The 288,358-nt window shown below is 39.8% G+C and overlaps 2 protein-coding genes across 2 annotated transcripts; one reads left to right on the top strand and one right to left on the bottom strand.

Moving 5' to 3' along the window:
* Positions 1–78,256: 78,256 nt before the first annotated feature.
* On the top strand, positions 78,257–92,901 carry HHLA2 (HHLA2 member of B7 family; the record flags this gene model as incomplete). Its single annotated transcript, XM_079704438.1, has 6 exons — positions 78,257–78,314; positions 80,118–80,468; positions 81,467–81,733; positions 89,440–89,753; positions 92,343–92,490; positions 92,855–92,901. 6 exons carry the CDS (start codon positions 78,257–78,259, stop codon positions 92,899–92,901), a joined length of 1,185 nt encoding a protein of 394 aa, XP_079560564.1.
* A 5,974-nt stretch (positions 92,902–98,875) lies between these two features.
* Positions 98,876–281,795, bottom strand: MYH15 (myosin heavy chain 15; the record flags this gene model as incomplete). The annotated part of the gene is given in 62 exon segments (XM_079705269.1): positions 98,876–99,046; positions 100,934–101,068; positions 102,029–102,074; positions 102,076–102,122; positions 121,184–121,249; positions 121,253–121,288; positions 123,067–123,149; positions 123,152–123,206; positions 123,209–123,231; positions 125,624–125,753; positions 129,482–129,508; positions 129,511–129,687; positions 129,920–130,112; positions 135,995–136,110; positions 139,161–139,208; positions 139,212–139,285; positions 141,402–141,506; positions 141,509–141,533; positions 141,537–141,750; positions 145,548–145,684; positions 145,688–145,744; positions 148,126–148,244; positions 159,111–159,237; positions 172,730–173,034; positions 173,037–173,079; positions 173,083–173,118; positions 176,888–176,978; positions 180,302–180,389; positions 180,392–180,446; positions 182,137–182,313; positions 183,696–183,844; positions 183,847–183,949; positions 190,694–190,741; positions 190,745–190,949; positions 195,416–195,529; positions 195,531–195,550; positions 197,147–197,270; positions 198,170–198,195; positions 198,199–198,287; positions 201,836–201,920; positions 202,751–202,818; positions 205,802–205,934; positions 207,018–207,197; positions 214,689–214,706; positions 214,710–214,867; positions 228,010–228,196; positions 239,569–239,579; positions 239,582–239,686; positions 254,883–255,021; positions 256,248–256,351; positions 265,555–265,624; positions 265,627–265,652; positions 265,730–265,793; positions 268,870–268,962; positions 270,775–270,868; positions 272,177–272,204; positions 272,848–272,939; positions 272,941–272,971; positions 272,974–272,995; positions 274,442–274,585; positions 277,429–277,535; positions 281,699–281,795. Coding segments are annotated over 62 exon segments (5,940 nt in total).
* Positions 281,796–288,358: the final 6,563 nt, after the last annotated feature.

The following is a 288,358-nucleotide window of genomic DNA, read 5'->3' as shown; positions in this document are numbered from 1 at the left end:
TCTCACTGCTGTGGCCTCTCCCGTTGCAGAGCACAGGCTCCGGACGCGCAGGCTCAGCGGTCATGGCTCACGGGCCCAGGCACTCTGCGGCATGTGGGATCTTCCCGGACTGGAGCATGAACCCATGTCCCCTGCATCGGCAGGCGGACTCTCAACCGCTGCGCCACCAGGGAAGCCCCCCTGTAAGCAATTTTTACTATAACTTTTGATATAGTTGCCCAAATCCCCTCAAGCTATGTTTCTAAGAAACACAGGCATCAAGCTAAAATATTTAGCAAAGATGTCTCATTTGTTTAAAGCATTATAAATGCAAATCAACACAAAACCAAGATGCCCCTTTTTATTAGCAAAATATTTAAAATACCTAATGCTGGTGGTCTTGGGGTATGACAAACACTTACAGACATAGCTAGGGTATATTACAAAAGCCTGTTTGAAAGCAGTATCTTAATAAATATAGAGCATGCAGAATCCTAGAGTCAATTTCAAATTCGTAAAATGCTAACACATTGTAAAAACCACCCTATACCTAGTCAGTTACTGGGAAGATCATCTCCTGGTGGGTATATTGGAATAGAGTCCTCAGAGCTAAGATGCTACTGGTTATTAACTTTTTTCCTCTGAGATACATTTATTTGCCTGTGGAACCTGTAGAGAATAAAAATATGAGTATTTTTTATTCCCAGTATTTTTATCCTTTTTGATTATAAGGCAAAAAGCCTTTGGCATCTTCTAAACTCCATTTGGTAATTGTGAGTAAGGAGGTCTCATTTCTGAGTTCCAAGACGTTTATAATAGTTAAAACTTTTTGTTTATGTACTATATGCAAAGCATTGTTCTAAGTACTTTTATACACATTCATGTTTAATCTTCCAAACCACCTAAAAGGTTTTCCCCATTTCTATCTAATGCCACAGAGCCAAGTATAAGATCCAGGATCTGTGTCCCAAGTCTTATTCCTTATTGGTCTTTCTCAGTAAGATCAATTATGTTATGCTTATATCCCTTCTGCTCAGCTATTATCAGACACAGATACCTAGTCATAATGTGACAAACTGTGGTCTATCCTATAATCAGTTGCCATAATTATTTCTAGAGGGTTAAGTGCTAGGTTTAGTTTTCATCTATACAGTATGTATTTAATATTTACCCATGAGCAAGGGTATATTCAAAAAATTTATTAACCCTTAAGGCAGGGGCACTAGGCAGTCAGTGGGGACACGACCCAGTCAGAATACACATAGCATTAAACAAGCAGTAGGGTCATATAGATATAAAGTGAATAGGTATCAATCTACTCCATAAACAATTCATCCAGGGATGTCTGTGTACCTCAAGAAAATGAGCAGCTAAGTTTACACTGACAATGTACATTATGTTTAAAGATACCATGTGGGATCAACCTTGGGAATTTGATAAGGACTCCATAATTACAACTGTAAGGCAAGCTCTTTCTACATCTTGTGTTGTTTCATCTGGGCCTAGGAATTGGAGATCCTCATTCTACTTGGGCCTTCTGTTCACCTTTAGACATTCTTTGTTTTATTACTTTTAGTTTAAAGAACCATCTTTAAGAGGAATATACCAGCAAAATAAGAATTCTACTATCTCTTAATTGTTAAACACATGCTAAACAGTAGAGCCCATCCTTCCTCCAGTACAAGCTCCAAATGTGGCTGTACAAAGTTTTGTCCTTTCTCATTCTTAACTCTTCTCATTAGCTTCACCTCAAACTGGAATTTGTCTTTTCTGATATTTTATTTTGAATTTTATTTTATTTATTTTTTTATACAGCAGGTTCTTATTAGTTATCCATTTTATACACATCAGTGTATACATGTCAATCCCAATCCCCCAATTCAGCACACCACCATACCCACCCACCCCCGCGGTTTTCCCCCCTTGGCATCCATACGTTTGTTTTCTACATCTGTGCCTTATTTTCTGCCCTGCAAACCAGTTCATCTGTACCACTTTTCTAGGTTCCACATATATGCGTTAATATACGATATTTTTTTTCTCTTTCTGACTTGCTTCACTCTATATGACAGTCTCCAGATCGATCCACGTCTCTACAAATGATCCAATTTCATTCCTTTTTATGGCTGAATAATATTCCATTGTATGTATGTACCACATCTTCTTTATCCATTCATCTGTCGATGGGCATCTAGGTTGCTTCCATGTCCTGGATATTGTAAATAGTGCTGCAATGAACATTGGGGTGCATGTGTCTTTTTGAATTATGGTTTTCTCTGCATATATGCCCAGTAGTGGGAATTTTGGGTCGTATGGTAATTCTATTTTTAGTTTTTTAAGGAACCTCCATACTGTTCTCCATAGTGGCTGTATCAATTTGCATTCCCACCAAAAGTGCAAGAGGGTTCCCTTTTCTCCACAACCTCTCCAGCAAATGTTGTTTGTAGATTTTCTGATGATGCCCATTCTAATGGGTGTGAGGTGATACCTCATTGTAGTTTTGATTTGAATTTCTCTAATAATTAGGGATGTTGAGCAGCTTTTCATGTGCTTCTTGGCCATCTGTATGTCTTCTTTGGAGAAATATCTACTTAGGTCTTCTGCTTATTTTTGGATTGGGTTGTTTTTTTAATATTGAGCTGCATGACCTGCTTATATATTTTGGAGATTAATCCTTTGTCCGTTGATTTGTTTGCAAATATTTTCTCCCATTCTGAGGGTTGTCTTTTCGTCTTGTTTGTAGTTTCCTTTGCTGTGCAAAAACTTTTAAGTTTCATTAGGTCCCATTTGTTTATTTTTGTTTTTATTTCCATTACTCTAGGAGGTGGATCAAAAAAGATCTTGCTGTGATTTATGTCAAAGAGTATTCTTCCTATGTTTTCCTCTAAGAGTTTTATAGTGTCCAGTCTTACATTCAGGTCTCAAATCCATTTTGAGTTTATTTTTGTGTATGGTTTTAGGAAGTGTTCTAATTTCATTCTTTTACATGTAGCTGTCCAGCTCTCCCAGCACCACTTATTGAAGAGTCTGTCTTTTCTCCATTGTATATCCTTGCCTACTTTGTCATAGATTAGCTGAGCATAGGTGCGTGGGTTTACCTCTGGGCTCTCTATCCTGTTCCATTGATCAATATTTCTGTTTTTGTGCCAGTACCATATTGTCTTGATTACAGTAGCTTTGTAGTATAGTCTAAAGTCAGGGAGTCTGGTTCTTCCAGCTCTGTTTTTTTCCCTCAAAATTGCATTGGCTATTTGGAATCATTTGTGTCTCCATACAGATTCTAAGATTTTTTTGTTCTAGTTCTGTAAAAAATGCCATTGGTAATTTGATAGGGATTGCACTGAATCTGTAGATTGCTTTGGGTAGTATAGTCATTTTCACAACACTGATTCTTCCAATCTAAGAACGTGGTATATCTCTCCATCTGTTTTTATCATCTTTAATTTCTTTCATCAGTGTCTTATAGTTTTCTGCATACAGGTCTTTTGTCTCCTTAGGTAGGTTTATTCCTAGGTATTTGATTCTTTTTGTTGCAATGGTAAGTGGGAGTATTTCCTTAATTTCTCTTTCATATTTTTCATCATTAGTGTATGGGAATGCAAGAGATTTCTGTGCATTAATTTTGTATCCTACAACTTTACCAAATTCATTGATTAGCTCTAGTAGTTTTCTGGTGGCATCTTTAGGATTCTCTATGTATAGTATCATGTCATCTGCAAACAGTGACAGTTTTACTTCTTTTCCAATTTGTATTCCTTTTATTTCTTTTTCTTCTCTGATTGCCGTGGCTAGGACTTCCAAAACTATGTTGAGTAATAGTGGTGAGAGTGGACATCCTTGTCTTGTTCCTGATCTTAGAGGAAATGCTTTCAGTTTTTCACCATTGAGAATGATTTTTGCTGTGGGTTTGTAATATATGGCCTTTATTATGTTGAGGCAGGTTCCCTCTATGCCCACTTTCTGGAGAGTTTTTATCATAAATGGGTGTTGAATTTTGTCAAGAGCTTTTTCTGCATCTATTGAGATGATCATATGGTTTTTATTCCTCAGTTGGTTAATATGGTGTATCACATTGATTGATTTGCATATATTGAAGAATCCTTGCATACCTGGGATAAATCCCACTTGATCACGTGTATGATCCTTTTAATGTGTTGTTGGATTCTGTTTGCTAGTATTTTGTTAAGGGTTTTTGCATCTATATTCATCAGTGATATTGGTCTGTAATTTTCTTTTTTTGTGGTATCTTTGGTTTTGGTATCAGGGTGATGGTGGCCTCCTAGAATGAGTTTGGGAGTGTTCCTTCCTTTGAAAATTTTTGGAAGAGTTTGAGAGGGATAGGTCTTAGCTCTTCTCTAAATGTTTGATAGAATTCACCTGTGAAGCCGTCTGGTCCTGGACTTTTTTTTGTTGGAAGATTTTTAATCACAGTTTCAATTTCATTACTTGTGATTGGTCTGTTCATATTTTCTATTTCTTCCTGACTCAGTCTTGGAAGCTTATACCTTTCTAAGAGTTTGTCCATTTCTTCCAGGTTGTCCATTTTATTGGCATTGAGTTGCTTGTAGAAGTCTCTTAGGATGCTTTGTATTTCTGCGGTATCTGTTGTAAATTCTCCTTTTTCATTCCTAATATTAATGATTTGAGTACTCTCCCTCTTTTTCTTGATCAGTCTGGCGAATGGTTTATCAATTTTGTTTATCTTCTCAAAGAACCAGCTTTTAGTTTTATTGATCTTTGCTATTGCTTTCTTTGTTTCTATTTCATTTATTTCTGCTCTGATCTTTATGATTTCTTTCCTTCTACTAACTTTGGGTTTTGTTTATTCTTCTTTCTCTAGTTCTTTTAGGTGTAAGGTTAGATTGTTTACTTGATGTTTGTTCTTTCTTGAGGTAGGATTGAATTGCTATAAACTTCCCTCTTAGAACTGCTTTTGTTGCATCCCAAATGTTTTGGATCGTCATGTTTCCACTGTCATTTGTTTCTAGGTATTTTTTGATTTTCTCTTTGATTTCTTCAGTGATCTCTTGGTTATTTGGTAACGTATTGTTTAGCCTCCATGTGTTTATGTTTTTTACGGTTTTTTCCCTGTAATTTATTTCTAATCTCATAGCATTATGGTCAAAAAGATGCTTGATATGATTTCAATTTTCTTAAATTTACTGAGGCTTGATTTGTGACCCAAGATGTGATCAGTCCTGGAGAATGTTCCATGTGCACTTGAGAACAAAGTGTAATCTGCTGTTTTTGGATGGAATGTCCTATAAATATCAATTAAATCTATCTGGTCTATTGTGTCATTTAAAGCTCGTGTTTCCTTATTAATTTTCTGTTTGGATGATCTGTCCATTGGTGTAAGTGAGGTGTTAAAGTCCCCCACTATTATTGTTTTACTTTTGATTTCCTCTTTTATAGCTATTAGCAGTTGCCTTATGTATTGAGCTGCTCCTATGTTGGGTGCATATGTATTTATAATTGTTTTATCTTCTTCTTGGATTGATCCCTTGATCATTATGTAGTGTCCTTCCTTGTCTCTTGTAACATTCTTTATTTTAAAGTCTATTTTTATCTCATATGAGTATTGCTACTCCAGCTTTCTTTTGATTTCCATTTGTATGGAATATCTTTTTCCATCCCCTCCCTTTCAGTCTGTATGTGTCCCTAGGTCTGAAGTGGGTCTCTTGTAGACAGCATATATATGGGTCTTGTTTTTGTATCCATTCAGTGAGCTTGTGTCTTTTGGTTTGAATATTTAATCCATTCACGTTTAAGGTAATTATCGATATGTATGTTCCTGTTACCATTTTCTTAATTGTTTTGGGTTTGTTTTTGTAGATCCTTTTCTTCTCTTGTGTTTCCCACTTAGAGAAGCTCCTTTAGCATTTGTTGTAGAGCTGGTTTGGTGGTTCTGAATTCTCTTAGCTTTTGCTTGTCTGTAAAGCTTTTGATTTCTCCATCAAATTTGAATGAGATCCTTGCTGGGTAGAGTAATCTTGGTTGTAGGTTCTTCCCTTTCATCACTTTAAATATGCCATGCCACTCCCTTCTGGCTTGTATGGTTTCTGCTGAAAAATCAGTTGTTAACCTTATAGGAGTTCCCTTTTATGTTATTTGTCATTTTTCCCTTGCTGCTTTCAATAATTTTTCTTTCTCTTTAATTTTTACCAATTTGATTACTGTGTGTCTTGGCATGTTTCTCCTTGGGTTTATCCTGTATGGGACTCTCTGCACTTCCTGGACTTGGGTGGCTATTTCATTTCCCATATTAGGGAAGTTTTTGACTCTAATCTCTTCAGATATTTTCTTGGGTCCTGTCTCTCTCTCTTCTCCTTCTGGGACCCCTATAATGTGAATGTTGTTGCATTTAGTGTTTTCCCAGAGGTCTCTTAGACTCTGTTCATTTCTTTTCATTCTTTTATCTTTATTCTGTTCCTCAGCAGTGAATTCCACCAATCTGTCTTCTAGGTCACTTATCCGTTCTTCTACCTCAGCTATTCTGCTATTGATTCCTTCTAGTGTATATTTCACTTTGGTTATTGTATTGTTCATCTCTGTTTGTTTGTTCTTTAATTCTTCTAGATCTTTGTTAAACATTTCTTGCATCTTCTCGATCTTTGCCTCCATTCTTTTTCTGAGGTCCTGGATCATCTTCACTATCATTATTCTGAATTCTTTGTCTGGAAGGTTGCCTATCTCCACTTCATTTAGTTGTTTTTCTGGGGTTTTATCTGGTTCCTTCATCTGGTACATAGCCCTCTGCCTTTTCTTCTTGTCTATCTTTCTGTGAATGTGGTTTTTGTTCCACAGCCTGCAGGATTGTAGTTCTTCTTGCTTCTGCTGTTTGCCCTCTGGTGGATTAGGCTATCTAAGAGGGTTGTGCCAGTTGCCTGATGGGAGGGACTGGTGGTGGGTAGAGCTGGCTGTTGCTTCTGGTTGGCAGAGCTCAGTAAAACTTTAATCCACTTGTCTGCTGATGGGTGGTGCTGTGTTCCCTCCTTGTTGGTTGTTTGGCCTAAGGCAACCCAACACTGGAGCCTACCTGGGCTCTTTGGTGGGGCTAATGGCAGACTCTGGGAGGGCTCACGCCAAGGAGTACCTCCCAGAACTTCTGCTGCCAGCGTCCTTGTCCTCACGGTGGGACACATCCACCCCCTGCCTCTGCAGGAGACCCTCCAACACTAGCAGGTAGGTCTGGTTCAGTATCCTATGGGGTCACTGCTCATTCCCCCTGTGTCACAATGCACACACTACTTTGTGTGTACCCTCCAAGAGTGGAGTCTCTGTTTCCCCCAGTCCTGTGGAGGTCCTGTAATCAAATCCGCTAGCCTTCAAAGTCTGATTCTCTAGGAATTCCTCCTCTCATTGCCAGACCCCCAGGTCTGGAAGCCTGATGTGGGGCTCAGAACCTTCACTCCAGTGGGTGTACTTCTGTGGTATAAGTGTTCTCCAATATGTGAGTCACTCACCCAGCAGTTACGGGATTTTATTTTATTCTGATTGCACCCCTCGTACCATATCATTGTGGCTTCTCCTTTGTCTTTGGATGTGGGGTATCTGTTTTGGTGAGTTCCAGTGTCTTCCTGTTGATGATTATTCAGCAGTTAGTTGTGATTCTGGTGCTCTTGCAAGAGGGAGTGAGAGCACATCCTTCTACTCCGCCATCTTGAACAGATCTCCTTTTTCTGAAATTTTAATTCTAGCCTGTGACTATCCTAATTTTGAATTCATCCTTGATAATACCTTTTTAACTTTGGTTATTCTCTCTTTAAAATCTGAGTTTAGAGAAACCTTTTCAGTCCCAAAGTTTTCTTTGGCTTTTCTGTGCCTTTTTGTGGGTGGGAGGAAGAAAGATTATTTGTGATACTATTATTTGTACTGAATTTGAGAGACTCATCCATTGTGTCATTTTTCATTTTAGGGACTTTTACCACGGAATCATAGCTAAATCCTTAGAAATGTTTAGAAGTTAGTCTTTTCTAAAGTCTATAGCAAATGTCTATCTATACTGGATGAATTTTTTTTGTGTGTGTAAATAACACGATTACCTTATTATAAGTCTCTCCAATAAACAACCCATTTTGTTCTTCCTCTTTTCAGGAGAGTGGAGTTATGTTGTGTTTGATTTAAAGATAGGTGACGTGTGCTGTGTGAGGTAGTAGTTTGAACGTTAGCCTCAGATCTTGTCAAGCAAGGATTCTAGTACCTGAGCTTGTAGAGCTTTTGCAGAGCAGAGGCTTTCACTGTTTGTAACCACATCTTCTGCCCCATTTTTCATGCATAGTGTTTGATAGTGGACGTTCAGAAATGAGTCTTCTAGAACTCCCCTCTGGTTATACCTTCCCAGCAAAAAAGATAGCTCCATCATTTTGAACTATAAACTAATATTTTCATAACTTTTTCATTAAAGCTTTGACATGAGTAAAGTTCTGTACTTCTTTGAGTATAAATATCTTTTTCATTACAGCTGTGTATCCTATAACATAATTCAGAGACACTGCATACTTACCATATTAGTTATCTATTGCTGTGCAGCAAATTAACCCAAAATCCAGTACCTTTAAACAACAAGCATTTAGCTCACAGTTTCTATATATCAGGAATCTGAGTGCCTTAGGCCCAAGGCCTCTCAAGAGGTTGCAGTCAGTGTATCAACAAGGGCTGCAGTTTTCATCTGAAGGCTTGGTAAGAGTAGGATCTACTTTGAAGCTCATTCCCATGGTTGTGAGAAAGATTCAGTTCCTTGTGGGTTGTTGGACTTGAGGGTCTTAATTCCATGCTGGCTATGGGTATGAGGCCTCTCACAATTCCATGCCATGTGGACTTCTCCACAGGACAGCTTACAGCATGGAGTGGCTCACTCAGAACAAGAGAGCAAGAGAGGGCCCAAGATGGAAATCAGTCTTTTTTGTAACCTAATCATGGAAGTTATATCTCGTCACTTCTGCTGTATTCTATTTGTCAGAAGTGAGTCCCAAATCCAACTAAGGTTCAAGGGGGAGGGACTTACATAAGGGTGTGAATTCTAGGAGGCAGATCACTGAGGCTCTCTTAGAGGTTCCCTATCATACTTACCAGGGGTGTCATGTGTGTGCACATATGAGTATGTGTTTTTGTGTGCGTGTGTGTGTGTGTAAAGAAAAAAAGAGTCTCAGTAAGCCATGGGCTTAATCTAATAACTTATAAGAGGCCAAGCATGATGAATGCTACAATGGAAGTGATGACATTGCTATGAAGTGTAAAGGAGAGTAATTTGGAGGAGGATCCCAGGAAGCTTCATGGAAGACATGAGGTTTATACATGACTTTGAAAGATGGAAGGGGCTTTGACAGGCGGTGTTGTCATAAAGGGAATCCCAGTTTGGGACAACTTGGACTGAGCACAGGGCACAGTCAAGAGACTGGTAAGTGACTATGACCAGAATCCTGGGGTGTATGAAGACTAGGGATAAAGGGGGAAATTTCAGAAAGATAGCCAGGGACTAGATTATGGTATCTTAAATTTTAGTTTGAGGAGTTTGTGTTGTAGGCAACATGATTCTTTTGGTTATTTGAGGAGAATAGACTGGTCAAATCATATATCTGGGCCATCTTTTCTGTCCTCCATGACATGTGGTATGAGGTTAATAGCAAGTGTTTTATATTTAGGCCTTGAGATTTGTTATGAATTTGTAATAAATTATTCAATTCCTTGCCACACAATGTACTCATCTATAAAATGGTCATATTAGTATATATTTTATAGAGTTATTACTAGGATCAAGTTAAGGAATGTTTATAACATATTTAGCAAATTTCCTGTCACATCACCAACAATTATTGAGTGACTTCTATTAATTACAAAGCGAACCACAGAAGAGCTTCACATGTAACTGGGGGAAAGAGGTCTTTCTTATTGCTTAAGCCATCTTCCTGGCCAGCAAAAAAATAAGAGAGCTCTGTAAGATCAATTTTTTTCTAGTTGACTTTATTTACTTTATATATCTGAGTCTGAGTGCCCACCTGGAAGGCAAGAACATCCAGAAACCACATCTCCCCAAAGATGTGTAGCTGAAATGGTCACCTCTGGACACGCCCCAAAGATAATCAGCTTCTCAGCCTCTTGGTGATGCACACAGCATGGAGCTGAAGGAAGATGGGCTTTGGAATAGGACTCGGGTCTACTGCTTGAATATCTTTGTGACTTTGAGCAGTTTACTTACTCTCTGAACCTCCACATTCTCATTTTAAATGGAGAGCAAATAGGGACTTAAATGGGGACTACTATAGCTCATAACTAATTATCCAGCCTTTTAACATCTTTTCAAAGATTTATCTCCATCGAGAAGGCTCCCTTAACTCCTCATCTTTTTAAGGCTCTATATAGATGTTCTAATTGAAAATTTTTTCTTTTCTATAGTTTATACTCCATTACCCTGCCATCTAGAGATGAGAAAGGGGTTTCTAAGAAGGGGAAGTCTCCCTTACTCGACCGTAGATTTTCTTGAAAAGAGAAAATGATTTGTAATTGATGAGTTTATTATAATCATATTTTCCAATTCTGCCTGCTTAGAATCTTATTTCTCCTTTTACTGTTTTACTCTTTGGTCAATATCATAAAATATCTCAACCTCCATCTTCCTCCCCAATCCGAGTTGACAATATTGTTTTAGATTCAGAATTACTTGTTCCTTTGAACTCGCTTTAATCTAACTTTTTTTATTTTTTAATTTTTTTAAATTTTTTTTTATTTTTATTTTTTGCGGTAGGCGGGCCTCTCACTGTTGTGGCCTCTCCCCTTGCGGAGCACAGGCTCCAGACGCGCAGGCTCAGCGCCATGGCTCACGGGCCTAGCCGCTCTGCGGCATGTGGGATCTTCCCAGACCGGGGCACAAACCCGTGTCCCCTGCATCGGCAGGCGGACTCTTAACCACTGCGCCACCAGGGAAGCCCCCTAACTTTTTTTAAACCTAATCTCTTCAGATTAGAGGACAGCTATCAAAAACATACTTCTACTCCCTAACCAACTTAAAATCAGTCTCTGTGGAGGACAGCTATGACCTGGCATGTGGTATATGTAGAGCATGTAAAATATTACCTACTTTACTAGATTGGGGGGCCTGGTGAAAAAGAAAAATGGAAGTTCAGCTGGAGGCGTAGATAAGAATTATGACTCTGAAACCTGTGCCTCTGAAGATGCCCAGTGTATAGTACACAGGGACATCATCTCTTCACCATGTGCCTTCTGACCAGGGCTTGTGGTGCTGTTGAAGGGAGGAGACACATCAACGGCTCCTACAGAATCACTTAAAAGGAGTTGTCAAGAGCTTCCTCTCTTTCAGGGAGTTCTGACAATTCTTATTTCTTTTCTTATGAACACAGGAATCTTTCTGAGGAATTGCTTCAGGATTAACCAGAAGGAACCCTGGTCTCACTCAATAGTTTCCTTCAGCCTTCCTCAGTTTCCCTAGAAATGGTGGGTCCACCCTCAGTATGCAGATCTTTGGGGCCCTAGAAAATCAGCGTGACTTTTTACTAGTTTTCCAGCCTCAGAAGAGTACTTCCACTTTAACAACTAATTGATAGTGGCTCCTCAAACTGTTTTTTAAGCCATGTACATGTTGTGTGTTTGGAGAATGCTAATTCTGGAAATGAGACCAACCTTCTCTCTTTGACCTCAGGATTGTGTAGCCCATTAGAACAAAAACATCCAGGCATTTCTTGGAGGAAGAACTGTTCAGATGATATCCACAGGAACCAAATTGCTTCAGTGGCTCAAGTGTTGTTCAAATGCCAGTGGTAACTGGATTAGTCTCCAATTCTAAACGTACATGGTAGAGAGTAGGTAAAGATATGGAAGGGCTGTGGAGACCTTCCCTTCTTCCACTTTAAGAGGCTATGCACTTAATGTTCTCAACTGAAAAGATTTCTTTTTAATCTTCTCATAGAATTTAAAATGATAAACACTAAAGTTAATTGTAGGATAAATTCTTTAGGGATGTTGGTTTACCACTCCTTTCATCTTTGGTTATATTAAGTGATAATTACCAATAGGGGGCCTTTCAACCACATTTTTATCTTTAGGGGGGAAGAGAAAACCCAAAGCCTTTTTGAAATCTAGGAGTGCTGTACTTAGTCTTTTTCCTGTTCACCTGAATAATCTCATTGTGAGAATCTAAGTATCTTCTAAAGTAACCACATCAATTGTTAAATATCACTCCGCTACAGATGAACCAGTTTGCAGGGCAGAAATAGACATGCAGATGTAGAGAACAAACGTATGGACACCAAGGGGGGAAAGTGGCAGGGGGCGGGTGGTGTTGTGATGAATTGGGAGATTGGGATTGACAAATATACACTAATATGTATAAAGTGGATAACTAATAAGAACCTGCTGCATAAAAAAATAAACAAAATTCTAAAATTAAAAAAAATAAAAATAAAGTGAAGTGGTTTTGTTTTTCAACAATGTGGATGGAAGGACCTCCCTCCCCAGATTGAGAATCATTGCCATAGTGAGCCATTGTTATTGATTGGTGTGTGTTGTAATTTTAGATTGCCTGAAACAGAAGAGTGGTAAAAAAGAAAAAAAAATTTTGACAAATTGACAAATTATATTTGTAATCTAATTACATGTAAACTAAACTATCAGCTTTATAGTTATCAAGATCAACTTGGCAACAAGGAAAAGAAACCTGTTTACTCTTTTCAAAAAAACCTCAAAATGTTAAATCGCTTTTGTAAAAAGATCCAGGAAGTATAGAATAGCCTAAGTGAAAATGGGAGCAACTGATGGAGTCAGGGCTTGGAAATCTTAAGATTGTTGGTAGTGGGAGGGGAGAAAGGAAGTGAGTATCAGCATGATAGGGCTTTGTGTCAGGGTTGGATGCTCTGAGTTTGAGATTTCATGGGTGGAACAGTTGTGGGTGATAAGGGCAGGAATCCATCTATGGAAATGGCAGGGTGAGTGGAGAAGTGATTAGTTTTGGAGTTCCTGACATTTTCCTCATGGAGTTTTGGATTTGTTATTACATGGGCATCAAAATTACCCACAATGGAATCTAAAAAAAAGGCTACAAATGAACTTATCTACAAAACCGAAATCAAGTTACAGATGTAGAAAATAAACTTATGGTTACCAGGGGGTAAAAGGGAGGAGGGATAAATTGGAAGATTGGGATTGACACATACACACTACTATATATAAAACAGGTAACTAATAAGGACCTACTGTATAGCACAGGGAACTCTACTCAATGGCCTATATGGGAAAAGAATCTAAAAAAGAGTAGATATATGTATTTTTGTATAACAGATTCACTTTACTGTACACTTGAAACTAACACAACATTGTAAATCAATTATACTCTAATAAAAATTTTTTAAAAATTACCCACAATGGATAATTTTGGAGAGGGGGACTGAGTTTTGGTGCTAGTTTTCAAAATCTATGGGAACTAATCAGGATTTAGTAGATAACACAGGAGGGACGGACATAGGAAAGCCAAGACGGATAACCCAAGTCACAAGGTATTTGTTAAAAAACACTTTATACCTATGAAAGATACAAAGAATACTATACCCAACCATATATGCCCCATCCAGCTTAATACAGTTAACACTCCCTAGGGGCCCTCCTGTGTAGGAACAAGGGTCACTTCAGAGGAAATTTTGATTCTCCCAGTGAAATCCAGAGGCACTAAAGGTACAGAAATGATGGTTTGGAAAGACCTCCTTGTACAAGGAGGATGCCAGCTTCATCTGCAGATTCCAGTGTGAGAGAAGGTAGAGAAATGAGACATCCTTTCTTAAGGAAAAAGAAAAGAAAGGGAAATGGCCCCTTTGGGAATGAATCAGGTTTCAGCTGAGGCTGGAAACCAGCAGAAATCTAAGCAGGTTATAGGTTAAGGGCAGTTTACTGTGAAATGGTGTTTTCAGAGGGCAAAAGGGAGAGATTTGAGAGGGGCGGGAGAAGTAGGAGGCTGGGTCAGAGGAGGAGCAGCACAGAACCTGGGAAAGGGAGAATGTGAGAAGATGAGTGTCTTGTTCACAGAGTGAAATGCCAGCTTTTGCAGAGACGTGTAGATGAAAAAGAACAACTCAGGGTTTTCAAGGATAACCTGCCAGGGGTTTCACTGCATTCATTTGTGTCTTAGGGAAGATTCTACTACAAGCAGCGCCTTAGCTAAAGATTCCGGTGCAAATGATTTATTAAAATAGTGCCCCCAGGAGAAACCAGTTAGGGTGGCCAGCCTGATAGGTGGGATGAGAATGTAACCCAGGTGAGCCAATGACACACAAAAAGTTGTTGGCTCAGGCTTCTCGGAAACTTCTCAACAAGAAGTGCTGGCTGAAAATCCTTTTATTTTCCTTGGGAATTGGAGATGTGTGGATGTCAGGCCCGGGACATGATACTTCTGCAGCTGTATTATTACCAAGAGGAAAGCCGGATTTGCATGTGGAGAAACCCAGAGAAAGCAAAGGAGAGACACGGGACCTGGTAACATGATTCCTGGATCAAACTGGTCTGAGGCTCCCAAAATTTTCAGTTATGTTTTTCAGAAAATTTCTTTTGTTTTCTAAGCCAGTTTGTTCCAGCACTTTGTTGTTGTTTTTGTTATTGCTTGCAACGGAATTATAAGTTCTCAAACACTTTAAGAAACCTATCATGTTTATCTAAATGTACTTTAATCATGGGACTGAGAGTAATCAAAAATGACTAATGATATCAAATATTTAGGCTTCTAACAGCAGTGAAATATTTCATAGCATTAAATTAAAAAATTTTCTTTCCCATTGAAAAGGAAAGAGGAGGTTATACATCCACAGGTATCTCTTCTAATTTATGCCCTCTGGTCTTGGAATTTGCCTTTTTACCATTTGAGAGGGAAGAGACCGAGGTCCTCCAAACCAATTTTCCCCATTGAATTTAGCTCTTTATTTTACGTTCAAAACAACTTTATATCCTAAGTCTGCTCCATAAATTACATTTCTAATTTTTGTACATTCCTGTGTTTTTAGTGTTGCATCCACTTACATAGTTCTGCAAGTTATCTTTGAAGGGCTTTTTACCATTCATTTGTCTGGCCTGTGGATCCCAAAAATGTGACAGCAGAAATAAATGACTGAATTCCAAGGATACCTTTGCTCTATTTTCCCACTTTTATTTTCTTTTCTGAAGATTCCAAACACATCTGTTGTTTTCGGGGGCATTTTGCTTTCTTCTACAGCTATCTTCTTCCAGTCCTTTCTCTTGATGTACCTCCTATTCAACTCAAAATTCTCTCCCTGTATTTTTCTTCCACCATCTGAAGTTGCTGTATTTCTCTCCCCTGCCCCCAATTATTTCAGTGTCCTTGTCTCTTACATTCTTATTTTCTTCCTTAGGCTAATTTGGGAGACTGTGTTGCTCCTCTTTCCCTTTGGACATTTTAAGAGTGGTCCGCAGTAGTTTTCATCTGTTTGACAAATTCTTGTAATCTCTCCTTGTAAGAATTCTACCTCTGTCTTCAGCCTTAAGGTCGTCTTGCCTCCTGTCTTCTTGGAACCAAGCAGCATATTTTACTTCCACTTCTGTCCGCCTGCTACCTTAACCTTTCTCTCATTTCTCTTGTGCTTCCAAGTTGGTTTAATCTGAGTGACATATTTGCTGAGCACTGCGCAGGAGCTCAGCAGTCTGGGTGTTGCTTGCACATTATAAAAGGGAAAGCAAAATTAATCCACTTAACTGAGCCAAGGTATTTGGATGGTATTCTCATTTTAGAAGAAAATTGAGATGTGTTACGGGTTTAGGAAATAAGGTTAGTAAGGATCTGAGATTTGATTTCTGTGTTAACTCTTTATATTCACCATCTAATTCATACAAGAATGTATACTTACTAGTTACATAGATCTGCTTTTTCCAGTTGGGAAATGGATTTTAATATGAAGATTTAACAATCCGACCTGCTTATGGTATAGAAATTGGGTTCAAAGAGAGAATACCTCATTTTATTTTCTATTTCACTATATAATAGGTCTGAAATAGTAAGCACTGGATTAAACAAAACCTGTAAGTATTTTACTGGGCAGATGTCCACCTATCTCCCTTTATTTTGCTCACAGTTTGTTGACACAGACATTATTTTATTGACCACTTTACATCTCCCCCAACTTTTCTGCCCTGCTAATTTACCTTGATTTGTTCAGGTTACAGCTGAGGACTTTTTGGTTCAGACATTTTAAGACATTCATTTCTGTTCAAGGCAAGTAATAGAGTTTTTTGAATTCGCTTTTCAGTTTTTTTCTTTTCCCCAATTCAGCTGTGGCCACTTCCTTGGTGTTTCCTTTCTGCAAGGGCTTTTCTCAGGCAGAAAGTGGCTGCTCCTTGAGGAAAGTGCCTTTACCTAGTTCTGCTCCTGGGGGCCTAACTCAGAAGAGATTATGCATTAGTGTCTTCCTGCAGCTGAAGGGAGAGGAGGTAGGAAGAGGAGAGAAGGTGTTCCTTTTCTCTGCTTTACCTTCTGATGCTCCATTTCCTTCCTGACTGGCAGGAAAACAGCACCAACTAATAGGAAATAAAACATCATGGGGCTTCCCTGGTGGCGCAGTGGTTGAGAGTCCGCCTGCCGATGCAGGGGACGTGGGTTCGTGCCCCGGTCCGGGAGGATCCCACTTGCCGCAGAGTGTCTGGGCCCGTGGGCTGTGGCCGCTGAGCCTGCGTGTCCAGAGCCTGTGCTCCACAACGGGAGAGGCCGTGGCGGTGAGAGGCCCGCGTACCTCAAAAAAACAAACAAAAAAACCCATCATGGAATCCATATTTTCTGTCGTCTTCTGTAGAGAACTCAGAGTCCTCCTTTTTTCCTTTTCTCTACCTCTACCTCTTTGTTGCTTGATTGGTTTAGGCAAAAAAGTAAGCATTTCTCTCCCCTCCACTTTTATTTGATATGCAGCAGCTTAATTAGGATGTCTTGGTCCTGAGTGTTCTGTATCAACTTTTTCTGGAACACTGGATTATCTTTTTTTTTTTTTACATCTTTATTGGAGTATAATTGCTTTACAATGGTGTGTTAGTTTCTGCTTTATAACAAAGTGAATCAGCTATACAGATACATATATCCCCACATCTCCTCCCTCTGGCATCTCCCTCCCTCCCAAACTCCCTATCCCACCCCTCTAGGTGGTCACAAAGCACCGAGCTGATCTCCCTGTGCTATGCAGCTGCTTCCCACTAGCTATCTATTATCTTTTAATCAACAATTCAATTTTGTCTTCATTTCAGAGAAAATTTTCTTGTCTTTTCATCTGATTTATCAGGATATATCATATCTTTCTGTACTATGGTGTGAAATAATAGGAAAAAAAATATATATATATATATATTGGTCTCTGACCCCAGTTCCTGGCACAGAGCTCCTAAAATCCTTATAATTTCCTTGTAAGTAATAGGAATACCTGGAGTATCTCTTGTTCTTTCTTTTCTTTTTTTTTTTGGAGTATAATTGCTTTACAGTGTTGTGTTACTTTCTTCTCCATAGCGTCTGTATCAATTTACATTCCCACCAACAATGCAAGAGGGTTTCGTTTTCTCCACATCCTCTCCAGCATTTATTGTTTGTAGATTTTTTGGTGATGGCCATTCTGACTGGTGTGAGGTGATATCTCATTGTAGTTTTGATTTGCATTTCTCTAATGATTAGTGATGTTGAATATCTTTTCATGTGTTTGTTGGCCATCTGTATGTCTTCTTTGGAGAAATGTCTATTTAGGTCTTCTGCCCATTTTTTGACTGGGTTGTTTGTTTTTTTGATATTGAGCTGCATGAGCTGTTTGTATGTTTTGGAGATTAATCCCTTGTCAGCTGCTTTGTTTGCAAATATTTTCTCCCATTCTGAGGGTTGTCTTTTTGTCTTGTTTATGGTTTCCTTTGCTGTGCAGAAGCTTTTAAGTTTCATTAGGTCCCATTTGTTTATTTGATTTATTTATTTATTTATTTAAAAAAATTTAGCTTCCACCTATTTTTTAAATTTTATTTATTTATTTTTATTTTTGGCTGTGTTGGGTCTTCATTGCTATGCGTGGGCTTTCCCTAGTTGTGGCGAGCGGGGGCTATTCTTCGATGCAGTGCATGGGCTTCTCATTGCGGTGGCTTCTCTTGTTGCAGAGCATGGGCTCTAGGTGTGTGGTCTTCAGTAGTTGTGGCACGTGGGCTCAGTAGTTGTGGCTCACGGGCTCTAGAACGCAGGCTCAGTAGTTGTGGCACACGGCCTTAGTTGCTCCGCGGCATGTGGGATCTTCCCAGACCAGGGCTCGAACCCATGTCCCCTGAATTGGCAGGTGGATTCTTAACCACTGCGTGACCAGTGAAGTCCCCCATTTGTTTATTTTTGTTTTCATTACTCTAGGAGGTGGGTCAAAAAAGATCTTGCTGTGATTTATGTCAAAGAGTGTTCTTCCTATGTTTTCCTCTAAGAGCTTTATAGTGTCCGGCCTTATATTTAGGTCTTTAATCCATTTTGAGGTTTTTTTTGTGTATGGTGTTAGGGAGTGTTCTAATTTCATTCTCTTACATGTAGCCATCCAGTTTTCCTAGCACCACTTATTGAAGAGATTGTCTTTTCTCCACTGTATATTCTTGCTTCCTTTGTCAAAGATTAGGTGACCATAGGTGTGTGGCTTTACCTCTGGGCTTTCTATCCTGTTGCATTGATCTATATTTCTGTTTTTGTGCCAGTACCATACTGTCTTGATTACTGTAGCTTTGTAGTATAGTCTGAAGTCAAGGAGCCTGATTCCTCCAACTCCGTTTTTCTTTCTCAAGATTGCTTTGGCTATTCGGGGTCTTTTGTGTTTCCATACAAATTGTACAATTTTTTGTTCTAATTCTGTGAAAAATGCCCTTGGTAGTTTGATAGGGATTGCACTGAATCTGTAGATTGCTTTGGGTAGTATAGTCATTTTCACAATATTGATTCTTCCACTCCAAAAACATGCTATATTTCTCCATCTGTTTGTGTCATCTTTGATTTCTTTCATCAGTGTTTTATAGTTTTCCGAGTGCAGGTCTTTTGCCTCTTTAGGTAGGTTTATCCCTAGGTATTTTATTCTTTTTGTTGCAGTGGTAAATGGGATTGTTTCCTTAATCTCTCTTTCTGATCTTTTGTTGTTAGTGTATAGGAATGCAAGAAATTTCTGTGTATTAATTTTGTATCCTGCAACTTTACCCAATTCACTGATGAGCTCTAGTAGTGTTCTGGTGACATCTTTAGAATTTTCTATGTATAGTATCATGCCATGTGCAAACAGTGACAGTTTTACTTCTTCTTTTCCAATTTGGATTTCTTTTTCTTCTCTGATTGCCATGGCTAGGACTTCCAAAACTATGTTGAATAATAGTGGTGAGAGTGGGCATCGTTGTCTTGTTCCTGATCTTAGAGGAAATGCTTTCAGTTTTTCACCATTGAGAATGATGTTTGATATGGGTTTATTGTATATGGCCTTTATTATGTTGAGGTAAGTTCCCTTTATGTCCATGTTTTGGAGAATTTTTATCATAAATTGGTATTGAAATTTGTCAAAAGCTTTTTCTGCATCTATTGAGATGATCATATGGTTTTTCTTCTTCAGGTTGTTAATGTGGTGTATCACATTGATTGATTTGCGTATATTGAAGAATCCTTGTGTCCCTGGGATAAATCCCACTTTATCATGGTGTATGATCCTTTTAATGTGTTTCTGGATTCTGTTTGATAGTGTTTTGTTGAGGATTTTTGCATCTATGTTCATCAGTGATACTGGTCTGTAATTTTCTTTTTTTGTGGTATCTTAATCTGGTTTTGGTATCATGGTGACAGTGGCCTCGTAGAATGAGCTTGGGAGTATTCCTCCCTCTGTTATTTTTTGGAAGAGTTTGTGAAGGATAGGTGTTAGGTCTTCTCTAAATGTTTGATAGAATTCACCTGTGAAGCCATCTGTCCTGGACTTTTATTTGTTGGAAGATTCTTAGTCACAGTTTCAATTTCATTACTTGTGACTGGTCTGTTCATATTTTCTACTTCTTCCTGGTTCAGTCTTGGAATGTTATACCTTTCTAAGAATTTGTCCATTTCTTCCAGGTTGTCCATTTTATTGGCCTATAGTTGCTTGTAGTAGTCTCCTGTGCTCCTTTGTATTTCTGCAGTGTCAGTTGTTACTTCTCCTTTTGCATTTCTGATTTTATTGTTTTGAGTCCTCTCCCTTTTTTTCTTGATGAGTCTAGGTAAATGTTTATCAGTTTCATTTATCTTCTCATAGAACCAGCTTTCAGTTTCATTGATCTTTCCTATTGTTTTCTTCATTTTTATTTCACTTATTTCTGCTCTGATCTTTATGATTTCTTTCTTTCTGCTAACTTTGGGCTTTGTTTGGCCTTCTTTCTCTAGTTGCTTTATGTGTAAGATTAGGTTGTTTATTTGAGATTTTTCTTGTTTCTTGAGGTAGCATTGTATTGCTATACACTTCCCTCTTAGAACTCCTTTTAGTATCTCTTGTTCTAATACTTGTTTTGACCTCCTTTCTGACACAGAGCTTCTGAAACCCCTGCAAATTCCTAAGTGATAAGAGTACTAGGAACATCTTTTGTTCTAATAAGGTGACTCTGTGTGGACTCTTAGATGGCTCCTGGTTGGGGATTGGTCACCAGAAAGACCGTCATGACTAGAAGCTTGGAATTTTGAGCCCTGACCCCAATTCACTAAAAGAGGAGTCAAAGGCTGAAAATGGAGTTAATCATTGATCATGATTAACTACTTTAGGCTACGCAATGAAGCCTTCATAAAAATCCCAATAATATGGGGTTCAGAGAGCTTCCATATGGGTGACCACATCCACATACCAGTAGGGTGATGCATCCAAATTCCATGGGGACAGAGCTTCTGCACTTGGGGCCCTCCCAGACCTCTCCCTGTGTATCTCTTCATCTGGCTATTCATCTGTATTCTTAATCATATCCTTTAATGAACTGTTAAACATAAGTTTTTCCGTGATTTCTGTTTGCTACTCCAGCAAATAATCAAATCCAAGGGGGAGTGGTTATGGGAACCTCCAATTTATAGGCAAATCAGACAGCAGTTGTGGACCTAGGGACCTACTATTGTAGATTGTCCTCTGAAGTAGCGGGCAGTCTCATGGGACTGAGTGAATCCTTAACCTGTGGGATCTGACACTATCACCAGGTGCATAGTGTCAGAATTTAGATTATAGGATACCCAGCTTGTGTCACAGAATTGCTTTGGTGAGGGAAAAAAACCCCACACATTTGGTAACCAGAAGTGTCAGAAGTGAACTTTCCTGTGTGAATCATAAAGGAGGCACACAGGAGGAAAACTGTAGGTTTTTTTTTTTTTTAATGATAATTGGCTTTCTGTAGTATCTCTTTTGTGTTTAGCTAGTTCTATATTGTTATTCTCTCTAGGAATTTTCATGCATATTTTGTTTCCTTATACCTGCAATCCCATATTCATCTTATTCTTTCATTTATCTTGTTTTTGTGTACTTAATTCTTTGTGTACATGTTTTGGGTATTACTTTCTACAGATTTGGACCTAATGTAAGTGAAGGCTTTCTTTTCTTTGAACTGTTTTATTCTAGGTTGGACTTTAGTTTCTTAGTCATTTGTATGCTATTCCTGAACCCCCACTCCTTCTTGGACTATGGTATGTATATTTACTGTATCAATTCTTTATTTTGCTCAGTGATTAAATAGTCAGATTGACATAGTATGTGTGTAGTGGAGTCTCAATTTTTGTCTATTGAATCTGAGACCTATAACCATTATCATAACCACCAATGCCACCACCTTGCATCAAGGAACTCTTTGAGGACTGGGTATTTTGTATTCTAGCCTCATTTTCTTAGTGTGAGATATTGGCCAGGGGTAGACATTAAGCATTGTGCAATTCTTATTGGATAACTGGGTCAAAGTCTTCTTTAACTATCCCAGTGTTTACATCAGTTAGTGAGGTGTGTGTATGAGTGTGAGTGTCTAGTTTTCTAAGGGAAAATGTGACAAGGGGCTTGAATGATTTCACCCAGTTAAAGATACAGTTGTATAAGCTATAGTTTCACTGTAGAGTCAACTCCATTGTTTATGTTCGCATTTCTTTCCTACTACTCCCCAGTCAATAAAAAAAGGAGAAAAATGGTTTCTCTCGTAATTTGGTATATGTTTGTTTCCTAGGGCCCCTATAACAAATTACCACAAACATCGTAGCTTACAACAACAAAAACTTATTCTCTCACAGTTCTGAAGGCTAGAAGTCTGAAGTTAAGGTGTCTGTAAGACCATACTCCTTCAAAATCTCTAGGGGAGAATCCTTCCTTGCCTCTTCCAGCTTCTGGTGCCTGCTGGCATTCCTTGGCTTGTGAGTATAACTCCAATCTCTGCCTCTATCTTCTCATGGACTTCTTCCCTGTGTGTCTGTGTGTCCTGTCCTATATCTGAATTTATGGCATAACTTAATCCAGTATGATCTTGTTGTGATCCTTACTTTAATTACATCTGCAGAGACCCTATTTCCAAATAAAGACACATTCTGAGGTTCTAGGTAGACATGAACTTTGGGGTGACACTGGTCAACCCGCTATAGGTATACTAGAAAGAACTTCAAGGATTTTGCCAACACACCCACAAATCTACTGGGTCACTGAGGATTGGCTGTATCCCCTCTATTAAAGGCCATTGCTCATGACTTACAGACCACAATCTCTCTAGATCTGGTAAATTGCTCCTTCAGCCCAAGGTAATAAGTATGTTCTTCTCTGTTGCTAGCGTTGGGGGTGCAGCAGCATCCTTGTTAGTTTCCCTTAACCCTTACCACAGCTTTGTAAATAACCACATTAGTAAACTATTATTGACTGCTCCAATATATTGTCACATTTGCTGCTCAGTCCCTTCCTGATTCTGCCTCCATGCCTTATAACAGATTTTAAAGGTAGTGTTTCTGGTTCCTCAATGAGAACTATATTTATTATAGGTTTTTCAGATGTATACTTTATCATATTAAGAAAAAACTTTTACTCATGTAATGAGGTTTTTAGATTATTTTGTACACTATCAGTTTTTTCCTTCATGTGTTCAGATGGTTGGATTTTCAAGTTTAATCTGTTTAATGTGTTGTACTGACCTGGGTTCTCTAGGAAACAGAACCTGAGGCAAGGATTAAAATGTTAGTGCTTTATTTGAGAGGTGCGAACCCAGGGTAGTGAGAGAGAAGGAAACTGGAAATGAGGCAAGGAAAGATGGGAAGCTCATGAAGAGATGGAGTACCATGCTGACCACTTCATGATTAGCCAGAAAAGAAACCCAGCAGTTCTCTTGGTAGTTGCATTCATTCAGCATCAGGAACTTCCGGAATGGGCTAAATAGAGAACTGTGTCTCCAAGCAGTAAACGGGAGGAAGAAGCACATATCCAAGTTCCATCATCTGGTCCCTTTGATGGCAGCTCAGGATGCCAGGTTCCATCAACTACAGTATGGCGTTTCATTCACACCTAGAATCACATGTCAAGAATCCAGGTATGTGGCTGGCTGGTTGGCTCAGTTCTGCAGTGATAGCCAAAAGAGAGGGCCTGGTACTAATTAGGGAAAATGTCTAATCAAGTCCTAATGGTGATGGAAAGGTCTGTGCAGCATTTGAGCCGAGGCACAAATCTGAAGAGGCACACAAGATTTGGGTCTAACATGTGGTGGGGTCACCTTTATAGATCTTTCTAATACTAAACATTTGGATTCCTGGAGAAAACCCAACATGGTCACTGTGGCAGCCATGAAAATGTAGGGCTCAGATCTATTGTGCAGAGTATAATTGATTGACAGCCCCAATTGCTGCCCTCTGGATGAAGCACCACCTTTGTGTTATGGCCATGTTAACCACAGGCCATGGTTGATCTTATTGGATGCTCAGCCATTATTTGCTCAGCTGATGATTGAGCCCAGTGGCAATACCAATACAGGCTCATTCCTGAGGGACATGGGAGTCCTCTGATGGGTGACTGACTTATGGACTCCTCAATGGCTTTGTCAGTACTTCCTGAGAACAGCACTGCAGTCTGAGGTTCTTTTTACTCCATTTCCTCTTTTCTGCCCTCCTTTCACACCAGTCTGAAAGTTCTGTTGACTTGTGTTTCCTAAGCTTCACCCTTCACAGGAATTTCCCTCAATAAATCTCACGTTCATATTATTCCATGTCTGCTTCTTGGCGGACATGTATTAGCACAGTCATGGTCTATTACCTGTTTAAACATTGTTAGATTTGGTGTACTAACATTTTGTCTAAATTTCCCTATGTATTTTCATGAGGGAAATAGGTTGATTATTTTTTCTCCTCATGCTGTCTTTGCCTGGTTTTAATACCAAGGTGATACTGTCCTTGAAGTTTGGTAGAATTCATTTGGAAAACCATCTGGGCCTGCTGAGTGAGTGTGCGTGAGTGCGTGCCTGTATGCATGAGTGTGTGTGTAGGAAGGGTTTAAACTATTGTCTCCTTTCTTTAATGACTATTGGATTCTTAAAGCTTTCTACTTGTGTGTGTGTGTTTGTGTGGCAGTTGTGTAAAGATTCCTAGAAAACTCTTTTCAAATCCATTTGCAGAAAACGTTGCTATTACTATCTTTTCAAATCTTGGCTGTATTTGTAGTTAGGCTACCTTTTTCATAGTAATACTTTTTCTCCCCTAACGTTGCGAGAAGTTTGTCTGTTGTTCATATTTAGTCTTGTCAATCACTTTTTGACTTTATCCTTTTCAATTGTATATATTTTATTTATTTCCACTATTTTCATGCTATTTTCTTTTGCTGTTTTTCCAGCTTCTTAGATTTTATGGTTATTTCATAAATTTTCAACATATATTCATTTTTAATGTGTTTATGACTATAAATTTCCCTTCAAGGACTGCTTTTACTGCATTCCACATATTTGTATATGTTGTATTTTTTGTTTGTTTGTTTGTTTTGTTTTGTTTTGTTTTGTTTTTTTGCGGTACGCGGGCCTCTCACTGTTGTGGCCTCTCCCGTTGCGGAGCACAGGCTCCAGACACGCAGGCTCAGCGGCCATGGCTCACGGGCCCAGCCGCTCCGCGGCATATGGGATCCTCCTGGACCGGGGCACGAACCCGTATCCCCTGCATCAGCAGGCGGACTCTCAACCACTGCGCCACCAGGGAGGCCCTATGTTGTATTTTTTTGTTTGCTTGTTTGTAATTAAAATTTTAGTTTGGAGTAATTTTAGAGTTACAGAAAAGTTGCAAGAATATTAGAGTTCCTGTTTACTTTCCTTTGATAAGGAAAAATGTTATTTATCCAACCATTTTTATCAGTATGGACACATGGAATTTTTTTTTAAATTTTGGGGGTTATAATCCAATATCATAATTTAATTTGCTGCTTAAAATTTCCAGCTTTGGCCATTAGGGGCTCTTTGAGGTCCTTTGATATGCCCCCATTTTTTAAAATTAGCACTTTCTTTCCCCTCTCTCTCACCCCCAAATTTGTATTCCTAGACCCCTCATATTTACCTAGAATAGAGCAAATATATTTTTCTAGAGAAATTCTAGACTAAATTAATAAAGCATATTATGGTATCCCCAGTTTTGATATTTATTTATAAGAAAAAACAATTCTTACATGGATAAAAAGTAGTTATCTTCTAACTTTCTTTCAGGCAAAAAAATTAAGACTGCAAAATTTGTCAAAAGTGTCAGTTAATAACTTGTGTTATTTTCATTAATCATATTCTGTTGGAGTTAATAGCATATTGTTCCCCTCTTGTTTGAAAAAATCAGCTGGCTTAATTGTTAATTTTTTTGAAATTTCTTGGCAAGTCAAAGTAATTCATTTGGATTATCAAGAGAAATTTTATAGTATAACGGTCTGAATTCTGATTCTCAAAAGTTGTTAATCACTAGAAATTAATTGCATCCCACATCCATATTGGCAGTGAGGATGAATATGCTTGTGTGTTATGATTATAGATTTGATTTCTCATCTGAGCAGATACAGAACTGGATGCCCCTCTGGTGCATCTCAAGATTGATTTGAAACTTTGAGAGTCCACTTAAAATATGGATTTGAGGAAGATGTGCTTGCTGTATTATATTATAAATATTTGGCTCTATGTCATTTGCCCCAGTATATAAGTATTATATACTTTTTTAATGAAACATTTAACAGACATATTCAGTCTTTTTTTTTTTTTTTAACAAATGGAGTTTTAGCAACTGTGTACTAATATGCCCACATACAAATACTATTTCTTGTGTAAGATTTTACCATTCACCAAAATGCACTGTGGATTTAGTAGAGAGTTATAGCTCACAGATCTTCCAGGTTGTTTTAAAGAAATAGAGAGTTGAGAACACTTAGGAAATTCAACTATTTATTTTCCTCAGTTTACTACACGGAAACAGATGTGTATTATTGGGAAATTGTTCCACTCCTGTCAAACCTGTGGTTTTTTTCCAGGTATTTGATTTGCAAGTGGTTGAGAACAACACCTGGGAGGCTTGTCTTTCTGTGTTTTCTAATAAGCCTATAATCACTGTTAAGCCCCTAGGGGAAGCCTTTGCCTAAACTGTCTCTTGAGTGGTCCCAAGTACTGACACAAATTGACAAATAATTAGACACATGTAAATATGCCCACTAAATTTGGACCTTGGGTTAATGTTTAATTATGTTATTTAGTGCATGGTAAAACACTTCAGATGATGACTAACATTTTGAAAATATCAAGTAATATCCAATATTTAGTATGATTTATCCAGGTGTCTAAAGGGGAAAATGTAAATTCAATCAAAGGGGAGGTCCTGCCAAGTCAACCTATGCCAAAATTATTAATAAAATGGAACTCAAGTCTTAGTGTTACCTTCAAAATCCTCCAACTTTTCCCTATCCCTTTGCCTAGATTTTATTTGGGGCTGGGAATGGACATCGGGGGGCCATCAAATTTGGTTTCTTCCAACAAGGAACTGAGCTAGAAGAAGCAACACATGGTGTACATCTGATTTCATCAACTAAGACCTGGCATGAATTTTATTACTTCTAGGTTAATCCAAAGAGATGTCTGTGTCGCCAAACTGGTTTATTCTATAAAATAGCAGAGAAAACGGATGACACACAGTTGTTTTGGTAACCTTATCGCTCACTTGGTAGAAACAGAAGTGTGCAGGTGTACTGTAGTGGCTGTGTCAGTTACCTGCCTGTTGGCTCCTCTTCTCTTTCTTTCCTTCCCGTACTCTGCTGTGCATCACAAGGAGCTACATTTCTCTGGCCCTCTTTCCCTCTGGCTTCTGGTAGGTTTGTTACTAGGAAGTACAGGGAAAAAAACTTGATTGCTGGAGGGGGAAGCTGGACTAATGCCCCTATCCTTACTTCCTGGGGTGCCTCCTCTGCATCCTTCAGGGATTCTACCCTTACACCCCTGACTGTTAACACCACCTTCCATTGTCCCTCCAGCTCTAGAGGTTGTAGCACATTTTTATTACTGCTAATCACTGGACTGGCTTACTCATCTCTGTTGCTTGCCACCTCTCCCATTACTCATATGGCCAATTTCCTATAATTAATTTCTTCTTTGTGAAAGACCTATGGTTCTTGCTGTTTCCTGCGTGGACCTTGTAGACTGCTAGCTATGTCAGTGGACAGGTGTCAGTATGAGCAGTAGCCCCTGTTGATGTCCTGCTTGGATCCTGTTTGCCAGGCAGGTGCACCCCACCTCCAGCTGTATGAGTGTTGGCTACTATTAGCTCATAGACGTACTCTTCTCCAGAGAATTGCTCTTGCCCACAGATGCCTGGGACGCTATGCCATCCCACCTGTGATGGCCCGTGACCAACAACTGACTGACTTGAGCATACAAAATGTTGATACCTTGACTCAAGGATGAGCAAGACCATGGTGCCATTCATGCTCCAGTGCTTCCCATGCCATTCGTCAGAGACCAGACTTAGCCAAGCCCATCTTCGCTTGGCTTCTTTCCCTTCTCTGTCCTGCTTCCCTTACTTCCTTACAGCTTTTTGTTTTTCTTTTTTTTTTTCATTTCACACTGTATTCTTTTTTTTTTTTGACAAGCTTATTGGAGTATAATTGCTTTACAACGGTGTGTTAGTTTCTGCATTATAACAAAGTGAATCAGCTATACATACACATATATCCCCATATCTCCTCCCTCTTGCGTCTCCCTCCCATCCTCCGTATCCCACCCCTCTAGGTAGTCACAAAGCACCAAGCTGATCTCCCTGTGCTATGTGGCTGCTTCCCACTAGCTATCTATTTTACATTTAGTAGTGTATATATGTCCATGCCACTCTCTCACTTCGTCCCAGCTTACCCTTCCCCCTCCCCGTGTCCTCAAGTCCATCTTCTATGTCTGCATCTTTATTCCTGTCCTGCCCCTAAGTTCTTCAGAACCATTTCTTTTTTTTTTTTTAGATTCCATATATATGAGTTAGCATACAGTATTTTTCTATTTCTGACTTACTTCACTCTGTATGACAGACTCTAGGTCCATCCACCTCACTACAAATAACTCAATTTCGTTTATTTTTATGACTGAGTAATATTCCATTGTATATATGTGCCACATGTTCTTTATCCATTCATCTGTTGAGGGAGACTTAGGTGGCTTCCATGTCCTAGCTACTGTAAATAGAGCTGCAATGAACATTGTGGTACATGACTCTTTTTGAATTATGATTTTCTCAGGGTATATGCCCAGTACTGGGATTGCTGGGTCATATGGTAGTTCTATTTTTAGTTTTTTAAAGGGACCTCCATACTGTTCTCCATAGTGGCTGTATCAATTTACATTCCCACCAACAGTGCAAGAAGGTTCCCTTTTCTGCACACTCTCTCCAGCATCTATTGTTTGTAGATTTTTAGATAGTGGCCATTCTGGCTGGTGTGAGGTGATACCTCATTGTAGTTTTGATTTGCATTTTTCTAATGATTAATGATGTTGAGCATTCTTTCATGTGTTTGTTGGCAATCTGTATATCTTCTTTGGAGAAATGTCTATTTAGATCTTCTGCCCACTTTTAGACTGGGTTGTTTGTTTTTTTGATATTGAGCTGCATAAGCTGCTGGTAAATTTTGGAGATTAATCCTTTGTCAGTTGCTTCATCTGCAAATATTTTCTCCCATTCTGAGGGTTGTCTTTTTGTCTTGTTTATGGTTTCCTTTGCTGTGCAAAAGGTGTTGAGTTTCATTAGGTCCCTCCCATTAGTTTATTTTTGTTTTTATTTCCATTTCTCTAGGAGGTGGGTCAAAAAGGATAATGCTGTGATTTATGTCATAGAGTGTTCTGCCTATGTTTTCCTCTAAGAGCTTTATAGTATCTGGCCTTACACTTAGGTCTTTAATCCATTTTGAGTTTATTTTTGTGTATGGTGTTAGGGAGTGTTCTAATTCTTTTACATGTAGCTGTCCAGTTTTCCCAGTACTGCTTACTGAAGAGGCTGTCTTTTCTCCATTGTATATTCTTGCCTCCTTTATCAAAGATAAGGTGACCATATGTGCGTGGGTTTATCTCTGGGCTTTCTATCCTGTTCTAATGATGTATATTTCTGTTTTTGTGCCAGTACCATACTGTCTTGATTACTGTAGCTTTGTAGTATAGTCTGAAGTCTGGGAGCCTGATTCCGCCAGCTCCATTTTCCTTTCTCAAGATTGATTTAGCTTTTCGGGGTCTTTTGTGTTTCCATACAAATTGTACCATTTTTCGTTCAACTTCTGTGAAAAATGTCATTGGTAGTTTGAAAGGGATTGCATTGAATCTGTAGATTGCTTTGGGTAGTAGGGTCATTTTCACAATGTTGATTCTTCCAATCCAGGAACATGGTATATCTCTCCATATGTTGGTATCATCTTTAATTTCTTTCATCACTGTCTTATAGTTTTCTGCATATGGGTCTTTTGTCTCCTTAGGTAGGTTTATTCCTAGGTATTTTATTCTTTTTTTACAGTGGTAAATGGGAGTGTTTCCTTAATTTATCTTTCAGATTTTTCATCATTAGTGTATGGGAATGCAAGAGATTTCTCTGCATTAATTTTGTATCCTGCTACATTACCAAATTCATTGATTAGCTCTAGTAGTTTTCTGGTAGTATCTTTAGGATTCTCTATGTATAGTATCATGTCATCTGCAAGCAGTGACAGCCTTACTTCTTTTCCAATTTGGATTCCTTTTATTTCTTTTTCTTCTCTGATTGCTGTGGCTAAAACTTCCAAAACTATGTTGAATAAAAGTGGTGAGAGTGGACAACCTTGTCTTGTTCCTGATCTTAGTGGAAATGGTTTCAGTTTTTCACCATTGAGAACGATGTTGCCTGTTGGTTGGTCACATATGGCCTTTATTATGTTGAGGTAAGTTCCCTCTATGCCTACTTTCTGGAGGGTTTTTATCATAAATCAGTGTTGAATTTTCTCAAAAGCTTTTTCTGCATCTATTGAGATGATCATATGGTTTTTCTCCTTCAGTTTGTTAATATGGTATATCACATTGATTGATTTGTGTATATTGAAGAATCCTTGCATTCCTGGGATAAACCCCACTTGATCATGGTGTATGATCCTTTTAATGTGCTGTTGGATTCTGTTTGCTAGTATTTTGTTGAGGATTTTTGCAGCTATGTTCATCAGTGTTATTGGCCTGTATTTCTCTTTCTTTGTGACATCTTTGTCTGGTTTTGGTATCAGGGTGATGGTGGCCTTGTAGAATGAGTTTGGGAGTGTTCCTCCCTCTGCTATATTTTGGAAGAGTTTGAGAAGGATAGGTGTTGGCTCTTCTCTAAATGTTTGATGGAATTCACCTGTGAAGCCATCTGGTCCTGAGCTTTTGTTTGTTGGAAGATTTTTAATCACAGTCTCAATTTCAGTGCTTGTGATTGGTCTGTTTATATTTTCTATTTCTTCCTGGTTCAGTCTTGGAAAGTTGTGCTTTTGTAAGAATTTTTCCATTTTTCCAGGTTGTCCATTTTATTGGCATAGAGTTGCTTGTAGTAATCTCTCATGATCCTTTGTATTTCTGCAGTGTCAGTTGTTATTTCTCCTTTTTCATTTCTAATTCTATTGATTTGAGTCTTCTCCCTTTTTTTCTTGATGAGTTTGGCTAACGGTTTATCAATTTTGTTTATCTTCTCAAAGAACCAGCTTTTAGTTTTATTGATCTTTGCTATTGTTTTTACAGCTTTTTCTTCAAAGTACACTCTTAGAAAATCAATTGCATGAGAATCCCTATCTCTGTTTGTGCTTCTAGGGAACCTGACCTAAGAAAATATATTTCACAGAGAAAATGGAGAAAATCAGTTAATCTTCTGAAATGGTTAAATGGAAGTTGTGAACAGAGTTTCAGCTACAGTGCCTAACAGGGTAGTGATGGTGAGAATGAAAAAACCAATAGCTGGAGGATCCTTGGAGAAATCTGCGGTTGTTGGAGAACTCAAAGTTTAAATATATAGGAAAATAGTGCTTTATAGAATTAAGAAGATGTAGAAAGGCTGTGGCAAAAAGATGATATTGTGTTTTTGACTAAGTGAGTGTAGAGCCCCAAGAGTATTCAAGGGTTAAATACTGGGGGGTGATTAGAAATGCAAGTCTGATCTAAGACTAGGTATACAAACTCGCTGAGACAATTATATAAAGGCCACTTTTCTCAGATTTGAATAACACGTAATTCTCCTTCGGAGGAAAAATTCTCTTGTATCCCCCATTATGACTTAAATGATTTTTAGTACAGAATTATTACTTTTTTGAGGTACTGGTGACCCTTCCATGTGGCATGTTATTTGGTCTTCAATTGATGAAAACATGGCTGCCCTGTCCTTATTAACATGGGACAAAATGGTCCAGCTTGACGCCAAGCAAAGGCAACATTAACACTGAAATTGTGTAGCAGCATTTTAAAGTGGTCACCTACGAGACTGAGAATATGGGTCAGTTTATCACAGAAATAAAAATAAAGTTCCTCAGTGAGGTTTAGATCAGGAAGAATACATCCTTGGACCATTTGAGGGGAAGGTGGAGGAATGAAATCTCAAGAGTGACTGTCTCAGACTCTACTTTGAGGGAAACACAAGCTACAACAAAGACTGTCATACCCCCTTCAGGGTTACAATGACTTCGTGAGAGCCCTCCTGTTCTCCTCAGGCCCCAACTAAATTCTCCCTAATTTACAAGGCACAGTTCAGATAATATATTTGAGGGACTATGGATGGCTTCACAGTGGAGGTGTCACTCTCTCTTCTGAGCGTATATTATTCCCAGTAGATGTCTAGCGCGTCCCATGTTTAGTGTAGTTGTATACCCCTTTCTGCCGGACTGGACTGTGTGGAACACATTTATTTTTGTCTTTGTGCCCAGAACACCAGCAAGTTGGCAGTCAAACTGTTGTACTAACAAGTACTATTAGTACAAACTGTTGTACTAACAGAGAAAAAGATATTGAGAGGGAAAGTAGCGGAGGTTGGGGAGCAGCCATTGAACCACACTGCATATCTTTGTGAGCACCTACCCTTTTGTCACCATGAGCAAAGCAAATCCTTGGAAGAAAGCTGTCTCCACTCCCACATCCTTAGACTTGCCTTTTGCCGTTTTGTGGATTCCTTCTTCTGTTGAATCTGTTCTTGAAAGTCATTGCTTCTCAATTTTTAAAGATGACAGGAATACTGTTGGGGGTGAAGGAAGTTGGCAGGAGAAGGTGAGGAGCTTGCCTTGGCCCCAGATTTCTTAGGGCCTGGCCTGGCTATTCCCACAGCTCTTTTCTCCATGTCTTTTGCAACTTCCTCCTGTCATAAGACAAGCTGGAAAGACAACAGAAAGTAAGGAGAGGATGATAGAATGTGAAAAAATATTTGTGTACCTACCCTGTAGAGATAGGCATTTTACTTCATCAAGTTGTTGTGGGGATTATAAAGACTATTTGTATCCACTGCTACACCCAACCTCCATTTTACAGGTGAGGGAAGAGCTTAAAGACTATTGTATGATCAAAGTCCTATAATTAGTAACTTTTGAAGCTAGAAGTAAAAAACCAGGCCTAACTCCAGAACTCATGCTCTCACCTGCCTCCTGCTATGACACCTCCTGGTATTGACAACAAGGCTCAGGTTCCCCACTATGGAAGGAGCCCACCACTCTGAGTTGGGACTTGACCCCCCTACTCATCTGAATACAAATGTTGCTGTGCCTACCGAAAAAGATGCCAGGCTCTGTACCCAAACTTCTTTTCAGCTCTTCAGAAGAACAAATGCTCTTATTTTCCCAAATGGGTTGAAAATGGTGCTTTTTGTACTCATGTTAAGTCTTTCTTCAGAGTCTCTCACCCTGTGAAATTAACTTTAAGGTGGGTCAGCGAGCATGTGCCAGGGTGCATTCTTCTGTCTCCCCACCCTCGGAAGAGCTTTGAGATCAGAGCTGAGCCCTGGGTATTTCATACAAGTGCCATGCACACTGACTGAGTGTATTCTGTGGCTCTGGGGACAAGGTCGTTGGCAGCTGGAGAATCCTCAGATATGACAGAGAGAACGTGGCCTCCTACTATGTGAAATGGGGGTACCAGTCTCCTGGAGCTGAAGCGCGTGCTCAGGGTACATGTCTGTGTGCTGCCTCAGAGCTGTGAGCCTCTCCTGTGCCACTTGACTCTTCAGTTCATCCTGCCGGCCAGTCAGTATCTCCCGCAGCAGCTGCAGGTGCAGAGGAAGCACTTGGTCCTCACCGCTGCTCACCTTCTGTGTAGCCTAAGGCAAGTCTGTTAACTTCTGCTACAGTTCATCTGTCATGTAAGAGGACAAGGCTGGCTAGCATTCCAAGAAGCTTTTGACTTTGAGGATTCTAATCTGTTTGAGTAGGCAAGCTATTAGATAAACCGAGATGACTTATCTTATGGTGGGAACTTTCTCTTCTGGAAACTCAGGGCTTTTCTCTGAGATAATAAAGCTCTGTCAGACACTACAGGTGATGGATGCCTTAGCTGAGTAATGAAGCCAGTCGGGGATTATTAGCCTACGTATATTTTGGGTTAAATCTCCTTTTTATTAGAAAACAATGCAGAATTAGAAGATTAATTGAGATTTGGCCCAGTTTTAAGTACTATTTACCAAACTAAAGATGGCTAGTCTGATCATTTTGAATGTTAAAAGCAGACCTACAGAAGCCTTGTTTTCATGGGAGAAAAGAGTCTTGATGCTTCTTCAAGTTCTTTGGAAAGTATGTCAGCTGGCAGCTGGCTTTTCTTGATGTTTTAAAAGGCACATAATAAGCATAAATAGAAATATATGTGGTGATTTTCTTAAGGTTGATTGTTTTTAAACTGGAATGCCATACCTTGCATGTTCTTTTCTCTTGATTTTCAAATACCTATTGCTTCCTTAAAACTACCTCCATTCACAAGCCTGATCTATTTGTGTGGTTTGTATGTGGCTGATGTTTATTTGGGTAATCTGATGTAGCAGAAGAGGAATATATTTAATCATCTAACCTTTACAGTAAGGAACATTTGAAATGTCAGCATTTTATTTCAGGAACAGGTGAGCTATTGCACTATAAGGCCTTTATTTGTTTATTTACACCGTGCGTCTTTCTGAAAAGGAATTTGAAGCAGCTTAAAGCAGCTTATAATAAAGGGTAAAATAATATGAAAAAAATAGGAAAGAGGAAACAGAGTAAATATTCCAACCACAGGAGTCAACATAGTTGCTGTGATGAAATATAAACCTGTGTCTGAGATTCTTGGAAACTAGGCAAGGTGAGAAACAAATTATATAACCTTTAATATTCAAAAGAAGGGAACAAGTTCTTCTGGTTCAAAACTCAGATCTCTAAGAGAGCACATTATATAAGAGATGTTGGTTTAATCCATTCAACAAATATTTAAGCACCTATTATGTATTCAGATCTGTGTCAGGTGCTAGAGGCAAAGCTGTGTAGATTTGAGTGCTCTTTTCATGAAGCTCACAGTCTGTAGGTGTGATAAATATTAAACTTATTGATCTGTAACCAATTATGCTTTTCTTTTATATCAATTAGTGAAATAGTAATAATTCTTATATTCGCTTAAATGTCTCTGCCTTAGAATTCTTCCCTGATTTTCCAATCTGAGACCTGAAAGATGAGTAGACATCAACCAGGTTAAGAGAACAGAAAGAGAAGGCTGGATGGGCTGCAGAACCTGAAGAGAGTGGTACAAAGGAGACTGTAAAGGCAGGTGGTGGCGAGCATGTCAGCAGTTCCCCAACACACTGATTCAGCTTTACTTTATCAAAGTAAAAATGTGGGTCTAAGTAGATAGCTTTTATTTCTTGAGAAATATTGGCCTTTTATTTTAAAATTACTATGCTGAGTAAATTACATACTTTAAGTCTTATTTCTTTCAAATAAGACTTGGCAACCCTACGTCAGTTCCCAAAATAACTTTAAAGAAAATTGGTCCCTGAAATCCGAAAAGCTGGGAAACATTGGTCTGCATAGGATCCTCAACAAATATGGCTAGAGAGATGTCTATCAGGATAATAGAGGTTTAAAGCTGAAGCATGATTAAGTGACAGGATTTCCTCAGGGAACTAAGGTAGTGTCTTCTAAGCACATAAGCCATGGCTGCCCTGGACATTTATTCAAATTACACAGTGTACTAGGGCATCCGGCTCTGGGATGAGTGGAGATTGAAATTTTGTCCTCATTCCTCTCCCCAAATCATGTACCCTGGTTTAGGGCAGGGTCTGCCTGGAAGAAAGGGAGCCTTCTTTTTTTTTTTTTTTTTAAATAGGAAGACACTGTGGCCAGTGGCAACACACATGATCTTCCAGCAACCTAGTCTGATTCAAGGATAGAACTTAACAAGCCTATAGGAGTGTATATGGAATGCAGTTAGGACCTCTGAGACAATTCTTTCAGCCAGGTATATTTTTTAACATACACAACTATTCTTCAATACCCTCTAGTATGGGTGTAAAGTGCTAGCTGCTGATGATTAAAGATGGATCTAGATATTTTAGAAATTAAGCTGACAAGTGGAATTGTAAGTAACAGTAAGGAAAGAAGGGGATAGCTTCATGTCCCAGTCATTGATATAGGTACCCTATTATTTTACATAAATAGTACATAAGTTTACCAAAAGAATCCTGATGAGTCATATCCTAGAGAGGGTAAGGTAGCCTATAATCCAGGGAGTTTGCTTCTTGAGAAAAGTATTAGCTTTAACTATAGTCAATTTGGAATTTAGGCCTTATTGGAGCAGTATTTTTCTTAAGCCCTCAGTGTAAAGTAGAGATGGTTCTCTTTCAAAGCTTTTTAGAGAGGGTATAGCTAGTCATCCTCAATAGCCATGGGAAAATAGATCTTAACTAAAAGGTCTACTTTCACTAATATGGTCTACTAAATATGCCTCACAGGATGAATTAGCTGCAGAACGCATCCATAGGTTACAGGGTTAATTGACCTGTTCTGTGGAGTTCCTTTATAATTGACCAATTATGTTGACGACTGTGCTGAAAACAATGACTTGACTTTGCTAATGTTCAGTCTAATTGCTGGAAATAAGTAATTACTCAAATTATTTTTTCCCAGCATCTTTTTCTTCATATTATACCAATTCATGTTCATTGTAGAAAAATTAGAAAATACAGATAAGAAAAAAAATCATTCATAACCCTATCCCGTAAAGAAATAATACTAGCATTTTATTCATGCTGTCAAATATTTTCTACTTGCATATATTTTGTGTCCATGTATATTTTTAACTAAGATGTCAGTTGTGCTGACCCTGCCTCTTACGATCTACCTCAGATCAGCTTGTACTACCACTGCACCTCCCAAGTCGTGTGGGAAGTTCAGTGAATGTCCTAAGATTTCTAGAATTACTCAGGGATTTTGTTAGCCTTGGTCATCATTTCTTTCTTCATCTTGTAGATGTTACCCTATCTCTACTTGGCATACAGCTCCTTTTCCTCATTCTCCAAAACACATACAGTGTCACTCACAAGGCAGCATAAAGTCCTTTGGCCTCTGAATGCCTTATTACTTTGCTCTTTCTCTGTTTCTTTGCTCTTTTCTTCTTCACATCTCCCACACCACAAATTCACAGTGGGTCTATTTCTTATTCACAGTGCCTTAGGAAAAGGCCTTGATAAGGTCACTGCATGTGGCATTTAGGACCTGAGGACCTGGATGGGAAGATGTCAATGTCCCTAAAGAAATTCTAGTGGTAGTTAGTAATATGCTTTAAAAAATGCCATCATATAATGTTATTGACTTTAAAATAAAGAATGGGACCATGCTATGTTTACATTGAAACCACACATGTACATCTAACTATGTTGTTAACAGATTTCAGCAAATTTGGCCTTTTTACAACCATCAGATTGCACTCACAATCTCTCTTCTCTAGATGGTTTGTCTCCGTCTGAATTCTGCCGCACATACTATGGCAGCCATGAAGATACTCAGGTCTCCTGCTGGGGGGAGTATAATTGACTGGCAGGGCCAGCTGCTGCAACTCTGGATCTACCGCCTCATTTGTACTAATGTCATGCTTCCCATGGCCAATCCCAATCACTGAGCACAGTTGGAGGTGTTAATGCAGGCTCTTTGCTGCAACCCGAGTGACTTCGCAGATGGATGACTGACATAAAAGTTCCCCATCAGACTGGTTAAGTCTTTCTTGGAACCCCACTGTAACCTAAAACTTTTCCCACTCAATCTTCCTCCCGTCTTCTTTACAAGTGTCAGAACTGCTTCATCATCTGAAGGCCTTCTCTGCCTTCTCCAGCTCTCTTCTGTTTTCCTTCATGGGTGCGCCCTCCAATAAACCTCCTGTAATAATCCTCTCGACATCTGCTTCTCAGAAGTACCCAAACTAATACAGACATCTAGCAAGTGACCATAAAGCATCATAAAACCTGTTTCTGCAAGTTTGGTGAAGTACTGAAACTCTTGTCCTATGGGTACTCAAAGTTCCTTGCCTGACAGGTTTATAAGAGGCAGACACTGCTCTTATAAACTAATTCTAGTGCTAACAGCTCTTGTAGGCGTAGGCTTCTATTACACTCCTGTTTATGCAAGAGCAGATATGCTTGTACCTTTCACCAATCAATAAATATTTTTAGCATCTCTCATGTTAGTTGGCAGGTCCTTCAGTGCTGATGGAGTTAGTTATCATTGAAGGACTGACAGTAGCTGCTTTTGAAGCACGTGCTCCCGGAGTGTACACACTGAACAGTGTTCCTCAAATATTAACTAACTACCCCTGGGGAGTAAATTAAAACCAGTGTGTACACCTATTATATGGTCTATGCTTAATTATTTTAAACTAATCACAGTGGAATGTTAACTTCACCTATGTCAGTGTATCAGTAAATGCATCATATCTAATGACTGCATAGTGGTCAATTGCATGAATATCCCACTTATTTTAATCAGTTCTGCAAGAGTTGGGGTTTGGGGTTCCTAATTTTTAACTGTCAGTTTCTGATTTAGCAAAGCCTTTGTGTATACTTTGGAACATTGTCCAAATTTTTATAGAATATATTTTAGAAGTAGAATTATTTGGTCAAAAAGCATGCACAGCTTTAAGGGTTTTTTGAGGGTTTTTTTTTTTTGCGGTACGCAGGCCTCTCACTGTTGTGGCCTCTCCCGTTGTGGAGCACAGGCTCCGGACGCGCAGGCTCAGCGGCCATGGCTCACGGGCCCAGCCGCTCCGCGGCATGTGGGATCCTCCCGGACCGGGGCATGAATCCGCGTCCCCTGCATCGGCAGGCGGACTCTCAACCACTGTGCCACCAGGGAAGCCCAGCTTTAAGGTTTTTGATATTCATTGCCAATGAGTCATCCAGGAAGTTTGTTCCAATTTACAGTCCAACTGTTACTGTATGAGTAGGCTTATTTCTTTATCCTTTATTTTCTGCATGTGAAATTATGTGTAAAATGTAAATGTTTAATCGAAACAACAACAACAACAAAAACCTTTGAATCCTCCACCCAGGTTACAAATTAGAATTTAAAATCCTTCCGTGTTTGTTGCTTCGAAACATTCCTTACCAGGCCTCCCCTCCCACAGCGGGGCAAATACAAAGCTAGCTGTGTGAGGGCAAAAAGGCAAGACAAACTCAATAATCTCTGGCTCTTAGGCTTCTGCTTCCTGGGAGTTTACAAGAGCACCTTCTGGGATATTCAGTGGGAGAAGGCCATTCATGAGTTCTGGGAAATCTGAGGCTCACCACAGTCTATGAATTTGGAAGGCTTGTAGTGTAAAACAGGTACTAAACATCTGATATGCGAGAGTGAAGTGAACTGCCCCTAGGTTTCTTGCTTCTAGACTCACCATGGCCTTCTTTCAGCTTTCAGAACTAAATAGAGGCAGGAAGCTTCAGTGGGATGAAATAAATGTCCACAGGCAATATAGGCAGCAAGACCTGAAGGAAAGAGCAGCAAACTAATCAGCAAATTGTCAAGAAGACCACATTTTTACCTGGGTCAGACTCTCCAGGGCATTTATCCAGGTGTTTATTTTTAAAAAGACTACACCAAAGCAGTAGGGATCATGGCCATACATCCTGCAGCATGTCTGTGTGGACTCTTGATGTTCCAATCTGGTCTAGTTTCCATCTAGCATCTTGGGATGTCTGTTCCCTGTCCTCCTAGGAATTCCTTCATCCCTCTTCTATTTGGAACTCTTTTTTTTTTCTCCTGTACCATGTCTTCCTTTTTCTTTGTTTATACTTTCATTTTGGTGGAACACATTTTCAGTAGCTTCTTGAGAAAGCTTATGGGTAGTAAATTTATTTTTTTGAGACCATCATTCAACCCTCACAAAGTTTGAGAGTTTGACTGTAATTTTATGTTACAAGTTATTTTCCTTTAGGATTCTGGACATAACACCATTTTCTTTCTGCTTGCAATGATCCTATTGCAAAGTCTAAAGCCATTATGATTCATCATCCCTTCTGATCTGCTTTTTCTTCCCGCAAGTTGATAGAGTCTTCTTTTCCTCTAGTGTTTTTAAGTTTGAGACGTCTTTGTGTGGATATTTTCATCTACTACTTCCATTCAGTAAGATTTTTTCAGTAATAGCAGTTTACTTTCTATTGTTCTGAGAAATTTTCTTTTTTATTGAAGTATAGTTGATTTACAATATGTTATCACTTATATGTGGAATCTAAAAAATAAAACAAATGAATGAATATAACAAAACAGACTCCCAGACATAGAGAACAAACTAGTGGTTACCAATGAGGAGAGAGAAGGTGAGCAGGGCAAGATAGGGGTAGGGGATTAAGAGGTACAAACTACTGGGAAATTTTTTTGAATAATTTTTATTTGTTTTCTATTGTGTTTCCTCTTTTCTCTCTTTTTTTTCCCATCAGTTTTCTGGGGTTGTCATCTAATTTTCTTTTTTTTTCCTCCCATTTTCTGCTTCTTTGTCTTTTTTGCTCTACTTTCTAAGAGACTCCCCCTACTTGTTCTTCTAACCTTCTAATGACTTCATTTCTGTTATGTTCTCATTTCTAAGCTCTTGTCTGTTCTCCTAAATTTTTATGGCATCCTGTTCCTCTTTTATAGATGTAGCATTTTCTTATTTCTCTGAGGATGATGATAATTTTATTTCATTTGGTTTTGTTGATTCCTCCCCCTCCTGCATTATTTATTTACTTCAAGATGCCTTTTTATGAGGGAGATTGGTTTGTTTTGTTTTGTTTTGTTTTTGTGGTATGAGGGCCACTCACTGTTGTGGCCTCTCCCGTTGCAGAGCACAGGCTCTGGATGCGCAGGCTCAACGGCCATGGCTCACGGGCCCAGCCGCTCCGCAGCATGTGGGATCTTCCCGGACCGGGGCATGAACCAGTGTGCCCTGTATCGGCAGGCGGACTCTCAACCACTGCGCCACCAGGGAAGCCCCAGTTTTTGTTTTTAATTACTGTCTTCCATGATAGGAGCTTTCCTCAGATATCTGGTAGTATCTAAATGTCTGCTTAATGTAAAGAATGGGGGGATCTGAAAAGCTCATCTGTGGCTCTGAGAGCTTGAATTATGGGCCAAGCTTATCAACTGAGTTCACTGTAGAGTGATCTACGGTGAGGGTGGGGGAGGATCTCTGTATTCAGCATTAGGTATACATTGGACGCTTTATCCTAACCTTTACTCTAACTCTAATCTGTGCCAGGATCATCACTCCAGACATCTTGCTTTTAGTTTCTCCAGAGAACAAGCTTCCAGATTTCTCTTGGGAGGGGCTATTACTCAGCAAAGTAGAGTAGAGGAGGGCATCTGGAAAGTTTAACTTCTCAAATAGTATAATAGGGTCTGACTCCATATTTTTTAAACCTCTGATTGCTGAGAGATTTCAAGCTCTAGTTTATTCCTGCCTCTTCTGCCCCCTATTTGGGCAAGCTGATAAAAAAGCCAGGGCACTCCTTCCTTTGGCACCAGAGGGAAGTTCAAACCACTCCAGGAGTGAATTCTTCCATAGTCCCACCCCTTAACCATGATAAACACCAGGGCCACTCGCTCTCACTCTCAAGACACTCAAGCCAATTCCAGACCAGCTTGGGTGCTATCCTGCTCTACCCAGAATGTTTCATGATGTGAGTAATACAGTTTGTTCTTACCTCTTAATGTATGCATAGTGTCATCAATCTAGACGTCCCACCTGTTAATAGGGAGGGTATCTTAGTGTGCTTGGGCTGCTATAATAAATTACCATAGACTAGGTGGTTTAAATAGCAAACATTTATTTCTCATGGTTCTGGAAGCTGGAAAGTCCAAGATCAAGGTGCTTGCAGATCCAGCGTCTGGTGAGGGCCCAGACATCTGGTTTGTAGATGACTGTCTTCTCACTATATCCTCACATGGTGGAGAGTGGAGAGAGAAGAAAGCTCTCTTCTTGTAAGGACACTAATCCCATCTGAAGGGCCCTATCTCCCAATACCATTTCATTGGGTTATTATAGGTTTCAACGTGTGAATTTTGGGGGGATACAAACATGAAGTACGTAACAGAGAGGGTCCAGGTCACCTGCATTGGATGGCTACAAGAAATAGCTTTCATGGAAGATTTTCTAAGTCTTTCTTTTCCTGCCAGTCCTATGCCTTTAAGCACATTGTGGTATAAATTGACTGGCTCCTACACCTTCCCAGTAGTAGCTAGAGGTTAGATTTATTGGGTCTACTAAGTCAATTACTACTTGCCCACCCATCTCTAGCTTCCAAAATTTTGCTTACTTTTTTCCCTCTTCTGTTTTTCTGATTTGTATCTCTCTCTCTCTTTTTATAATTTATTTTTTATTTAAAAAAAATTTTGGCCAAGCCTCACGGTTTTCGAGATCTTAGTTCCCAGACCAGGGATCGAACCTGGGCCTACTGCAGTGAAAGCGCTGAGTCTGAACCACTAGACCACCAGGGAATCCCCTGTATCTTTCTCTTTAAAAAAAAATAAAATTCCTTCCCTAAATTTTTATTGACTTAAGGAGGTAAAAAATAAAATTAGAAACATGTATTCAACTGCTGTTTTAACCTGGAAATCCTGGGCATCTCGTTTCTTCAGAACTTGTAGACAATAGGTGCTATCTTTTCATTTATTGCTAAATTCCTGAAATGTATACTGCATTTAGTTCTAATTGCTCTGACAACTCAGATTATTGATATTATTGGATTCTGATCTGGTCCTCTGTTCATATGACTAAAAACCTAAAGTACAATTTCATGATTCATGGCAGATTCTTAAATTCAGTCATTCAGTTTACCCTAACTTTGCTTCCTATTTTTAGTGGCACTCCATTGTAATGCAGATGGAAGCCTTCTATCAATGTTCTAGAAACAAGTTGAAATGAAAATGAATTATCTATACCTATCTCTATTCCATTTGTGTGAGAGGTGGAAAGATAATCAATTCATGGGTGTCTGTTTAAAATGAAAGCCACTCTTCTTCCCTTCTTGGTTATGAAAATTTGACCCATCTTTTGAACAAATTTAGCAATGATTTAAAATTCTTGGTTATACATTCCAGATTTAAATTATGATTTCAAAATGCAGTTGTTAAGTTGAAAATAACGATCTCATCAAATGGTAAGCCTGTTTTGGCTTCACATTTGATTTATAGGTTGGTAAAAAAAAATTTTATTATTAATAAATTCAAAAGTTATGTTCACAGTAAAAGCATATAGATGAAAATTAGTCTCTTTCTTCCATAAACTTTATCAGGGTCCTAGTTTTCTTTCTTACAGGCAGCAGGTCATATTAAATTCATGTCTTGAAAAATCATCTGTGTGAATATAAGCAGGTATATAAGTATGTGGTCTTTTTTATGCTAACAAGATCATACTATGTATGCTGTTCTATACCTTATTTTATTTAACTGTATATTTCTGAAGATTATACCATATCATCACATTTAGATCTCCCTTATATTTTTATTATGGAAATAGAATTTTTTGTGGAAATAGAACAAATACAGGAAAGTACACAAAATACATATGTTAAATGAATCAGCACAAAGCAAAAGCCCATCAGTTAAACACCACCTGCTAGCCAAGCAATAGGACGTTCCTAACCCTTTATGTCCCCTCCAAGTTGTTACCATCCCTCCCTCAAAGGAAACCTCTTCCAAACTTTTATGATATCATTTTCTTTCCTTTAGTTTTACTACCTACATATAAATCCTTAAATCTTATAGCTTAGTTTTGCCTGTTTAGAATTTTTTGCCTGGGTTAGGATTTCTGGCAATTTAAATCATGCAAATTTGGCAGTGATTTAAAATTCTTGATTATACATGAATTGTTTTGTGTCTGGCTTACTTAGTGCTTTCTACTTGTCCCATTTATTTTATGTTTTTGTTTTTTTTTTCCTTCAAGAGTTTCTTCTTTCTGGCCCTTACCAAAAATTTATTACTCTATTTTTTTCTTTACTACCTTGAAAGTTACACATTCTTTTGCAATTCTTTTACTGGCTAACCATGAAATTATGACATACATTTTGGTTTTGAAATCCTTATATTAATAGGTATTTACCCGCTTCATGGGCAATGCAGGAACCTGAGACTCCTTTTAGATATCTTAACTCTTTTATCCCTTTTATCCCCTCTGTTTAACCCCTCTAAACTTTTAAGCCAGTATTGTTATGTCCTTTAGTTCTGTCTATGTTCTGAACACTACCATCATTGTCATCATCATCATCATCATCATTATCAGTTTACTTATTTACATTCACCTTTTCATTGCTCTTCATTCTTTCCTAAATCTGGGACTCCTGGTATCATTTTCCTTCTGCCTGAAAAAACATGCCTTTAATATCTCTTTTAGTGCTGATCTACTGGTTACAAATTTTGATTTGTGTGTCTTAAGATTATTTCACTCTATTATTGCAATATATATTTTGCTAAACTTATAATTCTAGGTTGGGAGTTATTTTAGTATTTTGAAGATATTATTTTGTATCTTCTGGTTTCCATTAACTCTACTAAAAGTCAGCTATCTGCCTAATTGTTGCTCTTTTGAAGGGCAATCTGTCTTCGTTTACTTCCAACTGCTTTAAGATTTTCTTTTTCTTTGGTTTTTTTGTTTGTTTGTTTTGTTTTTTTGCGGTAGGTGGGCCTCTCACTGTTGTGGCCTCTCCCGTTGCGGAGCACAGGCTCCGGATGCGCAGGCCCAGCGGCCATGGCTCACGGGCCCAGCCGCTCCGCAACACATGGGATCTTCCCAGACTGGGGCACGAACCCGTGTCCCCTGCATTGGCAGGCGGACTCTCAACCACTGCGCCACCAGGGAAGCCCCTTTTTCTTTGGTTTTCAACATTTCACTATTAGGTGCCTGGTTGTTTGCTCGTTATTTATTCTGTTTAGAGTTGTTTTGCCTTCTTAAATCTGTAAATTAATGTCTTTCATTTTTGGAAAATTCTTACCCATTATTCCTTCAAATAATTCTTCTTGCCTATTCTCTCTTTTTTTCCCCTCCCTAGAATTCTACTTATATTGCACTTTCTCACTGTATCTTCAGTTTCTTACCTTCCTTTCTAATCTATCCATTCTTTTGTTTCTCTTTGCTTCATTCTGGATAGTTCTTTCTGACTGATCAATATCCAGACTACTAATTTCCTTTGACTATCTAAACAGCTGTTAAATCAGTCTATTAAATTGTTGTTAATTTTAGTTATTATTTTCCAGTTCTTGTAATTTCTGTTTATGGTTTTCAGTCTTCTGCCAAAATTCTCTATCTTGTCCTGTCTCCTTGAACAAAGTAAGTATGGTTATTTTAAAGTCTATGTCTAAAAACTCTGCCTCTGAAGTACTTGTGAGTTTTATTTTCAGTTATTTCTGTCAGTTTATTATCTTGTCTCTGAGTGCCTGGTTACTTTTTATTGTGTGCCAGATGCTATATTTACAAAAATGTTGTAGAAATAATTTTCAGCTTGGAATAATATCTTCTTGTAAAGAGGATTTGCGTTCTGCTTTTTTTAAGTCATATGGAGTACCAGTATTCTGAAATAACCTTAATCTAATTTCATCCACACAGCATGTAGAAGAGTACAAATGCTACACAAGATGTGATGGTGATGCCTCTTTTGAATGATGCTAAAGTATCTTCTATGGTAAATTGGGAGATACACAATCAGATTTCAGTATAATCTGTACTGGCTATTTGTTTAACTATCAACTGTGTACCAGGTAGTATTTTAAGTGCCTTCAAATATCATTAATATGGTTCTTATAACAATGATTCCAAGATGGATATTACTATTATCCCTATGTTACAGATGTAAAATTGGACAGAGAGGAGTTGGGTTACTTAGCCAATGGTACATGGCTTTAAATAGAAAAGCTGAGCTTTGAATCCAAGTAACCTGAGTCCAGAGTCTCTGATCCTAAACAATGAAGTAGAGTGAGAATTTTCTTTAGGGGAAAAAAATTGTAGGTTATTGTTTATGACAATTTCTCTGAGCTTCCCTAGCTCAGTTCCTGGATGATGAATGTATTGAACCAAAGGGCAAACACCATTAACAGAATCATTCCACTTAAGTTCTTTCAAGGGGCAAGTTTTGTGAATGGTCACTAGGCTAACTTAAAGAAATTGGTTTGCTAAGAAATAATACTGTTGAGGTGAACTTAGACTCTTAGTACTATATTATTCTGGGAAATGGCAAAATTTGGAAGTGTGTGGGGAAGGGCAGCTAGGAGTGGGGCTCTTGACTTTGTTTAATGATTACAAATTCAAATTTAAAATGCATTATCTGTTATTTGGCAGTGGTGTTGAGTGTTTAGGAGAAAATCACAAAAGGATTATTATGTGGGTGTGGGGACTCACTGAGAGAGATCCCATTTTGTGTAAACTCACTGCTGTGGCTCAGAGTTGGGAGGAAGCAGAATGAATAGTGGGTTAAGTGTGTGGCCTCTATAGACTCCTTTGCACTGAGAGTAGATGGAAAAACTGCATCTTAGAACTCAGAATCTTTGCTTGATTCATGTGTGGGATTTGTTTATTGTGTTTCTTTTCACAGTGACTGCTCAGGCTGTTTCAGAACAGTTGGCTGAATACCCAGAGAGTGTTTGATTAGCTAAGTTAGGAAGCAAGATGCCATCCAACATAGAGGAAATTTATCCTGGATAAATGTAGATCATTTAGTCAAATTGCTAGACTCTCAGCATGCTATGGCTTCCCTGGGAGAAAATGCCATAGGAACTTTCTTAGAAACACAAGTAAACAGAACTTATTTTCGAGGAACCTGAAGAGCATGACTTAACATATGATTCAGGGCCAGCCAATATGACCTTAGAGGGAAAGATTCAATAAGAAAAGAAAATGATCAGAGTAAGGCACGAAACTAATCCTACAGAGGGCTTTTTGAGTCAGAACTCCTCTTAGTTGCAAGTGACAGAAACCAGATTTCAGCCTAATCACAGCCATCAAGAGATGGGGAAGAGGACCAAATTATGGTCTTTGGGCTTACTACACTGCATATCAGTATAAATTTATGCTCATTTTGTTGGATGGACAGAGGACCAAAATAGTTTCAACAGGACTAAATGTACTTTGGAAGGCTCTGAACTTAAAGGGGGCGGGGGAGAGAAAGAATGCATTGCCTCATAATACTGGGAATAACAGGCATGGCACTAAATTACACTTGACTGGATCCAGAGGCTGAAAAGATACCACTGTTGCCCTTGCACCATCCAACTTACCCTTGCTCTCTGTTCCTCTCTTTGTGGGCTTATTAACTCCTACTGCATATGTGCTTCTCCTATGTTATTAGAAAAGAGGGACACAGGTATATTTCACTCTTTCTAGATTAGTCAGGCCTGAGGCAAGTGTTGTATTGGTTACCTACTGATGCATAACAAATAATCCCCAAACTGAGCAGTTTAAAACAACAAACATTGATCATCTCACACAATTTCTGAGAGTCAGAAATCTGGAAGAAGCTTAGGTGGATGGTTCTGGGTCTCCCATAGGATTGCAGGTAAGCTGTTGGCCAGGGCTGCAGTATCTAAAGAAGCTGGAGAAACTGCTTCCAAGCTTATTCCTGTAGTTGTTGGTTGGGAGATTCAATTACTTGCCACATGGATCTCTCCACTAGGGCTACTCATACAGCATGACAGCTGGCTTCCCCCAGAGTGAGCAATCAGAGAGCAAGAGAAACCAAAATGGAGGCCACAGTTCTTTTATAACCTAATCGCAGAAGTAACCTATCATTTCTGCAGTAGTCTATTGGTTACACTGTACCAGCATTGGTCTGTCTAGGATACAAGGGTCTGAATGCCAGGAAATGGAGTGATCATTGAGGGCCATTTAGAAGTCGGCTCCCACAGGGGCTGTAATAGGCAGAACTCTCAGATGGCCCCAGGATTCTTGCTTCCTGGTGTACACACTCTGTATGATTCCTTTTGAGTGTGGGCTGGGCCTGTGAATATGACTGGGTAGTCACAGCCTTGATTAGAATACACTCTGTGACAGAGGTGAAGGGATTTTGCAGATGTCATTAAGGTCCCATATCAAATGATTTTGAGGTAACCAAAAGAGACATGATTCTGTGTGGGTCTGACCTAAGCAGTGAGTCCTTTAACAGAGGGTCCGAAACTTGAAGCAGTGAAGACACTCTCCTGTTGGCCTTGAAGCAGCAAACAGCCAGGTTGTGGAAAGGGCCTTGTGCCAGGGAATGGTGGGTGGCCTCTGGTTGCTGAGGGTTTCAGCACTACAGCTGCAAGGAACCAGGTGCCACTGATAGTCAGCAATCTTGGAAGACAACTCCAGGCCTCGGGTGAGATAGCAGCCCCAGCTGACACCTTGATTGCCACCTGGTGAAACTCTGAGCACTAGATGTAGTCAAGCTGTGCCTGACACCTGACCTACACAGATTGTGAGATAATAAATGTGTGTTGTTCTCAGCTATTAAATGTGTGGTATTTGTTATGCAGCATAGGAACTAACATAGGTGCCTACCTGTGAAAGGTGGATGGTCACCTCTGTTGATTTCTCCTCATATTGTGAATTGGGAGGAAAATCCCCAAGGAAGGAGAGATGCTGTTAGAGAAATGAGGGAATGGCAAGGCTGCTAGCAAAACAAACTTAGCTCTCAGAGTTTATTATAACATTTCAAACCTGGAGACCCTAGCTATTTCAAGGATGTGAATCATCAAGCAAACAATATCCTCCACTAATGTCTAAAACATTGTTCTCAAAATGTGATCTCTGTACGACCTGTAATGGAACTCTCTGGAGTGTTTGTTAAAATATAGGCCTCACTCCAGATATAGTGACTCAATCTCTGTGGGGGGATATAGCTTAGAGCTATGCATTATTTTTATTTATCATTTCACAGAGATTTTTCATTTGGAAGATTTTTGAAATCAGAAAAAAGTTGAAGTACAGCGCACACTTGTTTGCCTCTAACCAAGATTCAGTTGATGAATATTTTACCCAATTTTCTTTATTTCTTGTATACATGTATGTGTACACTATTCTATTGCTGAACCATTTGAAAGTAAGTTACAAGCATTATGACACTTTACCCCTAAACACTTTAATATAGATCTCCTACAAATGAAGTAATCTCATATAATCACAGACCCTTACCACACTGAAGAAATGAAACATTGATGTATTATCTAATATATAGTAAATTTTTTCCAGTAGTCCTCAAAACTGCCCTTTAGATTATTGCTTCTTAAAGTTTGATTCATAAACCAGCAGCTTAGGCATCACAGTATTTTAACAAGATTCCAGTGGTTCACATGCACATCAGTTGGAGAAGCCCCGTAGCAATTTTTTGATTGAGGACCTAATCAAGGATCACATTGCATTTTGATTATAAAAGTTTTCTTTACCCTCTAACATCTTTAAACTAGAATAGTCCAAGGTTTTCCTATTTTCTTTCTGTTCTCTGCTTCTGTTCCCTTTTTGTTTACCTCTCTTCCCTTCATCTACACTGGCAAAAACAATGTGAAATTTTAAAACTCTTCTATGCTTTTGAAACTAACCACAGAAAATTGTGTAAGGTTTTTTTTTGTAATAAAGTATTTTAAAATTAAACTATGTACATTGTTTTTCTAAGACTTAGTGCTATTGTACGTTTAACAAACTACAGTATAGTGTAAACATAACTTTAAAAAAATTTTATTGGAGTATAGTTGATTTACAATGTGTTAGTTTCAGGTGTACAGCAAAGTGATTCAGTTATATATATACATATATTCATTCTTTTTCAGATTCTTTTCCCATAAAGCTTATTGCATAATATTGAGCAGAGTTCCTTGTGCTATACTGTAGGTCCTTGTTGGTTATCTATTTTTTTGAAGTATTTTTAAAATTTTTCTTTTGTTTGTTTGTTTATTTATGGCTGTGTTGGGTCTTCACTGCTGTGCATGGGCTTTCTTTAGTTGTGGTGAGCGGGGGCTACTCTTTGGTTGCAGTGCACGGGCTTCTCATTGTGGTGGCTTCCCTTGTTGAGGAGCATGGGATCTAGGCGCATAGGCTTAAGTAGTTTGTGGCGTGTGGGCTCAGTAGGTGTAGCTCAATGGCTCTAGAGCACAGGCTCATTAGTTGTGGCACACAGGCTTAGTTGCTCCATGGCATGTGGGATCTTCCCAGACCAGGGCTCAAACCCGTGTCCCCTGCATTGGCAGATGGATTCTTAACCACTGCGCCACCAGGGAAGTCCTGGTTATCTATTTTATATATAGTTGCGTGTGTATGTTAATCCCAAGCTCCTGATTTATACCCCCCACCATTTTTCCCCTTTGGTAACTGTAAGTTTGTTTTCAATATCTGTGAGTCTGTTTCTGTTTTGTAAATAAGTTCATCTGTATCATTTTTTAAGTTAGGTTCCACATATGAGTGATATCATATGCTATTTGTCATTCTCTGACTTACTTCACTTAGTATGATAATCTCTAGGTCCATAGAGAGATTATTCAAATGGCATTAGAGAGATTATTCAAATGGCATTATTTCATTCTTTTCTGTGGCTGAGTAATATTCCATTGTATATAAGTACCACATCTTCTTATCCATTCCTCTGTTGATGGACATTTAGGCTGCTTCCATGTCTTGGCTATTGTAAATAGTGCTGCTATGGACATTGGAGTGCATGTATCTTTTCAAATTATGGTTTTCTCCAGATATATGCCCAGGAATGGGATTGCTGGGTCATATGGTAGTTCTATTTTTAGCTTTTTAAGGAACCTCCATAGTGTTCTCCATAGTGGCTGTACCAATTTACGTTCCTACCAACTGTGTAGGAGGGTTCCCTTTTCTCCACATGCTCTCCAGCATTTATTTTTTGTAGACTTTTTGATGATAGCCATTCTGACTGGTGTGAAGTGATACCTCACTGTAGTTTTGATTTTCACTTTTCTAATAATTAGTGATGTTGAGCATCTTTTCATGTGCTTTTTGGCCATCTGTATGTCTTCTTTGGAGAAATGTCTATTTAGATCTCTGCCTATTTTTTTACTGGGCCGTTTGTTTTTTTGATATAGGGTTGCATGAGCTGTTTGTATATTTTGGAGATTAATCCCTTGTCAGTCACTTTGTTTGCAAATATTTTCTCTCATTCTGTAGGTTGTCTTTTCTTTTTATTTATGGTTTCTTTTTCAGATTCTTTTCCCATATAGGTTATTACAAAATATTGAGTATAGTTCCCTGTGCTATATAGTATGGAAACTATTGACTGTGAATAACAAAATGGTCTCTGGGTCGTGAGACTAGTGATTTTTATTTTTTTAGTGTATTTGCTGCCAGTTTTTTGCAGAAAGGAATCATTGTAAAATCCTGACTTGCATTATAAATTTCATAGGAGAACTTCCCATAACATTAAATATCAATCTAGCATTTAAAATCACCTCATAAATAATGTACATTTATATACCATATTATTATTTTAACCTTCCTTTTATTGGACATTTAAATTGCTTCCAATTCTTCACTCTAACAGAAAGCTTTGTCCATACATCTATTACATCTCTGATTAACATTATAGAATCCTAATGGGGTTGCTGGTGCAAAGCTTACAGTAGACTCTAACTGGGGTGTGTGCCCAGCTCATGTTGACTCCTTCAGAGGCTCTGGCTGTGTCATCATTTTCAGTCCTTGTACCTCATCATTCTGATCCAGGAATAGAGCACTTGAATTCAACCTGGTCCTCCTAAAAGATTGGGAAACCTGACAGAGGTAGAAAAGATGGGGTCATCTCAAGTAGGGACCTGGTGCAGTGACCTCAGGCTTCTGCAGCTGGGTTTTGATGCTGCAGTGCTCCTACTCCTGTCCTTCCTAAAGCTAGTTTGTGCAGCCCTTGTTTGAATCATGTGAGCACTTTAACTCCTTCCTTTCAAATCCATGTTTTACTTGTTATTCTGGGTTCCTTTCTGTTGCTACCACAAACGAAACCTCTAACTGATCCTGATGGTGGTTTGCATACAGCAGGCACATAGAGAAAGGTAGTACTGATATTTGGAATTAGCCATTGGACCTTGCTGAGGTAAAAGGCAGTGAGGCTCCCTTCTATGATCTGGGATAGAAATGTGAAAGCTTGTGGTAAGGGGTTGCCAAATATCTCACCAGTCTCTCACTCTCAGGCAACTGGGCATCTCCTTGGGGGTATAGCTGAGTGTCTGGATAGCTGTTGCCAAAATTAAGAGAATAGAGGCTGATGAGTCACCCTCGCCCTACATATTATGCTGCTGGTTCTGGTCCAAGATTACAAAGTCTTTAAGTGGATGTGGTATGATTCAAATCTAGGTAATCTCACTGTATAGCCTTAGTTCTTAACCACTTCTTCATAGGCTCTGCTAAATGCAGCTAAGTCACCTTTTATGAAAAGAAGCTAATGCCAACTGCCCCCACTGCAGAGTTGCCAGAGTTAGCAAACCAAAAAACAAGACTATCTGTTAAATCTGAATTCCAGATAACCAATAAGTGATTTGTTTTCATGTGCATATGTCCCAAGTATTGCCTAGGACATACTTGTACTAAAATATTATTAGTTGTTTATCTGAATTCAAATTTCACTGGAGGTCTTATATTTTATCTGGCAGTTCTACATGGCCCAACCCTTTATGTCTCTTTTCATTATTGTTCTCTAAGTAACACAAAGTAATTTAAGTTCAGCACACACATGCCTTAGAGGAGACAGTGAAGAAAACATTTTCAGAGGAAATTTCAGAAATTCAGATTTGCTGAAATCATTGCAGTAGTGCTCACCAGGTATTCAGTGAGCAGCTTTAGTAGGCAGCCAGCTTTAATTTCAAGTGTGATGGCCTGGTAAGTGCAAACCATTGCTTAGTACTGTCCTATACTAGGTGACATTGAATTCCTTCTCCTCTATCATTCTGGGGTTTTCCTTGCTCTCAAAGTCTGCGAAAACTAAAAAAAAAAAACCATTAGTTTGGATATATCTGTATGTGTCTGGCCCATCTACCTCTCATTTTGTTCTGCTATTGGAGGTCAGAAAAATCTTCTTTCGTACAAGAGACAGACTGCTGAGCCAGGCTGCAGAGTCCTGTAAAAATGCACATTGCCAACTCTTTTCATAGGCCAGGACTACAGAGAAGATACAGTGAAAATGGGATCCCTAAACACAGCAGAGTTAAGAATCACAGTGAAGGCAAGTGATTGCAGCCCAGGTGGATGTGCTCAGAGATCCAAAGCCAGTGTAGTAATCAGGGCTCAGGAAATAGACAACCAGAAATCTTTGGTTCAAATCAAACATGGAATTTTTAGGAATTAAATTGATGATCCAGGCTTTATAGTCTAGTTTTTGTTTGCTTGTTTGTTTTTACTTTTTTGATATATTAAAAAAAATCTTCAATTGTCATCAATGTTTTCAATAGCTAAACCAGGGCACTGGATGTGAATAAGGTATGACTATCCATAGGTACATCTTTCAAGACTTTGAAAATATCCTAGGATGTGGTATTGCTTTTGATCAACTGTTTTGAAGGTACAGGGCATGCAAATAGTTACCATTTGGCTTTCCTACTCTAGGTAGCCTTTATAAAAGAGGTCAAAGAGCTGACGTAGGGATTCCAAAAGTTGTCAAGGATAGACATTTCTAGTATATACTCAGAGAAAAATGTGTTAATTATAGTCCCACAGGGACTAGTGTGAGTAAACTAGCTGACCCACAGATAGTCTTTCTGGGAACATAGCATCCACTTCAAGTATTTACAACAGAGAGAATTTGATGCAGGAAACCAGGTGATAGAGAAGTAGGGAAATCAAATAGAAGAGAGTGAGGAACTCAGGAAACAGTAGGAAGTTACTTCTATGATGGAAGGAATTGATGCTATGGGATCCCAAGAATGAGGTCACCTTGTGGAATCTGGAACCCTGGCAGGTCTGCCTGACAGAAGTGTGAACCATGGAAGAGATGGAGCTCATGCCAGAAATGCTGCCCGGCACATCATTCTTGACTCAGGTGGTGATTCTCATTGTAACTGCTGTCCATATGTTGTTTCCTGGTAGGTCAGCCTCTGCTCAGTTCTGTTTGTTTCTATAGCTAGAAATTCTCCTACAGGGGTGCCTGAGTTCAATAAAGACACTGGCAAATTCAGGCAGAGAGAGGGAGATACCAACCAATGCTACTAGGAAGACTTTTTAAAGTGAGTCGTCTTTGCCCATGTCCCCATCTGTTCAGGCAGTGAGATCCAGGCCCAGCATGATTCACTGTGGAATGATGATTCTGCTTCTCCTTGCATTGGATTCTGGTCCTTAACTCTCCAAAGATTAGCTATCACCTTCTTTGAGAAATATAAATTCTCTCATCTACTCACCTCTTTATCAAACCTAGCTTCTGGTAATTCCTCCTGGTCTCACTTCTGTCCCCTCTAATCTTTCTCCAGACCCTAGCCCTTCTATGGATCTACCACCACCCTTGCCCTCCCTCTCTCCCCATGCCTACAGACACACTGAGTAACATTCCTTGGCCGCATTGTTCTCTCTAAGTATGATCCTAATTCCCAACTACCTTACCTCAACCTTCTGAGTTGTATCTGGGACCATATCTATTGCCGCTCCTTCTCACTACTTACTAACTAAAGTTCTGTGAACCAGACTTTTTTCCCTACACAGCTGCTGCATCCAGGAGTAATAATAGACTTGACAAAGCCAATGCTCATTAAAATCAGTGCTTCTCAGTTATCTGTAGTTAAAGGAACAGGAAAGTTTTGTTTCTAATCCGTCATGGACAAATTCTTAGGGAAGATGTAATAAAAATGGATTGCTAGAAAAATGAAATTCAAAACATAAAATGCAAGCCTCGATTTGTTTTTATTATTACATACAATAAGCATAGAGATTTTGATACCAATTTGACAGAGTAATGTTAAATACTTATCCTCTATTCCTATACTTATATTATGAACCAGTAATAAACAGTTCACTGACTGGCACCACCCTGCAGATCCCCCACTCTGAGTAGCTCTGCTTTAGATAATATTCCCCCTCAAATTCTGCTTCTGTCTATGGTCTAAAAGAAATACTTTACCACCACCAAAACACTCTCATACAATATAGATATAAAAGAAGACGTTTTATTCTAAGTCATGTCACAGGCTATAGTCATTCTTTCTGCCACTTACCCCTAAGCCAGAGCTGACATTTATGCCTTCCTTTTCCTATTGCCCATTCTGTGATCTTACCTTGGGCCCATCCCTCAGCTGTTTCCCCAGCAGGGTAACCTGAACCTTGATTCTTGAGCTGTTTTAGTTCTTGGTGCTCTTGCCTATAAAACAGAAATAGTCTCCCATTAACTTCTTCCACAGAACATCAAAAACAAAAAAAAACAAAACAAAAAAAAAATGGAAGGGATCCACTAAGTTCCTATCATATTCCTCCTAGTTGTACAGCAGTAATTGCAAGTCCCCTTATTAGTCGTGGTCAATCGGCCCAGGCAAGACAGTTTCCCACTTTTCTGCCATTTTCCCCTGGCATGAAGAACCCAAATGACCAGTTTTACTTCCAGTTCAGAAGAACCACGCTGTGTCCCATGATAAAAGCATTCTTCCCTTAAGTACTAAAAGAAAGGATGAATGGACACTAAAGGGACAGTGAATAAAAGTCATGAGAGCGGGTTAATCAGTTATACTTGTTAGACACACCAGTCCCTCTTCACTCTGTGGTTCTTAGATCCACATCTTGTAACCATGGGGAGGCAGTGCCTTATTTAGCACATGGTTCGGAACCTAACCAGTAGTCTGCCAAGTAGCTATGTCACGTAGCTTCCAAGGTGGAAGAAGATGCCCTGTAAGATAGCAGAGCTAAGTTCTTATAGGCCATTCCACTATGTTAGAAGGCTAACAGCTTCATTTATAGGGGACATAAAATAGTGAATTACCTTTGAATTAGTCCCTGGCCTTCTTTCTTTGTTTTTGACCAAGGAACTCCCTTCACAGCCAATTTGGGTGGGATATTATGATGGTGTATGGAGTGTTCAGTAAGTCTGCAGCTGGTAGTTCTGACTGAGGCATGGCCAGGGGAAAGTGGAAAAGGGAAATGCTGTCCCCTTCTCTAATGAAAGTGATTAAATATTATCCAACAAGAAGCTGACTTGTCTTTGTTAGGTATGATGCCACATCAGAGATGTGAGCTGATCCCTAAGGCTGACAAACTGAGCACTCAGCTGTGGCATAGCCTAGTCCACTTTGATGCAGGAAAGAACTAGAGGGAAAGAATCTCTCTCCCTGCTGCCATGGCTGCCTTATTCAGGTTCCATGTGAATGCTTGCCAGAAAGGTTTCACCACCGAAGAGGCTCTCAATCACATGAATAGGTAATGATGGAGTCAGGTCAGCTGGGCCTCCTTTTCCTGCTTGCTCAATGGACTCCTGGACAGTCTCATGCTCTGGATTCATTCGGAATGTTCTATACTAACACCTCTTTTCTCAATCTTCTAATCAGCCTTCTTCTTGCCCAAAAAATGTTGCCCAAAAAAGTCCAAAAAAGTGGTACAGAGCCTGGCTTAAGGCCTCTTCTTCATTTAGCCAAAACTACATTACACGCTACTCAACGTCCTACTGAACTGGAGGTTTCCCCTACTCCCTTGTCCTTCAGGGTTACCCACCAGGGGCTCTAGTCCTACAGAGCCTATTTACAGGTGGTGGCAGCTATTACTCTGCAAAACCATCCTTGGTACTCAACAGCTTGTTAGAGGAACCCCCTTTGAGGCCATAAGTTCTGGTTGAGGATGAAACAGCAGCGTGGTAGGCTCCGTGGGCATGTAAGCAATCTGCATGTGGAATTTATTTGTTCTTTCAGAGCTTGATGGAATGCTGGAAGGTGCGCTCAACTTTGTTTTTACTTTTGTTGTAGATATTGGATCTCTGATCTGTAGAATCTAAAACTCGAGTATCTTCTTCATAAACTCTGTGTTATCTGATCCTCCTAGACACAATTTCTGAAAGAAATATCCCTTGCTAAAGGGAGTAAAGCCTTTCTTCAAAACCTAGGAGCTTTTATTGCAATTCTCTTATTAGGAATTGTCACAGGCATCATTCAATATCTGGACCTGCCTCAGTCATTGTATTATCTGGTCAGCTTGGTCTGTGAGGAGACCAATATATTCATGTGCACAGATGCGTCAAACACATATACCCTGTGTTTGAAAGGTCAAAAGACCAACTTAAAGCTTTTATAGTGTCCCTTCTTTAGTCTTAGCTCTACAGACTCAACACTAAACTTACAGTGTTGAAGTACACATGATTATGTCATGACATGTCCAATTTATTCTTTCTACAAATGTTCATGTCCTAGTTGTATACTAAGTTACTTTACTGCTATATAACCTTATTTTTAAAGGCTCCTTGAAACAATTATTTACTCTTTTTTTTCTTTGAAAGAAAGAAGGAGAAGCAGGAACCCTAGAGAGTAAAACAGCTAGGCAAACTCTTTTCTAGTTGTATAATAGAAAACTTCCATTATTTCCAAGGTAAAGCTTCAGCTGAGAATCAGTATTTTCCTTTTAATGCTTACACTAGAAAGAAATAGGAATTTTAAGGTTAGTGTGGTTTTGTTTTTAGAAATCTCTTCCTATAAAAAACATAAGGCACGTTACAAACTTCCGTTGACTAGTAACTAATGTTTATTTTAGCTTCAAGATTAAAAGCGGTTTTTCACCATTAGCAAGAAAATGCATGTCTCTAACTTTACTCTGAATGCATGTCTCTAACTTTACTCTGGTACAACATGATACAACTTCTTTCAGTATTTTGTTGTAGTGGGAAAAGAGATTATTTTTTTCTTTTATTTATGTAGACAAAAATGGAGCCTACTTCCTGTGTCAGCAGCTCTTCCTCAGGTAAAAGACTTATTTTTATTTTGTGTCACTTTGGAATGTTTGGAGACATTTGAAGACCCAACTAACAGCAATTTAAACTTAACAGGAAGTCTAAAGATATAAAATCCATAACAGGCAGATATAGGGACTCAAAAATATTATTAAAAACCCAGATTCTTTCCATCTTTCTGCTCTATTATTCTTATCTTGTTGACTTTGTAATCCTCATACTTGTTTCCTCACATCTGTAGGATGGCTGCTACAGCTCCAGGGGTCAAAACAGTGCTCAGAAAGTAGAGGGAAGGGGTTTGCCATTAAGTTCTGCTCTTGCATCTATCCCTGTTACAAGGATTCCATAGAAATCCTCCCAACAGACCTCTGTTTATTTTTCATTGTCCAAAATAATATCACAATGTTTGTTTTTTCAGTTTGATTTTAGTAGTTAATTTTGGATACAAAGCAGTACCAGAGGCTGGCCACACTTTCCTACTTCTTTAGTCTCAGAGTTAAGAGGAGGAAAAGGTGGACATACAGACATATAATTGGTTCAGTACTCAAGAGTGGGATAAATATGGTTAGCTGCCAGACTCTCAGTTTGCAAGAAAGTTGGGAAGTTCTGACTGGTTTGCACCCCTGACGCAGGCCCAGCTCTTCACAGTGTTCAACACCCCAGTTTCTCCTTTCCCAAATGAAGAGGACTTCGATCCCACATGAGTCATGGTCATCTCATTTGCATTTTCTGAACCCCTTCTCAGTTCTCCTTTTAGCTAGAGGTGGTCATACCCTGCACAAGGCTGGGTTGAGGGCGAAGGAGTTTGGTTAGCAAGAAAGGAAGGAAATGGTACCAGTGGCTATCACAGTGTCCTTTTCACTTTATCTATTTCACACTGTTAAGTTTGCTTTTAAATGGTTTTCTGTCACATCTATGTATTGATGCTTACAAGCTGGCTCCTTTTACTCATTTTCTAAAAAACAAATCTGACTTCATCATTAGCTTTCCATTTCCTTAGTATCGATTACAAAAATGGTCATGATTGAACCCTTGCACACCTTTCCAGCATTTTCTCTTCCAAGTTGCCTGCTTGTTTTTTTATGTTCTCTCTTTTAGCTGCATCTTTGTTCTACTGTCTGTCTAGACTATCTTCCCTCATCCACTTCCCTCTTCTCTTCCTTACAGGTCAGTTTCTCCTTATCTTTCGGAACCAATGCTTCAGGAAGCTTTCTTTAACATCCCGTCCCCTCTTAAGCTCCAGTATTTTTCCTCTGTGCTTCCTTAGCACCTGGTGGGAGTCCTTAGTGCTGCCTGTATCTGTGCATTCTGATTTATTTGTTTATATAATCCATCTATCTTTTGGTACCAGACTGAGCTTTTTGAGATTAGGGACTATCTGACTTACAGTCCTGTGATCTGTAGGAGATGTTCAAATTGTGTGGTTTTTTGTTATTGTTGTTTGCTTGTTTGTTTGTTTTTAAAATAAATTTATTTTATTTATATTTTTTTGGCTGAGTTGGGTCTTCGTTGCTGCGTGCAGGCTTTCTCTAGTTGTGGTGAGCCGGGGATACTCTTCATTGCGGTGCGCGGGCTTCTCATTGTGGTGGCTTCTCTTGTTGCAGAGCATGGGCTCTAGGCGCACGGGCTCAGTAATTGTGGCTTGTGGGCTCAAGAGCGCAGGCTCAGTAATTGTGGCTCATGGGCTTAGTTGCTTCGCGGCATGTGGGATCTTCCTGAACCAGGGATCGAACCCGTGTCCCCTGCATTGGCAGGCAGATTCTCAACCACTGCACCACCAAGGAAGCCCCAAGTTGTATGTTTTTAATGACAGAAAAGATGGTAGGCTTGATGGATGACTGGGGTTCCATACAAGAAAAGATCTAGTCCTGTATCCTAGAAGGTCAGGATAAATTTGAGGTATTTCACTTTCTCTTGTTTCTCAGAACTTTAACATTTTCTGATTTTAATTTAGAAATGGATTGTGAGTAAAAGATAGGGCTGAAGCAATAGAGCTTTACAAACAGAAGTTGTTTGGCAAGATTGACTCTGAGCTGTACAGAAAGCTCGCTGGTACAAAGCCAACCTGATAACCACTACTTTGGCAGTGACCCACTGAGCTGTGCACACAGAGCTAGGCCAGCAGTCTTTCTTTTCTTCTGGTTTATTCTTTGGTTTAGCTACAGCTTTAAATTCTAAGGACTGAAAGCCACTAATTCAGGTCTACATAGGCACATGTACCTGCCAGAAAGCAGTCCATTGTAAATCATCACTTAATGAATACTCTAAGTGTTGCCGAATGAGGTCGTATAGACCCCTGCTTGGGCCCTAGGCTGGCCGAGGCCCCCTGCCTCAGTGGGGAAGGTTCTTTTTCTGCTCAGGTTCATGCAGCCAAAAAACAAAACTGAATCAGAGATTGAAGCAGCACAAGCTTTATTCAATGGCCAGAGAATGGAGAAGCAGGAACTTAGTTCGTAAATCACTGCTCACCTGGGGGACAATTAAGGCAAGATTTTAAGGGCAAGGCTAATGAAGGGAAGGCATATGCATTGGTTTTCTGGGAATAGGCTGGATTCTTCCTGGAACTGGGGTGCCATCTCTTTTCTGCCCTTGTATGGTCCTCTAGCATCTGGGTAGGAAGCAGGTCGAACCATCTTGGTGCGGACAGGCAGAGATCTTACTATAACAGTGAGATGATAATGAGCTGCAGGGGGACCTTCATCCCACTTTTGAAGCTCAACCAGCTTGCACCAGTTTTCTTGTAGTTAGACTCTCTTATTCCTGTGCTATGAACACAGCTAGAGAGTATGGTTAGTTGTGGTTTTCTGTAGGTTTACCTGGAGGGAGGAGCAGGGGTATGGTTCTGGGGCAACAGCATTGGTAACATAGCAGCTACGAATAAGTCTTGTAACTTATTGCATTTTGCCTGTTCTTCACACTAAATCCTTGATTCTGATATTTCGCTACAGGTCCCTCAACCCTAAAACACCCTGATATGTAGATACAAAGAGGAGTTATTTACTTCTGTATTTGAAAGGATGACACAGGGATTGTGTTAGAATGGTTAATCTCATTCTGAGGAATACTGAATATATCACTTACCATACAATAAGGTATTTAAATGCAACAACTGTGACCATCACAGGATGGGATTCTGATATCAGAATTAGGTGATAAACCTAAACCAACGTTAGGAAGGAAGCCTTCTATTGCAGTCTAGCCCAGATTCTTTGACCTCCAGGTACTGTTGCTGGCCCACCGTAATACAGAAACATTGTCTCACACTATCTGTGGTGAGAATGCAGAGTACCCTTTTAGGGCTTTCATTATTTAGCTGAAATCCTTCCGTTGGACACAATCAACCCTAGTAGTTGGTCTGGTTAAAAAAAAGTGAGGTGGGCTTCCCTGGTGGTGCAGTGGTTGAGAGTCCGCCTGCCAATGCAGGGGACGCGGGTTCGTGCCCCGGTCCAGGAAGATCCCACATGCCGCGGAGCGGCTGGGCCCATGAGCCATGGCCACTGAGCCTGCGCATCCGGAGCCTGTGCTCCGCAACGGGAGAGGCCACAACAGTGAGAGGCCCGTGTACTGAAAAAAAAAAAAAAAAAAAAAAAAATATATATATATATATATATATATATATCCAAATTATGTATTTTAAACGTTTTTAAACTTAAAATACACAGCTGTCTATTCATTTTCTAATTTTTTGAGAGGAGGGCACCAAGGCCTTGTTCTGGGTATGGGGCCACTGTATGATTTTCTATATTATCTTTTTTACACAGACTAAATCAATAACTCACCATCCAGTATTTCCAGTTTTTGTTTCTTAAAAGTGCCCAGGGAGCTTGGCATTTAGATTGTTAAAAAGAATTCAACTCCTTCTAGAGCTTTACAATTTGCTTTCAGTCTTTTACTATTGTTTCTCCCACACCTAATATAAATAGCTAAATTTTCTTCCCTCCTTTTTTGTGCTTTTATTTAGCTTCTCCAAAGCATTCATCTTATTTAACTTAGTTGTTGGAGAAACACCAAGTTTTCTTGTCCTCCCATTTAATCAATTAACATAATAGATAGTTGAATTATTTAATGATGATAACACACATTCTGAACAGAAGGGAGTAGAAGTAGACAGGCACAGCCAACAGGCTTCCCGGAGGCATTTGATGTGCCATGGGCATCTACTGGTGTCTGTTAAAGAGGGAGAGGTGACTGTTTCCAGGAAGTCCTTGGACTTACATCTGCACATGTTCCAAACTCACCTCACTTAATGCAGTCTTGTTCAATTACTTACTACCTTTATGTGATTGGCAGAACACCTGCTGTCTGCCTTGTTAACCCTGGCATTTTTTTTTTGTCTGTCATCTTGGCTTTGCAGCCTTCTTGCTAAAACAAAACAAAAAACAAAACAGAAAAAACCCCTCCACTCTGTCCAGCTATATTCTTTCTCATATAGAGCGCTATTGAGGAGGATTATGTAATCTATGCTTTTGGCAAGAAGAAATATTTCGTGATAGAAGTCTGAACTGGAAAATGGTCCTTGAAGGCTAGTAAGTGCCCTGGTCCCTTCTATGTAATGTAGTTTCCTTTACGTGTGCTTTGTCTAGGGCTCCACTTCTAGGAGACCAACCCCTTTGGAGATGGGGGTTTGTGGACAAGAATGAAGCTTGTCCCATAAGGAAGAAAACCGTAAGGAAGTATGGGAAGCAGGATGGGGCAGAGATAGAAGCTAAGAAAGGATGGGGCTTTAGGTGAAGTCTCAATCTCATTTCCATGGTGGGGCTCTGGACCACAGAATGTCTCTTGACTTGAAGCCACCACTGGGGCACAGAGTAGGGAAGGAGTGTAACTGCCAGAACCATAGCTTCCATCACCTAAGGACAAGCCTCTGAAAAAGGCTACAGTGATGTGAACAGGTAGCACTAACTGAGCAATGTGTGCTTGAAAATGAATGGATAAAAGTGATTGCAGGGGATCTGAACAGGTGATTAATGGTCTGCTAACATACAAAATATCAAATATTAAATATGTGGCATTTTTGAAATAGCTACTTTTATTCGGCCCAATTTATGAGGCTCCCTAGATTTTCTTGGCCTCACCTGTTTCCTGGGCTTTTAACTGGTTGGACAAAGACAGCTCCTTCCCCAGTGCCACTGCCACATTTCCAAACCTCAGCAGCTGACCCTGCCTCCCCTGGGGAGGCCAACTTCATCGTGTCCTCCATTGTACCCTGCACAGTGGAAGCTGCAACAGCTACAGGATCCAGACATGACCCAAGGAGACTCCCAGAGGCTGCAGTTTCCCTTGCCCCATATTTCCAGATTCAAAGTGTCATCCTGGGAGACATGACATCTGGCTTCCTTAGTGGCTGTCCTGAGGGGCCAGGTGCACAACGGGGAAGAACATGAGAGTTAAAGCCCCATGGGGTAAACTTTGACCAGTGGAGAAAACCTATAGATACATTCCTTTTGTTCTCTTCCTCTGATGGATTGTTCTGAGGTGCTGTGTTTCTGCAGAGGATGCCTGGAGAGTGTCCCCTGTGACTGAGCAAGTGGCTCTGTGTTCTAAAGCTATAGCCAGAAGGGCAACCACTACCTAATATCTGCCTTTCTTCCTTTCTTGTTTCACTTCACTTTTCCTTCACTCTTGCTGCTCTGTAGCTGCACCTTTTCACCTCCCCCAAAATGTGTTAGCCCATACTTTTAACCTGGGTTCCAAACAAACCAAGAGCTACTCCCTACACCCGCACCCCACCCCCAAAATGAGTTTGAAGCGAAGACAGTACCTCTAGAGGTTCAAAATTTCGACCCAATATATGAATCCTCAAGTGGAGGATTTTAATCGTAAAGCAAGAGGAGATTTTTTTAAGTAAGGAGAAGGTAATCCTAAAATTGTTCTTTTGTTCTTTTTTCTATCTAAACAAAGTCAATCCTATTAAAATTTAAGTGGATGCTGAGGAGAAATCCCTAGGATGCTACAGAGAGTTTTCCTTTGTTATGACTTCTTTCACAAATTGACTCAGTGCCCTGAGCACTGTGGAGAGGCACTGAATTTAAAAACAATGCAGAGGAGAAAGGAGCACCGTGGAAGCCACTTTTCCTGAAGGAATTCATAACGTGAACCGGCATGATTCAAGTGATGTGAAACATTCTTGTTTATTGAACAAGAAAATTGACCTTCTATGTGCAGCTGGTCATATCTAGGCCAGCAGTTATGAGGCCAGGACTAGTCTTGAATGTTACTAATGTGCACGCTAGAGAATCTGACCTGAACACAAGTGAAGTTTGTCATTGTCCCAGTTAGTGCTGATGGCCTCAGTCAGTGTGGTCTGTAGCTATTAAGATGAGTATAGGAGTAGCTGTTCTGTTCTCTTTATTTTATGTTGTAGAATGGCCTCAATGTTTTCTTCTGCCTGGTTAGTCTCAGCATCTGGATTTCTTTTTGCCATGTTTTATTACAGAGGCTGCTTCTCTTTGCCTTTCTCCCCCATATCTGGAACCCAGCCAAAATGTACCAGAACAAGACACTTTCTAACATTTGAGCCCTTTTGTAAAGGGTACTGATTGCAACTTGGGTAGTTTCAGTTTAATCCAAGGTGGAAGATTTCTGCTGCTTTTAGGGAAGAAAATAAATGTCTAAAAATAAAACTTAGGCATAAAAATAGGGCCAAATACTCATTAACTGCCTCACTTAGCTGAATGCTGAAATTATTTCAAAAGCGCTAAATCAAGCATTTGTGTAGAAGAGGTTGAGTCTGTTTTTTTATTCATAATACTTTATCTTAGCTGATAAACGGGTTACTGTAATTTCTCATTTTATCCAAAAGACATGAATTAACTAGTTTTCAGGGGCCTAATTTTCAGCTCATGCTGACCCTTGAATTGGAGCACTTGTGTTCACAAGCCTTTTGGAATGTATGCTGTGGGCTGTTATGGGAGAGGCTGGAGAGGCGGGCAGGACCAGGAGTCAGGGTATTATCCATCCAAAGCTTGGTAGGCTAGGGTTAAGAATTCAATCCGAGTGTGGCTGGAAGTCTCTGAAGGGATTTAATTAGGAGGCTGTTGTAGACTCATTTATATTTTTAAGGTATAACCTCGGATGCTGTGTTGACAGTGGATTATAAGGAAGCAAGGGTAGAAGAGCGGTATGCATCCAGATAACTATTTTCGATATCCAGGTACGAGATGATGGTCGCTTTGGAGTAGAATGGTAATGGTAGAGTTGGAGAGAAGTGCACAAATAATGGAGTTTTGTTAATCCATTAACAAAAAACCGGTTAATGGATTAGATATGGGACACGAGGGAAAGGAAGAATCAAGGTTGATTTCTAAGTTTCTGGACTAAACAGCATGGAGGATATTGAGATAAAGACTGGAGGAGAAATAGGGTAATTTTTATGGTCTTGTTCAGGGTGGAGAACGATGGTAAAGGGAATGAGGTATAAATCAAGGGCTCATGTTTGTTGTGTGATGCCTTTAAGGCATCTAAATGAACAGGTCAAATGGGCAATTGAATATATGACCTTGACTCAGCAGATAAATTTAAGAATCCTTGGTGTACAGATGTCATTCAGAGCCATGGAATACGGGGATTTGTAAGCAGCTCTTTGCAGGAAACCACACTTAGCAGGAAACACCTTTGTCTTGTCACTTTAGCAGAGCTATATTGTAACTAATCTTAAACCAGACACCTCCGGGCTCTACTCATCTCCGGCCCAAGCACACCTATCAAGTCTTTGGATCATATAATACCTTGCCTAACCTGTTGGTTCTTTCCGTAGATCAAAGAAGTAGAAATGAAGGATAAGTAATTAACAGATGACTAGATCTCTTCCCTAGCTTCCCCTTCAGTAACCTTGTGAACAAGGCAGCATCTAAAGAAAGATTACAAGAAGTCGAAAAGCCTGCACACAAGCCTGTACACAGTCAGGGATGGTGACGACTCTGACCCCCTATCTCAATGATTCACTGAAATTACTTCCCTTTTTCCCTTTAAAAATTTTCACAGCCAAGCAGAATCTTCTGAGTTGGTTTTGGGAGGACATGAGATGGCCTTCTTACCAGATTGCTGGCTTTCTGATTAAAAGCAGCTTTCCTTTCTATCAACACTTGGGTTTCTCTCAGGTATTGATTTTCAAGCAGCAAGCAGCCGGACCTGAGTTCAGTAACAGGCTTATCTAGGGAGAGAGTACCATGAAAGTATAAGTCCTGAGAACTTTCTATACTTTCACATAAATAGGGCAAGCAAAGGAGGAGGTCCGGTAAAGGACTAAGGAGGAGCAACAATGAGGAAGGAAAAACTAGAAGAATGTCGTGGCCCAGAAACAAAGAGAAGAATCCTCCATAAAAAGGATAAGAGCCAATTATGTTGAATGCTGCTGTGAGATTGAATAAGATAAGGACGAATTGTATCCACCATTTTTGGCAACATAGAACTTCTTGGTGATACTAACAAAGGGTAGTTTATGACATGTCATGTAAGCAGGGGCCTGGAGTGGACTGGGGGGAAATTGTAAGGGGGAAATGGGAGTGGCTATTTAGACAATTATTTCACGAAGTTAATAGACCTGAGAAATAGGTATATAGTTAATCCAGAGTCAGAGGAGAACGCTGTATTTTCTCATGTTCTTTTTTATAAAAATATTTATTTATTTATTTATTTATTTGGCTGTATTGGGTCTTAGTTGTGGCACATGGGATCTTTGTTGTGACATGTGGGATCTTTTGTCGTGGCTCGTGGGCTCCTCTCTAGTTGTGGCACACAGGTGCCAGAGCGCGCAGGCTTAGCAGTTGTGACACGTGGGCTTAGTTGCCCCATAGCATGTGGAATCTCAGTTCCCTGACCAGGGATCAAACCCGTGTGCCCTGCATTGGAAGGCAGATTCTTAACCACTGGACCACCAGAGAAGTTCCTCTCATGTTCTTAAGATGGGACAGGGCTTCCCTGGTGGTGCAGTGGTTGAGAGTCCGCCTGCCAATGCAGGGGACAGGGGTTCATGCCCCGGTCCAGGAAGATCCCACATGCCGCGGAGCGCCTGGGCCCGTGAGCCATGGCCGCTGAGCCTGCGTGTCTGGAGCCTGTGCTCCGCAACGGGTTAGGCCACAACAGTGAGAGGCTCACGTACAGCAAAAAAAAAAAAAAAGATGGGACAAATTGAAGTATGTTGCTCATGGGATGGATCTAGTAGAGAGAAAGAACCTAATCATAGAGTAGAGAAGGGATGTAATTACAGGGACAGATTTCTTGCATATAAAAAATGATGTGCAATGCAGAGCAAAAGTGCAGGATTTGGATTTGGGTAAGAGGAGAAGGGGAGGCAGAAAGAGTGGACAGGTGTTAATGGGTTGGTTAAATTGCTGGTAGGGGGGTGAGGGAGCATCCCTAGTTAATTTTAATGAATTAATGAATCAAGAACATTAGCTAAAAGGAGGATGGGAAAAGGGGATATTGGAAATTTCAAGAAAAGGTAGAAAATATTGCAGTCATCATGGAGAATGGGAAGTTGAACCTGTAGTACGAAAGTGGAAATGGAATGCTCCAGGGTTACATTAAACAAGATGGAGTTAATTTTTGCTGGAAAGAGATTGATTAAATCTTAGATTGTTTTTTAATAGCCTATAAAGGTAAAATGCATTATTATATATTTACGTATATTCATAGTAGAAAATGAATTTAATGATTACTTTTAATCTTACTATTCAAGAGATAAGCCTTGTGATATATATCTTTTCATATATTATACAAGCAAATACAACTATAGGAAAAAATATAAAGGTCTTATTTTCATAACTACTACTCTTTTACAAGTTTTTACTTTGCCAAGCACTTTATTTTATTTTTGTTTTATGTTACATTATTTTAATACTATGTTGGTTCCTATTACATGAGAGTGATTTAATATTTCTATTTATTTCAAAATAACCACGATGGGAAGTCTAGTTATGATCTGCCACATTACAAAGATATTACATAATTATGTACTCTATTTCCCCCACACTGTACATTTCATACCATGACTCAATTATTTTGCAATAGGAAGTGTGTACCTTTTAATCTCCCTCACGCATGTCTTTTCTTCCCCCTACTTCCTTCACCTGTGGCAACAACCTGTTTGTTCTCTGTGTCTATAACTCATGCTATTTTGTTATGTTCATTTGTTTTGATTTTTAGATTCCACATATGAGGGAAATCATACAGTATCTGTATTTCTCTGTCAGACTTATTTCCATTAGGAAAATACCCTCTAGTTCCATCCATGTTGCCACAGATGGCAAGATTTCATCCTTTTTATGGCTGAATAATATTCCACTGTATATGTATATCAAAACTTCTTTATCCATTCATCTATTGATGGGCACTTATGTTGTTTGCCTATTGACTGTTGTAAATAATGTTGCAATAAACGTAGGGGTCCATGTATCTTTTCTAAGTGGTGTTTTCATTTTCTTTTTATTTAGTTATTTAGTTAGTTGCACCAGGTTGTAGTTGCAGAAGGCAGGGTCCTTAGTTGCAGCTCACAGGCTCCTTAGTTGTGGCATGCGAACTCTTAGTTGTGGCATGCATGTGGGATCTAGTTTCCTGACCAGGGATCAAACCTGGACCCCCTGCATTGGAAGCATGGAGTGTCATCCACTGCTCCACCAGGGAAGTCTTTGGTGTTTTCATTTTCTTCAGATAAATACCCAGCAGTGGAATTTCTGGATCATATGATAGTTGTACTCTTAATTTTTTAAGGAATCTTCATACTGTTTTTCACAGTGGCTACATCAGTTTCCATTCCCACCAACAGTGCACAAGGTTCCCTTTTCTCCACATCTTTGCCAACACTTGTTATTTGTTGTCTTTTTTTAAATTCTTTTTTAAATTGAGGTATAGTTGATGTACAATATTATATAACTTTCAGGTGATTCACAGTTTTTAAAGGTTCTGCTCCATTTATAGTTGTTATAAAATACTAGCTCTATTCACCGTGTTGTACACTATATCCTTGTAGCTTATTTATTTTATACATGGTAGTTTGTTCCTCTTAATCCCCAAGCTCTATCTTGCCCCTCACCCCTGCCCTCTCTCCACTGGTAACCACTAGTTTGTTCTCTATATCTGTGAGTATGTTTCTTTTTTGTTATATTCAGTAGTTTGTTTTAGTTTTAAGATTCCACATAAAGTGATACCATACAGTATTTATCTCTCTGTCTGACTTATTTCACTTAGCATTATACCCTCCAGGTCAAACCATGTTGTTGAAAATGGCAAAATTTCATTCTTTTTTGTGGCTGAGTGGTGTTTCATTGTATATATATACCACATCTTCTTTATCCATTCATCTATTGATTGCCACTTAGGTTGCTCCCATATCTTGGCAACTGTAAATAATACTGCTATGAACACTGGGGTACATGCATCTTTTCAAATTAATGTTTTTGTTTTTTTCAGATATATACCCAGGAGTGAAATCAATGGGTCATATGGTAGTTTTATTTTTAGTTTTTTGAGAAATCTCCATACTGTTTTCACAGAGGCTGTACCAATCTACATTCCCACCAACAGTGTAGGAGGGTTCCCTTTTCTCCACATCCCCACCTACATTTGTTATTTGTGTTCTTTTTGATGATAGCCATTCTGACAGATGTGAGGTGACAGCTCATTGTGGCTTTGATTTGCATGTCCCTGATGATTAGCAATGATGAGCATCTTTTCATGTGCCTTTTGGCCATCTGCATTTTCTCTTTGGAAAAGTGTCTATTTAGTTCTTCTGCCCGTTAATTGGGTTGTTTGTTTTTTTGATGTTGAAGTTGTATATGCTGTTTATACATTTTGGATATTATCCATTTATCTGTCATATCACTTGCAAATACTTTCTCCCATTTGGTAGGTTGTCTTTTCATTTTGTTGATGCTTTCCTTTGCTGTGCAAAAATTTTTAAGTTTAATTAGGTCCCATATGTTTATTTTTGCATTTATTTCCTTTGTTTTCAGAGACAGATCCAAAAACATATTGCTATGATTTATGTCAGTGTTCTACCTATTTTTTCTTCTATAAGTTTTATGATTTCTGATCTTACATTTAGGTCTTTAATCCATTTTGAGTTTATTTTTGTATATGGCATTAGAGAATATTCTAATTTCATTCCTTTACATGTAGCTGTCTAGTTTTCCCAACACCACTTATTAAAGATTCTGTCTTTTCTCCATTGTTTATTCTTTCCTTCTTTGTCGTTGATTAATTGACCATAAGTGTGTAGGCTTGTTTCTGTGCTCTCTATCTGTTCCATTGATCTATGTGTCTGATTTTGTGCCAGTACCATACTGTTTTGATGACTGAAGCTTTGTAGTATGGTCTGAAGTCAGGGAGCATGATGTCTCCAGCTCTGTTCTTCTTCCTCAAGACTGTCTTGGCTAGTCAGGGTCTTTTGTGTTTCCATACAAATTTTAAAATTATGTGTTCTAGTTCTGTGAAAAATGTCCTCAGTATTTTGACAGGGATTGCATTGCATCTATGGATTGCCTTGGGTGGTATGGTCATTTTAACAGTATTCTTCCAATCCATGAACACAGTATATCCTTCTATCTGTTTATGTCATCTTCAATTTCTTTCATCAGTGTCTTATAATTTTCCAAGTACAGGTCTTTTACCTCCCTGGGTAGGTTTGTTCCTGAGTATTTTATTGTTTTGATGTACTGGTAAATGGGATTGTTTCCTTAATTTATCTTTCTGATAGTTCATTGTTAGTGTATAGAAATTCAACAGATTTCTGAATATTAATTTTGTATCCAGCAACTTTGCCAAATTCATTGATGAGCTTTAGTAGTTTTCTGGTTGCATCTTTAGGATTTCTATGTATAGCATCAGGTCATCAGCAAACAGTGACAGTTTTACTTCTTCCTTTCCAGTTTGGATTTCTTTGATTTCTTTGTCTTGGCTGATTGATGTGGCTATAATTTCCAATACTATGTTGAATAAAAGTGGTGAGAGTGGGCATTCTGATCTTAAAGGAAATGCTTTCAGCTTTTCACTGTTGAGTATGATGTTAACTGTGGGCTTGTCATATATTACTTTTATTGTGTTGAAGTATGTTCCCTTTATGCTCACTTTCTGGAGAGTTTTTATCATAAATGGATTTTGAATTTTGTCAAAAGCTTTTTCTGCATCTATTGAGATGACCATATAGTTTTTATTCTTCAAATTATTAAAATGGTATATCACATTGATTTGTGGATATTGAAAAATCCTTGCATCCATGGGATAAATCCCATTTGATCATGGTGCATGATCCTTTTAGTGTATTGTTAGATTTGGTTTGCTAATATTTTGTTGAGAATTTTTGCAAGTATGTTCACCAGTGATATTGGCCTGTAATCTCCTTTATTGTGATATCTGTGACTGGTTTTGGTATCAGGGTGATGCTGGCCTCATAGAAAAAGTTTAGAAGCATTTGTTCCTCTGCAGTTTTTTGGAATAATTTGAGAAGGATAGGTGTTAACTCTTCTCTAAATGTTTGGTTGAATTCACCTGTGAAGCTATCTGATCCTGGACTTTTGTTTTTTGGGAGTTTTTAAATTACTGATTAAATTTTATTACTGGCAATAGGTATGTTCATATTTTCTGTTTCTTCCTGGTTCAGTCTTGGAAGATTGTACATTTCTAGGAATTTGTTCATTTCTTCTAGGTTGTCCATTTTATTGGCATTTAGTTGTCCACAGTAGTCTTTTATGATCCTTTATGTTTCTGTGGTATTGGTTATATCTTCTCCTCTTTCATATCTGTTTTTAATGATTTGGGCCCTCTCTTTTTTTTCTTGATGAATCTGGCTAAAGGTTTACCAATTTTGTTTATCTTTTCAAAGAACCAGCTCTTAGTTTCACTGATCTTTTCCATAGTTTCTTTTTAGTCTATTTCATTTATTTCTATTCCAATCTTTTTTTTTTTTTTTTTTTTGCTGTACGCGGGCCTCTCACTGTTGTGGCCTCTCCCGTTGCGGAGCACAGGCTCCAGACGCGCAGGCTCAGCGGCCATGGCTCATGGGACCAGCTGCTCCACGGCATGTGGGATCCTCCCAGACCGGTGCACGAACCCGTGTCCCCTGCATCGGCAGGCGGACTCTCAACCACTGCGCCACCAGGGAAGCCCTCTATTCCAATCTTTATGATTTCTTTCCTTCTACTAAATTTGAATTTTCTTTGTTCTTTCTCTAGTTGCTTTAGGAGTAAGGTTAGATTGTTTATTTGAGATTTTTCTTGTTTCCTGATGTAGGCTCGTATCACTATAAACTTCCTCTTTTAACTGCTTTTGCTGTGTCCAATAGACTTTGGATCCCTGGTTTTTCATTTTCATTTGTCTCCAGGTATTTTTTAAATTTCCTCCTTGATTTCTTCAGTGATCCGTTGGTTGTTTAGCAGCATATTGTTTAGCTTCCACATGTTTGCTTTTGCAGTTTTTTTTTCTTGTAGTTGATTTCTAGTCTCATAGCATTGTGGTAAGAAAAGATTCTTGATATGATTTCAATTTTTCAAAATTTACTGAATCTTGTTTTGTGTCCTAGCATGTGATCTATCCTGGATAATGTTCCATTTGAACTTGAAAAATCTGTATAATCTGCTGCTTTTGGACATAATGTTCTCTCTATATATATATCTTAAGTTCATTTGGTCTAATATGTTTTCTTATTGATTGTCTGTCTGAATGATCTATGCATTGAAGTAAGTGGGGTGTTAAAATCTCCTACTGTTATATTACTGTCAGTTTTTCTCTTTATGTCTGTTAATATTTCCTTTATCTGTTTAGATGTCCCTGTGTTGGTACATATATATTTACAGTTGTTATATCTTCTTGGATTGATCCCTTGATCACTATGTAATATCCTTCTTTGTCTCTTGTAACAATCTTTATTTTAAAGTCTATTTTGCCTGATAGAAGTATTGCTACCCTGCTTTATTTGATTTTCATTTGCATGGAATACTTTTTCCACCCCCTCACTTTTGGTCTGTGTGTGTCTTTAGATCTGAAGTGATTCTCTTGTAGGCAGCATATATACAGGTCTTATTTTTGTATCCATTCAGCTACTCTATGTCTTTTGACTGGAGCATTTAGTCCATTTACATTTAAAGTAATTGTTGATATGTATGTTCTTATTGCCATTTTGTAATTGTTTTGGTGTTGTTTTTGGTTCCTTTCTTCTTTTGCTCTTGTCCTTTGTTATTTGATGACTATCTTTAGTCTTATGTTTGGATTCATTTCCCTTTTGTGTGTGTTTATACATTATAGATTTTTGGTTTGTGGTTATCATGAGGTTTATATATAACAACTTTTATATGTATCCATGATTATTTAAAGTTGCTGATCTCTTAAGTTTGAACACTTTTTAAAAATATAAATTTATTTATTTGTTTTTGGCTGCATTGGGTCTCCATACAAACTAAAAAAATTTTTTTTTCTTTTTTTAGATTAATTAATTTCTTGGCTGCATTGGGTCTTTGTTGCTGCACGTGGGCTTTCTCTAGTTGCGGCAAGCGGGGGCTACTCTTCCTGGTGGTTCACAGGCTTCTCATTGCGGTGGCTTCTCTTGTTGTGGAGCACAGGCTCTAGGCACGCAGGCTTCAGTAGTTGCGGCACGCAGGCTTCAGTAGTTGCAGCACGCAGGCTCAGTAGTTGTGGCACACAGGCTCAGTTGCTCCATGGCATGTGGGATCTTCCTGGACCAGAGCTCGAGCCCATGTCCCCTGCATTGGCAGGCGGATTCTTAACCACTGCACCACCAGGGAAGCCCTGAACACATTTTAACAACTGTAACAACCTTGCATTTTTATTCCCTCCTCCATGTTTACTGTTTTAGCATAATATTTTACATATTTTATTTGGTGTATCCCTTAACTATTCATTGTGGATATAATTTTACTACTTTTGTCTTTTAGTCTTCCTCCTAGCTTTATATGTAGTTGATTTACTACCTTTACTGTTTACTTGCCTTTTTGAGATTTTTCCTTTTGTAATCTTCATACATGACCTTTTCTTTCTGCTTGGTGAAGTCCCTTTAACATTTCTTATAAAGTTGGTTTTGTGCAGCTGAGCACCTTTGCCTTTGTTTGTCTGTAAAACTTTTGCTCTCTGCTTCAGATCTGAATGATAGCCTTCCCTGGTTGAGTATTCTTAGTTGTAGATTTTTCCCTTTCATCACTTTAAATATATCATGCCACTCCCTTCTGGCCTGCAGAGTTTTGGCTGAAAAGTCAGCTGATAGCCTTATGGGAGCTCCCTTGTACATCACTTGTTTCTTTTCACTCACTGCTTTTAATATTCTTTATCTTTAAATTTTACCACTTTTTCTTTTTTTTCTTTTTTTTTTCTTTTTTTTTTTTTTGTGGTACACGGGCCTCTCACTGTTGTGGCCTCTCCCATTGCGGAGCGCAGGCTCCAGACGTGCAGGCTCAGCAGCCATGGCTCACGGGCCTAGCCGCTCCACGGCATGTGGGATCTTCCCAGACTGGGGCACAAACCTGTGTCCCCTGCATCGGCAGGCGGACTCTCAACCACTGAGCCACCAGGGAAGCCCTAAATTTTACTACTTTAATTGCAGTGTGTCTAGGTGTGTTCTTCTTTGCGTTGATCCTGTTTGGGACTCTCTGTGCTTCCTGGATCTGGATGTCTGTTTCCTTTCCCAGGTTAGGGAAGTTTTTAGCTATTATGTCTTCAAATATGTTCTCTGTCCCTTTCTCTCTCTCTTCTCTTTTTGGTACTCCTATAATGTGAATATTAGTGCATGTGATATCCCAGATGTCTCTTAAACTGCCCTCATTTCTTTTTACTCTGTTTTTTCTATTCAGCTTCAGTGATTTCCACTACCGTTTTCCAGTTCAGTGACCTGTTTCTCTGTATCATCTAATCTACTATTGACTCCTTCTAGTGTATTTTTCATTTCCATTATTGTATTCTTCATCTCTATTTGGTTCCTTTTTATATCTTCTAACTCTTTGTCAAAAACTTCTGACTTTTCACTCTCTTCATCCATTCTTCTCCCAAGTTCTTTGAGCATCTTTATAATCATTCCCTTGAATTCTTTATTGGGTGGATTTCTTACCCCCACTTCACTTAGTTTTCTTCTGGGGTTTTATCTTGTTCCTTTGTTCAGAACATACTCCTTTGCTGCCTTAATTTGCCATTTTTATTTCTATGTATTTGGTAGGTTATGTTTCCTGACTTTGGAGATATGGCCTTTTATGGGAGGCATCCTGTGTGTCCCATCAGTGCTGTCCCCTCTGGTCACCAGAGCTGTATGCTCTAGTGGTTCTCCCTTGTTGGCTGCATGTGCCCTTCTATTGTGGGGGGCTGACTACTGTGGGTGGTCTGGTAGGTGTGGCTGGCCCCTGGTCCTGCTGGTTGCCAGGCCTTGTGCTGTGTAGGGACTGCCAGCCACTGGTGGGTGGGCCCACATCATGTGGTGGCTGGCTGCAGAGCCCCAGGGGTCCCTGGGGCTAGTTGTAGCCCACTGCTGAGCAGAGCTGGGTTGTGGGTGGGTGGTTGCTCAGCCAGGGGTCCCAGATATAGTGTCAGCCTACTGGTGGGCATGACCAGTTTTCTGACACTGCTGGATATGGGCTCTATGTTGTCCCAAAGCTGGTATTGGCCTACTGCTGAGTGCAGCTGGATCCTGGGGAGGCTGACTGAAGGGTCCAAGGTGTCTTGTAGCTGGTGTTGGCCAGCTGGTCGGCATGACTGGGGTCCAGGGGTGTCCAGGGCAGGTGTCTTCCTGCTGGTGGGTGAGTCCTGGGGCCAGGGTGTCCTGGGAATAGAGCCTGTCAACTGGTGGGTAGAGTCAGTTCCTGGGGTTTCTGGCTACATGGCCCAAGGTGTCCCAGAGCTGGTATTGGCCTGCTGGTAGGTGGGGCAGGAGCCCCAGGGGTTCCAGAGCTGATGCCATCCTGCTGATTTGTGGGCTGAATCCTGATACAGAAGGCTGTGGGGCTGCAGTGGTCATGGGGCTGGTGTCTGCCTGCTGGTGTGTTGGTCCATGACCTAGGGGATCCAGGGCTAATGCTGGCTCAGTGCTGGGCCAAATTGTGTCCTGCAGTCTCTGTCTGCCAGGCTAGGGATCCTGGAGATGATGCTAGTTCTCTGGTGGGCTGTGCAGGGTTTAATTATGGATCATTGGTGGGCCAAGCCAAGTCCCAGGTTCTCTGGCTACAGGGCCTGGGTGTCCTAGAGCTGTTATTGATCATCTGGTGGGCAGGGTGGGAGCCCAGGGGTCCCAGGGCTAATACTGGTCCACTGAGAGTACAGCTGTGTCCTGGGGCCTCTGGTTACAGGGACCTGAAGGTCTCAGAGTTGGTGTTTGGCCTGCTGGTGGGTGGGGAGGGGTCCCAATGGCTAGCTTTGGGGTCTCAGGACTCCCAGGCCTACTGCTGGTGTATATTGGGTGGGGTTGTGTCCTGGGTCCTCTGTTGGGCAGGGCTGTGTCCTGGGGCTGCTGAGGCCTCAGGAGGTCTTGAGGTAGCAGGCCTGCTGGTGGGCAGGGCTGAGTTGCCCCCACACTGGTGCTGACAGGCTGGTGGGTGAGGGCAGGTCCCGTCACTAATAAACTAGAGGGAGAATTCCAGAATGGCACTTGCCAGCATTAGTGTCCTCACAGTAGAACGACCTCCCCAAAATGGCTGCCACCAGTGTCTGTGTCCCCAGGGTGTGTTCCAATTGCCTCCTGCCTCTCTGGGAAGCTCCTAAAGACCAGCAGGTGAATCTGACCTAGGCTCCTTTCAAATTACTGCTTCTGCCCTGGGTCCCAGGGTATGTGAGATTTTGTGTGCGCCCTTTAACAGTGGAGTCTCTATTTCCCACAGCCATCTGGCTCTCCCGAATGTAAGCCCTACTGGCCTTCAAAGTCAACATTTTGGGGGTTCATCTTCCCAGTGCAGGATACTTGGCTGGTGAGGTTGATGTGGGGCTCAGACCCTTCACTCCTTGGAGAGAAGCTCTGCAACTGTAATTATCCTCTTGTTTGTGGATCACCCACCCAAGGGTGTGGGTCATGACCATACCACATCTCTGTCCCTCCTATACCCTCTTTGTGGTTTCTTCCTTATATCTTTAGTTGCAGAAGATCTTTTCTGATAGTCTTCAGGTCTTTATCATCAATAGTTGCTCCGTAAATGTAATTTTGATGGGCCTGTAGGAGGAGATGAGCCTAGGGTCTTCCTACACTGCCATTTGGCCACTTGCCAAACATTTTAGCTTATTGCTCTGAGAAAGATGGAAACTATTAGAGTGATAATTTTGACATATGGAAAATGTTTTCCCTATTTATTTGTATTTTAATATGTTTTTGTTGCTTTTCCAGTTTTTTAAAGGTTTTTTTTTGTTTTGTTTTTGGCTGCTCCACACGGCTTGCAGGATCCTAGTTCCCCAACCAGGGATCAAACCTGCACCCTTGGCAGTGAAAGCACCAAGTCCCAACCACTAGACCGCCAGGGAATTCCCTGCTTTTCCCATTTTTATGTAGACATACCTGATATAGAAAAGTATAGCCATGTTAAAAAGGCCCTTTTCCGAGGCTGTATATTCATTTATTTTATTTTAGTATTTAAAATGTAAAAATGAAACTATAAATTATTAATTTACCAGGTTTCATTTTGATAGGATATTATGAAGGAATCTAACTTTATTTTTTAGAATAGTTTTAATCATTCTTGCATCTCATATCCTACAGCAGATTGAGTACAACTTTGTAATAGTAGAGCTCCCAAATGATTTCTTCAAAATTTTCTTTTAGAGGTTTTAAAAATTATCTATAATCCCATCACTAGAGAAAATCAGTTCTATTTACTTACTTGAATTTATATCATGTGTGTATGCATTTTGCCATCTATATTTTCTCACTTTTTTTAGTTTTCAAAGTGCTGTTTGTAAACCATTATTTTAATGGCTGCTTCATAATTTGCACAATTATTGGACTTAAGAATATGTTTTCAGGTTTTGTTTTGCTGTTTTTTTAATGTGTGATTATAAATAACACGATAGTTAACACCATTGACATTTAATATTTAATTGAATTTATTTTTAGTATATTTCCTATAAAAGCAATACATGTCCACTGTAGAAAGCTTTAAAAATAACCAACAAAAACTATTATCCAGAGAACCACTATTTAACATATACCAAATCTTTATTCATTCAACAGCCATTTTTCAGCACCTATTATATAACAGGTACTGCTTTAGATGTGAAACCTGTTCTTCAGAGTTAACATCCTTCTGTAAATTTAGTGATACGTCATATCAGCCTCCTATGTGCAGAAATGTGTGTGCTTTTAAAAAGGGACTATGCTTCTTAAAAGTAGCATTGTAATCTGATTTTTCTCCTGTAACATTAAGAGCTTCTTTTGATGCCATTGAACCATATTTTACAGTATTATGTTTAATGGTTGCAGAAGAATTATTTGTGTGAATGTACCGTAGTTAATTTAATGAATCTCCTATAGGCAGACACTTTACTTCTTTCTTTTCCAATTCCTGTTTGTACTTAAAATCTGTAACTTGTATATTTTGCTTCTCTTTGATAGTATAACTAATATGACCTCCACATGACATGAAGGCAGCTCTGTCTTTCTTCTTCATTCTTGTACCATCTCTATGTGGATCTCAAGGTAAGCACCTTTATAATACACCCAAGTGTCAGTTGTTTGTATCATTAGATAGGAACATGAGCCACAAGGCAAGGGGGCTGTTTCCTCTGTAGCCATAGCTTGTCAACCAGTCTAACTTTTCTTCTATCTACTCTAAGGTTCTTTCTAATCTGTTATCTGCTACCAAATATAAAATCACTAGAAAGGCAAGTTTGATTGATTGGTTGATTTGGGTTTTTTTTTAAGTGTAAGCTTGGTACTTACTTGACACTTGACAAAAGGCATTATCAGCTTTGCTAGGCCCTGTGGCAGGCATTTTAAATTATCCAATGAAATATTAGAGGTGTTTAGTAGAGCAATTAGGGAGGTCGACAAAAACACTCCTTTTCTTTCCCACCTTTCCATGTCTTTCTTCTCAGCTTGATGCCACATTCCTCTAGCCCTTTGTACAGAGATAGACTAAATCTCTCTAAGGCAAAGTGGGACATGGCAGAGTGGAAAGAGCCTCAGAGGAAGGGGCAAAGGAAAAAAGACTTTGTGACAAGGCTATGTGAACACCTGATTATCCCATCTTGGGTGGCTTTGACCAAGGTCAAAGGAGTTTAGTCCATTGTCTGTAAGATAAGGTCCTTTCCAGTGCAAATATCACAGAATTCATATATAGGGCATATGATCTACTTAAAATGTTTTGTGAATTGGTTAAAAAATCTGGATACTGCCTTCAATGATTATGAAACGGGTAAGTAGATTTTCTTTGCAAAAACTTGATTGTGATGAGTCCATTTGCTTTATTTAATTAATTTATTTATTTTTTTATTTTTTGTGGTATGCGGGCCTCTCACTGTTGTGGCCTCTCCCATTGCGGAGCACAGGCTCCGGACACGCAGGCTCAGCGGCCACGGCTCACGGGCCTAGCCGCTTCGCAGCATGTGGGATCTTCCCAGACCGGGGCACGAACCCATGTCCCCTGCATTGGCAGGCAGACTCTCAATCACTGCGCCACCAGGGAAGCCCCCATTTGCTTTTTAAAATCACCTTCTGAAGTTGACAGTAAAAAATATATATAAATATATATATATATATATATATATATATATATACGCACATATACAAACTTATATATATTAGGAGGATTGGACCTCTACATTTATATCCAGAATAATATTCCTTAACTATATTTTGATGGACTCATAGTATATCCTGAGAGTTGTCTTAAAGCCAAAATAAATGAATCACTTCATTTCCCCTTTTGGACTCCTCCTCTTATGTGCACCCTTTCTTGAAAGTAATGTCTACATATTCCCAACAGACCCCTTAATGCAGCGTTGTCTTCTACATGCTCCAAATATTTCCTAACCCAACCAAGTTAAGTTTATTCTTTTAGGGCCTGCTGGCTCCAGCTAGCTGGATAAACTAATTTGTTATTGTTATAGTAGGTGTTAAAAGTGAATGTGTTCAGGGAATAAAATCAACAGGAATCTTTAATTTATATAATATACATAATTTCCAGCAACTGTAGCAAGCCAGGATGAGAGGAGAGATGAGACTATTGATCAAGCATGGAACAAAGTTCCTATGCTTTATGCTGTTGTCAATTCTCATGGTTACATTGAATACAACAGATACTCGATTGAAATTGCAGACAGTCAAACATAGAGCTTCATGGCTTGTTTCTAGTAATTAGACTAGCAAGTGTTCTTGATAGATGATGTGGTCTGTTAATTTATCAGGCTGCTGACCTAGGATAGTTCTTCTAGGTAGTCCTGATATAACCCTTGATAAGCACCCATCACTAACTCTCTTCCTAACTGCTCTTGTTTTTAGATACGTTCTTTTTAGCTTCCTTTAGTCATGTTATTATGAGTGAGCAAATAGTCATTGGAAGACTTGATGAAGATGTAATTCTCCCTTGCTCATTTGAGAGTGGGCCCAATGTTGTAGTTCACTGGAAGAATCAAGATAATTATGTTTACTCATACTACAAAGACAGTGACCAGTTGGAAAAGCAAGATCCCAGATATGTAAATAGGACATCCCTCTTCCATGGTGAAATACACAATGGGAATGCCTCCCTATCTTTCAAAAGATTAAAGCTTCAGGATGAAGGAATTTACATATGCTATGTGGGAACATCACATGGAAAAATCATAAACAAAGTGATACTAAAAGTGGGAGGTAAGTGTACATATAACATTTTACAAAACATGACAATGATACCATTCCATGTTTTCTGTAATGCCTTCTTCTTACTTTAATATGCTATGGGCTTCCTTCCAAGATAATACATACAAACTACCTCATTATTTTTAATGCATAGTGTCTCATAGTTTAGACATGCTATAATCGATGCACCTGTTCCTCCATTAGTAGGTATTTAGGTATTTCTAGTGTTTTACGTTACAGAAAATGTTGTGATGAACATCCTTATATTTAATACTGGGAAATGGTCTGAAACAAAAGTATCAGAAGTAAAATTTTAATATGGCACTTACACCAGCAGCATAAGAGTATACATTTTCCCCTTAAGTCTTATCAACACCCAATATTAACCATCTTAAGACATTCTGCCAATATGATAGCTTAAAACTATTGAATTGATTTAAATTATATTTTTCTGTTTTCTAAATGAAGTTAATTGTAATACTATATGCTTTCCTCCTGTTTGTATTAACTTTGTCTAATCATTTATTTATTGGGAGGGGCATTTTCTAATGGGTTGTTTTATCTAGCTCTTGTTCTTTCTCCCTCTGTTCCATTTATCTGCTTCAGACCTTGACTCAGAAATCTAAGAATTATGGGTAAACAAAGAATCAAAAAGGCTCTGAGTCAGTACCTGAAGAGTACAAACTGCTGTGTGAGCTCTAGTTTATCAGCTTTGACACCCACATTTTGACTGCTCAGTGAGGCCATTAGATTTTTTTCTAGAATTCTTTCTAGAGAATTGAGCTTGCTAGTTGTTATGTATCCATACATGCTTTTTTTTCCTTGTAGATCACCAGACTATATCTTAAGGTTCTACAGAGTTTTTGCTGTTTTTTCTTTCAGAAACTGCCAAGTTTTGCTCACAAAGCTTAGCTTTTCATTTCATGGGTATTAAAATAATGTATTCTGCACAGATGGACTAAAAAGAAGCTAATGACAGTTCCTCACGTGCCCTTCTTTCTCCCACATAGCTTTTGTCACACCTGTGATGAAGTATGAAAAGAACACCACAGACAGCTTCTTAATATGCAATGTGTTAAGTGTTTATCCTTATCCAATTATCACATGGAAAGTGGATAATACACCAATCTCTGAAAACAATAAGGAAGAAATCGGATCTTTGGGTCCTTTTTATATTAACAGTAGAGTAAATATTACAGGATCAAATTCATCTTATCAATGTGCTATTGAAAACACATTGCTGAAGCAAACATGGACAGGGAGATGGACAATGAAAGGTAGGCTCCACAAGGCTTTCTGTGTACCTGTGCTGTCAGAGATTGGGAGGGAATGGGGTTTGATTTACAGGTTAAGAGAGGAACACAAAGGAAGGAAATGCATTTGCAGCAGTTAGAAGACCAGGACTGGAGTCCCAGATCTAATATTACTGGCTCTATTTACCTCAAGCAATTATTTTGACTTCTGAGCACTGGTTCCTCGTTGGTAAAATGGAAGTAATTCTTACCTTGCAAGGTGTTTATGAGTTGAAGGAAAACAATTGTGAAATGGAAAGCAGAAAATACATCCATGAACGTTACTGTATTTCTCTATGGTTCTTCTACATAGAATTTTCTACCTGCATTGCACTTTAGAAGATCAGAGGAGAAGGAAAGGATACTTGTTTCCCAGCAGGTCACAACCTCTGATTCTTGCCAGTTTTTCAACCAACAGAAATTAGTATTGCTTCTGTTTAGTCTCTTTATGTTTAGTCTTCTTAAGTAGTATTAGCCCATTAATCTTTATCAACACCTCTACGCCTTCCTCTCATTTATTTGAACAAACCCAAACTCTCACCAGTCTCTATATCTACAAGCTACTGCTTAAGAAGAGTTTAAGGAGAAGAAAAATTAATTTGGCACCATTTATCTAATTCTGAGGAAAATTATCAATATTCTTTTATACTTCACTAGAAGCAAAGCAAATTTTTTCTGTAAATCTCTATTATATGGGGAAAGTGGAGGTTAGCTTTCCTTTTTGGCCTTCTCTTCCCCTGAGTTTCTTTTTTTTAATATTTAAATTTATTGAAGTATAGTTGACTTACAATATTATATGAGTTTGGGTTATAAAACATAGTGATATTTTTATAGATTACACACTATACAAAGTTATTATAAAATATTGACTATATTCCTTGTGCTGGACATTACATCTCAGTGACTTATTTATTTTGTAACTGAAAATTTGTATCTCTTAATCATCTTTAACTATTTCGCTTCTCTTCCCATCCCTCTCCCCTCTGGTAACCATTAGTTTGTTCTCTGTATCTGTGAGTCTGTTTTTGTTTTATTATGTTTGTTTGTTTTTAGATTCCACGTATAAGTGAAAACATACAGCATTCGTCTTTATTTCTCTACTTATTTCACTAATTATAATACCCTCCAGGTCCATCCATGTTGTCACAATAGCAAGATTTTATTCTTTATTTATGGCTTAGTAATATTCTACTTTGTGTGTGTGTGTAACTCAAATCTTCTTTATCCATTCAGCTGTCAATGAGCACTTGGTTGCCTACATATTTTGGTTATTGTAAATAATTGTGCTATGAGCTATAAACATTGGGGTGCATATATCTTTTTGAATTAGTGTGTTTGTTTTCTTCAGATAAATACGCAGGAGTCAAATTCCTGGATCATATGGTAGTTCCATTTTTAATTTTTGAGGAACCTCCATCATGTTTTCCATAGTGACTGCACCAATTTAAATTCCCACCAACAGTGCACAAGGATTACCTTTTCTCCACATCCTCACCGACACTTGTTATTTGTTGTCTTTTTGATAACAGTGATTCTGACAGGTGTGAGGTGATATCTCACTGCAGTTGCATTGATTTGTACTTCCCTGATGATTAGTGATGTTGAACATCTTTTCATGTGCCTATTGGTCATCTGTATGTCTTATTTGGGAAAATGTCTACTCAGGCCTCTGCCCATTTTTAAAAATCAGATCATTTGGTTTTTTTGTTTCATATTGAGTTGTATGAGTTCTTTATATGTTTTGGATATTAAACCCTTACCAGGTATATCATTTGCAAATATCTTCTACCTTTCAATAGGTCACCTTTCAGTTTTACTGATGGGTTCCTTCCCTGTGTAAAAGTTTTAAAATTTGATTAGGTCTCATTTGTTCATTTTTGCTTTTGTTGCCCTTGCCTGAGGAGACAGATCGAAAAAGTATTGTTAAGACTTATATCAAAGAGCATACTACCTATATTTTCTTCCAGGAATTTTATGATTTCAGTTCTTACATTTAAGTCTTTAATCTGTTGTGAGTTTATTTTTGTATATGGTATGAGAAAATATTCTAGTTTTATTCTTTTACATGTAGCTTTCTAGTTTTCACAACACCACTTATTAAAGAGACTGTCTTTTTTCCACTGTATATTTTTGCCTCCTTTGTCATAGATTAATTGACCATAAGTGCATGGGTTTATTTCTGGGTGCTCTATTCGGTTCCAGTGATCTATGTGTCTGATTTTTGTGCCAGTACCATACTATTTTGATTACTATAGCTTTGTAGTGTAGTCTGAAGTCAGGGAGCATGATAACTCTAGCTTTCTTCTTTCTCAAGATTTTTTTGGCTATTTGGCGTCTTTTGTGTTTCCACACAAATTGCATTGGATCTGTAGATTGCTTTGGGTAGTATGGACATTTTAACAATGTTAATTTTTTCCAATCCATGAACACAGAATAGCTTTCCATTTATTTGTATTGTTTTCAATTTCTTTCATCAGTGTCTTACAGTTTTCAAAGTACAGGTCTTTCATGTCCTTGGTTAGATTTATTCCTAAATATTTTGTTCTTTTTTATTTAATTATAAATAAGACTGTTTTCTTTGTTTCTCTTTCTGATAGTTTTTTATTAATGTACAGAAACACAACTGATTTTTTGTATATTGACTCTGTATCCTGCAAATTTATTGAATTTGTTTATTAATTCTAATAGCTTTTTGGTGGAAATTTTATGGTTTTTTAATGTATGGTATCATGTCATCTGCAAATAGCAACAATTTTAATTCTTTTCTTCTAATTTGGGTTGCCTTTTATTTTTTTTTCTTGTCTGATTGCTGTAGCTAGGATTTCCAATACTATGTTAAATAGAAATGGCAAGAGTGACATCCTTGTCTTGTTCCTGATCTTAGAGGAAAAGCTTTCAGCTTTTCACCCTTGAGTATGATGTTACCTGTGGGTTTGTTATATATGGCCTTTTTATGTGAATGTATGTTCTCTCCAAACCAACTTTGTTGAGAGTTTTTATCATAAGTGTTGTTGAATTTTGTCAAATGCTTTTTCTGCATCTTTTGAGATGATCATGTGATTTTTATCCTTTGCTTTATTAATGTGGTATATCAGATTGATTGATTGATGGATATTATACCATCCTTGCATCCCTGGGAAAAATTATACTTGATCATAACATATGATCCTTTTAATGTGTTGTTGAATTAATTTGGCTTACAATATTTTGTTGAGGATTTTTTTTTTTTTTTTTTTTTTTGCGGTATGTGGGCCTCTCACTGTTGTGGCCTCTCCCGTTGCGGAGCACAGGCTCCGGACGCGCAGGCTCAGCGGCCGTGGCCCATGGGCCCAGCCGCTCCGCGGCATGTGGGATCCTCCCGGACCGGGGCACGAACCCGCGTCCCCTGCATCGGCAGGCGGACCCTCAACCACTGTGCCACCAGGGAAGCCCTGTTGAGGATTTTTGAATCTATGTTCTTTGGGGATATTGGCCAGTAATTTTCATTTCTTGTAGTGTCTTTGATTGGTTTGGTATCAGGGTAATGTGGCATTGTAGAATGTGTTTGGAAGTGTTCTCTCCTCTTCAATTTTTTGGAATAGTTTGAGAAGGATAGGTATTAACTCTTCTTTAAATATTTGGTAGAATTCTCCTGTGAAGCCATTTCATCCTGGACTTTTGTTTGTTGGAATTTTTTTAGTACTGATTCAGTTTCATTACTAGAAATCAGTCTGTTCAGCTTTTCTATTTCCTCCTGAATTAGTCCTGGAAGAGTGTAAGTTTCTAGGAGCTTATCCATTTCTTCCAGGTTGTCCTATTTGTTGGTGTATCACTGTTTATAGTATTCTCTGATGATTGTATTTCTGTGATATTGGTTGTAACTTCTCCTCTTTCTAATTTTATTTATTTAGCACATCTCTTTTTCTTGATGAGTCTGGCTAAAGGTTTTTCCAATTTTGTTTATCTTTTCAAAGAAACAGCTCTTAGTTTCATTGATCTTTTCTATTGTTTTTTGGTCTCTACTTCATTTATTTTCACTCTGACCTTTGGTATTTCATTTCTCTACTAGCTTTGGTCTTTATTCATTCTTCTTTTTCTATATCCTTTAGAAAAGATACGTTATTTGAGATTTTTCTTGTTTCTTGAGGTGGGCCGGTATCATGATATACTTCCCTCTTAGAATTTCTTGTGATGCATCCCATAGATTTTGGAACATTGTGTTTCTATTTTCATTTGTCTCTAGGTGTTTTTTGATTTCCTCTTTGATTTCTTCATCGACACTTTGTTTTTTAGTAGCATATTGTTTAGTCTCCACGTTTGTGCTCTTTCCAGTTTTCTTCCTGTAATTGATTTCTAGCTTTATACTATTGTAGTCAGAAAAGATGCTTGCTATGATTTCAGTCTTCTTAAATTTATTGAGACTTGTTTTATAACCTAGCATTGTGACCTATCCTGGAGAATGTTCCATGTGCAGTTGAAAAGAATGTATATTCTGATTTTTTTTGTATGGAATGGTTTCTACTTATTTATTAAGTCCATTTAGTCTAATGTGTCATTTAAGATCATTTGCTTATCTGGGAAACTATTTCTTCTTCAATTCTGAATGATAACCTTCCTTGGTAGGGTAACCTAGGTTGTAGGGTTTTTACCCTTTCAGCATTTTAAATATATCATACCACTCCCTTCTAGCCTGCAAAGTTTCTGCTGAAAAACTAGCTGATAGTCTTATAAGAGTTCCCTTTTATGTGACTCTTTTTCTCTTGCTGCCTTGAAAATTTTTTTGTCTTTAACTTTTGCCATTTTGATTATGATATGTTGGTGTGGATCTCTTTGGGTTCATCTTGTTTGGGACTCTTTGAGATTCCTGGACCTGAATATCTGTTTCCTTCTACAGATTAGGGAAATTTTTAGCCATTATTTCATCAAATATGTTTTCTATCCCTTTCTCTCTCTCTTCTCCTTCTGGGACACCTATAATATGAATGTTAGTATGCTTGATGTTGTTCCAGAGGTCCCCTTAAACTATCCTCATTTTAAAAATGTATTTTTTTCTTTTTTGTTGTTCTGATTGGGTGGTTTCCACTATTCTATCTTCCAGGTGACTTATACATTCTTCTGTATTACCTAATCTGCTCTTGATTCCCTCTAATTTTCATTTCAGTTACTGTATTCTTCAGCTCTTTTTTATATTTTCTAATTCTTTGTTGAAGTTCTCACTGTGTTCCTCTGTTCTTTTATTGAGTTTGGTGAGCAACTTTTTTTTTTTTTTTTTTTTTTTTGCCGTACTCGGGCCTCTCACTGTTGCGGCCTCTCCCGTTGTGGAGCACAGGCTCCAGATGCACAGGCCCAGTGGCCATGGCTCACAGGCCCAGCTGCTCCGTGGCACGCAGGATCCTCCCAGACAAGGGCACAAACCCACGTCCCCTGCATCGGCAGGTGGACTCTCAACCACTGCCCCACCAGGGAAGCCCCTGGTGAGCATTTTAATGACCATTGCTTTGAACTCTTTATCAGGTAAACTACTTATCTCCATTTCATTAGGGTAGTTCTTTCATTTGGAACATATTTCTCTGTCTTTTCAATTTGTTCAACTCTCTGTTTGTGTTTATAAAATTAGGCAATACAATTACCTATCTCAATCTTGAAGGTATGTCCTTGTGTGAGAGTCTCCCTATGCAATCTCCGTGTGCCCAGTGGCTTTGGTGGGAGAGCTGGATATGAAGCAAGCATGGAGAGGGACCTTTTCTGGGGCACTCCAGGGCTATCACTGGCACGGGCTGGAGCTGGGGGGTGGGGTGGGCTAGAGTTGGAGCCTGGTATGGACTGGGGCTTCTCCTCAGGTGTGTTGGGGGCTGCTGCTTTGGTGAGGGGTGGGGACTAGAGCTGAGCCAGTCACAGGCCAGGGCTTCTTCTGGGGCATGCTGGGGGTGCAGCCTTGGTAGGTGCAGGCTGGAGCCAGGGGGGCTAGAGCTGGAGCCTGGCACAGGCCAGGGCTTTTCCTGGGGCATGTGAGGACTACTGCCTTGACAGGGGTGGAGCTGGAGCAGTGCAGGGTCTCCCTCATGGGTGTGGGTCCTGACTAGATCACTTCTCTTCCCCTCCTATTCACCTTGGTGTATTTTTTTCTTTATATCCTTAGTTATAGATGAGCCATTCTGCTGGTCTTCAGGTCATTCTCAGAGAGAGTTGTTTTATATGTAGTTGTAGTTTTAGTGTGTCTGTGGGAGGAGGTGAGCTTGGGGTCCTCCTACTCTGCCATCTTGGTCCTGCCTCCACCCCTGAGTTTCAAATTCTCAAAATATTCACCAAGAAGACACTAAAAATATGAATTATTCACTACCTTTATATGATGTCAATAGTGTGAGCAGCCAGTGTTCTCTGTTCATCAGCCAGGCAGCAATGGAAACATGGGAAAGGGTTGAAAATATTAAATTGCAAATATTTTCTAAGGAAAATCATAATTTCTCATGTTTATTCAGAAATGAGTATCCTGGAGTTCCAACAGTTCCTTAGGCTCAACGTTATTTTGTCTTGTTGAGGATCTATTATGTGCCAAGCTTTGTCACTCTCATACTGTGAATTTAAAAACCAGATGTGTACTAGATGCTGTGGACTCTTACTTCTGGATCCACAGCATCTAGTACAAACATGTAAAACTAAAACTAAACCAGGAACGTAGCATACAAAGAGAGTGAGTAATTCTGTTCACTGTGGTTGGGTATGGATCAGGTTTTTACAGAATATATGCTTAAGGAAGTTGCATAAGGGCAGAATTTTAAAAGAGCAATAGGAAATTCCAGGAGAACATAGGCATTCCAGGCAAAAAAACATACTATACACAAAAGCACAGAGGAGTAAATATTGCTTGAATTTGTGGAAATATAAATGGTTGAGGGTTAAACGGAAGTATCAAAAGATAAGCCTAGAGTAGAAGGCAAAAACCAGATCAAATGCCTTCATCTTGCTGAAGAGCTTGAGCCAGCCCTGGAGGTAGTATGGAGCCAAAGAAGGATATGAAATATTAGAGCGACTGGAAGTGGCATTTTAGATGGCTTGCTTTGGCATCACTCTCTCGCAGGTGGACTGCAAAGTAGGTATGTCTAGAACCAGGGAGAACAATTCACGGTAGTCCATAGAGGTCAGCTGACAGAACCAGAGAATAGGAAGGACAAGATGGAGTTAGCTCTGGAGGGGCAAGCTAAGAATACCCAGCAGAGTCTCTGTTCTAAGAGCTTGGTCCAGTGAGGAATTACCTGCACAATTAGAAATACACTTCTTATGTGCAAGAAAAGAGACTCTGTCTTGAAAGAGAGATTAAGAAGTGGTGGAGACCATGAAAGTAGCAGAGACTGCCACGGTGTAGATAGTGACAAGGACGTAACTCCAGCACTCAGGGTCAGCAGAAGAAGATCACTGAGTTTAAAAGGCTGATAACCATAGCAACATTCTTGAGTGATCACCGTCAGGCTGTAGGAGTTAAAAACCAGGTGTGTCACCTTCCTAGCTGGCCCAGGCTTAGGTCTCCTGAAGCCTAAGCTTAACCTTGGTGGGAGACTTTGAAATAGTGGTAGTAAAGCTTTTAATAAACTCCACAGTACAAATATCTCATTGCTTTCCAAAAGGTATTTTCAAAGATATTTCTAAGTGTAACTTAGAAAATTCATTTGAAAATTTTGTTTTCATTAATCTTTACTTTTCTATTCTGTTGTTAGATGGACTTCGTAAAATGCAAAATGAAAACGTTTCACTCTCGTGTAAACCTGAAAACAGTTTTATCCTACCAAATCAAGATTTCACAGTCACTTGGTCCAGAGTGGACAGTGGGAATTCTTTGGTCCTGGCTTACTTTCTGAACTCCTCACAAGAAACAATTATCAATGAACCCCTACTTTCATGGAACAAAGAGCTGATAAACCTGCATGACTTCTCTTTGACTTTGAAGGATCTTCATCTTTCAGACAGTGGGGAATACCTGTGCAAAATTTCTTCAAGCAAGTATACTTTACTCACCATCCAAACACTGCATGTAGGTAAGTTACAAGTAGGGTTGCATAATGGGTTTAGGGTACAGCATTAGAGATTGTGAACATCAAACAGGAAAATTAGGCTGCCATTTCAAGAATACCTTTGTATGAAATTTCTGAAAATACTGTCTACAGGGATACTTCCAGTCAAGACAATCTCCTTCCTTCAACCACAGGCAAGTCTTGCATTGAAAAAAAAAAAAAAAAAAAGAAATTACTCCCCAAAGATTTCCTTTTTAGGGTTTCAGGGCTTCAGAAATGAAGAGGGAACCTATATGTTTTGTTACTCTGTGGGCTGAGCATCTTCAGTTCCTGCTTACCACTGTGCCTCATCTGTGCCTCAGGGTCTGGGTTTGGGGAGTTGAAGCTGTGTAGGTACAGGAGGAAGTTAGAATTTGGACTCTGCTGGATGCTGGGGAAGCATGGTCTGTGAATCTGGTGAAAACACTTATCAAAGGACATTTGAAACATTATGTGTATGCCTGATTTGGCTCATTTTTTTTTTACCTCTATTGGTAGCTAACTGGTAAAACTCATTAATTAAAATATTTCTAGTCCAGTATCCATAGAGTCATGGAATGTATACTCATGAAGTTGACTTTCAAGGTGGGCTGATCACCCTTACCCTTAAGTGATCAACTTGACATCATGGGAGACCATGGCACTTCTCTTTCTATTCTTTATTAAAATATGAGTCAGTGGAACTATGTTTTAGAAATATTTTTATCACTCTAGTTATGAAAATTAGGAGAAATAACAGATTTGAAGGTTTGGAGATTCTATTTAGTGCGTTTTGGAGATAAGAATACAGAGTTGTCCTTGGGTCAAGGACAACTTCAAACAGATAGAAACTTCAAGACACTGAGTGATAACACTCCCTTTGTAGAGTTGCTACTTTGAGGGTACTGAAAACTGAGATGCAGATGAAGCTCCTATTTTTCCCCAAAATAGGGCTGTCACTTTTACATAAAATACAGTTAAGCTTTAATTCTGTTTTCTTAAATGTTGGATTCATTTTGGAGTTCAGAAAATAATCAGGAAGAAACAGTCTAAAGACCACATCTGGCCCATCTTTCTAATTAGAGGTCTAATTTTCAGTTTACACAAAGTGAAGCATCATGACCATTCCATCTCTGTCAAAGAAAAGCTTTTCAGAACCTCTCATTCTGAAGTAAAATACTGGTCAGTTGAGACTGCAAGAGGGTTTGCCCGTACTTCCCCCCAGAAAGTGGTCTATAGCAGGAACTACCCCATCAGGGCAGGGAACAGGACAAACACTCTTTCAAGGAAACTTGGTGTTCTGTACTGAATTGCAATTTTCTGTTTGCTGCCTTGCCCAGGAAATACTGCAGTATTTGAAAAGGAGGCCCAGATAGTGGGGCTTATGATTCCTAGAGTCTGGATCTTCTCTAGAAAGTTTGCACTGAATTGAATGAAATTAAATAATTCTTGCTAAATTTTGCTGCTGAATCAATATGTGATCTTGGACAAATCCCTTTACAGATGGGGGAACTGAGGGTCATGGATAAAGTAAGAAGCTGTACATTGCAGAATTTTCTTCAGGAGGAAAAATATGCCTATGAAAACACCTTAGGAAGTCAACATTTCTACTTAATTACTCCTTCTCTACATGGGTATAGAATTTCAGGATGACAAATATGTGGAGAGATTAATGTTTTATTGGTTGTAAAACATTAAGTAAAAGTATATTCATAAAAATTGACATCCATTATACAGAGCTGTTCATTTTAAAGAAAAGCCATAATTATCTTCCCCCCTGAATTTGACCTCTGTTCTCTAATGCTTGCTCCTTACTCTTTGGTAGAACATGGATTATAAGATTAGCTGGTTCTGACTTTGGTTACTCAAGTTCTCCAAGTTTCTGGCTTCTGAGTTCCCCACTGCCTTTATTACTAATTATAACAATGCTAGTTCCAACAAAGATGCTGAAAGAAGTTCTGGCTCCTCCAGTTATTCCTGAGGAGCTCCAAGCACTATTGGTTATCCTGGTGGTCACCTGTCACCTTCTACTCAAGATCATGGCTCCTACTCAACTCTTCTCATCCCCTCTGCACTGCTCATCTCTATTCCTCTAGGATCCTGCCTTCTCCAAGCCAAGGGTACACTGCAACCTCCCTTTATCTCCCAAGGAATACACTAGGCTGAGGCTAGTTTGTAGTAATAATTATTCCTTTGTAAAAGTGTGTTGATTATCTTATTACAATAAAAAACAATAAAGACTTAAAATACATAGAAGACTCATTGTCTCTCAAGTTTTCAGACATTTTCTCTCCTGACTCTCATCCCCACTAGGCCCCAAATTGGTTAATATCACAGCTTTGGCAGGTTTCCCACAATAGACACATTGAGGTTGGGAGTTATTATTTATGCTCATGAAAAACTCTGGTCCAGACAAGGCTGTTGTTCATATCTTTAATGGGTCTTTTCACTAGGAAGAGTTTTTTCACTAATGTGAAATCTGTCTCCCATCCAGAATGCAGAAATAGCTAGTTATAAAATTAGTAAACATACTCTACTCACCATCTATACATTTTCTTTTATTTTCTGGTAACTTTTCTTCCAGCTTATAGACTTTTTGTTTGTTTTATTTAGAAGCAAGTCAAGGAACAGTTGTCGTAATAGTTGTTTCAACATTGGTGGCAGTCATGGTGGCAGTTTTGTTGCTTTCAGGGGTAACTCAAGCTGTTAAATCAAGAAGATGCATCTGTTTCTGCACAGGTAATATCTCATGGAGGTTTTGGTCTTGTACCTGGGTGTTCAGGTAGAGGTGTATCAAAGATACACCTGCAGCTGCACACCTACACTGCTGCTAGGCATGTAAATAGATCTGAATTTTCTGCAGAGTTGTTTTTAAACTTTTTCAAAAATTCCTTAAAAGGTGCCCACATTTCCACCTAACTATTTACTTCTAGGAAATTATCCTGAGTTAAATGGTCAGAGACACAGCAAGCTATATACAAGCACATCCATTGAATCACACTGCCAGTTTTTCACTGAATATTTTAATAATAACAGGAAATTGATTAAACAACTTGAAAGTCACGTTATTTAAATTGTTTTATTTGTCTTTTTTCTACTAAAGAGAGAAAATTTAGATATGGCAGTAAAATAATACACAGGATGATCTGAATTATCTTGCATTGAAAAATAGCTGGAAAGAAGCCAAAACGTTCTTTGCCTTTGTAGAGAGGTGCTACACATCTCTCCACCACACATCTGCCCAGGTACTTCTATTATGGCTGGACTTCCTTAAGTCCCTGGGCTCTGTTTTCACTTTCTTTGAGCTTTGCCTATAGTTGCTACTGCTCAAAACAGCATTGTCCTTGATGGGCTATTTTATTTTAATCCTTGTTAAGTTTTTTAAAAAACTTTTTCTAAATTTTCTGCTAGAAACCTGTGTTACTTACAGCAATTTAATTACTTGTAGTAATTTAACATGATACATTAAGATTCCATGGTCACAGGACTTCTTAAAAGACTTTGCTTTTATCAACAGAATTAGATCTATGAAAAGCTTGAATTTACTTATTTCCACATTTTACAGATCAGAAAACTAGAATCCAGAAAGTTAACACAAATTCTAAGTAGGTATGTGAAACAGACTCTTATATGCCCCACCTAAGATGACCCAGCTAACCAGTGGCAGAGGTAGCTCTAGGCCCCAAGAAGCTCTCCCTTCTTTCATAATCTCTCCGAGAAAGCTCTGAGTGTCCTGGGAGGTTTAAATAGATCCCATGTCCCTTCTTTTGATTGACATTTGCCTATTGCCCCTGCTGAAGTTAGGGTTATTTGATATAGCAGACACCATTATTGAAGATAGGATTTTAAGGGTGATCATGAGTGAGGATTTCACCAGTTGTAGCCCTGTGATTGTTTATACTAATAGGTCAGTCCCCTTACTTGTTGCTCCTGTCTCTTAGCTGCCAGAAGCAGAAAAAGATGGGAGGTTGCAGGTAGTCTAGTTTGTCCCCCACATGTAAACCCTAATATAATGATACTTGTGATTAGATTAGGTTCCAATTATAGGAGAGGGGGCACTACATACTGCTCCAGAATGATGGTTTAGTTTCTATATTGGAAGTGTGCACAAGTGAAGTTCCAACACAAAGTACCTGGCACACTCAAAACTGGACAAAGGGGAGCACAGAAGATAGTGCATTCCCCCAGAACTTTGCTAGAAAACCTGAACTTGAAGGGACAAGGAGAAAGAGCAGTGCCCAAAACCTGCAAGGAGAGTCATGGAATGAGCTGTGTTGTAAGGAGGGTGACCTTCACTCAGAGGACACAGGTAGACTCTAGGGAAGGAGCTAGAATAAGTACCTGATTTTGTCCTTCCCTGCCTTTGATCTCCACCCTACCTGGAAACCAGAGGGAAGAGAAGCCCTGCAGGTAGAACCCATCCAGGTCAGCTTCCCGTGGCAGAGAGCAGGATGGATTCTGATTCTGGAGGAGCAGTCAGGAGATATCAGAAAAAAACATGTTAGGGTATTGACCACTTAAATAAAAAGAAGTTTCACATTTCTTTAGTTAGGTGGGCTGAAAATATATTTCAAGCTGTTAAACTAAAAGTCACAAAACCTCCAGTTCCCAGGTTGTTGTTTCATATGACTATGGCTTGTATGTTTTCTTTTTAAAGTCCCTTTTCTATTACTCTGTTTTAAAATGCCCTTAGTATAAATTATCCTAGAGTTTAGCAAGACCCAGAAGGAAGGCCTTCCTTGAGAAATGACATTATGTCTCTTTTTCCTATCCATCACCACCTTGGCTATTTTCCATTGTTTATATCTGGTAGGAATCAGGCCAACAATCTTAAAGAGCCAGGAATTGTTGGCCTGGTTGAATTGCCTTTATCCCTGCTTTGGAGGACCTGAATCAGCCATAAGAATTTACTGCTGTCTGTTTCTGATGAGGTATTTGTACATTAAATGCATTTTTAATGCTGTTTGTTGGAAAAAAGATTTGAGGAGGGGAGTAACTAATGTGCTTCTAATAACATAATTATACTGAGGAGGGAATAAGGGAGAATTTGGGTGTTTGCGAAGATGTGTTTTTTTAAGTTCTGTTTTTTCTTGTAGAAGGGCATCCATCTACTGATCAGAGATCTAGCCATGCCGGTACTGCAGAAGAAAACATGGTAAGGCATTTCCTTTATCAAACTATTTATAGTATAAGGATGCTACTGTAAAAGGTAATTGAAGTTTTGACTGATTCACACATCATCATGCAGGACTTTGACACAGAAAAAAAGGCAGGAGGGGGCTTCCCTGGTGGCGCAGTGGTTGGGAGTCCGCCTGCCGATGCGGGGAGCGCAAGTTCGTGCCCCGGTCCTGGAGGATCCCATGTGCCGCGGAGTGCCTGGGCCCGTGGGCCGTGGCCGCTGGGCCTGCGCGTCCAGAGCCTGTGCTCCACAACGGGAGAGGCCACAACAGTGAGAGGCCTGCGTACCGCAAAAAAAAAAAAAAAAAAAAAAAAAAAAGGCAGGAGGGATTGCAGGATAATAGAATGGGGAAAAAAATACACTTAGGCTTTTCCCACTGTAATTAAATATGCTCTACTTGCTTAAATAAGTGCTTGCTGTTATCATCTCCAACTGTTATTTGTAAAGATGATTTCAAATGGCACTATGCACCAATATACTTATTATTCTGATGGAAACATGGGATTGCATAGGAGTGGAAGGCAATACAGACAGATAAAGAAGAGAAAAGCAGACTATAATTTCTGCCCAGAGTCAGACTGCTGAACTTCTACACTTTTCCAGCCACTTCTAGGTTCCTTCAGAACTTATAATTCACTTACGAATTATAGCTTGATTGCATACTTCCTTTTTGCTGCACACCTTTTATTATTTATGAGTTCCATTAATCAGAATAAGTAACAGTAAAGAGTGGGGTAAACTTGTTTTTCTACTTGTTAAAATCTCAGGAACATCTAGCAGGAAAATTAAAATTAACTGATAAGACCCAGACTTCATAACTACTTATTTTATAACTGTCTCACGGATCTCTGATTACAGATGCAAACAGTAGCTTAAAGCTCCCTCCTCCCAAAAAACAAAACAAAACACTACCAGCATTAAATACTTAAGATAAAAATGGTTATTCTGACATGAACAACAGTGATTTTGAGTCCATTTTTCTTGGTTCTAGGCTCTTTCAGAATATTCATTCAGTAAAGGAAGTGAAGACAAGAGTTGACAACACAGCACAAACATCCTTAATATCCAGTGATCTCACCTCCCCTTTCTTCACTGCGATTCCAGCAATGGCTTGTCATGACCTGACAATTCTGCCACTGCAAAGACTTGTGATACTGGCAACAGAATAATTACGTTCTTTCTCACGACCTAAGAATCATTCATTGACCCCCTACATGCATCAAGATTATAAATGCCTGGATGCCAAGGGTTCCAGTTCAGCGTGGAAAAGAACTATCCCATTCATTTACATTCCTGCTGCAATCAGCCCAGGAGGCTACAGTGAGGTTTCCGCCAAGAACTCAGAAGAAATGAATCACTAAGAGATGATTCAAAATCTGATTAACTAATGATGGGTGAGTGGTAGAAGCAGAAGTCACTTTAGTGAAAAGGTGAAAAACCAGAGCCTAGAAAACAAGGCAATGGATTTGCTAAAGTATTGTACTCTAGTTTTATATGAATGGTTAATATCAGTTTAATCAACTAGATTTAGTATGGTGAGTCTTAGGGACCCCAAAGAGTAAGAATGTCAGTATCTCTAAGACTACCCAGGGTGCAAAGGGCCCTATCAACTCAAGAATTGACATCTCTGGGGTTGGGTTGTACCCTTCAACACCAGGGTTTGCATAGCGGAGTGACCCTAGTTATGAAGATAATTTGATTTACTCTTTTGGCTCAGCTGTCATATTGTTAATCAGATTTCTAATAAATTTAGATTTTCATATAAATTTTTATGCAAGGAGAGAATGGATAATTCAGCTGGCTGGATGATCTGTTCTCAATTTCATCATCAATATATAAGAAAGAAAGCCTAACCAGGACTTTTGTTAACTTATTCAAGTTTTTAACCGTATAGTTTACAGGAGAAAACCAATCCTCAATTGTGTATTAATACTACCTGGTCCAATTTTCTTTATCAGCTGGACTTCTTTCACAAGCTCCTACTTTGCACATAGTTCTGTTGACTTCAGGTATTTGCTACAATGTTGTGACCAGTGTTCATCACAAACGGTAAAGTATTAAGGACGCTTAAAGAAAAACTTTAGAAAAGCACATAAGACACTTGGTGAGGAGAAAGTGCTCAGAATTGCTCTAGTCTACTTACGGTGATGAGGGTGATAAATTTAAAGATCAAAGCCAACACATTGAGGATGGCGGACAAGAAGGACTCTGTGTCCTTCAACGCTGCTGAATCCCTGAATTAATCTTAGAGCCACCTGTGTGAAGCAGGTTGGATCAGAGAGGCAGACTGCTGAGAACGACAGAATAAGGATTTATTATCGAGATTCAACATTATAGAACTGTGGGCACTGGTGAAGAAGTCTGCACCAGGCTGTCCCCTCTGCATCTGGTGCTGGGCCTGAGGTCGCTGTCAGTCAGTTGTGCCAGCGGTCAGGAAGGACAGCTGGACACGGACTGAGGAGGGACTGGAATTTATAAGGACAAACTGGACCCCATGCAGTCTCTCAGAGCCTCCAAAGTCAACACTGTGAGTGACCTGTAATATAAGCTGGCGCCCATTGCCGTGGAGCTGCACACCTGCCGGGCGAGGATTCTGACAGGAGCTGAGAGAGCTGCGGGTCCACAGAGCTGTGGCCCATCCCAGCTAGCTCACCTTTTTAGCCTGGAGTAATGTTTGCCAGCTATCACTGTGCCTGGGGCCATACATTGACCTTATGAGCACAGAAAGAACCCAGCTGTTCCTTCACTTCTTCCTCTCACATCTGGTGTATATTTCTGTTGTGTACCTCCAGCTTAGCCAAATTGGTACAATACAAAGACAGCATACCAGCTATCACTGACCTGAACATCTTGTGTGGGGTGTTGTTTCAGTATTGCACAAGTATGTAGCCTACGTGGTTGTCCAGCAGGAAGGTTTTACCTACAAGTGCAAAATGCCCAACTATGACTATATGTAAATCACTACAGAATGCTAAGAAAAGCCTGTTGTCTCCCACCATTACTGGCTAAAAATATAGACTCACGGATGTAGAAATAAGGCCAGCAGAGTTCACTCACTTCAGTAATAACCGTTTACCAATATGCCCTAGTCCCCGTGGACCATAACATAGCTCATGTCTTCTGTAAATATTACTCATTAAGAAGCAATATGTACAAAGTATTTTTTTAACATCAGAATTTAAAAGATTCTTGCATCTATTTAATCTTTCATGGGAAATGTTTACTTGCCTCTGAGGATCAAAAAAATCCCCACTACACTTGGAAGCAACAATATTCCCTTTTATTATTTCATTTTCTGATCACCTTGTTTAAACTACTTTGGACACAGCATAAACATGTTTTTTAAAATGTCTGTTCCACAAATGACTGGGTATATCAAAACAGAGACTTGTAGATACAGAGAACAAACTAGTGGTCACCAGTAGCGGGAGGAGTAGAGGGAGGGGAAGGGGATTAAGAGGTACAAACTACTAGGTATAAAATAAACGAGACACAAGGATGCAATGTACAGCACAAGGAATATAACCAACATTTTATAATAACTTTAAATGGAGTATAATTTGCAAATGTCAAATCACTATGTTGTACACCTGAAACTAATATAACGTTGTAAATCAACTATACTTCAGTAAAAAAAATTAAGTGTATGTTTCAAATGCAACTTACGTTTCTGGCCATAAAACAGTCCCTCCTTGTACTTCTCCAGCCTCTGTCCTTTATAAACAAGGACTGGTCATTCTTCATGAACCTGAAAAACAGAATATCAGCGTGTTCTGTGAGAGTCCTGTGACTTTCATTAGTGCAACGCATACCCAGTGCTTTCCAGACATAAGCAGGACTTAGCCAACTCTTCATTCGCTTCAAAGGGAGGCAGGGAATTGAGGCAATTATCTGCATGAGAGAAAGCAGACACCGGTAATTCACCGCAAGGGTGTGCTCGGTCACTCAATTTTCTGCTCGCCTTGCATTGCCAGTGAAGGCAGCGCCCTCTATAGAAGACCCCATGAGGGAGAGACTAGCCACATCACCAATTTGCTCCACAGACCTGATGCACAGTTCTATCAGAAAACCTTTTCCTTTGGTTTCTGACAGTTGAAGGAATTTCAGGCTCTCCTCCTGTGAATGGAAAACAGTTAGTCATTGCACTGCCAAGGACGATTTTCCTATTCATCTCTGGCCTCTCAGAAGCAATTTCTGCTTCACTCATTTTATTCTTTGTTGGAAATAATCGTGACAAAGTCGAATGCATTACATCTGTTTCTGAGGCCCTTCGACCTCCTGCAGCTGAGTGCAATTGCCACACGTGTGAAATATTTCCCTAAACAAATCCATTACATGGGGTTGCTGGGCAGCTTCTACACAGAAGACCCCAATCTGAGGCCATAACACTTCTCAAACTGAGGCCAGAGTTCAAACCACTTAACTGGACCTCTCTATATAGGCCTTATCCCTGAGACAACTATTTGCTCATCGATAAGAAATTTCTGGAGTCTGCAAATGTCTCATATTTGGATCCAAATACATTCAATATAACCAACTTTTAGTCTCTTCTTCGAAAGAGATCCTTCGCCCTCCCGTAAGGTAGTATTTATTATTGGCTGCCCTATCTACTTATCTTGCACAGTTATTAATAATTCATTTATAATAAATAAGAAAGACCGGGACTTCCCTGGTGGCGCAGTGGTTGAGAGTCTGCCTGCCGATGCAGGGGACACGGGTTCGTGCCCCGGTCCGGGAAGATCCCACATGCCGCGGAGCGGCTGGGATCTGAGCCTGGGCGTCCGGAGCCTGTGCTCCGCAATGGGAGAGGCCACAACAGTGAGAGGCCCGCGTACCAAAAAAAAAAAAAAAAAAAAGAACAAGCATGAACCATGTTTTTAAAACTGAAATGACGGTGCCTGTGCTAAGTGCTCTGTGGAGGGTATCCAACCTCCTTTAATTCTCTCCTCCTAAAGCCAGATCACACTTTAAAACTGTGTTTCTGGGAACAATCTCAATGAGGAAGCTGAGGCTACCCTAACTGCCACAGTATGAAGTTTGTGTCCCCGCCCACAAAATTCATAGGTTGAAATCCTAACCCCCATGGTGATGGTAGTAGGAGATGGGGCCTTTGGGAAATTATTAGGTCATGAGGGTTGAGTCCTCGTGACTGGGATTAATGCCCTTATGCAAAAAAGACCCCAGAGAGCTTCCTTCTCTTTCTACCATGGGAGGTTACAGTGGGAAGAGGGCGTCTACAAGGAAGTGGCCCTCACCAGATACCAAATCTGCCAGTACCATGACCTTGGGCTTCCCAGCCTCCAGAACTGTGAGAAATGTTTGTAGTTTGTAAGCCATTCAGTCTCTGGTATTCTGTTATGGCAGCCTGAACAGACTAAGACAATGACCCTGCCAAGCCTACAGTTTAGTGCTCTCTGTCACTCTATCACTTTACCAGGAAAATTAGGGCACTGGCCCCTACTACTGGATCAGAACTAAAGTTTGGGGGACCAGAGATGTAGACAGTCCCTTTCTCTGTTTTAGGGAAGATAACTAAAAAGCAGGACTCTTCCATTTTTTCTCATTCATGGCCTCAATTTTAAACGTGTCCGCCTGGGGTCTCCATGTCAATATGATACAAAGTCACATACTTACCCACAATAGAAGGAGTTCACTTAGAATTTCAAGCAGATCCATCTGTGCTTCTTTAATCATCGTTGCTCCCTGGACTTCTGACGGTTCTACCCACATGAATCTAGGCCCTGGAGCTCAGAGCCTGCACATTAGCCTAGAATTAAGCATTTGAGAAGCGTAAATACAGTGTGCATCCCACTCAAATGCTTAGTGCTTCATACTACCTGGACAAGTAGAATTAATAAATATAGGAAGATTTTGTCAGAACCTGTTTTTTAATGTAGTTTTTTAAAAGCCTTTAAAGAGAGAAACAAGAAATTTCCATGTGATGACATGAACCTGAAACACAAGTGCTTTAAAAGTTAGAACAGAGCTGAATATCTGATGTACCTTTTCCCCAAACTCTTTTGCTTTAATCTTAAGCTTATTAACTTGAGATTCGGCTATCTCTGCCCTTTCCTTAGCTTCAATCAACTTATGTTGCTGCTTCTTATACTTGGAAAGGTATTGACTAGCTTCTGCTTCCTGTAAAAATAAAAAATGAAAAAAAAAAAGGAATCCCTGAGCCTACTAGTCATATTTTTGTTCTGCTCTGCCATTAGAAAGTTGAAAAATGTGTGAAGGAATCTAAACATCTGAGTATTGAATGGAATATCATATTTTGGTATGATATATATGGATTCAGATTCCTAACAGGCACCAGATCCATTTTATAACTGTTGTTCCCTGGAAATTTAGAACATGGTCAGCACTTTCCACCAACTGGATGTAGTCCAGCTTTCACAGATTTGGTATGTGATAGATTAACCACAGTTATTTGTTTTGTAATCAGTTTAACATCCTATTCTGGGTAGAGGGAGCTTGTCTTTACATTTATAAGGGTCAACAGGTAATTATTAGACATAGCAGTATTTTAGCCCAAAGCATTTAAATAATCAATTCAAAACCCTTCAAGATATATTATTATTAGGCATAAGCCAATATATATGGTGCTTATCAATTACATTCCATGGAGCTATGGCTACTAACCAGGGTTGACAAGTACATTTCAAGAGATGGTAGTTTTGGCCACAGTTATGTCCAGGCGCATCAGGAAAAAGGACTGTGAGCTGCATTTATGTTCAACCAAGGTTTTAGAGTGAGGAAAGCCCTAGGGTGAGGAGGGTCTCAGGGTGATTACCCAACCAAAACTTTTCCATCTTTACATGATACCATGCTCTTATTTGGCTCATTTTTTTTGCAATACACATGTTTGGGCATAACCACAAGGTCAAGGGAGAGAGCTCTGGCTCCCTGGAGGGAAAAGTTGCACAAATTTTAACCATAGGTAATAATTCTTGCATGAGAAAAAACAGAATGAGCAGACTTTAAGCTGAGCTGGTCCTCTCTGACAAGCTGCTCATCTAGCTTAGGGCCACATATCTCCATTAATCAAAAGTAAATGGCTAGGAAATCCATGAGGCTGCAAATGCCTCAGGTACTTACCACTGCCTCAATTTCCTGCTTATAACTTTGTACGTTTAGCTGGATTATCCACCAGAGTCTGCATCCTGCTCATATTTTTCTTATCTTCCTCTGCCTGCAATGTATAGGTATGTATGTGAAGGTGATTTGAAGGATCCAGCAGTATGCAATGGGTGTAGCCCCACATGAGGAAATGAGAGTAAGGAGATTTTATTAAACACCAAATTTAGAGTTATGATTTGAAAAATGGGTTTAACTCTACTCATCCCAAGTTCTAAGAGATTAATAAACACAGCTCAGAGTAATGACAGTCATTTCTCCTGATCCACCACAGAACTCCCAGCCTTTGCTAAAATGGAAGTTAAAGCCACTAGTTTCAATTTGGTCTTCAGCCCTCCCATCCCAGCCAAGCCACATCTGCCTGTGGTTTCTCAGTGCCCGCCTCCAACCCCCATCAAATCAATTCCTCCCTTGAACTTTCTAGTTGATCCTTGGCTTTGGATAATGGAACTACAGGAAAGTTTAAATTTTCTGGAATTCTGGTGTGGGCATCAGCAGAGATAGGGAAGAAAATTCCATAAGCTGTGGGGACACTTTGGTGTGTTCTCATTGCTTCCATTGCAATCCAGCCTTGGGCTGGAGAAAGAAAATCTAGTGAGGTGGTGTTTCTCAACCATGCTCTGTGAAGCCCTGGGTATTCTGAAGAGAAAGCAGTGGAGACACAGACATGTAGGAAGGCTCTGCATGTCACCCCCTTTCCTACGCCTTTTAACTAGAGTATCTCCACTTTGGAGCTGTTGAACTTCCCTGAAGAAGAAAGTATCTTAACTGGCTGATGACTGAGATAAATAATTTACCCAAGACATACCCCCACTGCTCAAAAATTTCTTCTGGCTCCATCTTACCTATTCCATCAAGTATCAACTTTTTTGGTGGCTTTCATGGTTTCTCCACTTACCTCCCATGGCCCTCCACAAACTCCCTTCACTCTAACTAGTCTCATCTCCTATGCCTCCATAGCTATCCTGCTTGTTCCCTCCTTGCTAGGTTTAACCATTATCCCCCAGGACACACCACAGAGGCAGCAGACAGAAATGCCCAGTGTTTTCTTGAAAGAGGCCTATTTGCTTCTCTTAGTAGCTTCGGCCCAAGGGAAAGGTTTCTAATTTAACATACATCAAGGGGCTGACTGCATTACTCTCCAGAGACCAGGGAGGCTGGTGGGCACTATCTCCACACTGTCCCTCTGCCTCACTCCAAGATGCTGGTATCTCTTGCAAAGGAACTTGTGCACATATTTGGTGGCCCAGTTTTTACAGCTGCTGCCCAGGGGACACCCCTTGAAAGCTTGGCTCTGGTGGCCAGCAGGACTTATGTTCATGGGTCCTACAGTACTGCAACAAACAGAGTTTCCAACTAGCAACCACCCGCTCCTTCCAGGGCAGTAGCAGAAGACTGAAATGCCTGGGAAAGCCAGTGGGTACCATCTTCACATGCCCCACCCAGGTCACCAGTATCTCTGAGAAAGGAGCTTATGCACAGGTCTGGTACACTGACTTTTGTAGCTGATGCCCAGAGGATACATTCCTTGATATCCTGTCTCCAGTGACCAGCAGGGCTTGTGTTCACAGGTACAACAGGATGGTAGCAAACAAAGAAACAGTTCTTAACTGGCTGTCACCCCAAGGGTCAGAACAGAGGAAACAGAAATTCCCGTCCCCCAGTCTTTCCTGGAAGAGGTATATTTGCATACTTTAAAAGCTCCCACCTGAGGGTATGGCTTCCAATCAGCCTGCATCTAGGTACTGACTGAGGGACACTGACAGCTCTTGGACTGAGGGACACTGACAGCTCTTGGACACCCTCAACTACTGGGAGCCACTAAGAACAAAGAAGGCCACTTGGACAATCACAAAGTTTTCATAGACAACCAAGAGCTAGGGTAGGGTTGAACAATAAAGATCTTCTCTTACATGAGCCTACTCATTCAAGACTGGGAGAGGTAGTTGTTTTATCTGACGCATATAAACCAACACAGAGAGTAAAAAAAAATTAAGAAACAAAGGAATATGTTCCAAATGAAGGAACAAGATAAAACCCCAGAAAAGGATAAAGTGATTTACCTGATAAAGAGTTCAAAATAATGGTAATGAACATGCTCACCAAGCTCAGGAGAACAATGCATGAACAAAGTGAACATTTCAAAAATGAGAAAATATAAGAAAGTACCCCAAACAGAAATCAAAGAGATGAAGAATAGAATAACTGAATTAAAAAATAGAGGCGTTCAACAGTAGACTAGATGAAGCAGAAGAAAGGATCATTGAACTTCAAGACAGGGCAGTGGACTTCATCCCATTAAAGTAGGAAAAAAAAAAGAAAATGAGTAAAGACAGCATAAGGGACTTATGGAATAACATCAAGTGGACCAGCATTTGCATTATAAGGGTCTCAGAAGGGGAAGAGAGAAAGAAAGGGGCATAAAAGTGATTTGAAAAAATAATGGCTGAAAACTTCCTTAACCTAGGAGGGAAACAGACATCCAGATTCAGGAAGCCTGGAATTCCCAATGAGATGAACCCACAGAGACCCACACCAAGACTATATTAAATAGTCAAAAGTTAAAGACAAAGAGAATCTTAAAAGTAGCAAGAGAAAAACTACTTGTTACATACAAAGGAAACTTCCATAATACTATCAGATTTTTCAGCAGGAACTTTCCAGGCCAGAAGAAAGTGGCACAATATATTCAAAGTGCTAAAAGAAAAAAAACTGCCAATTAAGAATTCTCTAATGGCAAAGTTGTCCTTCAGAATTGAAGGAAAGATAAACAGTTTTCTAGATAAGCAAAAGCTGAAGTTCAGCACCACTATACTGGCCGTACAAGAAATGTTTAAGGGACTTTAAGCTGAAACAGAAGGGCACTCATGTGTAACAGTAATGTATAAATCTCACTGATAAAGATAAATATAGGTTAAATTCAGAATAATCTAATATTGTAACGGTGGTAGATAAACACTTATAAATCTACTATTTAGGATTAAGAGACAAAAATGGTAAAAATAACTATACTACAAAAACTTGCTAATGAATATACAAGATAAAAAGATGTAAATTGTGACATCAAAAATATAAAACATAGGTGGGGAGAGATTAAAACGTAGACCTTTAGAATGCAACAAAACTTAAGTTGTTATCAACTTGAAATAGACTGTTATAAATACAGGTTGTTTTATGTAAGCCTCATGGTAACCACAAAGCAAAGCCCTATAGTAGATACACAAAAGAAAAACATAAAGGAATCTAGCATACCACTACAGAAAATTATCAAAGCACAACTGAAGAGAACAAGAGAAGACGAAAAGAACAAAGGACTTACAAAACAGTCAGAAAACAATTAACAAATGGGCAATAAGTACATACCTATCAGTCATTACTTTAAATGTAAATGGACTAAATTCTCTACTCCACACAGAGTGGCCAAGTAGATTAAAAAACAAGACCTATCTATCTGCTGCCTACAAAAGACTCATTTCAGATATAAGGGCTCACACAGACTGAAAGTAAAGGGATGGAAAAAGATATTCCACGCAAATGAAACCAAAATAAAGGTGGGGTAGCTATACTTATTTCAGAGAAAGTAGACTTTAAGACAAAGGCTAATAAGAGACAAAATGGGTCATTATATAATGATAAAGGGGTAAGTCTAACAATATGATACAACATTTGTGAATATTTATGCACCAACATAGGAGTATCCAAATCTATAAAACAAATATTAACAGGCCTAAAGGAAGAAATAAACAGCAATTAACATACGGGACTTCAATACCCCACTTTCATAGAAAGATCGATCATGCAGACAAAAAATCATTAAAGAAACATTGGCCTTAAATGACATGTTAGATCAGATGGACTTAGACATATGAAGAACATTTCATTCAAAAGCAACAGAATAAACATTATTTTCAAGCACACATAAAACATTCTCCAGGATACATGATATGTTAGGCCACAAAAAAACTCTTAATAAATTTAAGAGGATTGAAATCATGCTGAGTATCTTTTCTGACCACAATGTATAAAACTAGAAACCAATTACAAGTAAAAAATAATAATTTACAAATATATGGAGATTAAATAACATGCTACTGAACAACCAATGGGTCAAAGAAGAAATCAAAAGAGAAATAAAAAATACCTTGAGACAAATGAAAATGAAAATACAACATATGAAAACTTATGAGACTCAGCAAAAGCAGTTCTAAGAGGGAAGTTCATAGTGATAAATGTCTTTATTTATTTAGGCTGTGCCACATGGCATACAAGACCTTAGTTCCCTGACTGGGGATCAAGCCTATGCCCCCTGCAGTGGAAGCATGGAATCTTTTAAATTTTTTAATGTCTTTATTGGAGTATAATTGCTTTACAATGGGTGTGTTAGCTTCTCCTTAATAACAAGGTGTATCAATTATACATATACATATATTCCCATATTTCTTCCCTCTTGCATCTCCCTCCCTCTCACCCTCCCTATCCCACTCCTCTAGGTGGTCACAAAGCACCGAGCTGATCTCCCTGTGCTATGCAGCTGCTTCCCACTAGCTATCTATTTTACATTTGGTAGTGTATATATGTCCATGCCACTCTCACTTTGTCCCAGCTTCCCCTTCCCCTTCCCCATAACCTCAAGTCTATTCTCTAGTAGGTCTGCATCTGTATTCCCGTCTTGCCCCTAGGTTCTTCATGACCATTTTTTTTCTTAGATTCCATATGTATGTGTTAGCATATAGTATTTGTTTTTCCCTTTCTGACTTCACTCTGTATGACAGACTCTAGGTCCATCCACCTCACTACAAATAACTCAATTTCGTTTCTTTTTATGGCTGAGTAATATGCCATTGTATATATGTGCCACATCTTCTTTATCCATTCATCTGTTGATAGACACTTAGGTTGCTTCCATGTCCTGGCTACTGTAAATAGAACTGCAATGAACATTGTGGTACATGACTCTTTTTGAATTATGGTTTTCTCAGGGTACATGCCAAGTAGTGGGATTGCTGGGTTGTATGGTAGTTCTATTTTTAGTTTTTTAAGGAACCTCCATACTGTTCTCCATAGTGGCTGTATCAATTTACATTCCCACCAACAGTGCAAGAGGATTCCCTTTTCTCCACACCCTCTCCAGCATTTATTGTTTGTAGATTTTTTGATGATGGCCATTCTGACCGGTGTGAGATGATATCTCATTGTAGTTTTGATTTGCATTTCTCAAATGATTAATGATGTTGAGCATTCCTTCATGTGTTTGTTGGAAATCTGTATATCTTCTTTGGAGAAATGTCTATTTAGGTCTTTTGCCCATTTTTGGATTGGGCTGTTTGTTTTTTTGATATTGAGCTGCATGAGCTGGAAAGCATGGAATCTTAACCACTGGACTGCCAGGGAAGTCCCAATGCCTACATTTTGGAAACAAGAAAAACCTCAAATAAACAACCTAATTTTACACCTCAAGGAACTAGAAAAAGAAGAGCAAATGAAGCCCAAAGTTAATAGAAGGAAGGAAGTTAACAAAAATCAAGGTGGAAATAAACAGAGATTAAAAAAAAAAAACAGTAGAAAAGATCAAGGAAGCTAAGAGCTGTTTTTTAAGATAAGCAAAATTGACAAGCCCTTAACTAGACTCACCAAGAAAAAAAGAGAGAGGACTCAAATAAAATCAGACATGAAAGAGGAGATGTTATAACTGATACCATAGAAATACAAAGGATCATAAGAGACTACTAGGAACAATTATGTACCAACAGTTTGGACAACCTAGAAGAAATGGATAAATTTTACAACATACAACCTACCATGACTGAATCATGAAGAAATGGAAAATCTGAACAGACCAATTGCTAGTTAGGTCATTAAATCAGTAATCAAAAACCTCCCAACATAAAAAGTCCAGGACCAGACAGCTTCACTGGTGAATTCTACCAAACATTTAAAGAAGAATACCAATATTTTCTCAACTATACCAAAAAATAGAAGAGTAGGGAACACTTCCAAACTCATTTTCTGAGGTCAGGATTTCCCTGATACCAAAACTGGAAGAGGACATCACGAAAAAAGAAAACCATAGGCCAATATCCCTGATGCATATAGATGCAAAAATCCTCAAAAAATATTAGCAAACTGAATTCAACAATACATTAAAAGAATCATACACCATGATCAAGTAGGATTTGTTCCAGTGATGCAAGGATGGTTCAACATCTGCAAATCAATAAATGTGATACACCACATTAACAAAATGAAGGGTAAAAATCATATGATCATCTCAAAAATGTCAGCAAAAAATATTTGACAAAATGTAACATTCATTTATGATAAAACCTCTAAACAAAGTAGATATAGAGGGGAAATACCTCAGCATAGTAAAGGTCATATATGACAAACCCAAACCTGTCATAATACTCAGTGAAGAAAAACTGAAATCTTTCCCTCTCAGATCAAGAACAAGACAGGGATGTCCATTCTTGCCACTTTTATCCAACATAGTACTGGAAGTCCCAGTCAGAGCAATTGGGCAAGAAAAAGAGATAAAAGGCATCCATATTGGAAAGGAAGAAGTAAAAGTCTCTCTCTTTACAGATGACATATTTTATATAGAAAACCCTAAAGACTTCAATAAAACTGTTAGAACTAATAAAATGATTCAGTAAATTTGCAGGATACAAAATCATTATACAAAAATCAGTTATGTTTCTGTACACTAATATGAACTATCACAAAGAGAAATTAAGAAAACAATACCATTTATAATTGCAACAAAAAGAATAAAATACTTAGGAATAAATTTAACCAAGGGGAGTGAAAGATTTGCACACTGAAAACTATAAGACATTAATGAAAGAAATTGAAGAAGACACAAATAAGTGGAAAGATATTCTGTGCTCATGGATTGGAAGAATTAATGTTAAAATATCCATACTACCCAAAGCAATCTACAAAGTCATGCAATCACTACCATAATAACAATGGCACCTTTCACAGAAATAGAATGGAACCACAAAAGACCCCAAATAGCCAAAGCAATCTTGGAAAGAAGAATAAAGCTGAAGGCATCATGCTCCCTGATTTCAATTTCAAACATATTACGAAGGTATAGTAATTGAAACAGTATGGTATTGGAATAAAAACAGACATGTAGATCAACTGAACAGAAAAGAGAGCCCAGAAATACTCATATATAAATGGCCAATTTATGACAAATGAGTCAGGAACATATAATGGGTAAAAGACAGCCACCTCTACAATAAACGGTGTTGGGAAAATTGGACAGCCATATGCAAAAGAATGAAATTTGACCATTATCTTACACCATACATAAAAATGAACTCAAAATGGATACAAATTTGAATCTAAGACCTGGAATCATAAGACTCCTAGAAGACAACACAGAGGGTAAGCTCCATCACATTGGTCTTGACAAGGATTTTTTTTATTTGACGCCAAAAGCAAAAGCAATAGAAGCAAAAATAAACAAGTGGGACTACATCAAACTTTAAAACTTCTACACAGCAAAGGAAACTATCAACAAAATGAAAAGGCAATCTGTGGAATGGGAGAAAATATTTTCACATCATTTATCTGAGAAGAGGTTAATATCTAAAAAAATAAAGAAATTACACAACAATATCAAAAAAATTAAAAACCTGATTAAAAATGGATAGATGGAGAGAGGGCGAAGATGGCGGAAGAGTAAGACATGGAGATCACCTTCTTCCCCACACATACATCAGAAATACATCTACATGTGGAACAACTCCTACAGGACACCTACTGAACGCTGGCAGAAGACCTCAGACCTCCCAAATGGCAAGAAACTCCCCACGTACCTGGGCAGGGCAAAAGAAAAAAGAATAAACAGACAAAAGAATAGGGCGGGACCGGCACCAGTGGGAGGGAGCCGTGAAGGAGCAAACGTTTCCACACACTAGAAGCCCCCTTGCAGGCGGAGACTGCGGGTGGCGGAGGGGGGAAGCTTCGGAACCATGGAGGAGAGTGCAGCAACAGGGGTGCAGAGGGAAAAGCGGTGAGATTCCCGCACAGAGGATCAGTGCTGACCAGCACTAACCAGCCCGAGAGGCTTGTCTGCTCACCCGCCAGGGCGGCGGGGCTGGGAGCTGAGGCTCGGGCTTCAGTCGGAGCACAGGGAGAGGACTGGGGTTGGTGGCGTGAACACAGCCTGAAAGGGTTAGTGTACCACGGCTAGCCGGGAGGGAGTCCAGGGAAAAGTCTGGACCTGCCGAAGAGGCAAGAAACTTTTTCTTCCCTCTTTGTTTCCTGGTGCGCGAGGAGAGGGGATTAAGAGCGCTGCTTAAAGGAGCGCCAGAGACGGGCGCGAGCCGCAGCTAAAAGCGCGGACACCAGAGACGGGCGTGGGACGCTGGGGCTGCTGCTGCCGCCACCAAGAAGCCAGTGTGCGAGCACAGGTCACTCTCTACACCTCCCCTCCCGGGAGCATGTGCAGCCCTCCACTGCCAGGGTCCCGTGATCCAGGGACAGCTTCCCCGGGAGAACACACGGCGCGCCTCAGGCTGGTGCAACGTCACGCCAGCCTCTGCCGCCGCAGGCTCACCCCACACTTCGTACCCCTCCCTCCCCCCGGCCTGAGTGAGCCAGAGCCCCCGAATCAGCGGCTCCTTTAACCACGTCCTGTCTGAACAAAGAACAGACGCCCTCCAGCGACCTACAGGCAGAGGCGGGGCCGAATCCAAAGCTGAACCCCGGGAGCTGTGAGAACAAAGAAGAGAAAGGGAAATCTCTCGAGCAGCCTCAGGAGCAGCGGATTAAATCTCGACAATCAACTTGATGTACCCTGCATCTGTGGAATACCTGAATAGACAACGAATCATCCCAAATTGAGGAGGTGGACATTGAGAGCAAGATTTATTATTTTTTCCCCTTTTCCTCTTTTTGTAAGTGTGTATGTGTATGCTTCTGTGTGAGACTTTGTCTGTATAGCTTTGCTTTCACCATTTGTCCTAGGGTTCTATCCATCCGTTTTTTTTTTCCTTAATAAATATTCTTTTATTTTAATAACTTTATTTTATTTTACCTTACTTTATTTTATTTTATTTTATCCTCTTTCTTTCTTTCTACTTTTTCTCCCTTTTATTCTGAGCCGTGTGGATGAAAAGCTCTTAGTGATGCAGCCAGGAGTCAGTGCTGTGCCTCTGAGGTGGGAGAGCCAACTTCAGGACACTGGTCCACAAGACACCTCCCAACTCACGTAATATCAAACAGCGAAAATCTCCCAGAGATCTCCATCTCAACACCAGCACCCAGCTTCAGTCAACGACCAGCAAACTACAGTGCTGGTCACCCTATGCCAAGCAACTAACAAGACAGGAACACAACCCCACCCATTAGCAGAGAGGCTGCCTAAAAACATAATAAGGCCACAGGCACCCCAAAACACACCAACAGACGTGGACATGCCCACCAGAAAGACAATATCCAGCCTCATCCACCAGAACACAGGTACTAGTCCCCTCCACCAGGAATCCTACACAACCCACTGAACCAACTTTAGCCACTGGGTACAGACACCAAAAACAACGGGAACTACAAACCTGCAGCCTGCAAAAAGGAGACCCCAAACACAGTAAGATAAGCAAAATGAGAAGAAAGAAAAACACACAGAGGTTGAAGGAGCAAGATAAAAACCCACCAGACCTAACAAATGAAGAGGAAATAGTCAATCTACCTGAAAAAACATCAGAATAATGATAGTAAAGATGATCCAAAATCTAGGAAATAGAATAGAGAAAATGCAAGAAACATTTAACAAGGACCTAGAAGAACTAAAGGTGAAACAAGCAATGATGAAAAACACAATAAATGAAATTAAAAATACTCTAGAAGGGATCAATAGCAGAATAACTGAGGCAGAAGAACGGATAAGTGACCTGGAAGATAAAATAGTGGAAATAATTACTGCAGAGCAGAAGAAAGAAAAAAGAATGAAAAGAACAGAGGACAGTCTCAGAGACCTCTGGGACAACATTAAACGCACCAACATTCGAATTATAGGGGTTCCAGAAGAAGAAGAGAAAAAGAAAGGGACTGAGAAAATATTTGAAGAGATTATAGTTTAAAACTTCCCTAATATGGGAAAGGAAATAGTTAATCAAGTCCAGGAAGCACAGAGAGTGCCATACAGGATAAATCCAAGGAGAAACATGCCAAGACACATATTAATCAAACTGTCAAAAATTAAATACAAAGAAAACATATTAAAAGCAGCAAGGGAAAAACAACAAATAACACACAAGGGAATCCCCATAAGGTTAACAGCTGATCTTTCAGCAGAAACTCTGCAAGCCAGAAGGGACTGGCAAGACATATTTAAAGTGATGAAGGAGAAAAACCTACAACCAAGATTACTCTACCCAGCAAGGATCTCATTCAGATTTGATGGAGAAATTAAAACGTTTACAGACAAGCAAAAGCTGAGAGAGTTCAGCACCACCAAACCAGCTTAACAACAAATGTTAAAGGATCTTCTCTAGGCAGAAACACACGAGAAGGAAAAGACCTACAATAACAAACCCAGAAAAATTAAGAAAATGGAATAGGAACATACATATCAATAATTACCTTAAATGTAAATGGATTAAGTGCTCCCACCAAAAGACACAGACTGGATGAATGGATACACAACCAAGACCCATATATATGCTGTCTACAAGAGACCCACTTTATACCTAGAGACACATACAGACTGAAAGTGAGGGGATGGAAAAAGATATTCCATGCAAATGGAAACCAAAAGAAAGCTGGAGTAGAAATTCTCATATCAGACAAAATGGACTTTAAAATAAAGACTCTTAGAAGAGACAAAGAAGGACATTACATAATCATCAAGGGATCGATCCAAGAAGAAGATATAACAATTGTAAATATTTATGCACCCAACATAGGAGCACCTCAATACATAAGGCAAATACTAACAGCCATAAAAGGGGAAATCGACAGTAAAACATTCATAGGATGGGACTTTAACACCCCACTTTCACCAACTGACAGATCATCCAAAATGAAAATAAATAAGTAAACACAAGCTTTAAATGATACGTTAAACAAGATGGACTTAATTGATATTTATAGGACATTCCATCCAAAAACAACACAATACACATTTTTCTCAAGTGCTCATGGAACATTCTCCAGGATAGATCATATCTTGGGTCACAAATCAAGCCTTGGTAAATTTAAGAAAATTGAAATTGTATCAAGTATCTTTTCCGACCACAATGCTATGAGACTAGATATCAATTACAGGAAAAGATCTGTAAAAAATACAAGCACATGGAGGCTAAACAATGCACTACTCAATAACGAAGTGATCACTGAAGAAATCAAAGAGGAAATTAAAAAATACCTAGAAACAAATGAAAATGGAGTCACGACAACCCAAAACCTATGGGATGCAGCAAAAGCAGTTCTAAGAGGGAAGTTTATAGCAATACAATCCCAACTTAAGAAACAGGAAACATCTTGAATAAACAACCTAACCTTGCACCTAAAGCAATTAGAGAAAGAAGAACAAAAAACTCCCAAAGTTACCAGAAGGAAAGAAATCATAAAGATCAGATCAGAAATAAATGAAAAAGAAATGAAGGAAACGATAGCAGAGATCAATAAAACTAAAAGCTGGTTCTTTGAGAAGATAAACAAAATTGATAAACCATTAGCCAGACTCATCAAGAAAAAAGGGAGAAGACTCAAATCAATAGAATTAGAAATGAAAAAGGAGAAGTAACAACTGACACTGCAGAAATACAAAAGATCATGAGAGATTACTACAAGCAACTATATGACAATAAAATGGACAACCTGGAAGAAATGGACAAATTCTTAGAAATGCACAACCTGCCGAGACTGAATCAGGAAGAAATAGAAAATATGAACAGACCAATCACAAGCACTGAAATTGAAACTGTGATTAAAAATCTTCCAACAAACAAAAGCCCAGGACCAGATGGCTTCACAGGCGAATTCTATCAAACATTTAAAGAAGACCTAACACCTTTCCTTCTCAAACTCTTCCAAAATACAGCAGAGGGAGGAACACTCCCAAACTCATTCTACGAGGCCACCATCACCCTGATACCAAAACCAGACAAGGATGTCACAAAGAAAGAAAACTACAGGCCAATATCACTGATGAACATAGATGCAAAAATCCTCAACAAAATACTAGCAAACAGAATCCAACAGCACATTAAAAGGATCATACAGCATGATCAAGTGGGGTTTATTCCAAGAATGCAAGGATTCTTCAATATATGCAAATGAATCAACGTGATACACCATATTAACAAATTGAAGGAGAAAAACCATATGGTTATCTCAATAGATGCAGAGAAAGCTTTCGACAAAATTCAACACCCATTTATGATAAAAACCCTCCAGAAAGTAGGCATAGAGGGAACTTACCTCAACATAATAAAGGCCATATGTGACAAACCCACAGCCAACATCATTCTCAATGGTGAAAAATTGAAAGCATTTCCACTAAGATCAGGAACAAGACAAGGATGCCCACTCTCACCACTCTTATTCAACATAGTTTTGGAAGTTTTAGCCACAGCAATCAGAGAAGAAAAGGAAATAAAAGGAATCCAAATCAGAAAAGAAGAAGTAAAGCTGTCACTTTTTGCAGATGACATGATACTATACATAGAGAATCCTAAAGATGCTAACAGAAAACTACTAGAGCTAATCAGTGAATTTGGTAATGTAGCAGGATACAAAATTAATCCACAGAAATCTCTGGCATTCCTATACGCTAATGATGAAAAATCTGAAAGTGAAATCAAGAAAACACTCCCGTTTACCATTGTAACAAAAAGAATAAAATATCTAGGAATAAACCTACCTAAGGAGAAAAAAGACCTCCATGCTGAAAATTATAAGACAGTGATGAAAGAAATTAGAGATGATATAAATAGATGGAGAGATATACCATGTTCTTGGGTTGGAAGAATCAACATTGTGAAAATGACTCTACTACCCAAAGCAATCCCTATCAAACTACCACTGACATTTTTCACAGAACTAGAACAAAAAATTTCAAAATTTTATGGAAACACAAAAGAACCCGAATAGCCAAAGCAACCTTGAGAATGAAAAACGGACCTGGAGGAATCAGGCTCCCTGACTTCAGACTATAGTAAAAAGCTACAGTAATCAAGACAGTATGGTACTGGTACAAAAACAGAAATATAGATCAATGGAACAGGATAGAAAGCCCAGAGATAAACACATGCACATATGGTCACCTTATCTTTGATAAAGGAGGCAGGAATGTACAGTGGAGAAAGGACAGCCTCTTCAATAAGTGGTGCTGGGAAAACTGGACAGGGACATGTAAAAGTATGAGATTAGATCACTCCCTAACACCATACACAAACATAAGGTCAAAATGGATTAAAGATCTAAATGTAAGGCCAGAAAATATCAAACTCTTAGAGGAAAACATAGGCAGAACACTCTATGATATAAATCATAGCAAGATCCTTTTTGACCCTCCTCCTAAAGAAATGGAAATAAAAACAAAAATAAACACATGGGACCTAATGGAACTGCAAAGCTTTTGCACAGCAAAGGAAACCATAAACAAGACCTAAAGACAACCCTCAGAATGGAAGCAAATATTTGCAAATGAAGCAACTGATAAAGGATTAATCTCCAAAATTTACAAGCAGCTCATGCAGCTCAATAACAAAAAAACAATCAACCCAATCCAAAAATGGGCAGAAGACCTAAATAGACATTTCTCCAAAGAAGATATAGAGACTGCCAACAAATACATGAAAGAATGCTCAACATCATTAATCATTAGAGAAATGCAAATCAAAACTACAATGAGATATCACCTCACACCAGTCAGAATGGCCATCATCAAAAAATCTACAAACAATAAATGCTGGAGAGGGTGTGGAGAAAAGGGAACCCTCTTGCACTGTTGATGAGAATGTAAATTGATACAGCCACTATGGAGAGCAGTATGGAGGTTCCTTAAAAAATGAAAAATAGAACTACCATACGACCCAGCAATCCCACTACTGGTCATATACCCTGAGAAAACCATAATTCAAAAAGAGTCATGTACCACAATGTTCATTGCAGCTCTGTTTACAATAGCCAGGAAATGGAAACAACCTAAGTGTCCATCAACAGATGAATGGACAAAGAAGATGTGGTACATATATACAATGGAATATTACTCAGCTATAAAAAGAAACGAAACTGAGCTATTTGTAATGAGTTGGATGGACCTAGAGTCTGTCATACAGAGTGAAGTAAGTCAGCAAGAGAAAGACAAATACCACATGCTAACACATATATATGGAATTTAAGAAATAATAAATGTCATGAAGAACCTAGGGCTAAGACAGTAATAAAGACACAGACCTACTAGAGAATGGACTTGAGCATATGGGGAGGGGGCAGGGTAAGCGGTGACAAAGTGAGAGAGTGGCATGGACATATATACACTACCAAACGTAAAATAGATAGCTAGTGGGAAGCAGCTGCATAGCACAGGGACATCAGCTTGGTGCTTTGTGACCACCTAGAGGGGTGGGATAGGGAGGGTGGGAGGCAGACTCAAGAGAGAAGTGATATGGGAACATATGTATATGTATAACTGATTCACTTTGTTAAAAAGCAGAAACTAACACACCATTGTAAAGCAATTATACTCCAATAAAGATGTAAAAAAAAAAATGGATAGATGATCTGAGTAGACAGTTTTCCAAAGAAAACATACAAATGGCCAAGAGGTTCATCAAAAGGTACTCAACATCACTAATCATCAGGGAAATGCAAATGAAGACCACAATGAGATATCATCTCACACTAGTTAGAATGGCTGTCATCAAAAAAATAAGAAATAACAAGTGTTGGTGAGAATGTGAAGAAAAGGAGTCCTTGTACACTTTTGGTAGGAATGCAAATTGGTGTAGCCACTATGAAAAGTAGTATTGAGTTTCCTCAAAAAAAGTAAAAATAGAACTACCATATGATCCAGCAATTCCTCTTATAGGTATTTATCTGCAGGAAATGAAATCACTATCTCAAAAAGATATCTTCACCCCCATGTTCATGGCAACAGTATTTACAGTAGCCAAAATATGGAAGCAATCTAAGTATCCATCAACAGATGAACAGAAAAGAAGATGTGGTGTGTGTACACACACACACACACACACACACACACACACACACACACTGGAATATTACTCAGCCATAAAAAAGATGGAAACCCTGTCATTTGTGACAACATGGATTGAGGGCATTATAATAGGTGAAATAAATCAGTCAGAGAAAGACTATATTATCTCATCTATATGTGGAGTCTAAGAAACTGAACTCACATAAATATGAGAACAGATTAGGGGCTGCCAGAGGGGGTGATTGGGGGGTGGGGGAAATGGGTGATTGTGGTCAAAAGGTACAAACTTCTAGTTATAGGATGAATAAGTCCTGGGAATATAATATAGAGCATGGTGACGATAGTTAACAATGCTATATTGTATATTTGAAAGTTGCTAAGAGAATAGATCTTAAGAGTTCTCATCACAAGAAAAAAAATTGCAACTATGTGGGGTGATGGGTGTTAACTAAACTTGTTGTAATAATCATATTGCAATGTAAACATATATCAAATCATTAAGTTGTATACTCCAAAGTGATACAATGTTATCTGTTATATATATATATATATATATATATATATATATATATATATATATATATATATATATATATATATGAAGGAAGGGAAGGAGGAAGGAGAGTTTGGTTTAACCAACTCTTCATGTTGCCTAGAGCACTCCTCCCCCACTCCCACCTTAAAGTACAATCTGACAGTAGATAATTAATTACTCATTTTAAACTTCCTAAGGCAGGGGCCAATATATAAGAAATAACCGGATTGGGGAAATGAGATGTCTACTTTCTAGATAAAATCCCTCTTTGTTTTAATCTGCCTAGCTCTCTACCTCTCAGGTTTAAGAAACTTGAAGACTCACAGAATTATGTGGTCATAGGGAATTCCAAACCCAATAGAGGTTTAACTGCTTAAAACCAATTTACTCAGGTGAGTAAATTTAGTATGTGGTAAAGGAGGCCACACAGAAGAAAACTGAAAAAGGCTAGGTGGCTGCTGATATTGATGTTCCCCCCACGTGGGGAGGCAAAGCCTTTGTTAGGTTTAGGTTCACATCTCAGCTCCCACCAAGGCATTAAGTAACTGTGGTTGCCATAGTTGTGCAGGGCTCAGATTTCCCTTCAAGAAAACAACCTGCCATTCAGCTGTGAGGAGTGCAGGGACCTGAAACCCTCCAACTGCAGTGCCTTTGGGATCTGCTGTAGCACTTATACTGAGACCACACACTCCCCAAGCAGCCCCCAGCTGATAGTGGGGCACAGCCAAGTTATCAGGATCCGGCATTTTTGCCCAGCATGGGACTTCTTACAGCAATCTATGTGCCGGAGACTTGCCCAGAGGTGCACTGCAACCGGAGGCTCCTTCTAGCCCATCCTCCTTCCTTCACCCTTTCCTTTCACAGGTGTCAGACTCGCAAGGTGCTCTGAAAGCTTCCTCTGCCTCAGCCTGCTTGCTCTCCCCTTTATCTTTCCCAGGTGTTACCTTCAATAAATCTCTTGTACTTTAACTCCATCCTGGCATCTGTTTCCTGGAGAACACACCCAAGACTAAATGTTGTTTTCTTATCCCTAGAAATGAAGATACTATATCCATATTTAGATTGGTAAGGATTAAATAACATCTACATACAGATCCCTGAATATAGGAAGCAGACAAAGGTAACATGGAGCAGGTGGATGGAGAGGTGGGAGGAGGGGAGGAAAACTGTCTTTACCTTCTATGACGAGCACAGGTTCCTAATCCTATGTCCTGCTTTAGAGCATACCTTTTTAGACACTGGAGAGAGGAAGATAGGATGAATTTCCAGATGCTAGAGGGACATACTGGGGAAGATAAATGCTCAGTGGGGACTGGCCATAGAACTATTGTGGATGGGGTGACACTTGATTCCCTCTTCCAATACAGTATGATCTTCCTGGAGGATTTTTCCTAGGAAAGGAAAACCATATTTATGGCCCTTTCAAAATGACATTTCATAATGGCATCTACAATGTACTATCACAAAACACCCCGTCTCATAGTCCTGATGGTTATTTTGATGTTAAAGGAGAATAGATCGAGTTGACTCGACATCTACCTTGAACATTTCAAAACCAGGCATTGATATCAAAGAACGTGGAGAGCTCTGTAATGTCTCTTTAAACTGACAGGGTCTAGCCTGTTATCTTGCATAAAAAGGTACTCAAGGGGCTTCCCTGGTGGCACAGTGGTTGAGAGTCCGCCTGCCGATGCAGGGGACATGGGTTCGTGCCCCGGTCCGGGAGGATCCCGCATGCCGCAGAGCGGCTGGGCCCGTGAGCCATGGCCGCTGAGCCTGCGCGTCCGGAGCCTGTGCTCCGCAACGGGAGAGGCCACAACAGTGAGAGGCCCGTGTACCGCAAAAAAAAAAAAAAAAAAAAAGGTACTCAATAGGTATTATCTGACTTGATGGCAGAAAATCACTGCATAATTGAATAGATATACTCTAAACATTGGGCAGACACTTGGAAGAAATTAAGAAATACACCACCATACTAGTACAATGGAAACACTAAGATTACTGCTACCAAGAAACAAAGATAAAAATACAATAGAATAAGACTGTATTCCTTGGGACAACAGAAACCAAAGAAAGTATAACTTTGGTGTATTGTTGTATGATGAACCTGTTTACAGAAGAAAACTGTAAGAATAATCCATAGGAAAATAGAAAGAAAGAGCCAGACATAATTAACAAGCAGCATTTTGCTTCCTCATGTCTTCTTATCCTTGCTCAAAAAAGGAGTAGAATAGCACACCTTTCACGTTCCCCAGGTGTTTACTTCCTCAGCCACACATTCCATGGGCGCATTCCCCAGTGTCAGACCGACTCGCCTTAGAAAAGAACCACTTATTCAGCAAAGAAGAACTGTGCAAATAGCTCACTTCATTTCATCTTAATTAGCCCAAGATGATGCTTCTGAAGCGTTCTGCTTTCTTATCAACACTATCCTTCCTACTGCAAGGAAGGAAGACATTGATGCCTTTGACACCAACTCAACCTCAGGGACCAGCAGATCTTGCGTGAGTGCTGTCCCCGTTGCTGTAAAGCGGGCACCTAGGATGAGTTTGCCTTTTCATTGGAACAAGCTGTACTGTGCAGCGGAGAGGGCTAGAAAGTGACCTTTGGCATCTGTGTTTAACAACCGAAACACGTGCACTTACTCTGTGCTAGGAAGGTGCTGGTCCCAGAGTGGTGAGCAAGACTGTGCCTCTGCTACCATGGAATCTCTGGTCTTCTCCATTTGAAGAAAAGGGAAGAAAGGCTAGAAAATGAAAACACAAGTGAAGGAGTACGTTGCTATTTTGGCAATACATTAGTTACTGGTAAGAAGTCTGCCCACTTCTTTTCAGTTATTTGCTTAGACCAAGGCTAGTCCACAGGGAAACAGTCAGAAAGCTGCAGGGGCCTCTCAGCATTTGCTGTTTCCACCTGGCACCAGCACCAGAGTCCTCGGTGGCCTGGAGTGTTCATGAGGCCAGAAAACAAGAGTGGAAATGTCCCCTGCTCCAATTTAGCTAGCGTCCCATGCAACCTGCTGGCTGAGTCGCCCCCCCTTCCCCGTCTCTGCCAGTCACTTCATTTACACATTGTTCTCACTCAGCCTCTCACAGGAAGACGTCTTTCTGAAAGTGCTGCAGGCATTATGTGCGAAAAAACAAGGACAGTATAAATAGCTTTTCACTTCTAATTGCAACTTGCTGCTCACATTTTGCTTCCTGAGAGCTCTGAAAAGGGACTATCCCAAACCAATAATAGCACAGGAGCCCTGGAAGGGAAGGTTGATGTCTCCCGCTGAAGGAGAGCAAAGATGGAGAGAGAACTACAGGAGACCTAGGGGGTCGTTTCAGACTTGAAGGAGCACATCTGCCCAGGGTAGAGCGCAGCCAGGCGAACAGGGAGTGGCTTTCTGGAGTACCTGGTGGGTCAGCTCTTTGATGCATCGCCCAAACCTGCGGGCTCCCCTCTGGGCCTCCGCGATGCGTCAGACTTCGCTTTCCAGTTCACCATCCAGTTCACGGACCTGCAAGCAAACCACGGTCTCAGATGACAGGCGGGCAGCCAGCAAGCCAGGCGGGCATTGCATTTGCCTGTCGGCAGGATCATTTGAAATAGTGACACCATCAGGGAAGACGGGTGCACTCTCATTCTGGCCGTGGTGAAACAGGGCAAACTCTCTGGGAAAACCGCCTTGCCAAAAGTGAGCTGGCTGAACGATGTGAGCTCATAAAAGGGCTGTTTAGACTCAAGGATGTGAAAGGCTAATCCATGCAGAGGTGATAAACTTCCCCTCTTGGATTACAAAATTACACACACGTATGTATTACGAATGTACGTAAGTATATAGAGAGAATAAGCTATATATAGCACTCTTTAAGGATTCAGCCAATGTACTGCCTCATCTTAAGCTTCTTTCTCCATGTTAAGCTCTGACGCTCTAAAGAAATCAGACTCTGAGTTTTTGTCACACATATGTCACCCACAGCCCCATAGCCCTGCTTTGTGGGAGAGCTGTAGTGCAGATGAACAGCTGGCCTGCAGCCTTACAGAGTTATACAACCAAGGTTAACATAATATTCATTCAACAAATATTTGTTGCCTACTATGCACCAGACACCAGGGCCAGGGATACAGCAGGGAACAAAACAGACAAAAATCTCTCCCCTCTATAAGCATCCATTCTAAGGAAGGGAAACACACAAACGAAACAAAGTAAAATAGAGACTATGTTAGATGGTGATAAGTGGTATGGAGAGACATAAAGCAGCACACGGGGTAGGGGGTTGAAGGGGGAGGGTGTGTTTCATATGATTTTGCAATCACACCAACTACGCAAGTTGCATTCAGAAGGTCTAGCTTTTATCTCTGTGTTCTCCTCCTATGAGTAACTGTTTTTATTAGTCCTTGTTTTATTCTGTCACCAATTCTTTTTGAAAATACAAGCATGTGTGCATGTCTTCATATTTCCCCTCTTTCTTGCACAGAAGTTTGTATACTCTCAACATCGCCTGTACCTTTTTTCATCATTATACCACTAGCCATGATCTCCGGGACATTACAGAGCTCTTCCTCACTCCTTTCTAATCAGTGTGATGATATGGATGTACCGTAAATGTGCACTGGTATTCCATTATACGGATATACCATACATGTGCAAAGGCAATACGTTATTTTTCTGGGGCCCTTCTGAACCATGAAATCCCAGTCTAATATTCTTTCCATCCTTATAGCATTTGTCACATGACCTATACGGTGTCACTGAAATGGATTCAATAATTTTAAAAATCCTATTTTCAAGCTAGGTCTTCCTATTTATTTTTGAGCTCCCTGGAGGCAGGTACTACATCATTTCTGTCAGGCCTTACTATATTTTCACTAAGTCTTTTTTGATCCTTGATTTAGTTATTTCCCTCCCCTTTCTCTGGCTGTTAGGAAACGGGCATTCTCCACAGAGGAAATAACAGGATCAAAGGCACAGAAGCAAGACTGTGAGGGTGTGTTTGGAAACAGTTGGTCTCCCTGGCTGTGGGGGGCCCTAGAGCTGGGTCAGGTGAGTGGGTGGAACCTCACTGTCACTTAGCAGGATGGCGGATTGCACCCAGTCCAAGAAAAGTCCTATTTAGTGGCCCAAAGTCAAGAAGAATGAAAGAATATACTGAGCTCTGACACTGTCAAAGATCTGAACATGTTACAAGCAAAAGTGAGGCAGGAGGTAGGGACTATCTGGTGTGATATTACGGGACAATAAGGCTTCGAAGTGGGAGGTGTCAAGACCCCATGATTATGCAGGCAAACTCCTACCCTGGATTCGAGTTTCTGGCTTTGCTTTCTATTCCCTATCATGGCAGTCTGCTCAGCATCATCCAGCCTCTCCTGTAAGTCTCTGTCTGCTCCATGTTCTTTCTCATCCTCTCCAAGTGGGCATTGGTATCTTGTCCCTTGGCTTCAGTTCTTCTGACATGTTTGCTACCTAGAAAAGAAGGAAAGGGACTGAGACAGTCCAGAAGCCAATCAAGCTTAACATTTCTACCCACAGTCTTCTGTTCCTGATGTGACTAGGTGCCATGCCTTGCCTTTGTGTACTTAATCTCTTCCCACCATGCTCTCCCTAACCTCTATGGCCCTCGAGTTTGTTAACCATAAGGCAATCACGATAGCAGCAGCAGCTACTGGAGATTAGGGTGAGGGGTGGTGGAAACAGACCAGAGATGAAACACCATGTGAATATTATTATACAACACCTGTACTGAAAGAAAGATGACCAACTGAAGGCACAGCTTTTAACTGAGCAAAGCACCAGGACACGTCCTGTAACATCACGCACCAGGAAATGTGTGGAGTGCCTGTGAGAACCTTTCTCACGTCTCACTTCTATAATCCTGTGACTCGCAACTGCAAACAAATTTAGGCTCCAGGAATTTGGTAGCAACTGAGGCTCTCGGTGCCAATAAGCTGGCACGAGGAGGGTTAATTCTTGTGAAGCCCACTCTTGGCTTTGGCTATGTATACTAAGGGCTTGGTGTCTTGCTGCAATTATTAAGAACTGTTTCATGACTCTCTCAGTGCCTTTAATGTAAGAACACTGCCCTCCCAGACAAAGTTTCTCTGTCTATCAGGTTACCAACCATCTGTATAATTTAAGTGTGAGACGTCTGTGTAGATGGTGGGGGCAAAGAATGAATGACGGAGGTAACTGGGTTCCGCTATGTGGGGTTGGAACTCACAGCTGAACTACTATTAAAGCGAGGAAAGAGGTAGTAAGTTCGTTTTTCAACATTGTCAAGGAAATCTTATAAAGGTGAGGTTATGCAGATAGTCTTCCTAACGTGTGACTGCATATACCTACCAAGCAGGAGTAAAAGCTCTTTTTATTCCTTTCTATCTATGTGGATTTTCATGAATATTAAGCATATTATTTTTTCCTTGGCCAAACGCTTTCAAGCTTTCACACACCTCTTTTCCATCAGAAGGTGTCTGCTTTGATACAAAACGGCTGAGTGCTAGGCATGCTTCCCCATTCTTCTGGATTCTACAGTGATCTGGTAACTAGGATTTGGTGCAAAAGTTTTGTTTAGCTCCCCAAATGCTAAATAACTCAGTAAGCTTTTCCCTCCTTTTGAATTTTAAAATGACTAATGTAAAATCTAATTGAATATTCTTGTCTCCTCGATTCCCATATACATTTTAGCAAGAGGATCAGTTTTCATTCACAGGGCAAGGTCAGGGCTGCTGCATGTGTGTGTCTGATGGACTATACAGAACCACCTGATGGGGATGGAGTGGGTGGAGGCTGAAATCAAGCCCAAGCTCTGCTCAGCAAGCACTGGCACTTGCAAGGCTGGGTTCTTCACACACAGACTTCTCACCTCCCTCCTCCATGACATTTTTTTTTTTTTTTTTGCTGAGTATTGCCTTCTGCTTGCCATGCCTTTTGAGAGAAGTCTGCATCTACCCACAGTGGGGGTCCAGTGGGTGTATTTTTCCAGTTCCCACAAAGGTACAGTCAAGGCTGGCAGCCAACCCTGAGCTTAGCCTCATTCAGGAAAAGCACCACTATCAACAATTTTAAACTTGCAGATAACGAAGGTACACCAATCCTGAAGTCCTTCTTCACCAACCTGACTCTGTTACTGAAGCAACAGTATGGGCTGTAAAAAAATAAGTGAAATAGGGACTTCCCTGGTGGCGCAGTGGTTAAGAATCCACCTGCCAATGCAGGGGACATGGGTTCAAGCCCTGGTCCGGGAAGATCCCACATGCTGTGGAGAAACTAAGCCCATGTGCCACAACAACTGAGCCTGCGCTCTGCAGCCCGTGAGCCACAACTACTGAAGCTCGCATGCCTAGAACCCGTGCTCTGCAACAAGAGAAGTCACTGCGATGAGAAGCCCGTGCACAGCAATGAAGACTCAACGCAGCCAAAAATAAATAAATAAATAAATAAATAATTTAAAAAATAAGTGAAATAAGCATTCTTTGCAGATCATCATAAAGCTATTACAGACCCTAGGAAAAATAGCTATGGGTAAGGAAACACAAGAGGAATTGTTTCTAGACACTAGATATATTGATTCGAAAGTGGAAAGTAGACTAACTTTTTAAAAAATCTCTTGGTTTCATACGATTTTGCCTATGGCAATTCAGCTGCTCCTTTTCATTGTGTGGACAGGGTGGAAGGGAGGAGCCAGTTGGCCTAATTTTTCAACATGGGGACAGAGGCAGAGGGGTCAGCTAACCTCCCCCTAGCTATATGGAGAATCAATGGAATCCTATTTGTCTGCAGCTTTGCCCCTGCCCCTTGGCTACTGCTCCCATCAACTCTGAAAGACAGGAGTAAGCAGGCAGTCAATGGACCCACCTCGGTGGGTGGCTGCCTTCTTGGCCTTCTCTTCTGCACTTTGACACCCTTGCATCGCCTCTTCAGCTTCCTTCTGCATCCTGGCAACATCAACCTCCAGTTTCTTCTTCTGGCTGAGGAGACTCGTGTTCTAAGGAAAAGCAGCATCCTCATCAGGCAAGTTGAGATCAGTGGTGCAGACGCAAGCTGGTCTGTTCAGGACATGCAACGGGAGGGTCTCTGGCCAGGAGCGTGTTTTCCTCTCCTCGGCCGTACTCATGAAGCAATACTTCCAGGCCCAGGAGACCACGTTAGACTTGAATGCAAGGGATTTCATCCATTAGAGGTTTAGTACTGGAGAGATGACAGCCTGAGTCAGAAAGGAGAAATGAACCCAGACAACCTACAAGCCCCAAACATGTGTTTGGTTTTCAGCTGGTTGAGGAATATGTTTTTCTGCCTTTTGCTCTTTGATGGGGAAGAAGCAAGTGTCCCAGAGCAGAAGTCAGGGTCAAAAGCAGACATGTGGAAAGCAGGGGTTTGGGGAATAAAAATCAGTTTCCTGCATGCTGCTCCAGGGGAAGACAATCTTCCTCATTATCTACCTCTGCTTCTATTAATTTTGCAGGGAGGGGGTGGGAAAAGCAATTTAGATGAGCCTCATCCTCCAGGCCTGAGAAACCTCCATTACACTGGAGGATTCTTTGTGTTCTTTGGCTGATGCTGCTCTAATTCTTTCCTTCCTGGGTTGTGACATTACAGGCTGAAAGTCCTTTTTGGTCTGTGTTTGTAGCACAGTTTTTCTGAGGGTGTGAAATCTTAGCATAGAGAATGGATTTAAAAGGCATAGCCTTCCTATTTTTAATTTCTCTTCTGTTCATTCACTTTTCCTCTAGCTAGTGCCTCTCTCAGTGGCAAGATTAAGCCTTTGGAAATAGGAAGAAAGATATTCCAGCCTCATAGGTTCTACCCTACTTCCTTGATGGCGTGAAGCATCTTCATCAAGGTTGCTTCCTCTGTCCTTATGGAGAGCCAGGCTCTGTGTGCCTCAGGCCTCCCACTGCCATGGATGTGGCCTGGAGGGATGAGGGTATTTCCTGGAGTATGCTGGGATGCTCACTGCACATAACTCCACAGAAATTCTTTCTTAGTAAAGAAAGGTGCAATATAAATGGTGATTCGTTTATACATAGAATCATTTAAAATCTGCTAGGGAGTTGATGGTTAAAATCTTTTCAAGCTGAATGATTGGTTCCGTTCGGGAAGCAGGGGGTGAGGGAGTACTGTGCAGAAGAGCAGTCTAGATTGTCACAGCTCAGGTTTGAAAAAGGACACATGTAATTAGACAAGGATAAGTTTGGCCTCATATGTTTGCTCTAGGCTAGAAATCTGGGGATGCAGAAGATTCTAGAAAATACTCATTGTATGTCAATCAGAAGGTTAACGGTGTTCCAGTAACTGCAAGGGGGCCACCAATGGCTAAGGTGGGGGAGAAGTCCTTTGTGAGCCACACGTCACCTAGACCAGAGCTGCTCAAAGGGTAGTTTCTGCACTGGCAGCATCACCGAAAACTCATTTGATTCCTCCTACTGCAGAGATTCTGATTCAGTGGGTCTGGGGCGAGGCCTGGGAATGTGCATTTTTGTGTTAGTTTCTCTTATACGTGTAAAGTTTCAGAAACTCTGCTCTGGAGATCAGGTCTATTACCTAATTTTCTTTCTTTTTTTTCAAATCTATCTCCTTCTTTCTATGTCTGCTTTTGCTCTGGTTGATGTCCTTATCTCTCTCTAGGCTAGTGGTTTTTCATCATATTGGGACCCGCTGGTATATCATCAGTTATAACATGCATGGCAAATAATTTGTTACCAATAGATATTAAGTACTACAGATAGTGAATGATTTACTTCTTAAAAATTCAATATTCTACTTTATAAGATTCCCACTCATTGTATTTAGTTAAGTTTTCTTGAGAGATAAAGAAAATATTGAAGTAAGTTAGCCTGTTGGGAATTATGCATAACGTATAGCCTATTTGTTTTATACCACATGGTATCCTAATAGGATCGTGTCATGCACATGGGCACAAACTGTAGGCACAAACTAAACGCAGTGCCTTCCAGCAGGTACATCTTTGGTTTATATTAATACTTCCTTTTATCCAGTGTTTCTCAGTGGGGTCACAGCTGGCATTCTAGGAGGGGCAATTCTTTGGGATGTTGAATTATCCTGTATCTTGCAGGAGCATTAGTATCTTTGGATCTTGCCCACTAAATGTCAGTGGTACTTCCCAGTCTCTATGGCAACCAAAATGATCCCACAGATGTTTCTAAATATCCTAGAGCATGGCACATCTGTCCCTAGTTGCATTAATCCATCCTTCACAAAAATCACCAGAGTAAACTTCCTAAAAGGCAAATCTAATAACTTCCCTCCCAGTTACTCACAATTCTTCAGCAGACCCCCATTAGCTGCATGATAGAATTCAAACTCCATCAGTCTCAAAATCAAGATCCCTGGTGACCTGCTCTACCTGCCTCTCCCTTAGCATCAACTCTGCTGATCTCTCCTACCCCCGACCGTGTGCTATAGTAAGTGTATCAATTTTCCTTAGCATCCTAAATTCCCTCTTTTCCCCAAGCCTCTGCCCTTGACTTTTCTCTCTACTTGGCTGACTTCTTCCATGTCTTTCATGACTCAGATTAAGCATACTGTGCATCTACCTAAGTCTAGGATCATCAGGGAAGGCTTTCTGTAGGGGTGTGCTTGCTTTATCACTACAATCCCAGCAGTGCACTGCAGTTTGTTAACTTAGATCTCCACATGTTTAGGACAATGGAGATATTTTGCATCTGTCTATACCATGCATACCTGTTCAGCTTATGGTGGGTGCCCTAAAAATGTTTATCGAGCTTTTGTCCTAGCCACTATGGCTTCTCCTGATTCCATGAGAATGGCAACCATTTAAGAATTCTTGCTTTGTGTCGCTTACATAACCTTCCATGAGAAGCCAGAGTCCTGACAGTTCATCATATCTGTCAGCAGCCACTCAGAATTGTTTGAAATCTCCTGGCTCTGAGGCAGGAGCATTTTTTTTCGAATCCTGGGATGCTCAGGGAATGCATGGCTTAGCAGGAACAGGAGGAGCAGGCAAATGATTCTGGAACACTAGCGAATGTTCCTCTCTCTCTCCCCAGCATCCTAGCTATGAGTGCCCTGACAGTTCATTCTTCTGGCAGGGCTTAGGGTTTTGGGTCAAATTGTGTCCCTCTCCCCAAAAACATATGTTGAAGTCCTAACCCCCAATCCTCGGAATGTGACCTTACTTGGAAATAGGGTCTTTAGAGAGGTAGTCAAGTTAAAATGAGGTCATTAGAGTGGTTCCGAATCTAATATGACTGATGTCCTCATAAAAATTTGGAAATTTGGACAATGACAGATACAGAGGGAAGATGATGTTAAGACTCAGAGAAAATGCCATGTGAAGGAGGTGAATTGGAATGATGCATCTATAAGCTAAGGAACACCAATGATTGCCAACAAACCACCAGAAGCTGGGAAAATGCAAGGAAGGACTCCCTGCAAGATTCAGAGGGTGCACGACCCTGCCAATGCCTTGATTTCAGACTTCTAGCCTTTAGAACTGTGAGAGATTACATTTCTGTAATCAGTTTGGGAACTTGGCTGCTGCAGCCCTAGGGAACCAATGCATTTGGGGATGAATGAAGGGCGAGACCGCCACTCTGCTGCCAAAGGCTCTCCCTGCCTCACCGGCCACCTGCAAGGCTCCACGTGGCAACCGTGTACCGTCCTAGGCCAACCAGTGTGGATCCATTGCCTCCCACCAGCTGACATGGCTAATAGCGAGTTTACGGGCCCTACCTGGGAGTGGAAAAGATTGATTTTTTTCCTGTGGCTTTCAGGAGCTCTTCCTCCGCCAGCCTGCTCCCGCGTTCTGTCTGCTCATGCGAGGCCCTTAGCTCCTCGATTTCAGCCTGGAGAAGAGCATTGCGCATCTCGGCCACCACCAACTGCTGCTTCAGCTCACTGTTCAGGTGTGTGCTGTCCTCCAGCTGCGCCCAAAGGTCCTGCAAGAGAAAACACGCGCCGGGGACGCGGATCCCTGGCAGTTAAGCGGGACCTGCGCTTATGCATGCGCGCTCTGAACAAGCCCCAGCGATTCAACGTAAGCATCTTCCTGCTCTCCTGAAGGATTAGATTTGTTGTCCTCACGTTTATTGCTCAACACAACCTGCTGCTTGGTTTGCTCCCATAAGCAGAGACATCCCTGCCTCACCCCTGCATTACAACTGAAAATACCTTGATCTGGATCTGAAGCTGGCCCAGGGATTTGGTTGCCTCTGACACCTGCCGGTTGACACAGCTGAGCTGGAGTTCCGTCTCAGTGAGGTCCCCTTCCATGCTCCTCTTCAGCCCAGTGGCCTCAATTCTGCTCTGAGCTTCAGAATCCAGACTCGACTGCAGGGAGTCAATAGCACACTGCTGCTTCCTCCTAATTTTAGAATAACATTCAGGGGAAAAATCATGCACCCAAATTAAGAAAGGTTACCTGCTGTGTACACACAACTGTTTAGGAATCAGAAAAAATTAAAATTCAAGAAAAATTCTGTGTAATTAACAAAATGAGTCTGAAGGGTCTTCATTTGGAAACCATGGAGATGGAAGGGTTAGGTCAGTGAGCATTTGTGCACCATAACAGACTAAGATTCCCAGACCAACTTCCCGGAAAAATCAAGAAAAGCACCAGAATCTTTTTGAGGTTCCTGTGGGGCAGTCTTCGCCTTATCTAAGACCCCCTCCAGGACAGTCTAGATTCCCTAGAGTGGCTAAGGGTGAAGGAAGGATGCACTTTCAGACAGGCATAATATTTAAATACTTTCAACGGTGAAACATGTCTGAACATGGCAAGAAAGAGCCACCCAGGTTGGAATAAGTCCTGATCGCCAGCAATCCTGCTCTAACAGCCTGTGACACCAAATTCCCCTAGAATAGCATGGTTATCTTTCTCCAGGAGTTTGGGAGTACAACCAAGGATAGGCTGAGAAAACCAACTGCTGTGTGATGTTGAATTACTTCAATATGCCTTTATAACAATGAAAGGTCCATGCTGAAATCATTTTTGCAAAGTGACAGAAGCTTACACAATAGATGTGTGTTCAGAGAGACAATGAAAAACTGTGGGGAACCCATGGCAATCATTTCCTAGCACTCTTGCAGTAAGTCTGGGACCATGTGACTGAATTCTGACCAATGGACTACGGGCAGAAGTGTTTCCAAGCCTCACACATACAGCCTTTTACTTGTGTGATCCTGTGCTCTCTCTTCCCCATCTATAGCAAACTTGGTGGCCACACATGGATGATCTGGCATCAGAAGATGGAAGGAACCTGGGTTCTTGAGTGACTTGGGTTAGTGGCCCACTCTCTATCCTACCCCACGTTGGACTCTGACACAAAGCAAAAATAAGCTTTGATGGTTTTAAGCCATCAAGATTTGGTGGTTGTGAGTCAGGACAGTGTAACTGTTATAACACAGGCCCTGTTAAGCTCACCCTATGAAACAGGGCCTAGTACTGGGCAGATAAGACAAGACATACTCATAGAGCCCATCAGCACAAATAGCAGACACATATTCATCTTGAGTCAGAATTAGGTTCCACACTGATTTGTCTTTGAGCCTGTATTCTGATCTCTGAGGCCAGCAGCAAGTCACACAGCCTACAGAGGAGTAAGAGTGTGGTCAGAGTTTCCCATTGGGTGACAGGGGGAGGTGCCACTTTTTGTGACCACCCTCACCCCACTGATGGGGCGGAGGTTTCAGAAGTAGTTATGCAAATGTACAGGGAAGAACTCTTTCTGGTTCCAGAGTCAGCACCTCTCCTTTGCCAGCGCCATGTCCTGGCTCCCACATGCTGCGGCCAGCCTCTCCTTCCTATCCTTAGGTCCTGGGCTTCTGTTCTGCTCCCAGATCAGAATCCTACAGGAATGCCAGCATGTAAAGTTACTAGAGACTGTTATGGCTGAATTTTGTCCCTCCTCTCTTCCCCCCAGCCAAATTCATATGTTGAAGCCCCTAACCCCCAGTACTTTAGAATTCGAGTAAATTTGGAGACAGGGCCTTTAAAGAGGTGATTAAGTTAAATGAGGCCCTTAGGGGAGGCCCTAATCCAATCTGACTGATGTCCTTATAAGAAGAGAAAATATGGACACACAAAGAGACACAGGGATGGGTGTGCACAGAGAAAAGAAAATGTGAGGACGCAGCAAGTTGGTCACTTCCGAGCCAAGGAGAGAGGTCTTAGGCTCAGATTTGCCAGCAACTTGATCTTGGACCTCCAGCCTTCAGAAATGTGGGAAAAGAAATTTCTGTTGTTTAAGCTACATAGTCTATTTTGTTATGGCAGCCCTAGCCCATAGTACTACAGTGACACACACTCAGCATCACTGAAAGCTTTAAGACACCGCTCAGTCTTACATGAGGAAACTCATTTTTGCCACAGTTGACTCTCCTTATGCAGGAACACTAAGGCGTCTCTAAGCTGGTGTCAAAATCCTCTGTACAGAGGTATGTTCTACTTAGGCAGAAAAAATGAATGTTTCAAATTGTACTTTTTCCACAGTTGTTTATGAAACTTCATGAGTGCCTACAGACAAGTAGAAAGTGCTACGGTTTAAGAGGCTTCTGTATAACACAGGCCTAGAGAATGGCCACTAAACAATCAGCATATTCCATGCAGAGTCAAGAAACCTTTAAAATGAAAGCTCCTTGAGTATGTTTCTTAAGAAAAATGAAGAAGTCAGGACCAGGGCAATATAGTAAGAAGTTCCTTTTCTTTCTTTCCTCTTTTTTTCTGAAATGTGAAACACAATTTGAGGAAAGAAACCAAATGCAAACAAGAACAAAACCATTCTTTTTTAAAACTTGAAAAAGTTAAGGATTTAAATTGACAGTCAATTCAATCAGTAATATTTTTCTCTTGCCATGTTGCTCGTCTATATCAGGGAAATGAAAGATTTCCCTTAATTCTAATACATACGATTCAGCTTTAAAGTGATTAACAAGATATTTTGCTAACTAAATGCCATGTCTGAGTTTGAGCTGCTACTTGTTGAAGTCGCACTAAAATATTTTACTTAGAAATGAGAAGAGATTTAAACATATTCTTCTGGCAGAGACTCAGACAATAAAAGAAATTAAGTTGGATAGTACATGTAAATTGAGACCATGTGGCAAAGTTCGCTATTACTGAGTTCAGAGGAGTGAACAATATGGAAGGAAAAGATGACGGAATGTTACCAGGTACCTGAGGCCATAGGCTGGGGGTGGGCAAACTATGGGCTATGGGCCCAGCCATGACCATTTAATTTCTTATGGTCTATGGCTGCTTTCAAGCTACAATTGCAGAGTTGAGTAGCTACAACAGAGACTCTATGTCCTGCAAAGCCAAAAATATCTACCATGTGACCCCATACACCTAACCCTTCCATAGATGATCAAACCAAAGCAAACAAGCACATTTTGATAGAGTAAGGCATTTCGATACCTCATTCCCAAAAGCTCCTTCCACAGCACCTCACTGGGTGTGTCCAGGGAGAACAGAATGCAGGCCAGGGGCACCCTGGCTCTGGGTCACTGAGAAGACTGCCACACATTTCAGCTTTACCTTGAATACCCTGAGTTGGGAGGGGGATGTATATAGTCAGTGGCCCCAGAAGATTCAGGACGCAACTGACCAACTTGTTCTCAACCCACTCTGGGGCCTTGCAGCAGGGCCTGACTTAGACAGCAGTCATGGCCGCCAGCCGACCTTCAAGGAGCCATGATGTCACTCTTCCTTTCCTGTGTGGACGAGGGCAAGGATCAAAGCCAGCCATCAAAGCTCCTCCCCTCCTTCCAGCAGTGACTGCACTGTCACCTGCCTACCTCCAGCTCTGCTCATTATAACATTTTTAGGGAAACAAAAAAGCCCTAACACTCCATAAAAGTTTGGGAAGCTCCGTCTAGAAGAGCAGGCACAGCATCTTGCCAACATGAAGCGCTCAAATATCTGTTGAGCAAGTGAAACATACAACTTGTGTACCAGCTGCTCATTCTTTCACCACCAACAGGCTTCCAGCCCGGCTCATACAGGATCAGTCCTCACCAAATGGAAGAGCAGCGGGCTGGGTGGCAGAGAATGAGTGAATGAGTTACCCAGTTTGCAGCTCTACCAAGGTTGTGCCTTTGAGTCTGTCTCCTGTCCTCCTGGTCCCTTCAGCTTCTCGGGTCCTGCTTCACAGGCCTCCTTCAGTTTCTATGGAGCTTCCCAAGGATTCTGTGAAAGAGGACCTTGAACCTCATCTTTCCCTCAGGCAATATTTCCCTTGAGTTCTGGATTTTACCTGGTTTCCCCCTGATTGCTCAAAATCGTCTGCTTTGCTAGTATTTCCCCCTGGCATTCTCTTCAGTTTCCTTAAGATCGCATCCTCTCCTAGCCCTGAAGTCAGATTAAACCCTTGGATTTGACCGAGGCATTCTGATCCAATCTCCACTGGCACAGGGCACTCACACCGAAAGGGTCTGCATGGTATTTGTGATATTTTGTTAAGACATGCTCCTCTTTCCTTTCTGGATGTACCTATTACAGTTACTATGAATCATTAACTAGAACTCATGAATAGCTTATTCCTCCCTTCCGACCGCCCTTCTTTTTTCAGCCCCTTCGCAGCTCCTGCCTCGTCTTCAGTTCTTTCTTCTCCCAGCCCTAGCTGTTTGGATCTCCAGCTTCCTTTGCACTAAAATTATTATAATTGGTGAACAGCTCTGCAACATTCAGATGTATCTGACAAGATGCAGACTCTCAGGGTTCAGTTTTACTTAGCTGGGTTTATTAATAGGCACAGGTTTGACGTTACCTGAAACGAGGGGTTTTTTTTTGTTTTTTTTAACTGCGCAAGGAGACATTTGTTTTTGTTCCTCATGGAAGGAAGTAGGGCAAATATCAAGGCCCAATGTTTTTGCCCTCCATCAAAAAAAAAAAAAATTCTTTTACACATGGACTCAGAGCCTCTTAAGTAGACCAGAATTCACCCCTACAGTCAGTCCTACAGAGGAAAGTGCCAGTGAGTGAGAGCAAAGATAACTTAAAAAGCACACAGAGGACCAAATGTGGCTTGACATCCTCATTAAAAAAATGACCCCCATGGGAGTTTTGTCTGAAGATGGGCTATGGGTAAGAGGCCAGTTCAATTGAACATGGTAACTTTTTCTTTTAACTGTTAAACGAACACGTTAAAAGCAAATTGCCAGTTGAACCTCCGACTCAAAAATGCTTTTCCATGCTGACACATGGCATTGACTTAAGGGAAGAGATCAAATGGATAATACAATTATAGTTAATTCCATGTGTTTATAATTGTGCCTTTGATCTAGAGTGTGAAGCGCTTTGCCAACATCAGCTCACTGATCTTCCTCACCACCTTCTGTGACATGGATGGGGCTGCTTTCATTCCCTCACTTCACTGAGAAGCTAAGAAGCAAAATTTCTAAAATCATCAGCTTGTTATGATGAAGCTAAGAAGAGATCCTGCAACCCAGGATTCCTGTTTAATTCAGTTTCCTGACTATTAAGACTCAGCTGCTTCAACAGGGATTCATAAGCAGCTTAGCTCTTGGCTTCGGCCCCTCTCCAAACAAATGGCTACAGGTACAGGCAGGGGGGAGGTGGAAACTTCACTCTGATCTGACATTAATTTTAATGCCCAGCATCACATTTTTTAGTTCTTTTCCTCCACTGTTTAGCATTACCAGTCAATGTCTTGAACGCTCAAGAAAGCAGCTTGTTGTAGGGAAACCCAGACAGTATACACAGTCCTTGTCCACATACTTATTCTTTTTTGGTGTGTTATCTTGAGTCTTGTATGCAAGTAGAAGCTGCTCGAAAAGAATTTTATGAGGGCTTCCCTGGTGGCACAATGGTTGAGAGTCCGCCTGCTGATGCAGGGGACACGGGTTCCTGTCCCAGTCTGGAAAGATCCCACATGCCACGGAGTGGCTGGGCCCGTGAGCCATGGCCGCTGAGCCTGTGCGTCCGGAGCCTGTGCTCCGCAACGGGAGAGGCCACAACAGTGAGAGGCCCACGTACCACCAAAAAAAAAAAAAAAAAAAAAAAGAATTTTATAAGAAAATCATAAAAAACTGATAGTAATCATGTAGAGGTATTCCTTTATATTAACAGTGCTGAGCTTGCTAGAAAGATTCTAGTGTTGGGTTAGACAGGCTGTTTCTTTGGTAATAGTCCAACAAGGGTCATAAAAGCAGACAAACACAGTGGGTTCTGTTCAGTTAAGGATTCTAAAATATGCAACTGTTGCTCATCAAAATAATTGTAAATACCTACATTTTTCTATTTCTTCATCTTTCTCTGAAAGCTTTCTTTCAATTTCTGCTTTAGTTTCTGAGAGTTCAAGCTGCAGACGAAGAATCTTGCTTTCGTTGCGTTCCAGAGCTCCCTGAAATATATAAATAAAAAGCACTAAATTCAGCCCACTTTTGGACAAAAGTATTTTTTTCTCTAAATGTATATCATTAATGGAGCTCTCTTTAGAATTGCTAGGAATAATCTAAGTTCAAATCACATCCCTGAAGATCGGAACAGGATGAGAGACAAGTGATTACTTTTGTTTGTCAAATCACCTATAGATCTGATGTTCTGAGGGCTTTCAGCTGTAGCTCAAGAACCGGAATCTAACGCATTTTTAAAATAGACGTTTTCAATCTTGTCTGTGACTATATTTCAATTTTTAAATTTATTACCCTTGACTTTTTCTAATGTTTCCATCTTTGGGATGAATCAATAAAAGCATCAAAACTAAAACAAGGAAGGTGATAACTCCTACCTGGAAGCTTTTATTTATTTCTGGACATCACAGGGGGATAGAAAAAAAGTTGAAAGCATTCAGAGAGCAAGAAACAGGACAGCGCTCAAATAAAGGAATTTATGATGTACCTGACACATAATGCTTGGTGTGAGCCATTATCACCATAATTACTACTATTACTTCAAATGGATTGCTTTGACAGGCAGGGAGATCTCCTGCCCCTTTGAGTATTTAAATATAGGCAAGGCAAATACTGCCAGGGATGTTATAAAGGTGTTTCAAGTTTGAAAGTGTAGATTTGATTAAATCTTTAAAGCCTGTTCCAAAGATAAAATTCATACAGAAGAAACAAACAGAACACTTGGAGGATACTGAGGAGGATGTTTATAAAGGGCACAAGGGGTGACCACCATCTATTGGTCAGTTAACCATTGGCAGACAGTCCTGAGGGCAAACGCAATTTTTCTAGCCTCTTCTGAGGAGTGCTTAGCACATACCATCAAAAGTAAAAGGTAGGACTTCCCTGGTGGCGCAGTGGTTGGGAGTCCGCCTGCCGATGCAGGGGACGCGGGTTCGTGCCCCGGGCCGGGAGGATCCCACATACTGCGGAGCGGCTGGGCCCATGGGCTGTGGCCGCTGGGCCTGCGCGCCCGGAGCCTGTGCTCCGCAACGGGAGAGGCCACGACAGTGAGAGGCCCGCGTACCACAAGGAAGAAAAAAAAAAAACAAAAGTAAAAGGTAAAACTGAATAGCAATTTCAAAATAAAAATAAGAAAGATGTTGGGACTTTAATATGGCTTACAGCCTTGCTGTTGTTCTCTCAATACTAACTTCAATATAAAAGAAAATAAATAAAAAACAAATGCTGGTATAGCAATTTCCTCCAAGGGAATGATGCCCTCCCTTCAGGGGGAAACTGTCACCTCTAACCCTTTTGAATGCACTGAGAAAGTGAATCTTTGAAGGTGACCTGGGATAATTTGAGTTTTGTGACTTCAAAAATAATCTGATAACGTTTCTCATAAAGGCTCACTCAGGAAAAGAAATAACCCAGTTTTACAAATACATGTCCAAGCTGATGAAGTATTTATGGATGCAGCTGAAGACAAAACTTGAGAAAATGCGAATAGAATATAATGCCATCTAGTGCTACTGAATGGTATGAGCGCTGTGGCCTTAGTCATCTCACCTTCAACAGGCAGCTCAATTTAATGTACAAAGATGTCTATACATCATATAGGGCTAAAGTTGCCCCGCCCAATCACAGCTCTCATTGGCTTCACATGTTGCTTGAAATTTCTACCATAAAAGTTACTTCTTTGGGTTAAGGTGGTGGCTTTAGAAAGTCCCTAGCCAGGGTGGCCAGAGAACCGACGGGGACCAAAAGGAGCAAGTGAATGAGACAAAGTTCACCCACTTTACGAGGACCAGCCTTGTTAGGGGACACCACACTGCCAACTGAAAGGATTCTACATAAAATGTAGAGGCCTCAGAAAACAATTTGCATAAAAAGACAAGAGCTGTGTCAAGAGCGGTCCAATTGACACATCTGTCTGGTAGATTTCTTACAGAAATGTGGTGGTGAAATAAATTGATCAGACATTGCTTGACTCGGAGCAATCCTCTGGGGTCTAATTTTTTCGTTATCACACCTTTCAAAAGGCCCGTGCCTGAAATGGACTTGCTGTGCCTTTTAAAAATTATTGTCTCTGTTGGAAGGTGAGTGGGTGAGGGATGCATTTCTAATGTGACTGGGTGCTTAGTCAAAGGGTAGGTCAAGAAAATGAAATTCAGCTGTGAGAAAAGAGGCTTTGTAGGCCTTGTTGACTACTTAATGACCGTGACAGGATAACTTCCTTCTGAGTTCACCCTCTTTGGCAAAAAGATTTTCTCAGGGGTCCTTTCAATCACTAGCACACACCTAGGGATAAAGTCAGAGATTTTTCCTGAACTTTTAATCCATAACACTGAAAACACTCCTGTCAAACAACCCACACAAAGATGAGCTTTCAGCAAAAAATGTTTGAGAACATTGCTTTGAATTCATTTTTAAAACTACCTAAAGTTCTTTTTGGAAAAAAAAAGTGTTTCGACTGATTTTATTTAAAGAGAGGGGCAGGTATGAGGATATTTAGTTATTCAACATTCAACAAATATTTATTGAACCGCTACTGTATGCCAGGCAATGTTCTAGTCCAGTGCTTCTCAAATGTTAGGGTAAATATGAACCACCCAGGGATCTTGTTAAAATTCATATTCTGATCCAACAGAGCTGGGGAGAGGGCTGAGAGTCTGAATTTCTAACAAGCTTCCTGGTGATGCCCATGCAACCAGTCCGCAGGCCACGTTTAGAGTAGTGAGGGTCTAGGTACTGGGGATAAATTAGGGAACAAGATAGACATGGTTCTTGTTTTCTTTATAATCAAGAGATTTGCATCCACGATTGTTTATCCTGTTCCCCTAGCCTCGATTTCCTCATTTGTACAATGAGGACAATAGTTTGCTAGGGTGATTACATACAATAGTGCATACAAAGATCCAGGCGTAGGGCCTAGCATGCAGTTAACCCCTGAATAAGGGTCAAGGGTTATAGGTGTGTTCTTGCTCTTGTTGTGACTAGAATGCAGGTCTTCTGCACTGTCACAGTGATGGAAGCCTGCTTTGCTCCCTGGAGGTAATACCTCGGCCTCTTGCGATGACATTTGGACTTCAGTCTTTTCTTGTTCAATCTACTTCTTGACCTTTTCCATTTCACTTAAGTTCTTCTTTCCTTCTTTCATCTGATTTTTCAGATTAGAAATCTCTTCTGGAGAGGGATGAAAAACAAAGTTAGTGAAAAGAACCAGTCTCAGATCCATGATATCAGCCACAAGAGACTGTTCCCAGAGGCCCACTGGGACCCTGGTCATGCCATCCTTGGTAACTTGATGGCAAGGCCACCGCTGGCACATATGGGATGTTTGTTTGAATTAGAAAAAAGAATCCCCTCTTCAAAGTATTCTTTTGGCATCTGCCACAAAGTTGCCTACAACAACTGGTGAGAATGGTGTTTCTTAGAGTATTGTGCATTGAACAACCTGTGTGACTGTACATGGTGGTCCTGCTTGTCAGAGCCATGCCAGATATTGCCCGGTGGGGCTCTAGGACCCAGATCTGGAATCACTATTCCAGTGGAAGAGCTTAGCTATCAATACTGGTGGTGGCCACTGTGTCAGCTCTTGCTCAACACCAGAATGGGAACTTACAGCATAAGCTGGGTCACTGTCTGCCAGAAGCCAATGCATGAACCCTCTGATGAACACAAGTCTCTGAAAGAGCAAGGCAGCCAGAAGTGACAAAACCTCCAGCACCTGACACTGTTACTGTCAGTTCCGCCTGTTCATGAAGGAAGCCTCTGCAACCTAAGAGCTGTGGAGCAGGGCCAAGTGCTCCGGGAATTACCCACAGTCCAGAGGCAGTGGAAGGAATTCAAGAGCTTGACCGCTCCTCTGGCTCTGAGATGCCCGGCTAGGATAGGCTGTGACAAGAATTTTTTAGTTACAAAAACAAACCCATGAGATGGCAATTCTCGTGTGAATAATAAATCCTTCTCTGATAAAGCCTCTCCAGAAGAGGGGCTCCCAGGAGAAAACTCAAGGCAGTGGTTCTCTCCTCTGACCATACCTTAGAATCACTCGGAGAGCTTTTAAAAAAGACTTCTTCCCAGGCTCCAGCCCAGAGCAAGTATGGTCCCCACACGAACAGCACCAGCTTCGCTTGGGGACTTGTTAGAAATACAAACTCTTAGACCCCCTCCTAGACTTACTGGATCAGAAATTCTTGACGGTGGGACCCAGCCAACCGTGTTTTAACAAGCCCTCCAGGTGGTTCAGATGCCATGAAAGTTTTCTAACTGTTCCAGCACCTCTCACAGGCCCAGTCAGTGACCTGCTCATGGACTAGGTAGGTCAACAGAGAAAGCAAGTTTCATTTATGCCTCCAATAGCAGTGAACTTACTCCCAGGGCATCTCAGGGTCGTAATGCACATCACTGTTGGTGCTGGTATAACTTGGCAGCCTCTTTGAAGGGCTGCTGGGCAATATCTCAGAATTTGAAAATTCACTCCTTTAATCCAGCAATTTCATATCTAGGAATCTACCCTACTGAAATATTTGCACACGTCCCCATTGTACACGGATGTACAATATAGGATTATTTATAATTGTGAAAATTTTTATCTAAAATTAATAAGGTCTAGTTAAACGTGTTAGTCAGCCTTATCATAAAACACTCTGTCGCTAATAGCAGTCACTTGGTAGGGCTCCAGCTACAGGCACATGGGAGGTGGCAGAGACCATAGTTAAGTGTGTATATGCCGGAATCAAGCTGGCTGGGCTCAAACCTCAGATCTGCTACTTATCAAATGCGAATTCGGCCAAGTTCTTAACCTTAAATGACTCAATCTAATCTGCATTTTACAGATAGACTAACACATAAGGCTGTTCTGAGACTTAAACAATGAATAGTTATATATAGAACAGTGCCTGGCACGTAGTATGGGCTATAGAAATATTTGTTAAATTAGAAAATAAGTTAATAAATGGAAAAAATAAAAGGTATAGAATAATGTGTAATTTAAGTAAAAAATACCTGCACGCATATTATGCAGGTTATGGATATAAAGAAATTCTTAATAGGCTTCCTTTATGGACAGGAACTGGGGCTAAAGTTAGGAAAGTACTCTTATGTTTAGAACTCCTTTAATGAAAATAGTATCTGGAGTTTAAAAAAAAAAAAAAAAATCCAAAGTTAGTATTCAAAACGGAAAAGTTAAGACCCAAGCGAGGCCGGGACGATGCTAAGGTTTCTACGCATCGAGGCAGCCTTGCCCTTGGTGCAGGGTCCTCCCGGGGCCCCTGCTCCGGTTCCCAGGGCAACGTACCCTTCAGGTTCTTGTTCTCCCTCCGGAGGGTCCGCTGGCTCGCGGCGCTCTCCTCGTAGGTGTGCCTGAGCTCGAGGAGCTGGGTGCTGAGGGCCCGGGCCTCCTCTGCGGGGTGCCTAGCATCGTCTGAGGCTACTCGTGCTCCCGCCTCCAGCCGTCCAGGCACTGGTCGAAGTGCTGCTGCAGCCGGTCCAGCGCAGTGGCTGCACGACACGCCTTCCCACGATGCCACAGGGTGTCCCCGAGCTCGAGCTGCGGTCGGAGCCTGGCCCTCTCCAGGGAGGCCCTTCTGGCATGGGCCACCCCCATGGCTTCGGCAGCCTCCTGCGACCGAATTGCCAGCTTCTTCCTGAGAAGGGGAGGTCCAAAGGGCGAGTGAGGGGCTTCCCTGGTGGCGCAGTGGTTGAGAATCTGCCTGCTAATGCAGGGGACACGGGTTCGAGCCCTGGTTTGGGAGGATCCCACATGCCGCGGAGCAACTAGGCCCGTGAGCCACAACTACTGAGCCTGCGCGTCTGGAGCCTGTGCTCCACAACAAGAGAGGCCGCGCACCGCGATGAAGAGTGGCCCCCGCTTGCCACAACTAGAGAAAGCCCTCGCACAGAAACGAAGACCCAACACAGCAAAAATAAATAAATAAACTCCTACCCCCAAAGGGCGAGTGAAGCCACAACCCTCAGAGAGCTCGTGCAGTGTGTCCTTATTAAACACAGCACTCGGGTACAAATAGGGGGGGCCTTGAGGGTGGCTTCATAGTCTGAAGGGGAAGCAGCTTGTGTCTGACAATGACCTCCTTGTGCCTGTGGAACCCAGATGTCTGCTGACCACCACACTATGGCTACTGTGTCCACATGTCCTTTATTTCCCCTCCACCCTTTGCCAACCTGGACTTGAAACTCAGAACCTCTGAATCCCTGTAAGTATCTGCTTCCCCTGAACCTTAAGTAAGCAATACAGACTTTATCGAAGACTTCATAAGAAATGGGAGAAAGAGGAAGATGGTACTGAACACCCAACAGTAAGCAACCGTTAAAAGTCTTGGGGCACGTCTAGTCTCTAAAGAGCTCCTTGGCTTTATTGCTTCCAAGGAGCATTCTTTGGCTCTCTCCTGCTCAGTCTCCCCCTCTCATCATGGGACTCCTAAACATGCCCGATAATCTTTGCTCTGAATTTCTCCTCCATCTCAGCTCCTCTTCCCAAATTTATATACCCACATCCATCCCAGCGTTATGCTCACTTATCAGGTCCTACTGCTATCGGGGGTACTTTAGCCCCTGTTTGTCCTCCCTCCAGAATCCTCTGAGATTCAGTGGCTTATTAAAATGCTTCCTCTACCGTCCTTACAATGCTCATACGCTTCCTTATGGATGCAAAGTGTTCTCTTGCTCCCATCTCCTGCAGGGACACTGGCAGTCCCAGTCTTACTCACTCATCGCACCTCTTAGATGAAAGGTACTGTATGTACCAAAGCTTTTGCCAATCTACAGTTATTAAACAGAAAAAGATCCTCAGGAATTAACATGTTCCACACAGCAGCCCAACAGAGCAGTGTGCTCATAAAGCCCCCTTTTGGTGGAATCCTGCAAAAACCAGTCTGTGCTCAGTGTCTAAGAAAGACCTGGGCTCCAACAACACTCCTTGCTCACTGGCTTTCTAACCATAGTCACTTCACATCTTTGCTTCATTTTTCTTAACTGGTAAGAAGAGATTCTGCTGTACCACATGGTGACTATCGTTAATAATACTGTATTGTGGGCTTACCCGGTGGCACAGTGGTTAAAGAATCCGCCTGCCAATGCAGGGCACACGGGTTCGAGCCCTGGTCCGGGAAGATCCCACATGCTGCAGAGCAACGAAGCCCGTGTGCCACAACTACTGAGTCTGCGCTCTGGAGCCCATGAGCCCCAACTGCTGAGCCCGTTCTCTGCAACAAGAGAAGCCACTGCAGTGAGAAGCCCGCGCACCGCCATGAAGAGTAGCCCCCCCGCTTGCCACAACTAGAGAAAGCCCACGCGCAGCAACGAAGACCCAAAGTAGCCAAAGATAAATAAAATAAATGAATTTATAAAAAAAAATAATACTGTATCGTATATGTGAGAGTTGCTATGAGAATAGAGCTTTAGTGTTCTCACCATAACAACAACAATAAAATGGTAATTTAGTGGGGTAAAGGAAGTGTTAACTAATCATGCTGTAGTAAAGATTTCTCAACATGTGCATATAACAAATTATCACATTTTACACCTTACTTGTACACCCTACACAATGGTATATGTCAATTATATCTCAATAAGGGAGGAAAAAAAAAGATTCTGATGCTTTATCCCACCTAAAACAGGAGTCTTGTAAAATAATTACACATATTTTAACTACTTTAGAAATGCTCAATTGGAACCAGAAAATTGGAATTTTACTTTGGGTGACCAACTGCTGGGGGACTGAGGGGTTGTACCAGGACATGGGGCTATCAGTGCTCAAACTGGGCAAGTCCAGGGCAAACTGGACAATTGATCACCTTCATTTGACTGATAATGTTGCTCTACATTTACTACCAGCTACAATTTTGCTGCTCAACTTGCCAACCATAAGCACCTATGTAGTTTCCTAGAATATGCAAGAAGGTGTGGGAGATGAAGAAATCAGATCCCTATCCTTGGGGAACTCAGAAGCAATAAATGGGGTCTCAGGGGAGCTTGATTCCACTAAACTAACTCATCATGTGAACCCCAGCCTGGAAATCTAAGTAGACAGATCCTCAACTTTCCAATTAAAAAAAATGGAATCCTAGTTTTGCAGTTCCACGTCCCTTAGGGGTTTTAGTGGGAAATCATAATACAGACAATTCTTTATTTATTTGATGTTCAACTAAGTTTAAAGCAAAAAAAAAAAAGTCTTTGGATATTATCTCATTTGCCCATCATTTCTCTTTAGTTGTCATGTACTACAGGACCACAATTTGTTAGTTCCAACAAATCCATGTGGTCATAAGTAACCTATATACTTTCCCTCTTTTCTGTCCCTCCCTAAGAAACCTTCAAACAGAATGACTGGTAGACACTTTCACCGGAATTCTTCAATTATTAGGAAAAAAAAATCTTACTTTAGAAGCAAATGCCATATTTTGGATATGAGGCGCCATTTCAGTTCAAAGCCCCACTTTTCTGCAGTCCAGAGTTTTTAACACATTTACTGAAGGTATTTTTAGTATCTGTCATCCCAAAGCCCTTTTTAAGTTACTGTGGCTACAGAGACAGATTGCTTGGTACCCCTTCAGGGACAGAACACAGCAGCTGTTCAGCACGTGCACAGCAATGCCTTTCAAAGATTTAGGTGAAGAACTGAAAAAATAATATTTTTGGTTGATGCTAAAGAGAAATGTATTGATCTGCCCTGAATTTCTGCCAAGCTACCAAGCCAGGGATACACTCTTTTGAGCCAACCTTTAATGATTATAAGCCGGGGATGGTTTGACACTTTCTCTCAAAGACACACAGTCCTTTGACCTCTGAGCAAAATGCTTTAGACCTACATCCTGGTACTAAGTCTTGATTCATGTGGGCCCCAAACTTCTGTAGTTCCTGAGAAGAACTTCTAAAGCCTTTATGTAGTGTTGGCTATAAAACCGATATCCTAACCTTAGAGGTGGCCCAAAAGTGCTTTCTTTTCAAAGAAAGCTTTGTCCCATAGGCAGGATGACAAATCCTAATACGTTTCCAGCTGCCCCTGTCCACCTTCAGACCACTTTGTAGTGTACAAGTTGTAGACCAGAGACATGATGACTTTAATGTACGGAGACATGTACACACATGGACTCCATTATTTTGGTGTTCCAAATGAAACACAGGATTTTCGTGCTAGCCTACTTTCAAACCCTAGTTCAAAGTCACATCTATGAAGACTTCCCTTGTACCCCTAGAAAGAACCTCTTTTTTTCCCCCAGGACCTCTCTCTAGTCTTTGTCACTCTGTATTATAATTTTCATTTTTGAACCCCTCTAGAGCATGTGCTTCTTGCCAGTGGTGGCTGTTTCAGCTTTGGTCTTGGGCTAGTTCACACACTTGGTGAGCATTAGCTTAGTGTACACAGGTGGCCTCGAAGACAAAGTCACTGTTCTCAGAGTCCTCTGTGCAGCCCTGCCCCACTCACTTGGCATCTTCCAAGTTCTCAGTGCTCCGGATGGTGTCGTCTTCATACTTGGTTCTCCACTTCACCATTTCAGCATTGTCTTTGAACAGGGCCCAGAGCAGCTCAGCCTTGGCCTCTTGCTCTTCCTGGTACTGCTCTCATAGAAGGTCACAGTCATGCTTGGCCGACTTCACGGCCTGGGCCAGGGTGCTCTGTGACTGTAGGGGACACAACATATGTTACAAAAAAGGCACCAGAGCCATTAACAAATGATGAAAGGCTTGGAGGTGACATCATCTTTTTTAGATAAGGTTAATAACCACCTGTCACAAATGCAAGCTGAACCTGAACCTCGTAAGATGATACCAGGGAGAGAATTTGGGACAAGAAGAGAAAGGAGAGAGTATCTAATTGCTGCCGTTACAACAAGGAAGAGTGTACTATTTAGGGAAATGCCAGCCTGACTATGTGGGCTTCAACAATAGACAGGCCTGGAGTTCTAGAAATAGTGCAGAATGCAAAGGCAGCAAGAAGAACACTCACCATCATTTAGGTAATAAAATTTATATTTAGCAATATACAAGAGTTAGATCTTGTTTGGACTAGGAAGGACCAATGAGTTTTCTCTAGTCTTTTCATTCTATTTGTAAGGAAAACAAAACCTTTTATTTCACATGTAAATCCCTAAAAACTTTAAAACTTTAAAGCAGTACTATCCAATAGAACTTTCCATAGTGATGAAAATATTCTATATGTACACTGCCAATATGGTAAACAGTAGCCACGTGGCTGTTAAACACTCAAAATGTGCCCAAAACAAGGTCAAATGCAGTCAAAACTGAATTTAAAATTTATTTAATTTTAATTAATGTCCATTTAAATTCAGGTAGCCACCTGTAGTGTAGTAGTGGCTACTGTATTTACTGGACAGTAGAGCTCAGTTTAATGACTATTGCTGGCACTTAAGGGGTGGTCTGGTTAACCTAGCAACCTCATTCCCAAGAGATAACCTAGTCTAGTGTGAAGAACCAGGGTCGCTGCCAGTCCTCATGGGTCCTTAATGCAAATTAGGAAACAGCATCTTCTTAGGTAGATGCAGCTCTGAAAGCACAAGGCTTGGTTAATGGCAGACTCAGGCAGACACCTTTGGGCAGTGAATGAGGAGCGATAATACATAGCGACCCTAAGAAGGACACAGGCTTTGGAATCTGGGAAACTTGGCTTCAAATTGCTACCCTTCCTCTTATTTAATATATATTTATTGAGCACCTGTTCTAAGCAATAGTGTTCACTGAAGTAAAAGAGATGGAGACAAAGCCTTTGTCCAACGGAGCTAAAAGGAGTAAGAGGATATAGAAAACAAACATGTACAAAAATTACTAAATAACATTGCTGACGGCACTGAGAACATAAAACAGATTGACATGATGAGGAATGTTTGGTTCTTTCTCATCATCCCCCAAAGGCCTTGGGGAAGGGCCTTCAAACAGTGGGAATAGCAGCTACAAACGTCCTAAGGCCTGAATGATGGCAGCTTGTGTAAGGGGCAGCAAGGAGGCCAAGGTGACTGGAGGGGAGTAAATGACAGAGGCAGCTGTGGAAGGTAAGGTCACCAAAGGAGGCTGGAGACAAGAAAGGGGGCCTTGTATGCCAGTTGGAAGCCACTGGGAAGTCAGCCAGAGAGATCTTCTAAACTATAAATCTAGTCATTTCACAACCTACTATACTTCCTTCACAGTATACTACCAGCTGTATGACCTTGGATGAGTTGTCTTCTCAAAGCCTTGGTTACTTCATGTAAAAAAATATAATTCTACCAGTTTCATAGGACTTATATATGAAGGTTTATATGGCACGAGAGAAGCATCTAGCATGATGTCTGATGCACAAATCATGACAGTAATTTGAAAATGTACGTATGATATAGAAAATAAGGAGAGTGGAAGGAATAAAATAAAACATTTAAAAACTGAAGTCTGAAGAGTTGCAGTGAGATTATATACAAGTGAAGTCCTTTGGGGTCTTAGTAAGAAAGAGGCCTTGAATATGAACTAAGAACGGACTTGAATACCAGGGCTCAAAAATCCATCTCTCATCTTAGTCACTATGCTTTAACATTAAAGAACCACTTTCACTGTGGTCACCTGCGAGCAACATTATATATTCTCTTGGGAAGAAATGACTAATAATGACTAATATTTATAATATATTGACATTTGAAAATAATATTGAGCTAATCCAGCCCCATTCATTTTATCCTGCTCTTTTATTTAATTCCACTTCTTTGTGCAATTCAGAATCAAAGACCCATAAAGAACTTCGCCGACTTTCTGTTCTAGCAATAGTGTAAAATGGAAACACATACTTTGTTTGCTCTAAATCTGACAAACTAGAGAAGTGATCTAAATTACTGAGGATGTTCCTTCAGTGATCAGAGTCCTTTCTGGCATGTATAAGATCCAACACATCTTTTTCCATAACTTCTAGGGCACTTTCCCCCCTTCTTTTATATGAGAAGATATTCAGGCTGACCTAGCAAGCACTATTTTTTCTTTTAACATACAGTCAAGCTCCTGGTGAGAAAGAATAGATGCATGACTTTGGTCTCTTCTGCCAATTGCCATTTCAGGTCTTGAATCTGCAGAGTGAAGGTAATCTTTTCCCTGGAAAGTTGGTTTATCAGAGCTTCCTTTTCTTCTAGCCTTTTTAGGAACTCACCTACAAAAAGATTTCACAAAATAAGTTAATCATGGTCTTCTTATCTACTGCCTCTCCCACTTAACTTGTTGGCTTAAGAGCAACTAATATGATCCACATATTTTTGATATTTATAAAGAGTCAAGGGTCCAGTTATCAGCAAACCATGGCAATGATCCTTTCCAGAGCTCTCGAGAGTGAGCTACCATTTATTGAGAATCTTCCATAGAGCAAGTACTTTATATATATTATCTAGTTTAATTCTCATAGCTACTTGATAACATAGGTATTATGTTACCCATTTTTCCGAAGGGAAAATATGGCAACTGACTTAAATGTGATTGAGACACAAACCTGGTTACTAGCTATGCAGTGGACGTAGATTCAAGTTAAGCTCTTAATCCTGAGGAACGCATTCTTTCTTCTGTGCCATGCTCCCTTGTTTACTATGTGTGGCTCTATAAATTTCTGAACGTATGATTTTTAGATAATTACAACTTCTTTGCCTCATTTGTAAATTGAGGATGGCAATAAAATATTGTTAATGAAAATTAAATGAGTGTGAATGTACTTTGTAGACTGACTTGCTAAATAAATATTAGAAATCGTCATTAAATGGTACAGAGTGTGACCAAGAGAAGGGTAAATTTTATTCCACTCTAGTCTACTTTCCCAGCTTAGCTTATTTCATTAATGATAGGTGAGAAATGCTTTGGTTATTAGAAATGGTATTAAAGCAGAGCCAATCCTGAGCAAAGGCAGTTACTTTTATTATGCAATTAGTGCAATATTAAAAGCCCCAAATATTTATGATTCCCACCCCTCTTGCTACAAACAAGTTCTAAAACTCTCAACATTATAAGAGTGTTTGGGTTAAAACAGCAATTCCCAAATTTTTTAGGCTCAGGAACACTTTATATGCTTAAAAAATTTTGAGGACCCCACAAAGATTTTGTTTATATGAGTTTTATATTAACAGTGTATTCGAAATTAGAAGAGAAATTTAAGATATGTATTTACTCATTTTAACATAATAAAAATCTTAATGACATGTTAACAGAAGCAACGATTTTTAGAGGGAAAACTGTATGTTCCAAAACAAACAAAAAATTAGTGAGAAAAATAAGCTTATTTTATATTTTTTATAATCTCTGGCTTAATAAAAGTCAGCTGGTTGAAGAATCCAACTGTTCTGGTTGAAGCATATGAAAAAATCCAGCCTCTCACAGATAAGTAGTTAGAAAAGGGAGATGTGTTTTCACAGTCTTTTCAGATAATTGTGACTATTGTTTAATACTGTACCAAAACTCAACAAATAGACATTTCTTAAGGGTTAATGGTATAATCCATATAAATGAATTTTTTATTCTGTTACATTAAAATTTATGCATCTGTCTTAAACTTTGAATGGATCTCTTACCTACACATGATTTTGTAACATCAAGCAGTGTTGATTTGAAACGTATACATTTACTGAATTATGCAGATTTTCCAAATGTTAACACATTTCATCACAGAATATTAAAAAAATCATATTTGTTAACAACACCACTTATCTCATAAGAAAAGCCTTTAAGGTTCAGCTCAAGATGGGGGAGTTAGAAGATCCTGAGTTCATCTCCTCCCATGGACACACCAAAACTACAACTACATATAGAACAACTATCTCTGAGAACAACCTAAAGACTAGCAGAACAGATTTTCTACAACTAAGGCTATAAAGAAAAGGCCATGTGGGGAATGGGTAAGAGGGCAGAGGCGTGGTCTAATCAGAGCCCACACCCCCGATAAGGCAACTAATAATAAGTGGGAGGGATATCACAACTGTGGAGGTCCCCACTGGGGAGTGAGGGGTCCAAGCCCCACATCATGCTCCCCAGCCCAGGGTTCTTGCACCGGGAAGACAAGCCTCCATAATGTCTGGCTTTGAAAACCAGTGGGGCTTAGGGCCGGGAGAGCCAGAGGACTGCGGGAAACTGCAGACAATGCTTGTGTACAAACTCACTTGCTCCTGGTCCCAATAGAGAGGCAACAGCTTGAAAAACACCTGAGTCGTACAAGAAGGAAATTCATTGACTAATATTAGGACATATTTTGGAGGGGCAGGAATCTGGCATAACTTTCTCCAGTGGCAGAAGCACTTGTGGGCACCTTTTTATTTTTATTTTTTTAACTCTTCTGCCACCTATCTGGCTGGCCCAGGACTGGTGGGCACCATTTCTGTTACTTTCAATCAACCTAGCTAACACTGTGTACCCTGCCCCAACATTCCCTTGAGGACCCACCTTGGAAGGCCCCTCTAAAGCCACTCCATGTCCCCTCCATCGGGCAGGTGGCACGAGCTGGCACTGGTGCCCCTCCAAAGTGGCACTTACCCCATCCAACCTGGTGAGCCACCTTGGCCAGCATCAGCACCCCCTCCAAGAAGCTCCCACTTGGGGGTCAGTGCCACCCACAGCACACCTACAGCAGTCACAACCAAGCTTTGCAGCCAGCCAGGCCTGGGGCCAGCCCCCTCAACCAGTGTGCCCACAGCAATTGTGGCCCAACCACAATAAGAGGGTGCATGAAGCCCAAACAGGGGAAACCCCAGGAAAAACTGGCTCTGGTGACCATGGGGAATTGTGCCACACATAAGGCCACTCTCTCAAGACTAGGATATGGAGCTGATCTACCTAATACATAGAAACAAACACAAAGAGTTAGGCAAAGCGAGGAGACAAAGGAATACTTTCCAAATGAAAGAATAAGACAAAACTCCAGAAAAAGAACTAAACAAAATGGAGATAAGCAATTTATGAGAAAAGAATTCAAAGTAATACTCACAAAGATGCTTACCAAACTTAGGAGAAGAAGGGGTGAACTCAGTGAGAACTTCAACAAAAATATAGAAAATATAAAAAAGAACCAATTAGAACTGAAGATTACAATGACTGAAATGAGAACACATTAAGGGAATCAACAGCAGATTAAAAGATCCCAAAGAACAGATCAGCAATCTGGAAGATGAGGTATTGGAAATCACCCAATCATAACAGCAAAAAAGAAATCTCTCTTTTTAAGAGAGATTAGTTTAAGGGACCTCTGGGACAACATCAGGTATACTAACATTTGTGCTATAGAGGTCCCAGAAGGAGGGGAGAGAGAGAGAGAGAAAGACACAGAGAGAGACAGAGAACATATAGAGGGAAAATACCTCAATATAATAAAGACCATCTATGACAAAAGCACAGCTAACATAATACTCAATGGTGAAAACTCAATGGTGAAGATGGCTCAAAGATCAGGAACAAAACAAGGATATTCGTTTTTGCCACTTTTATTCTACACAGTACTGGAAGTCCTAGCCATAGCAATCAGAAAAGAAAAAGAGATAAAGACATCTAAACTGGAAAGGAAGAAATAAAACTGTCACTATTTGCAGATGATATGATACTATACATAGAAAACCCTAAAGACTCCATCAAAAAACTATTAGAACTAATAAATGAATTCAATAAATTTGCAGGATACAAAATCAATATACAGAATCAGTTACATTTCTGTACACTAATAACAAACTATCAGAAAGAGAAATGAAGAAAACAATTCCATTTACAATTGCATCAAAATGAATAAAATACCTAGGATTAAATTTAACCAAGGAGGTGAAAGACCTGTACTTGGAAAACTATAAGACACTGATGAAAGAAACTGAAGATACAAGTAAATGGAAAGATATTCTATGTTCATAGATTGGAAGAGTTAGTATTGCTAAAATATTCCTACCCAAAGCAACCTACAGATTCAATGCAAACCTTATCAAAATACGTTTTTGGCATTTTTCACAAAACTAGAACAAATAACCCTAAAATTTGTATAGAACCACAGAAGACCCAGAATAGCCAAAGCAATCATGAGAAAGAACAAAGCTGGAGGTATCATACTCCTTGATTTCAAACTATGCTACAAAGCTACAGTAATCAAAACTTTATGATACTAGTACAAAAATAGACACATAGTTCGATGGAACAGAATAGAGAGCCCAGAAATAAACCCACACTTACATGGGCAGTTAATTTACAACTAAGGAGCCAAGAACATACAGTGGGGAAAAGACAGTCTTCAATAAATGGTGTTGGGAAAACTGGAAGTTAAATGAAAGGAATCAAAACGGACTATTTTCTCACACCATGCACAAAAATAAATTCAAAATGACTTAAAGACTTAAATGTAAGACCTGAAACTATAAAACTCCTAGAAGAAAACATAGACTGTATACTTTTTGACACTGGTCTCAGCAATAAGCTTTTGGATCTCTTTCCTCAGGCAAGGGAAACAAAAGTAAAAATAAACTAATCGGACCTAATCAAACTAAAAAGCTTTGGCACAGCAAAGGAAACCATCACAAAATGAAAAAACAACCTACTGAATGGGAGAAGATATTTGCAAATAATATATACAATAAGGGGTTAATACCTAAAATATACAAAGAATTCACACAACTCAATATCAACAAAACAAAAAATCTGATTTAAAAATGGGCAGAGGACCTGAATAAACATATTTTTCCCCAGGGAAGACATTCAAATGGCCAACAGACACATGAGAAGATGCTCAACATCACTAATCATCAGGGAAATGCAAATCAAAAGCACAATGAGATATCACTTCACACATGTCAGAATGGATACATCAAAAAGACAACAAATAACAAGTGTTGGTGAGAATGTGGAGAAAAGGGAGCCCTCATGCACTGTTGATGGGACTATAAATTGGAACAACCATTATGGAAACAGTATCATGGTTCCTTAAAAACTTTAAAAAAATTTTAAATCTTATACAATACATCAGTTCCACTTCTGGATACTTACTGGAAGAAAATAAAAACACTAATTTGAAAAGATATGTGCACCCCTATATCCACAGCATCATTATTTATAATAGCCAAGATATGGAAGCAACCTAAGTTGTCTTTCAATAGATAAATAATGAAGATGCAGTGTGTGTGTGTGTGTGTGTGTGTATGCAATAGAATATTACTCAACCATAAAAAATAGTGAAATTATGTCATTTGCAATAACATGGATAGGCCTAGAGGGTATTATGCTAAATAAAATAAGTCAGACAAACAAAGACAAATACCATATTATTTCACTAATATGTGGAATCTATAAAAAAAGGAACAAAAAAACAATACAGAAACAGACTCATAGATACAGAGAACAAAGTGGTGGTTGCCAGAGGGGAAGGTGGTGGGAGGGTTAAGTGAAACAGGTGAAGGGGATTAAGAGGTACAAACTTCTTATTTTAATTATAAAATAGGTAAGTCATGGGGGCATGATGTGCAGTATAGGGAATATAGTCAATGGTACTGAAATAACTTTGTATGGTGACAGATGGTTACTAGACTTATTGTGGTGAGCAATTTGAAATATAAATAAATGTTGAATCACTATGTTATATACCTGAAACTAATATCATATTGTACGTCAACTATATTTCAATAAAAAAGGAAGAAGAAAGAAAGTCTTCAAGAATTGAGAGCCATCTAGCTTATGATGGTACCTACCTGTTTTCCGAAATCTAATTTTTACCTAAAAGCTCCATTTTTATTATTGGCAACAAATATTGTCAGCTGTTTTCCTTGTAGTGACAGGCTCACTTTGTTCATTTTTGAGAAAATATCTGCAATATCTAAGTCTGAATAAGCAAGGTTTGTCAAATGTTCTTTCAAGTAAATATGATTCTTCCTGAAAAGATTGCTAGTTCAACTCAGAACTTGCACAATCACACATCCTACTTCAGTATGAAATGGAAGTGCTTTATGCATACTTTTTGTTTTGTCACACAGAATATTAAATATATATATACTCGGGGTTGAGATGTAGTATAATTAATTTTTACTGTTTCATTAAAGACATTCTTAAGTAAAACTGACTTTTTTTATTTTAAACTGTTGAGTATGTACCAGCGAATACAATGATTAATACTATAGTGTGGTGCTACTTCCTCGGCTTGTGATAAGGCTCCAGCAGTTTTAATCGTCATTGCTTTTGCACCATCGATAACAGCGGCAAAAGAATTTAAAAAGCAAACAGCATCTTAGTATTAGAATGAAATAGTTCTAACCTCTTACTTAGTTCCCTTAAGAGAGTCTTGACAATTGCTGGGGTTGCATAAACCAAAATTGAGAAGCTCTGGGTGATCATCATATTTAAAAGTTTTCTGGGGAAATGCCAATCCATTAGGGCAGCAGTCCCCAACCTTTTTTGTGCCAGGGACTGGTTTCGTGGAAGATGATTTTTCCATGGACGGGGTCGGGGGGGATGGTTCAGGTGGTAATGCAAGAAATGGGAAGCGATGGGGAGCAGCAGATGAAGCTTCGCTCACTCGCCCACCACTCACCTCCTGCTGTGCAACCTGGTTCCTAGCAGGCTGTGGACCACAGCCCAGGCATTAGGGACCCCTGCATTAGGGGGTTAAGATAAACATATCACATACTTTATAGAACTAGGACCCACTTAACACGGCTTAATTGATCACATTTACTATTGGTCTCCTTTGAAAGCAGAGTATAATCAGTGGACAGGACAGGCCATGAGAAAGAAACTTTGGTGACAGTAGCAAAAAAAACAGCAAAAAAGCTGGAGCATAGACCTAGTGAGAGGAGGGGAGGTTTGGATAGGTATATACCTAAAATTTAATTTGTACAAAAGCCAAAAGGTAAAGCTAAGAATAAAGGAGGAAATAAAAGGTCCTACGCAGAAATAAAAGCATCCTAAGCAGAACTATCATCTCAGATCCACTTTCATTTCACTCACCCACCAATTTCCTCATCAAAAAAGTGAGTAGAAAATTAATGCCAATAGGTAGAGAGGTAGACAATGCCTGTGAAAAAACTTGTATACAATACTACCTTCAGAGCTGGACAAAAAGGTATACTCCAGCTTAGTCTGTGAACTGCATAGTCCCCATGCAGACTACATCCTAAATAGCACAGAAGATCAAATTGGGGGTTTTGTAATGAGGTCAAGTGTGATACACCCTGTCACCAGCATAAGAGTCCTACTTAGTGTCCCTGCTAGAATCCAAAACTCTTTCCTCTTCTAGATTTCCAGGTTTGTTATTTTGCCAGTTCATTTTAATTTAGCTTTGACTCTAGATTAACATCTAGAAACAGAGGTGTCCATAGGCAGAAGGATAAACGGTTTTCACTCTCGTTTTAAAGTGAGTGCCTCTGGGCATCAAGAACACATTGTTTATTTTCATTGACCTAGGAATTCTATCTTTGGGAATATATTACTAAAAATAATTCTGATTACAAACAAACAGCTAGCCACATGCTGTTCATAGAACACAAGCAAGTTACAGGGCAAGACAAAGTAACCATGTCCATCTACTTGATGGATTTGAAGCATTCTTATAAGTGACTGAGTATGTAAGATACAAAAAAGCTCATGACAAACTGAAGAAGAAAAACCTCAAATAGATTGCCATCATGTAAAATATAGGGAAAAGATCTCACTAACAATAGTGGTTGACAGTTAAGAATAAGTCAACGGAACATTGTTCTACTTTCAATTGATCAAATGTTTGTGGATCTCCAATAAGTGGCAGGCATTGTTCTAGATGAATGACAAAAATCAGTGATCAAAAAAGAGACCCCTGCCCTTGTGTAGCTTACATTCTGGGAGGTGGAAACATGACAAACTTATTTATTATGTCAAGCATGTAGCTTCTTTGAAGCTATTGAATGCTATGAAAATAGAAGCACATGGAGAAAACTGGTTGAGAGCACTCAAATGTCACCTTCCCAACAAGGCCTATCCTGACTCCTCCCAGATCTATTTGATTAACCCTCATCTTTAAGTCTTTGCTGAATTAATAGGGTGGAAAGGAAATAGTCAGGGCAAGAGGAAATAGTCAGGGCAAGACTCTAGGGTGGGAGTGTGCATGGTATATTCAAAACACAGCAAAGAGGTCAAAGTGACCAAGGCAGAATGAGAGAAGAGAAAGTAGAAGAGGTCAGAGAGATAATGGGGCCCAAGTATCCGACCCTTGTAGGCCATTGTACAGACTATGGCTTTTTTTTTTTTTTTTTTTTTGTAGTACGCGGGCCTCTCACTGTTGTGGTCTCTCCCGTTGTGGAGCACAGGCTCCGGACGCGCAGGCTCAGCAGCCATGGCTCACAGGCCTAGCCGCCCCGTGGCATGTGGGATCTTCCCAGACCGGGGCACGAACCCGTGTCCCCTGCATCGGCAGGCGAACTCTCAACCACTGTGCCACCAGGGAAGCCCCAGACTATGGCTTTTACTGAGTGTAAAAAAGAGGTATGGGTTCATACTACCCAAGGCAATCTACAGATTCAATGTGATCCCTATCAAATTACCACTGGCATTTTTCACAGAACTAGAACAAAAAAATTTTTAATTTGTATGGAAACACAAAAGACCCTGAATAGCCAAAACAATTTTGAGAAAGAAGGACACGGCTGGAGGAATCATGCTCCTTGACTTCAGACTATACTACAAAGCTACAGTAATCAAAACAGTATGGTACTGGCACAAAAACAGACATATGGATCAATGAAGCAGGATAGAAAGCCCAGAAAAAAACACACACACTATGGTCAATTAATGTATGACAAAGAAGGCAAGAATATACAATGGAGAAAAGAGAGTCTCTTCAAGAAGTGGTGCTGGGAAAACTGGGCAGCTACATGTAAAAGAATGAAATCAGAACATTCTCTAACACCATACACAAAAATAAACTCAAAATTGATTAAAGACTTAAATGTAATACTGGATACTATAAAACTCCTAGAGGAAAACATAGGCAGAACACTCTGTGACATAAATCACAGAAGTATCTTTTTGCATCTGCCTCCTAGGGTAAAGGAAATAAAAACAAAAATAAATTAATGGGACTTAATTAAACTTAAAAGCTTTTGCACAGCAAAGGAATCCAGAAACAGAGGAAAAAGACAACTCTCAGAATGGGAGAAAATATTTGCAAACAATGCAGCCCACGAGGTATTAATTTCCAAAATATACAAACAGCTCATACAGCTTAATATCAAAAAAAATCAACAACCCAATCAAAAAATGGGCATAAGACCTAAATAGACATTTCTCCAAAGACATACAGATGGCCAACAGTCACATGAAAAGATGCTCAGCTTCGGGGGCTTCCCTGGTGGCGCAGTGGTTGAGAGTCCGCCTGCCGATGCAGGGGACACGGGTTCGTGCCCCGGTCTGGGAAGATCCCACATGCCGCGGAGCGGCTGGGCCCGTGAGCCATGGCCGCTGGGCCTGTGCGTCCGGAGCCTGTGCTCCGCAACGGGAGAGGCCACAACAGTGAGAGGCCCACATAACGCAAAAAAAAAAAAAAAAAAGATGCTCAGCTTCACTAATTATTAGAGAAATGCAAATGAAAACTACAATGAGGTATCATCTCACACCAGTCAGAACTGTCATCATCAAAAAGTTGATAAACAATTAATGCTGGAGAGGGTATGCAGAAAAGGGAACCCTCCTACACTGTTGGTGGGAATGTGAACTGGTGCAGCCACTATGGAGAACAGTATGGAGGTGTCTGAAAAACTAAAAAAAGAATTACCGGGCTTCCCTGGTGGCGCAGTGGTTGAGAGTCCACCTGCTGATGCAGGGGACGCGGGTTCATGCCCCGGTCCAGGAGGATCCCACATGCCGCGGAGTGGCTGGGCCCATGAGCCATGGCCGCTGAGCCTGCGCGTCCGGAGCCTGTGCTCCGCAGCGGGAGAGGCCACAGCAGTGAGAGGCCTGTGTACCGCAAAAAAAAAAAAAAAATTACCATATGATCCAGCAATTCCACTCCTGGCCATATATCTAGAGAAAACCAATGTTCATAGCAGCATTATTTACAATAGCCAAGACATGGAAACAACCTAAATGTCGATCCACAACTGAATGGGTAAAGAAGCTGTGATGTGTGTGTATATATATATGTGTATACATACATACACACACACACACACACACACACACACACAATGGAATATTACTCGGCCATAAAAAAGAATGAAATAATGCCATTTGCAGCAACATGGATGGACCTAGAGATTATCATATTAAGTGAAGTAAGTCAGAAAGAGAAAGACAAATATCATATGATATCACTTATATGTGGAATTTAAAAAATGATACAAATGAACTTATTTACAAAACAAATAGTAGACTCACAGACATAGAAAACATAGAAAACAAACTTACCAAAGGGGATAGCAGGGATGGGGGAGGGACATAAATTAGGAGTTTGGGATTAACATACACACACTACTATATATAAAATAGGTAAACAACAAGGACCTACTATATAGCACAGGGAACTATACTCAGTGTTTTCTAATAACCTACCATGCAAAAGAATCTGAAAAAGGATACATATGTATGTATAACCGAATCACTTTGCTGTACACTTGAAAGCAAAACAACATTGTAAATTACCTATATTTCAATTTTAAAAAAATTAAATAAATTTAAATATAAAAAAAGAGGTGTGGGCTCATTACTGAAAATTAGGAAAAATGCCTATTTCAATGAGGCAGATGTGATAAAGAGGCATGTTTGTAGACTGTGTGGACAGCCCCCCTACCAGCCTTTGATCTTAAAAGTTGCTCCAGTCAATTGCATGTTGCATTTCCCCTTCATGGAAGAGACCTGGGCGGGGACTCCCAAGGTGGTACAGAGGTGATCCTTCCCAGACAAGAGCATGTCTGTGGACAAGGTAACATCAAGGGCCTCATTTGTCCCCTAGAATTTTTAAGTGCCCACTCAGGCTCAATAACTGTTTCACCATTTCAGTGGTCTCTCTACAAGTCTGCAGGATTGAGACTCATAAGTGAAGCAGCACTGAAAGTTTACTTATTGTTTTCACTCCATAGCGTTGTTTTCTGTGCTGTCAGATCATTTGCCAACTGAGTCACTTCACCTAGTTTTGCATTTGCTTCATTCAAGTGCTCCTCATACAGACTACAGAGCTTCTCAGCGTTACCCTACGAGTTGAGAAGGAAAGATTGGACATGGTTTATAGAGACCATGCTGAATTCGCTGCATAAGGAAGGAGGGAAGGGGTGGTTCCTGGGACCCTTGGGCTCTCCTCTGCCCTGAAAGCCACAGCCAGCATTGGGAAACCATGTCTTCTAATTTAGGAAAGCACAATACACTCAGGGTCTGGGCCCCTCAGAGGCCCAAACTTTTCAGATTGTAGGTATTAATGGAGAAATGACTCTTTGGGTATCAGGGACCCACCCTCTCTAGAATTCATTGCTTTTCTGAAGAAGAAAACGTGTCAGTGATGAAGTACATATTCACTTCCTGACATTGTATTATATATTTAACCATCTTTGTTTCCTGCTAGAATATGTTTCATGAGGGTAGAGATTCCATCTAATCACAGATTATGCCCCCAGTGCCTTGAGTCGTGTCTAGCACATATTAGGAGCTCAGTTAACAAGGGGGTAGGCTCAGAGGGAAGGGAAAGGAAAGATGAGAAGGGATGGAGGAGGAAGGAAGGAAATCCAAAGGGCTGACCAAGAAGGACAGGAGAAAGCAGATGGATCTGAGCTGCAGTAGCACAATAACAGAAATTTAAACTGTCAAAAGAACTGGACCCTCCCGATCACTAAGGCTGCAGGCTCCTGATTACCCTGTTGAGTTAACATTTCAATCCTAAACTCTAACTTCTCAGAATTGGCTGTTCATGTTTGAAGAAATGGATATGCCATGTGGCCTTTGCACTTCTACCTGGTTTAAGTAACCAATCTAATCATCAGACTCTTGCCACACTCTGGAAACCAATGCTAATGACTATGAAACCCAATATTTTCAGGACGAAGAGCTGCCAAATGTAAGATGGGGCTAACCTCTTTACCTAGCTATAATTTGCATTCTCATTATTAATATGGTCAGAAGTCATAAAATGACACTGGTGGTACTATAGAACCACAGTTCTGTAGATTTCACATAGCTGTTTTTGTGTTTTGTTCTTTACATGTTTTAAATCACAATTCATAAAACAGCCCCATGAGACTTTCGTCTCTATAAAGAAATAGTACTATGGAAAAAGAAGGAAGAGGAGGGGGAGGGGAGGGAAAGAAGGGGGAGGGACAACAACAACAAAGAAAGGATCACACCAATGGCATTCCAAGAAAATAGTGAAAACTGTGAAACCTGGTAGTGAGTCTAATAGTTTCAATGTTAAACTAATTTTTATGATATAGCAATGGCCAAGGACCAAAAACATTTCAAAGATGACACCAGGTTTGGTCCTCTGGGAAACTTCTGAATCAGCAAATATTGGAGCTCTTCTGCTGGAGCCTATGCTCTGTTGAAGACTGTTCTCTTTAAGCTTACCCTAATGACTATTTTAAACTCTTTATGAAAGACTCCTAGATTACATCTTATATCCCCAAGGCCAAATGTAGTGCTTGACACAAAATAGGCACTTAATAAATGTCTAGGACACTCAAAGTACTGCAGACTTTAGTGAGAGGTTGGCCAACATACCCACCACAGTTTACTTAGAAGTCACCTTCAAGCTTTCCTTATAAACCCCAACCCCCAAATTTGTTTTTTTTTTTAACTGACTTGGGATATTATCCACTGAGTAGCAAACAAGGGAAGAGGCAAATCAGGTGCCTGCCCATTTGGAGGCTGACAAGGAATAGTTCTATTCTCAGATGTTCCATAGCACACCCACGCTTGGTGGTGGTTATGAAACCAGAGCTGGCAAAGATTCAATGATCAGCTCTCTCTACAATGCCATCAGCATCATGTAGTTTAGAGCACTGATAGCAAATGTCAGCCACACTCAATTACCCACATTCTCCACTTGCTACTAGAAGCTATAGTAGTGACACAGGTAACAGTTTTTAGATAGTCTGTAATTTCTAATATTTCGAATGTTGAATATGTTTGCTCCCATTTCTGAAAGTAATTTGATAGTCAAAGTTGGCACACTCGCTGTTTTCCTCACAATATTCCTCAAGAACTCAGATTGCCTCTGTTTTATAAATGAGAAAACAGAGTTAGAGAGGCTAAATACCTTGCCCAAATTCACACAGCTAGTATGCACTGGGTTTAGGATTTGAACTGATAATTGCCTGTGCAGATGCAAAAAAAAAAAAAAAAAAAAAAGTCAGGCACTAGATACTAGATTCCTAAGCATCCATTGTATGACATAATAACAAAGGAAATGTTAAGGATTAATTGACTTAACGTCCTAGTTGGCTCAAATTGTCATGAATCCTGGGTCCCAGAAGAAACTGGATAAAAATATGATGACTCTGTGAACCATCTTTATTTTATGTTCTCTCCAATAATAAATGACCCATGAACTGGGGTCAAGAGGAACACAGCCAGATGGGAGAAATGCCAATTCTGCTTGTGGCCATGAGTGTGCTCTGCTACATACCTGTTTGCTGAGGGTAAAAGAATACAGATCTCTATAAGACAACTTAGTCAGCATTGTGGATATGGCAAGCAAAGGAGCCAGAGAATCCCCAGTTTTCAAGAGAAGCTGGTTAAGCACATCTGCAGAGTAGGCAGCCACTGGGCACACAGGAAAGACACTTGCCCTTAGGCACCGCTTCAAATGGTAGTTATCCATGGGCATTGTTTACACTGGTATAGTGTTTTCAATTGAAAAAGTATTCTCATAAGCAGGATCTGCAAAAGACAATGAGATTGTTCATCTAAAGGTGGCCTGTATAGAGGTATAACATTCAAAGGGGTGGTACCTTCAAAAGAACTTCAAGTTTAAGCCTAAAGATAGACACTAAATTTTGATACCAAGAAGGAAAAGGTTAATGAAATAATGCACACTCATCCTAAAGCTGGCTCTTAAAATGATGCATAAAACTGCTGCCTCCTAGAAATTCAGGAACCAATGGGAATTCAAAATAATCAAGATAATTGTGAGATTGCCTATAACTTCTAAATTGCCCTGGGCCTCTCTGTCAGCCTAATATACTTTCAAAAATGCTTCAGTTTCCACTGTGCCACTGAGTATTGGCATTTCTGGCATTATAAGTCAAGAAAAGATGAAGTAAACAATACAAGAGAAAGTCCAGCATAATGTATATGCCTATGAAGGTGAACAGAATCACTTTATCCCACCAACAAATATGTAAGGCAGAATGCAGTCACCCACAGATATACACAGGATTTGGAGCTGAGGCCCAGCTCTGCCGTAAAATTTTTGTGACCCTGGACAAATTGTTAAACCTATGAGCCACAGAATTCCCAAGAGGCATATGTAACAGATTAATGCTAGTAACTGAGTGTACAGATTATGGAAAGCATGTAGTAAACATGAGTAAAGTAAGACCTAGCTTCTGCCTTAGAGATGTCTTCTATTGAAGCAAAGTGAAAAGACCATACAATGCAGCAGTAAAGGGGGACACCAAAAGTGCTACAAGAATTAAGAAACAGATAAAATTTTAATAAGAAAAGTTGAACTTGAGCATTCCAGGGAGACAATTTAGTTGGAAAAGGCATATTGGTGGGAAAGTGGATATTTGGCTGAAATAGAGGGTCCAGGAAACAAAGTACCAGAATCTAAAATAGTAAGGGCAAGTGGAGTCAGATCACAAGCCACAGGGTACCTTGAAGGGCACAAGTTTGGAGTTCACTCTGAAGCAGGGACATGATTCAATAAAGCCATCTCTCGAAATATTCATACAGACACTATTTAAAATAGATTGGAAAAAAAGACTAAAAGCAAAAAAAAGATAATTTAGAAAACTACTGCAATGGTCCAGTTAAAAGATAATGAAAGTCATACATGTGAGTGGGAATGGAATGAAAAATTGCAAGACAGTGCAGAATTGACCTGCTGTAATAATTGATTGGAAAGCCAAGAACAGAGAGGAAACAAATAATCAATTCTAGGCTTAGAGTCTGGGTGACGGAAGAAACAGGGTGCTGCTGGTAACAAAAATGTCCACAGGAAATATGTCAGCTTCAGGAGAAGGGGATAAGTTTGGTTTTAGACATGCTAATTTGAGGAAAGGGAGACATTACTGAATTTTGAAAGAACCAATTAAGAAAATACTATTAAGAGAGACCTTGAAGATGGTGGAGGAGTAAGACATGGAGATCACCTTTCTCCCCACAAATACATCAGAAATACATCTACATGTGGAACAACTCCTACAGAACACCTACTGAACGCTGGCAGAAGACCTCAGACTTCCTAAAAGGAGAGAAACTCCCCCACGTACCTGGGTAGGGCAAAAGAAAAAAGAAAAAACAGAGACAAAAGAATAGGGACGGGACCTGCACCAGTGGGAGGGAGCTGTGAAGGAGGAAAGGTTTCCACACACTAGGAAGCCCCTTCGCGGGCGGAGACTGCGGGTGGCGGAGGGGGGAAGCTTCGGAGCCGCGGAGGAGAGCACAGCAAGAGGGGTGCGGAGGCAAAGCGTGGAGATTCCCGCACAGAGGATCGGTGCCGACCGGCACTTACCAGACCTAGAGGCTTGTCTGCTCACCAGTCAGGGCAGGCGGGGGCTGGGAGCCCAGGCTCTGGCTTCGGTTGGATCCCAGGGAGAGGACAGGGGCTGGCGGCGTGAACACAGCCTGAAGGGGGCTAGTGCACCACAGCTAGCCGGGAGTGTGTCCGGGAAAAATTCTGGAGCTGCTGAAGAGGGAAGAGACTTTTTCTTCCCTCTTTGTTTCCTGGTGTGCTAGGAGAGGGGATTAGGAGCTCCGCTTACAGGAGCTCCAGAGATGGGCGTGAGCCACAGCTAAAAGCGCGGAGCCCAGAGAGGGGCAAGAAATGCTAAGGCTGCTGCTGCCACCACCAAGAAGCCTGTGTGCAACCACAGGTCACTGTCCACACCTCCCCTCCCGGAAGCCTGTGCAGCCCACCACTGCCAGGGTCCCATGATCCACGGACAACTTCCCCGGGAGAAAACACGGTGCCTCAGACTGGGGCAACATCACACCAGCCTCTGCCGCTACAGGCTCGCCCCGCATCCATACCCCTCCCACCCCCCGGCCTGAGCGAGCCAGAGCCCCCAAATCAGCTGCTCCTGTAACCCCGTCCTGTCTGAGTGAAGAACACACTCCCTCAGGCAACCTACATACAGAGATGGGGCCAATCCAAAGCTGAACCCCAGGAGCTGTGTGAACAAAGAAGAGAAAGGGAAATCTCTCCCAGCAGCCTGAGGAGCAGCGGATTAAATCTCCACAATCAACTTGATGTACCCTGCATTTGTGGAATACCTGAATAGACAACGAATCATCCCAAAATTTAGGCGGTGGACTTCGGGAGCAACTGTAGACTTGGGGTTTGCTGTATGCGACTGACTGGTTTCTGGTTTTATGTTTATCTTAGTTTAGTATTTAGAGTTTATTATCATTGGTAGATTTTTTATTGATTTGGTTGCTCTCTTCCTTTTTTTAAATACATAGATATATATTTTTTCCTTTTTCTCTTTCTTTTTTCTCTGAGTGTCTATGTGTATGCTTCCTTCTGTGATTTTGTCTGTGTAGCTTTGCTTTTAATATTTGTCCTAGGGTTCTGTCCGTACTTTTTTTTTTTTTAATAAAGATTTTAGCACTTGTTATCATTGGTGGATTTGTTTTTTGGTTTTCTTGCTCTCTTCCTTTTTTCTTTTTTCTTTTTTTTTAAACTTTAATTTTTTTATTTTTAATACATTGTTAGGTTTTATTTTAATAACTGTAATTATTTTTATTTATATTCTTTCTTTCTTTCTTTCTTTCTTTCTTTCTTTCTTTCTTTCTTTCTTTTTTCCCTTTTCTTCTGAGCCATGTGGCTGACAGGGTCCTGGTGCTCTGGCCAGGTGCCAGCCCTGTGCCTCTGAGGTGGTAGAGCTGAGTTCAGGACATTGGTCCACCAGAGTCCTCCTGGCTCCACGTAATATAAAACGGCAAAAGCTCTCCCAGAGACCTCTGCCTCAACGCTAAGACCCAGCTCCATTCAACAACCAGCAAGCTACAGTGCTGAACACCCTATGCCAAACAACTAGCAACACAGGAACACAACTCCACCCATTAGCAGAGAGGCTGCCTAAAATCATAATAAGATCACAGAAACTCCAAAACACACCACTGGATGTGGTCCTGAACACCAGAAAGACAAGACACAGCCTCATCCACCAGAACACAGGCACCAGTTCCCTCCACCAGGAAGCCTAAACAACCCACTGAATCAACCTTACCCACTGGGGGCAGACACCAAAAACAACGGGAACTACGAACCTGCAGCCTGTGAAAAGGAGACCCCAAACATAGTAAGTTAAGCAAAATGAGAAGACAGAGAAACACACAGCAGATGAAGGAGCAAGGTAAAAACCCACCAGACCAAACAAATGAAGAGGAAATAGCAGTCTACCTGAAAAAGAATTCAGAGTAGTCATAGTAAAGATGATCCAAAATCTTGGCAACAGAATGGACAGATAGAATGAAACGTTTAACAAGGAACTAGAAGAACTAAAGAGCAAACAAACAATGATGAACAACACAAAAAAGGAAATTAAAAATTCTCTAGAAGGAATCAATAGCAGAATAACTGAGGCAGAAGAATGGATAACTGACCTGGAAGATAAAATAGCTGAAATAACTACTGCAGAGCAGAATAAAGAAAAAAGAATGAAAAGAACTGAGGACAGTCTTAGAGACCTCTGAGATGACATTAAATGCACCAACATTTGAATTATAGGGGTCCCAGAAGAAGAGAAAAAGAAAGGGAGTGAGAAAATATTTGAAGAGGTTAGAGTTGAAAACTTCCCTAATATGGTAAAGGAAATACTCAATCAAGTCCAGGAAGCACAGAGAGTCCCATACAGTATAAATTCAAGGTGAAACATGCCAAGACACATATTAATCAAACTATCAAAAATTAAATACAAAGAAAAAATATTAAAAGCAGGAAGGGAAAAGCAACAAATAACATACAAGGGAATCCCAATAAGGTTAACAGCTGATCTTTCAGCAGAAACTCTGCAAGCCAGAAGGGAGGCAGGACATATTTAAAGTGATGAAAGGGAAAAAACTACAACCAAGATTACTCTACCCAGCAAGAATCTCATTCAGATTTGAAAGAGAAATTAAAACCTTTACAGACAAAGGAAAGTTAAGAGAATTCAGCACCACCAAACCAGCTTTAAAACAAATGCTAAGGGAACTTCTCTAGGTGGGGAAACACAAGAGAAGAAAAAGACCTACAAAAACAAACCCAAACTAAATAAGAAAATGGTAATAGGAAAATACATATCAATAATTACCTTAAATGTAAATGGATTAAATACCCCAACCAAAAGACACAGACTGGCAGAATGGATACAAAAACAAGGCCCATATATATGCTGTCTACAAGAGACCTACTTCAGACCTATGGACACATACAGACTAAAACTCAGGGGATGGAAAAAGATATTTCATGCAAATGGAAATCAAAATAAAGCTGGAGTAGCAATTCTCATATCAGACAAAATGGACTTTAAAACAAAGACTATTACAAGAGACAAAGAAGGACACTACATAAAATCAATGGATCAATCCAAGAAGAAGATAAACAATTGTAAATATTTATTCACACAACACAGGAGCATCTCAATACATAAGGCAAATACTAACAGCCATAAAAGGAGAAATCGACAGTAACACAATCATAGTAGGGGACTTTAACACCCCACTAACACCAATGGACAAATCATCCAAAATGAAAATAAATAAGGAAACACAAGCTAGAAATGATACATTAAACAATATGGACATAATTGATAGTTAAAGGACATTCCATCCAAAACAACAGAACCCACTTTCTTCTCAAGTGCTCATGGAACATTCTCCAGGATAGATCATATCTTGGGTCACAAATCAAGCCTTGGTAGATTTAAGAAAATTGAAATCATATCAAGTATCTTTTCTGACCACAATGCTATGAGACTAGATATCAATTACAGGAAAAAATATGTAAAAATTACAAACACATGGAGGCTAAACAATACACTACTTAATAACCAAGAGATCACTGAAGAAATAAAAGAGGAAATCAAAAAATACCTAGAAACAATTGACAATGAAAACATAATGACACAAAACCTATGGGATGCAGCAAAAGCAGTTCTAAGAGAGAATTTTATAGCAATACAATCCTATCTCAAGAAACAAGAAACATCTCAAATAAACAACTTAAACTTACACCTAAAGCAATTAGAGAAACAGGAACCAAAAAACCCCAAAGTTGGCAGAAGGAAGGAAATCATAAAGTTCAGGTCAGAAATAAATGAAAAAGAAATGAAGGAAATGATAGCAAAGATCAATAAAACTAAAAGCTGGTTCTTTGAGAAGATAAACAAAATTGGTAAACCATTAGACAGACTCATCAAGAAAAAAAGGGAGAAGACTCAAATCAATAGAATTAGAAATGAAAAAGGAGAAGTAACAACTGACACTGAAGAAATACAAAGAATTATGAGAGATTACTACAAGCATCTATATGCCAACAAAATGGACAACCTGGAAGAAATGGACAAATTCTTAGGAAAGCACAATCTTCCGAGACTGAACTAGGAAGAAATAGAAAATATGAACAGACCAATCACAAGCACTGAAATTGAAACTGTGATTAAAAATCTTCCAACAAACAAAAGCCCAGGACCAGATGGCTTCACAGGTGAATTCTATCAAACATTTAGAGAAGAGCTAACACCTACCCTCTCAAACTCTTCCAAAATATAGCAGAGGGAGGAACACCCCCAAACTCATTCTACGAGGCCACCATCACCCTGATACCAAACGAGACAAAGATGTCACAAAGAAAGAAAACTACAGGCCAATATCACTGATGAACATAGATGCAAAAATCCTCAACAAAATACTAGCAAACAGAATCCAACAGCACATTAAAAGGATCATATACCATAATCAAGTGGGGTTTATTCCAGGAATGCAAGGATTCTTCAGTATATGCAAATCAATCAATGTGATACACCATATTAACAAATTGAAGGATAAAAACCATATGATAATCTCAAGAGATGCAGAGAAAGCTTTCAACAAAATTCAACACCCATTTATGATAAAAACCCTCCAGAAAGTAGGCATAGAGGGAACTTACCTCAATATAATAAAGGCCATATATGACCAACCCACAGGCAACATTGTTCTCAATGGTGAAATACTGAAACCATTTCCTCTAAGATAAGGAACAAGACAAGGTTGTCCACTCTCACCACTATTATTCAAAATAGTTTTGAAAGCTTTAGCCACAGCAATCAGAGAAGAAAAAGAAATAAAAGGAATCCAAATCGGAAAAGAAGAAGTAAAGCTGTCACTATTTGCAGACGAAATAATACTATGCATAGAGAATCCTAAAGATACTAGGACAAAACTACTAGAGCTAATCAATTAATTTGGTAAAGTAGCAGGATACAAAATTAATGCACAGAAATTCTTGCATTCCTATACACTAATGATGAAAAATCTGAAAGAGAAATTAAGGAATCACTCCCATTTACCATTGCAACAAAAAGATTAAAATACCTAGGAATAAACCTACCTAAGGAGACAAAAGACCTGTATGCAGAAAACTATAAGACACTGATGAAAGAAATGAAAGATGATACAAATAGATGGAGAGATATACCATGTTCTTGGCTTGGAAGAATCAACATTGTGAAAATGATGTACTACCAAAGCAATCTACAGATTCAGTGCAATCCCTATCAAAGTACCAATGAAATTTTTCACAGAACTAGAACAAAAAATTTCACAGCTTGCATGGAAACACAAAAGACCCCGAATAGCCAAAGCAATCTTGAGAAAGAAAACCAGAGCTGAAGGAATAGACTCCCTGACTTCAGACTATACTACAAAGCTACAGTAATCAAGACAGTATGGTACTGGCACAGAAACAGAAATATAGATCAATGGAGAAGGATAGAAAGCCCAGAGATAAACACATGCACATATGGTCACCTTATTTTTGATAAAGGAGGCAAGAATATACAATGGAGAAAAGACAGCCTCTTCAGTAAGTGGTGCTGGGAAAACTGGACAGCTACATGTAAAAGAATGAAATTAGAACACTCCCTAACACCATACACAAAAATAAGCTCAAAATGCATTAAAGACCTAAATGTAAGGCCAGACACTATAAAAACTCTTAGAGGAAAACAGAGGCAGAACACTCTATGACATAAATCAAAGCAAGATCCTTTTTGACCCATCTCCTAGCAAAATGGAAATAAAAACAAAAATAAACAAATGGGACCTAATGAAACTTAAAAGCTTTTGCACAGCAAAGGAAACCATAAACAAGACAAAAAGACCACCCTCAGAATGGGAGAAAATATTTGCAAATGAAGCAACTGACAAAGGATTAATCTCCAAAATATACAAGCAGCTCATGCAACTCAGTATCAAAAAAACAAACAACTTAATCCAAAAATGGGCAGAAAAGCTAAATAGACATTTCTCCAAAAAGATATACAGATTGCCAACAAACACATGAAAGGGTGCTCAACATTACTAACCATTAGAGAATGCAAATCAAAACCACAATGAGGTATCACCTCACGCTGGTCTGAATGGCCATCATTAAAAAATCTACAAACAATAAAAGCTGGAGAGGGTGTGGAGAAAAGGGAACCTTCTTGCACTGTTGGTGGGAATGTAAATTGATACAGCCACTATGGAGAACAGTATGGAGGTTCCTTAAAAAACTAAAAATAGAACTACCATATGACCCAGCAATCCCACTACTGGGCATATACCCTGAGAAAACCATAATTCAAAAAGAGTCATGTACCAAAATGTTCATTGCAGCTCTATTTACAATAGCCAGGACATGGAAGGAAACTAGGTGTCCATCGACAGATGAGTTGATAAAGGATATGTGGCACATATATACAATGGAATATTACTCAGCCATAAAAAGAAACAAAATTGAGTTATTTGTAGTGAGGTGGATGGACTTAGAGATTGTCATACAGAGTGAAGTAAGTGAGAAAGAGAAAAATAAATACTGTATGCTAACACATATATATGGAATCTAAATAAATAAATAAATTGTTCTGAAGACCCTAGAGGCAGGACAGGAATAAAGACGCAGACGTAGAGAATGGACTTGAGGACATGGGGAGGAGGAAGGGTAAGCTGGGACGAAGTGAGAGAGTGGCATAGACTTATATGTACTACCAAATGTAAAACAGATAGGTAGTGAGAAGCAGCCTCATAGCACAGGGATATCAGCTCAGTGCTTTATGACCACCTAGAGGGGTGGGATAGGGAGGGTGGGAGGGAGATGCAAGAGGGAGGAGATATGGGGATATATTTACATGTATAATTGATTCACTTTGTTATAAAGCAGAAACTAACACACCATTGTAAAGCAATTACACTCCAATAAAGATGTTAAAAAAAAGAAAATACTTTAAAGATAATCAGAGGAAATAAAAGAAATTGCAGGGGTTAAAGGAGTAGGAGGTAGTAAGGTATACACCTATTTGTGGGAACTAGTCTCCAAAGATGGCCCTCCAGGGAGCCAAAGTCTCTAGTATTTGCAGCCACGTGTAGACCTTACCCCTGTGACTCATCACTGTTAGGAGTCACACAGAATCACTCCACTGTATTGTAAGCCTTCCTCACAAGAGTCTTTGCCCCTTTGGTCTCTTGGAATATTTGCTTTTATTGCCCTGAATTGCCACGTAATAAGTCCAACTCCCCTATGCCTGCCATGCTATGAGGAAACCCAAGTTAGCTACATGGAGAGGTCACACAAAAAGAGAGATTTCCAGCCAGCCCCCAACTGTCTAGCTATCCCAGCCCAGGAGCCAGACACCCAAATGAGTAAACCTTCGGATGATTCCAGTCTGAACAGCCATCTGCGATAAGCCTGTCAACCCCCAGAACCAAGAGAGAGAATAATAAATTACTGTTTTAACTCTAAGGTTTTGGAGTGATTTGTTACATATCAATAGATAAATAGAACATTACTTTTTGGTCAAGGAGTCAGATTAAGACAGATATGGACAGACTTTGCTTTTTTCTCAAAATACCATTCTTAGTATGGAAAAGTCTTTTGTTTTTTGCAGTGGGTGAATAATGCCCTTGTGGAAGAATATTTTATTCTTTGGAACAAGAAGGAAATAAATGGATGAGTGAATAACTTATAAGGTGAAGAGAGAAGTTATAATTAATGGTCTTAACCTTATCAGTAAGATGTTAACATTTATTAAAAGGAAGGATTCAGAAAGGCAGGGTTAGAGGTCTGTTTCTCTTCTAAAATAAAACAAAGTGAGTTAGAAGAACAAAGAACTTCTGAGCAGCAATGAAATTCTACAGGAAGTTGGAAAGTATAAAATTCACACCTAATTAGTATGGATTTATGGTGAACCTATCAACAGTTTTATGATTTTATGACTTCCTACTAAAATATACAGAAACAGAAGAGTTCCTGAGGATGAATGAGAGGCAAAGAGTATGAAGAGAGTGAGGTCTTCCAGGGCTCACTTGGGCTGACAAAAGAAGATGAAGCCGACAAGGGCAAGGAGTGAGAATATTTGAGTTGAGGACAGAATCGATACAAAATGCAGAATACAGAAGAGACGGAGGAAGAGAGGTCCTAAGTCCTCACTAGATTTATATTTTAAGATAATTGGAGGTGGGTTGGCAGGGACAGTGGAAAGAAAGAAAGAGAAGGAAAAGCAGGGTAGTTGTGTTCCTACTCAACATGGTCTTTAAAGGAAATTAATGCTAAACGTTTCAGGCATCACTCAGTATCTGAAGAAATTCTACATTTTTCTGGCCACCATCCATAAAGATCAAGCTTTATTGTTGGTTCGTCTTTCCTGGATGACTATAAATTCTGCTCACAAGGACAATTTGGCACCAGCTACTTGCTCTGTGTGATCTCAAGCAAGGCTCCTCTCAACTGCCAGGAGGTAAGGCAGTTCTTACCTGTGATCTGATACTAGTCATTCTAGATGAGAGTTGGCAGTGTAGAGATTAATGGGCTCAGTGAAGAAAGAACATGTGATAAAGTTTCTCCTAGTGTTGGCTCGTTAAAGAGATGCCAGAGGACATGAAGGAGAAAAAGTTCTCTCCTCCCCACAAAGCTATTTGTGCCGCCATTTGTTCAGAAGGACTCAAAGTACCTGAGCCCCGCCGTGGAATGCTCCCAACTCAAAGCCATCCTTCAAGAGAGAAGCACCACTCATGAGCTAGTGGTTTCACTTATCCAGCCCACTTACTACATCATCACTAGAGAGACCCACAAGGAACATGGACTGGAATTCCAATGAAACCAGAAACCACTGTCAGGCTACCTTCAGGAGATGGTCATGTGAGTTTAACAATCACTGAGATTAGACCTGATCTAGCCAATCTGAAGATCTCTAGCCTCCACTAGCAAATACTTTGAGTCACCAATTTGCTTTAGCTTCCTTTTCTTTCCCCTCCTCTGCCTACTTCCATGTCCTAAATCCTCAAGGAGGGCTTGGCAATGTTCCTTACCTTAGCTCTGGTCATCTGCTCAACATGGGTCAGGACATCATTCACTTTGAGCTGCAGATCACTCTTGTCTTTTTCCAGTGTCTGCTCGACCTGCTGTAGATTTTCTACCTGGCTCTCCAGCTCAGCCAGGCTGTCTCCGTGCCTCTTTTTCAAAGGGACAGAGGTTGCCTCAAAGTTCAGTGTGGACTCTTCCATGTCTCCGCAGAGCTTCTGGAATTTTGTTTCTTGTTTCTTAGTTATTTCCAGCTGAGCCAAACTGGCCCCTCCTGTCTCCTCCAGCCCCTCATTCAGATCTTCCAGCTCTCGGTGAGGTCAGTTCTCTCCCTTTCTACCTTGGCTCGAGTGGTCCTTTAAGTTTCCAGTTCATCTTTCAAAACCTGTATCTGAGTCTGTAGCAATAAATAATTTTGATTTTACTAAGCACTTGTAGCATATTTTATATTCAAGAGCTCTACTGTATTTTTTTTCTCACAACTAACACTTTTGGTTCTCATTTTATAGTTAAAGAAGATAGAATACAGAGAAATTAAGTGATTTGATCCAAACCAGTACCAAGAGCAGAATTAAAATTTGTAATTCCTCCCAATTTCCCAGGCCTTGATGATAAGCAACCTCATAATACTATATACATGAAGAGGAAATTTTAATAAAGAGCACTTTCCAAAGAAATAGAAAATATTTTTCATATAACAAAGAATCACTTTAAAGAGAGCTTATTTAAAAAAATAACATGATGAATGTTATATACAATACCTCATTTATCTGGAATTTGCTTACCTGACAACCTCAACTATTGGAAACTTGGGCAAAAATCTGATTAATAGACTAAATACCTCTGAGTTCAAGCAGCTAACTCATAAGCATCAATTTAGTTTTATACACAATTCTGACAAACCTGGTTACTTAGTTTCTTAGCCTGTAGGTGACTTAAGGTAGCAGGAAAATTGAAATAACAAATAATTTTAATTTGGTGGAGGAATTAGACTACTAAATTGCATAGTAATCTGATATCATTAGAAGCAGAATTAAAAGACAAAGAAAAGAAGTGATAAGAACTCTCAGAGCCCAAAAGTCTTTCAGTGTAATGGCAAAGAGCTCGACAAATCTTGATAGCATCATTGTGGGACAGTACAGTAAAACCAAGGATGGTGGGCTTCCCTGGTGGCACAGTGGTTGAGAATTTGCCTGCCAATGCAGGGGACATGGGTTCAAGCCCTGGTCTGTGAAGATCCCACATGCCGTGGAGCAACTAGGCCCGTGAGCCACAACTACTGAGCCTGCGTGTTTGGAGCTTGTGCTCTGCAACAAGAGAGGCCGCGACAGTGAGAGGCCCATGCACCGTGATGAAGAGTGGCCCCCGCTTGTCGCAACTAGAGAAAGCCCTCACACAGAAATGAAGACCCAACACAGCTAAAAATAAATAAATTAATTAATTAATTAAATTAAATTAAATTTTAAAAAACCAAGGATGGTCATTAACATCATCTTAAATAATTAGGCATAGGTTAGAGTATAGGGAAAAAAGGATAACTTCTATTTTAGAATATTAAAAATTTCATTAAATAAGAGTATGATTGCTGAGAGGAAGCTAATTTCTAGACCAACCCAATAAGTAAGGCTATCTAATCTGTAGATGAGTTATGACAGAGAAGGTGCCAAAAAATGTATGATTTCCACATCCAGGTAATTGTGATCCCCTTCCAATTAGTTATCTTGAGATCCAATACCTTTATTTATAACAATACTGTCACTGAACCGAACATTTCTGAAACATTTCTTTAGAAATAACCTTTAGTGCTACAGTAATCAAGACAATATGGTACTGGCACAAAAACAGAAACATAGATCAATGGAACAAGATAGAAAGCCCAGAGATAAACCCACACACCTATGGTCAACTAATCTACAACAAAGGAGGCAAGGATATACAAAGGAGAAAAGACAGCCTCTTCAATAAGTGGTGCTGGGAAAACTGGACAGCTACATGTAAAAGAATGAAATTAGAACACTCCCTAACACCATACACAAAAATAAACTCAGAATGGATTCGAGACCTAAATGTAAGACTGGATACTATAAAACTCTTGGAGGAAAACATAGGCAGAACACTCTTTGACATAAATCACAGCAAGATCTTTTTTGATCCACCTCCTAGAGTAATGGACATAAACACAAAAATAAACAGGTGGGACCTAATGACACTTAAAAGCTTTTGCACAGCAAAGGAAACCGTAAACAAGATGAAAAGACAACCCTCAGAATGGGAGAAAATATTTGCAAATGAATCATTGGACAGAGGATCTCCAAAATATATAAACAGCTCATGCAGCTCAATATTAAAAAAACAAACAACCCAATCCAAAATGGGCAGAAGACCTAAATAGACATTTCTCCAAAGAAAACATACAGATGGCCAAGAAGCACATGAAAAGCTGCTCAACATCACTAATTATTAGAGAAATGCAAATCAAAACTACAATGAGGTATCACCTCACACCAGTTAGAATGGGCATCTTCAGAAAATCTACAAACAACAAATGCTGGAGCGGGTGTGGAGAAAAGGGAACCCTCTTGCACTGTTGGTGGGAATGTAAATTGATACAGCCACTATGGAGAACAGTATGGAGGTTCCTTAAAAAACTAAAAATAAAATTACCATATGATCCAGCATTCCCACTGCTGAGCATATACCCAGAGAAAACCATAATTCAAAAAGACACATGCATCCCAATGTTCATTGCAGCACTATTTACAATAGCCAGGTCATGAAAGCAACCTAAATACCCATTGACAAACGAAAGGATAAAGAAGTTGTGGTACATATATACAATGGAATATTACTCAGCCATAAAAAGGAATGAAATTGAGTCATTTGTTGAGACGTGGATGGATCTAAAGACTGTCATACAGAGTGAAGTAAGTCAGAAAGAGAAAAACAAATATCGTATATTAATGCATGTATGTGGAACCTAGAAAAATGGTACAGATGAACCAGTTTTCAGGACAGAAGTTGAGACACAGGGGTAGAGAACAAACGTACGGACACCAAGGGGGGAAAGCCGCGGCGGGGTGGGGATGGTGGTGTGATGAATTGGGCAATTGGGATTGACATGTATACACTGATGTGTATAAAATTGATGACTAATAAGAATCTGCAGTATAAAAAAACAAAAAACAAACAAAAAGCAACTAATACTAAACTTTCTTTGGGTTATTTGTATGGAAATATGTTAATAAAAATGTTTCAGACATTAAAAAAAAAGAAAGAAACTTTAGAGAGTTTTTTAAAATCATCAGGGTAAGAAAATTTGTATTTTGGATAAATTGAACATTTTTTGGATAAAGTATCATTTGAAGAGAAGTCTGGTGAATATGATAGGCAATCACTTGGAGATTAATATTGTCTGAAAGCTTGCCCATAAAGCAGTGAGACTGGTCTAATTTGGCTCAAAATATCTCAGAAGGTAATAATCAGAAAAAAGTTCCAAAATTATTTAGAATAATAGTTACATTAGTGACATAAATACTTAGCTTCAAAGGAAAAAAATCCATCTGCATGTATACATGAGGAGTTAGATGTATCCATGCTTTAAATTACTTTATAATATGGTCATATAGTATAAAACAGATGCCTGGTCTAAAACTTATAAATAGCTGTCCATTATCAAATAATGTTTTGAGGCTACATGTAGCTACAAGACAGATTTTCAGCATAATTGCCTTCTAATCACAAAAACTAATCATCATAAAAAATTAAATTGGTAGCATTGAATGCTTACCATGGGTCAGGCACTGAGCTTACCCCTTAAATGTACTGTTGCATTTAATTTTAGCTCAAAGGTTGTCAGGAGGATTAATGAGTAAAAATGTAGACGTCCAGGGTTTTAGCACAATACCTAGTTTATGTCAAATGTTCAACAAATTAGCTACTTGTTTTTTATTATCTTCGTGATAAGGAAATCTAAGCTTAAACAGTAATGTTCTCCAGAGTCACATATCTATAGAATGCCAGGTTACCTTCTCAACCACTGCTCTTTTCTGCCTCGTCTGTAGTTGGCTAGAACTATGGGTACCTTTGCAGAGCATTTGTTACTGAAGTGTCAATCATCACCCATGGATCTAACTACAGGTGCACACAGGTATTTGATAAATGATTACCTGGAGCTCTTTAACCATCTTCTGAAGCTGAGCCACCAGGCCTTTCTCATTCTCCACCTTTGAACTCATCTGATTCATTTCTAATTCTTTCCTGTTAGGGAAAAGAGGTATCAAGTGGAATTGCTCAGAGTAATAACATTTTGTTTAAATATTCTTTAAATTATAGTAATAACACATGAAGTCATTCACTGTAAAAAATTCAACTATCACATCTATAGCTGAAGTCTTCTTGGCTATTATACCCAATCTCTCTTCCTTGCCTAGAGGTAACCACCATAATCAGTTCGGTGTGAATCCTTCCAGACATTTTTCTGAGTATTGACATATGTTTGTGCTTATGTATCAGTAGAAGTAGTTTCATTTTCTTTACTGTGAAAGGTATAATACTGTATACATTTGAATTTATAATTCTACAACATTTTTAACCCAATAATACTTGGAGATTTTTCCATGTTGGCCTACACATAGATTACTTCACTTAAAAATTAACTGTGACATACTAGTTTATGATTTAGATATCATGTGGTTATTTATCCATTTCCCTATTAATAAACATTGAGTTTTTCCCCCAAATTTTACTTTTACAAATAATGCTGTTCATATACATGCACCCTTGTGTACATGTGAGTGTCTCTACAGAGTGGATATTGAGCAGGGAATTGGTGCGTCGGGTATAGGTATGTGTTTAAAAACTTATAACCTTGCCCTTTGGCCTCCAATAGCAGGGTGAGGTTATTTCTCTACATTTACACTTAACATTAGCACACTTCTAAATTTTTTCTAATCTAACAGATTAGTATGTCATTGTTTTATAATGAATGTCCTTGTTTACTAGTGAGGACAGCATGTTATCAACTATGAGGATTTTAAAATGGGCAATAGGGCTTCCCTGGTGGCGCAGTGGTTGAGAGTCTGCCTGCCGGTGCAGGGGACACGGGTTCGTGCCCCGGTCCAGGAGGATCCCACATGCCACGGAGCGGCTGGGCCCGTGAGCCAAGGCCGCGGAGCCTGCGCGTCCGGAGCCTGTGCTCCGCAACGGGAGAAGCCACAACAGTGAGAGGCCCGCGTTCTGCAAAAAAAAAAAAAAAAAAAAAAAAAGCAATAAAACAAATGAACTGCCCGCTTGTGTCCATTGCCCATTTTTCTGTTAGGTTGTTCATCTAATTATTGAATTATAGATTTTCCTTTAATACTCTTGATATTTATTTTTTGATATCTGCTGCAGATATTTCTCCCACTTTCTAATTTGCCCCAGTTTTATTTATGTTGGCTTTTGCCACATAAATGTTTAAAATGTTGGTGTACCAACATCAAATTTATCAATATATTCCTTTTATGCCTTTGGATTTTTGTGACTCATTCAGTCTGACCTGCCAGTTTCCTAAGACTTACCACCTATATTGTCTTTTAATGGTTTTGTTTTTTAATGGTTTTTGCTGTTTTTATTTAATTGAAGAACATTTAACATGAGATCTACCCTCTCAACAAATATTTAAGTGTACAATATTATTAAATATAGGCACAACATTGTACGTCTCTCTAGAACTTAATCATCTTGCATGATGGAAGCTTTATACCCATTGAAGAGCAACTCCACATTTCCCCCTGCCTCCAAGCCCCTGGACACCACCATTCTACTCTGTTTCTATGAGTTTGACTGTTTTAGATGCCTCATATAAATGGAATCATGCACTATTTGTCCTTATGTGACCAACTTATTTCATTAGCATAATGTCCTCCAGGTTCATCCATGTTGTTGCATACGGCAGGATTTCCTTTAAAAAGAGGCTGAATGATGTTCCATTAAATGTATACACCACATTTTCTTTACCCATTCATCCATCAGTGGGCATTTAAGTTGTTTCCATATCTTGGCTATGGTGAATAATGCTGCATTTTCTAATGATTTTATAGCTTGATTTTTGCATTTAATTCTTTAATGAAACTGGATTTTGTGTTTGTGTGAATAGCGTGAGGAAGAAATTTAACTTTTATCTCAGAAATAGCTAAAAATCTCAGTGTTATTTATTAAGTATTCTATACTGTCATCACCATTTTAAAATACCACATTTTCATGTATTGTTTCCATATATACATAGGTCCATTTAGAGAAAATGTTGTATAATAAATTTATCATTTCCTGAAAACATGGGTTTCTGAAATGCCAGAGCTCTTTGACCTGTGGCCTACAAGGACATAGAGTATCATTTTCACTTTGCTGAGCTGAAACACAATCTTCAAAATTGAATGCTTAGGGAACTCTATCATCATTTTGCCTTTCACTGTTCCGTTACATTCACAGGGTTACTTATTTCATCTTTTCCAAACACCTATCAAGTTCAGTAACTTATTGGTAGGCTATTAATCAAGTCTGACCACAAGCATGTGTAATGGAAACTCATGTACACAGACAGGAAAACCAGAAGCTCATAGTTGCTCACTTGACTTTCTTCTTCTTCACTGTGGGCTCCAATAACCAGTGTGCTCCCAGCTTTAACCTGGCCTTATCTCACTCTTAGATCTCACTGTTTCCCTCTCTTATTTGATCTATTCCAAATAACTGGAAAATCCCTAATGGTTAGAAGAAAGTCTAGCTGGGGACTCCCCTGGCAGTCCAGTGGTTAAGACTATGGGCTCCCACTTCAGGGGGCACAGGTTCAATCCCTGGTCAGAAAACTGAGATACTGCATGTTGCACAGCTCAGCCAAACATTTTTAAAAATATGGAGAAGAAGAAGAAAGTCTAGTTGAACAGAGGAAGACAAAAGGGACAATGTGAGAAAATCCATTTCACTGAATGATGAAACTAAACTGAGAGGGCCGTCTTGCCCTGAGCTCCTTGGGAATCCATGTGAACTGAAGGTCTACTGATTTTGATCATGTTATGTTTTGCTTTCAATTTTAAGGTTTAATACTTATACAGTAAATTATTTGACCGAAAAAAGTTATATAAATGTTAATGAGGTTATATCTGGCAAACAAGTTTTGTTTTGTTTTTTTAAATGATCAGATGGTATATGGGACTTCACATTAGGATTTATTTTCTTTTTCTTTTTTTTTTACTTTAGGCCATTGGTCTCATCATGAGTAAAAGAAGTGAGCGATTTTTATTTTGACTTGTAACTTCAAATTCCAATAATTCGCACCTCCTGTGCTTTACACCTTTCATTCGCATCTGCTAGTCAGCCTTCTCAGTTACTTTCTTGTAGGTTATTACATAATTATAAAAAGAAATTTCACATAAAGTCTAGCAAAAGAAAAAAAAATCAATTTCCTAGGCTTGTTATCCTTCTTATCCTCCCCTTCAGGTCTTGAGACAGCTGGCCCTAGGGTCATGAGGATAAATGACACGAGAGAGCTGTTTCCTCCAATAAAAGGTCCCCCAGAATCCCGAGTCAACAGAAAGGTGACTCACCTCCTCAGCTTTTCTGCTAGCTGCAGCTGCCTGCTCTCCAGGTCCTCCATGCTTTCCTGGTTCAGCTTTACCTCACCCTCCAGTTTGCACTTTCCTTTTCACAGTTCATTCTCGCTTTGCTCTCCTGCTCAAGGGCACCCTCAAGCTGACAGAAGGAGGCATTATTGAGCCCAATAAATAGGTAAAGTTTATACTTTACTAGATGTATTCATTAACCACTTACCTTCTGGAAAAAGAAAGAAAAATACAAGCAGAGTCTGTAAATGATGCCCAGTTATGTAGATATTTTAAAATAAATATTGTACCCATCAATAGGACAACAAAAGAATCTAGAAATCACGGTGATGAAGGAAAACTTTAGCGATTAAGGAATATGTGTTCTAGCCTACAGAAGAAGCCAATAATAAATGCCTAGTGAGCCCTTGTTTGATTGCTTTCCAGTGATGGGAAGCTCACTTCTTCACATGGCAGCTCATTTCATGGGTGGATAAGTCCACTTACTCAGGAGTGCGTCTTCATAAGAAGCCAAAGTAGTCTCTGTAAATTCGTCCCACCGGTCTAATCTCTGCTCCCTGGAGCAGCACCAAGCAAATCTGTCTCCAATGATCATTCACGAATATTAGGCAGCTGTCCTGAATCTTCCAACTCAGTATCACTGACCCTTTCAAACGCATCTCACATGGCATGATTTCCACACCCTCCTTTACCACCTTGGTACCCTCTATGGTCCATAACATTGTGTCATATTCTGGTACCGCCAACAAGGTGATCAGAACATTCAAGTTCTGTCTGGAGTAGTGTTGCCAACCATGATGTTGAGGTTAGCTTAGCGGGAGGCTAAATAACAGTTACAATATGGCTAGTTTTCAGTGATATATTTACTTTGCCACAATAGAAGCTATTTCCTGTGACCAGCAAAAGATATAAAATTCGAATAGGGGAGAAGGGAGAATTTCTGGAGGGCGTATGCAAAAACCTGAAAATAAATGAACTCTGGGAGAGAACAAGTATGTGAGAATGCATGTGTGACAGTGTGTGTGTGTGTGTGTTGTTTGCACACCACCAATAAATCCCCATATTGAGGCTTTGTGAGATACGTATCAGTGGAAATAGGAAGAGAAGTGAGACGACTAATAGGTAATAGAGGAAACTGATAGAAAGGCATGAGGAAAAAGAAACAGATAATAATAAAAAAAAAAAACAACCTAACCACGCTTGTCAGCAATTTTATAAAGGCTAACTTTGGGGACTAATAAAACAGTGAATGCACACACTGTCAGCTGGGAGGAAACAGGAAGAGTGATGACCCTAACCACTGAGACTCGTCTGAAGCCTCTTTATTTCACAAGGTATTTGGAGGCAGAACAGGGGCACCATCTCCAGAATCTTACAAGTGTTTTCCAATAGTGTTGGTAGAACACAGCTTGCGACTTACATATCTTTCTACTTTAACAAACCTCAGTGCATGGCTGGAGACACAACAGGGCCTTAAAGCAATTGTTCAATACTAGTGTCAGATAAAGCACCAACATATCTGCGGGGCAAAACACCAGGTTCTGTGGGGAACAGTCAGTCAGAGTGATACCCCTTCATGATTCATCTCAGTGTTCTCCCACTGCCCAGGGTTGTATGAAAGTTGCATATAAAAACAGACAGATTACATGCTGGGGCCTTTCTTTTACTGTAGTGGTTCACCTCTTATTTCTAAATAATGAGGGAAACGAACCATGCTACTAAGTTTTCCTGAAAATGTCAAGATAAATGAACTAAGTAAAAAGTGGAGGTTTGTACAGATGTAGACACACAGCTAACTAGCAAGACGTGTCACTACTGACCTCGTTCGCTGGCTGCTCTAGTGTCAGCTTGGTTTTGCTCAGGGTGAGGGTTTTCTCCTCTTCCGCGTGCAGGTCCTCCAGGGTCTGCTGGTGGGTCTCCTGCGCAGCCTTGGCTGCTCGCTGAAGTTTGCTGACATCCTCACTGAGAGACTCCACCTCCTCAGTCAGATGCTTAACCTGTGGGGAGAAGACGACAACAGTTCCATGAGAGCCACTTATGGAAGGTGGGGTATAAATGCTAAGGGCCATCTCCTCTCTTTTCTAGGACCAAAAATCTCATGAGGTATCCACTGTCATAAAGAACCAAATTTAGCCAAATTCCTGATGGACTTTTTAAAACTCTAAATTCACTTTTTCTTTTACACACAGACACAAATGATCTGTTAGCTCTCCTGGTTGGGGAATGGGGTATTCTGGTTAATCAAATATTATCAGCATAGGGGCTTCCCTGGTGGCACAGTGGTTGAGAATCCGCCTGCCAATGCAGGGGACACGGGTTCGAGCCCTGGTCTGGGAAGATCCCACATGCCGCAGAGCAACTAGGCCCGTGAGCCAAACTACTGAGCCTGCGCGTCTGGAGCCCATGCTCCGCAACAAGAGAGGCCGCGATAGTGAGAGGCCCATGCAACGCGATGAAGAGTGGCCTCTGCTCGCCGCAACTAGAGAAAGCCCTCGCACAGAAACGAAGACCCAACACAGCCAAAAATAAATTAATTAATTTAAAATATATATATATTATCAGCATAGGTCAGTGGATGGCCAGTATTCAGAGTGTCGTATTATTTGTATAACAAGAACACCACTAAAGGTAATTTAGCTTTCTTTAGAGTATTCGGGGCAATATTAATCTTGTGCCTCAAATCCTAAAAAAGTGGCAGTTAAAGAAGAGTTCCAGCTGATAAAATAGGCAAAAATGCAAGCCATTTATATCAGGTCCAAGTGCTTTTTATGAAAGGGAACTGAGGTACAAGAGTTGTTATTTAATCATCTGCCAAAATTACAGTATTATTCTGGAGACTCTTTTTTTTATCAAAGGTTTGATACAGACCCCTCAGCTGACTTCAGTCTATACACAGATGCACAAGATAAAAACCTCAGATAAAAAGAACAAAACATTAAGGTCCTTAGCTGGAATTAAAATGACATCTCAAGGTCAAGCTCCAAATCAACATCAACGACAGAGGTGGGAATTCAGACGTGTCCCAAATCACCTTTCAATAAACTGCATCCTGTTCCCTCTCCTTCCAAAAAAAGGATACTTAGAGGCCCAATGAAACCATTTTGCTCTTTCTATCAGATTTCAGATGCAATTAGATTGGAACAAATGAAAATGTTTCATTTGGGAGATTAAGTGGGGTTCCATAAATTCAAGTTGGAACTTTGAATTAGGATGGCACAGTTCACCAGATCCTTCATTTGATGCCAGTTCTGACTCCCAGTGCTGTAAAGTTGTGGACCACTGTGTTAATTAATATAAACAGAGCAAGTCTGGTCCTGGAGCCCGATTGGGAGTGTGGAATTCAGGCATCTAGGCCTTCCTGACATTATAGAAAAAGTACCTTGTACTCTGAAGCACGCTTCTCCTTCTGTGACTTCGCAAATAGTGTTTCCAAGTCATCGATTTCTTCCTTCTTCGACGCGGAACATTCATCTTCGAGTCTCCGCCCCCTGGCAGTCAGCTGGGAATTTACCTCCTCTTCTTCCTCCCCCCAGCCCCCCAAGCAGACAGCGCCTGGACGCTGGCCTCCAGCTGGATCTTGGATTTAATCAGTGACTCGCACTGCTCTTCAGCATTTGCCAGGGTCTCTCGCTCCCGCCATGATGAGGAGAAAATTGTTGCCAACAGCTGGAAGTAATTTATCAGCCAGGCGAAATGCTGCTTAACACACAGCAGAGAGATAATTGCCTGTCCTCTGCCCGGCACTTTTGCCTACCTTTCCTAAGCAGTTGAAATAATATTCCCAGTTCCCTGACCCTATGGTTGAGAAGTGGAGGGGTTGCTTGTGTTTGGAGGTGCTTTTGATCTTTCAGGCCATTCAGTAGATTAGATTACCTCTTCTAAAGCACTTAATAGAATCCTGGTGGGCTAAAGGAGCTAACGTGCCTCCAAAAATCAGTGGTGTGCTGATTAAATCACAGCTACTGGAAGCATCCCTGCAGGCATATAGTTTGAGGGCGCTACCTGCTCAGAATGTGGTCTTTTAAGAAAGTGGTGCTCTCTCAGACAATAGAATATTTATAATATTATTATAAGGACCCTGATGTACTTGTTTAATATATAAGCATCTTCTAATAAATACAGCTGGGCTGTATATTTTTTTATTCATAAGCTGAATTTACAATTCATGAGGTTCCTTGAATATCACTAACTAGACTTTACTATTATTTCCAACTAAAATATTTTTCTCGATGGTTCTGCCAGAAGTAAATTCCCCAAGTTATAACCATAGAGTGTGCAATCCTCCTTCCTCTTATTTTTTCAAACATACTGCTGCCAACTCTCACTGTGTGGCCCACTCTTTCTGTGTTATGGTCCAAGTCAAAAACGAAGGGGCCGATTGCTTTTTGCTACAAAAGCACCTTGTGTAACTTTGTTTTTTTATTTTTATTTTTTACATAAACTCCATATAATTTATTTTCACTTCTCCATACATGAGGTCACAAGTGACAGAAAGAGACGAGCTTAAGCTTTAAAAAAAAAAAAAAAAAACCTTTAAAGCACAGCAATGAGCACTGAGCAATTAGTGTGTGCCAGGCTCTATATTCCTTCTCTGCCTCCTCTTGTTTAACTGTTACATGAATCCAATGAAGTAGGCTATTCTCATACTTTTCCAATGATGAACCTGAGGCTTAGGGAAGTTAATTATCTGAAATTACTTGACTAGTGTGTGGTGAAGCTGAGATTTTAACTTCTTTTTTTTTTTTTTTTGCATTTTTTTTTGCATCTTTTTTTTTTTTTTTTAGTTTCTGCTTTATAACAAAGTGAATCAGTCATACATATACATCTGTTTCCACATCCCTTCCCTCATGCATCTCCCTCCCTCCCACCCTCCCCATCCCACCCCTCCAGGCGGTCACAAAGCACGGAGCTGATCTCCCTGTGCTCTGAGGCTGCTTCCCACTATCTACCTTACGTTTGGTAGTGTACATATGTCCATGCCTCTCTTTCGCTTTGTCACAGCTTACCCTTCCCCCTCCCCATATCCTCAAGTCCATTCTCAAGTAGGTCTGTGTCTTTATTCCCGTTTTACCCCTAGGTTCTTCATGACATTTTTTTTTAATTCCATATATATGTGTTAGCATACGGTATTTGTCTTTCTCTTTCTGACTTACTTCACTCTGTATGGCAGACCCTAGGTCTATCCACCTCATTACAAATAGCTCAGTTTCGTTTCTTTTTATGGCTGAGTAATATTCCATTATATATATGTGCCACATCTTCTTTATCTATTCATCCGATGATGGACACTTAGGTTGTTTCCAGCTCCGGGCTATTGTGAAGAGAGCTGCAATGAACATTTTGGTACATGTCTCTTTTTGAATTATGGTTTTCTCAGGGTATATGCCTAGTAGTGGGATTGCTGGGTCATATGGTAGTTCTATTCTTAGTTTTTTAAGAAACCTCCATACTGTTCTCCATAGTGGCTGTACCAATTCACATTCCCACCAGCAGTGCAAGAGTGTTCCCTTTTCTCCACACCCTCGCCAGCATTTATTGTTTCTAGATTTCTTGATGATGGCCATTCTGACTGGTGTGAGATGATATCTCATTGTAGTTTTGATTTGCATTTCTCTAATAATTAATGATGTTGAGCATTCTTTCATGTGTTTGTTGGCAGTCTGTATATCTTCTTTGGAGAAATGCCTATTTAAGTCTTCTGCCCATTTTTGGATTGGGTTGTTTGTTTTTTTGCTATTGAGCTGCATGAGCTGTTCATAAATTTTGGAGATTAATCCTTTGTCAGTTGCTTCATTTGCAAATATTTTCTCCCATTCTGAGGGTTGTCTTTTGGTCTTGTTTATGGTTTCCTTTGCTGTGCAAAAGCTTTGAAGTTTCATTAGGTCCCATTTGTTTATCTTTGTTTTTATTTCCATTTCTCTAGGAGGTGGGTCCAAAAGGATCTTGCTGTGATTTATGTCATAGAGTGTTCTGCCTATGTTTTCCTCTAAGAGTTTGATAGTTTCTGGCCTTACATTTAGGTCTTTAATCCATTTTGAGCTTATTTTTGTGTATGGTGCTAGGGAATGATCTAATCTCACACTTTTACATGTCCCTGTCCAGTTTTCCCAGCACCACTTATTGAAGAGACTGTCCTTTCTCCACTGTACATTCCTGCCTCCTTTATCAAAGATAAGTTGACCATATGTGCGTGGGTTTATCTCTGGGCTTTCTATCCTGTTCCATTGATCTATCTTTCTGTTTTTGTGCCAGTACCACACTGTCTTGATTACTGTAGCTTTGTAGTATAGTCTGAAGTCAGGGAGCCTGATTCCTCCAGCTCCGTTTTTCGTTCTCAAGATTGCTTTGGCTATTCGGGGTCTTTTGTTTTTCCAAACAAATTGTGAAATTTTTTGTTCTAGTTCTGTGAAAAATGCCAGTGGTAGTTTGATAGGGATTGCATTGAATCTGTAGATTGCTTTGGGTAGTAGAGTCATTTTCACAATATTGATTCTTCCAATCCAGGAGCATCGTATATCTCTCCATCTATTTGTATCATCTTTAATTTCTTTCATCAGTGTCTTATAATTTTCTGCATACAGGTCTTTTGTCTCCTTAGGTAGGTTTATTCCTAGATATTTTATTCTTTTTGTTGCAATGGTAAATGGGAGTGTTTTCTTGATTTCATTTTCAGATTTTTCATCATTAGTGTACAGGAATGCCAGATATTTCTGTGCATTAATTTTGTATCCTGCTACTTTACCAAATTCATTGATTAGCTCTAGTAGTTTTCTGGTAGCATCTTTAGGATTCTCTATGTATAGTATCATGTCATCTGCAAACAGTGACAGCTTTACTTCTTCTTTTCTGATTTGGATTCCTTTTATTTCCTTTTCTTCTCTGATTGCTGTGGCTAAAACTTCCAAAACTAGGTTGAATAAGAGTGGTGAGAGTGGACAGCCTTGTCTTGTTCCTGATCTTAGTGGAAATGGTTTCAGTTTTTCACCATTGAGGACAATGTTGGCTGTGGGTTTGTCATATATGGCCTTTATTATGTTGAGGAAAGTTCCCTCTATGCCTACTTTCTGCAGGGTTTTTATCATAAATGGGTGTTGAATTTTGTCGAAAGCTTTCTCTGCATCTATTGAGATGATCATATGGTTTTTCTCCTTCAACTTGTTAATATGGTGTATCACATTGATTGATTTGCGTATATTGAAGAATCCTTGCATTCCTGGAATAAACCCCACTTGATCATGGTGTATGATCCTTTTAATGTGCTGTTGGATTCTGTTTGCTAGTATTTTGTTGAGGATTTTTGCATCTATGTTCATCAGTGATATTGGCCTGTAGTTTTCTTTCTTTGTGACATCCTTGCCTGGTTTTGGTATCAAGGTGATGGTGGCCTTGTAGAATGAGTTTGGGAGTGTTCCTTCCTCTGAAATTGTTTGGAAGAGTTTGAGAAGGATAGGTGTTAGCTCTTCTCTAAATGTTTGATAGAATTCGCCTGTGAAGCCATCTGGTCCTGGGCTTTTGTTTGTTGGAAGATTTTTAATCACAGTTTCAATTTCAGTGCTTGTGATTGGTCTATTCATATTTTCTATTTCTTCCTGAGTCAGTCTTGGCAGGTTGTGCATTTCTAAGGATTTGTCCATTTCTTCCAGGTTGTCCATTTTATTGGCATAGAGTTTCTTGTAGTAATCTCTCATGATCTTTTGTATTTCTGCAGTGTCAGTTGTTACTTCTCCTTTTTCATTTCTAATTCTATTGATTTGAGTCTTCTCCCTTTTTTTCTTGATGAGTCTGGCTAATGGTTTGTCAATTTTGTTTATCTTCTCAAAGAACCAGCTTTTAGTTTTATTGATCTTTGCTATCATTTCCTTCATTTCTTTTTCATTTATTTCTGATCTGATCTTTATGATTTCTTTCCTTCTGCTAGCTTTGGGGTTTTTTTGTTCTTCTTTCTGTAATTGCTTTAGGTGCAGGGTCAGGTTGTTTACTCGAGATGTTTCCTGTTTCTTAAGGTGGGATTGTATTGCTATAAGCTTCCCCCTTAGAACTCACCTTGTGTAACTTTGAACTCCTTTCATTTGTCTCCATTTAGAGGCTAACTAAAACCTCTTTTCTGTGAGCAAGTTCTTAATTACTGTAGGTCTCGTTGTGACATAACTTCACACATATCTCCATATTTCATCTTTAGACCTCATCCATCCTCTGCAATTTGGGCAATCTATTACCTAATCATTTGCTTGGCTTACGTTGTTTCATCTACTTAGATCAAGAGCAGAGAAGGGCAAAAATCCAGGCTATTGGATCCTGGCTAACTCTCAGCCTGTCTGCCCAACAAATGGGGCTCAAAGAGGCACAGATGGGGGAGGTATAAAATAGTGAATCTCCAACATCATTGAAGACCCAAGAGAAAGGCTAAACTAAAAACAAACAAAAATGTTAAGACAAAAAGGATCCATGCAAATCAGAGAAGCTTCCAATGCTTGAGCAATATTGGGGACATTTGATCTTAGTTCATCCCAGGTTGACAGGCAGAATAGCTCTTTGCTCTCTTCCATTCAACACTTGTACAGGACCTGTCACCATCACCAAATGAAGCCAACAATCCAATCGACCATCATCGATCCTCTCATTAAACATGATGGCAGGTTTGGGGCCAGCTGAGCAGTGGTGTGACAGTTTAACAGTAGGGACATCCTTTCCCCAGTGGCATTTATTTTCTCATGTACTCACAGTGTTAATTGAAATGGGTTCACTCAGTGTTGCTGGTATTTTGAGTTAGTGAATAATTTGAAAAGAATCCTTGTTTCCTTGATTCCTACTGTATGGAGGTGTGTTTCTTAAAAATCAATGAGATAAAAAAAAATCAATGAGATAAAATATTTCATAGCCAGGTCAGCTTTTTAAATCAGTTACAATTTGAACTCATCTCAGCCTTCCAGGACTTGCCCTGCAATTGGCTTCATGTGTCTCCTATACTCCCCACAATGATCTTTTATCATGTATCCCAGACTTTTACCCACCTCTCCCTTCACAAGTTGGGTGTATTTCTATCTCCACATCAGCCCAGGTAGCACTGGCCACTCTTTTTGTTGAGAGGAAGAATGATGAAAACTAGGAGGCCAGGTCTCATCCAAGGCTCCCTGTGTCCTAAGCCAGACAAAATATGATATTAAAAACTGTGATTCTCACAATATGGATCTTAATGTAGGCTTGGAGCGGGGCCTAGGAATCTGTATTTCTAACAAGCATCCCAAGTGAGGCTGATACACACTAAAGTTCTTGAACCACTGCTATATTAAATATGTATCAGAAATGTGGGTCTGAATGTAAACTCTCATGTAAAATATGGCCTACTGGAACACTGATGGGTAGCAGAGTCCCAAAAGAAATGAATAACTTGGGTCAGCCTAAAACTACTAAATTTTCTCTGTTTTCCATAAGTCCAAAAAGCAGGTAAAATACAATATATTTATATAATGTATTTGAACCCAGTATTATTTAACTTAGCACTGTGCTAAGTGGGGTGGAGAGTACAATAAAGGTGGATGAAATTTCATACCTGCCTTTGGGATGTAACAGTAGTCCTGGTAGCTAGAGAAGAGGAATAAAAAAGGGAGTGAATAATGGCACATCGGCATCAGATTAGAGATGGAGGCTCAGATGCCAGGGCCAAGGGTTTGGATTCTATAATGCACATATTGCAGGATCTGAAGCTTGTTCATCAGGGAAGCAACATATTTTTTCAAGACAATGGTTCTCAATCCTGGCTGGATATCAGAATCACCCATACAGATGATTTGGACCCACACAAGACCTGCTTAGTCAAAGTATCTGAGAGTGGAGTCTAGGCACGTTTCTTTTTATTTTTTAATGCTTCACAAATAAGTTTGATGCAAAGTCAAGGTTGAAAACTGATGTTTTAAGAACTCAACTGATTGTGATATTGACTTGGACTGGGAAAGGGCAAGTAGGGAGATCAAAATCAGGAAAACCAGTTAGGGGCATACTGCAATAATCCTGAAGATCTCAGTAAAGCTTTTCTCAGGACCTACTAAGATCCTATCTTTTGATTTGCTAATGGGTTATGTGCTAACTACAGAATTTGAATTAAGATCCAGAGCTTCCTGGCTCCCATGATAGATTTCCAACTGTTTATATAGTTAAAACCCATCTAAAAGTTTGTCCCTTTTTCAAAGACATACTGCCAATGAAATCAATTCACTATAAAACAGGGTGTCTCTCTAAGTGTTTCCATTGTCTGTGTTGGATGAAATTCTACAGTATTTGCAAAGCACGTGCCTCTATTTTTTCAAGTCAATACTGCCTGCAAAACAAGGGAATCTAATTAGAAACTTGATTTGAAGAAGAAATGGTGGGGCCAGTCACAGCCTGCAGCTGAAAAAGCAAGTCATTCTTTTCCTGGAGTAGGGAGACTTACTTGGCTTTCAGCTCCTCCCTCTGAGATTCTGATTTTGCCAAGGCTTTTTGCAGCTGCACACACTCTTCCTTCAGTCCAGCTACCTCCTTTCCCATTCCAGCAGATCTAACAAGAGGCTTGATCTTGAAAAAGAGCCTCATCCATGGCCAGCCCTTCACAGCCATGAAAGCTCTTACATTCCACTGGATCAAAAGAAGTGCATCCCTAAATCGAGGGGGGAAAATAAATAAATAAAAGCAAGTTAACCTAGACTATAAAAGAGTTATTTTCCGGATTTCCCTGGTGTTGGGTGGTTAAGAATCTGCCTGCCAATTCAGGGGACACAGATTCGATCCCTGGTCCAGGAAGATCCCACATGCCACGAAGCAACTAAGCCTGTGCACCACAACTACTGAGCCTGCGAGCCACGTGCTGCAACTATCGAACCCGTGTGCTGCAACTACTGAAGCCCACGTTCATAGAGCTCGTGCTCTGCAACAAGAGAAGCCATTGCAATGAGAAGCCCGTGCACTGTAATGAAGTGTAGCCCCCACTTGCTGTAACTACAGAAAGCCCATGCACAGCAACAAAGACCCAACGCAGCCAAAAATAAATAAAATTTTAAAAAATAAAAATAAAAAAATTTAAAAATAAAAGAGTTATTTTCCAAATTAAGATCCTTAATAAGCACAGCTTTTTAGGAGTCATTATAAATCCTCATTAGTCTTCAAAGCACTTCTACATCCAAGCTCTCATTTGATTCTATCAAAAACCCTTTGAGGGACTTCTGGGGCTAACAATGTTGTGGACTATGTGTCCTGAAAATGTTTCCACTACAAACATCCTTTAAATGAGAGTTGACCCTTAAAGAGGGTAAGAAGTATAGAGGGAGCTAAAAAAAAACAGAGTGAAAAGTGAATGCTTGTACAGTCTGACCATCCTTACGGAAGGAGGAAGCCAGGCTTGGTATTGTAGGGTTTGTATTTTTATATCCTTGTGGATAAAGAGAAAGGCTGCGATTTTCAAAGAATTTCACCCTTAATGAAAAGGAGGATTTAAAAAGTCACTCACTGGCACAGAGAGAAGTCAAAGAGAAGTACATCTGATTTGGTCTGGGCTCAGGGTGAAGAAAAAAGATCCTACGCTAAGAATTTTTTTTTTATACTATGAACCAGCACCACCGGAGTGTTTGAGATTTAAATTATACTACCTGATTAGTGCAGAAATACACAAGAAATTAGCATAATCATTTTTTTACACTGGTAATAAATACCCTTGGACCCTTGGGGGAAAAATACAAAAGTGCACTGAAGAAAATACCCTAAAATCAAGCACTAGAGATTTTCTTAAAGTCCCCTTGAAGATGAGCTTATAGTTCAAAATTACAAAACACATATAGAAAAAAATTCAACCATAAGTGAGGGTGAGCACCCACAATAAAAAGTTTCATTAAACCCCCAGGAATTTTAGATAATTGAACAATCTGGTGGAGATCATAAAATAATTCTTAAGAATTATTAAAGACAGGGCTTCCCTGGTGGCGCAGTGGTTGAGAGTCTGCCTGCCGATGCAGGGCACACGGGTTCGTGCCCCGGTCTGGGAAGGTCCCACAGGCCGCGGAGCGGCTGGGCCCGTGAGCCATGGCTGCTGAGCCTGCGTGTCCGGAGCCTGTGCTCTGCAACGGGAGAGGCCACAACAGTGAGAGGCCGGCATACAGCAAAAAAAAAAAAAAAAGAAAAAAAAAGAATTATTAAAGACATAAAGGAAAGAACTGAAAAAAACAAGAAAGAAGTGAGCCACTATGATAAAAGGGCAGACGGATTTGAAAGAGGACCATATAAAATGTCTAGTACTGAAAAGCATAGTCATTGAAATCAAATACTCAATGGAAGAATTAAGCAGCTGATTAGCCACACTGAAAAAAAATTGTGAATTAAGAAAACTAAACCCAAGCAAGTGGAAGGAAGGAAAGAATAAAGCCGAGATCAGAAACTAATGAATGATAAAACAAAAAAAAAATGAAAAAATTTTAAGGTGGGTTTTTAAATAGTATAATTAAATAAACATCTGACATGAATAAGCAAGAGAAAGAGAAGGCATAAATAAACAATACTAAGAGTGATAATACTCTAAAATAAAATAATCTATGATCATGCCCTAGAAACATAATTGTAGATATGATAGAGATTAAGAATTATAATCTAGCAAGTTGGAAGATTTAAAAGAAATGTAAAATTTCTCTTTTTAAAGAAATTAATCTAAACTGATTCAAGAAGAAAAAAATCTCAATAGGCCTATATCTATTAAATAAATTAAATCAAAATTGTAAAATCTGTCATGAAAGAAACACCAGATCTAGATGGTTTTATAGGCAAATTTTACCAAGCACTCAAAGACAGATAATCAAAATAAATTGTTTCATGTTTTGAAAAGAGAAAATATTGCCTAACTCTTTTATGAGGTTAAGGTAACCTTGATTCAAAGTCAGATAACAGCAGAAGAAACAATTACAGGCCAAACTTATTCATGAATGTTGAGGCAAAAATACTATAATACTATAAACCACCCCACAATGTATGAAAAAGATCATATTTTATAAACAAAGTGGGTTTAACCTTTTTTAATCTATTAATTTAATTCAACACATTTATGGGTTAGATGCAAAAGAAGAATTTAACCCTTTCTTGGTAAACGTGCTTAACAAAATAAGATGGAACGAATGTCCTCTATAGAATAAATCATATCTACAAAAAAAATCTACATAAAACATGATATTAAGAGGAAAACGATATCTTTCCCCAAAGTCAGAAATATGACTAAGTTTGGCAAAAGTTTTTGAAGTTGAAATACCACAAGTTGGTGAGAATATAGAGCCATAGGACTTTCATATACTTCTGGTAAAGAGTAAAACAGAAAGCATTTTGGCAACATCTCATAACACTGGAGATGTGTATAGCCTAAAACCTAAATAATTCATACCTTAGAGAAATGCCACTCAAAGTGTGGGCCTCGTACTATCAGCCAATGGGCCAGCATTTTGAGTAACATTGCCCTCAAGAAACTCTTGCATATATGCAGGGGAAGACATTTACAAAAATGTCACTGCAGAACTGTTTGTAATAGCAAAAAATTATAAATAACTTAAGTTTACTTGAGCTGGGAAATGGATAAATAAATTGTGGTATATTCATATGATGGAATACTATACAATAGTTAAGATCAATAATCTAACCTTAGATTTACCAACATTAATAAATTTAAAAGCTAGTACTGAATGTAAAGAACAAATTTTAAGATAATATACAGAGCATATTTATGCGAAGACTAAAAACATGCAAAATCATGTAACTTTTTAAGGACACCTGCATATCTCCACAGAACTTGGATCAAGGGAGAAGTATGCAAGGGGCTTAAACTGAGTCTGTTAATTTATTTTTTAAAATATATTGTGAGTAACTACAGAAAAATGTTAAACTTTATGTGCTTTATATATGAAATATGAATGAAACAGAGGGATAAAAATAAATTCAGGATCTCAGGAGCTAGGAATAGGATCTGGATCAAGGGAGAAATACACAAAGGGTTTCAACTTTTTTAATTATTTATTTTTTAGTTGTGAGATATTACAGAGAAAATGTTAGGAACTGATGTACCTTGATGATAGCTCCATGAGTATGCATTATAATATTTTCTGTACTTTTTGTATTTGAAATATTTCATAATAATTCCTTTAAAGTCATTCTATGATTTAGAGACAATGGATAGTAAAGACCTCATTTTAGAGATGAAGGAAGTGAACTTGAGAAATTAAGAGTCTTATCCAAGCTTACAAAACTGGTCATAGAAGGCATGTCTCCTGAACCCCAAACTCTCATAAATTCCCACACCACATTGGGCACTGTATGGAGGTCACAGAAGACTCTTAGGAGATGTCTCTCTAATATCCTTGACATCACCATGAAATAATATTTTTCCTCTTTGGGGAAAGAGAGGGAATTAACAGACTGTCAAGTAAGCAAATTATACCAAGACCTGTGGACCTCTCTCCAGAAGGTAAACTGTGCTATGGTAAAAAGTAAATACGACAACCACAGAATCCCTTGCTCATAATCCCTCTGTTTGGAGATTTTGTTAGCTTGCTTTCCATGATTCTATTAAAGGTTTTCTTCTATTAAACAAAACCTATGCCTCAGTGTCCAGAGGTGCTGATAAATGTCCCTAGTGAACCTGCCTGAAATGAAGTAACAGAGTTATGGTTACATGTCACCAAGAGTAAGTTTCTGACCCAGGGGAGGCTGTAAAGTGATCAGAACACCTACCTACTTTGCAGCAAACTTCCCCACAGAGCTGGCTGTGAGATGCATGCAAACACTTCTAGGTCTGCTTCTGTTTTGAATTATGAGTCACACTGCTCTCAGAGATCCAGATTTTGCCAATTATAAAGAATCCCTCCAAAGGGAAGACTGGAAGCAGTGCAAAAATATCTGAATTATGCTTATTCTTAGTTAGATAGGGTAATAGAAGCCCTTTGTGCTCTGTATGGTGTTCCATAATTTAAAAAATTTCAAGTCCCAGACTAAGCAGAGGTGGCAGAGCTCTTTACCCTGACCTACTGTAAGACAATGAGCTAAAGTCACATTGACTGAGGCACATTACTCTAGCAGTGGGGACGCAGGGTGGGGATATCATACCTCTCTCCCAGAATCCTCTGGAATTTGATTTGCATCAGTTTTCCCCGTACTCTGGCTTGGAACAATGTAAAGACTTTAGATAGTCTCTCATCTCTCATTGCTTTCAGTTGGCCCAAAGACGGCTTTTAAAAACACCTAAAAGAAATGTCAGATGTTAGTTCTACTCATAGTGGGCATTCAGTAAATGCCTGTTGAATGGCCCTATGAGCAATTGATGTATTTGTTTATCAGTTCTACTACTTGTTAATATTTCTTAATGTGTAAAATGTAAATTCTAGAAAGTTTGGTTTTATAAACCTAAAGTTTGCCACACACACACACACAAAAACAACTTTATTTAATCCTGTGGTTATATTGGTTCCTTAAGAACTTAGACTATCCTCCTCCTGATCTATTAGTAATGTCTAGGCTGTCTAGGGAACTTGGTTTACGTTTTAAGATAGGCCCAGGCAGGGGTCTGCACAGTTTTTCTGTAAAGGGCCAGATAGTAAATACTTTTAGGCTTTACAGGCCACACACAGTCTCTGTACAACCTCCACTCCCACCCCCATCCTCCTCCTCCTCCACTTCCTCTCTTTCTTCTATTTCTTCTTCTTCCTCTTTAAAAATAACCCTTTAAAAATGTCAAACCATATTCAGCTAGGGGGGCCATATAAAAAATAGGCCATGGATATGACCCTTAGGCCATAATTGGCTGACCTCTGCTCTAGAGAAAGTCACTTTTGTCTTAGACAATAAAAAATACACATAAATATTTTTTCAAGAATCATTAGTAATGGCCAAGATGAGGTGAGTGAGGTACCTAAAGCACAAATTTTAAGGAAGCACTCACTTTCAGGGTTGTACAAGTCAGTACTTATACAACCTGAAGAGTGAGTGCTGCCTTAAATTTTGTGCCTTAGGAGGCTGTCTCAACTCATGCTAGTCCTGCCCTAGATGAGTAGTATACAGCAAAAATAACTAAACATACAAGGAAGCAAGGCACCAGGACTGAAAATCAGCAGAAACAGACTCTCAGGTATTCAAAATGTGGGAGTTGAGTAATATTTTGTAATCATGTCCAACAGAGTTCTTTTTCTTAAGCTCTTCATCCCAGACCCTCTAACTCTCCTTCAAATAATTTGACCTTTATATGGATGTCATTAGAAACAACCTGATATTGACTAATGGATAAAACCAAATCTGTTAGTCAGGAGTTTCCCAAAATATGTGGATCATGTTAAGATCTTCAAGATGAAGCAGAATTTAGTGAATCACATTTAAGGAAATTAACTTTGGATTAATTTTTTGGATGATAGGGTTGACCTTAACATTTTTAGACAGTCTTTCAGAATTAATTTCCTGAAAGTGTACTTGTGGATGAATCAGTTCACATGCAGACAAGCAGTTATCTCCAGTAAGTTGGTTCAATTTTGTCTAGCTCTGATGTGTATACACATTTTCTAGCACACTAAAGTTGATTCAGTATTTTATATCTTGGCACAAACTTGCTTAGATGAATAATTATAAAAATGTAAATGTAGTCAAGACTGAGGTTCAAAAAGCATTGAATTTTGAATTTGCTCTCTCAAATAGTGCTGAAGTTTTCACTTTCAGCGGAGCTCTGTTTGTATTAGTTGTGGTCACAAGAACTGTAGAATGCCTTATAATTGCACTGTCACGGGTATTTTAAGATACACAGACTTTCCTCCCACTCTTCTCCAAAAGCATTCTTTGTAGTTCTCTGGTTACCTTAGTGATTCCAAAGTGGTACTGTGTATGGTCTATCTCCAAGGAGCCAAGTAATTCTTCAGCTGCTTTTCTGCTGCTCACAAACTTGCTCTTTGGAAAGGCCCTTTGGTTCAGAATGTAGTACCTAATTTAAAATAAGTAAAGAATAAATCCTGAGGTTGGGGTGCAAATAAGGAAAAATCTGGACAAGTGAGACAAAAGGAGGTATATATAGACTTCCACCCCTCCTACCAATATGTTCAATTTCCCAAAACTCTTGGCAGTAATAATGAGGATACAAGCAATAATTCCTTACTTTGGAATAATAGTTTGTACTTTTCATAGTGCTGTAGAGACCACCTCACTTGATTCTCTGCTCAATTAAGGAGGGAGGGAGGGAGAGATTAGGAGAAAAAGAAAGAGGCAGGTTTAAGTACATCTCTATCATGCAGATAAGGAAACTGAAAAGCAGAGACGTTAAAGGTCTTTTCCAAGATTCCCTCACCCTAATGGTGAATTGGTGGAAAGCTAGAAATATACTTCTTAATTCTGACACAGGTATTCTTTCTACTCTACTCTACTTTGCTCACATTTGCTTGATCACCTATAATTTACACATTTAGAATTTGGGAAATAGAAAGCAAAGGTGCCTCTCCTGCCTTCTGCTGCACTCCCTGCTGGCTTCCTTCCTTTCACAGGATTGCTAGTAAAGCAACAGCCTGCTTGGATGGCAGCTACAATTAAGTACATACAACATTTCAGAGACTCAATTCAGCCTCCATATAATTCTTCTCTATATATTTCTTCTATATGTGGGTCTATTATCCAGTAATAGAGATTTAAGGATATTACAGCTACATAGATGTTGGATTTAAGGGGAAATAATAATGGAGCTCTGTCATCATTTATCTCACCACCACCAAAACACATCGATCTGTAGTCTGGAGGATATCAACCAAACAAACAATGCATGCCTAAACACTCAAAGAGAAGAAAACGAAATGGACTGCCCCAGGCTTCTTGGATCCTGGGATGTATGTTTACCTTTGTTTAAAATCAGCATACAGCAGTCAGTTTGGAAAACCTTCACTGCATATCCTGATCCCTTCCAAGACACCATTACAGTGCAGCTGCTGTAGAACCAAATAAGCATCCATTACACCTGAAGAAAAATGGTCACAACGAGTCCATGTCTAAAAAAAATGATTACCCTAGATTTTGTCCTAATTGCTGCATCTGGGGTTAAAAGAGTTTGAATCTAGTGTTCTCTACATCATAGGTAAGAGGATTCACTCACTCCCAGCCTCATGGCACTCAAAGTACCCATCCTATTATGTAGGAGTCTCCGAATAGGATTTACCTGGAATGAATCCTTTAGTTCACAGTTAGTCAAGATTTTATAAGCAAATACTAGAAGATGAAAAAAATACATTTTTGCTAGAATGTAAATGACTGGCATTATATCCATTTGCCAGCCAAAAACCAGCTAGAGAGGGGATAAAACACAAAAGAGACCTGGCATCTCCAAGTAAGGAGGGGAGGGATTACAAGAAGGGGGAATACAATGAAAGGGGAAGATGAGAACAGCCACGACATTCTGTTTACTGTTCTGTATTAGGAAAGAATGGGCCACATCCCGGCCTACTTTCTCTCCTGATTATCTTGAGAAAGCCTAAGTTGTATTCGATAGTATAAGCATTCTCCTAGTACCCCTTTGTTCCTGAGATGGAGCCCACTAGAGCTGCAGCTGCAATCTCTGATAGAAGCCTTAGAAAAGCCAACCAATGAGCCACTGTATCTGGCTCTCAGCAAGGCTTCTGGAAGAAGCCAAGCAGCACTCTCCTAACAAAGACCTGCTAGCGTGTTATAAGGAAAATGGAATGAGATGATTCTCTGCTTATGCCCGGGGTCACAGAAATAAACTCTAAGCCATATATCCGTAGTCCTGCACTCCTATCCCGTTCATAGACAGAAACAGATCATCTGTAAGAAGGAGCAGAAGTGGAGTTCTATGACACAATAGGGTCAAACATGCTCATTCCCTTTAAGGACATATGAAGAACTGTTTTGATTAGATCGTGAAGCTTTTCTTATGACTTTCTCTTAAGACTTGGAAAAAAAAAAAAAAAACCTGCTGAAATCAGAGCTGATTCGATGGGAGGCAGCTCTAATAGGTAACAGAATTGCTCCAAAATAGAGGTAGCTAATTAGATTCCTTGCTAGATGGAAGCAGTGTCCCTAGATGCATTCAGAAACCCAGCTGATAAGAAACAATGAGGCAAAAACATACAGCGTGAATGCACATGAAGTGTTTGCATTGCAAAAACTCAAACTGCAGCATCATTGTTTAGCATCACACTTTCCCAGAATAGGTCACAGGCTGTCAAGATGGGAGTCTTAATTACAGGAGGTTAATAAAAATGCAAGGTACTACAGAACCTCAGAAATCAGAATCAACAACATCTGGCTACATATTCTAAGGGTGATTAGTGCTCTGAAGACATAAGTGCTTGTCACATATACAACTTTGAGGCTGACAGCCTCCAACCAAGCTCCACAGAAGCCTGTAATTCCAAACAGAAGCCGGGGAATCTTCAAATCCAAGATGTAAGGAAAGTAAACCATGTAATTAATATCCGTAAAAACTCTGTTTTGTTAATTAAAAACATAAATAATTCACCACCACCTATCTATCTCATCACCGCCCTAGCACCATCCATTCATCAAAAAGTATTCACTACAAAAGCCAAGAAATGGAAACATTCTAAGTGTCCACTGATGGATGAATGGATAAAAAAGTTGTGGTATATATGTATAATGGAATATTATTCAGCCATATAAAAGGAGGAAATCCTGCCATGTGTGACAACACAGAAGGACCTTGAGGGCATTATGCTAAGGGAAATAAGCCAGACAGAGAAAGACAAATACCATACAATCTCATTTATGGTTCTAGATATTTTCACCATAAGCTTCTTTGTCAAAAGCATTTTTGCTACAAATGTTTTCACCGCATAACTAATTGGCCATGCAGCAATTTTGCCATAAAAGATAAAATAACTGGTTGACAGTTTGGTTTCAACTGGTTGACAATTTGGCTTCATTTCTCCATTGACACAGTACTTCCATTTTCTATACATGAATCTGAAAGAGGCTGAGGGTCTCAGAGGTGCAGAGTTGAATCCACATTTTCCATAGAACTTGGAACATCTACCAACAGACATGTGACAATATGCCAAGAACAAACAACAGTGTGGAAGGCTTTCATAACACAACACAAAGCTCAGTTACAAACATGTATCCTAGTATTTGGAAACCGATACCTCTCTCAATGAGGGAAGAAATTTTGGCAAAAAAGAAAATGTGTGATGCAGAACAAGGAGATGAATCAACAAGCCAAAAAATGTATAATGAACTATGAACAAAGACTTGGAAGATAAATGCTTAGGTTCAACCCACAAAGTAAAATCAGATATTTGTACCGTATTGTCATGAATCTACACACATTTTAAATTTATTCAAATATTTTATATTTTACAATAGTCTTTTAAATTTTGTTATTCATTTTTCATGTTTCATTATGTCCTTTTTAATGTCCCTCTTTTATTTTTTTTTATTTTATCTTTTATGACAAAATTGCCTTATGGCCAATTAGTTATGTGGGGGAAACGTTTGTAGCAAAAATGCTTGGGGCAAAGATGTTAATAGCACAGAAGCTTATGGTGAAAATGCCAGACACACTCACTTAAACGTGGAATCTTTAAAAAACAAACAAACTCATAGAAAAAGAGATTCGATTTGTGGTTACCAGAGGTGGGGTGGAGGAGTGGAAATTGGATGAAGGTGGTCGAAAGATAGAAACCTCCATTTTTAAGATAAACAAGTACAAGGGATGTAATGTGCAACATGATGACTATAGTTAACACTGCAGTATGGTATGTTGAAAGTTATTAAGAGAGGAAATACTAAGAGTTCTCATCACAAGGAAATATTTTTTTTCTCTTTCTTTTTTTTTGTTTCTATAAGAGGCGATGGATGTCAAATAAACTTATAATAATTTCATGATGTATGTAAGGCAAACCATTATGCTGTATACCTTAAACGTATAGAGTGCTGTGTGTCAATTATATCTCAATAAAACTGGAAGAAAAATAAAATATTTCTTAAAAAGTATCTACTGCCCAAAAGTACATAACTAAAGAGACAGGTAGTGTTAAGGAGAGGGAAGATATTACTATTATGAAGGAAGACTAGAGGGAGTTCTTAACAATTGGAAATGGATTTAGAAACTCTCTTTATGGTCAATTTAGATAATTTAGAACAAATAATTTCCTTTTTGCTTAAATATCTACCTTAATCCCCCAATTGATTATTCAATTCCTTCTTATTATACTTTGCCCTTGTAGACAATAGCACAGAAACTCATCCATATTTTAGCGTGAAATTCAAGGAGGAACTTAAATGATAATATCAAGCATTCTAATGTTACCCAATTGAGTCTGCTTTGTGAAATCCTTCTGTATGTCCACTTGAATCTCAATTCAAAGGCAATCTTGAGGAGGTTTAAAAAACTCACTTTTAACTTATTTTAGCTTTTCTATCTGAAAATCTACCCTTATATAAACAAATGTAAATGTTTCATTAAAAGACATTCAACATAGCTTAAATCAAATGAATTTCCTAGTGTGGATTACAAAGAAATCTATTTACCTGACATTTTGTTCACATTGGGATTTATGCATCTCACAAAATATGCTGTTGATTTCAGGTTAGTCATCAACTTATTTAGGTTTTCCTAAAATAGAGACCATAACCAACACAAAATCATTTTGCAAATCACTAAAAACACCAATCTATGTCACAAAAGTCTCCATGTTGATCAACTTAGTCTTGAAGCCAGATGCATAGCAACAATAAAATAATGAATTCAACATTCTTCCCTGCTTACCAAAATACACTATTTCCTTCCCTTGACAAGTCAATATTTATCTGACTGACATTGTTCTGTTGTGTATCATATCTACCTGTTTTAAATTTGGTAGTAATACTTTATGGATGGACAATAAAATGGCTTGAAGAAAGAAAGTGTTTCTCAAGTTTCCTGCCTGGAAAATTTTTATCTTAGCTCAGTTTCTCTGGAAGCAGAATCTGAGATGGAGATTCTCATTCAAGAGATTTATTTGGAGAAGGAGGGAAGTACAGTAGGGCAGGGGGAGAAAAAAGCAGTGGTATGGACTCAGTTTAGTCTGAGTCCTGCAGAAGCTCTGAGCACAAATGCACCAATTATACTACAGTTGGTACCTCCTTGAGACAAGGGAGGGGCCAGAATCTGAAGGGGAGAGTAAGGAGAATTAGCTTCCCATTCGACCAAGGGCAATTCTGGCAACTGTGAGTTATTATGAGCTAATATTTTCATAAGTGGTAAGATGGGCTGATAAAGGGGATCTAAGTAGGACACTGACAGTGTCCACAAAAGCCCATTAATATCAAGATAATCTTTAACTTTTCCAACTTGGTTAACTTCAGATACTTTATCCTTATTTGAAGATGTAAAATTTCAAATAAGTAATAACATACGCAGATTGTGAGGTAGTTAATATATGAATAGATGCAATTAAAAATTACTTTATGCAGAGATGCAACCATTTGGAATGAAGCTCCTTTCTTGCCTTTCTTCTCCCCAAATGGTAGAGCTAAAAAAAGTAGAAAAAAAGCACTAAAAAGGCTCTTTTTTGTCACATTACCAAGCCCTGCTGATGAAAGCATAAATGTGTCAAAGTTCTAGAAGCAATATGGCTATGTCTACCAAAAGCTTTAAAAATATTCATGTCTCAACACAAAAGTCTATTTCTGGTGCTTTTCCTTAAGGAAATAGGCAACTGTGCACAGATACTCACTGCAGCATTGTTTAGTCATTACAAAAAAAATAAGCAAAAAATTAAAATGATAACAAATGCCTACCAACAGGAGATTGGTTACTTAAATTATGAAAGAGTATGCATACAATGAAACACTGCAATCTTTTAAAATGATGATGCAGATCCATATAACTGGCATGGGAAGATTGCTCGGATTTATTTTGAGAGAAAAATTAGGCTACAAAATAGTTTGTGTATTATGATACTGAGTGTGTATACATGTTTTTAAGTGTGATTGTATTACAGGTGACTATATACATAAAAAATGTTGGGTAGAGTATACACTAAAATATTAGCAATTGTGAGCTCTCTATGTGAGATCAAAGGTAACTTTTATGTTCCTCTTTTTAGTTTTTCTATATTGTCTGTGCTTGGGGCAACACTCACGTGTTACTTCTGTAATTTATAAAAACAATCTATTCCCACTTTCTTGAAGCAAAGGAATCTATGCTAAGCCAAATTGTGTTACAAAACATTTGTGTAGTGCTAACTCATGAAGGTACAAAAGCATAACAACAAAACCCATAGGCAATCTGGAAAAAATGGGCCAGCTGTCAATATGAAAAACTGATAAAATATTCTCTAGCTTGAGTAGCAATTGTGCTGAGGCAGATGTCATGAAGTTTAATCACTGATGTCCTATTGACATGCCCCAAGCCTTCCAAGTGAATCACTTGACTTCTTTGTACTTCCCCATGGAAAGGGGATAGATACTACTACCTTCCTTTAATTTTTTAAAAGAATTATAACTGGTTTACAGTACTTGGGTTCTTCAGAAGAAAGTACGGTTATTATGAGTACTTTAATTGGAATGAGTCAGAAACTTGGAGGCAAGTCCTTTTTCAGGGGGTCCTTAAAAAATTATGAAAAAGGACATTCTGGACAATTCCCTTCTAGTTCAAAAGAACACAGCACACCCTGAAGAGTCAGAAGATAATTTGCTCTCTCATTCTCTGCCCAAACCACTCTCTGATTTCTTATGACCAGAGAATTACTCAACTGGGAGCCATACACTTATGTGGCCACTATTTATCAGACTTCTCAGAGGTACTTTAGAAGCTATTAGAATCAAGCCAACGCACTACCTGCAGATTTTCAGGGTCCAAACATAATAGCTTCCATTTCTCAAGCTCCTCTTGAGGCGGGCCAACAGGATTTCAGGCATGCTTCTGAATTATATCATCATGTGCTGATGCAGCTGGGAAGTGCTAAATTCTCTCCATTCCCTGACCATGCCATCAGAAGTCCCAAAGCAGGCAACAGGGGACAGGAGTGAGCTTGAAGCTGGGTGTAAGACAAGAGGGTGAGAATGTCAGAAAGTGAGAGGACACACCCCACTTAAAGAACAGCTAGTACCATTTGCCCCATTGCTACAAGGGCATCTGAAACCAGACTGGCCAGATTTTCTATAATTTCCATTTTTCAAAAAAAAAAAAAGGAAATCCAAATGTGTATGTGAGAACTTCCAATTTTTTTTTTTTAATCAGTGTGGACCAAACGTGTTTGAAGACCAGTTCTGCTCAAGAGCTGCCAATCTGGCAGCTAACTATGAAAACTGTGTCCCTCTGCTGCTGGCAGTAGTCCAGACGTGAGGGTAATGGCAGCAACCTGGTCTCTGTGTCCTCCAAGGCTTTGTATCACAGTGCAGAAGTCTGAACTGGATCCTGAATCCAGGTAGCCTGTCCATCTCTCTGTTTTTTTTGTTTCCAGAACACAGTGAGAGTGGAATAGGCACAAGGCTAGTAAGCACAAGTCCTGTTTTTCTAGCTTGCCTTTGCCATTTAGTAGTGTTAAATTAATGAAGCAAGGAGGCCATCAGACTGAGATGGCTCTAATGCTGTGGCAGCCTAAGTAAGCAAACAAAATCTAAGTCTGTTAATGCCCCAAGGTTACCAAATCAAAATGCTAAGGACAACCAATCACAAACAGCCAACTGGGCTTTAGATAAAGCTAATCAATACTTTCTTTACTTTGCTTCTACCTTTTTTCTAGAAAAGTCTCTCCCTGAGCTCCTGTGGGTGGAATGCTGTTAACCACTTCTGATTTGGTGCTACCCAATTTCAATTGCTTTTCCCTCAAATAAACTCTTAAAAATTTTAATATGCCTGAGTTTATCTTTCAACAGTAGATTTGTGAAACTTTAATTCTGTACTTGCTCCTATAAGATAGGGAGAGATTTCCCTTTACATGAATCTAAAAGGGTCAGGACAAAGATTGAGTAAGATAATGTATCTAAAAGTGCTTTGTAAATTACAGACTACTAAACAAGACTGGTTGTTAGTTGGTCAGCAAGTATTTATGGAGTGCTTGCTAAGCAGGCATCTGCTACATGCTTGAGGATACACTTGAACAAGTGAGACATAATCTCTGCTCTCATGAAGCTTACAAAAACCCCATTACTGTAATATAAAAGCACTGTGAAGGAGAATTCCAAGATATTTGGGGGATGTGTACTAAAGGAGCTTGTTATCTCTCCCAAATCACTTATCAAAACATGGTTTTCTGCTGTCTTTTCAGCTTGGTTAAGTAGAAGAAAAAAAGCAGGCTGGAGCAGTCTCCTTGAAATCTATCTACCTTAGAGCACCATTTCCCCGAAAAACCACCAGCCAGAGGACGGAAAGGCTAATAAGAGGGGATGACGCAGACCACAGGGATCAAACACAGATATCACAGGAAAGAAGCCAGGATTTTATAAGTGCTGAGGCAGACATGGGTTCCATTCGGAGGCTGAAAAATTGAGGAAGATTTTTCAACTAACCAGTGTTGGTACTGATGTAATTTTCAAAGAGTTTTGCCAGGAGTCTGTTGGACGACTTCTGAAATATAGCCACCACTGTTTCATTAAGAAAGTCTTTGTTCTTTTCAAGCCAGCCACTGATGTTATAAGGCACCTTTGGAAAGGCATGCAGCTCAGGTAACAAAAGAGGTGAATGCATAAGTTACTTAGAAAATTGTGTATTCCTTTTTAAAAAATCATAAATTGTGTGGGTCCTTTAATTTTAAATCAGTTTGATGTAACAGTACTGAATAAATACTCCAGAAATCTATGTGCAACCCAAAGAGATTCTCAGGCTTTACCATTTACATTGTGGAAAGAAAGGATGAGAAGGGGAGGGAGGGAGAGGGAGAAAGAATCAGGGAGGGAAAGAAACACCAAGGAGAGGGAGGAAGAAATAGATGGCATTTCCAGGAGAAACAATTCACATCAGCCCTCCTCCATAGGCAAGAATAGATGCAATAAAACAACTGTCTCTGACACACAGTGAGCATTCCAAAAACATTATCAATGATATTTTACTATAAATATCATTATAATTAATATTCAAGGATATCAAAGAAGAGATTTACAAGCATATCTAGGTACAACTGGCAGGTCATTTTTAGGTCAAAGTATTATTTTATCCTTTGTCAGTTCTCTTTTTGTGCCATTCAGAATTACTGACCAGAAGCATAAAAGCAGAAAGAAGGGGCATGTGCATGCGCGCGCGCACACACACACACACACACACACACACTCCAGTGGGGAAATGAGGAGAGAGAGTGAAGTTATTAGGAATCTTTGTTGGTCATAGTTTGGAGACCATTACTTCACAGTACTCTTTATGAGAGAAGGAAAAAAAAATCTTCAATGAAAAGATCAATTGAAATCACTCGTTCACACAATGTTAAGTTGAAAGGAAGGACAAGTAAGGAAAAGCCCATGCCTTTGATGGTCTCCATAAATTTCTGAAGCTATCTTACTTTGAGTTGGGGTGACAGAGTCGATTTTGAGATTTTTTACCTCTGTTATTATAGTATGGGTGTTTCATTTCCTAAGTGCTAAAAGGCTACACCAACTTTTTTGGGGGACCTGAGATTTATTTTGTTCATCTCTTTAATCTAAACTTTACTTATATATTATCTAAGGATTTGGGCTGAGTACATTTGAAACAGGGGCAGGAAAATTCAGGGCTGAGAGTCTAGAGGTAACTTACCACTCCTGCACAATGGACAAGTTCAAAGTGAGCTTCATATTTCTTCTTATTGTCAGGCTTGGGCTTCTGGAAATGAACTGGCTTTCCAAAATGGTTGTCAGAAAGTTTGGTCTTGAAAGTCACATCTGTAGCCTGATGAAACATACATTCCTCTTCGAGGATGGAAAAGATGCCCATTGGCTGTTGGAGATACAGATGAACAGCAGCTGAAAAAAACACCAGTAAGCAGTATTTTCAGTAGAGGGTCAATGTAAATTCTTTCCCATGAACCTAATTAGCTGACAAGGAGAAAGGAGCTTCACTACATATAATTAACCAATCATCCATTCAACAAATATTTATTAAATACCTACTAGGTACCAGGCACCAGCAGGAGCTAGGGATGAAGCCATGAGCCACATTCACAAAGTGTCTGTCCTCAGGGTGCTTACATTCTAGTGGAGCAGACAGACAATAAACAAGTAAACACTAAATAAATAATTTAGTTTCCCATAAAGGCTTTGAAGAAATCACGCAAAGTAAAGAGAGAGAATGACTGGGGCTATGTGAGAGCTATTTTAGTAGGAGAGTCCAGTAAAACCCTCTGACCTGAATGAGAAGAGCAAATCCTGAGAACACCTGTGTACAACTGTACTGGGCAGAAAAATGAAGAGTGCAAAGGCCCTGAGGCAGGAGCACCCTTGGCAAATTTCAGGTCCTACCAGAGGCAAGTGTGGACAGAGCAGAGCTAGTCGGAGGGAGTGCGTGGAAGGAGAGATGCAGTACTGGATCCCAAAGGCTTTATAGGCCATGGTAAGACATTTGGATTTTACTTTAAGTGTAATGGGAGGCCTTTGGAGATTTTTAAAGTGATGTGATTTAATTAATACTTGAAAAGGATTATTTGTTTAGGAAGGGGTTGGCAAAGTAAAGCCTATGGGCTCATCCTGCCTATGGTCTGTATTGGAAAGCCGGTGAGCTAATAATGGTTTTTACATGTTTAAAAAAGCAATCAAGAAAGGATATGTGATAGAAAACTGATGACAGCATCAGCAAGCTTTTTCTCTAAAGGGCCATATAGTAAAGCTCTTAGACTTTGTGGGCCACAGAGTCTCTGCTGCTCCTCTGCCATCAACTCAGTCATTTCAGTCCTAAAAGCAGTAATTGACAATACGTAAATAAAACGGGTGTGACAATGTTGCATTCAAACTTTATTTACAAAAATAGGCTACAGGCTGACTTTGGCCCACAGGGCCATAGTTTGCTGAACGCTGATCTAGATGATTGATAGTGTTGGAGACTGTGAGAGGTCACTGAAACGTGATGCTGGTGGAGGGTAGAGCTGAGTCACAGCTTGCTGATGGATAGAACGTGAGGTGTAGTAGAAAGAGGAAGGATGACCAGGTTTTGGTTTGAGCAAATGGGTAGTGGATGCTGCCATTAACCAATATAGGGTATATTCACATGGGGAAAAACAGGTATGGGGGGGGAAGATGAAGGATTCCTATATTTGCAAATCTATTTGTGGATTTGTATGTTCATTTATCTACTCCACAAACATTTTTGAAATGCCTTCTATGAACAAATCACTGTGCCAAACACTTTGGGTTATAACAGAAAAATCAGACATGGGCTCTGGCTGCAGAGCATCTAACTGAGAAGACAAGACATGCACATACTATGTAGACTACAAAGCAAACAGAAAATGTCATGAGAGTTCCAAGATAGAACCGTGACCCCTTGGTCCAACAACATAGATTTCATGATTCTCTACCAATCCTTTGTACCTAAGAACCACAAATGCTCAGGTTTGGGAGAGACATTATAGGTCTGGCCCAACCCACCGAAAAGCTCCTTGAATTCCATTTACAATTTCCCTCTAAAAAGTAGGTTAGCTTATGTTTGAATATTTTCATGGAGAAGGAACACACCAACTCCGAGTCAAGGCTCTGGCTGGGTGATATATGAAAAGAAAATTTGTTTGTGGTTTAGAATCTTTTGTTCGAAATTATGCCACTGGAGCATACGAATGGGTCTAATTTGGATTATTACATTCTTGAAGAACATATTTTTTATCCACCTGAGTCTATCATTCTAATATACAGACTATGGTTTTCTACCTCTTTTGTCTAGTCTCATAGACTTAGAACCTTTACTTTATAGAAAATGTATTGAATGACATTCCATCAATAACTCTTGTACTGAAGGGCTCTGGCACATCTTCTTTCCTCCCAAGCATCCAGGTGGGGAATGATGCAGTGAGTAAATATGCAAAGTCTTGCTCCTGGTGGCACTGATCTTGTGAGTTCTTGGCAAAGTGAGAAATGTGGAGGAGAACAAGGAGGAGGAAGGAGAATCTGATAAAACTAAACAGTTGAGTCACTGGTACAGGGTCTTAGAGGTGTGGACTCCATCTTGTATTGCATATTTTCCTACCACAGAAATAGTCAACCTTCAGTGAACACTAGAATGAATCATTTAAAAATGTAAGCGTCTCCTGGGATGGCGCCTGTTAACAAGAGGAACGTGGCAAAGCCTCACAGGGAGCAGCAGCCCCCATCACCAGCAGAGCCACCTTCCATACATGAGGACCATCATGTCCCTGGGACACCAATGAAGCCATCTTCTGTTTGGGGATGAATGGATGTTTTATGCAAAGCAAGTAGATGTCACAGCTCAAAACGTAACAATTAAACCACTGAGGAGGGAAAAAACGCTATTTCTTCAGGGTCTTCTCTATTTCTCCAATGCTTAGGAAGTATAAAACTCCTAATAAATATGAGGCCCTCTAGCAAATTAATTTCCAAATAGGTCAGGAAAAAAAGGAATTATGTTCTGTCCCGTAGCATCAATTGTCAATTGTCTTCTAGTGCACAGTATATGGTCTAAGTCAGTGGCCCTGACTCTGAACCTTAATGCTGTAACCTCTCCTTCTTCAAATCTTATCAATTCTGCCTTCCTCTCTTTTTACATCTGTTACTTTCTTATTATTTCCACGTCTGCTGTCCTGATTCAGGGCCTCTATTTCTCACCTGCTGTAATAGCTTCTTAATTGCCCCAACTCTAGCTTCCCTCCCATCCCAGACCCCATACATAAACCCACCAGATCAAACCCAAGCATCTCTGACTGCCCCATTGCCCAATGTGGAAACTTCTCTGGCTCCCCATTGCCTAAAAAAATGTCAAAATTCATTAAGATCCCTTCACAGCCTGACCCTCCTTTTTTACTTCTAGATACTTCCATCTGGATACTCCAAGCTCTAAGCAGATTTTGAAATGTGTCCACTGCTTTCCTGTCTCTAAGGCTTTGCTCTTGCCTGTCCCTTCACATGCTCACTATCTTCCTCTTTTCACCTGCTGAAATCATATCCATTTCTTCAGACCCAGCTGAAATTTTACCCCCCTTCCCAGCAGGCCTTCCTAGATTCCTGCAGGCAGAGGTGACCTCTGCTCTTCTGAGCTCTGTGGGCCTTTGTCTGTGCCTTTACTGCATTTATCCTGACACATATTTTTACATGTATTAGACTTACAAATCTCCTATTTCACTGCATACATCCTAAGGGTAAGTGCTATTTTTAACAAATGCTTAAGTTTTCCACAGCATTTAATTCAAAGTTTTATAAACAGTAATGTAGTATTAGGCCTAAAATTAAGGTCCAATATTTTGTGGGCTTTGACATCAGGGGAACACCAGGAGAGCCTCAAATGACCTGATCAGAGGTTCCCCTCCCCATGTTCTACAGTGGGTTAGGCCCTCCAGCCATGCAACATTCTTTATCATGGGAATAGGCACAGAGCCTGCTTATTCTTTTGTTGTTTTTTAAATTTTATTTATTTATTTATTTTTGGCTGCATTGGGTCTCTGTTGCTGCACACGGGCTTTCTCTAGTTGCAGCGAGCGGAGGTTACTCTTCGCTGTGGTGCACTGACTTCTCATTGCAGTGGCTTCTCTTGTCGCGGAGCACGGGCTCTAGGCATGCAGGCTTCAGTAGTTGTGGCACACGGGCTCAGTAGTTGTGTCTCATGGGCTCTAGAGCGCAGGCTCAGTAGTTGTGGCGCACAGGCTTAGTTGCTCTGCGGGTATGTGGGATCTTCCCAGACCAGGGCTCCAACCCATGTCCCCTGCATTGGCAGGTGGATTCTTAACCACTGCGCCACCAGGGAAGTCCCGAGCCTGCTTATTCTTGAGCAAGGGATTTCAGTTACCTGCCAGCCCATATTCAAACAAGCCAATCACATCCTCCAGTGGGAATCAGTGTCACCTCACCCTATTATTACTACAAAGCCCGGCTCCCACAGCTCTCGCTTTTTCATTCTGCTCCCAAGTGCAACTTCCATGTGACCTCACATGGCAGGCAGTGTCCTCCTCCCCCAGCTGTGAGTATATGTGACTTATAAGCTTCTGTCAATCTCATCTGTCCAGTGTCAGGTGTCATATGTTCAGCCAGTCCCATAATCCTAGGATAGGAATCCCTCTCTCACCAGTGGAGTGAGGAGGAAGTGATCAAAACAAGTAGTTGCTAAATACATTTACTTGTTAAAAACTTTGAAAACTAGTAAAATTTTGGTCTTAAGACATCTGTCCAATTATATCCTCAGTATCTTGAGTGCCAGGATGATGTCTCTGGTTTGTATTTCTCACAACCCTTAGCAGAGTAGGTCCTGAGGTGACTAAAATCTAGGTCCTCAGCAAATTTCTGTTAAGGAATTGATTGATGGGCGAACACTAAGACATACAGGTTCGAGCTTTGGGACCTGCGCTGCTTTGCTGTGGGCAATAGTTAGGCAGAAAGTAAGAGTTGTGAGCCAAAAAACACAATGTTATATGTTTAAAGAAAATATTCATGTGCATACAAGGGATAACTAACTAGATATTAATGTGATTCACTTTATAATAAAAACACCAGAATTGGGGCTTCCCTGGTGGCACAGTGGTTGAGAATCTGCCTGCTAATGCAGGGGACACGGGTTCGAGCCCTGGTCTGGGAAGATCCCACATGCCACAGAGCAACTAGGCCCGTGAGCCACAACTACTTACCCTGCGCGTCTGGAGCCTGTGCTCCACAACAAGAGAGGCCACGACAGTGAGAGGCCCGCGCACCACGATGAAGAGTGGCCCCCGCTTGCCACAACTAGAGAAAGCCCTTGCACAGAAACGAAGACCCAACACAGACAAAAATAAAAATAAATAAATTAAAAAGAAGGCTCAACATTTAAAAAAAACAAAAAAAACACACCAGAATTAGCATATCCAAAGAACTCTACTTGGGAGACAACAACAGTCATGGCCAGGATGCTACCAGGATTTAAATATTTTAGAAACTTCTATGGGATATCTGACACCTTTGACTATTGGCATGTGGAAACATCCTGTTGTCTGACCATGGATCATTGCATAGAAACAATCACAAGTTATTTGGGTCAAGTCAGACAAATAAGGTGAAAAATGTGACAAAGTTGGTAATACAGTTTGGACTCGAAAACAGTTAAGATGATCAGTACTGAAGTTAATCTTCTCTCAAAGACAGTAACAATCTAACAATTTATCCCAATCCCCATCCCATGAGGGACTTTTTCCAAAAGGGCTGAATTATTGGAAGAAGGAAGTAGCCTCTCACGGTGACTCATTGAAGGGGCAACAGTTTTTAAATATACAATTTTGGATGTATTTGTTTTAAAAAATAATAAAAATAATATCTTTACCAATACCTAATGTAAAACCATAAATGTAATCAATGTTAATACTTTGATATCTAAATTATTGATGCTCAAGTTCTAAACAAACTAGAATATTTCAAGTAATCAGATAAGTGTGAGCTAATCCTGTAATAGATCTGTTCACTGCATATGTATAGAAGAAGATTACTGTATGTTTGAAGACCAAATTAACAAAGTTGGTATGAAAATACTTTTTTTTAGTTTGATATAAACTTTTCTGTACATGTAAAAACACAAAACTTACATGTATGAAAATCTCTCTTTTCCTGATATACACACACACAGATGCATTCTATAAGACATATTATATGTATTGATGTATTTTAGTTCCTTTGAACTTCGAAAACTTCCCATGATGCATTCTGTTTCAAGGAGTGAGTTTGATCATTAATATTTACTACAAATTTCCTTCACGTACTTGAGCAAACACAATGATCTTTTCAAAATATAGAATCATTTCAAGAAACATTTTGGTATTCTGCATTTGCCTGACCTGAACACCTTTGAAATCATTCACAGGAAACCAAAGACTTATCTTTTCCTTCTATCATCTGCTCAGTTTTGTGGGTTTTTTTTTTTCTCATTTTATCATATCAGTAGAAAGTACTACAGGAAATTACATCTAGGTTGCTAGTGTCTTATTTAGAATAACCTTGACATAAATAAGATAACAGGCTTCAGATCAACTACAAATCAGTAGCATTCACAGGGCTATTAGGATCTGAATAATGTCTGCATCCCACCTTCCTGCCTGAACACAGTATCTTGTCATAATCAGAATAAGTAGATACTATAGGTGACAATTGCCCAAAGTTAAATCTGCCCCTAGAAGGAGCTCCAGTTCTATTGTTTCATTTCTAATTAGGAAACTATAGCTTTAATAATGCCACCAAACATTTACCAGATCATGGTTGGGTCATTATTATCATTATTTTTAATCAGCCCACAAGCTGGTTCATTATCATTATTTTTTTAATCAGCCTGTCCTCACCCCAGGAAGTTCACTGGTTATAAACAAGAAAAATCAATGTGATGTCCACTCCTGTTAGGAATAATGGCTATTATCAAGGAAGATTTAGTTTCATCTAAGTCTAACATATAAAACAGGTGTGACAGTGATTGATACAATCTGGACCCCACAAAGGACAGTGGAAGGTCAGTCACCCTTGCCCCTTCCTGACAGGGTTGCTGAGAATCAGATGTGACAGCATAGCATAGCTGCCCATACCTGTGTCCAGAATTCACTGCAATCCATGACTATAGCAAGACACAAGGGCATGTAGCTGCTCACACCCCACCATGCTTGCTCCCTTGGACAAAGCCACAGGAAAAACCATACTGAATTTCCCCAGGAAATCTGGTTTATCTTTTCCAGAACACATGGAAAGAGTTCAAAGTAGAGGAACATCATCGAATTCAGAAACCATACACCACAGCTAATTTACTAATAAGCCATGAAGTATTGTCATAAATTACTTAAACTAAGTGGTACTTGTCCAATTAAATGAACAAACTACATCCTTCAAGGTAGCAGCCTTGAGGATTTATGGCAATGGTTTGTTTGCATGCTAATTTGCCAAATTTCGTTAAGCTGCTCTGGGTCTACTCATTCACCTTATGTTAATCAGCCAGGCCCTACAGGGTTCATCTTTTCAGCTCTGTGTTTTTCCAGTCAAGAACAGGACCCTTTTTCATCTCAACAAGCTTCCTCACCCATTAACAGTGGAGGTCATGCGTAAGCAGCAAATGTGTAGTGACAGTGTGAGTTAGAGATGATGGAGTAGGTAACTGACATGAGAGTTTAGTTAGGATGCCACGGTGCTGCACAAAAAAAACATTAAGAGAAAATGTGCAGAGCTCTCCTGCCCTATTTCCCATCCCCTTCACAGAGCCTGGGTCCTGACATGGATCAACATGGCAGGCAGGGACAAGTCTCCTTAAACGAAGATGGATGAGGAGAAAAACACGCATCACCTTCTCAATGAGATCTTCTCAGGCTTGCAAGTCCAGGCCAAACTCAATGGACACCCAGTCAATGCCTTCTCTCCTATTTTCCTCTTGCTCCAAAACAAGCATGTGCTGACTGAAGAACTGTTGTAAATTTTCAATGGTAAAATTAATGCAAATTTCTTCAAGGCTGTTATACTTCAAGGCTGTGATTAGGTAGGAAGAAGAGATAAAAATAAAATTGAGAAAATGGGTATTATTGAAGGTGATGGTTAATTAACTTGATTGTGGTGATTATTTCACAGTGTATATGTGCACCAAATCACTAAGTTGTGCTACTTAAATATATACATTTTTAAATTGTCAAATATACCTCAATAAAATAATGAAATAAAATTGAGGTCCACTTGGAAAAATGTAAAGAGAAAACCATAACCACTATCATATGTTGGCAAATAGACCCAATAAGTAAAAATAGCACAATTAAATTCTTACCTCCTTCATCTATACCTGCAAACTAAAGATTATGACAGGCAAATAACACTTAATGATACTACAATTCAAAATCATAAAAGATGTATTTATTTACCTCTATTTAAGGCTGAATTAATTTCTTAGCACTATTAATTATAATAATAGTTATTGTTATTTGTTACTATTAATAATAGCTTTTTCCAACCAAAGTAACTCTTCAGGTTTGCACAGAATGAATCTCACCATGCTTTGACTAAATTTTCTGAAATTCAATTCACATAGTCTAATCTCCTTGTAAATATACATTGACTTCATTCTTACCAAATATACTTAACATTAAGCATCTCAAAACCAGTGATGTCAAGAATGTCAATGAAGATTAGCTTCAAGATGGCGAATGAGTAACATATGGAGATCACCTTCCTCCCCACAAATACATCAGAAATACATCTACATGTGGAACAACTCCTACAGAACACCTACTGAACGCTGGCAGAAGACCTCAGACCTCCCAAAAGGAGAGAAACTCCCCACGTACCTGGGTAGGGCAAAAGAAAAAACAGAGACAAAAGAATAGGGATGGGACCTGCACCAGTGGGAGGGAGCTGTGAAGCAGGAGAGGTTTCCACACACTAGGAAGCCCCTTCACTGGTGGAGACAGAGGGTGGCGGAGGGGGAAAGCTTCAGAGCCACAGAGGAGAGCACAGCAACAGGGGTGCAGAGGGCAAAGCGCAGAGATTCCCGCACAGAGTATCGGTGCCGACCAGCACTCACCAGCCCAAGAGGCTTGTCTGCTCACCCGCCGGGGTGGGCGGGGGCTGGGAGCTGAGGCTCGGGCTTCGGTCGGAGGGCAGGGAGAGGACTGGGGTTGTCTGTGTGAACACAGCCTGAAGGGGGCTAGTGCACCACAGCTAGCCGGGAGGAAGTCCGGGCAAGTCTGGAGGTGCCAAAGAGGCAAGAGACTTTTTCTTCCCTCTATGTTTCCAGGTGCGCAAGGAGAGAGGATTCAGAGCACTGCCTAAACGAGCTCCAGAGATATGCACGAGCCGCGGCTATCAGCATGGACCTCAGAGACGGGCATGAGACGCTAAGGCTGCTGCTGCCGCCACCAAGAAGCCTGTGTGCAAGCACAGGTCACTATCCACACCCCGCTTCCGGGTAGCCTGTGCAGCCCGCCACTGCCAGGGTCCCGTGATCCAGGGACAACTTCCCCAGGAGAACGCACAGCGTGCCTCAGGCTACTGCAACGTCACGCCGGTCTCTGAGGCCGCAGGGTGGCCCTGCATCCGCACCCCTCCCTCCCCCCGGCCTGGGTGAGCCAGAGCCCCCGCATCAGCTGCTCCTTTAACCCCATCCTGTCTGAGCGAAGAACAGAAGCCCTCGGGCGACCTATACGCAGAGGCGGGTCCAAATCCAAAGCCGAACCCCAGGAGCTGTGCAAACAAAGAGGAGAAAGGGAAATTTCTCCCAGCAGCCTCAGGAGCAGCAGATTAAATCTCCACAATCAACTTGATGCACCCTGCATCTGTGGAATACATGAATAGACAACGAGTCATCCCAAATTGAGGCGGTGGACTTTGGGATCAACGATATATATATATATATATTTCCCCCCCCCCTTTTTCTCTTTTTGTGAGTGTGTATGTGTATGCTTCTGTGTGTGATTTTCTCTGTATAGCTTTGCTTTCACCATTTGTCCTAGGGTTCTGTCCATCAAATTTTTTTTTTTTTTAGTATAGTTTTTAGCGCTTGTTGTAATTGGTGGATTTGTTTCTTGCTTTGGTTGCTCTCTTTTTTCTTTCTTTTTTTTATTACTTTTTAAAATTTTTTTATTTTTAATAATTATATTTTATTTTAATAGCTATGTTTTATTTTATTTATTTTTCTCATTCTTTCCTTCTGTTTTCTCCCTTTTATTCTGAGCTGTGTGGATGCCAGCATCTTGGTGCTCTGGCTAGGTGTCAGATCTGTGCCTCTGAGGTGGGAGAGCCAAGTTCAGGACATTGGTCCATCAGAGACCTCCCAGCTCCACGTAATATCAAATGGCGAAAATCTCCCACAGATCTCATTCTCAAGATCAAGACCCAGCTCCACTCAATGAAGAGCAAGTTACAGTGCTGGACATCCTACGAAAAATAACTAGCAAGACAGGAACACAACCCACCCATTAGCAGAGGGGATCCCTAAAATCATATTAAAGTAACAGACACCCTAAAACACACCACTGGACGCAGACCTGCCAACCAGAAAGACAAGATCCAGTCTCATCTACCAGAACAGAGGCACTAGACCCCTCCACCAGGAAGCCTACATAACCCACTGAACCAACCTTAGCCACTGGGGGCAGACACCAAAAACAACAGGAACTACAAACCTGCAGCCTGCAATAAGTAGACCCCAAACACAGTAAGTGAAGCAAAATGTGAAGACAGAGAAACACACAGCAGATGAAGGAGCAAGGAAAAAATGCACCAGACCGAACAAATGAAGAGGAAATAGGCAGTCTACCTGAAAAAGAATTCAGAGAAATGATAGTGGAGATAATCCAAAATCTTGGAAATAGAATGGAGAAAAAACAAGAAACTTTTAACAAGGACCTAGAAGAACTAAAGAGCAAACAGACAATGATGAACAACACAATAAATGAAATTAAAAATTTTCTAGAAGGAATCAGTGGCAGAATAACTGAGGCAGAAGAATGGATAAGTGACCTGGAAGACAAAATAGTGGAAATAACTGCTGCAGAGCAGAATGAAGAAAAAAGAATGAAGAGAATAGAGGACAATCTCAGAGACCTCTGGGACAACATAAAATGCACCAATATTTGAATTATAGGGGTCCCAGAAGAAGAAGAGAAAAAGAAAGGGACTGAGAAAATATTTGAAGAGATTATAGTTGAGAGCTTCCCTAACATGGGAAAGGAAATAATTAATCAAGTCCAGGAAGCGCAGAATGTCCCATACAGGATAAATCCAAGGAGAAACACGCCAAGACACATATTAATCAAACTATCAAAAATTAAATACGAAGAAAAAATATTAAAAGCAGCAAGGGAAAAACAACAAATAACATACAGGGAATCCCCATAAGGTTAACAGCTAATCTTAGAGCAGAAACTCTGAAGGCCAGAAGGGAGAGGCAGGACATATTTAAAGTGATGAAAGGGAAAAACCTACAACCAAGATTACTCTACCCAGCAACAATCTCATTCAGATTTGACAGAGAAATTAAAACCTTTACAGACAAGCAAAAGCTAAGAGAATTCAGCACCAGCAAACCAGCTTTACAACAAATTCTAAAACAACTTCTCTAGGCAGGAAACACAAAAGAAGAAAAGACCTACAATAACAAACTCAAAACAATTAAGAAAATGGTAATAGGAACATGCATATCGATAATTACCTTGAATGTAAATGGATTAAATGCTCCAACCAAAAGATATAGACTGGCTGAATGGATACAAAAACAAGACCCGTATATAGGCTGTCTACAAGAGACCCACTTCAGACCTAGGGACACATACAGACTAAAAGTGAGGGGATGGAAAAAGATATTCCATGCAAATGGAAACCAAAAGAAAGCTGGAGTAGCAATTCTCATATCAGACAAAATAGACTTTAAAATAAAGACTATTACAAGAGACAAAGAAGGACACTAAATAATGATCAAGGGACCAGTTGGAGACAAACATATAATAATTGTAAATATTTATGAACCCAACAAAGGAGTACCACAATACATAAAGCAAATGCTAACAGCCAAAAAAGAGGAAAACGACAGTAACACAATCATAGTAAGGGACTTTCACACCTCACTTTCATGAATGGACATATCAACCAAAAAGAAAATAAATAAGCAAACACAAGCTTTAAATGATACATTAAAAAAGATGGACTTAATTCATATTTATAGGACGTTCCATCCAAAAACAACAGAATACACTTTCTTCTCAAGTGCTCATGGAACATTCTCCAGGATAGCTCATATCTTGGGTCAGAAATCAAGCCTTGGTAAATTTAAGAAAATCGAAATCATATCAAGTATCTTTTCTGACCACAACACTATGAAACCAGATATCAATTACAGGAAAAAATCGGTAAAAAATACAAATACATGGATGCTAAACAATACAAACCAAGAGACCACTGAAGAAATCAAACAGGAAATCAAAAAATACCTAGAAACAAATGACAATAAAACCACAGCAATCCAAAACCTGTGGGATGCAGCAAAGGCAGTTCTAAGATGGAAGTTTATGGCAATAGAGTCCTACCATAAGAAAAAGGAGGAATCTCAAATAAACAACCTAAACTTACACCTAAAGCAATTAGAGAAAGAGGAACCAAAAACCCCGAAGTTGGCAGAAGGAAGGAAATCATAAATTTCAGATCAGAAATAACTGAAAGAGAAATGAGGGAAACAATGGCAAAGATCAGTAAAACTAAAAGCTGGTTCTTTGTGGAGATAAACAAAATTGATAAAACATTGGTCAGATTCCTCAAGAAAAAAAGGGAGAAGGCTCAAATCACTAGAATTAGAAATAAAAAAGAGACACTGCAGAAATACAAAGGATCATGACACATTACTACAAGCAGCTCTATGCCAATAAAATGGACAACATAAAAGAAATGGACAACTTCTTAGAAAAGCACAACCTTCCGAGACTGAACAAGGAAGAAATAGAAACTATAAACACACCAATCACAAGGACTGAAATTGAGACCGTGATTAAAAATCTTCCAACAGATAAAAGCCCAGGACCAGATGGCTTCACAGGCAAATTCTATTAAACATTTAGGGAAGAGCTAACACCTATCCTTCTCAAATTCTTCCAAAATATAGCAGAGGGAGGAACAAACCCCAAACTCATTCTACAAGGCCACCATCACTCTGATAACAAAACCAGACAAAGATGTCACAAACAAGAAAACTACAGGCCAATATCACTGATGAACATAGATGCAAAAATCCTCAACAAAATACTAACAAACAGAATCCAACAGCACGTTAAAAGGAACAAGTGGGGTTTATCCCAGGAATGCAAGGATTCTTCAATATATGCAAATCAGTCAGTGTGATATACCACATTAAAAAATTGAAGAATAAAATCCATATGATCATCTCAATAGATGCAGAAAAAGCCTTCAGCAAACTTCAACATCCATTTATGATAAAAATCCTCCAGAAAGTAGGCAAAGAGGGAACTTAACTTACCTCAACATAATAAAAGCCATATATGAAAAATCCACAGCCATCATTGTTCTTAATGGTGAAAAACAGAAACCATTTCCTCTAAGACCAGCAAGAAGACAAGGTTGTCCATTCTCAACACTATTATTCAACATTGTTTTCAAAGTTTTAGCTACAGCAATCAGAGAAGAAAAAGAAATAAAAGGAATCCAAATCGGAAAAGAAGAAGTAAAGCTGTCACTGTTTGCAGATGTCATGACACTATAAATACAGAATCCTAAATATGCTACCACAAAACTACTAGAGCTAATCAATGAATTTAGTAAAGTAGTAGGATATAAAATTAATGCACAAAAATCTCTTGCATTCCTATATATTAATGATGAAACATCTGAAAGAGAAATTAAGGAAACACTCTCATTTACCACTGCAACAAAAAGAATAAAATACTTAGGAATAAAGCTGCCTAAGGAGACAAAAGACCTGTATGCAGAAAACTATAAGACACTGAAGAAAGAAATTAAAGATAATACAAACAGATGGAAAGATATACCATGTTCTTGGATAGGAAGAATCAACATTGTGAAAATGACTATACTACCCAAAGCAATCTACAGACTCAATGCAATCCCTATCAAACTACCACTTGCATTTTTTGCAGAACTAGAACAAAAAATTTCAAAATTTGTCTGGAAACACAAAAGATGCTGAATAGCCAAAGCAATATTGAGAAAGAGAAACAGAGCTGCAGGAATCAGGCTCCTGGACTTCAGACACTACTACAAAGTTACAGTAGTCAAAAGAGCATGGTACTGGCACAAAAACAGAAATATAGATCAATGGAACAGAATAGAAAGCCCAGAGGTAAACCCACGCACATATGTTCACCTTATTTTTGATAAAGGAGGCAAGAATATACAATGGAGAAAAGACAGCCTCTTCAATAACTGGTGCTGGGAAAACTGGACAGCTACATGTAAAATAATGAAATTAGAACACTCCCTAACACCATACACAAAAATAAACTCAAAATGGATTAAAGACCTAAATGTAGGCCAGACACTATCAAACTCTTAGAGGAAAACATAGGTAGAACCCTCTATGTTATAAATCACAGCAAGATCCTTTTTGACCCACACCCTAGAGACATGAAAATAAAAACAAAAATAAACAAATGGGACCTAATGAAACTCAAAAGCTTTTGCACAGCAAAGAAAACCATAAACAAGACAAAAAGACCACCCTCAGAATGGGAGAAAATATTTGCAAATTAAGAAACTGGCAAAGGATTAATCTCCAAAATTTACACGCAGCTCATGTGGCTCAATATCAGTAAAACAAACAACCCAATCCAAAAATGGGCAGAAGATGTAAGATTCATGTTCCTATCACTAAAGGACCAAATATCCTGGAGTACTGTGGCAACACCGTCTAAAGCCTTGCTGTTCAAAGTGTGGTCCTAAGACCTATAGCATCAGCATCACCTAAGAGATTGTTAAAGATGCCAACACTTGGCATCTCATCCCAGACCTACTTTTTTTTCTTTTTATTTATTTATTTAACACCTTTATGGAGTATAATTGCTTTACAATGGTGGGTTAGTTTCCACTTTATAACAAAGTGAATCAGCTATACATATACATATATCCCCAATTCTCCTCCCTCTTGCATCTCCCTCCCACCCTCCCTATCCCACCCCTCTAGGTGGTTACAAAGCACCGAGCTGATCTCCCTGTGCTATGCAGCTGCTTCCTATCTATTTTACATTTGGTAGTATATGTAACTCCAAGCCACTCTCACTTCATCCCAACTTACCCTTCCCCCTCCCCGTGTCCTCAAGTCCATTGTCTATCTGCATCTTTATTCTTGTCCTGCCCCTAGGCAGGACAAGAACCATTTTTTTTTTTAGATTCCATATATATGTTTGTTTTTCTCTTTCTGACTTAATTCACTCTGTATGGCAGACTCTATGTCCATCCACCTCACTACAAATAACTCAATTTCGTTTCTTTTTATGGCTGAGTAATATTCCATTGTATATATGTGCCACATCTTCTTTATCCATTCATCCAATGATGGACACTTAGGTTGCTTCCATGTCATGGCTACTGTAAATAGAGCTGTAATGAACATTGTGGTACATGACTCTTTTTGAATTATGGTTTTCTCAGGGTATATGACCAGTAGTGGGATTGCTGGGTTGTATGGTAGTTCTATTTTTAGTTTTTTAAGGAACCTCCATACTGTTCTCCATAGTGGCTGTATCAATTTACATTCCCACCAACAGTGCAAGAGTGTTACCTTTTCTCCACACCCTCTCCAGCATTTATTGTTTGCAGATATTTTGATGATGGCCATTCTGACAGGTGTAAGGTGATATCCCATTGCAGTTTTGATTTGCCTTTCTCTAATGATTAGTGATGTTGAGCATACTTTCATGTGTTTTTTTGGCAATCTGTATATATTCTTTGGAGTAATGTCTATTTAGGTCTTCTGCCCATTTTTGGATTGGGCTGTTTGCTTTTTGATATTGAGCCACATGAACTGCGTGTATATTTTGGAGATTAGTCCTTTGTCAGTTGCTTCATTTGCAAATATTTTCTCCCAGTCTGAGGGTTGTCTTTTTGTCTTGTGTATGGTTTCCTTTGCTGTGCAAAAGCTTTTGAGTTTCATTAGGTCCCATTTGTTTATTTTTGTTTTTATTTTCATTTCTCTAGGAGGTGAGTCAAAAAGGATCTTGCTGAGATTTATGTCATAGAGTGTTCTGCCTATGTTTTCCTCTAAGAGCTTTATAGTGTCTGGCCTTACATTTAGGTTTTTAATCCATTTTGAGTTTATTTTTGTGTATGGTGTTAAAAAGTGTTCTAATTTCATTCTTTAACATGTAGCTGTCCAGTTTTCCCAGCATCATTTACTGAAGAGGCTCTCTTTTCTCTATTGTATATTCTTGCCTCCTTTATCAAAAATAAGGTGACCATATGTGCTTGGGTTTATCTCTGGGATTTCTATTCTGTTCCATTGATCTATATTTCCGTTTTTGTGCCAGTACCACACTGTCTTGATTACTATAGCTTTGTAGTATAGTCTGAAGTCAGGGAGCCTGATTCCTCCAGCTCTGTTTTTCTTTCTCAAGATTGCTTTGGCTATTCAGGGTCTTTTGTGTTTCCATACAAACTGTGAACTTTTTTTGTATGTAGAGCTCTGTGAAAAATGCCATTGGTAGTTTGACAGGGATTGCATTGAATCTGTAGTTTGCTTTGGGTAGTATAGTCATTTTTACCATGTTGATTTTTCCAATCCAATAACATGGTATATCTCTCCATCTGTTTGTATCATTTTTAATTTCTTTCATTAGTGTCTTATAGCTTTCTGCATACAGGTCTTTTGTCTCCTTAGGTAGGTTTATTCCTAGGTATTTTATTCTTTTTGTTGCAATGGTAAATGGGAGTGTTTCCTTCATTTCTCTTTGATTTTTCATCATTAGTGTATAGGAATGCAAGAATTTCTGTGCATTAATTTTGTATCCTGCTACTTTACCAAATTCATTGATGAGCTCTAGTAGTTTTGTGGTAGCATATTTAGGATTCTCTATGTATAGGATCATGTCATCTGCAAATACTGACAGCGTTACTTCTTCTTTTCCGACTTGGATTCCTTTTATTTCTTTTTCTTCTCTGATTGCTGTGGCTAAAACTTCCAAAACAATGTTGAATTATAGTGGTGAGAATGGACAAGCTTGTCTTGTTGCTGATCTTAGAGGAAATGGTTTCAGTTTTTGACCATTGTGAACCATGTTGGCTGTGGGTTTGTGATATATGGCATTTATTATGTTGAGGTAAGTTAAGTTCCCTCTTTGTCTACTTTCTGGAGGATTTTTATCATAAATTGGTGTTGAAGTTTGTCGAAAGCTTTTTCTGCATCTATTGAGATGATCATATGGTTTTTATTCTTCAAGTTTTTAATGTGGTTTATCACATTGATTGATTTGCATATATTGAAGAATCCTTGCATTCCTGGAATAAACCCCACTTGATCATGGTGTATGATCCTTTTAACGTGCTGTTGGATTCTGTTTGCTAGTATTTTGTTGAGGATTTTGCATCTATGTTCATCAGTGATATTGGCCTGTAGTTTTCTTTTTTGTGACATCTTTGTCTGGTTTTGGTATCAGGGTGATGGTGGCCTTGTAGAATGCATTTGGGGTTTCTTCCTCCCTCTGCTATATTTTGGAAGAGTTTGAGAAGGATAGGTGTTAGCTCTTCTCTAAATGTTTGATAGAATTCGCCTGTGAAGCCACGTGGCCCTGGGCTTTTGTTTGTTGGAAGATTTTTAATCACAGTCTCAATTTCAGTCCTTGTGATTGGTGTGTTTATATTTTCTATTTGTTCCTGGTTCAGTCTTGAAGGTTGTGCTTTTCTATGAATTTGTCCATTTCTGCAGGTTGTCTATTTTTTTGGCATAGAGTTGCTTGTAGTAATCTCTCTTGATCCTTTGTATTTCTGCAGTGTCAGTTAATGCTTCTCATTTTTCATTTCTATTTCTAGTGATTTGAGTCTTCTCCCTTTTTTTCTTGATCAGTCTGGCTAATGTTTTGTCTATTTTGTTTATCTTCTCAAAGAAACAGCTTTTAGTTTTATTGATATTTGCTATTCTTTTCTTCTTTTCTTTTTCATTTATTTCTGATCTGATCCTTATGATTTCTTTCCTTCTGCTAACTTTGGGGGGGTTTTTGTTCTTCTTTGTCTAATTGCTTTCAGTGTAAGTTTATTTTGTTTATTTAAGATTCCTCATGTTGCTTGATGTAGGACTGCATTGCAATCAACTTCCCTCTTAGAACTACCTTTGCTGCATCCCACAGGTTTTGGGTCGATGTGGTTTCACTGTCATTTGTTTCTAGGTATTTTTTGATTTCCTGTTTGATTTCTTCAGTGATTTCTTGGTTATTAAGTAGTGTATTGTTTAGCTTCCATGTGTTTGTATTTTTTACAAATTTTTTTCCTGTAATTGATATCTGGTCTCATAGTGTTGTGGTAGGAAAAGATACTTGATACCATTTCAATTTTCTTAAGTTTACCAAGGCTTGATTTGTTACCCAAGACATGGTCTATCCTGGAGAATGTTCCATGAGCATTTGAGAAGAAAGTGTATTCTGTTGTTTTTTGATGGAATTCCCTATAATTTTCAATTAAGTCCATCTTTTTTAATGTGTCATTTAAAGCTTGTGTTTCCTTATTTATTTTCATTTTGGTTGATCTCTCATTTTCCCCTTTTAAGGCTGTTAGCATTTGCCTTATGTATTGAGGTGCTCCTATTTTGGGTGCATAAATATTTACAATTGTTCTATCTTCTTCTTGGATTAATCCCTTGATCATTATGTAGTGTCCTTCTTTGTCCCTATTAATTGTCTTTATTTTAAAGTCTATTTTGTCTGATATGAGAATTGCTACTCCAGCTTTCTTTTGATTTCCATTTGCATGGAATATCTTTTTCCATCCCCTTACTTTCAGTCTGTATGTGTCCCTAGGTCTGAATTGGGTCTCATGTAGACAGCCTATATATGGATCTTGTTTTTGTATCCATTCAGCTAGTCTTTTGGTGGGAGCATTTAATCCATTTACATTCAAGGTAATTATCGATATGTATGTTCCTATTACCATTTTCTTAATTGTTTTGAGTTTGTTCTTGTAGATCTTTTCCTTCTCTTGTGTTTCCTGCCTAGAGAAGTTGTTTTAGAATTTGTTGTAAAGCTGGTTTGCTGGTGCTGAATTCTCTTAGCTTTTGCTTGTCTGTAAAGGTTTTAATTTCTCTGTCAAATCTGAATGAGATTGTTGCTGGGTAGAGTAATCTTGGTTGTAGGTTTTTCCCTTTCATCACTTTAAATATGTCCTGCCTCTCCCTTCTGGCCTTCAGAGTTTCTGCTCTAAAGTCAGCTGTTAACCTTATGGGGATATCCTTGTATGTTATTTGTTGTTTTTCCCTTGCTGCTTTTAATATTTTGTCTTTGTATTTAATTTTCAGTAGTTTGATTAATATGTGTCTTGACATGTTTCTCCTTGGATTTCTCCTGTATGGGACTTTCTGCACTTCCTGGACTTACTGACTATTTCCTTTCCCATATTAGGGAAGTTTTCAACTATAATGTCTTCAAACATTTTCTCAGTACCTTTCCTTTTCTCTTCTTCTTCTGGGACCCCTATAATTTGAATGTTGGTGTGTGTAGTGTTGTCCCAGTGGTCTCCAAGACTGTCCTCAATTCTTTTCATTCTCTTTTCTTTATTTTGCTCTGTGGTAGTTATTTCCACTATTTTATCTTCCAGGTCACTTATCCATTCTTCTGCCTCAGTTATTATGCTATTGATTCTTTCTAGAGAACTTTTAACTTCATTTATTCAATAATGTTCATCATTGTTTGCTCTTTAGTTCTTCTATGTCCTTGTTAAACGTTTCTTGTTTTTTCTCCATTCTATTTCCAAGATTTTGGATCATCTTTACTATCACTACTCTGAATTCTTTTTCAGGTAGACTGCCTATTTCCTCTTCATTTGTTTGGTCTGGTGGGTTTTTACCTTGCTCCTTTATCTGCTGTGTGTTTCTCTGTCTTCTCATTTTGCTTAACTTACTGTGTTTGGGGTCTCCTTTTCACAGGCTTCAGTTTCATAGTTCCAGTTGTTTTTGGTGTCTGCCCCCAGTGGCTAAGGTTTGTTCAGTGGGTTGTGTAGGCTTCCTGGTCCAGGGGACTAGTGCCTGTCTTCTGGTGGATGAGGCTAGATTTTGTCTTTCTGGTGGGCAGCACGTCTGGCTGTGTGCTTCACATAATAAGGTCTGTGACCTTATTTCACATAAGGTCTGTGACCTTATTATGATTTTAGTCAGCCTCTCTCCTAATGGGTGGGGTTGTGTTCCTGTCTTTCTAGTTGTTTTGCATAGGGTGTCCAGCACTGTAGCTTGCTGGTTGTTGAGTGGAGCTAGGTCTTAGTGTTGAGATGGAGATCTCTGGGAGAGCTTTTGCCTTTTGATATTACATGGAGCTGAGAGCTCTCTGGTGGACCAATGTCCTGAACTCAGCTCTCCCACCTCAGAGGCACAGGCCTGACACCCAGCTGGGGCACCAAGACCCTGTCAGCCACATGGCTTTCAGAAAGTCTGATGTCTTCTGCCAGCGTTCAGTAGGTGTTCTGTAGGAGTTGTTCCACATGTAGATGTATTTCTGATGTAATTTTGGAGAGGAAGGTGATCTCCACGTCTTAATCCTCTGCCATCTTGAGGGTCTCCCCCCATCGCAGACCTATAAACAGAATTTTTACTCTAACACAATCCCCTCTGACTCCTACGCACCATAAAGTTTGAAAAATACTGGTAGAGTAGGTTGGGAATCTCGAATCCCCAGCCCTCGTCCTGTTGCTGCTGTTGCTAATAAATTGTATAACCTTTGGCAAGTGACCTTACCTCTCTGGGTTGCAGTCTCTTCACCTGAATTATGCTGTTGAAGATTCTTTCCAGCCTCAGCTTCCACCTTCTTTATTATATTAATTCCCAGGGCCGTTCCTCAACTCTGTGCAGGAGAATGGCAATTTAGTGCATTATTCTGACTCAGATTCTCCTACTGTAAAACTTAGGCTGCATTTCCTCTCCCTAGAGGTGTGTGGCAAAAGCTCTCTCATAACCTACTAGGGAGGGCTCCAACCTCTGTGCCTGATGCTGCTGTACAGATGCAGATCCTGTTGCCGTGATGCAAAGGCACTGCTGTAGTAGCAGGTTTCTGATAGACTCCAAGTAGGAGTGACTTTCAGCTGGACAGTCTCCAAGCCTGGAAGCAGAATGTGCTCCAACGGCTTAACATTTAAAATAGGCCTATTGCATCCATCCTTTAGCTGCCCAGGAGAATGAACACAGCAGGAGCCAGTTTGTGTCTGGTAGTGATTTAGTTATGAGTCACTCACTCCCTGATCAGTTATCTTGAGTAATTTCCACAGTAATCCATAAGCCGGATGGCATCACAGTTTTTTATTATTGACGTCAAGAGCACACCCTCACAAATAAAGCACCAGGAATGATTTTTATCCTCCAGAGCTCTAAGGAAATCACTCTCTGTCTATAGCAGTCACTTTGAAATTTAAAAAGAACATGACTAACTTGCTCACTCCCTTTTAATTCCCTAAATACTTGAGAAGTGGGAGTGGGAGAGAAACTGGCCATGGGTGGGGAGTAGCAAAGAAACAGGAAGAAAGCCTGAAGTTGTAGCAGAGGAAGAAATGGATGGTATGATGTGTGCTGAATCAATTAATAAAACTGATAATCCAATATACTGCTCACCAATTAATCATTTTCATCACTTTCTGTCCAATGAAGGACGACAGAGGCAGGAAAATCTACATGCCTACTTTTCAGGGACTAAATGGACCTATGTCTGAGCTCTTTTTAAAACAACCTCACAGGGGCTTCCCTGGTGGGACAGTGGTTGAGAATGTGCCTGCCTATGCAGGGGACACGGGTTCGAGCCCTGGTCTGGGAAGATCCCACATGCCGCGGAGCAACTGGGCCCGTGAACCACAACTACTGAGCCTGCGCGTCTGGAGCCTGTGCTCCGCAACAAGAGAGGCCGTGATAGTGAGAGGCCCATGCACCGTGATGAAGAGTGGCTCCCACTTGCTGCAACTAGAGAAAGCCCTCGCACAGAAACAACGACCCAACACAGCCAAAAATAAATTAATTAATTAATTAATAAAAAATAAATAAATAAAAATAAAATAAAATAACCTCACAGAAGACTTTGATTACTTGGGGGTCGAGAGTATATGACAGAAAAAAATAAAACTGAAAAGAAGTGGAGTAAAATAGCCGTATTTTTAACCATATTGATCCCTCACTTTCTCATCTGTAAAATAACAATATTAAAATATTCTTGTCTCATGGTTGTTGGGAGAGGTTCAATGAGACAGTGGATGTAAATATACATAGCACAACATTTGACACTTAGCGTCCAATAAATGTTAGCTCCCCCTTTCCCATCCCTTTTCCACTTTTATCACTTCCTCACCCTCAATCCAGTATTTATTACCCATGTTGCCTTGAGCAGTTAATTGTTCTAAGGTTCACTGTCTTTAACTATAAAATGGAAATGTAAATAAGATCAATTTTGCAGGCTTGCTCTTAGATTAAATAAGCTATCCATACAAAGCACATAGCATAGCACCCATAGTGAGCATTCAATGGCTACTGATTATTATTATTGTTCGATCATTATTAATCTTTTTAAAGTAAAATAACTTATTTCTGATCAGCACAGTTAGAACTCTCCTGGAATCATAAAATACTAGGCCTGAAGAACCTTACTTCCTAATAATCACGTATAGTGCCGCTCAACTCGGGATGGTACCTCCCCCTAAGTGAGGGGGGCATTTGGAAACAGGGTGGGCATTTTTCCATTGTCATAGTGACTGAGAGTATTACTGGTATTTAGCACCTTGGAGCAGGAATGCAAAACCTCCTACAATGTGTGGACACGCTCATACACGGAGAATTATCCCCTTTAGATGCCAATCACCCCACCACTAAGACACACAGAAGAATTTAACTACTTCACGGGTGCTAGAGAGATGGAGTAGTTGACCAAAGTCCAAGAGTTAGTTAGCATTAGAGCTAGAACTAAGTTTTGTATAGCGTGTTAACACTGCAAGAATTTTTGCCATCTTTTGCAATTGTCATCAACAGCATATACATCTCTATTCTTAGCCATGACAATTGTCTCTATAAAGTCAGTACAATTCCTAAGAAAAGAAAAGCCTTACAGTGTGCTTTCTTACTCTGTCTCCAGGAGATGGAAGAAGAGAGAGAGAGAAATAGAGAGAGTGCATGAGCAAGAGGGAGAGTGGGAGAGGGAGGGAGAGGATGGAGGATGAGGGCTTCTTTTCTTTTACTGTTGAATAATAATATATTAGCTTGCTTCACTGATTCCATTATAGTAGAGGCTGGGGTAGTAAGTAAGTCCCTGAGAACACAATATTAAAGAGACGAAGGTTTGATTTCAGTCCTCCTATGGGCTCATTAGTTTTACGCAGAGCAAGTCCTCTTCTATAATCATAGCATGTCATGCAGGCATGTGGTGGTGAATGTCTTAAAAGCCAAGAAGCTGCCAAACATCTCTAACCTCACTACCAAGAAATAGCTTAGCTACTTGTCCTGCTGAGAACGGTTCAATGTCAGCTCAATAGTTTGTTTATTTTAACATTTATGGCTGTGATTAAATGGCCACTGTCTTGAAAGAGCGTGGGTGAGGGGCTGGTGAGCACAGGGAGCTTCTAGAGGCTGAGTGAAGAGGTGTATCTGATGTCCGGGAAGAACATTCAGGGATCAGTGTCTTTCAAGGATGTAACTGTAGACTTCAGCAGGGAGGAGTGGCAACTGTTGGACCTTGCTCAGAAAAGTCTATACAGGGATGTAATGCTGGAAAACGATTTCAGCTTGGTCTCAATGGTGTGTCAAGTTCCCAAACCAGAAGTCAATTTCAGTTTGGTGAAATATCAAGCCAGAGCTGTCTAGAATACATAGGAAGTACAGAATGGCTAACATACACCTCTGCAAAAAAGAAATATAGGCAGACCTTGAAGATAGCAGAGGAATAAGACGTAGAGATCACCTTCCTCTCCACAAATACATGAAAAATACATCTACATGTGGAACAACTCCTACAGAACACCTACTGAACACTGGCAGAAGACCTCAGACTTCCCAAAAGGCAAGAAAATCCCCATATACCTGGGTAGGGCAAAAGAAAAAAGAAAAAACAGAGATAAAAAAATAGGGACAGGACCTGCACCTCTGGGAGGGAGCTGTGAAGGAGGAAAAGTTTCCACACACTAGGAAGTCCCTTCACTGGTGTGGATGGGGGTGGGAAGCTTTGGAGCCACAGAGGAGAGCACAGCAACAGGGGTGCAGAGGGCAAAGCAGAGAGATTCCCACACAGAGGATCAGTGCCAACCAGCACTCACCAGACTGAGAAGGTTGTCTGCTCACCCACTGGGGCAGGTGAGGGCTGGGAGCTGAGGCTTGGGCTTCAGAGGTCGGACCCTAGGGAGTGGACTGGGGTTGGCTGCATGAAGACAGCCTGAAGGGGGCTAGTGCACTACAGCTAGCCAGGAGGGAGTCCGAGAAAAAGTCTGGACCTGATGGAGCATAAAGAGACCATTGTTTTGGGGTGTGTAAGGAGAGGGGCTTCCTGCTCCATGTGCCCACAGATGGCAGAGCACCGCCTAAGTGAGCTCCAGAGACAGGCATGAGCCATGGCTAACATCTTGGACCCCAGAGGCAAGCAAAGAACTCTATTACTGCTGCCACTGCCACCAAGAATCCTGTGTGCAAGCACAGGTCACTACCCACACCCCTCCAGAAGCCTGTGCAGCCCGCCACTGCCAGGGTCCCATGATCTAGGGCCACCTTCCCTGGGAGAACACACGGTGCACCTCAGGCTGTTGCAACATCATGCTGGTCTCTGCCACTGCAGGCATGCCCGCATTCCAATTATGACTACCATACCCCTCCCTCTAACCAGCCTGAGGGAGTAAGAAAGCCCTAATCAGCCACTGCTTTAACACCCTCCTCTCTGGGTGGGGAAGAGATGCCTGAGAGCAGCTTACACACAGAGGTGGGGCCAAAACCAAAGCTGAACCCCAGGAGCTGTGCAAACAAAGTAGAGAAAGGGAAATGTCTCTGTGCAGCCTCAAGAGCAACAGATTAAATCCCCGCAATCAGCTTGATAAACCCTACAACTGTGGAGTACCTGAATAGACAACAAATGTCCCAAAATTGAGGCAATGGAATTTGGGAGCAACTGTAGCCTTGGGGTTTTCTTACTGCATTTGATTCATTTTTGGTTTTATGTTTATCTTAGCTTAGTTTTTAGTGCTTGTTTTCATTGGTGGATTTGTTTACTGGTTTGGTTTCTCTGTTCCTTTTTTTTTTTTCTCTTTTTGTGAGTGTGTGTGTATGTTTCTTTGTGTGATTTTGTCAATTTAGTTTTGCTTTTACCATTTGTTTTGGGGTTCTGTCTGTTCACTTTTTTTTTCTTCATTTTATTCCATGCCATGCAGTTGGCAGGGTCATGGTGCTCCGGCCAGGTGTTGGGCCTGAGCCTCCAAGTTGGGAGAGCTGAGTCCAGGACACTGGGCTGCCAGAGACCTTCAGAGTCCTTCCAGCTCCACGTAATATAAATTGGTGAGAGCTCTCCCAGAGATCTCCATCTCAACATTAAGACCGAGCTCCACCCAACGGCCAACTAGCTCCAGTGCTGGAAAACCCATGCCAAACAACTAGTAAGAGAGGAACACAGCTCAACTCATTAGCACACAGGTTGCCTAAAGTCATACTAAGTTCAAAGACAGCCCAAAACACAACACCAGATGAGGTCCTGCCCAACACAGGGACAAGATCCAGCCCCACACAAAAGAAGACAGGAACCAGTCCCCCCCACCAGGAAACATACACAAACCACTGAAACAACCTCACGCACTGGGGGCAGAAAAGGGAAATAAGAGGAACTACGAACCTGAAGCCTGCAAAAAGGAGACCGCAAACACAGTGAGTTAAACAAAATGAAAAGACAGAGAAATATGCACCAGATGCAGAAGCAAGGTAAAAACCCACTAGACCAAACAAATGAGGAAGAAATAGGCAGTCTACCTGAAAAAGGATTCAGAATAGTGATAGTAAAGATGATCCAAAATCTTGGAAATAGAATGGAGAAAATAGAAGAAATGTTTAACAAGGACCTAGAAGAACTAAAGAGCAAATAAACAATGATGAACTACACAATAAATGAAGTTAAAAATACTCTAGAAGGGATCAATAGCAGAATAACTGAGGCATAAGAATGGACAATGACCTGGAAGATAGAATACTGGAAATAATGGCCGCAGAGCAGATAAAGAGAAAAGAATGAAAAGAATTGACGACAGTCTCAGAGACTTCTGGGACAATATTAAACATACCAACTTTTGAATTATAGGGGTCCCAGAAGAAGAAGAGAAAAAGAAAGGGTCTGAGAAAATATGTGAAGAGATTATACTTGAAAACTTCCCTAACATGGGAAAGGAAATAGTCAATCAAGTCCAGAAAGCACAGAGGGTCTATACAGGATAAATCCAAGGAGAAACATGCCAAGACACATATTAATCAAACTATCAAAAATTAAATACAAAGAAAAAATATTAAAAGCAGCAAGGGAAAAGCAACAAATAACATACAAGGTAATCCCCATAAGGTTAACAGCTGATCTTTCAGCAGAAACTCTGCAAGCCAGAAGGGAGTGGTAAGGCATATTTAAAGTGATGAAAGGGAAAAATCTACAACCAAGATTACTCTACCCAGCAAGGATCTCATTCAGATTTGATGGAGAAATTAAAACCTTTACAGACAAGCAAAAGCTAAGAGAACTCAGCACCACCAAACCAGCTTTAAAACAAATGCTAAAGGAACTTCTATAGGTGGGGAAAAACAAGAGAAGGAAAAAGACCTCCAAAAACAAACCCAAAATAATTAAGAAAATGGCAATAGGAACATACATATCAATAATTGCTTTAAATTAAATGGATTAAATGCTCCAACCAAAAGAAACAGACTGGCTGAAAGGATAAGAAAACAAGGCCCGTATATATGCTGTCTACAAGAGACCCACTTCAGACCTAGGGACACACACAGAATGAAAGTGAGGGGATGGAAAAAGATATTCCATGCAAATGGAAATCAAAAGAAAGCTGGAGTAGCAGTTCTCATATCAGACAAAATAGACGTTAAAATAAAGACTATAACAAGAGACAAAGAAGGATACCACATAATTATCAAGGGATCAATCCAAGAAGAAGATAAAACAATTGTAAATATTTATGCACCCAACAAAGGAACACCTCAATATACAAGGCAAATGCTAATAGCCATAAAAGGGGAAATTGACAGTAACACAATCATAGTAGGGGACTTCAACACCCCACTTTCACCAATGGACAGATCATCGAAAATGAAAATAAATAAGGAAACACAAGCTTTAAATGACACATTAGACTAGATGGGCTTAATTGACATTTATAGGACATTCCATCCAAAAACAACAGAATACACTTTCTTCTCAAGTGCACATGGAACATTCTCCAAGATAGATCATATCCTGGGTCACAAAACAAGCCTTGGTAAAGTTAAGAAAATTGAAATCATATCAAGTATCTTTTCTGACCACAGTGCTATGAGACTAGCTATCAATTACAGGAAAAAATCTGTAATAAATACAAACACATGGAGGCTAAACAACATGCTACTAAATAACCAAGAGATGACTGAATAAATCAAAGAGGAAATAAAAAAATACCTAGAAACAAATGACAATGAAAATACAATGACCCAAAACCAATGGGATGCAGCAAAAGCAATTTTAAAAGGGAAGTTTATAGCAATACAATCCTATCTCAAGAAACAAGAAACATCTCAAATAAACAACCTAATCTTACACTGAAAGAAATTAGACAAAGAAGAACAAAAAAACCCCAAAGTTAGAAGAAGGAAATAAATCATAAAGACCAGATTAGAAATAAATGAAAAAGATATGAAGGAAACAATAGCAAAGATCAGTAAAACTAAAAGCTGGTTCTTTGAGAAGGTAAACAAAATTGATAAAACATTAGTGAGACTCATCAAGAAAAAAAGAGAGAAGACTCAAATCAACAGATATAGAAATGAAAAAGGAGAAGTAACAACTGATACTGCAGAAATACAAAGGATCATGAGAGATTACCATGAGCAACTATATGTCAATAAAATAGACAACCTGGAAGAAATGGACAAATTCTTAGAAAAGCACAACTTTCTGAGGCTGAACCAGAAAGAAATAGAAAACATATACAGCCCAATCACAAGCACTAAAATTGAAACTGTGATTAAAAATCTTCTAACAAACAAAAGCCCAGGACCAGATGGCTTCACAGGTGAATTCTATTAAACGTTTAGAGAAGCATTAACACCTATCCTTCTCAAACTCTTCCAAAATATAGCAGAGGGAGGAACACTCCCAAACTCATTCTACAATGCCACCATCTCCCTGATAACAAAACCAGACAAAGACATCACAAAAAAGAAAACTGCAGGCCAATATCACTGATGAACATAGATGCAAAAATCCTCAATAAAATACTAGCAAACAAAATCTAACATCACATTAAAAGGAACATACACCATGATCAAGTGGGGTTTATCCAGGAAACCAAGGATTCTTCAATATATGCAAATCAATCAATGTGATAAACCATATTAACAAATTGGAGGATAAAAACCATATGATAATCTCAATAGATGCAGAAAAAGCTTTCAACAAATTTCAAAACCATTTTATAATAAAAACTCTCCAGAAAGTGGGCAAAGAGGGAACCTACCTCAACATAATAAAGGCCATATATGACAAAAGCACAGCCAATGTAATTTTCAGTGGTGAAAAACTGAAACCATTTCCACTAAGATCAGGAACAAGACAAGGGTACCAACTCTCACCACTATTATTCAACATAGTTTTGGAAGTTTTAGCCACAGCAATCAGAGAAGAAAAGAAATAAAAGGAATCCAAATTGGAAAAGAAGTAAAACTGTCACTGTTTGCAGATGACATGATACTATACATAAAGAATCCTAAAGATGCTACCACAAAACTACTAGAGTTAATCAATGAATTTGGTAAAATAGCAGGATACAAAATTAATGCACAGAAATCTCTCACATATCTATACACTAACAATGAAAAATCTGAAAGAGAAATTAAGGAAACACTCCCATTTACCACTACAACAGAAAAGAATAAAATACTTAGGAATAAACCTGCCTAAGGAGGCGAAAAACCTGTATGCAGAAAACTATAAGGCACTGATGAAAAAAATCAAAGATGATACAAACAAATGGAGAGATATACCATGTTTCTGGATTGGAAGAATCAACACTGTGAAAACGACTATACTACCCAAAGCAGTCTACATATTCAATGCAATCCTTATCAAACTACAATGGCATTTTTCACAGAACTAGAAAAAATTTTTTACAATTTCTATGGAAACACAAAAGACACAAATAGCCAAAGCAATCTTGAGAAAGAAAAGTGGAACTGGAAGAATCAGGCTCCATGACTTCAGACTCTACTACAAAGCTACAGTAATCAAAATAGTATGGTACTGGTACAAAAACAGAAATATACATCAATGGAACAGGATAGAAAGCCCAGAGATAAACACACACATATGGTCACCTTACCTTTGATAAAGGAGGCAAGAATATATAATGGAAAAAAGACATCCTCTTCAATAAGTGGTGCTGGGAAAACTGGACAGCTACATGTAAAAGAATGAAGTTAGAACACTCCCTGACACCAAATACAAAAATAAACTCAAAATGGATTAAACACCTAAATGTAAGGCCAGACACTATAAAACTCTTAGAGGAAAACAGAGCAGAACACTCTATGACATAAATCACAGCAAGATCCTTTTTGACCCACCTCCTAGAGAAATGGAAATAAAAACAAAAATAAACAAATGGGACCTAATGAAACTTAAAAGCTTTTGCACAGCAAAGGAAACCATAAACAAGACAAAAAGACCACCCTAAGAATGGGAGAAAAGATTTGCAAATGAAGCAACTGACAAAGGATTAATCTCAAAAATATATAAGCAGCTCATGCACCTCAATATCAAAAGAACAAACAACTTAATCCAAAAATGGACAGAAAAGCTAAACAGACATTTCTCTGAAAAGATATACAGATTACCAAGAAACACATGAAAGGATGCTCAATACCACTAATCATTAGAGAAATGCAAATCAAAACTACAATGAGGTATCACCTCACACCCGTCTGAATGGCCATCATCAAAAAATCTACAAACAATAAATGCTGGAGAGGGTGTGGAGAAAAGAGAACGTTCTTGCTCTGTTGGTGGGAATGTAAATTGATACAGCCACTACGGAGAACAGTGTGGACATTCCTTAAGAAACTAAAAATAGAACTACCATATGACCCAGTAATCCCACTACTGGGCATGTACCCTGAGAAAACCATAATTCAAAAAGAGTCATGTACCACAATGTTCATTGCAGCACTATTTACAATAGCCAGGGCATGGAAGCAACCTAAGTGTCCATAGACAGATGAATAGATAAAGAACATGTGGTACATATATACAATGGAATATTACTCAGCCATAAAAAGAAACAAAATGTGTTATTTGTAGTGAGGTGGGTGGACCTAGAATCTGTCATACAGAGTGAATTAAGTCAGAAAGTGAAAAACAAATACAGTATGCGAACACATATATATGGACTCTAGAAAAAAAAATGGTTCTGATGAACCTAGGGGCAGAACAGGAATAAATACACAGATACAGAGGATGGACTTGAGGACACAGGGGTTGGGAGGGGAAGCTGGGACGAAGTGATAGGGTAGCATTGACATATATACAGTACCAAATGTAAAATAGATAGCTAGTGGGAAGCAGCTGCATAGCACAGGGAGATAAGCTCAGTGCTTTGTGACCACCTAGAAGGGTGGGATAGAGAGGGTGTGAGGTAGGTGCAAGAGGGAGGGGATATGGAGATATATGTATACATATAGCTGATTCACTTTGTTACACAGCAGAAACTAACACAACATTGTAAAGAAATTATACTCCAATAAAGCTGCAAAAAAAAAAAAAAAAAAAGAAACCCAACCATTTATGGAGCACCTACTGCTTGCAGGGCACTGTGCTAGATGTTGAGGTATTAAGATAAATTAGACACAGTCCATGGCCTCAAGGAACTCTGATTACCACAGAGGACAAAAATGTAAGCAAATTATCCCATAGAATTGGTATTACGGTAGAGGAAGAATTATTGATTTATAGAGTAAGCTGAACTAGGAAATTGATTTTAATTAGTTGTTGAACTGTTTTAAATAACACAGTCACACCAGATGCCTTAATAAACCAAAAGAAAGAGAGTTTATTGTAGTCAAAATAACTGTCTTCTATCACAAATTTGCACATTTGTCTATCTCATTTTCAAATTTAAGATGTATACAGAGTAAGGCAGTCTAAGCGTCACCTGAATACTAGCTGTGTGTCCTTTGGAATGTTATTTATGTTCCCTAAGCCTTGGTTTCCTCAACTGGGAAAAACATAAGTTAAGTATCCCTGCTGTACTTAACTCTGAGCATTGTAGGAATGGAAGGAGATAATATGAATGCTTTATACATATTGTATGTGATCAAACCACTTCTTCTTTCCAGAAAGACTACATTTCTCAGCCCCTCTGTAGCTAAGAAGAGAATTTGACTAATTCTTACCAATAGAATATTAGTAAAGGTGATATCACTTCTAGCCCCAAGCATTTAAAGTGGGTGTATTTTCTTTACAAATCATCTTTTCCCCTGTGCAGCAACATGGGAGGCCTTGCATTCCAGATGGCCTAAGTGCAAAATTGAAGAAGGTGGTCCAATCTGTATTGGACTTGGTATGAGTAAGAAATAAATGCCTACTTTATTGTCACTGAGATTTTACTGTGTGTGTATTACTGCAGCATGGCCTACCTCATACTGACTAACACATAACAGATGTAAATTATTATTTTGAAATGCACTAGCATACTTAGATGTTCTCATTACCTGGCAGCTCCGGGACTCTTTATTGCAAAGCCTCAGGATCAGCAGTCCTCAGAGCACTTGTTATTCTATAGTTAAAACATTCTCCTGAATACTGAATAAAACCTATATGACCTTCCATCTCTCACTTCTATTCTCATTCTTCCCCTCTCTTCAAATGCTAACTTCAGCATATGTTCTGAAACTCTTAATGAATGTGTCTGATTGCCTAAAAAGTCAATATTCCAAATAGGTGATAGATGTCAATTTGCCAATTTTATTCATGTCAGAAACCAATAGCTTTAAAAACTTCTTAGCTGGACAACAAAGATGTTGACCACAACAAGTAAAGGACTTGCCTGCATCTGCAAAGAGACTTATTACCTAAGGGAAAACTGTCAAAATGGCATATTTCAGACTAGAAAGACTCAACACAAGAGCATTTACTGTGGTGTGCATCACAGATGAAAACATTTGGAATACTTATCAAAGTCACTTTTTTATAGAAGTTCTTGCTGCAGACATCATCAGAAGTTGAAATATACACAAATACGACATGTGTACAATTACTACAAGATCATAGAATTGTAATGCTCTGGAAATACCTTACCTGTTCTAAATTTGGCCTCTAGTAACATATTCATTACCAACTTTGATTCTAGGATGGATCAAGCCCTTCACCAGCTCAGAGGAGTTAACACCCACGAGGAAAGTAGCTTTGTCAGCATCTGGTCAGAAGAAAGGAAGGAAAAGAAGGGAAGGAGGGAGGGAGAGAGAAAAAGAGAAGGAGGAAAGTGGGGAGGGGGAGAGAGGAAGGAAAACACTATTAAAATTCATTCCACTATAGCCCAATAGACTACCCAGAAGATGGAAGGATGGTTTGTTTAGAATGATATAGCAAAGTAGATTGTAGTTTTGAAATAAAGGCATGAATCCTAAATGTTTAAAAGTCTCTATTTCTTGGAAATGTAAATCAAAACCACAATGAACTTCCACTTCACACCCACCAGAATAGCTATAATCAAAAAGACAGACAATAACGAGTTTTGGTGAAGAAGTGGAGAATCTGGAAACTTCATACACTACTAGAATATAAAATGGTACAGCTGCTATAGAAAACCATTTGGCAGATACTCAAAAGTTAAACATAGTTACTATAAGACCCAGAAATTCCACTCTTAGGTATACACCCAAGAGAAATAAAAAGTATGTTCACACAAAATAGTTGTACACAAATGTTCCCAGTAGCATTATTCATTATGGCCAAAACATGAAAAAAACACAAATGTCCATCAGCTGATGACTGGATAAACAAAATGTGGTATATTCATACAATGGAACTTTTTTAGTCATAAAATGGAATGAAGTATTGATGCATGTTACAACATGGATGAGGCTTGAAAACTTTATAGTAAGGGAAAGAAGCCTGACACAAAGGCCATATATTGTATGATTTTATTTATATGAACTGTCCAGAATAGGCAAGTCCATAGAGACAGAAGGTAGATTTGTAGTTGCCAGGGGCTAGGAGAGAAAGGAATGGGGAGTAGCTACTTTAGGGTACAGGATTTCTTTTTGGAGTAATGAAACGTTCTGGAATTAAATAGGCGTGATGGTCACACAACATTGTGAATATGCTTAAACTCACTAAACTGTGCATTTTAAAATAATAAATTTTATAATATGGGAATTATAACTCAATTTTTAAAAAGAATATTTTTCTTGTTACTGGCCCTCTTCTGAAAAGAACTATTTATCTGAAGGACATGAAAAATCTCATTTTCATTATTTGCCTATTTTCCCCTCCTACATATACATTTGTAGATCCTTTCCATGAAACTGGAACTTGGACCATGTAATTGGATAATTCAAGACAGCTGCCAATCAACAGAAGCCAGAACACTTGCCCACTATCTTTTAGAAACCTTTCCTTTTCCTGTGAAATCTCTGCCCCATAGTGCCCTCTGCTGCCTAACAAGAATACTTACAACCCATACAATTGTACTTTTATAAAACAGCACTTCTATCTTCTAAGGAAAGAAGTGAAGAAGAATAAGTGTTATCAGAAGGAAAAGTAAATAGACATGTATCACACCAGGTGTTAAAAAATGGCAATAACACAAAAGAATGCCACAGGCAAAAAGTTATAAACACATTTCAAATTTCAGATTTTTTCAGTTATCAGACAAAAGGAATATTTTACTCAATTGAACCTCTCTGCTGTCTTCCATTTTAAATGAATCCTGAGATATGCTAGTATATCTGATGTAGTAACTCCATAAAATTAATGTCTTAATATAGAAGAAAATGTAGTCTTTCCTTACTTCACTAAGAAGTACAAAATTTCTTGAGCAGTAACCACAAATAGAGAATAAAGTAAAAACAAAACACATTTAGAGAGCTGTATGTCATTTGTACTAACAATATCCATTTCCTTTCCATCAGCCTTTAAAATTTTCACAAAGGCTTGAAAAGCTTGAAATGTTTGATTTACTTGTTAAATAAAATCAATGTATACTATACATACATTCTAGAAGCTCTACACCTACTCCATATCAATGATAATGGTCTAGGTACTCAGTTGCTATGAAACCTTTCAAAATGCAAAGCCCTTTTGGGAAAATAAATGGAAAAATCAAAAGTAAAGCAGACATGCTCATCCTATGCTGAGTTATTCCTGCTAGGAGTGCCATGTTTGGAGACAAAAGCCTGATTATTTCAAGTTGAGAAGCCAGTGGGTCAGAATCATAGACTTTTTGAACCAGAAGAGACTTTAAAGAGCATCTAACCCAAAATGAAAATATTTCAAAGGAAGGGAGAAATGCAGTGTGCCTGATGAATCTGAGCAGAGATGAATAGTAACCAGCAATGTGAAAAACGAACAATTCCACAATATCTGTCCAGAAAAAAAAAGACAGGAGTTCGATTTTCTATACATTGGAAGCATTCAGATGGACAATATAGGTAACAATAGTCTCAATCTCATACAACCTTTTTCCCAGTGTTAATGACAGTCCTTTGAGTCTATTTTTATCCATGAACAAAGGAAACCAAAATTCTCTGTACAGTATCCCACCTTAAGCTCTAACAGAAATAGCCTTCAACATTACAGAATTATTTCTCACCTACTCCAGAGGCACTCAAGGATATGCAGAAAGAGGAGTAATGGATTTATCCCACAGGTGTACATTAGACATCTCATGTTCTCCTTTTTTTTTTTTTTTTTTTTTTTACAGAAAATAATAGTTGTCATCATATTCCAAAAAAAAAAAAAGTTCATTTTCATTAAAAGTTAAATCTAATCTATGAATAAATGTCCTTCTGACATTTAGGAGATGCCATCATGAAGACAGCATCATCTGTAAACATATTTTCAACATGTAACCTGATGTGTTCCCCAAAGAGGCTTTATGAAATTCCCATCAATAAACATCATTTTCTACGACCTTGTGAATAAAACCATGAATTTTAACTTAGGTTTTATGATATGACCTGGGAGAGGTTTAGCTAGAGGGGGTTCTCAAATGGTGGTGTGGATTAGAATAGCCTGGAGAGCTCATAAAGGAACAAAGGACTAGCTCACTGAAGAAGGTTAGGGTCTGGGCCCATTTTTTAGCATGTTTGCCGGGTGATTCTGATATACATGAGGGTCTGAGAACAGTTCTTCTCAGAGGGTCCTCAACCTTGTCTGTACATTGGGGTCACCTGGCAAGTTATAAAAGCAAATCCTTATGCTTGCATCCTCCCTCAGAGATTGGTTTCCTTTGGTCTGGGTGAGGCCTGAGCTTCAGGAATTAAAAAGCTCCCCAGGTGCTTTCTGATGTTCAACCAAGTTTGAGAACTACTTTCTAGAGAAGGGTAGACAGGTTTGGCAAGTACATTTAGAAGATGGAGAGAACAAAGTCTGACTGCAACTGAAAACACGTAAGGAGGTAGAGAAAAACAAGAGGCAATCCTTTCCAGTGTGACAATTCTATCCCAGTTCTATCTGATCTGTAAATAACCAGATATAAAGAAACAAAATCCAGTTTTGTCAAACCACAATCTGGCTAATGTGAAAAAGGGTTTTGAAAATGATCTTCAGTTAGTCTTTTATATAGGGTTATAATACGGTTTCTGAGCTGTTCAAACTTCCTTAATTTATTGAACTGAGTTTCTGAGCACTTGCTATGTGCAAGGCCTGCTGCTAGATGCTATAGTAAGAAGATAGATAAACAAGACAAAACTCCTTGCTGTCAAGGAGTTTATAATCCATGAGAGTAAATAAAACGCAGGCAAAAATAGCAAGTCAATAAAACAACTGCCTATAAGAGACAAATCATGAGTATCATGAAAGTTTGAAAGAGAAAGAGATCCCTTCTGGACTGCATGACCAGGGAAGACTTCAAGAAAGAAACAGCATTTCATCTGAGCCTTGAAGGATAAGAAGGGTTTTGATGGGCAAGTATGGGAGAACAAGCATTCCTGAGACAGGGAACAGCATGACTTAAAGGCCCAGAGGCAGGCAGTGCAGCGATGGTCAAAGACGGTGGATAGTACCAACAAGTTACGAAGTAAGATAAACAGAAATGTGGGTGATTTGTGGTCTCAGGAGACATCTGATGCCACTGTAAGGTATTAATTAAATAATGGGGATATGTTAAAGGGCTGTTAGCAGAGAAATGGCATAATAAGAGTCAGGCTTCAGAACGATTAATGTTGTGGAAGCATGCAAAATAGACGAGAGTGAGGAGATTACAGAGAAAGCGAACCCACTGTGGGACACTGGAGCGCAAAAGTGCTGAAAGTCTGAACTAGGAATGGGAAAGGGAAAAAGAGAGACTGAGAAACATGACCAAGAGGTTTCTAACCTGAGAAGCAGAGAGAAGAGCAGTACTGTGAATATGAATAGAAAAGTCAACACGAAGACATTATTTGGGGGACACAATGATACACTGAGTTTTAGCCATGCAGGGTTTAGGGCAACAGTAGAATATGCAGTAGAAAGTTAGAAATATGAGGTTGGGACTCAAGAAGGAGGTAAAGGCAAGGATGTCCCCTTAGGTTTGGGTCCCTTTCCCCTTTCCATCCTCTTCTCCATCTGTCCAGCTCCTTCAATTCCTTCTTAAATGACTGGGAGGAAAATTACCAGTGCTTAATATATCAATATTAAGAGCCCTTAGAAATCAATAAGAAAAATCCCGTACCTCAATTTTAAAAATGGGCTAACAATGAAAATAAAAATTCAAAAAAGAAACAATACAAATAGGTAATAACCTACAAAAATGTTAACTTTATTAATACTTAAATGTAAAATAAAATCTGGCTAACTGGCAGGAGGAAAATGGTAACTGCTAATATTGGTGAACATAGTGAGAAAGTCACTCAACTAGAAAAAGACAAAGGATATGTCCTATGTCCCTGAGTGGGTAGGATTCATTTAACAAATAATTATTTACTACTATAGTAAGGGCTACTATGATACAGTGCCAGGCACTGTATTAAAACCTAGAAATACAGCAGTGCATAACAAATTAGGCCCCTGCTCCTATGAAGCTTACATCTGATGGAGACTGGGGAGTAGGACATCCAATAAAAAACAGCTGTATGAATGACACAAACAAAAATATTCAGGGTAAGGAGATAGAAAATGATGAGAAGGAGGTGGGGGCAGTCATGGAAGGGTTTTCTGATAACATAACATACAAGAAGGCACCTTGACAAAGTGAGGGAGTCAGCCATGAAGATACCTAGGAAGAGTTCCAGATAGGAGGAGGAGTTAGTGAAAATGTCCTGCAACAGGAGAGCTTGAATGATCCCAAAAGAGCCAAGAGACCCGTGGGCTGAGTGAGGGGAGCGAATGGGGAAAGGGTAGGTAGGTTGGGGTTCTGCACCTGATTCCACTGAGGTGTGTGGGTCCAGGCTAGGCAGTTCTGTGGCACCAGCTGGATGTCTCAGTTCTTACACCAACTACCTGGAGACAGCATCAGATTCCACAGGTTAAGAGTTAAGTCCTACAAGACTGCTTCCCCCAATTCAGATGCCAACTGTGAGTCCAGGTTGTCAATTAGGCTACTGACCAACCAGCTACAGATTGGAGGTTCCAACAACACCCTCCTTAGGTTCAATTAATTTGCTAGAGGCTCACAGAACTCAGAAAGACACTTTACTTATTAGATCAATGATTTATTGTAAAAGAATATAATTCGGGAATAGCCAAATGGCAAAGATGCATAGGGCAAGTTATGAGTAAAGGGTACAGAGCTTCCACGCCTTCTCCAAGGATGCCAGTTTCCCCAAATCTCCACGTGCTCAGCAACCAAGAAGATATCTGAACACTGTCCTTTTAAATTTTTATTTTTTAGGCTTCATTACATAGGCATGGTCGACTGAATTATTTGGCCACTGGTGATTGAACTCAATCTCTAGCCCTGCTCCTCTGCCCTGACAGGGGTGGGATTGAAAGTTCCAACTCTCTAATTACAGGGTTCGTTCTTGTGGTGACAAGACCCTATCCATAGGTACAGTCTAAAAGTCACCTTGTTAACATAAAAGACACCTTTATGGCTCTCATCACTCAAGAAATTCCAAATTAAGAGCTCTGTGCCAGATATTGGGACAAAGACCAAATATAAATTTCATATTATCAAGTATAATATGGAGATGAGATTAGAGAGAGATTTAGAGAGGTAACAGAAGGAGGCTATGATGAGGATTAAGGGTTTATTTTGAGTAAGATGGAAGCCATGCATGAACCTAGCACCGAGGAGGGAACATGGGCTAGTTTACACTATGAAAGGATCACTGCTGGCTGCAATATGTAGAACTACAGTGATGGGATGAGGGTGGAGACAGGGAGATCAGTAAGGAGGTTATCACAACAGTCTGGTGAGAAATGGTGGCTCAGGCTAAGCGGTGTCAGTGAACATGGTGATTGTGGGTAGTTGTGAGTTTTACATATATTTAAAGGTAGAGACAACAAGAAAGAGAGAAGTTCAGGATGACTCTAAGATTTGAGTCAGGAGAATCCAGTTGACATTTATTAAGAAGACTGAGAAATGAAGGGGCAGGAAGAGATGAAGAGTTCAGTTCTATACATGTTGAGTTTGAGATGATCAGCTAAGAAATGAGCAGAGAAAAGTTTCAAGAGTTGAGCTCAGCAGCCTTATAGCAGTTAGAAGTAAGGAAGATGAGGACGCTCCAGTAAAGAACCTGAGAAGGAACCACCATGGAGATTGTATGAGATACTCTGCTTCATTTGTTTATCTGTATTTTATTTATTTATTTTTTTTGCGGTAAGCAGGCCTCTCACTGTTGTGGCCTCTCCCAATACGGAGCACAGGCTCCGGATGCACAGGCTCAGTGGCCATGGCTCACGGGCCCAGCCGCTCTGCGGCATGTGGGATCTTCCCAGACTGGGGCACGAACCCGTGTCCCCTGTATTGGCAGGTGGACTCTCATCCACTGCGCCACCAGGGAAGCCCTTATCTGTATTTTATAATTAATAACTATGCCTTGTTTTTGTAATAAAAATAATTTTTAAAACTTTGTTTCAAAGCGTTGGAAAAGCAAAAAAAAGAACAAGGACAAAAACAGCAAAATAAGGCAGCAAGATGCCATGAAAGCATATATTAATATATTAATATAGAACATGTTTACACAATATTCAGGGCACATTTCCTTACTGTATTTTCCTCTGAGCTCAAGTGTCCTCTTCTCTGAGGGGACTTTCTGACCACCCTATCAACGATAACTCCTTAACTCCTATTATTTTTTATTCTTTTACTCTGCTTCATTTTTTTCATTCTGACTTCATGCATATTTGTCCATTTATGTATATATTGTCTATCTCCCACACTAGACAATCAAGACAGGGATTATATCTTGTTCATAGGTATATCTCTAGCACCAGGAATAGTCCCCCACATAGACTGCCCCCAAAAGTTATTTGTTAAACAATAAATGCAACCAAAAAATGGGCAAAGGAATTGAATAGATATTTCTGCAAAGAAGATATACAAATGTCTAATAAATACATGAAGATACTCAACATCACTAATCATCAAGGAAATGCAATTCAAAACCACAATGAGCATGTCTCTCCACAAGTAGAGCACCTTCTGGCTGCTGGTGGGGGACCCTGATGCCCAAGGAGATGGGAGGAACCCCCAAGTGAACTGGTAGGATGTGGGGGTACTGAGGGGGGAGAAGAAGTGGAGGTCAGACAAGATCAGTGACCCTGAGGCTGGGGAGATCAGGAGAGGCAGGTGGGAGAGGCCCCCCAGGAGGAGCAGGAGAGGAGGCAATTGCCCCAGCCACTCAGGCCTGGGGAGCCTGCTGGGCTCCCAGGCTGGTCCCCTGCCCTCCAGGGCGCACCCCCTCCCCCTGGCTGCATTGGTCCTGGGGACATAGGAGGGAGGTCAGGAAATCAGAAGAGGAAGGCGGGAGGGGCCCTCCGGGAGGAGGAGCAGGAGAGGAGCAGAGGGCATTTGTCTCACCCACTTGAAACCAGGAAGCCTGCTGGGCTCCCAGGTGAGGTCCCAGCCCTCTGACACGGGGGCGGGAGGCACGCCTTGGCCCCTTCTGTTCTGTTGAGCCTAAGCCCCAACCCCCCCACAGCCCCCAGGGCATTTTCCAGCCCTGTGGATCCTAAGCATACACCCCATCCGCTGCCCAAACCTCACCCTTGCTTAGGCCCCACCTTCTACAGCTAAGGCCTTCACCCCCCCCCCTTTTTTTTCTTTTGTTTTTCTTTTCTCTCCTCCTCTTTTTTTTTACTATTGTGGTACATTGTACCTTCCAGTTGTTGATTCATCTAAATTTTAATTTTTATATTCTTTCTAATGTATCTGTTAGTTTTCTAGTCTAATTTTGTTTTTTACTTTGTTATTGTACACTCTCTCTTTTTTTTTTTTGGCCACCCCATGTGGCTTGCAAGCTCTTGGTTTGCGAGCAGGGGTTTGGGCTGAAGCTCCTACAGTGGGAGCTCGGAGTCTGAACCACTGAACTAACAGAGAACCTGAGACCCCAGGGAATATTCATCAGAATGAGGTCTCACAGAGGTCCTCATTTCAGCACCAGGACCCAGCTCTACCCAACACCCTACAAACTCCAGCGTTGGAAGCCTAAGGCCAAACAACAAGTAAGACAGGAACACAATCCCACTCATAAAAAAAAAAATGAGATGGCAAAAAAATATGTCACAGATGAAGGAGCAAGGTAAAAACCTACAAGACCAAATAAATGAAAGGAAATAGACTATCTACCTGAAAAAGAATTCAGAATAATGATAATAAAGATGATCCAGAATCTCAGAAATAGAATGGAGGCACAGAATGAGAAAATACAAGAAATCATTAACAAAGATCTAGAAGAACTAAAGAACAAACAAACAGAGATGAACAACACAATAACTGAAATGAAAAATACATTAGAAGGAATCAATAACAGAATAACGGAGGCAGAAGAAAGAATAAGTGAGCTGGAGACAAAATGCTGGAAATAACTGCCGAGGAGCAGAATAAAGAAAAAAGAATGAAAAGAATTGAAGACAATCTCAGAGACCTCTGGGACAACACTAAATGTACCAACATTCGAATTATAGGGGTCCCAGAAGAAGAAAAGAAAAAGAAAGGGTCTGAGAAAATATTTGAAGAGATTACAGTCCAAAACTGCCCTAACATGGGAATGGAAAGAGTCACCTAAGTCCAGGAAGCACAGAGAGTCCCATACAGGATAAACCTTAGGAGAAGCACACCAAGACACATATTAATCAAACTAACAAAAATTAAATTCAAAGAAAAATTATTAAAAGCAGCAAGGGAAAAACAAAAAATAACATACAAAGGAATCCCCATAAGGTTATCAGCTGTTTTTTCAGCAGAAACTCTGCAGGCCAGAAGGGAGTAGCAGGATATACTTAAAGTGTTAAAGAGAAAAACCTACAAACAAGATTATTCTACCCAGCAAGGATCTCATTCAGATTTGATGGAGAAATCAAAAGCTTTTCAAACAAGAAAAAGCTAAGAGAATTCAGCACCATCAAACCAGCTTTACAACAAATGCTAAAGAAACTTCTCTAGGCGGGAAACACAAGAGAAGAAAAAGACTCACAAAAACAAGCCCAAAACAATTAAGAAAATGGTAATAAGAACATACATATCAATAATAACCTTGAATGTAAATGGATTAAGTGCACCAACCAAAAGACACAGACTGGCTGAATGGATAGAAAAACAAGACCCATATATATGCTGTCTACAAGAGACCCACTTCAGATGTAGGGACACATACAGACTCAAAGTGAAGGGATGGAAAAAGATATTCCATGCAAATGGAAATCAAAAGAAAGCTGGAATAGCAATACTCATATCACATAAAACAGACTTTAAAATAAAGAATATTACAAGACACAAGGAAGGACACTACATAATGATCAAGGGATCAATCCAAGAAGAAGATTAACAATTATAAATGTTTATGCCCCCAACATAGGAACACCTCAATACATAAGGCAAATGCTAACAACCATGAAAGGCGAAATCGACAGTAACACAATAATAATAGGAGACTTTAACACCCCACTTTCACCAATGGACAGATCATCCAAAATGAAAATAAATAAGGAAACACAAGCTTTAAATGACACAACAGACCAGATAGATTTAACTGGTATTTATAGAACATTCCACCCAAAAGTGGCAGGATACACTTTCTTCTCAAGTGCACACAGAACATTCTCCAGGATAGATCACATCATGGGTCACAAATCAAGCCTCAGAAAATTTAATAAAATTGAAATTGTATGAAGCATCTTTTCTGACAACAATGCTATGAGACTGGAAATCAATTACAGGAAAAACACTGTAAAAAACACAAATACATGGAGGCTAAACAGTACGCTACTAAATAACCAAGAGATCACTGAAGAAATCAAAGAAGAAATAAAAAAACAAAGGAACAAATGACAGTGAAAAGATGATCCAAAACCTATGGGACACAGCAAAAGCAGTTCTAAGAGGGAAGTTTATAGCAATTCAATCTCACCTCAAGAAACAAGAAAAATCTCAAATAAACAATCTAACCCTACACTTAAAACAACTAGAGAAAGAAGAAAACCCAAAGTCAGTAGAAGAAAAGAAATCATAAAGTTCAGAGCAGAAATAAATGAAATAGAAATGAAGAAAACAACAGCAAAGATCAATAAAACTAAAATCTGCTTCTTTGAGAAGACAAACAAAATTGATAAACCCTTAGCCAGACTCATCAATAAAAAAAAGGGAGAGGATGAAAATCAATAAAATTAGAAATGAAAAAGGAGAAATCACAACTGACAATGCAGAAATACAAAGGATTATAAGAGACTACTACAAACAACTATATGCCAAAATGGACAACCATGAAGAAATGGACAAATTCTTCAAAAGGTACAATTTTCCAAGACTGAAACAGGAAGAATTAGAAAATATAAACAGACATATCACAAGTAATGAAACTGAAACCATAATTAAAACTCTTTCAACAAACAAAAGTCCAGGACCAGATAGATAGAATTCACTTCACAGGTGAATTCTATCAAACATTTAGCAAAGAGCTAACACCCATCCTTCTCAAACTCTTCCAAAAAATTGCAGAGGAAGGAACACTCCCAAATTCATTCTACAAGGCCATCACCCTGATACCAAAACCAGAAAAAGATATCACAAAATAAGAAAATTATAGACCAATATCACTGATGAACATAGATGCCAAAATCCTGAACAGAGTACTAGCAAACAGAATCCAACAACACATTAAAAGCATCATACACCATGATCAAGTGGGATTTATCCCAGGGATACAAGGATTCTTCAATATACGCAAATCAATCAATGTGATACACCACATTAACAAATTAAGGAATAAAAACCATATGATCATCTCAAAAGATGGAGAAAAAGCTTTTGACAAAATTCAACACTTATTTATGATAAAAACTCTCCAGAAAGTGGGCATAGCGGGAACCTACCTCAACATAATAAAGGCCATATACATCAAACCCACAGCAAGCATCATACTCAATGGTGAAAAACTGAAAGCATTTCCACTAAGATCAGGAACAAGAAAAGGATGTCTACTCTTGCCACTTTTTTTTTTTTTTTTTTTTTTCTGTATGCGGGCCTCTCACTGCCGTGGCCTCTCCCATTGCGGAGCACAGGCTCCGGATGCGCAGGCTCAGCGGCCATGGCTCACGGGCCCAGCCGCTCCGCGGCATGTGGGATCTTCCCAGACCGGGGCACGAACCCGTGTCCCCTGCACCAGCAGGCGGACTCTCAACCACTGCGCCACCAGGGAAGCCCTACTCTTGCCACTCTTATTCAACATAGTTTTAGAAGTCCTAGACACAGCAATCAGAAAAGAAAAAGAAATAAAAAGAATACAAATTGGAAAAGAAGTAAAACTGTCACTGTTTGCAGATGACATAATACTATACATAGAAAATCCTGAAGATGCCACCAGAAAACTACTAGAACTAATCAGTGAATTTGGTAATGTTGCAGGATACAAATTAATGCACAGAAATCTCTCGCATATCTATACACCAACAATGAAAAATCAGGAAGAGAAATTAAGGAAATAATCCCATTTACCATCGCAGTAAAAAGAACAAAATACCTAGGAATAAACCTGCCTAAGGAAAAAAAAGACGTGTACTCAGAAAACTATAAAACACTGATAAAAGAAATCAAAGATGACATAAACAGATGGAGAAATATGCCATGTTCTTGGATTGGAAGAATCAACATTGTGAAAATGACTATACTACCCAAAGCAATCTACAGATTCAATGCAATCCCTATCAAACTACCAATGGCAGTCTTCACAGAATTAGAACAAAAAATTTTACAATTTGTATGGAAACACAAAAGATGCCAAATAGCCAAAGCAATCTTGAGAAAGAAAAACGGAGTTGGAGGAATCAGGCTCCCTGACTTCAAACTATACCACAAAGCTACAGTAATCAAGGCAGTATGGCACTGGCACAAAAACAGAAATATAGATCAATGGTACAGGATAGAATGCCCAGAGATAAACCCACACACACACATGATCACCTAATTTACGACAAAGGAGGCAAGAACATACAATGTAGAAAAGATAGCCTCTTCAATAAGTGGTGCTGGGAAAACTGGACAGCTACATGTAAAAGAATGAAATTAGAACACTGCATAACACCATACACAAAAATAAACTCCAAATGAATTAAAGACCTAGATGTAAGACCAGACACTATAAAACTCTTAGAGGAAAATATAGGGAAAACACTCTTTGACATAAACTACAACAAGATCATTTTTGACCCACCTCCTAGAGTAACGGAAATAAAAGCAAAAATAAGCAAATGGGAGTTAATTAAACTTAAAAGCTTTTGCACAGTAAAGGAAACCATAAACAAGACAAAAAGACAACCCTCAGAATGGGAGAAAATATTTGCAAATGAAGCAACAGAAAAAGGATTAAGCTCAAAAATATAGAAACAGCTCATGGAGCTCAATATCAAAAAAAAATAAACAATCCAATTAAAAAATGGGTAGAAGACCTAAATAGACATTTCACTAAGGAAGACATACAGATAGCCAAGAGGCACATGAAAAGATGCTCAACATCACTAATTATTAGAGAAATTCAAATCAAAACTACAATGAGATATCACCTCATACCGGTCAGAATGGCCATTATCAAAAAATCTAGAAACAATAAATGCTGGAAAGGGTATGATGAAAAGGGAACCCTCCTGCACTGTTGGTGGGAATGTAAATTGATACAGCCACTATGGAGAACAGTATGGAGGTTCCTTAAAAAACTAAAAATAACTACCATATGACCCAGCAATACCACTACTGGACATATACCTGAGAAAACCATAATTCAAAAAGAGACATATACCACAATGTTCATTGCAGCACTATTTACAATAACCAGGACATGGAAGTAACATAAATGTCCATCAACAGATGAATGGCTAAAGAAGATGTGGCACATATATACAATGGAATATTACTCAGTCATAAAAAGAAATGAAATTGAGTTATTTGTAGTGAGGTGGATGGACCTAGAGTCTGTCATACAGAGTGAAGTAAGTCAGTAAGAGAAAAACAAATACTGTATGCTAACACATATATATGGAATCTTAAAAAATAAAAGTACTGATGAACCTAGTTGCAGGGCAGGAATAAAGATGTAGACATAGAGAATGGACTTGAGGACACAGGTAGGAGGGGGAATCTGGGGTGAAGTGAGAGTAGCATTGACATATATACACTACTGAATGTAAAATAGTCAGTTAGTGGGAAGCAGCAGCATAGCACAGGGAGATCAGCTTGGTGCTTTGCGATGACCTAAAGGGGTGGGATAGGGATGATGGGAGGGAGGCTCAAGAGGGAGGGGTTATGGGGACATATGTATGCATATGTCTGATTCACCTTGGTGTACAACAGAAACTAACACAGTATTGTGAAGCAATTATACTCCTATAAAAATCTATTTCAAAAAAAAAACACAATGAGACACCACCACCTTATACCCATTAAGATGGCTCTTAAAAAAAAATAAAAAACCACAGAAAACAATAAGTGTTGGTGAGGATGTAGAAAAATTTGAACCCCTGTGCATTGCTGGTGAGAATGGAAAATGGTGCAGCCACCATGGAAAACAATATGGTGGTTCCTTAAAAAATTAAATATAGAATTTCCATTTAATCCAGCAATTCCACTTCTAGGTATGTACACAAAAGAAGTGAAAGCACAGACTCAAACAGATATTTGAACACTAATGTTCACAGCAGCATTATTCACACTAGTGAAAAGTGGAAGTAACTCAAGTGTTTATAAAGAGATGAATGGATAAACAAAAAGTAGAATATACATACAATGGAATGTTATGCAGCCTTAGAAAGGAATGAAATTCTGACACTTACTACAATATGTCTTGAAGACATCATGCTAAGTGAAATAGACCAGACACAAAAGGACAATATATATTGTATAAATGCACTTATATGAGGTACCCAGAGTAGTCAAATTCATAGAGACAGAAAGTAGACTAAAATTTTCCAGGGGTTAGGGGTAGGGGGTAATAGGAAATTATTGTTTTATGGGTATAAAGTTTCAGTTTGGGATAATGAGAAAGTTCTGGAGATGAATAGTGGTGATGATTGCACAACAATGTGAAAGTACTTAATGCCACTAATATGTACAGTTAAAATGGGTAAAATTTTATGTTGTGTATATTTTACCACAATTAAAAATACAAAATTTTAAAAATTATTTGTTGAAAGATTTGAATGAATGTTTTTTCCTTTTTGTTGCAATTGCCAGGAATTTTAATATTAAATGAAATAATTATGACTATGACTCCTTCTTTTCATAATTGTGATTTTCTATTTTGATGATCATTCTAGACAGATAACTCATTATAGATCTTTTTGGTAAGCAGGCATGACTATAGATTTTTAGAATATGAATAAAAAACAAAGGGAAAAGAAGCCATTTTGTTTTCAACCCAGTGGAAACTCCTGCTTTGGAATTTTACAGATCTTTGTTCATACCTTCATTATGCCACTTCATACATCTCACGGTAATTTGTTCCTTTTTCTGTTTTTCTCAATAGTCTATATGCTGAAGGCAGGCTACATCTTAGTCAATCCTATGTCACCCAAGTTTAGTAAATTTACTGGCATCATCAATAATTAATTAAGGAATGTGTCTTATTCTGAGATACAAGGATTCTAATTCAGAATGTTGGCTGAGAGAATAATTTGGGGGAACAGCAATTGAGGGAGATTGCTGATTAATTTCAACATTTTCCAAAAACGAAGAGGTGAGTTTAACTGCAAGGAAAAGGGGAGCAGGCCTGGGGTCAGGGATTTGAAGAGCATACATGCCATGTCTTTAAAGTAATCCTTACTTTCTGTGCCATCTGCTTCTACTTGCTCTTCTCTGGGCTTCTGTTTAAGTTTCATGTTTCCGAAGTACAGGATGGCTCCAGTGAGTTTATAGGATCCGTACTTCTCATCAGGAAGAAAGCCCAAAATGTCCATGGCTTGCTGTAAAAAGAGAAGCAGATGGCCAAGTCTTCATTTGCCTAATGGCTGCAGTAAGCACCTCACCCCCGCTGTGTGTCACACCTCCCTCCACTCAGTGGGCTGTGGGCTGCCAGGAGACAGATCACCACAGCCCCTAAGTGAAGTGTGACAGCTCTGTTCAAAGCAATGCAAATTGGCCCTGTTGGTGCTTGGTCACCCACAGTCTGCTTATCCCTTTAAAAGAGAATTAGGAAGGCTTATGACTTGACTTGTTTAATTTCCAGTAGTTTTACAACTTTCCTCGGCTGCCCTGCCCACCTCCTCTCCTTTCCAATAATCTATCATTAACTGGCTATATGAGCTAAATTATTTTGCCTTTCATGGTTATGGAAGAAAGTAGCACCATATCTGATAGGTTGCTTATTTCTGGGATCCCATATGTTCTCCCAGCTTTATTCCAGATACATTTTAAAGACTGGCAAAAGGAAGTATTTAAGAAAAGAAAAACCATGTCACCAAAGAACAGCATCCTAGGAAGCCACTGCACATGGTAAGAAGTGTGTTCTCACACACTCCAGGAGGATAGAAATCGGTACAATCTTTCTAGTGGTTAATTTAGAATATGTATCAAGAGACTATAAAAAATTCATAATCCTATCTAGTAATTTCACTTTTAGGAATCTAGCATAAGGTGACTCTGACATATAGAAAAAGCACTCCCCTACAAAGACATTCACCACAGTAGGAAAAAAAAAACAAAAAACCACAACCTTGAGTCTAACAGTAGGAGAATGATTAACTAAACTATAGAATTAATGTCTGATAAAATATTAAGTATCCATTTAAATGTTTATGAAGTTTGTAATAACACTAAAAATGCTTAAGAATAATGAAAAAAGCAAAGTATATAGCATATGCAGTATGATTATAATCTTTGATTTTAAAAAAACCACCAAAACAACTATGTAACAACAATCCCAAATAGAAAAAAATAAAGACTAAAAACAGTGGTTGTCGCTGAGTTGAATCATCTTTCTACTTTTCCATATGTACCAAAGTCACTATATTGACAAAATAAATAAGTATAAAACTTTGGACAGAAACCATCCTGGAGGGGCTCCTTCCACTCTCTACCCCCAGGGGAAGGAAGGTCACTTCTCCAGGACCCTTTGGAAGAGAGGAGATCTAAGATGCTTTCTTTCATTTCTCATTGTCATTACCAGACTTTGATAACTAACAAGCCTTACATCTGTGGCCAGCAATTCTTCAGCATCATCCAAGCTCTCCAGAGCAACTGTTCCATGAGAGCAAAAGTGAAAGTCAGAGGGATTTTCAGACACAAGGAGCATATCTGCGGTGGGAAAACCATCAGTTAAACAGCTTAAAGAAATCCACAAGGCTTTAGAAAATAAGTGAGCAATATTCACAGTTTACTCTTACGGCTTACAGCATACTTGTAAACAAGCCAAAATAAAATCCATAGTCTACACCCAAACCTCTGCAATCAATTTCTGCCCTCTATTAACTTGTCAGTCATGTGTTAATGCCTCCCAAGAGAAGACTAGGCAGGCCAAATCTGAAAGCAGATTCAATTGCAGCAGCTTGAATTGGTGTGCAAAAAAAAACAGATAATGCATGTTGGCAAAACTTTGAAAACAGGAATTTGGCCTAGATACATGGTTGAGGGCCAGAGGACAAAAAGTGGTTTGTAAATTATAACAGGCCTGAGCTTCAAAAGCTAGGAAGCAGGCTGACCCTGGGGTCAGCACCCAGGGAACATTAGCAGTGTAATCCTGTCACATCACGTCCTCCCTATTAGGAGGCTGAGTCTGTCTTTCAAGGGATCCGTAAATCAGCTACTATGTTCAGTGCTGCACCTCTGATATGTCTAAGACTCCTGACATGATTCACTTAGTCAGGAAGCATAATGCAAGCTGAAGCCAAGGCAAACTGTCAGCAGCACATCTGCAACCGACGTGGCCAAATCACATTAATCTCTTAAAGCCTGACACTTGCTCTCAGTGAAGTTTTTTGAGCCAATCTGAGTTTTGTTTAGCACTCAATGAAGTGAGACTCTATTATCCTGAACCCCAAATCTCAGAAACAAAGAAATTGGGCTACGTGAATGTTCATAGAAGCTCTATTTGGAAACAACCCAGATGTCCATCAATAATTAACAAAACATTGTTTATCCACACAATGGATTATTATTATTTAGCAAACAAACGAATGAACTATGAATATGTGCTACAACATGGAAGGATCTCAAAATAATTATGCTGAGTGAAATAAGCCAGAAAAAGAAGAGTATATACTGCACGATTCCATCTTATAAAATTCTAGAAATGCAATTGAATCTATAGGTTGCAGAAAGCATATTAGTGACAGAAAACATATTAGTGGTTGTCTAGAGACTGGGTTAGAAGAGGAGGGCTTGAGGGAGTGAGAATGGGCAGGAGGGAGGGATTACAAGAGATAACGAGAAAACTTTTGAATGGATACGTACATTATTTTGATTGTGGTGATGGTTTCACCTCATAGATACACATGTCAATACTTACACTTAGGTCAATAATACTTTGATAAAGCTATTTGATAAAAGTAATTGGGCTAGCCCAAAAGAAATCAGGCTGAATGCAAGTACAATATATAACTTAAATAGAAATAAAATTCATAATAATTTTTTAAAGTATTTACTTCAATGGTGATTCAAATGTCCCTGAAATGTCACTACTTCTCAGGAATCTCCTTATATTCTTCCTTATGCTTCACTTTATATCAACAAATATTTGTTTGAGATCCAGTAATATGCCAGGCATTATTGTAAGTTTTAGGGATACATCAGTGAAACAAGATCCCATTCCTGCCCTCATAAAGCTTATATTCCAACAGGAGGAGACAGAAGTAAAAAAAAAATGAGTAAAATATATGACATGTAAGATAGTAATTGCTATGGAGATAAATAAAAGCAGGGAAAGGGAGTAAAATGTGTTGGAGATGCAGAGTTGCAGTTTTTAATAGGGTGATCAGGGAAGGCCTCCACAAGGTCAAGTTTGAGTTATGGGAGAGAATCATGGATAAGTAGGGAAAGAATGTTCCAGAAAGAAAAAAGCCAATGCAAAGGCCCTGGGGTGGAAGGTTGCCTGGGATTTTGAGTTGCTACAGTTGGTCAAAGAAGGGGTAGATCATGAGGTCAGAGAGGCATCAAGAGTGCCTCCCAGGCTATGTTGAGGATTTGGGCATTTCTGCTCTATGTGAGATATGAAGCCATTACAGGTTTTTGAGCAGAGGAGTGACATGATCTGATTTTTTTTTTAATTTACTATGGCTGCTGTTTAAAGACAGAGGGACAGGGTGGGAGCAGGGATACCAGGAAAGGGTTAATACAGGAGGGAGATGATGGTACTTGACTGTGAGAATAACAACAGACATGGAGAGAAGTAGTCAGAGCTTGGGTTTTGAAAGTAGAGTCAACAGGATTTGCTAATGGAACAAATGAGAATAATGTGGGAGAAAGGCTGATCAAGGGTAACTCCAAGGGTTTGTGCCCAGGCAGGTGGAAGGATGGAGATGCCTTCAGCCAACCTGGGAAACACTGTGGTAGGAGCAGGTCTTGTGGGGTGGAGTTCAGGAACTAGGCTGTAGGGGTATGAAGTTGGAGATGCCTATTCAACATCCAAGTGGAGACATAAAAGAGTCAGTTAGCTATCAGTCTGAAATACTAAAGAAAAGTCTGGACTCATGATCCAACTTTGCAAGTCATCAGATAGAAATGATCTTTAAAGTGGTCAGTCTATATGATCTATCACCACAAGATAGAGCCAAGGACTGAGCCCCAGGGCACTCTGAAGTCATGGACTGGATGAAAGAGAGAAACCTGCAAAGCTATGCCCAGAGATTTAGGAGAGAAACAAGGGAGGGTGGTCTACTAGAAGCCAAGGTGGGGAGATTCTCAAGGAAGAGGGAGTCAGCAGGGGTATCAAATACTGTCCCGACTGTATACTGTCAATAATCTCTCTATATATTCTTTTGCAAGGTTCATTCATGATTTTACTGATGACTCTCAAATCTACATTTATTTTCTGAGCTCCAGACCTAGTCTCCAACTTCCCATTGGACATTTCAATGTGGATGGCCATAGGTAGCTTAAACCCAACATTACCACAACCAGATGGATGATGTTTTCCTATCTTCCCGGAAGCTATTCCTCTTCTGTGGTTCCTTATCACACCCAGGCCAGACATCTGGGTGTGACAATGTCCTGTCCCTTCACCTCCTTCACAGCTCAGATACAGACATCATCTCCATTTCTTTCAAATCAAAGCATTTGTTTAATCTTTTTTCTCTACCATAGGTATATGCTATGGGAGGACGTAAGGATACAAAACGAAAATAGTCCCTTCCCTCGAGGAGGCTAGAGGAACCACACACCTAAACAGTGCAGGAAACACTGCCGTGTGTCTTTAGGGGGTGGGGCATGTTTCAGTGGCTGACTCGTTAAAAAAAAAATCTACTTTCCAAGATTGCTTTGCCACGAATTACCTGTTAGATCATTCTAGATCAACCTTTCATAGAATTTTCATTTTACTCTCTCTCATGTTTATTATGTCATTTTTGATCATTTTCACCCTGGTCATGATGATCAAATGTGCTATATCTGACATTATTTTTTGCATGTTAAATATAGGAAAGTGGAAGGCTAGAAAGGCTCACTACTTGCCCAGGGTCAAATTAATGATAAAATGAATTTAAAACACAGTCTCTAGTGTTTCTGTTAGACTATGCCACCCACAACTGAAACCTGTATGAATAAACATGACGGGATTCCATTTCCTCCTTTGTCATAGACAGAAGGAGGGTCTTACTTCTGTGCAAGCTCAACATTGGACAAACACAGAGGGAGACAGAGCAGGGGGCAAGAACGCCACATGCCCAAGGACTAGAGGACCGGGTGGAGGAAAGAGCCAAGATTCAGGAGGGGGCTGCTAATAAGACAGAATGGTGAGCCCAAGTGCTATGTATGCATTTCTCCCTCAGCCCCTCCCCGCTTCCAGATGCATCATTTCAGGATGTCACTCAGCACACTCAATGGACTTTCCTTCCATCTCCTTACAACCAGAAACATGGCTGCCGCAATGGTAACCATTCACTGGAGCAGCTGCCCTCAGCATGAAGTGGTGGCTCCAGAGAATGCCGAGGCCAGAGCATGAATGTCTGAGGAACTCTGAAAGGCCTTTAGATCAAACATCTCCCCCTCCCTGGGTCTTATCAAAACTTATTTTCAAGGAACAGTAAATTTTAATTGGTTTGAGGCTTGAGGTTATCTCAGAGGAGTATCATGTAAACGGGGCTTCCTTTATTTAATTAATTTCTTTCTACCACGGGAAATGGCCTTGAGAGAATGAGAAAAAAAAACTAAATGCATTTTTATGAGACACTATTAGAGTCAGAGAGAACTGTCTAGGCCAGTAAGGGCCCACACGGAAGATTGTTAACCAGGCTGGGGCACCTGGAGGATGGGAGGAGGCAGGCAGGGACAGGGAGTGTGTCAGGAAGGATGGGGGTAGGGCAGAAAGAAGGGATGAGGGGATGCTAAAGGTAAAAGTCAACTGCTTCACAATTCCAAAAAGTGCAGGTGTCAACCGTTACACAGGTTCATTTCTAGGGCTCACTCTCCAGTAGGAGATGCAGAGAACACATTAAGGGTGAGTGTTTTATCATTCAAGGCTTTGTTTCATGTCATCCTGACATTAAATTTTACTTTCTGAATGGCTGAATGTTCTCCAAGACTGTGCTCACTATGAAAAGGAGTGAAGCTGACACTGAGCTAAAAATAAACAGTTGAGGATCTCACAAATGAAGTTCTGTAGCTAGTGCCTCTATGCCACATTACCCGTCATTACCTGTTCCTCAGTGCTGCCATGTACAGCTGCAGAGGTTGTGTACTGCCCAGCTCCAGAGAGAACCATTCACATAGTCTATGGTTTGAATTGCATTCTCTGGAGTTGGGAAGCACACAATCTGCACAACCATACACACATCTTATGCCCCCTAATAACCAGTGGGGAGAAAGTGAGTAAAGATATGAGACTAGTTCAAGAGAGACCTAATAGCTAAAGAGGGTAAACTGAATATGTTTCAGAATAGGAGGTCCAGACCCTGACCATTTCCTTCCCCAGAGGCATTCGGGGCACCAGTAGACATTCTCAGGTGCACCTCTTGGCAACCACCACTGTATATTACTGTCACTTTATGGAGTGAGTTTCAGGGCATTAGGCCAAGTGTCAAGGAGTCTAAGAGTCAAAGACTTGTTTCCTGACCTCCCCTCCTGAAGTTTACACACCACTTAAATAGCAAGAGTGAGCACGATAAATAAATATAAAGAAAAAAAATCAAATAAAAGAAGAGAAAAAGGAAGATATATGCCAGACCAAGATATACAGATGATGTTGAGAACTAAAGGATTTCAAGGAGCCTTATCTGAAGGGACTGGGGAAGTGGGTTCTAGTTGTACCTGGAACAAGGATCAGCCTTAACTGAAAGGAAAGGGGAGATGAGATCTTCCAGGTCAGGTAGAGGCTAAATGAGGACTGGCTCTGGGGTGACACATCACTCCATTTCCTTGGCTCCTTCAGTGGCTGGCCAGCCTCTGCTGTCATTTTTCACACCCGATTCGTTTGTCATACACAAATGCTCCTATTTTTGGAAATTTGGACACAGTCCTCATACTGCTAAGCTCTGCCCTCTTGTGTCACTCCTCAGGACACTCTAAAGCTCTTCTTTGGCAGCCATGAATAGAAAGAGTTTAAATTTTTTAGATACCCCAAAGAATAACAATTGGTGTCATAAACAAATGAACTGACAATACCCAACTTGCACCACCAGATGTCAGCCTTTGTACACTAATCAATTTCAGCAGCCCACAGACTGAACAAAGTACATGAATTCATGATAAGCATGAATTTTCCATAGCAGCCCAGAGTCTTCAGATGGTTCTATTAGTAAACAGAGATGCTCCCAAAAATCTTGCAGTCACTGCTGGCACTCACATTGGACCCTATGTGTCAGATACCCTGCACAGCATAGAAATGAGTGTCAAGAATGTTAGATTTGGCAGGGCTAGCCAAAGGAAGACCAAAACAAAAAACAAAACAAAACAAAAAAACAACAACCTGTTCCAGGGTTAGGTAGAGAGAAGGTGGGAAAGAGAGTAGATGCTGCTTTCTTATCACCAACTGCACCCATGGCAAAAATAACTGTCCAGTTTGTAGAGCTTTCTCCATTTGGTGAGAACAATTTGGAGTTGAAGACCATGTAGTCAAAACACTGCTGGATTTATACCATACTTCATCTAAGCATAATGGACTGGGGGAGATTCTTCCCCATCAATTTGCTCACCTGGATCTCCAATCTCATCCCACAGTCACTCCTGTGGGAGTACTGTTGTCCTCAGTGACAGATGCAATACCTTTGAAATCCAATCAGCTTGTCAATCTCCCCTTCCAATGACTTTCCATAGCACTCGAGATGTAAACACTCATCATAACCTGAAAGTGCTGCTTGGTCTGACCCAGCCTATCTGCCCGTACATTACCCCCTCCACCCCTCCATTCTGCCCCCCACGATGGCCATTGTTCTATTCCAAGAATAAACCAAATGCATTCCTGCATCAGGGCCTTCGCACTCACTGTTACTTCCTCCTGGAAATTTCTTCCTAGAAATCTTCGCCTACTTGTTCCCTTACTCATTCAGGTGTCAAGAAAAACATTGCCTTCTTCTTCCCCCCGACCCCCCTTGCCAAGAAGCTTTCGGGATCTTAGTTCCTTAGTTCCCTGACCAGGGATCAAACCTGGGCCCCTGCAGTAGGAACATCAAGTCCTAACCACTGGACAGCCAGGGGATTCCCAAAACATTGCTTTCTTAGAGAGGTCTTATCTGACCCTTCTATCTAAAATATAACCTCCTGGGGAGTTCCCTGGTGGACTAGTGGTTAGGATTCCAGGCTTTCATTGCCGTGTCACCTGGGTTCAATCCCTAGCCAGGGAACCGAGATCCTGCAAGCTGTGTGGTGCAGCCAAAAAAATAATAATAAAATAAAATAAAATAGCAAAGGAAAACATAAACAAGATGAAAAGATAACCCTCAGAATGGGAGAAAATATTTGCAAATGAAGCAACTGACAAAGGATTAATCTCCAAAATTCACAAGTAGCTCATGTAGCTCAATATCAAAAAAACAAACAACCCAATCCAAAAATGGGCAGAAGACCTAAATAGACATTTTTCCGAAGAAGACATACAGATTGCCAGCAAACACATGAAAGTATGCTCAACATCACAAATCATTAGAGAAATGCAAATCAAAACCACAATGAGGTATCACCTCACACCAGCCTGAATGGCCATCATCAAAAAATCCACAAACAGTAAGTGCTGGAGAGGGTGTGGAGAAAAGGGAACCCTCTTGCACTGTTGGTGGGGATGTAAATTGATACAGCCACTATGGAGAACAGTGTGGAGGTTCCTTATAAAACTAAAAATAGAACTACCATGTGACCCAGCAATCCCACTACTGGGCATATACTCTGAGAAATCCATAATTCAAAAAGAGTCATGTACCACAATGTTCATTGCAGCTCTATTTACAATAGCCAGGAGATGGAAACAACCTAAGTGTCTATCAACAGATGAGTGGATAAAGAAGATGTGGCACATATATGCAATGGAATATTACTCAGCCATAAAAAGAAATGAAATTGAGTTATTTGTAGTGAGGTGGATGGACTTAGAGTCTGTCATACGGAGTGAAGTAAGTCAGAAAGAGAAAAACAAATACCATATGTTAACACATATACATGAAATCTAAAAAAACATTTTTAAATGGTTCTAAAGAACCTAGGGGCAGGACAGGAATAAAGATGTAGACATAGAGAATGGACTTGAGGACACGGGGAGGGGGAATGGTAAGCTGGGACGAAGTGAGAGAGTGGCATGGACATATATACACTACCAAATATAAAATAAGATAGCTAGTGGGAAGCAGCCGCATTGCACAGGGAGATCAGCTCGGTGCTTTGTGACCACCTAGAGGGGTGGGATAGGGAGGGTGGGAGGGAGACGCAAGAGGGAGGAGAATTAGGGATATATGTATATGTATAGCTGATTCACTTTGTTATAAAGCAGAAACTAACACACCATTGTAAAGCAATTATACTCCAATAAAGATCTTAAAAAATAAAATAACATCATCCAAACCCCATTTCACTCCATCTCCTCACCCACTTTATTTTTCTCTATTGACCTACCATTCTCTGGAATTATATATTTCTTTATTTACTTGTTTGTTACTGTCTTCCATACTAGAATGTAAGCTCATGAGGTCAGGGACCTGTGAGTCTTCTTTACTTCTCTATCCTCCATGCTTAAAAAGCAGTGTATACATAGCAGCCCCACAATAAATATTTGTTGAGTGAATTCAGGAAATTCGTTCTCTTACCCTACAAGTTGCTTTTCCATTTCTATTCATGGCACTACTTTTATCCTAGTCAAATTACCAAACTTGGGAGTATTTTTGACTCAACACTTTCCCTCATTTCTACATTTGATCATTGCCTAGACTTTTCTATTCTTCCATGAGCCCATCCCCTTGCCTTCTATTCCCACAGACAGTGCCTTAGACAATTGTCTTGTCATCTCATCCTGGGACTATTGCAATCACTTCCCTCAGTATTTCTGCCTCCAGTCTATCCTGCCCATCACACCAGCCTAACTGTCACTGCCCTCAACAAATCACGACCTCCTATTACCCCATCCCGCCCCACAAAACACAGGAACACACACACACATACACACACTCACACACACACATGCACACAACACCCTCCCAACTTCCTGAGTTCAAACCCCATCAGAATAAAATCTCTACTATTCCTCTATGAAAATTCTTTCCTCCAGTTCATCTGGTCTCTCTGTTCCCTGATCTTGCCTTACCTTTTCCTGACATTGTGTACACTGTTCCTCTTACCGGAAATACCCTCCACACATTACTCTGGTTACGTCCCCTTCCCATTCTCCATATCCCAACCCAAGTCCTCCTTTCTTTATAAAACTCCCATTAACCACTAAACACCTTGGTGATGTCTCCCACCTCTGGCCTCTTGTCTCCAGCACCCACTTAAATGATTAGTGGTTTTAATCATTTAAGTCTTTAAAATTATCTAGTGCTTTTTACACACACACACACACACACACACACACACACACACACAAAAGCATGTGTGCAGACATGCATACACACACATTCATTTACCTCTGCTGGGCATCCTACCCACCTCCAAATACTACCAAATTGAAAAAAAGTGTTAGCATTTACTCTCTACCCATGTAAAATTATAGAACATTGGTTCTATAACTGGTTCAATTTCTTAAGTTTTAGGATGAACAAACTGAGTCCTAAAGAGGCTAGGAGACATTAAACAGCACTTTTTCAGTTCCAGTAATCTGACTATTGTCTCTTGTTTTAGAATGAACTTCAGCTCCAGAATAATACACTTACCATGAAGTTCTTTTTTCCCAGACAGAATTTGATAGAATATATGGTAGTTCCTCTCTCCAGGCTGCTGGAAAAAACAACCCGGGATTTTTCAAGCAAATCTGCATGATGAGACATGAGTAAAGATTCAAACGTAGGTGTAGAAGAAAAGTAATTAGACAGTGCTATGGCTACTTACAGATGTCGATGTCTGCAGATGACAGCTTGCCTCTGGCACAAAAGTGCATCCCGATGAACTTGCCCTGGGTGGACACAGAACACAGTCTCCTATTGAAACATTCCAAGCAGTTGCAATGGCTTCATTACACACATCACTCCCAAAGTGACTACTTGCCCCAAAGTTAAAAAAAGGCAACACAGGTCTGTGATGGCACCAGTTAATGTCGAGAGGCAGCTGGAGTGTCATCAGGACGAGCAGTGGTCCTGGAGTCTAGACTCAGACCTGCTCATTGCTGGCTGTGTCTTCTTTTTTTCTTCTTTTTTTTTTTTATTGAAGTGCAGTTGATTTAAAATGTACTAGTTTCAGGTATACAGCAAAGTGATTCAGTTTATACATACATATATATGTATGTGTGTGTGTGTATATATATATATATATATATATTCTTTTTCAGATTATTTTCCATTATAGCTCACTACAAGACTCTGAGTGTAGTTCCCTGTGCTATACAGTAGGTCCCCATTCATTATCTATTTTATATATAGTTATGCATACATATTAACCCCAATCTCCTAATTTATCCCCGCCTCCTTGGCTGTTCATTCTTGCATGCATTATAGCATCTCTCTGGGCCTCAGTGTTCTTATCCAAAAGTGAGAAAAATAATATCTGCTTGGCGTATTCTTCCATGTATTAAACAGACATTCGTTGAGCATCTGCTATGATCCAGAAAACCTGCTAGGCACAGGAGATACCACATTAGAAAAGTAGGTGTGTTCATGGCTCTTCTAGATTCTAGGTGTAAGCAGCTAATGTAACAGCTCTAATGTAGGAACATTTGGTGTGTTTTGAAATCAAAAGAAAAGGCAGTTGTGCAGGAGTGTAGCAAGTAAGAGAAAAGGGGGCAGAAAATGAAGTCTGAGGCAGGCCTGTCAATGAAAAGCCATAAGATAGGATCTAGTGGGGCAGAGAGTCTGCCCAGAAGTGACAGAGCCCAGGTACATCAAGACGCAGCTAAGGAGGCAGTCCAGGGGGCTAGAGCCCGCAGGATGAGGACGTTGGTACAGAGGGGAAGGCAGACTGGTAGACGTATACCCATGCAAGGAAGGAATCAGACCAGGACTGCAGCCAGGCAAGAGAAGGACAGTGGCCAATACAAGTGATTAAGCCATTAAGTTAAAAAATGCAGGCTACTGGGAGTCACACACACAAACATACGCATGTATATATATACACATATACATACATATATGTGTACCTCTATGCATATGTACATTTACATATAAATATGTGTACTGTCAACTGAAAAAAATGCACAACATGAAAGTAGAGAATTATGTTTATTCAGTGGACTTTCTGAGGACTTAAGCCCAGAAGACAGCCTCTCAGGTAGCTCTGAGGGACTGCTCCGCAGAGGTAAGGGAGGTCCCTGGATATATAGGAGTTTTTGCAACAGAAACCAGGTGGTCGAAACATCAAAAGATTACTGCTAATTAAAGAAAATCAGACATCTCAAGTTAATGAATTTAGTGCTTTTCTATGTATGAGAAGATGCAAGAGTTTGGCTCATTGAAATTGTTCCTTTGATATGCACCTTAACTACCTAGGGCCAATATCTTGCTTTTCTCCAACCTGAATCCCCTCAGGGTGCACAGTGGTCGGGTAGGGAGCGACTACAGTGGCTGATGGTTTGATGGCTGCAACATCCTTTTTTACTGATATGGCAGGTGACATTCTTCATGCATAGTATACAACAGAGTATTAATCGAAAGAATTTAATCTGCATTTCTTGATTTTTTGAACCCCCTCTTCTCTTTCCTTCTCCCTTCTTTCCTTCCTTCTTTCTATTCATCCATTTTGTTTACTGTGCTTTTCTACTTCTTTCTTTCCTTCTATCCTTCCAATTTTTTTCTTGTTCTTGGTCTTTTTCAGTTGCTTTCTTTCCTTATTTACGTTTCTTTCTACTTACTGTTCTTTTCTTTTACTCTCTTCCCTTTCCTTTATCTTCCATTTTTCCCTCCCTCTCTTCCATCCTTCCTTTTGCTCTCTCGGTTTTTTTTTTTTTTTTTCAGCTTTCTTTCTTTCATATTTAAGTGGAAAATCCCTCCAAATTCTAACAAATCCCAAATCTAGCAGTTGTTTTATTGCCCAGTATTAGTACCTGCTATGCAGCCGGACATCGCAAGCAGATGTAAGTGTAGTCAGGGCAGCTCTAAGGCTTTGGAGGGAAACCAGCCAAATCAGCAGGAGGCTGTTATTTAATTATGCCTAGAGCCTCAAACAGGAAGCCTTCTGCAAATTTCCTTGTAAATTATATAGTGGCTCCCTGCCACTCATTCTTGGCATAAAACGGATTGGTGAAGCTTGAGTTTGAAATCCAAATCCTTCTTCTATCATGGGACTGCTAGTTATCAAAAGCTACTTTAAAAAGTGCTTTCTCCCTGTGCCCCCCCCAAAAATCCTCAATGAAAAACATGCAGGGGCAGGGGGGCCATAGGCAAGAGTAGAAACAATAATTGTAGTAAGTGAATTTGGAAGCGCTTGCTAAAATGACTTATTACAAGGAGTATAGGAAATTATGAAGGAGAAAGTATTTACAGATCTGTAAAAATGTACTAAAATATAAAACATTATTAGAATTTGCTGAATGAGCTTCCCTACTGGGAGTATAAAGGAATTTGACACTATTAAGATAAATATTTTCTTCCTGAAACTAACCAAACAGCAGAAGCTTCTCAAGTACATATTTCTATGTATTTAATTGTCTTAATGATGAAGCTGGCAGACTTCCTTGAGGAAGCTAACAATATTATGAACATTAATCTATAACCTTCTTTTTTTTTTTTTTTTTTGTGGTACGCGGGCCTCTCACTGTTGTGGCCTCTCCCATTGTGGAGCACAGGCTCCGGACGCGCAGGCCCAGCGGCCATGGCTCACAGGCCCAGCCGCTCCGCGGCACGTGGGATCCTCTCAGACTGGGGCACGAACCCGTGTCCCCTGCATCAGCAGGCGGACTCCCAACCACTGCGCCACCAGGGAAGCCCCAATAACCTCCTTTGATGTTCTAAAAATTTTTTTGGATCTGTGTGCTCAGGCATGAATTTTACCATTTGCTAAAAACTAAAGACTCTGATATATTGCTCAATCATGTTACTTACAAAGCGAGAGGAGTTGTCATTTCTCAGGGTTTTGGCATTTCCAAATGCTTCCAAGACAGGATTCACTCGTTTGATTTGATTTTGTAGAGTCCCCTGGGATACAGGTAAGAGAAATAAAGCTGATGAAACTTTTCCCGGAATTCTGTAATATGGCAAGCCCTCCATACCCAGGTCAAACCTCATTCTTGTTTTGGTAACCAGTAGCCAAAAACTACTTCCAACTTTGGTGATGAAAGGTTATTTTGGAACGGGAACTCAAAAATAGATAGATGAAAGATTGACAATATATGATGCCCCATGACTATATGTGGGAGTTAATTTATTTGCAATGCTTCTCTTTTGGTTGGCATTGGCCTGAGTAGGAAAAGAAAACTGATATTTTACCAAAGTAAACAACAACAACAAATACCATGGCCTATTTCCAAACTTCATTCCATATATCCCCCCTCATTGCTAATCTGCCTCTCTTCCCATTCAATCCTTACACCTGGAAATTTATCCAAAAATAATACAGCAGATGCAGCATTATTAAATTACATTTTTGCTTGCTGTTATTCCTAAGTAACCTAGAGGTTCACACCAAGCAGTGACTTGAAATGGTATTATTGGTCTTGAATTTGAATCATATTGGTTCAGGTTGATGGGCCAAAGCAGGTCACCTACACTGAGCGAGTTCTAATGACCACTTAGCACCTAAACTGCAACATAGCTTTGTTTTTTTCCAGTCAGCCTCAAAGATACATTTTATGGGGGGCATTTTATAGTATGTGGTATTTAAGAATTTATAGATTTACAAATACTATATTCCTTCTACGTATTATGGGTTTACTGTCCTTTAAATAAATAAAAGGGCTATATAAGCAAAATTTTTCACAGAACTTTTATGTATTATGTATTGTGTTATGTATAATCATAGGGCTCAATGGTTAGACCAAACAAACAAATGCACACAAAACAACCTAAAATGTACACACAAATGAAGTAATATCTGGTGAATAATAGAATTCAATGATACCTAGAGAAATCAATCAAATTCAGGAATGTGGTGGTTGGAAAAGAAACTTTCTATGGTGTGGAAATTGGACTAGATTGCTATTTTGATATACTTCTTATCTTGCAAATACAGCAGGAGACATCTAGGATCATACTGAAAAAGCAAAGCAGTAATGTCAGACATAGATGAGAGGCTCCAACAGCTCAGTAACTCATTGATTTTGAGTTTTGCTCAGCATTATCTAATCTTATTTTGCATACCAACTCTCATGGTCTAGGTATCCTCAGATTATTACCATCAACCTGTTAATGGAGCTAAACAAAGTAAGCTAAAGCAAAAATTACCAAGGATAAAAATAATTAGAGAAAGAGAGAAGGTAAAGTTTTCAGAACCTAGAATGTGATTGAAGTTGAGGGTACATCCATTGGGCATTTGGGATTTGGTCCAGAAGTTAGTGGTAAAGGAAGCAGAGTTCTTTCTATTGGTACATATTTGAGGGATTCTGACATCTCACAGTAGCTAAAGAAATACCACAAAGAAGATATTCAATATTGAGAAATATCAAAAGTGGCCATTCAAGGCATTGGTAACCCTAGTTTTGGGGGAAGGTGGTTTGGATCTTAAGTAGCTAATTCTCAGAGGGTCCAAGCAACAAAGACCAGGCCAGTAAATGCCCCTTGAAGCAGATCTGAAACAAATTATGTAATTTAATGTTTTCGGGTTATTGGTTCAGAGTACTTGATGACCCTCCCAAGAGGCAAAGGAAAAATGGGGGAAAAGAATTTTCTATAATTTTTTAATTGTTCTATGGTGCGGTTTCCTCCTTTCTCCCCATAAGTGATCGGGGCAGAGCCTCCATGATTAGCAGATAGGGCCATCCACCTTTTCTGCCAAGATGTATAAACACTTACTGGCTTTTCTCTGGATTCACCCGTGGTTGCTATGGTGGCAAAGTACTGGATAATATGTTTGGTGTTCACAGTCTTTCCAGCACCAGATTCTCCTCTATGATTGGAAATTCAATGACACAGTTAACTGGTTCAGATTATAAATACAATGAAAGATAAATAATTTTAAACATATAAACTAAGGCAAGAGGGAAAGTTTTATAGAAAAGTGGAACTTAAGAGGGAACTTGAAGGAGATGCAAACATTTAGTTGGTTGGGAGAAGGAAAAGGACATCTCAGGCTGGAAAAACATGAGCAAAAATCTGGAGTAGGGAAAGATCAAAGACTTTATAAAAATAAGAAGCCTGTTCCTCATGGTCCTGTTAACAAAAAGTTGAAGAGTATCTTTGCTAATTAGAGATAGGTCTCCTCACCACCAACTGTTCAAGAGATTGTCACATATGAAGGCTACCATCACATGGCCAGGTCCCTCGGAAGAGAACCTACCAAACATTCTACCAGGAAGTTGAGCTTTAGACTTCCCTTTTACCTTTGATAATCAGCTAACTTTGTAATGTGGAGAGAACACAACAGTGAATTTATAGCCTCTCACCCAAAGCATCATAGTATCAAGGCCTGCCTTTATCTGCCTGCAACTCCAGAAAATAGTCTATCCCCTCTGCAAAGGGCTGAACTTTAACCACTCTTCTAGCTCTAAGATTCGGAGACCTATTATTTTTCTGGGGATGGCTGAAGCTAATGGACAGCCTAACACATGAGGTGGCATAATCACTGCATAGGAAGAGCAAGAACTTGAGCATTTGACTGTTTCTCGAGTCCCAGCCTCTCCCCTCAACCACCATGCTGACAGTTCACCTGGCCAGCCAATGCTCTGCCCATCAAAATTAACATACAATATGGTATCAGTGAAATCCTTTCCATCCTTCTTCTTCACTCCCTTTTCTTGTCCCTCTAAGCCTCACCATCTTTTAGTTCCCACTACTTAATGTACCTTGGCCTGCCCCATTCTGGCTGCTCACAACAGCATGTTATCTGTTCTGTGGTCATACCCACTGGACTTTCAGTCTTTCTGCCCAGTTAGCCAGACCAGAGAACTTTGAAAATGATCATTTGGACAGGGAGCTCTCTCCATCAAGAAAATGATTAAGCCCAGCATGTGCACTGCAGGTTCCAAAGGATCTTCTAAAATGGGAGGCAGCCTAGCTGGCACCATATTTGGCTAATCACTGACTAAAGTGTTATGACACTTTCCTATCTTACTCTTGCCTAGAATGTATTCGGTATCTAAAGAACAACAATTCAAAGGCAGTGAATTTATGTTTCCTATCCAGTGAAATGTAGGTGTCTGTTTCGATTGAAACACTCACTGCTGGCCAAAAAGAAAAAGCAAGGCAAACACTTAACGTGAAGAGTACAGACTGATTCTTTCGATCTACAAAAGAAAGGAAAATGTCAGATCATTCTTCTACCAGAGCTGCCATGTACTGGCATGAACTTATTCAAAATTTCCTTGGTTACAGTTTGAAGTCAGACACAAGGAGAAGGATTTGCTCTGTATACAGTTAGAAAAAATACCGTTTCAATGGTACAAAGTAAAATAGATTTTCTCTTGACTCTATGTAGGCCAGTCATAAGATCATACGAATTCTATCACTCTCTCCTTGATCCAAATACAAATGGTAAATGACAAATGGTTGACATATCACTATTTTAAGCCTTTTATTAAGACTGGTGTAATAATAGCTACAGAATAACCTCTTTGTGCCAGACATTCTAGCAGGTACTTTTTGTAATAAAAGCTGACATCTACAGGGGGCTCACTCTGGGCCAGACACTGGGCTGAGCACTTTCAAGGCATTATGTCACTTAATTTGATATGCGAGCTAATCGTCCCCATAACCCTAGGAGGTAGGCCCTATTTTGCTCACGTTTTATCCAGAAGAAAACGGAGGCTTCAAGTGATTAGGCAACTATAAAGGCCATGCTCCGCTCACAATGCCTACCTGCCTCTTAGTGACACGGAGAAAAAGTAGATCAGATATTTTTACCCTTCATTTTGTAGGGCAGCCACTTACTGTGAAGCATATCCTGAAAGGCATTATTGGCCACAGCGAAGATGTGAGGGGGAGCCTCTGATCGCCTCTTCCCTTTGTAGATGGCTGCCACTGCTCTGTGTTACTGGAAGCCACTTTTGAGGCTCACACAGGAGAGACCCGAATATATCTGACAGAAGATCAGAAAAGATTTCCGAAAACAAGTTAGGAATACTTCCAGGTTTGTCAGCTCTTTCAATGTCAGGTAACATTTGCTCGAATGAATATTTACTTATAAAGGAACTAAAAGAAAGAGAGCTTTTGGGTTCTTGCACAGCAGGGACTTCTAATAGGAAGAGACAGAACCATATTAGACTAACAAGGGGGCCTGGGATTACCTCTCCCCTGGGAGATTTGTCAACCACTAACTTGTCTCACACACACACACACACACACAACTTTTGAAGACAAGGAGGACTCTGACAGAAGGCTTGTTGATTTTGGTAACCAGCTCTCAGGCATTTGAGGCCCAAAGGGAATCTGTGCCTCTGCAAGATTAGGAACCTGATGCTTAAGGCACTGGGGTAATAGCTCATGTGGGTCACTCAAACCGTGGTGGCTGGACTGTGGCTCCCCAAAAGATATGTACACGTCTTAATCTCTAGAACCTGTGAACGGGATCTTATTTGGAAAAAGGATCTTTGCACGTGTAATTAAGGTAAGAACCTCAGGATGATATCTGGATGGGGCTTAAATCCAACAGCTAATCACCGTATAAGAGACACACAGAGGAGTCGGTGATGTGGAGATGGAGGCAAAGACTGGAGTGATGCGGCCACAGGGAATATGCCAAAAGCCACTGGAAACCGGCACAGGTAAGGAATGATTCTCCCCTAGAGGCTCTAGAGGGAGTGTGACTGCTGAGTTTATTTGATCTTGGACTCCGGCCTCTAGAACTGTGACAGAATAAGTTTCTATTGTTTTAAGCCACCGTGTTTCCGGTAATTTTGTTACAGCATCTTAGGGAAACAAAGACAGTCACACCGTAAAACAGAGTGCCCAGGAGCAAGCTGGCTGCATGGCAAGGCTGCTATAGCAATGGGTCCCAAATGCCATCAACTTTGACTAATCTGCTCAGTGCAGCTCCTGCTGAATAGATTGAGTGAACTAAAGAAGCTGAGCAACCAATCATCACCAATTTAATGATGATGAAAAAAATTATTCCATTTATTGAGCACTAACTAGGTAACAGGCACTGAACTACATGCTTTACATTCTTTTATTTATCCTCCAAGCTACCATGGAGAGACAGACATTATTATCCCACTTTACAGATAAGGTGACTTCAAGAAGAAAACTACTAGTAAGAAACAGAGGTGGCATTTGGACACGGGTCTATCATGCTCCAAGCCTCATGCCTTTACTTTAGGATGAAAACCTGTGGGAAGGGATATGAATACTGACCAAATAAAACTGGGGAAATGCTAAGATAATGTCCTTTCCTAGTGGGCATTTCTCAAGGATTATTCTCATATGAGTATGCTTAAATTCAATATCTTTTTCACCCAAAAGAGGGCTGGGACATCGCCAATGTGATGCCAGCATTCTGTTTCAGGAGTGAAGCATATACGCGTACATAGATCATCCAATGATTATAGCGCCTCTTCAGGGCATGCAGCACAGATGTTTCATTGAGGTGAGTCAGCATTGCCATGTCTTTAATCATTTCAAACTCTGGGGGATTCATCTGCTGGATTTCGCCCTCCTTGACACTCAGACTCTGCAGAGAGGAGGAAAATGTAAGATATATTCCCCTATTTCTTCTATGCTCATTCATTTTTGCCATGCATTGGGAAGAATTTTCAAGGAGTTAAGAAAAAGATGCCTCATTAGAGGATGGAGCCAGAGGAGGTTAAACCAACCTGTTTTTCCCAAGAAACAGGTGTTCCTCCAACTCATGTTCTCTCCTTGCCCGAAGATAAAGTTTTTTAAAAGTGTTTTTGTTGAATTAAAATTTTCTAAATTGCAGTGCCCTGATCCTGTGGCTCCTCAGACTGAGATTGCCCCTGAGAGAACACACATTATATTGCTCATGATCTAGCCCCTCTCTAGATGTCTCAACATATCCTAGAGGTTTAGAAGAAGGAATTTAGAGTGAATGATCAAGGAGGCAGACTCATCCTTCCAGACTTGGCTTAAGACCTATTCTCTTCCTCAAGCCTTCCCCAACTCCCCCAGCTCATTATTTTTCCCTCCTTAAGTCTTTTACCATATACATAACCTGTACTATCTTGAGAGTATTAACTCTTGTGTATGTTTTAATAAGTGGCTGTGTTAAACTATTTCCCAGCTAGATTATAAGCATCTTATGAAGTAGTCTAGATGTTTTCTTCTTCTAAAGTTATTAAAGCCCTTATCACAATGCTAAGGACATAGTAGGTACTCAATAAGTATTGATATCTTAATTAATATGGATGCATTGCTACTACCAAATAGTTGCTTAGAGTTACTCTCAAAAGTTTCCTAACCTCATTTCCTATAGCCCTTTTCCTTGATTAATGCATATTGGTATCAGCTTATTGCTCCATTTAATCCCAGTTGGTAATAACTGCTTCTTCTGAGTCTCCCACACTCTCAGTATTCCTGATCTCATTCCTATCCATGGTCTTCTTTGACATTGTTCAAACAGTAATCCCTTTTCTTTTGAGTCCCTTTCAGTTTCCATATTTCATGGACTCCTTCTCTCCCATAGAACATAATCAGGTTTCTTACACCAAAAACCTCCCCTCAGCTCTGATTCTATTTTTCTCTCCTTTCGTTACCAACTTTAAGTATTACTCTCCACCCACTGGCTTTATTGCCTTTGTTAATGTTACAAAGACCAAAGGTGATTGGAAGTGTAGTCACTTCTAACATCAGGAGGAGGAAGCCTGGAGCCAGGGAGATGCAGAGTGGGGCTGGGGGGAATGGGACCTCCATTAGATGGTGAAAGGTCAAGCTGAACACAGCCACCCACCTTTAGACTCCTCTTTCTATATCATTAACTTGTTGCTTTCATGTTCTTCTTCCTATGATTTCTTTCATAGTTGTAATCACATTATATTCACAAATCATCATAAATACTGTTAAAAAGACAGCACTTTTAAAAAATGTGCTCAGAAGAACAAACTTCTCATCTGGAGGCCTAATAAAATTGAACTGGACACAATCAAGAAAGTGAAAAGACAACACACAGACTGGGAGAAAATCATTGAATCCCTTAGTTTCCTTATTTAAGACATTCTGAATTTTTCCCTTGCCTAAATATGTATATTCCTATTGATAAGGACCAAGTTTTGTCCTTAATTCCATTAATTAGTTATATAAAATCTACCTAACTTGTGATTTTTTAAATGTACAGACACCATCAGGAAGGCATATTAAGACACCATAAGTGGTAGTTTTTCAGTGGCCTCCAGAATTTTACAATTCAGATGGCAATGCTTTAGATCATAAATTGTCTAAATACAAAGATAAGGGCATGAAAAAGACAAACTTTCTGATAATGATCGTACCTGTTTGTTATAGGATGTGGCTTGTTATGGAGTCGGGAAGGGCAGAATTGGAAGGAGATTGGTGAATTGCATATGGGCAGGAAATCATCTGTAAAATCTATAATGAAGTGTTCATCCAAGTCAGGGCAGAAATAGGGCCCAATTCTCTGCCATGGAGCTGGCAGGCACCTGAGGTCAGTGATGCAGGCAAAGGTTCTGAGAGTAGGCTGTCTGTACAATATTGCCCTGTTGCTCTGAATACCTTGGTGACAGGGAGAAGGGGTTGGGGACTGTTACAGCCTCACTACACATTCTCTCTATGACCCCTCACAGTCTAACTTATGCCCCAACACTTGACCTAAGCTTCTCTTTCAAAGGTCATAGGTGACCTCCTAATTCTGAAGTTCAAGGCTCTCTCCAAGCCCTAAATCTCTTTCTCTAGCGTTTGACATTACAGACCATTCTCCCATTTCTTGGTTCCTCTGACACTGTTCTATTTTTATTCAGATTATCCCACTCTTTCCTGATCCTACAAACATAGCTTGCTTCACAGTTCCTAAGGTCATTATTTACTCCAAGAGCCACCTTTAAAAAAGAACTTGAGGGCTTCCCTGGTGGCGCAGTGGTTGAGAGTCCACCTGCCGATGCAGGGGACACCGGTTCGTGCCCCGGTCCGGGAAGATCCCACGTGCTGCGGAGCAACTAAGCCCATGAGCCACGGCCGCTGAGCCTGCGCGTCCGGAGCCTGTGCTCCACAACGGGAGAGGCCACAACAGTGAGAGGCCCACGTACCGCAAAAAAAAAAAAAAAAAAGAACTTGAAATACGATAGAAGAAGTGGAAAAACTTGTGCATTCTAGAGTCAATGAGCTTTACCACCGGCAGCCGGTTTACTGATTCTTCAATGTTCGTCATTACATCTTCGATAGTTAAGTGGAGGAGCTTCTTAAAGATTAATGAGTTTTCTAAAGTGTATCAGTGGCATCTCCTACCCCAGGTTTTTAACAAAACAATTAGAGAAAGGACACACCTAATTATTAAATTAAATAGAGAACTTAGTCACCAATGGGCTGAAATAAAGATTTCTTTACCTTTCCATCTGTTGTCTCAACAATTATTCTGCCATCATCTCCACCCCCTCTAATCTCAGCCTCAACATAAGTGTTCTTCCCATCATGAATCCAGCATTTCTTCTTCCCTACAGAGGGGAAAAAAATGGATATTTAACTACAGTCCCTGTAGGAAATGTACGTTGGACACTTTCATACTGATGGACATGGTCTCATTTCTGCTAAGTCTGCTTGTTGACCTGGTGTCACCAATATAGGAAGTTACAAAGTTAGATAAAATCATGAACGCTCACCCTGAAGGTAAACCTACATAAGGACTGTTTAGGAGCAAGAAGCGTTTCAGCAAGTGGAGATTGGGAACATTTTGCTAAAACCTTACCCACCTCTCCCAATCCCCACACTTACCTCCCACTCACAGCCCCAGGTGCTTGGTGGTTTGCCTGGGGCTCTTAGCCTTCCCAACTCCCTCCAAAATACTTCCCTCAGAAAGGTCTGGTTACAACTAAGTGAAAATTTAGGTTCGTGGCCATGTCTGTCCGTCAGGATTTCTTTAGACCTTATTTTTAATTTTGGAATGAAAGCCTGCTAAGAGAATTATACGGTAGACTTGGAGGGGGGAGAATTGAGGAGAGAGAATATGGATGATTGCTGTCATACAGCATAAATGATTCATATTATTTTTCCCCATATATTGTTTTTCTCTCCCCCTGCCTCAACCCCATGTCTCACGCCTTAGCAAAGCAGCCCTCTACAAAGCGATCAACCAATAAGAGGCTTTGGGTGACACAAGCCAGAATTCTTATGAACGTCTGAGGCAGCTTCTCTTGGCCTCGCTCGGTGCTTCTCAACTCCTCTCCCACCTGAGGCAGATCACTAGGGAAGATGAATAAGAAAGAGTCTCTTAAAGGAAAGTGAGTCTTACCAGAAGCTCACAGAAATCCCTGTTCACAGCTCCTCAGGTAGATAGGGGGAAGGGGGCAAGGAGAGCATTTGGCTGGAAGAGGGAAAATCTGAGCCTAGGGCTGTGGGATGCACAGGGGAGACCCTACTGCAGCCACAGCACTGGCTGGTAGTGCCAACTCCATCCCCCCTCCCCAAAACACATGAATCACAAAAGCTAGCGAGCCTCACTGCTGCAGGATGGGCAGCCTCGCCAGACGCTCTCCCCAGAGGTGGACGATAGGACTTGAGGACAGAGTGTGGAAAAAGGATGTGAAGCTGGGCGGCACGCACCCCTCTTCCATCACACTTGTCTCTGAAAAGAATTTCATTGCTCACTACTTTCCTGCCATCACCACCTACACTGTGCTCTCTTTCCCTTTCCCTGGTTACAACCAATTCACCACTCAAACTGCTGGGCAAGAGGATTTTTGTATTCCTATCTGATTGATTTTGCATTTGCTTCTACTTGTTGTTTGCGTTTTAAATACTGGTTTTAATTGTATTAATCATTTTGGGTTTTTTTGCAAAAGCTAATTTGGCTTTGTGTTATGTCTATGAAAATAAGCTTGTTTTTGAAAAGCACCCATTTGCATACATTGTGTTGCTTTTAAACCAAGTGTTATTACTTGAAAGAAACATGGGTACCACCTGGCACAGACTTCCCTTTTGTCATTTTTATTTTTTTTAGAAAAAGAACCTGGGAAGAGAGATTAACAGAGTTGTCCACAGTCACATAGCTAATTAGTGACAGTCATTAGAATAATGACACTAGAAATTAGATCATTTACCTCCTAAATCAGAGCTTTTCCACTAAAGCATTCTTCCTCTATATTATATGCTGAGCTTTTTTCCCTCCAGTTTTTCTCTCAGAAATTATGTTCATCACCTTCCTCATGATTAACTCTTTCTTTTATCACCTCTGGAAACAGTGGGAGAGAAGAATTTTTGGAAGCACTTACCTACTGGAGACCGAGTCCCAGAGAAGGATGGTTCTGAAGATGAAGTAAATAAACTCAGTCAACTTTTCATTCCTTGAATTCTCATGAATAACTGCAAGGATGGAAACATAGACAGCAATGGCTTTGATTCAGGCCACCTGGATTTTAGGCCTGGCTTTGCTAGTAACAAGATGTAAGGCAATGGCCTCAACTCTTTGGGCCTTAGTTTTCTCATCTGTAAGCTCAGGAGGTTTGTCTCTATGATTTCATAGTTTTAGATGATTAAATATATTTTCCAACATAAAGGTAACACGTGTTTATTGCAAAAAAGCTTTACAAGTAGAGAAATGTGTAAAGAAAAACATTTTAAAATAATCACCCATAATGGAACAACTCAGAGATAACCACTGTTATCTATCTGAAGCATTTTTTTCAAGTCTTTTTTCTATGATATTAATCAAAATTGAAGTAATACTGTATTCAGTTTTGTAGTTATTTTAACTAGATGGTTTACTTGTTCTATAAAAATCATTTACATTTGCCTTGAAATGGTGTTTTGTTTTTATTTCTGAAAGCACACTTCCTCCCTGACACCCAGCAATTCTAGTTTTCTAGGTAGCATAGTAATGCCTTGTGTTTATTTTTCACATTTATTGTCTTCTTTGATACTCATGAAGGAAGGTAGGCAGAGAAAGCATATGTTCCCATTTGAAAGATAAGGAAACTGAGGTTCAGTAAGGTAAAGTGATTTGCTCTAATTAGCCAGAAAGCATCAAGAACAGGGAATTTGAACCCAAAACTACTTGCTAAATACTCTTATCACACAGCTTCCATTTGGCCTGAGTTCAAAAAAGCAGACTCCATTGTCTACTAGCCCAGGGGGATGAAAAACTTCTGCTGACTCTCCTCTTTGTACTGTCAGTGCATTTCTATGAGGAAGGATTGTTTGACCAAAAAAAAAAAATTAGAAATTATGTGGATTGTTATATTTTAAGGAATTATTATTTTAAGGAAATATTTAAGGAATTATTGTTATATTTTAAGGAATTATTTACAGTGCTGTTTCTACTAAATGTATCATCCAATTATCTCGAATGCTTTGGCATTTTGATTTTCTCCCTGGTACCACTAGGATCTTGTCCCTCATTATCTAACTACTTGCGATAAGCTTCTGCATGACCAGTTCTGACCTCAGGGATAGTTCTGTTATTGTATTTGATTTGATGGATTATAATTAGCTACTCTAAAATCCAATCACAGTAATGACATCCAATGACTGGAAACTGGGAACTGATCCAGGACTGGTCTATGATGGAAATAGAACGTGCTACCTAACTGGCTTGAATTATAAGTGGTCATATTAAAGCCTAATGTTGACTAATTCAGAGTACTAGAACAACTCTCAGTCGGGGTTTATGCTGTGCTGTTGAATACTTTTTGGAATTGAGATATATAGGTGGCTTGATGCTGGATCACACTGTGAATCTGACTCTAAGTCTCCAATTAACCAAAATTCAGAAGATGGCCATGCAGCCCAGACATGTATAGAAAGAGGGGGGAAATGTAACATTTATTTAGAGATTTTAATGTCGTACTCAGCCTTTATCTTATGGGTAAATCCTCATTAACCTTTGTCCTTGCCTATAACTGCCAAGAAATTATTCAGCAGGGTGAGCAAGTCTCCCAATTATCTTCTGTTTAGTGTTGGCTGAGTGACCCTCCTGACCTAGAAGACAGCCAGAGGGCAAAGTTCCAGCATCAGCAAATCCTGAAGAGGGCCCAGGACAATTTCTGTTTCTCCCACCTTCCTGGAGCCTTTTCCTTCATTCTTCCTACCAGTGCACCAACCCCCCTGCAGTCTCAGCCCCCTCGCTGTCCTCTGCTATTTACCCACATGAAGAGGCTTCTGAGAAAGACTTTATCTGGGGCCATACCTGGGTGTTCCTTGAAGAGAAAACCTGTTGTAGGGCCAAGTAAGCAGGGCTTGGGCCTGGGTTGCCTCCCAGGCCTCCTGCTCTTCCTTGCAAACTTCCATCTTTTTTTTTGTGGTACGCGGGCCTCTGACTGCTGTGGCCTCTCCCGTTGCGGAGCACAGGCTCCGGACGCGCAGGCTCAGCGGCCATGGCTCACGGGCCCAGCCGCTCCCCGGCATGTGGGATCCTCCCGGACTGGGGCACGAACCCGTGTCCCCTGCATCGGCAGGCGGACTCCCAACCACTGTGCCACCAGGGAAGCCCACAAACTTCCATCTTTACCCTCCACACCCTGAGCTCCTCAACTGCTCAGTGGTTCATGGAGACAGATTGCACCCCAAGCAAATAAGTTAGGCTCCAGAACTGATGGCTTCTCTCCACTGATCAGATAGTTGCCACCTGGAAGCTGTAAAATAAAGTGAAGCCAGCAGGCGCCACAAATCTTGCCATCGAAGGCCGTGGCCTGGAGCAGAAGCAGCTCAGCCTTCCTTCTTCTGAGATAGGCCGCGGCCTCGCCAATCTCTGAGAGGTCCATCCTCCTTAAAGTGATACACCACATCAGGCTGAGGCCTAAACGGTGAGCTGAAAGGATTCACTCTGCAGAAGACACATGTAGGAAGGAACCAGGGGAAAGGAGACATCAGGCCCTGAAGTGAGAAACTATTCACCACAGATGGACCAACGAGGGTTAAGTCTTCTTTTTCACTACCTCTCTGCCGTGTCTCAAGTGTATGACAAAACTGTACACAAGGACTCTTACTCCAGCAGGATCAGCTTATCCACTAGTCACAGAAGGCCCAGTGCCTAGAGTCCATGATGCTTTTAAGGGCCCACAAAACTATTTTAATTTCATTTAAAAGCAGAAGAAAAATATGAATATAATCTTAATGATATATAATAATGAAACCAGCCTGGATTCTATTAATCAGTCTTTATACCAATACAGTTGTAAAATGCAATTTTTAATACTTTTTGTGAAGGAAGGGGCCCAGAAAGACAAAAGTGCCTACAGCCCATGAAAGTCATAATGCAACCTGAAAGCACAGAGCTCTGACCTTGGTGGGTGGTGGAATGGGGCAGACTGAGAAATGTCGAGCTGTGGACACCAGGGCCCTTGTAGGAGGGGAGGAAGGGCTTGCAGGTATCTAGGTGCATCCAGGTGGATGGAACATCGTAGGCAGATCATGGCGGCAAAGAGGGGAATGTTCAGCATTAGAAAGTAAAGAAATAAAAAGGTGAGTACTGCAGCAGAGATGAGTGTCTAGAGCAGATGGTATATGAAACTGCTGGCAGACGGATCTTTAGGAAGCTGTCCTGGGGCAGCACATGCTGAAGGAGGGAAGCAGGCTGTGTGGTGAACGAAGTGAGTGGGTGTAAGGAGTTCATCAGCTCAAGCAAGGCAAGTTCCAGTCTTGGAGGGACTGAGTTGCTGGGCAAATTATCAGGGCTAAATTCATCGAGCATTCAGTCTATACCAAACACTTTACTTACTTTATCTTTAATCTGCACACTTTACATTTGAAAATGAGAAGAAGAAATGAAATCTGGGCTATCACGATCCCAAATGAGAGGCCATTCTCTCTCCGATTAGACAGAAAAGGTCTTAGGCTTTTTCCTCTCCACTCAAGCTTGCACAGCAAGTCTTCTTAGCCCCATTTTATAGATGAGAAGGTAGAGAAGGACTTTCCAAGGTGGCTTAGGTCTGGGACCTCATGACTGAACAGTGCCATGGTCTACCCTGTCTGGAATGAACTGCAATCACTTTCTATTTCATACGTGGGTGAAAATTAACAAGCCTAATCATGTATTTTACTGCACTTAATCTATACTTTGTTTCGTGGTGACTTGGGTGCATCCATGACAGCACCTCTGGGATCTAAGGAGTGCGGTTTAAAGCAAAGACTGATGGTCCAGGACAAGAGTTAATTTTATCTCTGCCAGAAAATAAGCACGTGACTTGTAGGAAATCACTTAATCTCTCTAGGTTCAGTTTCCCTCCCTACACAATGCAAGTCCCTATAATCTATAGGGACATTTTTCAAGATAGAGAGAAGAAAATTACTCATGAGAAGCTCATGAGCCAAAGCCCAGAGATGGGAAAGGGAGTGACATTGCCCAGGAGAAAAAGATAAAATTGACCTTTCTGCAGGTGAGCATTCAGATTTAGGATTTGTAATAATAATACTTCATAAGTATTTGAATAGTTAACATGGAGCTAGATGAAGGAAAGCTTTGAAAGTTAGGCAGAGAAACTTTGGAACAGTCTATAGGAAACATCATAGACTCTGGGCAAGGACATGAGGGGAAGCAGTATTTTAGGAAAATGGCTCTGGCAGCATGTTCAGGGTGAATTGGAACGGGGAGAAACCATAGTCAGGGAGACAAGTTGTGAGTCTGTATTTGTGAGAGAATTAAACCTTATCCTCCTCCTCTCACTACGTGTGACTTCCTGGTGACTTGTGCTCAATAGACAGTAGAGCTCAGGAAGTGTACTTTGATATGGAAGATATCCATAAGTTTGTGTGTGGGTGTGTGTGTGCGTGTGTACACATTTCCTGGAAAGATACCTAAGAAACGGGTATGTCTCTGGGGAACAGAATATGGGTGGGAGAAGGAGACAGTTACCCTTCACTCTGTACCATTCTGGTCTGTTTCAGTTTGTGGCATGTGCATGTACTTTCATATATAACAGATTTTTTAAAGTAGTTCTTATTATAACATCCAAGGATAAAGAGCTCACATCAAAATACAGAGCACACAGCTGTGTAAATCTCTTTCCTAGTCTGGATGACTTAGCATACTTAAAGGTGTAGAAAGCAGCCCTGGATAGGAGGAAACTGCATTGCCAGGAGTATAACTGTTTGGAGGTAGGTAACTGAGGCCAAGAGGATGACCTACATTAGTACCTTTGAAGTAACTACGAAGTGCAGATTACATGTATCCATTATCCACAGGGTACTTAGGCAACATTACTCTCAGAAAGTTGGCCTCAGACAGAGGCCTTAGATACTTACGCATGTTCGTTGTACAGCCAAACAACTATTACAGTTCTGTTCTAGCACTCACTTTTTCACTTTCTCAGGGATTGAGTAAATAAGTATATAAACCACCATGCTTCCATTTACATTGACATGATAACAATTTCCAGAGTTAAATGTGTCTTGGTTACCTAGTAAAGACAAGGAGTGCGAAAGCCTTATGTGAAAGGGAGAGTTGACATGTGAACTTTTCACCTTGGCCTGGAAAGGCTCATGCTGGTCAGAACCTAGCTGCCCTTGATAGGCAATAAGTTAACTGTCATGTGAGAAGTGACACCAGCGTGGGTGACTGGCCATTCCAGGTGTCTGGGGACTGAAGCATTTCCCAGGACTTGGGACTTTCAGTGCTCAAATCAGGGAAGTCCCACGCAAGCTGGAACAATTTGGTTACCTGCCTTTTAAGTCTAGAGCATTTAGTTATTTTAAGAATAAAATCTCTAGTTTGGAAATTAGCTATTTTATGCTGGTTGTATTTTCTGTGGTTCTCTCTCTCTCTCCAGGTATTTCATCAATAGCTTTTTGAAAATGTCCATTTATTCTCTCATTCAATATGTACAAATTGCCCACCTACAACTGCCCACACTAGGCTTGGGGGCTACAGTAATGAGCAGGATAAATATGCTCTTTGCTCTCTTAGAGTAATAGACTGGGACTGGGTTGGACACGGTTGGGAAAGGGAGTTCCTTCTGTCATGAATTATAGCTACACTTTAGGCAAATTTGAAGAGAAAAATCTTCATGCCCCCCACCCCCCAACCCAGGGAGGAATGGTGCTGGTCATGCAGCAGAGGTCAGAATGAGGGAGCCCAGGGGACAGTGGAAGCCAGGGGAAGAGGTGAGTTTGTACAGCTGTGACTCCCAGCTCACCACTCAGCTGAAACCTTAGGAGGGGTGATGATTTTCTTGACACGAGAGGTCTTTTCCTCACACTGTTCTTTCACGGGCTCCTTCTCTCCCCCAGCATCCTCTGCCTGCCGCTTCAATGGAAGGGTTCCCATCTTTGCAAATGAACCCTGCGAGTCATTTCCAATTTCTCCTTCTCTCTCATGCCTACATTCAATTGATCACCAAGTTCTCTTGATTATATAATTCTCAGGTTCTTAGCCACTTTTAGCAGACACTGTTTGGAGTGCCCACTGAGCCCACACACTTCTCTAAGAAGTGCCTGCCTTCATCCACAGACAAGGAACCACAAACTGTCATGTCTGTAAGGTGACACTGGTCACTGGCCCAGGTGATTACACCAAGTCTGAGTACCCAATCCAGTCAGGGACAATCACGGTGTCTTTTCCTGGAAGACAGATTCGAGACTTAGATGCCACTCCCATTCTGGGTCTTTTGCTTGAACTGAGTGATGCAGTCTTGGGGGTTGAGGTGGGCATTGTGGTGTGGTCACGTGGTGCCACATGCATGGTAATCAGCAGAAGCATCAAAAGAGAGGGAATCATAAGAATGAGGGGAAGCAGCCATAAAGGGATGAGGAAAGAGAGAGAAAGAGAGATTGCTTGCCTGTGTTCCAAATAGCTTTCCCGGTTACAGACCTCTTGAGACCTAGATCCAATTCCTGCCTTTGGCTTTCAAAAAATCTTTCAATAACCTTCCAATAAATCCCTATTCCTTTCTCCTAAACTCAGCTTTAAATGGTCTTAAGTGAGTTTCTGGTTTTGCCATCAATATATCCTTAACGAAGACATTACGTCCCAGTCTCTGTACTAATACAAGTTCTTATTTTATCTCCTAAGATGATGTGGCGATTATATATAAATAAAAGTCAGCACAGTGTCTGGTGCATTGTAAAATTTCAATCAGTGTTAACTACTCTTATTACTATTCACAAGCATTTGTTCAGGCTTTGAATGCTAACTTGATTAGTGAATCTGAAATGTGTAAAACTGTAATAGAGGACAATACGTTGGGGAAGTAGGGAGGGGAGATGGAAATTCACAAAGTGGCAGCTGTAGTTGGGTGGATGCAGGTGAAACAACGGGATCATTTACTTGGGCAGTGCTCTATCCTGGGAGGTCACGTTGACTCTAGTCCTCTCACTGATGACCACAGTGAATCCATCACCAGGCAATCTTACCTCTTTCAATCAGGGCCAGACAATACATTGCTGGAGGGAGGAGACACAGAGACTGTCTCCTTTGAAATCCTCACGACGTTGGCATTTTAGTGCTTTTACTGTAAGCAGAAATTCGATGCCTATTAAGTAAATTGTTAAAAGAGTTAAAGTCTTTTCACGTTAGCAACCTCAACAGTTTTCAAGTTGGTTTCATCATAATTGATTAGATTCAATTGAGTTCTTCATCAAGTTAGGTTATTATGCATGTTTACTTTCAAGGGCTTCCACTGCTGGGAAACCGTGATGCAAGTAATAAGAAGAAATAGTAATATTCCTCTGAGTAAACAAACACTAAGAATCTCTTGACAAAGCCTCTTCCATTATTAAAATTGGAGACAAAGTGCCTGAAAACGAGAATGGATTTACCCAGATGTCAACAGAGGAAGGGGAGAATTATCAAGCACTTAAATGATTCCCTAAAAGCTGGAACATGTGTCTCAAGGCAGTAAGTGAAATACTTTTACTTACAAGGCCCAGTGAATGCCACAAATCTGCGGAAATGCTGCAAGATGCTCTTAATTAGGGGCATGACTGGGGAGACAAGTGATGCCGAGATCTAATATTCATGCTGCTGGGATAATCTGTTACGTGCCTCAACTCAGCAAGACTTACTCAGTAGAAAATTGCTAATCGCTTCGTCTTTATGCATAAATCCACCCTCCCTTAACCAGCTATAATACCTACATTTTATTTATTTATAGGCCGATTAACTTTCTAAAAAATCAGGGACTTTAAGCAAGTTTATCTCCTTAGGAGAGAAATGTTAAAATATCGAGTTGAAATGAATTACAAATCAAGCAGATCGCACAAATCCCTGATTCTTTGGAGCACTCGTTTCAAAGGGTGATGATGATTATGACCCCACGTCTCCAGGCAATCCAGTGCACACTCGCCACTCTGCCCCCCTCCCCCTGGTCTCTCCCCAGCCCACCACCTCCATCACGCCACAGAAACTCTTCTTTCTAATGATCTCCTAAAGACAAATCCTAATGGTACTTTTTGGTCTCTAATCCTACTTCCTGGTTCTGGGATACCTTCCTGTTTCTGTTCTCTTCCCCTGTGTCCATTGACTAATCAAAGACCCATCCTCAACCAACATAGTGCTTATCAGTGACATTCCCTCCTTCCACTGGTGCCCCTCTCCCAGCTTCTGGGGCCCCTTCTATCCTGTCCAACACCACCTTGCCACCTTGTCCTACTCCTTCCTGTTTCCCCACCTTGGATCAAAACTCTAATTCTCTGTACTCAGCTATTTGCTATTTACCCAAGAAAAAATTCTGATTAAATTCTGTCATGCCTTCATTTTTGAGTATGCCGTCTTAGGCTCTGTGGGTTAAAAGAGCAATAAGACCTCAAGAAGAACTGGGCTACAGAGATGTGTATCAGCTCTTAGAAGCCCATATGAGAACTGCTAGGATAGAGCTATACACAGGGTGATACAGGTCATGGAGGCATGACTCTCTCACTTATAACTGTATTTTAAAAATAAAAGTTTGCACTCAAAGGAAAGAATCTCGTATGCCCCCGAAATGATACCTGTGGATTCAGTAGCAACACTATTTTATAAGTGCAAAGAGTAGTTACCATTTCTGAGGATTTATTGTACACCAGGCACTGGGTTATGTGCTTTACATATATTAACTCTTTTAAGTCTCACAGCAGTTCTATGAGGGACATATAAATAACCCACGTTTTATAAAGATGCACACTTGGAGAGGTAGCAAGTGATGCCTCTGGTTTGGAATCTGGATACATGAAAGTCATCCTTGATTCCTATTTCTCCCTTCACCTTCATATCCAATCATTTGCCAAGCTCTGCTGACTCTTTATCTAAATATCGATCAGAACCATCCGTATTTTTCTATTTCCCCACCAGCACCTTGATCAAGGCCATTATCATTTTTCTCTTGGCTTATGACTTTACTCTCTGAATTGGTCT

Source organism: Hyperoodon ampullatus (genome assembly GCF_949752795.1).
Source record: "Hyperoodon ampullatus genome assembly, chromosome: 5".
NCBI lineage: Eukaryota > Metazoa > Chordata > Mammalia > Artiodactyla > Ziphiidae > Hyperoodon > Hyperoodon ampullatus.
Note: the sequence above shows the minus strand (reverse complement) of the source record. Positions and strands in the feature narration are given on the sequence as shown.